A 271,015-nucleotide genomic window follows, 5' to 3' on the forward strand; every position below is an offset into this window, starting at 1 on the left:
AGCTTCTTGCACCAATAAATAAACACACATTTTTCCGTTTAATTCTTCCCTCAGGTCAGTTTGTCCTTGAACACCACACCCTGCCGGGCCACAAGTCCCACCTGATGGCCCCTGACCACCTGGGGGGCATCGAGTTTGACATCCAGCTGCTGTGGAGCGCTCAGACCTTCGACTCACCGTACCAGCTGTGGAGGGCCACCAGCTCCTACAGCAGGTCAGGACTGTTTCATTTTTCAGACTTTTACAAACCATCCAGAAAACTGATCCTAAAATGAATTTCCCTATTAAGGGAAAATTAAGAACTCTTCTGAAAGGTTCCTTGGTCAGATTCTTGGTCGAGTACCTTGATACCAGTCATTTTAATTCCTCAACAGGAAGGACTATTCTGGAGAGTACACTGTCTTCTTGATCCCGTGCACCGTTCAGCCCACTCAGCCGTGGATCGACCCCGGTGACAAACCTCTGTCCTGCACCGCTCACGCCCCAGAGAAGTATGTTCAAACACTCTTGATCTGATAATTGCATTAGAAGCTCAGTGCGTCGTGGGAACAGGTGGCTTGAACTCGAATTGTCGATCTCCAACAGGTTCCTGGTGCCGATCGCCTTCCAGCAGACCAACCGTCCCGTTCCCGTGGTTTACTCCCTCAACACGGAGTTCCAGCTGTGCAACAACGAGAAGGTGTTCATGATGGACCCGGCTGCTGCTGATGTCTCCATGGCTGAGATGGACTACAAGGGAGCCTTCTCCATGGGTATGCAGACAACAAATAGAGATGTCAAGATCAAGTTATTTTGCCCTCGATCCAATACAGAGTCCGGATCTGATGTTAAATGTCCTAGAGTTGGTCTCCTGTGTCTTCCTAAAGTCTGTCCTTGTCTTCCTTGTCTTCTCCTAGAGTTGGTCTCCTGTAGCTTCCTAAAGTCTGTCCTTGTCTTCCTTGTCTTCTCCTAGAGTTGGTCTCCTGTAGCTTCCTAAAGTCTGTCCTTGTCTTCCTTGTCTTCTCCTAGAGTTGGTCTCCTGTGTCTTCCTAAAGTCTGTCCTTGTCTTCCTCGTCTTCTCCTAGAGTGGACTGGATTCAGTCCAATAAATCTTTCAGTCAAAGTTAATGTAGTGTGGAGAGGGTAGCTGGTACCTTGTGTTCTCTACTCCAGAAATGTTCTGGTCATCCAACGCTGCCATAAACTCCCTAACCCTCTCTGGAAGATGTTTCTCCTTGACGCTGTCTCCAGGAAACTTTTCTCTTCTTTTAAACGTTCAGTGTTTGTTGTTGTTGTTTGGGTGCAGCCTTTGACTGAGTGGACTCCATGGATTCTGTTTAGATGATCAACTACTACCACCTCACCACACATCCACAGTACACTAGTTGGTGACTCACTTCAGTTTACGCAGCAGACATGGTTAAACACAGGAATCTAGTTCCACTTCTTCTTCTTCTTATAAATATATATATAAACATGGACATTGTGTCTCCACTTCCTTGCGTTGGCCAAACTGACGCTATGTTCCCAGGGATACAGGCGGTGCCATCTTGCAAGTTTGGAGCCAGGGTCTGATCAGTACTTCAGTGCATCACCAACAGTTTAATGAACACTCCTCTGCTGCCCCCTGCAGGTCAGACTCTGTACGGCAGAGTCTTGTGGAACCCGGACCAGAACCTGAACGCGGCCTACAAACTGCAGCTGGAGAAGGTCTACCTCTGCACGGGCAGGGACGGATACGTTCCCTTCTTCGACCCCACGGGGACGCTGTACAACGAGGGCCCGCAGTACGGCTGCATCCAACCCAACAAGCACCTCAAACATCGCTTCCTGCTGCTGGTACAGACAAATATGTGGTTTAAATCTACCAGCAGTGTATTTTCCCCCAAGTCCTTCAGTGACCTCCAGCCTCATTCATTCTCAGAGCCTGTCAAACAAGGGTAGCGCTCATAGTTGCTGACTCTACCGTAGGCCACAGAGAAGGACTAAGAACTTGAAATGTGATTGGTTAAAGGAACAGCGTCATTACAGTGTGTTTCAGTTTTAATTGTGAAGACCTAGGAAAATTTCTTTGAAATTAAATTGAAATGAAAAGAATAGGCTATTGGAAATTATTAATAAGATTAATGGGAAAATATTAAAATGTAAGTTTTGATAAGGTTTAGGCCAGGAGATACGGCAGACACACTCACATAGTACTGTATCGTCCATTTATACCCACATCACTTTTTTCTTAGTTATTTAAAAGCCACAAATTATCTCAACCACTCACACTCTTCACTGTGTGAATCCTGTTAACAAACCATCACACGTTTGGCCCAAACATACAGTTTTATGTAACAGAACCAATCATTTGTGCTGTATCTTCTCTCACCTGACCGTGTAGCTCCGTCTGATCGTCCTCTCTCTTCACGTTTCCTTCTACAGGATCGTAAACAGCCCGACGTCTGCGACAACTTTTTCCACGATGTTCCCTTCGAGGCTCATCTCGCCTCCGACATCCCGGAGCTGCAGGACATGACGGCCATGCCGGGTGTCGACGGCTTCACCATGAAGGTTGATGCTCTGTACAAGGTGAGTCTCTACTGCAGTCAGTCAAACTGCAACTAACAACATTCATTTTAGTTTGTTTCTTCTTTAGACTAAATAATAATCTATATAATATTTTCTCACTTTAGACCAATTTAACCAAACGTATATCTGTAGAAGATATTAAAATCCAGGTTCAATACAATACTAAACCCTTTCTTTGGCTGTTGTGTAAAAGCAGCATTTCTTTTCTGAATCTTCAAGTTAAAGCTCAGTAAACCCAGACGTTCAGAAGCAGTATGATCAGATAACTGGTCTGCCAGTACATTCTAGAGGACGGTGATTCAAGTACAAACATACTGAGGTGATTTCAAATCTTAAACAATAAATTTCAGTCTTGCAGCTTGAATTGTTTCCTGCAGCGGTGTCCAACTCATTCTAGTTCAGGGGCCAGACCAGTACTACAGAATAATAACCTTTAAAGTACAACAACTCCAAATGTTTCCCTTTGTTTTAGTGCAAAGACAAACAAGTACATCATGGAAGTGTTTACATTTAATGAACTAACCCGCAGAGCAGTTTCTGTACATTGTTGCCGTCTGATGTTTAGTTCTGGGTCTCAGTGTTGTTATATATTAGATTAGGTGGAAATCGTATTGAAAAGTTCTTCAGTGTCATTTTCACTCTTTCTTTTTCTTCCTCCTCTGTTCTCCCTATCTTCATCCTTGTCCTCTCTTTCCTTTTCCTGTCTTTTTTCTCCTTATTCTCATCTTCCTCCCTGCCCATCAATTTCTCCTTCTCTTCCTCTTCCTCTTCCTCTGCTACCTTCTTCTTCTTCTCCTCCTTCTCATCCTCTTTTCTCTCTTCCTTCTGTGCCATCTGATGTTCAGTTCTGGATCTTAGTGTTGTGTTACGTCTAAACGCTGACCCCTAGTGGACTAATTAGGAATAAGTGCCAATTTAATTGAAAATGTGCCTTTCTGTCATGTCTTTATTGGCCCTTCATCCTGCGACCCAGATGGGACCTTCTAACGGGCCGTATGCTTGACACCCCTGGTTTACTATTTTACTTTGGATTTGGACTTATACATGAGAAGGATTCACCCCAGGAACTACATTTATGGATCTTTTTAGTTAAATGCTGAATGCTAATCCATTAATCACTCTACTGTAGACTTTAAATATGTGTCAGTAAAAAGTCAGAAGGCAATGACTTCATGTAGAGCAAAACAGCAACTAGTAAAGTACTTAGATGAGACTTCTTTAACTTCATAGTTATCTTACTGATCGTGATGGAGGCTGCATAAATATCAGGGTGATGATTCTTCCATCTCATTCGTAGCCACAGGGCTTGTAGCAGCTAGCTAGTTTTGGTAGCTAATGCTAACTAAGCTCAGATATGCTAACAGCCCTTATCCAATCACATGACAGGGACGCACATTTTAAAAAAGATCACGACATTTGAATATTTAATATTCATCTTATCACATCAAACAACATTCTTGTCTCGTCTCATTAACATTTCCTCATAGTTTAAACTTTCTATCATCAATTGTTAGTTTTAGCTTGTTAACTTCTTGTCTCACAGACAAAAATGGTTGCCGACAAATATTTTTCATCTTCATTCTCAACGTTAACACTGATGTAGAACAGGTAAACGTTAGCCTGAACCTTTGCGCCTCACAATAATGGCCTCCTTCTCTCTGTCTGTGATTGACAGGTGGAGGCGGGGCACCAGTGGTACCTGCAGGTGATTTATGTGATCAGCCCGGAGTCGCGCTCCAGCCCCAGGATTCAGCGCTCGGTCACGTATGAGCTGAGCCGCTCTAAGCGCGACCTGGTGGACCGCAGCGGCCGGCTGACCCTCGACGAGTCGCTCATCTACGACAACGAGGGCGACCAGGTGAAGAACGGCACCAACATGAAGTCCCTCCGCCTGGAGGCCGGGCCGTCCGCCTCCTTCAACGCCCACGTGGGCAGCTCCGTGGGCGGGGGCGTGGCCGCCGTCACCCTGCTGGTCCTGGTCCTGCTGGCCTCCTGCTTCCTGTTCCGCCGCTGCCGCCGCTCGGCCGCGAAGAAGAAGAAGAGCCAGAAGGCTCCGAAAACCTACGAGGAGTATCCGCTCAACACCAAGGTGGAGGTGTGCATGGACAAGTGTGTGGAGAAGAACTTCAGCACCAAACACTGCACCGTGAGAAACATCAACGTCCTGAACCGCAACCAGGAGCCCAACGGCAAGGCCAAGGTCAAACAGGTCAACCTGGAGGTCAAGCTCCACAACAACCTCAACGACGGCACCGAGGTCTGAAACGCCGACGAGGAGAAGAAGAGGAGGAAGAAAAATAAATGAAAATTAAATAAATAGAAAGGTATTTTCTAAAAGAAAGTTTCTACTTAATGGAACGAGATGTTTGTTAATGTATTTTTATACCACTTTGAAAAAAGGGAAGAGTGTGACGTGCAGGCAACTGGGCTACCTCAGGAATCCAAAACAGCCAAAACATCCGCCATCCAATCTCCGCCTGCGTTCGTCTCGTTCCCGTTCTACTCGACGGTAGCTCACACACTGGTGAAACGCTGCTCTGCTGCTTCGACTCATTTCACGTCTACGTCAGCTGCTTCCGGCCGCTGTCCAAGGAAAGTGCGAGGTGTGCTGCTATCGGCCCAGACCCGACGAGTGCAGAGTGTAGACGATGAGAATGATGAGAAACAATGAATGATACCTTTTCAAGTGCAATTAATCTGTCTGTGTTAATCTCTCCCTTCGTGAGCAGGGACTTTGTTTGCATTTCCAACAAAAAAGATCAAAAATCAAGAGTATTTCAAGCCTTAGAGACGTTTGTATCTGTCACGTGGATCAAACACGAATCCTCATCGTTTCTGTTCGTACTGTACTCTGACAGCTGCCAATATTAAGTGCCATGCAGTATTTTTTCCCCACGAGCTCCAAAACAAATCATCCAAAGTGTTTTTGGTTTTTAATCCAAGAGGTTTTTGTTTTTCATGCAGCCGCCGCCCGGACAGCAAAGCTTTCAGTCGAGCCCGTCCACATGACTGACTGTGTTGTAGCCTTACTACTGCTCTAACGAGAAGAATCACTTTTTATCATGTTGTCTATCAGATGCAGTTTGTGTCTGTAGCTGCCTTTGTTCTGCCCAAAGACACTTAAATCCCTCACTGTTTATTTTTTATCCACTCACTCAAATATTTTTTTTATTTCTATTCATTTATGCATTATTATATTCTTACCATGTATTACGTTACGTTGACTCAGCTACTGATGTACCCGCGGTGTTACTGTAAGTTTATTTTTTTTTGTTTTTGTGTACGACACTGGTTTAGAGAGCACTGCAAATATAAACCGTGTGATTCTCATGTGTATCCGTCACCTCATCTTTCTACTGCGTGCCTATCAAACAAACGGGGGAATGTGGGAATTGTGGGAAATAACGATGTATTTTTGGTGCTATCATTTTGTGGAGAAAAAAGAAAAAAACAACAAAAACGCTATTAATTAATACGATGCCTGTATTTGGTGCCTTTTTTTTAGTAATAATAAAAAAATATGAAACTACATCTCCTGTTTTCTTCTTCTTATTATTATTATTATTATTATTACAGTTGAAAGTTTTAGTCAAGAAAAGAGAACGTGACATTTGGGTGCAGCTGCAGGTGAAATGAACACGAATGACAAATATTCTGAGGGTCTCCCAAGGCAGACTGGTCTTAGGCGAAGGGCCAGACAAAGAACGGTTCAGAAGACCCTTTATGAGAAAAAACAAGAAGAGACTGTGTACCCGGCCCGGAGGGTTACCGGGGCCCCACCCTGGAGCCAGGCCTGGGGCTGGGGCTCGTGGGCGAGCGCCTGGTGGCCGGGCCTTTGCCCATGGGGTCCGGCCGGGCCCAGCCCGAACGGGAGACATGGGCTCGCCTCCCTGTAGGCCCACCACCCACAGGAGAAGCATGAAGGGTCCGGTGCTTTGTGGATCGGACAGCAGACCAAAGTGGGGGCCTTGGCGGTCTGATCCTCGGTTATGGAAGCTGGCTTTTAGAACATGGAATGTCACCTCTCTGGCCCCGGACGTCTACCGGGAGAGGTGTTTCGGGCATGTCCCACCAGTAGGAGACCTGAGGGTTCCTCCAGAGGAGCTGGCTGAAGTGGCTGGGGAGAGGGCTGTCTGGGCTCCCCTGCTGAAGCTGCTGCCCCCGTGACCCGGACCCGGATAAGCAGAAGAAGACGAGACAAGACGTTTTAAAATCTGAATGTGGGTTTCACTTAATAAAATAGATTTTTAAACTTAAAGCCAATAGCTTTGACCACTTTATGACTTCAAAGGGTTAACAAAAACCTTTAATAGTTAAGAAGCAAATACTGAAGACAAGTCAGTCCATTTAAATATGATTTAATTTATTTAATGTTTCTTTGCAGATTAGCTTTTTCAGAACAGGTGAATTCAACTCCTAGAAAACTAAATTAAACAAGTTGTCCCTGAAAGCAACACCTGGTTTCATAAAGTGGGTGTGAAAGGTGATACTGTTGCGTAAGGCACTGTCCAAAAATTAAAAAACATTCATTCATTCATTCATCTTCTATACCCGTTTAGTCCTGTTAAGGGTCACAGGGGTCTGCTGGAGCCTATCCCAGCTGTCATCGGGCGAGAGGCGGGGGTACACCCTGGACAGGTCGCCAGTCCATCGCAGGGCCAACACAGAGAGACAGACAACCATTCACACTCACACGCACACCTATGGCCAATTTATAATCACCAATGAACCTAACCAGCATGTCTTTGGATGGTGGGAGGAAGCCGGAGTACCCGGAGGGAACCCACGCAGACACAGGGAGAACATGCAAACTAACCACCTCGCCACTGTGCCGCCCAATTAAAAAACATATATATATTTAATTGTTAAAAAGCAAAGGCAAATATCATTAAGTCAAATAAGTAAAACAAAAGTCGCATTTTGCAGATAAGCAGTGATTTATTTAATTTATTTAGACTTTATTCATCCACAAGGGACAATGGCTTGGTCACAGTAGCTCAGTTACACATAAACATAAAAAAATAAATACTTTTGAAAACCACAAGTAGAAAAAAAAATAGGTGAGGATAAAAAAATAAAGAAATAATAATAATAAAAATTTAACCTAAAAATAGAAATAAAATATAGTCAGTAAAAACAAATAAAATAGAATAAATTTTACGACATCTGCATATGAACAAATGTACAAGAAATAGAGCAAGAAGTAAATATATATTATAAACACAGGAAGGATTGCAGTTTGTTTTCAGAATGGTACCTTCAACTCATAGAAAACTAAATTAAACGAGTTGTCCCTGAAAGCAACACCTGCTGTTAAGGAGTGGGCGTGGCCAGCCAGCTGACAGTTCAGGTAGATTTCCTTCTCCAGAGACAATGAAGGTGAGGCGCAGCAGTTTCCGGTTCAGACTCAGATCCAGGTGAGCTTCTCTTTCATTCTCACTAAGTTCATTTAAATATTTATTCACAGCAGAGAGGTTGGTACAAATACTCACAACTTCTTATTAAAAGTGTTTCTATTGTTCTGCTTTTTAAACTGGAGAACATGAAGTAGTCCTGGAGGTTGCAGGAGTTCACTGTAAATCTGTGGTTTGGTGGATTCTCTTTAGTCTCCTGCTGAATGAACCGTATCTTATCGTCTAAATTAAATATCAAGTTCACAGTTTGTGGTCATATTCAGGTGAGTCACAGCATTTTGAAAACGTTGAGCAGCGATAGTGAGGCGTGTTTTGCTACTGAAACACTTTTATTTGCTTTAGATTCAGAGCAGAGCGGCTGAGTATAGAGACAAGCCCAGAGGTGTCAACAGGATGTTCAGTAAAACTCTGATCACATAGCACAAGCTTTATTTATAGTAAAGAGTTTAGTTTGGAGCTCAGGTACAAAGCTACATTCATTCATTAGTGTTCGTAGAAATCTTCATTTGTGATATAATTAATAAATAAAACCTACTAAAGTTTAAACATTAACGTCTGTGTGTTTTTCACATAGGAACATTTGCATAGTTTTCATCATGGCGTCTTTATGGGTAAGCGATGTCTCTCTTTGTTTTTATTGCTTTAATCATTTAATTTATTTTATTTTCTGACTGATCCCTTTTAAACCCAAACTGATTCTGCAGGATGACTTGGACAGTCTGGTGAATTCCCCCACGTCTTTCTCACCAACAGTAGGTTCAACCTCACGAGTCTTTACAGTTTAATTTATTGTTCCACTAAAAGAAACAGGACCGGTGACTGACAGGTGAATGTACCCTTGTTCTTCAGACTGGAGAGAGAGGAACCGTCAAACCCAAAGCCGACTTTGATGCAGGAGAAGATGCCGTGGCTCTGAGGAAGGCCATAGAAGGACTCGGTACTAAAACACAAATTAAATCTGAATTACATGAATGTCCTGGAGAATTACACCAAACATAAAAACTACTGGTCTATCTACTCAAACCTTAAACCTTGTCTTCAGCATTTAATTTAATGGTTTACTTTACAAGGACAAAACAAGTCCCCACTTTAAGGGAAGCTGAGATTAGCATACTGTGCTAACATGATACAGATACAGTGCTAAGATGCTAAATGTGATGATCATGTGGCACTTTTAGAGTTACACTTTTAAATGTTACACAGAAAGGTAAAAAACACTAACATTCAAAAAAATAAATCATAGAACTGTGTGCTAATGCTAAACACTGGAAATACTAAGAATAACAAGCTATTCTACGCTAGCACCCAGTAGTTGTTTGCTACTGTGCGGTGCTAACGTTAGCTTCTTAGCACTGCCTTAACATCGTAAAGTCATACAAATTAAGTCATACAGAAAACAACCTCAAATCTTGTTGCTAGCTTTTTAAGAACTGTCTAGCTAAACTCTTGCCAAAGGAAATTAGCCTAGCTTACCCTAGTTTAGCTGTTTTTGAGGTGTAAATTTGTGGGATTATGTGCGTGTGTTAAAATGTAAAGTTAATCATTGATTGATTGATGCTACCTGGAGGCTAATGATTGATGTTCTTTTTTTAATGTAAACATACAGCCAGTAGACAGTCACTTCCTCCATTTTCTCCTGTAAATGTTTCAGGCACCAACGAGAAGACGCTGATTGACATTTTGACGCACCGAAGCAGCGCTCAGAGGCAGCTCATCTGTGCGGCTTATCTGGAAGCCACCGGCAGAGTGAGAGACATCCCATTTGTCACATTTGTTCTCATTCACTGACTAAATGGTTGTGAGAACTTAAATCCTGTTTTAATTTTTTTTACTGCTTAACATGATCGGTAAAACACAGACTCTAGTTCTTCCTCTTTCATGGAAGCAGGTTCTTACTTTATACTTTAAGGTTTGAAGTAAAGGGGCGTCTTCTACCGCCTCTCGTGCTTTGCTGGATGAACAGGAGGAGGATGAAGGGATGAACTGAACCACATCGTTTGAAAATGCAAATAGAAGCTGGATTCAAGCTGACATTCAAACACAATCACACACTCCTGTTACTGCTGCTCTGAGAGCTACCTTGTAAAACTAATGATATCTTTTACACATGTTGGTGTATTTGTATTAAATTATAATCAATAGAATGATTATTTATGAAGCCAGCTTCAAGTTTTGGAATTTATCATCATCACAAGCATTATTATATACATGCAGTATTACTTGTGTAGCCGTGCACTACACAAAAATACAAACTATGCTCGGTCTGTTATCTGTTACAACAGTTTCAACTTTAAAGTCTCATCTTGTGCAGCTTTAATGTAACCTCATGATCACAGTGTGACAGTGTGTTTGCCGGACACCTGTGTGTATTTGCATGGGTGTGGCTGAGCAGGATTACATGAACGCTGACTGACTGTGTTGACATGGTAGACGCTGCTGGAGGACCTGAAGGGGGACACCCACGGAGACTTTGAGGACCTGCTGGAGGCGCTCATCACTCCTCCTGCGGTGTACGACTGCCACGAAGTGATGCGAGCCATGAAAGTCAGTTTTCTCTGGGATTTTATTGACGTTATACATGGTTGTTTTTCTAATGCTCTTCACTTTACCACAGTATATATTAAACACCAGCAGTGATATGTACCTGTAGTGACGCATGCACCAATCAGCCGTAACATTTTATTTCACATACGTGCAACTTCCTGGGAGAACTCATGCCGCCAGGATGCATTATGGGAAGAAGGCAAAGTGGTGAAGTAACACCGTGTTGTTGTATTTTTTGCAGGGAGCTGGGACCAAAGACAGCGTCTTGATTGAAATCTTTGCCTCCAGGTCCAACCAGCAAATCCAAGCTCTCCGTGACGTCTATCTGAAAGGTACAGAGCTATAAAACACAGCCTTAATCTGACTCCAATTCTTCCTTCAGAGAACGAGATACGACGTCATCATCTGTCGTATCCTGGTTACCTTCCTCCACAGAAACAGAGAAGCAGCTGACGTTGGACCTGAAGACGGAGGTTTCTGGAGACTTCTCCAAAGCGCTGCTGCTCCTGGCTGAGGTTTGTTGATGTGATGAGCGACTACAGCGCTTCCACATAACTAATTAACACATACACCAATCAGCCACAACATTATGACCACTGACAGGAGAAGTGAATAACATGGACCATCTTGTGACAGTTCAGTGTTCTGCTGGGAAACTTCTGGACCTGGCATTCATTGGTGTGGATGTTACTTAGACATGTAGCACCCACCTAGACCAGACCAGGCACCCCCACCCCATAGCAATGACACTCCTTGATGGCAGCAGCCATCCCCAGCAGGATGCAGCCTGACACAGACACACACACAAAAACACTTTAGGAACAACTAAAAAAAAAAACATGAAGAACAGCACAAGGTGTTGACCTGGCCTCCAGATTCACTAGATCCCAAACTGATCAAGTATCTGTGGGATGATCCACAGAGGCCCCTCCCTTCAAAGGACCCCCCACTAACAACATTCTGTTGATCAGACACCACAGGAGGACCATGTCCATTCTCTGATGAGTCACCACAAGGGAGACCTGTCATAATGTTATGGCTGATCGGTGTATAAGACCTGTGAAGTGTATTGGAGTGACGTTAAAGAAAACAGTCGCTTGCAAACTAAGTGATGCTTTGTGCTTATTTCCAGGGTAAGAGAGACGAGGACACCACAGTGGACACAGAAAAGGCCAAAGAAGACGCCAAGGTGAAGCACGACTGACGTATACACGCCATGATTGTCCATGTTCATAAAGTATATACTGTATATATATAGTAAAAACTTTCCATTTGTTTCTAATTAGACTCTTTATGACGCTGGAGAGAAGAAGTGGGGCACAGATGAAGATAAATTCATCGACATCCTCTGCCACAGAAGCATACATCAGCTGAGACAGAGTACGTTATTGGTTTGGGTTTAAACTAGAACGTGGTTTGTTTTTCTTCAACATTTGAAAGTATGAGGTGAGACTTTATTTTTGTGTGTGTGTGTAGCGCTTGTCGAATACAATAACATCAGTGGAAAGACGCTGCAGCAGAGCATCGAAGGAGAGATGTCCGGAGAGCTGGAGGAGCTGCTGGTGGCCATTGGTGAGACGCTCTGGTTGTTAACGTAAATGTCGTCACGGGACGTTAAAGCAGCAACGTGTGTTGAATGTGATCTAGAAACAAGACTGTAAAACGACTTGCTTCCTTCCTGCAGTGAAGTGTGTGAAGAATGTTCCGGCGTACTTTGCAGAACGCTTGCATAAGAGCATGAAGGTGAGCACGCTGCTTAATTCACATTCAGTTCATTCCTTAAATATTTGCCACCTGCAGACACAGATAAAGAGCATTCATTATGTGCTTCATAGAAACATAGCAACTGTGGAAATGTGTGCTTTAGTACATGCACTGTCTTTAAAATGAAGCTTTTATGCAAAGAAAAGTGTTTTAAGGAAATAGTTGGAGCTTCATGTGCAATTCCTGGTAATATCAAAAACATGAGACATCAGTTATGTCCTGAAACGGCAGTTTTGTAGAGTAATTCTGTATAATTTGTGTATTTAAAGATTATGTACTAACAGGAAAAGCTTGTTTTGTCCAGCTTTTCATTCTTGTTGTGCAACCTTAAAACCTGTCGTGGGTACACTTCATCATTCCCTAAAAAAAAAAAATAAACAAAATCAAACGAGGTGGTCATAATGTTATGGCTGATCAGTGCACATCACCAGAATGATTCCAAAGTCAGCTAATGTAAAATAAATGCTGTCAGGGCGGTGGCACCGACGAATCCACCCTGAACCGGATCATGGTGAGCCGGTCTGAGATCGACCTGCTGGACATCAGAGCCGAGTTCAAGAAGCTCTACAGCCACTCGCTGCACTCCGCCATCGAGGTGAGGAACCTATTCACACGAGGTCTTATTTTTGTTTTTGCTTCTAATGTAGACAATCAGATTATATTTGATATTTCATTCGTTAATTCTGGTGCTAAAATATTCAGACTTTGCATCAGCTTCATTTTCTGGAGTTCCTCTGAGACCCAATCATCCTAAACTAATCCACCACTAACATTAAATGTGATTTTATTAACGCTGTGCTTTTATGTGAGAATAATTATTCTGCGTCGAGTCTTTTATTTTGCATCTTGTGGTCGTTCAGGTCACTGGTCTTCCTCTAATTCATGAGTGACTTAAGAGAGAAACCACATACCTGTCACACCGTGAGAAGCAAAATGAAAACTCCTGTGTCCAGGCCGCCCTGACACCTGTCGTCACATCATTCATTCTGGAGGGTTATTGGAGTTTTAGTCCCACAGACATTCAGTATCTGAGAGTAGACACAGTGTGGGGTGTGCAGCTCAGTGTGGCTCTCAGGGCAGGGGGGATGTTCAGACCTTTGCATTTGAACGCGACCTGCGTGATCCGATCACAAGTGACCAGCTGAAAACATTCGGTTCTCGCGTGACCTTTTTAAACGCGCTTCTACCTACCACTGTATTAGAACCATAGACTGTATATAAATATGAACAACACATCTCCACTTCCTCTCATTGGCCAAAATGGCGCTATCTTCCCGGGGATATGGGCGGCGCCATCTTGATTTAATTAATACTACGCTCTGCTCTACCTCCACCAGTTACAAGGAAATGTTGGATTATACACTAGAGTTATTTTTAAAAAAACTCTCACAGTCCCATGGTACTGCTTTACGGCATGGTTGGCATGGCAACTGGTGGTTGCCATTATGTCACATCCTGCTTCTATAGCATCAAATAACGAACTAAAACAAAAAAACAACATTCATCAACATTATATTAACTACCTAAAATGACAGAAACCATCCTTGAAAAAATTATTTGACGTGTATTTTAGTGTTTTAGTTTGGCCCAAGTCCCGCCCACTAACATGGAGAGGGTGGAGCTTATGACCTATACTGCAGCCAGCCACCAGGGGGAGCTCTACTTGTTTTGGCTTCACTTTTGAGGAGAGGTCCACCATCCATCTTTAGATAGTCTATGATTAGAACCACAAACAGCTGTTTATTGTTTGTTTTCACTTCATTTTGGAACAAGCTACTGAGTCTTAGTCTGGAAGAAAGACCAACTCATCAAGCTTAAACGTCATCTGTGCACCAGGGAGTTGTATTAATTTCCAATTAAATGGCTCTGATTGGTTGGAGGATTATCCAGTTGATGCACAGACATTATTTTTTGCGTCTTAAAGACTGAATCACACAAAGTATACTCATTTTTTCTGAACAAACGAGTTAAACTCCTCTTCCTCAGATCAGCCCTGTTGAGTAGGTGGTCTTTAATGTGACCCAGGACTCATTGTGTGTTCACACTACCAATGGAAGGAGGTCACATGTGTCCCAGACCACCTCCACATGCGGACTGACACCAGATCAGTGTTCACACCTGTATTTAAAGTTGGCCACTTGTGATCGGATGTTAATGCGAGGTCTGAACGTGGGCCGTTAGACTCTTTACTCCTTGCTCTGTGCTCCTCTGTGTCCTCCAGTCGGATCTGTCGGGTAACCACGGTGAATGTGTGAAGTCCATCTGTGGAGGAGACGACTAAAAACAGACGAGGCCAGGAGGAAACCGGCCTCGTCTTTCTCTCTGTCGGCCTACTCGTCTGTCGCTTCTTCTTCTTCTACGGGGCTTCGTCTTCACTCCAGCTGTGAGCGGATGGTTTTAGGGGCTGATTGTAAAGGAAGCAGGAGACGTTTTCATGGAAGGTTCTGTTTTGTTTCAGTCTGATTGTCACGGGGATTATCGAAAGACTCTGCTGAAAATTTGTGGAGGAGATGATGATTGCTGACGTGTTTCTTCGTTCATGTGCAACGTTTACTTTTTCACGAGAACTTGGAAAATGTATCTTCTTAGCTTTATTTAGTGTCCTTATTGTAAAACATTTAATACATTAAACATCATTTAATTTGACCTGAAATTAAAAAATGCACCCTTTCTGATGCTTTCTGAAGTCTTCATACTTGCTGCAGTATAAATATGGTAAAGTAGTCCTGGCAGATAGTGGGCCAGACTGATGGTAGGTTGTGTTGTGTTGTTGTTGTGATGGACGTTTGATGCGTCACTAAATAAATTCAAACATTCATTTATTGCATCAAACCAGGATTAATGTGTGTCGTCTAATTTCTCTTCAGTTTCCTCATCACTCAACATCTGGTGTCACAAAAACAATAAATAAATAAAAATAGAAGCAACTCCAATAGAAACAAACTGAAATTATTTACAAAAAGTTATAATTAAGCAGGACCAGTGTGGAATTTAATAATTATATGGCATCAGAAATAATCATTTACCATTTCACAAAAATGTCATACACCCACCATGTCTCATCTTTTTGTTTTTAAATGAACTTTATTTTTGTCATTCTGATGTTGGGGCCCCCCCTTGAGCTGGGTCGTAACATAAATGGGGACCTAGACCAGAGCTTTCATTTTGGATTTACCTGGTTTAATTTACCACCAGCCACCCACCCAGCCTTAACGCTGTTTGGTTAGTTTTCATTTCTGTTCATCACTAAAAGAATTAAACCTTCACATAAACCAACACTATCTGATTTTATGTTGCCTCATTTTTACAGATGATAATAATAATAATAAGTAGGAGAAGCTTAAATTCAATTTGCAGAACAGGAACTGAAGTTTGTTACCAGCTGATAACTTATCTTAACAAGTCAGTCAAAATGAAAAATAGATCATTTCAACAGAAACAAGCTTTTTTTTTTTTTTTTCTTTTTTTTTTTATAAAGAAAACAGGTTCAACAGACACTTTTACTGGGACACAGTTTGACTTCTGTCCTGTAGTCATGATCACAGATCACCTTCTGATGCGTACCCCATTAAAAGCAATGGGACACCTCCAGGTATCTGGACCAGAGCTTGAGCAGCGGCTCATGACGTCCCACTAATACCCAGATTAATAAACTGAATTAAACCCGTTTACCTCTGAGGACGACTCCGTGCTGAAACACTTGATTTAGTGGAATGTGAATATTTTGTGTCGTTGATTTGGAAGTCTGAGATGTTTGATTTGTCTATAATATAATATACTGGAAAATATATATATATATGATGCATAAATATCATGTACAGTTTAAAGTGATAGAACAAACTTTCCATTTAAAACAAGAGAAATTACATTTTATTTATTTATTTATTTACCTTCAGTGGTAGATCGTGAACCCGTTTCACAGCTGAGGATTAACACTCACCGGAAATACACACCTGCCACAGGTGAGCGACCGGTGCCTTTAAGGACACGCCCCTTGACGTCACACGCGCACACACGCACACCTCTAATGGAGTCCGCGGGAGCCTCGCGTTATGCATCCATTCATCGGTTCATCCTGACTGGATCAATGGAGCATCGCTGGACTTTAAACCCGGAGTGGCCTGGACAGCTGGAGACAGGACCAGGAGACAGGACCGGGACACAGCTGGAGACAGGACCGGGAGACAGGACCGGGACACAGCTGGAGACAGGATCGGGACACAGGATCGGGACACAGCTGGAGACAGGACCGAGAGACGGCTGGAGGTAGGACTGGGAGACACTCATTACTCAGCCTCACACCTGTTGAGAAATTCTGAGGTTTTCGAGCTGCTCATGTGTTTGTGTAGTTGCCACTTTATTAGGTACACTAGTGAAATGTGTTCATGACCACTGTGTCTCTGTGTGTTCAGACATCTCTGTGTTCTCTGTCTATATCTCAAAAACCTGTAAAAAGGCCTCATTTCCAAAAAGTTGCACCTGAACACAGCACTAAGGCTACAGCCAAGAGCCACGTGCACTGACTCGACAAAACATTAGGTACACTAGTGAATGCATTCTAACAGTACACAGCTTCCCCTCCAAACATATTTTTAACAAAAATCGCAAAACGTCCTCAGTCCCACAAAGTTGCACAAAGACAACAGCCAACTTTCCAAAACATTAGGTACACTGGTGCATGCATTCTAATTTAACTGTCCTGCACTAAATTCCCTTCATGACCACTGAATCTAAGGATCAGTAAACCGTGTTATGTGTTGTGGCACTTTTATATTCTTAGTTTTTGTCATTCTGGAGGATGGGGTTTGTGGTGCTGACATAGGGTTGCCAAAATAATAGGAACACATGTCAGTACAACACCATACAAAGCAAACCACAGCCTCCACAAAATAAAACCCAGTTAAATCAACAGCTGTTGATTATTTAATTCTTTGCATATTTGTATTTTTCAGACCCTAGAAAACAGATATAAAGACCCTAAAGAAGAAAATAAATTTCCCCAAATTATACCACAATCACAGCTGTAACCCTTTTACACAATTCCATGGTCATTTGAAGGGAATGTAAAAAAAATCTGATGCTCGGTCCATAAATGGTGTAAAAATAGATAAATGTTTAATTTGTACATCATAATTTCCCTTTTCTCAGCTGAATCGGTTAAATGTACAGTTTATTGTAATATTTAATTTATGTGCAATTAAATGACTCACTGTAGATTTGATTACATTCAGAAAATTTGCTTTTTGGCTACAGTTTATGTTTATAGTTTCAAATCTCTGTTTGTAGCCTCGTCTCAAGTTTCATAGTCTGGTGACATGTCTGGATTTTATTACTAGACGTTTCAAACGGAAAAATAAATACCTCTGCATCAACTGGACAGTCTTCCAATCAGTCAGAGACATTTAGTATTAAACCAATTCAACTCCAAGGGTCTCAGATGCTATGTACAACTACTGCTACTGTTCTGTCCGTCACCACATTAAGCCCTGCCCCCAAACGATCTGATTCGCTGAGCAGATCTTTGCAGGAGCAGAATCAGTTCCAAACAGAGAGACTCTGGAACAACTTGTGTCATGTCCTCAACTCTTCATGATGACACTGTTCATAGTTAATTCGGAAATTCATTGGTGGAGAAGTTTCTTTGGCTTCAAGATGAGTTTTTATCTATTATAAGAAGAATCTGTAACACATTTTTACATATTTTACATAATCAGACGTTTATTAAAATATGTCAGTTCTTGATTTTTATTTGTTTTCAAATTATCCTTCAGCATGAAAGTATTGATTAGTCTTTTGAGTTGACATCCATGTTGGTCTCCCCTTCGCTCAGATGTTTCTGGAAGACATGAACTGCTGCTGACTGCAGATTGTATTTGTTCTGTATTTAACAACGATGTCAACATTTCCTCTTCTTCTTCCATCTGTCCATCACGATGTTTACGGCTTTATAAATTAGACCTATCCGGGCGTGACTGGGTCTGCCTCGTGTCCTGAAGGGTTTTATGTTAGAGGTTAGAGTTCATGCCTATCCAGTGTCTGATCAGCTGGTGGGCGATGGTCTGTCTGGGAGGGACAGTGAAGGCGGGACCAGCTCCTTTCAACAAAGAGTCGATAACCTGAACATAACAACAAAACAACAGTTAGATACCCAACATACACTGGGGGCAAAGCAACTTGTTCGGGACGTCCCTACTGTTCTGTACCTGTTGCCGTGAGAACCACCTAGCTTCTTCGATCTCGTTCTCATCCACTTTGATGTCGGTCGACATGGCGACAGCGAGGCAGCCAATCATGAGGTTGGAGGGCATTGGCCAGGGCTGGCAGGAGACGTACTGAACCGGTCCGACCGTGACGCCGCTCTCCTCCTCCACCTCCCTCCTCACTGCGTCCTCCAACGTCTCCCCTGCAGAGACATGAGCACTTTTAATGATTCAGTTTATAATTTGACTGTACATTGAGTCGCTGCAGTAATGTGTGTTTACCAGGCTCTACGAATCCAGCCAGACAGGAGAACATGCCAGCGGGGAAGATTTTCTTCCTTCCCAATAAGCACTGGTTTCCATCAGGGTGGATGACCAACATGATGACCACCGGGTCTGAAAATGCACATTTACACACAACATGTGTTATTCCATTCTACAACATAAAAATACACCAATCTGTGAGGACATTTTCATTCTTTCTTGAAGCTCGCCACAGAGATGGATGGAGATCCGTACCGACTCGTGGGTAGCACGTGTTGTGGACGCCCTGGAGGCTCCTGCATTGGGAGTTCAGGCAGCTCCTCTTGTATCCTCCCTCCTCCAGACTGGTGTTGCTGCCACATGTCGGGCAGAAGCTGTAGCGGCCGTGCCAGGCCAACACCGCTCGAGCCTGAGCCACGATTCCTGCAGGACAACGACGAGTTCAAATACAAGCAAGGCAGATGATAGAAGAAGAAGAAGAAAGAAAGTGTCCTCACCGGCCTCTTCCTCGCTGAGCTTCAGCAGGTCTCTGTTTGGTATCTTTGGGAAGGAGCAGCTCTTTTCTCTGCACCGCGTGAGAAGCTCAGCGGCGTCTTCGTCTGTGCCGATGGCAAACCAAGCAGGAGGCTCCCAGATCCCCCGCTCGGTCTTGGAGGACGAGGAGGGTTTTTTCCTCTTCTCCACTCCAAGGAAGATGAGCACAGTTGCAGGTTTCTGGAGGAGATCTTTAACCGCCTCGTATCTGAACCGACAGAGCTTGAGCTCATCCTGTTACAGTCAGAAACACAATACCATCCATTTAGTGTCTTTCTAACTGACTTTCCTTCAGTGTTCTGCTGATGATATCATACTTTTACTGTTTTGAACATTTCCATTGCTAACTCGTTGGTAAAAGTTGATTTAACCATCTACTGCTCTTCAACTTCATAATGCATCCAACTGAATCTCGTACAGTTTGTTCTATTTTGGAGAACTTTATTTGTTTGACATGTACTCTTATGTAAAATTGAATACATCAAATATCTTTAGACTTTTGTCTCTTAATGTTTTCAGCCTCTTTCAGTTCCTTTATTTGTTTCTGCCTGAGTTTCAGTCCGACGATTACATTGCATAGACTCTTTTCAATAATAATTACTTTTGACGACGTCTTTATGCAGATGATACGGTACTTTATTGTTCTAATCCCTTCATTCAGTCCCTTTGCTAAGCTTTTTAAGACCGGAATTTTAAATCCATCTTTTGTGCCGTGTTATACTCTGTGCAATTTTCCATTCATTTCGAGATATTTCAGTTTTGAAACAATTTTACATGGCTATGAAAGAGATTTTCATGAAACTACGTGTTGTCATTGGTTCCGGAGATTTGTGGTATCGGTATCACAGTATTTTTTTATACTTTTTAAATCTAATCAGCTTTCAGTCATGACAGAAGCTTCTGTCATGTTCTGGATCTCACTCACACAAGAACTAATTTCGTGTAAGGGAGATCCTACTTTGGATAAAATACATGGATGCTTCGCAAAAAAAAAAAACCTTTAACAAACGTCAAAAGTAAGAAATTGAATTTAACAGTTAATTCATTCATCCTGCAGAGGGCAGTGATGTGACCGGGAGCAAAAAAAATATCAAAACTCCAAAAGAAGACAACAAAGCAGTTGCTCACTTGCTAGAATTCAAACTACTCCCAACTGTAGCCGAGCCGCTCAATATTTACACTACTCCAGAGTGAGTTTAGCCTTATGACTGGTTGGTGCAGATGCTAATGGTGATGCTAACAGCTAGCATGTCAGCGCTGCCTTCCAGCCGTTTGTTTCTGCACATCCAGGACTATAAATCTAAACCAGGTAGATTTCCATTAATGTTCTAATGCTCTAAGTGCGTGTTAGCAACCTTTAGCAGTGATTAGCATCACAGCATGAAGGGTGTTGGTTCTAAGCCACTGGCTAGCTGGGGTCTATCTATCTATGTGGAGTCTCCATGTTCTCCCTGTGTCTGTTGTGTTTCCTCTCACATAGACGTGACTGTTGGGTTCATGATGGTATGAATGGTGACTCTCTACAAGATAATACACATGACTTTACTATTGCACTTAAATCGGACTCAGTGTATGCTAATTAATGACTGAATATAGTAAAAACATCTGTCCTAATTACACTCAATAATTCAGAAATTTTGTTTGAAATGTTGATGAATGATGAAATGATGAATCAACTATCCAGAAAATAGTCGACACGTTCATTTTAAAACATAATCAACAGATTATTTGACTGGAGATGTAATCGTTTTATGCAGTCCTAATTTTTAAAAATGATTCTGAGGATTTTATGAATTGATATCAGACTATAAGTATTGTGAAGTGCTCAGAGCACATCGCTGTGAAATCATCAGAAGTTTTTTAGACGAGTTGCAGCAGCTCCCCCGTACCCCTACCGTGCTGTCGTCCCTCTGGGAGGCGCTGACCATGGGGCTCAGGTTGGAGAACAGGAGGTAGACCGTCTCTGCGTTGCTCTGTTTGGCCTCCAACCAGACTTTGTCGGTCCTCTTCCCGCTCAGCCGGTCCAGGGTCTCTCTGCTGAAGTAGTTCTCCTGCGGGGTCGGGTCGGAGCCCGGCAGGACCCGCCGGCAGCCGTCGTCCGTTCGGCCCAACAGGTTGGAGATGTGTCTGTGGCCCCAGAACTTGGCGATGTCGAAGGCGGTCTGTGACGAACTGTTCACTGAGAACTTGTCACAGCTTAGAAGGAAAAAGATTTAAAGAGGTTAGAGAGGTCAGGATTCAAATTTTAAAAAGTGTTTACACTAGATGAAATGGCTCTATGGAATACTCTGCAGATTTACAGAGTATTTTTTACAGATTTTAAACTCTAAATTTATCCTTATTTTACAAATAAATCTAGTCTATTGCAGGTCCTAGTTTCTATGTTGCTTTCTTTAGCTTTAGTCTCTGTTGTCTTCCATGTCTGTCCTCCTTTCACTCCTTGTTTTAGCCTCATTTATCGTCTTTCATCTTCTAGTTTTAGGATTTCTCAGTTTCCAGGTTTAGCCTCCATTAGTTCATAGTTTTAACCTCTTTTCACATTTAAATTTAATTTCTTTTGGGTAGTTTTAGCCTCTCTTTTTAGTTTTTCCTTCCCAGTTTTAAGTCTTTTTCACAGCTACTTTGCTTTTCTCCTAGTTTTAGCCTCATCACACGTCTCGTTTTTATATTATACTCCTGTTTTTAAGCACATTTTAGCGATTAATATCTTCACTTAACTATAACCTTCACACTTAACTATCTTCAGTTTCTTTTAGCTCAGAGTTTCAGCTTTTTGGTTCTTAGTTTAGTCTCTAGTTTTGACCTTATTGATCACATAGTTTTAACCTCTTATAGTTTCCAGTTTTATTTATTTTTTAGTACTAAACTTCAGGTCTTTGTTTCTCGTTCATTCCTAAATGTTTCTTTCTTTAGCTCTAGCCTCCTTTATCATCTGTGTCTATCATCCTTTCGCTCCTCATTTTAACCAGTCACACAAAATGTCTCCAGGTTTAGACTCATTAGTTCATAGTTTTAGCCTCTTTTAGACTCTTATCTCATATTTTAACCAATTAAAGCTGCTATAATAACGAATTTAAGCCCTTTACCTCATAATTATTTGTTTTAGCTTTAGTTCTAGTATCTTTTAAATCTTTCTCTTTGTTTTAGTCTCATCACCCTTCTAGTTTTAGTCTTTTTGTTAATCAGGTTTGTGCCTCTGTTCCCACTTTCATTTAATTATACATATCTCTCTATTTTTACACTCAGAGTTTTAAGCCTCAGTTACATCCTGGTGTTTGCTTTTTTTTCTCCACAGTTAAATTTAGTTTTTGGTTCTTAGTTTTAGCTTCATCCGTCTCATCATTTTGAGCACATACATTTATTACAATTTTCCTTTTCATTCCTAGTTTTAGCCTCTTTTCAAAGCTTCTTTTAGCCTTTGTTTGTTCTTACTCTCTAGTCTTAGCCTTTTTTGACTTAACTTTATGTTTTAGGTGTTTTCTCTCCTCTTTGGCCTCGTATTTTAGTTTGTAGTTCTCAGTCTTTTTTTACTCCCAGTTTTATTCTCGGTTACATTTGTTGTAGTTTCCTAAGGTTTAATAAATCAGTTTGTAGTTCATCTGCCCATATTCTGCCTACAAATGTTCAAGACCAAAGTGTATTAAAGTATTAAATGAACTGCGTGCACCCGTGCGACAGCAGCTTCTCCACCACATGGTAGTGTCCGTTGCGAGCCGCGAGCATCAGCGCCGTCCAGCCGCTGTATCCCGTCTGGTTGATGACCGAGGGGACGTGGGACAGCAGCGTGGACACGTGGGTGAGGTCTCCTCTGGCCGCGGCGTCCAGAAACCTCTCCACCGTCTCCTCCTTCGCACTCAGCTGGAGGCTCGCCATCCTGGACGCATGGACAAGGACTTAATCAGCTGATCACAGCAATTAGAACTTTATCTCATTGCATCCCTGGTTTAATAAAATCTGAATTAGTGCCACCAGTAGTTTACATCAGAATATGGCATACAGCTGAAGAAATGCAGCCGTTCAATACGTTACAACTACTATAGACTACAAGTGTTGCTGGAGCCGAAATGAACTCATTGTCAACTAATATTTCATGTTTGTGACAGCCCTCTGCATCAAAGGGGATATACAAGTAATTTCTAAACATTTGAAAAGGAACTAAAACTAATTATAAATGTGTAAAATGGTTAGATTAATGTTTTAACTGCAGAAATAAAACAAATAAATGTTATAAAATCCTAACAAACATAGCAGATCATTGGTTGACACTGATAAAGAACATGGATTAAATAATTAAAGTATTTTAATTTTTGAAATGTGGTTGAATGTGTAGAATGAGTCACTGCAGCTCTGACCAAACAAACCGAAATATTAACAGCAGTTTAATAAAAAATAAATGGTCGTAGTCTTAAATAACAATCAGAGTTCATAAATAAAATATATTTAAAAAAAGAATGTAAGCAAACTAATATAGTCTAACCTAAACAAATATTAAGACAATGTTTCCTAATTAATAATTTAAAAATTAGGTGGACTCTGTCTTCTCGCTCGCTCATTGGTGCTGTGACTGTCAATCATCGTTTGGCCACGCCCATTAGATCCAGCACTCTTACAAAACCTGCAGGAACACCTTTAAAAACCAGGTGTGCTGCGGCACCAACAGCCTCTTAGTGACTCAGGTGACCTAATGTAATTTTAATAAAGTGAATAAACGTATTCAACATGTGTTTAATTTAAAAGTCCCGTAAAAGCAGCTTTCTGGTTTTCTTACAGCTCTGGAAATGACAACAGGAAGCGAAACAGCTGCGCCGTCCTTTGTTTTTGTGCCTTATACGCGACTGAATAAAAATATTTCACCCCAAACTGAAAGCGTAAATGTGTTCAAGTGTCACCTTGGTTCCCGTTCGCTGCCGCTTTCCTCCCGTCGCTCCTCCGCTGCTCGAGAAAAACGTGACGAGCTGCGTTCAAGAGCAGCAACGATTGACTCATAGGACTGCGCTGCCTTCACGTGCTCCTTACAGCGGTAGTATTTCCGAGCTTCGCAATGGCAATGTAAGAGATTTCAAACACAAAGACATAGTGTTGGCCTAATAATCGTTGAGTGGTTTTATTGTATTTGTCAAAATGTGAATTGTGTTAGAACACAATTAGCCTCAAGCAGTTAGCTGTAAAGAGCTAGATATTCAGGGTAGATTTCATTAAAGTTAGTCTTAAATGTCACTTTAATCAAGACTGAGAAAGATTCACATAATTAATTAAATAAAGCTGTCATAAATCTAGTTTTCTTCATTTCTGCTTTTTTTACGTTAAAAACAAAAGTTAACCAAGCTCCTGCACACGCTGAATGCTATGTCAGACACTATGAGTCATATGAACATTACTGTGTAGCCTATTGACGTCATCCATATTGCATGATAAGCTACGGTAATCATAAACAAAATAACATTAGCCACTGTGTTAGCCTACACAAGATACTGTTAGCTGCTACGTTAGCATAAACAATAAATGTTAGCCGATCTGTTTGCCTCAGCAAGATAATATTATCCACTACGATAGGACCAACAAGATCACATTAGCCACCGCTTTATCATAAACAATAAATTATAGACGCTGTGTTATCCTCTACTTTAGCCATAACAAGATAAATTTAGCTGTTGTTTGCCTGAACAAGAGGTTAGCCTACAAGACAACGTTAGCAGCCACCTTAGCCTAACCAATATGCTGTCATCCACTTTCTCAAGATAATTTTAGCCTTTATGTTAGTCTAAACAAGATGACCTTAGCCATTAAATTAAACAAATAATCTCAGTTGGTGCAAAAGATAATGGTTGCCTAAGCAAGACATTAGCATTTGCTAACCTAAATATACTGTTATCCACTGTTTTAACTGTAACAAGATGACTTTAGCCATTACATTTGCCTGAACAAGATGTTAGCCTAAATATGATAGCATTAGCAGTTGCCTTGGCGTAATCAATATACTCTCATCCATTATGTTAAAGTAAACAAGCTGGCTTTAGCCTTTTGTTTGCCTAAAACATAAAATTAGCAGTTAATTTGCTTCAAACAGCGTAGCTACTGTTATCTATGTTACAGTAGCCTTAACAGGGTAACTTTTGCAGCTACGTTAAATGTTAGCCTCTGTATTTGCCTTAATAAGATAACCCTTAGCAATTACCTTAGCCTATTCATTGTACTGTTATCCACTAAGCTAGCCAAAAAAAAGATAACGTTATTGCGTTTACTTAAGAAGTTAGCTATCACGTTAGCTGTTAATATACTCTCAAACACTATGTTAGCCTAAAGAAAATAATGCTAGCAGTTAGCTTAAACAAGCTAACATTAACAGAACTATCTGTTCTTGAGATTTCCCAAGTGGACATTTTTGGCAGAGGATGACTACTGTTTAATGTTTTCTGATTTTTCCTTATTTTTGTAACTGTACAAGAGTAAAAAAAAAGATCTTAAATCATTTTGTCATAAAGCATGAAACACATCTGTGGCTTCTGCCGTCCGCTAGCTGGCTAGCTTTCAAAAACGTCTTCTATTATTTCAGAGTCATAAGACACTGGCTGAAACAAATCAGGCACAAACACATGGTTCTGTTAATACTTTAATAAAATAGTGTACAAAATAAAGTTATACAGTCTTAATACTTTAAACCCAATGAAAAAAAAATACTTCAAAACACTTCATAACAATAACCGCACAACTGAATACGAGCGCACATTTGGACCTTTATCATTATAAATAAATATTTGCTGTGGTTACTCTCGTTCAAACACAAACACGTCTGTTACTATCGAAGGTAAACGAACTAGCCGTCATAATGTTGATTGTGTTGATTAATTTATTAATGGGCGGTTCTCAAATTAAGCTGAACACAAACTAAATTAGACTTTCTGTTTTTGCGGTGACGTAAAGCACGATAATGTTTCTGTTCTTGAGCAGATGTAGGCTGTGGAACGCTGCGTATGTTTGAGTGTTAGGAGTAGAAGGTGAGGACGCTCTGGTGGTTTCCTCGGACCAGCAGCAGCGGTGGCAGGTCTTTGGACAGAGTTTCCAACCAACACATGTAGAGAGCGCTGGACACTGTGCCCTTCCTGGCCAAAGGCATGCTCCTAAACACAGAAACAGAAATAACTACTCGGTTAATGTGTAATTATGGCATAAAATACTCAATTTCCAGACAAGGTATTCATTCAAAAACTGTACCATCTCGCTTCTTTTGACTTAAAAATGCTCTTTTATATCAGAAAATTCCAGATGTTCCAGATATCTCTTAGTAACTATGATACTAAGATAAAAATGACTAAAATGTGACTAAATCTAAAATGGCTGTCAACATTAACACTGGCTTACATGACGATGAGTTTGGCCGTGCTGGAGTGTTCCTTCAGCAGCTCGTTCAGTCTGATCTGCCGGTTGCTCTGAAAGTAAACGCAGACGTCACTTTATTTGAACAGAACGCTGTGATTGGTCAGAGTAGATGCCCGTGCATGGCGTGCCCCTGCAGACCTTGGCTTTGTAGAGCTCCAGTTCGTTGTCGGTGATCCTCCAGGGCTCCTGGGCCTTCAGCCTCTCTGCAGCCTCCTGCTCCATGTCGTCCTCCTTCAGCCTATACGGCTCGATCAGCTCTTTAAAACTCAGCTTGCTGTAAGACAGTAGTCACATTGATTTATCTGCTGCGGTGCGCTGTAAAACCAGACGTTCTTGTCAGTGAAGGAGTAATAGTTTCCATCAATCAGTGATTTCAAATCTTTTCTGTTGGAGCATGGACATGACTCTGGAACAATATTGAGATGTAATTTTAGACTTCTCTCTGAATCTTGAGAAGAACCAGGTTTATTTAGAGCTGAACACAATGATCCATGGACCAGAGAGACTTGGACCAGTGGTCACCATGGAGACTACTTCCTGGGCTGTGTTTTTGTTTGTTTTTTTTCCACTTGAAAAATTTGGAATTTAAGAATAAAACTCAACGCCATCAGAGGCCATACTTGTGTTTCTTGGGTTTGGTGTTGATGTCTCCGAGGACGTTGATGTCGGAGAAGTCGATTCTGAATCTGCTGAGCAACGTGGCCATCCTGACGGGACACGCAGACAAATTACAACCGGTTAAACACGTGCATGCTTTGTATTCTACACGCAGAGTTGGATCATAGCTTCTATGTTGTGGTTGAGCAGTAAGTGGACGGAATGGCAGGTGACTCACGCTCGGCGGTCGTGGTCGATACGGTTGATCTTTCCACCGATGAAGACTCGGATCCTGCAGTCACCCCACTTACTCCGGTTGGTCAGCAGGTATGGAATCAGAAGAGTCAGACCTGAAAGCAAACTCAAATTCTAATAGGGATGTACCGATGAAGAGTTTTTTGCCCCCGATCTGATACTGATCTTTTAATATTCAATATCAGCCGATCTGAGTCTTGATCTGATGTTAAATGTCCTGAGTTGGTCTCCTGTAGCTTCCTAAAGTCTGTCCTTGTCTTCTCCTAGAGTCGACTGGATTCAGTCCAATAAATCTTTCTGTCAAAGTTAATGTAGTGTGGAGAGGGTAGCTGGTACCTTGTGTTCTCTACTCCAGAAATGTTCTGGTCATCCAACGCTGCCATAAACTTTAGATTAATGAAATGCATCAATTTACAGTTTAATCCATTTCAGTGTGTGATTTAGAAGCGTACCCACCAAGAAGAAAGGGTCAAAAACATTTTAGATTCACTAAAAACTGGGTTAGCTGCTGCTGCTGCTCAATAATTCTGTGGGATAATAAAGTAAAAAAAACAGAATGTTATCAAGATGTATATTAGAAATGACAAGCAAAGCAAACCGACCTCCGTCATCAAACAGCCACCACACGTCAATGGTTCCTTTGCCTTGTTTCTTCTTAAACTGCTGGCTGCTCTCCAACAGACGCTGGTCAGTCAGACTTAGAGGAGACTTGGTTTCTGTAGCAGAAGCAAAAGGTCTCATTTTACTCTGTTAAGAAAGAGGCCAGCTTGAGTTTGGCGTCCTTCAACCGTTTACCTCTCATGATGAGCGGGCTGCTCTGGTTGCTGGTGGTCTTTGAGGGACAGGAGTCAGAGTCGGAGTCTTTTGTCAGATTGACAGAGATCAGAACGTCCTTACCGCTGACGGGCGGCTTCTCGTGGGACGACAGCAGCTCGTCTGCAGGGAGACGGACGCATGTAGAACAAGCAGACAAATCTCATGGTTACGTGGAGGAAGACGGACATACCTTGTCCCTGAATGTGAGAGATGTCCAGTCCTTCCTGCAGTCGGAGGATCACGACTCCGAACTGCAAGTCAAAGGCATCACTGGAATGGAAAAGACAACAATGAATGCGAAGCTTCACTGTGAAATGTGACAGTTATGTTCCAGTTTTATGTGTTTAGCTCTAAATTAAAAGACTTTCTGTTTTATTTATGTTTCATCTCCACTGAAAACTGACTGACTCCTAACTGGGATGCAGAGTTTCAGCTGCAAAGTTACATCCAAGGAAAGCATTTTGTTGATTTTTGGGACTTCTCTGAACTTTTTTCCATCCTTGACTCTGCAGAGATTTTGTAAAACGCAAAAAAAGGAAACCTCACAATGTACGGCTTGAGAGCATGTCAGTGTTTTCTACGATGGTCGAGAGAGCTCAACGCACTGCAGCTTGAGAAAACACTTGCAAATGGACAGAACACAAGCAGAAAATGTATGTTTCTGTGTTTTATGTTCATTTCCACTCGCTGGTAGCAAACGTCAACAACTCCAAAAGTCATAAAGCTTTGAACAACGAGTGCATTGAGTCCCAGGCAGGTCATCACTTCATATGGTCCAGGTTACAATTCCATTGTCATTTGTGCTTCTTGCTGCGCATTTCTGTGTTTGCAAGTGTTTGCAAATGTTTGCAGGTGATGTGCGAGTGTTTGCAGTGTGTTTCTGTCTTTGGTTGTGTTGTATTTGCATTGCATCTGTTATGTCAAATGTCAAATGAATGAAAGTTTTCTTAATTTGCTAGTATTTTGTCTATTTTCTACTAGCTTTCATTTAAAATGGGAATCGGAACATTTTAGAAACATTTTTAAAAACTAGAGGATAAGATTCTGCTCTTGGTCGTCACGCAAACTGATCAGACTAGTGTCAGTGTCCTTCCATTGAAGCAGCGTTTAGATGACGATCAGCTGTTAGGAACATGGCTGTGCCTCGAGTTTCCAGCAGAACTTTGGGGTTGGACCCAAAGCTCCATCAGAAGCCGGATCTGGTTTAGAGACTTGTCAGTTCTTACTGTATAGTGTTGACGTAAATCTCCACGTCTCTCATGGGTCCGTCGCTCCAGTTGTTCTTAAAACCCATGACCAGTGTGTTGGGCTTCAGACGACCCAAACCGACGGCCTGTAAGGAATCGTTTCATGAACTTGGTGTTGGATAAAATAATACAATGAATTATTGGGACTCCTGTATTACCTGCAGGAGCAGCTGTGCCCCGTACCGCAGGTTATCAGCGAAGACGGGAGCGTAAAAGGCCTTGATGCGTTTTTTATTGAGCCAGCGCCGGCAGCGGGCGTGATCCTGGGACAGCTCCTTAAAGTTCGGCCGACGGGAAACCTGCAAAAAAAGAGATGCAAATCAGAGGTGAAGCCGTTCAGTCGTCTAAAAGAAAACGCTGAATGACGAACAACGGCGGATTGTCTTTACTTACGGTTCTGACGTGACCGCAGACCATGAGGCTGACGTCCTTGGTGAAAGAATGAACCAGCTGCATCAGAGCAGGACGGGAGTTTGGATAACCGGCCAGCACCAAACACTGCGGCCTGCAGAGATTAGATTTACAAACTCAGAATATCTAAGTCAAACAGTTTTCAGGAGATTGAGGCAAAATTATGACAAGAATATGAACACCGTCCGTTTGCTTTTGATTTTCCAATGTTGTGTCCATCTTCTCTGTTGCAACGTGAAACGGTGGATTCAGGTTTAAAGAATAATTCTGGTTATCCAATAAAACGAGCTGATTTGAAGACATTTCAACTTAGTAGCTTCTTTAGTCCTAACAGACTGGTGGCAACATCCACACATGTCCCTGTTTAAAGCCTTTAGAACTGTAGACTTGTAGCCCCGCCCCCAAACGATCTGATTGGCCCGACAGATCTTAGCAGAATCAATTCCCAGCAGAGAGACTCCAGATCAGTTTTATCTGTGGGCGGGGGGAGGGTCGGTCTGACTTCCTGGTTTAATCTTTACATGAATTATTACAAAGGTTTTGTATCGAGCCTGACTGAAAGCAAACGTAGAAACTAGCCAGCGTTTAACTAGACAACGTCTGAGCGTTATAGATGTCTGAGTTGAATCGAAGCCCAAATCAAATGTTTCCACTAACCTGAAGTTTTTAATGTGGTCCTCGACTCCAGTGAGGTTCAGACAGTGAGTCAGAGCCTGGTTGTAGATCAGAGCCTGAGTGGACGAGCCCCAGTTCACATCTACAGGAAACAGAGGATCAGAGGGTAGGAGGGCTTTACACGTCTAGAAACTGAAGATCTATTAAACGGTTATGTTTTTATAATAAATAGATGATGCAACAAAGTAGAGAGGAGTAACAAGATAAACGAGTGACGATGTTAAGATCAGCAGCAACCTCCACCTCTTGAGCAATAATCGTCTCCTCCTCCTCCTCCCTATTCATCGTCCTCCCTATTCATTGTCCTCTTCCTCCTTCCTTCCTTTCTATACAGTACACATTTAAACTACATTTAAATACTCACACCGTTCCTAGTAGCTGGTGACCAATTCGCCTATAACGTCGCTTTTCCTGACACCTAGTGGCCACCGGAGGAACTACAGGTCATTACTCTTTATTACTCTCACCGGGTTTCTTGTAACCAACGTAGATGTAGAGTGCCAGGACGATGAGCAGGGTGACGAGGGCCGCCCACCAGTTGATGACGAACATGACCACGCAGCAGAGAATGGCCCCGCCCAGAGACACCCACATGTTGTAGTATTTGAAGCTGGGGCGCCACCCTGTGGTGAGAGAGCAGACTGCATGGTTGCTTCTGTACAGAGAAACGCTTCGGTTTTAATTAGACAACTACACGAAAAAGAAACTCCTCCTCCTCCTCAATCTATTACTCCTCCTCCATCTACTCCTCCTCCTCAATCTGTTACTCCTCCATCTACTCCTCAATCTACTCCTAATACATTTCCTCCTCCTCAATCCACTCCTCCTCAATCCACTCCTCCTCCTCAATATACTCCTACTCAATCTAAGAATACTAATCTACTAATCCTACTACAACTCCCCAATCTACTCCTTCTAATCCTCCTCCTCCTCCCAAATCTACTCCTCCTCCTCCTACTCTTCCTCTTCGATCTACTCCTTCTACTCCTCCTCAATTTACTCCTCCTCCTCAATTTACTCCTCTTCCTTCTCAATCTGCTCCTCCTCCTTCTTAATCTACTCCTTCTCCCCCTCAAGCTACTCCTTCTACTTCTCAATCTACTCCTTCTACTCCTACTCTATCTACTCCTTGTTATCGATTTACTCCTTCTCAATCTACTCATCCTCAATCTGCTCCCACTCCCTCTCAATCTACTCCTTCTCCCCCCTCAAGCTACTTCTTCTACTCCTTCTCCTCCTGCCCAGTCTCCTCCTCTTAAACATCATTGTTACTGGTTGTCACCACTCATCAGCTGATGCCTGTCCAGTACCTCATGAAATAAACTTAGACTGAATAGTTTTATTTTTAAATACTTTAAGCTGGAGATTAAGTTTTTAAAGGTCTGTTTGAGCTCCGTGTAAATCTGCTCATAGATCAGATCGGTCACAGAACCAGAGTTTACCTGGAGAGTTGGCGAGGGAGGCGTGGAAGACGGAAAAGTTGATGAGAGCGTACGAGGCCAGGAAGAAGTTGGAGATGATGGGAGCAATGATGTTCAACTCGGCTGAAGGTGAAGAACGGAGAGGTTGGATATTTAAGACCAAGTTACTGATTCTGCTTCTCACTGCGGAGTTTAAATCTGTGCAGCTCACCAATGAGGATGAAAGCAAGGCCGATGCAGAAGGTCAGGACGTAACCACGGAGAGGCTCGTTGTTCTTCCCATAACCCTTGGCAAACACTCCCAGCCCTGGGTAGATGTTGTCCTTACAGAGAGCCTGGAATCACAGCAGCCTTTTATTAATCTGGTGCTGGTCATTCTGGAGACATTTGATGTTAAAATCAACAAAGACACAAACAACAAGCTAAAACTAATAGCTGGTGAATAAAACTATGAGGACATGTTGCAGAGACAGGACTATAGTGTTATTTGATATAAGAAGATGTTATTTGAATATCGGACTTTCAAAATACACAATTTCTTTGTACGGGCTGTCATGTGATTGGATAATCTATCCATCTGACCTCAGTTAGCATTAGCCTACCAAAGCTAGCAAGCTCCTACAAACCCTGTGGCTACAAATGAGTTGAAAGAATAATCACCCTGATATTTATGCAGCCTCCATCACGATCAGTAAGATAACTATGAAGTTAAAGAAGTCTCATCTAAGTACTTTACTAGCTGATGTTTTCCACTTCATGAAGTTATTGACCTGACTTTTTACTGACACAAATTTAAACAGTGGACATTAGAGTGATTAATGGATTAGCATTTAGTAAACTAAAATTGTCCATAGATGTAGTTCCTGGAAGGAATTCTTCTTGTGTATAAGTCCAAATACAAAGTAATACTGAAAACCATTCAAGTAATGGTTTACCACATTATGTTATACTTGAAATACTACAATAACGGTTAAGAGCACTGTCCTCTTTCAAATGTACCAGCAGACAAGTTTTCTCAGAAGTGTGTTCCTCTGTATTTATGTATTTATTGCACTATAATCTGAAGTTACAGAAAATAAATCTTCAGTTTCGTCTAAAGACGATATATAACATAGCTGTCTGGGACACGTTTGACCTCATTCCTATGGTCGTGGACCACCTGCTCAACAGGGCTGATCTGTTAGGGTTACACACAACCATTATTATGAATGATCACCTGGATTAGTAATGAGATCCTTTAAAAATATTCTGTCCTTGAGGCTGTAAATGAATAAGAAATAAAACTAAACTAGAATTAACTCATGAAATAATTTAGTATGAGTACACTGTGTGTGATTCTGTCAATAAATAACGTGTCAGCATGTGGTTAATTATTGATCATGTTGTTGGATAAGGAGCCCTGTGGAGTAGAGTTACGCTTTTCCTCAATAATAATAAAAAAAGCAGCGTCTTTATTTGCATTTTATTTTATTACAGTAGGTTAAGGTGCATATAGTCTGACTAATGTCAGGGCAGATATCAATACATAAATAATAACTTAATGTGTGTGTCAAAGTCATGACGCACACACGAAACGGCACTGTTCTTGGTTCTGAAACAGCAGTAGGTAGAAATTATTTAGTGATAGCCGCTGCTAAAATATGCTGCTGCCCCACAAATTATGCCGGAGTTAATTTACATACATAGCTTTTGTCAAAGTGTGAACGCACCATGACTGTACTTGATATTTAATATAAAATAAAATGGAAAAAAAGGTCAAGGCATGGAGGAAAGAAAACAGAATATGGCTGAAATAAAACAGGAGGTTTCTGACCTGGAAGACTTTCGGTGCGCTGACCAGCGAAGCCAGAGCCGAGGAAAGAGTGGCTGAGAAAATCCCTGCGGTGATCAGAGGACCGAAGCCCGACACCAGACTCATCACCTGGATGACAAACAGACAGACACCAAGTCAGAAGACTCAAGCAGCTTCGTCACCGGTAGATGCGTAAAGATTATAGCCCATTCAGTGTTTTGACAGTCCTTATCTTCCTCCTGAGACGCCCTCATCTGCAGAGGACAGATGAGCAAATGAGCCACAGAAAACCACTCAAACATAAAACGGTTCATATGACGGTTTGGGCATCAAAAGCTGTTGTTTCTTTCTAGTTCAAGAAAATAATGACTAACGATGTTTCTGCAAAGCTCTGTTTTCTAGACACCAAGTTGTTTAGTGATCTGGTCGTTCAGACTGTAGTTATGTGAGTTTCAAGAGGAAACCGCTCACAGATGTTCCTGATAAACACCTAAACTCAAGGACTTAGGTGAAACGTCTTCAAGAAACCCAACAAGCCTAGTTGCCCTTGTCTCAGTTTGTATTTTATAGGTAGTAATTTATTGCTGTCAATCACAGATACCTACGAACATTATGTGACGTCTGTTGGCATGAAATCTTCATCTGCTTTTCCCTGAGCAGCACTTAAAACACACGAGCAACAGTTTTTGTCCGTAAAACTACACGAGACCGTGCAGCATGTTAGCGATATCAGTGTCAGCGAGCTGTGTGTGTATATGTGTGCGTAGGTGGACATTGTCAATGCTCCCATTCAGCTCTGACCAGCGAGAACCTTGTGACTCAAAACAACAGTCGCTATTATCTCTGCTGCACTTTGCACTTTGTTTGGGAACAGCTCCGTCACACAGTGCAGCCATCCACATGCAGACAAGCCGGATCAGAGCAGCAGTCTGACACAGTCGTGTTTCTTTGACATGCACGTGATTGGTGTCATTGCAGCAGAAAGTATGAACGCGATGCTGCAGCAAAACTAGAGTAAAAACCGGTGACGCATGACGCCAACGGTAGACCTTTTGCAGGTATCAACGTCACTGAACGTTGCCACCAGTCAGACTGCTGTCGGTCAATTCAGGAGGCTTCAGAAAGGAGCCGGAGCGATCACTCTGATTGGCTGATCAGCTCAGAGAACCGGTGCATGAGAAGGAAAACAAAAGTGACGCAAGTAAAGAAAACGACAAAGTTCAAAGGCCACACGGAAGACTGTTCTCATTTTCCATCTTCATCTCATCTGAACATTTAAATGTTTCCACAACAACGTGATGATCCAGAATGAATAAACTCGGCATACTCAATGAAATGCATTCTGGGATACCTGGATCTACCAAGTACACACAAGTTACCTCCAGATGCATCCTGGATAAAATGGGTGGGACAAGAATATAAACGCCCCAGCTCTGTATAACAGTCATTAGCTCTTCCTAACTTCCTATTCCTAGCCTCACAGCTTATAGTAGCTCCTCCAAACTGCCCAGCCTTCCAGCTCATAGAAGCTGTTTCTAGCTTGCTAGCCTAATAGAAGCTCTTCCTAGCATCGCAGGTAACAGTAGCCCCCCCCCCAGCTTCCTAGCCTCCCAGCTCATAGTAGCTCTTCCTAGCTTCCCAGCTAGCTGTAGCTCTTCCTGTTTCATCTTCTGAATGATGAATATGGTTTGAGGTCAAACATTATTCCTCCATGCATGCATTCAAAAGAAACTGAGTTTGTACAGAAGATGTAATGAAATGTTTCAAATTGGTAAATAGTGATGCAGCAGGTTTGATAAAGTTATTAGTCTTACTGTCTTTAAAAGACGCATTTAAAAACAGAACTCTTTGTCCATGTGGCATAGGCTTCATAACACAAACACAATGTACAGACATGTGACGACACTGTGAGAAAAAACTGACAGTTGTAAATCCCGTGAATGTGATCAAATGTGTGTGTGGACGATGGGAAATGGGACAATGTTGTATCCTGACACGGCATCGCCACCGACGTGTAGGCTGCATTAGAAACAATAGCTGTGGGTGTTTGGATTCACGTCACGCTCTGCCAGTGTGTGCTGGCCTTTATGTAATACGAATTCCTGAGCTTTTCTCAGAGAAATAAACCAGTGAAATTAACAATAGACGCCGCGACCTGATTGCTCATTATATACACCTTATAAATAATAATAATAATTTAACAAAACGTGGCTTTGTTTTAAAACCTGCTGGAAGCATCGTTTTCTGTATTGTCAGGGATCACCGTCACCTGGACAATAAGACCCCTATCTTACCATAACTGCAAGGAGTCCTTCTCCTGCTCTCTTGTCACATCTCATGACTTCCACCTTATCCACAGCAGTGCATGATATCTCTATCTAGTGCCGAAACATCCAGACACATTTTTAGAGAACAATCCTTATCCGCAAGAAGAACAAAGGGTCGTACATGAATCCTGATCTCAACATGGAGTTATCTTGTATTCCATGAAGAGACAGAAAAACTGTGACAAGTTTTCAAGCAGCTGGGCAACCAACCAGTCAAGTAACTTAAAACTGCAAAAACAAACTGAGGAATGGTTTGTTGATGAGTTTATGGACTTTTTTCTCGAGGATTTTACAAGAGCTCTGGATGCTGTTGGTGTTACCTGGAAGTCGTTCATCAGACCGTACTGACAGCCTCCCTCCTTGCAGATGGAGAAGTCGTAGCCCAGTGTGCAGGCAGCGTCGGTGCAGTTCACCGTGTCGCTCACTGTGTCGTTGTGGTCGCCAGTCGCATCTCTCACAATGCAGGAGCCTGCAGCAGGGAGTAACCAACATATGCAGCGTTATGTAACCGCAGGATAATTCTGTTTATTTGGCGTCAATAAAAATACAAATTGTTTCAAGATGCTTTACAGAACAAAATGATTTTTAATCCATTTTTATACCATAGTACTATTGATTTTGGACAAAACATAACAATTGAAACAATTAGACATATAAATATCTCAGATCTTTTGAGTAATTGAAAAAAATATAGGTTGCACTGAGTTTATAGATGCAAATATCACAAAATACCATAGAAATTACAAGTTGTGTGCAAGTGTTAAAGTTGTATGCTTAATATGAACCTGCAGAGATGGCGACACCCACGTAGGTGAGTCCTGTGATGAGGATGGCCAGCAGTGTGCCTTTAGGGATTGCTGACTGAGGGTCCTAAAGAGGGAGATATGATGATGGTTTACTTTTGTCTGCCCGCCGTAAAGTTGCATACAATTCACTGTGCTTTGTAAAAAGACATAAAAATAATATATAAAACAATACAAGAAATGAAAAAGATGGCAGTAAAACTAAACAGCCAATCCTCTGAGGTTAAAACCTAGTTATAATTTTCCTAGTTTTAAGTTTCTAGGTAAAGATGCTTTGGAAAAGAACTTAACAGGATTGAAGAGAGATATATTGGTGTGTCATCTGCATATTGGTGAAAATAGATGTTTTAATAATGGGAATGGCAGCATGTAAGCAAAGAAAAAAAAAAATAGGTCAGAGCAGGTGACTATTACTGAAACAAGGCGCCGGATGCAACCATCCAAGGTCTGCAAAAACAAGGTTTTAAGAGCGGGTTCAGCAGTGTTAAATCCAATGACGGCACCATGTAAAACCCACTCTGAGGTCTCCGGAGATGTTGGCTCCAGCCAGGATCCCAGTGGCTGCAGGGAAGAAGATGGCAAACACAGAGAAGAACGTCTCCTCTTCTCTAAAGTCTGGACCAAAGTTTTCTACAAGGATGGCGGCTGTAGGAGAAGGGCAACAACACAGAGGAATATTTATGTATCACTCCAAATGTTACAACAACCTTAGACCGGTAGAAACCAAGAGGATTATTGATGGGCAGAGATGATGAGAATGCAGACTGACTGTGGTAGCCGAAGAATCCCTTGGGCTCTTTGCTTTCAGTCGGCATGAAGGTTCCTATGAAGTAGTTAACGATGGCTGCTAGCAAGATCACAAGGAGGACAATCTGAGCCTGATGGGTGGAGAGATGGAAACAAAGGAAGAGATTGGCAGCAAGGTGTATGGATGGTGTTTGATGGTGCTATCTTACACCTTGAAAAGTCTGATTGCTCCAGGAATTTCCACATTTTGGTGATCTCAGTTAGCAACTCAAGAAGACTGGAGTTCATATATTTCAATCCTGGCAAATGTTTGATGACTTACACAACAATCTACAGCCAGACTAGATGTTCTGTGGTGTGAAGGTTTAGAGTTAGGGTTCAATGCAACAAAGCAAACATGCTCACACTTTTTTTTACGTTGGCATGCTAACACTTAATACTTAACACTAAATACAAAACTACATCTTGGACTCATTTATAAGTGGAGTAATTTAAAATTGGACCTGGTGATGATGCCACTTTTGCTTACAATCTTTAGGTTTCAGCTTCTGGAAACCATGAATGTCTGGACTCTTTATATTTCAAGTCATGCTGATTGTATTGCTAAGTACCCCACCTCTCAAATTCTAACCCTTGCAAAGGGCTCAAAAGCCTCATCAAAGGCTTCCGTCCACTTCCACAATTTTCTCTTCCACTTTTACTGAGATGTCAGCAGAGGACTTCGGAGCTCCACTGCTTTTCTGTGATAGCTTTGATCCACGGTCCTACCTTGGCTTCCCACTCCATTCCAGCTACAGAGATTCCCAACAGCAGGATGACGGTCAGAGTCCCGACAATACGAATGTCGTTTAGTTCGTCAGTCATCAGGGCATCAACGTCCTGCACCCAACAAAGATCAGATCAAAATCCATAATTCCATCAGACGGAGATGTTTGCGTTAATATACCAGAGGATTTCTTACGCTGAGCATCTCGACAACGGTCTCAGCAAATCCTACGACATACATCGCCACAGCCACAGCGTTGGCGAAGGCAAAGATGAGTCCGATGGAGCCTCCAAACTCAGGACCCAGACTCCTGGAGATCAGGTAGTACGCCCCTCCTGGTTGACAAGGTTTTCAGTTAATGGGAGAGGGAAGCCGCAAATGTTTTAGCTTCTTTACACTCTTTTCCTCACTATATTATTCCATATGTGTAAATTCACTGTTAATGATGCCTTCATTGTCTATTCTAAAAAGTGGAACATACCGGGGGGCATTTTCAAGATTTCTACTCACCTCCTCGTACAAAGCCGTTGGTTGCTATGGCAGAGGTAGACAGACCAGTGATGGTGGTGACCACAGTGGCCATCAAAATGACCGCAATCGTCAAACCTGTTTCACAAAAACAAGAAAAGTCTATAAATTTGCTCGGGTATCCCCAAAATCTAAACCTCTAAAAATCAGTCCCCACACCTGCCAAGTTTACACAATGGAATTTTTGAAGTCTGCTGAAACTTGCACAAATAAGTAAAGAACATTTGCTTTAGGACATATGTCAAACTCAGGCCCGCGGGCCAAATCTGGCCTGTGCTGTAATTATATTCGGCCCATGAGATAATTTCAAATGTCTATTAGAGCTGGCCCGCCAGTATATAATGCAGGTACCGCTAATACTGCAAATCCCAGAATGCTTTGCTAGTTTGTTGGTGCATCAATCAAGACCCGCAAGAGCCTTCTGTTGACATTCATTAGCAACATCATGCTACCAGTCACCTCGGGCAAATTGAATCCACACCTCCCCAAAAAATGGCCAAACGAAAGCTAGAAAACAGGAGCTTTCAGGTGGAGGCAGATCATCTGTTCATGAATGTAAAGGACTGTGCCGAGCCAACGTGGCTGTAACAAAACTTGCTGCTACTACAAGACAAGGACTGTTAATAGCTGAATTGCTGAATTGTTGTATTTCAGTAAATATCGAGTCTGGCCCGCGACTTTGTCCCAGTTTTTAAATTTGGCCCACTGTGTATTTGAGTTCGGCACCCCTGCTTTAGGACATCGCGATTGTGTCAAATTCATTCTGCCAGCTGATGATTCCAACTATTCTCGCCCACAAGCTTGGTCAAAATCGGTCATATGTTGATAACAGAATGCAGCTCAGAAGCCAGACAAACTCCCCTCCCCCCACCACAAAATTCTTTGTAGCAGAAAGTTTATCTGGACTCTCTCCGTTTGGGAACTGATTCTGCTCCTGCAAAGATCTGCTGTGCCAATCAGATCGTCATCTGAGCACCATGGAGTTTAATTTGTTTACCACAAAATGTTTCTGATTGTTTGGAGGACTATCCAGTTGATGTTGAGCTGTGTTTTTTGCTGTATTGGCTGAAACATGCCCCATCCTGAGTAGACAGAAGATGGACTGAATGCACAGAAGAACGTCATGTCTTCTCTCTCCAAATAAAGATTAATAATTTTAGAGGGACTATTTGCTTTTAGACCCTAAAATGTTCGGACAGTACTGTGTCTCTGCACCGCTTGGCTGGTCTGAGGGTGGGGACAGGTGAGGTGGCACACCTGGCAGGAGTTTTGATTGGTACCTACCAATTCCAGCCTGTCCAACAATCCAGGACATTCTGATGAAGAGCATCACACCCCAGATATTCAGCATGCAGCGCACCTACAAGACATTATTAACATTGATCTCCAACTTTAACACCAATCCATGGGGACAATAGTTTGTATGTAGTCGCCAGACCAGTAAATTCTGTAAAAGAAATCTCCCTGTACAGTTGAGATGGAGAAAGACATACAGAAAACTGCCACCTATTCCTAATTTATTCACTAAGAGTGGCAGACTTAACACTGAGACCCAGAACTAATCAGCAGATGGCAGCAATCGGCAGCAATTAAATTTATTAAAATTTTTTTGTTGAAGGATAGTTGATTTAATTTTCAACATTTTCATAATGCACTTGTTCTTCTTTGCAGTAAAACAAAGGGAAACGTTTGGAGTTGACTTTATAGCTATTATACTATTGTGTTGAGATCAAACTGGGCTATATGTGGCCTCCAAACTGCTCTAGAGACTAAAACTGTTTTATTACCAGACTGTAAACATATTTATTTCTGCTGTAAAGCTTAATTTTTCAGTCCTGCACGTTGCTGAATTTGATTCCTTCTCGTTTTCAAGAAAGCAAGATTAATTGTTTAACCACGTCAGCTGATGTTGTGGATGAGAAGTGTGATTGCACATTTCAGTACACCATTATATTCTCTCCGTGCAGGTGACACTAACCAGGACTCCTTTGACCCAACCAAACTTGACCATTCCTCCTTTCGCCTCCTTCGCTGCCAAGGCTGCTGCCTCCTCCGCTGCTGACGGCTCCTCTCCATTGGTCAGGCCGTCCTCAAAGGGCTCCTGGCAGCCAGGATGGAGAAGAACACAGAAGAGAAACCAGGTAACCAGAGCTGAAGTCGAGCAACTGACTGTAACTTTAGAAATTTCAGAGATATTACTTAAAGAGCTCCTCACGGTTTCACTTTTGGGACGGTGGCTTTTTTCTAAGTACACAAAACTATAACTAAAAATCTATCAAGACAGAAAGCTAGAAGTTTTTAAGAATTGGTTATTCACCATTTAAAGTGGAAATGAAACGATCGTGTCATAAGTTTGACCTTTTTCTGACTTTAATGTATATTTCATTCATCATTGGATATTTTCCTCAATCAAAGGCACGAGTTCGTTTATTGCCAGACTCTGTCCTAAACATGAAAACTGAACCCAGGTTAATGAATTAAGTCTTTCTTTGTGTGTGTTTGTGTGGATCTGCTGCCTGAGACTTTCTTAAAATATTATTTGGCACAAACTTGAAATTACTTATTTGGTCTATGTCTTATGTTTCCGTTTTAATTCTTAAACTCTCAAAATAAATGCTGGGGAGTCAACTAGTTTTATTTACTTAATACCCTGACTTAAAATATGCAGGAAGGATTGTTTGATCTGCTGTTTTTCCCATTAATGTTTCTCATTCATTAATGTTGAACAGATTCAAAGCAAAGCGACCTTCTTGGTAATAATCTAGCACCTGAGTCTCCAGAAAGCTGGAGCCACGCGTGTAGACAAACAGGTAAATGATGATCGATAAGATCCGCCGGTATGAATTTCTGGATGGAGATCTCTAATGTATTTCTCAAACTGTCAGTCCAAGTGGCTGATTTCTGTCTTGACTTTTAAATGGTTCATGGAAAGCTGCAGGGAGAATATCGTTTTAACTAAACTTTATATTTACATTTAACTTAAGTTAACAGGAAAAGTTTAGTGGATTGCACTTGCAAGTTTCTGAGCAAAGGTTTGGGACATAAACTGATTTAAGCTGCAGTCTCTGTAGTTTTGATGTGATGTTTTTGGGGACGAATTAAAAAAAAAATTTAAAATTTAAAATTTAAAAAAAAAAAGAAGGCATCCTGAACGGTTTGATGAAGATGATGTAGATCGTTCAGCTCAGTGATGATGACATCTTAATAAGATGTTGATCAGGCAAACCTGGACAAATCAAGGATCAAATCAAACCATATAAACTCAAAGATTTCAGCAGATTTTAAGCAGATCATACAGGGTGAACCTGTTGGAGCCCCTGTAGGTTCTACCCAGCTGGTATAGTCCTCCTGTTAATGTACAATGATGCCTGTGTTACCTTGTGTCTAAGGAGTGGGAGTGGGGGATGCCTGTGGAGTTATGAGTGGCAGCATTGTGTGGGGAATCTTTTCTGTTTACTCCTAAAAAATGAACTGATTTCTGTCGCTTGGACATGGAGGAAGTGATACCTGCTCATGAACCTCTGCACCTGTCTCAAAACTCGATCTTAGTTTTATAATCGCTTTAGAAGATTTAAATAAATGTTCTTATTAAAGTGATGATAAGGACATGAATCTGAACCTATCCCAATACTTAAGGGGATTTTTAAAATAAAGCTATTCGTAAAATGAGGTTTAAATATGTCATCATTGACACATGTTGCTCTGGCTGTGAAGTCTGAAGTTCTTCTAAGTGAAAAGGGTTGATTGTTACTTTATCCAGTTCATCATGCAGCTCCGACAGCGACGGTCTGGTCAGCTTCTCCCCAAAAGGCGCAGCAGTCTGCCGGTAGAAGTCGATGTTTGGCACGGCGTCTATGGTGTTGTGTCCGAAGGTCCTCATGTAGTAAGTGTTGGAGTGGGAGTCGGAGATGTGCGTCTGTCCCGTGCCAGTTGAGTGGAGGCTGACAGAGTCGCTCCTCGTAGTGTCCGGCTCGTGGGAGACATCAGGTGGGAGCCCGATGTCCATTGCGCTGCCCAGGGCTCCCGAATCCAGGAAGCCCACCACCCTGAATCGGCCTTTAGACTCCTCGGGGGGCCTGGATGCATCGGTGGAGCCCGTGGCAGGAACCTGGCCCGCCGCTGGCGCAGTGGACGATGCCTCCGTCACAACATCCACCTGGAAGCGGCTCTGAGGGGAGCCGGTGCTCTTTAAGGACGGTTTCTGTCCTGACATGTCCGCCCGGGTGAACGATAAAACTAAGTCAGAGGTTCGATGAGTGATGCACAGTTACTGTGAAATAAGCAGCAGGGCGCCGCAGCATTAAATGCCAAACAGACAACGAGAGACAGAAACGATCAGAGGTACAAGTTACAAACGGTCATTTTCCTTCTGCTGTCCTCTGGAAACTCTGAATGCGCCAGGACGCACGGCAAAGGTCTGTGCATGCTGTGCGTAAAGGACACTAAGCCTCGGCTCTACCACTCTGCTGCTCTCTACCGCTTTGTCCGTCCATCCACGAACTGGCGAGCCTGTCTCTCAGATGAGACTAAACCGCTCTATTGTCATCGTTCCTTCTCTTTGTCTCCTCCTCTCTCCGGGTTCTGGAGACAACCCAGCATGTAGGGAACACTGCACGGAGGAGGAGGAGGAGGAGGAGGAGGAGGAGGAGGAGGAAAGATGGATCCATGTCCATTACGCACCAAAGTCTGGCACGCGTTCTGGCGAGTCGAGAGGACGGAGAAAGAGAAGACACTCTCTGTCTCACAGGGGAGATTCACGTGACACTAGGGCATGGATATGTTCGTGATTTTATTAAGATGGGATGCAAAGAATCATAGCTTGCAGAAAACAGAATCTTCTAAACCACCAGCAATGCAAAATAAAAGTAATCGCTGCTGTCCATCCCAGAGTCACTGGATGGATGTGTGCGTAAAGGACAGGAGCCGTGTCTCTCTCCATCCATTCTACACTCGTTTGTGTGTGCGCGCCCGAGCACTGAACAAAGACATTTGTCATCGCTGCTGGTGACACACTGAGACATTCACACAGAGGTCAAGAGACGCACGAAGCGAGGCTGCAGCATTAGCATCGGGAACAACAGCTGCTTTCTTCGCCAGCGCTCTTGATGCCGACGCCAAACACTGAACAATAAATAAAAACCGAGTTAAACCAATTTAACCGCTTTTAATTTTACTCACATGAAAAGTTAGGATGAGGTTTTGTTCATTCGTTTTTATTGGTAAGTCACAAAGTTACAAACAGATGTCCACGGCGACAGATGTTAAACTGAACCTGGAGCGTCAAGCTGATGGGGTCCTGAAGAAGCACCTGTTCATAAACACTGACACTCTGTGGTGAAAATGTGAACTGCAAGTCAGGAAACAAATGGACTTGGAGAGGAACGTTATCGCCATGACAAACCAACAGATGCAGTTCCCTAGAAAGGGAACAAAAAAACTCACCTCTTTACCACATCAGGTTCAACTTTGTCCAGCTACCAATAGAAACGCTGTGCTTTTCAACCAGGACTGCTTAAGGTAGGACTGAAACTATGTGACAGGAAGAAGGCATGAAGCAAACACCTTCTCAAAACCACAACTACAGCGCTGCTTAAAAGTATTTTCACCCCTCAGAGTTTTCTGCATTTTTCTATAAAAATTACTCAAAACAACAAGTTGTGAACATAGACAAAGAAAACTAAATCAAAAAAATGAAAGTGAAATATTGTGCTTTTTAAATGTATCTATTCAAGAAAATTATTCCTTTATTCATATCCATGACTGAACCTTTGTTTCCAGTACGGTATAACGGGGTAAAGTGAGACATGTTTTACATTTGCTCCCCTCTAAGCGAGCTAAAATGATATATCAGTAAAATTTACACATTTTCCACTAATTCAGGATGTTTCCTATCAATGGAAATTATCAGAATGTATTCAGGATGAAGGGCAGTGAAAATATGTTTTTTTAAAAAGTGGTCTTGTGTCTCACTTTACCCCAGCTTCACTGAGACACACCAGAGAAATCAAGGGGGTAAAGTGAACCAGCTTGGGGTAAAGTGATTCACTTACTTTTTCCGCTCTGAAACTAGCATAACAACACATGTTGTAACATTTAGAAGTGGGGATTGGTCAATTAAGCACATTTTTTTCCCTAAACATTTGAAAGTAACTCTAAACAAAATCAAGTACAACATAATATAATTCAAAATGTTTTAATTAACATTCAAATGACAGATACAAGATTAGAACCAGTCAGAACACAGGACCATTAAAGCCAGATAGAAAAGCCTGGGACCCACAACACAGGAAGAACATCAGCTCTCATTCTCTACAACTAGGCCTACTCCACATTCCAGCCCTGAAGGTTACAGGGAAAGATGAAGAGTTGCTCTCTCCGTGTGGTTCTTCCAGGCCTTTTAGGTTGAGGCAGCTTCTTCACCACATCACCTATAGGAACATGTGCCACATCATTTTCCTTTACAGCAAACGTGGGTCTCTCCCACTCTTTCATGTTTCCCTGGATTCTTCTGAGAAATTGTACCAGTATTTTGTCATCCTCAACTTTCTCAGTCATGCCAATGTAACGGACGCTCCTGTGTTTGGTTGAAAAGTTAACTATGACAGAGTCACCCATGGACAGATCTGTGTTTACTGGATCACTTCTCTCATCCTCAGAGCACTCTATCTGCTGTGACCTCCTTGTAACTAAATGTTTCTGGTCAGTGGCGGTTCTACAGTGAATTGCGCCCCGGGCGAGACCACCTCCGAGCGCCCCCCCCCCCCCCCCCCCCGGCACGCGCGCGCTTAAAGAAAAGAGCATCCATGAATTGCAAATTTAAATAAATATGCCCTTAGACTCAAAGTGTCTGTCATTAGACGCTATATTAATCTATCTTTCAGGGAGGAACCATTAGCTCCTTGGTTACTGCCTCCAATTCTATGCTTGGCACACTTTTGGTTGGTTAAACTATGTTTTGACATGAAATAGAGTTGTAGCAAATGGCAAATGTTCATCTTTGAAACTACCTACAGATATAAAATTTCGTTGGCTAATTACAGGACCCAACGTGGTGGAAATAAATAATAACTGAACTTGTAACAGTTTTGTTGCAAAGCACAATCTTATGGTGAAATTACATCTGGTGTTTGTTAAGACGAATTACTGTTGTATAAGCAAGCATCATAGTAAAAAGGCTAACAAACGTATAGCACCAGTTAACATTAGCCCTTCATTCATGACATATGATACTGTAATCTTACAGAGAGAACATACCTTTTATCTTTCCTGTTTCTGTCCATCTCTGCGTTTATTTGACACTCGACAATCAACAGATTTCCATCCTCCAACGCTGTCACTCACGACCAGAAGTCAAGACTAAACCAATTCACCTTGGTGACCACATAATTACCTATTTTTATTTGGCCATTTCACACAATTCATAAAAACCAAACGTGCATGAATTATAGGCCTGTATTTATTATATTATGAATGAAATGTGCGTTACATGGAAGAAAGTGAAGGTGTTACTAACTTTTATTTTTATACAGTGGACCCCCCCGTCCGTTCAATTTGGGAGAGACCCAGAGGTGAACTGTCCCCCGCGCCCCCCTCCCCTTTTCCTTTCTCACGCACAGCTTCTGTGCATGGCACCTTCTCAGCAGTAGGGGCGACTGCAGCTGCAGGGGGCGACAATTTGCCAATTCCCTACACAGATATGACAGATAATAGAAAACCACGTAGCGGCGCAGATTTATTTGTTTATTTTTTTAATTTTTTTTCCAACTGCTCGTGCCGCCCCCCTTGTGTAACGAAAAAATGCCGCCCCGGGCGGCTGCCCGGTTCGCCCGTGCCTAAAACCGCTACTGTTTCTGGTAACTGCTGATCAGTGGTCTACAGCAGCTTGGAGGAATTTTAGCCCATTCCTCAGAACAGAACCACTTCAGTTCTGAGATGTTGGTGGGTTTCCTCACATCAACTGCTTGCTTCAGGTCCTTCCACAACATTTCTATTGGATTAAGGTCAGGACTTTGACTTGGCCGTTCCTAAACATTCATCTTGTTCTTCTTTAACCGTTCTTTTGTAGAACCACTTGTGTTCTTGGTTCTCGTTGTCTTGCTGCATGACCCAGTTTCTCTTCACATTCAGCTCATGGACAGATGTCCTGACATTTTCTTTTAGAGTTCACTGGTAGAATTCAGAATTCATTGGTCCATCAACGATGACAAGCCGTCCTGGTCCAGATGCAGCAGAACAGGCCCAAACCAGGACATTAGCACCCCCATGTTTGATGGAGGGATGAGGTTCTGATGCTGGAATGATGCAGTGTTGTTTCATCTCCAAACATGACGCCTCTCATTTAAACCAAAAAACAAAGCCAGGCTACCAGACAGCAGCCCTTCCTAAAGCAATTCATTTAATTTGATAATAAATAGATTCATAATTCATGGAAGTTCATTATGTACTGAAGAGTGTAAAAATTCATAAATATGGTTAAAATATAGAAAAAATTAAAAGTGTAAAAGAAGTGATGTTAAACTAAGTTATGTCATGTCATATAAAAACAAGAGTTAAATGTTGATTTAGGTAGTGTTTGTGAGATAGGAGTCATTGTATGTTATGTAGAATCACTGCTTTATCGTTCATCGGTGAGTTGTCTATCACTAACGTCTTTGATGTTATTGTGTAAAGCTCCGGTGACTCCGGCCAATCGCAGGGCAGCCTGAGGTGGAGAGAGGGCGGGAGATAGCGGGATGTTGTGGGTCCAGTGACCAGATCGAGAAGAAGAGAAACGCGAGTTACCTTGTCCAGTAAACGCTGGAGTGATTTGTTGGCCCAGAGTTTTTATTTTTATGGTGAACGGTCACTTACCTGCTGTGAAGAACGTTGTGACCAAGCGAGAGGTAATTACGAGCATGTGAATGTTTTGAAAACTGTAACAAAGCGGAACAGTGTAAAACCGAACTGGTACTCCAAACTGCCTAGCTTTGTATGTGATTAAGTTGCTCTTTGCTCTGTATAAATGTGTTCGGTTGATTCAAGCTAATGCTAAATTGACCTGAAACAACCAGTAGACTAGGAATTTAGCTTGTGTTTCTACTTCAGAAAATGAAGACGGACATTTTGATGGCCCTAAATGATTTAATTTTCTTTTATTCATTTTGAAATTAAAATTGACATATAACTGATGAGTTTCATTCAAATATTCATATTTTATTTAGAAGCATAAAAACGGGGAATACCGTAGTAACACAGGCCCCGCCCCATAGGTAAATGAGAGGGGTGTTACACTACTGATTCCCACTACAGGAGGTGCACACAATTCAACGTTTAGAAATTTTATTTAACCTGTACGTCATCAAATTCCATCATTGTGCACATTATAGAATGTATAAAAATAACAAAACTGGCGGTCGTGCATCCAACTCCAGTGACAAGAGTCAGCAAGGAGTGTGGCATATTGTTTGTTTTCTGTAGTACCGCCATATACCCACTAGATAGAAGCAAAGGACCATGTATGAAACTGAGGCTCAGGGACGTGAGAAAAAGGATTGTGTGAACTGTTATTTCAACTGTCCCTCATATTTACAATCCTCTTCTTTTTAACCAACATATGCAAATTAGTAACAAACAAATACAGTTTGAACAAAACACACTTGGACAGTTGTATTTATAGTTTTCAATCCAATCCAATCCACTTTATTTGTATAGCACATTTTTAAAACAACAAGGTTACCAAAGTGCTGCACAACAGATACACAACAGTAAAATAAAGAAAGTAAAAGTTAATACAATAAATTAAAAACATATGAAAGCAATAAGAAAAACCATAAGATCTGAATAAAACACTGAAAAACACAAAATTACAGTAAAAAGACAGACAGAGGCCACACAATTCTCATGCTGTATTAAAAGCCAAGGAGTAAAAATTAGCTTTTAGGTGAGATTTAAAAGTATCCAGGGTGGGGGCCATTTTAACATGGGTGGGTAGCTCATTCCATAACTTAGGAGCTACCACTAAAAAAGCACGGTCCCCCCTGGCCTTTTGCCTACTTTTTGGCACAACAAGACGCAGTTTATCAGCAGATCTCAATGCTCTTGGTGGGATATAGACATGTATAAGGTCGGCGATATACTGAGGTGCCAAACCATTTAGTGACTTAAAAACAAATAATAAAATTTTAAAATTTATTCTAAAATGGACAGGGAGCCAGTGGAGGGAGGCAAGAATGGGGGTAATGTGGTCATGCTTACGAGTTCCTGTTAAGAGACGAGCAGCCGCGTTTTGGACTAACTGCAGGCGAGCGAGAGAGGCCTGGTTAATGCCAGTGTAAAGTGCATTACAGTAGTCCAAATGGGTCGAGATAAAAGCATGAATCAAGCACTCAACTCAACTCAACTCAACTCAACTCAACTTTATTTATAAAGCCCTTTAAAACAGCTGTGGCTGACACAAAGTGCTATACATAAAATACAACATAAAATATAAGACATCAAACATAAGAGACAATATAAAAGCAATAAAAACAATATAAAAACAATAATAAATGATAAACAGTATTAAAATAATAATAAAACAGAACAGAAAACAGGGTCTCATGCTGTGTTAAAGGCCAAAGAATAAAAATGGGTCTTAAGATGTGTTTTAAAAATGGACAGCGAAGGGGCTTGTCTGATGTGTAGGGGGAGATCGTTCCATAATTTAGGACCGGCAACAGAAAAGGCTCTATCCCCTCTGAGCCTCCGTTTGGCCCTTGGTACCTCCAGGAGCAGCTGATCAGCTGACCTGAGGCACCGGGCAGGAGTGTAAGGATGGAGCAGCTCAGAGAGGTAAGGCGGGGCGAGACCATTTAAAGATTTAAAAACAAATAAAAGAATCTTAAAATGGACTCTAAAATGCACAGGCAGCCAATGGAGAGAGGCTAAAATGGGAGTAATGTGCTCCCTCTTACGTGCTCCAGTTAAAAGGCGAGCGGCAGCATTTTGAACCAACTGGAGACGTGCGAGGGAGGATTGGCTGACTCCAAGATAAAGTGCGTTACAGTAATCCAGCCGCGAAGTAATGAAGGCGTGGATTACTGTTTCAAAATGCTTACGTGCAAGGAAAGGCTTCACCTTTGCCAGCTGCCTAAGGTGAAAGAAGCTGGACTTTACTATTGCACCAATTTGCCGATCAAGTTTAAAATCACTATCCATCCTAAAACCCAAGTTTGTGACTATTTGCTTCCTGTAACCCACCAAGGGGCCCAAATCAACAGGAGGTGGTTTGCTGGGGCCACCGGGACTGAACACCATCACTTCAGTTTTATTTTATACTCAAAATCATTAAAAGATACAACAGATTTAATTTTAGATAAAAGCCTCAGATGATAGAAGCTAGTTTTAACTATTGAGTTTATCTGTTTATCAAGTTTAAAAACACTGTCCATTTTTACACCAAGGTTAGTGACTATTTGTTTTACATATGGCTGCAGGGAGCCCAGGTCTATATAAGAGACACCACAGGTGCGACTGGGACCAAACACCATAACCTCAGTTTTTTCTTCATTTAAAGTTACAAGCCATCCATGCCTTAAAGTCTTTAAGGCATTCAAGTAAGGGTCATACCTGTCAAGTATCCCGTTTTGGCCGGGAAAGTCCCGTATTTTACCCTTCTTTCCCGCCGTCCTCCCGTATTAGTATTTTCCCGTAAATCTCCCGTATTTTAACCTGCGTTATTAAAAAATAATAATACCCCAGGCCGGGCCGAGTAAAAAAAAAAAAAAAAAAAACCATCCCCAGTCTGAGCTATGTCACTAGCCTCGCGATAACTGCCACCTGCAGTAGCCGACTACAGGTACTGTGGGTGGCGGTCGTCGCGAGGTTAGTGTGTGACGATAGATGACTGACAGCGCGAGAAAAAAAAAAAGAAAAAAACAGAGATGGATGATGGACGCCACGACAGAGAAGGCACTCCTCCTGCCAAAAAACCAAAACCCTCATGTAAATCTGATTAATCCTGTGTGTCTGATTATTGTTGTCGTGACTACTGAGGTCAGGCACACCTGGATTAATCAATTTGTCCAATAATAGCAGACAGGACAACAAAGGAGCAGGCTGAAGTTCAGGAAGTAGTGCAGCTGTGCATAAAGCCAATTGTAGTTTATAAGTAGTTGACAAGTGGTGATTTTAGCTTTCTTGTAGCCTACACTTGTCTTAAAATGTAAGGGATACTGGAGCTTGGTTGGGGTGGTGGGACTGCTCGCGGCGGGCGCCGGAAAATTTCCCTTATTTTCAAATCCAAAACTTGACAGGTATGGTAAGGGTATCAGAGAGCTCTTATCATTTCTCTTAAGCGGCAGGTAGATTTGGGAGTCGTCCGCATAAAAATGGTAGGAGATGCCATGTTTTTTAAAAATTAAACCAAGGGGGAGCATGTATAAGGAGAAGAGGATGGGCCCAAGAATAGAACCTTGGGGGACTCCGCAAGACAAGGGGGCAGACGACGATGCAGAGTCACCAAGCCTTACTGAAAAGCATCTCTCAGACAGATATAACCGGAACCATTCCAAGGCAGCATCCCTGATACCCACACAGTGCTCAAGATGGGAAATGAGAATAGTGTGGTCAACTGTGTCAAAAGCCGCAGTAAGGTCTAAAAGCATAAGAATGGCAGAGTCACCGGAGTCAGTAATTAATAAAAGATCATTAAAAACCTTTAAAAGTGCAGACTCAGTGCTGTGTATAGCTTTAAAACCAGACTGAAAGATGTCAAGAATGCCATGTACTTCCAGAAAGGACTGCAGCTGTACAAGTACCGTTTTCTCTAAGATTTTAGATATGAATGGAAGCTTTGAGATGGGTCTATAATTAGAGAGAACTGAAGTGTCTAGATTTGGTTTCTTTAGCAGGGGTTCCACAGCTGCTTCTTTTAAAGCCTAGTCTTTTAGAGACATTAGCACAAAAACACCACACACTCTGTTTTCTGACCTAATTACAGGAAGTTAATTACATGAGAAGAACTGACTGGACACACTGACCATGTTTGTTAGAAGCCAAGAGAGCATCATTCAGATTACAGTATTCTGTTAGAATCCATTAAACATGAGCAGAATATCAAAAACATCAAGTTACATCCTACACAAACTAAAAACAACTAAATCATTGATGGCAACCACACCACATAATTCATTTCAGACAGTTGGATTAACAGTTTCTGTGAGCCAAGAAAAGAAATCAGTTCTGCTGTAGAATAAAATAAGAACAATCAATCAGACACAATGATTTTAGATTCACTGAACCACTGAAAATCTCATTAGAACATGTTAAAGAATAAAATAACTCATCAGGAGAGGAACCAAATCTTTCAGACAAAAGTCATGTACTTGTTCTAATCAAATCTGAACAGACTCTGAATTCAAAAGTGACTGTTAATGTTTTAAATGAGAACAAATGTTGAGGTCTACATTTTTAATTTTCTACATTTGAAATAATTCATTTAAAATTACAACCTACCTTCAAGCAGAATGAAAAAGTCTTTCAGTGGAAACTATCACTGTTGTGTGATGATGACTTCACAGAGAAATGAACCTGGAATGATTGTCACAGAAAAACAAACATCTCTGAACATCACAGAGAAATCTCACTTTCTGATTTTGATATCAGAGGTTTTGGCCGAACCAGCTTCACCAATATTAAAATATGGGAAGAGTTTCTCAGTGAAAGTGTCTCTGTGAGTGTAGATGAGAGTCAAGTCTTCAGAGTTGTAGAAGGACACCTCCCCCCCGTCATAGTCCAGCTGGATTCTGATCCTCTGGAGAGGATTCTTCACTATCACAGTCTGACTAACACCATTCGTGTATTCTCCATCACCATGCCATAAACACCAGATTCCATGTTTTGGTGAAGCAAGACACTTTTCCTTCCTGTCAACTGACTCTTTAGCTAAACCAACATTCCAGACAGGATGATCTCCCACCTCCACCTCCCAGCTGTGTTTCCCTGAGCTGAAGCCCTCAGAGCCCAGAACACTGGTATACTTAGAGAATCTCTCTGGATTGTCAGGAAGCTGCTGCTCTGTGTCTCCACATCTCACACTGGTCAGATCATCAGACAGATAGTGCCAGGGGTGTGCACTGTTTGGGTCCAGAATGACAGGACTGAAGTGGACCTTCTCCTCCATCTTCTCCCAGACTCTGAAGGACAGGTTGCCCAGGTGTTTGGCCACATCTATCAGTGCTCCTGAGACCAGCTGTGGATCTGACAGTGAGCACTGGGCTCTGGCTCTGGTCTGAGTGTCTTTATAACTGCTGAGGAATGGCACCTGGTGTTTCTGCAGCTCTTCTTCAACAGCAGAGATACTGTCTGACAGAGAGGAGATCTGCTCCTGAATCCTCTTCATCTCTCTGCTGACAGTCTTCTCCTTCTGCTCCTCTTCCTCCCTCAGAGCTGCCAGTCTGGACTCCTCTTCCTCTCTCAGGAACTGGTGGAGCTTGTTGAACTCTGCTCTGATCTGCCTCTCTGTGGACAGCAGCTGCTTCTTGGAGTGTTGAATCACCTCATTGTATGTTTCCTCCACTTGTTTGTATTTCTTCCTCTTGTCCTGCAGAGACTTTAAGTCAGATTTCAGCTGCTCCTTCAGGTCACTGACTGCTTGTTCTATAGAAACCACTTTGTGATTGTGGTGGAGAGAAAACTCACAGACAGGACACACAGCTCTCTGCTCATCCTCACAGAACAATTTAGGTTCTTCTTCGTGTTCACTACAAACCACCATTAATGACTTCTCTTTGCCCTTTTCTGTCTCAGATGATCCAGATTTCTGTCTTCCAGCAAAGGAGTCAGCCAGTTCCTTCAGTCCAAAGTTCACCCCAAGATGATCTTTTGAGGATCTTCTTTTACAAATAGGACAGTTTTTGTTTTTAGCTTGTTCCCAGAATTTCTGCAGGCAGCTTGAACAGAAGTTGTGGTTGCAGCTCAGAGACACAGGATCTCTGAAAGTCTCTGAACACACATGGCAGCTCAGAAAGCTTTCAAGAAGAGCAACTTTCTCAGCCATTTGTGACTGAAGTAGTTTCAATAGCAGGACTCACCAATATACAGTCTCTTCATTTTTCTTCTTAAAATTGTTCAAGTACGTTTTTTTCCAGCAGAGATCGTACACCCTGTAATGGCGTCTGAGCTCGGTCTCAATCTGCTTTCAGTTTCCTTTACCTCAGTCTTGAGAATTACTTCCTGTCACTAAAGCTGCAGTGTAAAAGCGTCTGCAACAGATGGTGCCATCATGTTTTACTCAGGTCAATATTCTCATTTCCTGTTTCCTTGTTTAGTTGTGTGTCGCTCACATTTTAACATTTTAATCTCTTTTGATTCTCTTTTACAAAGTATTCAGGTCCTGCAGTTTATAAAACTAAAAATAAACATTAAAAATGAGGTTTGTGCTTTAGTCACATTAAGAAATGTCTTTAATATCACATGTTATGATTTAATATCAAATTCTTTGAAGCCGGGGTCTTCAAGCTGATACAGAGATGGATCAGGGACCTCCTATTACTGATTAAAATATTGTTTTATATTAAACTGGGCCTAGTGCCATGTATAAATGTGCATTCAATACTAAGCTATTCAAACAACACACAGGTTCATATATTCATGTTTTTATTTTAAACATGTTCCAGTTACAGTGAGTAGGGAGGCCGTGCCACTGCCATTTATAAACCTACCTTATCATCTGATACCAATATCAATGCCAACATCAACATTACATTACATGACAATCATGCATACAAGCTATTCAGATTGATGTTTATTTTAAATGTAAATGTAGAAACTAAAATGACTGAAGGCCTATTAGTGCCACTGTCATCCATAAACATACCTATTATTTTGCATGTCTTGTGTTTTAGGTGGAGTTTTGTTGTCGAGTTACAAAACGATCCATTTTGGCTCATAACAATGTCCATACAGTTGGTATAATAATATACTGGCCTCAGTAGTTGGCTATTGTGAATAGGAACTGCAGTGTTTTAGCCAGAATTATCTGGAAAGATACAACTGTACAAGGATTCATGGGTGAAGTAAATGACATTGTTTTTTGATTTATTTGTTTCATTTCTTTTTGTTTTACTTTAAAAATGTTTGCAAGTATATGTTCGCTTGAAATAATAATGCAGCATGCATCCTTGTATCTGGGATCTTAGTCAGTTCAATCATGGGGAACCTGACAGAGCCAGCATTTAACATGTGGCACTGTGATTAGCACAGCAGCGATAAGGGCGGGTACTAGGAGTTGGAACAACTTCCAATTTTTTTTTTTAAAGTCGACTAATATGTGGTAAAAGTGGAGTCAACGACGACATGTTGATGATGTCACACATAAAAACACAGTAGGAAGTAATGCTTTGCAACAATTAAATCTGTGTTCTTAACCTGAATACATATTGTAGCGTCTCACATAATAGAAGCTATGGAGGCTTTTCTGTAAAGTAACTGAGACTTGAATAGAAACTACTGTTGGCCGTAGCCCACACCAACACCATAAACACTGTCAGTCTAAAACTTCTAATATGGGGCTTATAGAACACAACAGAACTGAACATAAGCACATAAGCTAATCAGGCTGGAGGTAGCATGATAGGAGGGTGTACAATCTCTCCACTAGCTTTTACAACGGCAATGGAGGTCATTATTAGGGCTTCAAAATGGGTGGTAGGTGGAGGAAAGCTGCAGGAAGGGCTTAGGAGTGCAGCACCCATGGTTAAAACAGGAAGGAAGTTGAACCCAAAAGAGGCAGTCCATCAAGCACAGGCAGCCCTTAGGCATAGGGATATCACAGGCCACGTACAGAAAGGATGTGGAGGCCTAAGGCTGTGTGCAGGGAAACCTCTGTGGAGCAAGGCATCAGTAGTAGAAAAGAGAAAGATGGTAGTGGAAGAGATACATAATCAAGAGGAAGCAGTAAGATGCACTAAGGCAGTGTCGCAGGCTAAGCAGGGTCAATGGGTGAACTGGGAGAGTGTGGAGAAAAGGAAGTTGAAGTGGAGAGAGGTGTGGAGCATGGAGGCCAGCAGGATTAGATTCATGATAGGGGCTACTTATGATGTGCTGCCAACTCCCCAGAACCTAAACCAGTGGGTAGGTGAGGATGGTGCCTGTCCACTGTGTGTATGTACACTTAGTCATGTTCTGACAGGTTGTAGGGTTAGTCTTTCCTAAGGACGATACACCTGGCGTCACAACCAGGTACTGAAATGTTTAGCAGCTGCAAGTGAGGAAAAGCGGTTTAAAGTAAAGTCCATGGCTGCTAACAAAGAGAATAGACACATCAAGTTTGTACGGGAGGGTGAAAAGGCTAGACTAGTGAGCATCAGGCATAACACAGGGCAGCCAAGAGTAGGAGGAGCCTGGGAGGTAAGGGTGGACTTAAATGAGCAGCCAGTTACTCCAACCGAGATAGCACCTGGCTATGGTCAGATCTGCTGTTGTGGCCTGAGCCAGAGAAGGTAGTCTATTTCATTGAACTTATTGTCCGGTGGGAAAATAGAGTTGAGGAGGCTAATGAGCGTAAGAGAGCTAAATATGCAGAGTTGGCAGCAGATGCAGAGCAGAATGGATGGAGGTTCTGTGTGCGGCTGGTGGAGGTGGGCAGATCTGGTTGTAGCCGGGTGCTAACTACACTATATTACCAAAAGTATTCGCTCACCTGCCTTTACTCATTCTATGAACTGAAGTGCCGTCCCATTCCTAACTCATAGAATTCAATATGATGTCGGTCCACCTTTTGCAGCTATTACAGCTTCAACTCTTCTGGGAAGACTGTCCACAAGGTTGAGGAGAGTGTTTATAGGAATTTTTGACCATTCTTCCAAAAGCGCATTGGTGAGGTCACACACTGATGTTGGTCGAGAAGGCCTGGCTCTCAGTCTCCGCTCTAATTCATCCCAAAGGTGTTCTATCGGGTTCAGGTCAGGACTCTGTGCAGGCCAGTCAAGTTCATCCACACCAGACTCTGTCATCCACGTCTTTATGGACCTTGCTTTGTGCACTGGTGCACAGTCATGTTGGAAGAGGAAGGGGCCCGCTCCAAACTGTTCCCACAAGGTTGGGAGCATGGAATTGTCCAAAATGTTTTGGTATCCTGAAGCATTCAATGTTCCTTTCACTGGAACTAAGGGGCCAAGCCCAGCTCCTGAAAAACAACCCCATACCATAATTCCTCCTCCACCAAATTTCACAGTTGGCACAATGCAATCTGAAATGTACCGTTCTCCTGGCAACCTCCAAACCCAGACTCGTCCATCAGATTGCCAGATGGAAAAGCGTGATTCATCACTCCAGAGAACGCGTCTCCACTGCTCTAGAGGCCAGTGGCGGCGTGCTTTACACCATTGCATCCGACGCCTTGCATTGCACTTGGTGATGTGTGGCTTGGCTGCAGCTGCTCGGCCATGGAAACCCATTCCATGAAGCTCTCTGCGTACTGTACTTGGGCTAATCTGAAGGTCACATGAAGTTTGTAGCTCTGTAGCAATTGACTGTGCAGAAAGTCGGCGACCTCTTTGCACTATGCGCTTCAGCATCTGCTGACCCCTCTCCGTCACTTTACGTGGCCTACCACTTCGTGGCTGAGTTGCTGTTTTTCCCAAACGCTTCCATTTTGTTATAATAGAGCTGACAGTTGACTGTGGAATATTTAGGAGCGAGGAAATTTCACGACTGGATTTGTTGCACAAGTGGCATCCTATGACAGTTCCACGCTGGAATTCACTGAGCTCCTGAGAGCGGCCCATTCTTTCACAAATGTCTTGTTTCACAGTCTGCATGCCTGAGTGCTTGAATTTATACACCTGGGGCCAGGCCAAGTGATTAGAACACCTGATTCTGATCATTTGAATGGGTGAGCGAATACTTTTGGTAATATAGTGTATCTCAGTTGGAATAAATAGCTGCTCGTTTAAGTCAGCCCTCATCTCCCAGGCTCCTCCTACCCTTAGCGGTGCTGCATTATGCCTGATCCTCAATAGGCTAATCCCAGGCTGGTCCGGCCCCAGAGGAATTTTGTACCGGCCCTTACAGTGTTGTGTAGTAATTACATATGGATAGTCTAATACAGCCCATGACTATGGCTAGGGTTGCAAAATTCCGGGAATTTTCAAAGTTGGAAATTTTCCATGGGAATTAACGGGAATATATGGGAATTAACGGGAATATATGGGAATAAACAGGAATAAATAAAAAATTTACAAAATTGAAGGTTGGCCCTTAACAGGGAACTTAAATATAGTTGGGGGGAATATATTGTAGCATAGTCTTGGCTAAAACAACCAGATTTAATGCAAGTACACTCCTCAATCACATGCACACAGCACACTGCTTACTGCAGGGCTATTGAGGCCACGCCCCCTACATGCACTGTGCATTCCTCCATCACATGCACAGGTGATTTCTTGAAGCCTGGAGGCCACACTTTTGAGCTCAAAGCACAAGACTATTGAAGCCACACATTTGAGCCCGCGGACTATATAAAGTCAAGTAAGTTTTGATAATATCATGGGGTAAATATATTTGATCTATAACGTTATTAATGTTTAACTTGCAAATATTAAATAAAAATGTATTAATACAGTAGCTAACTATCTGGTGAGTTAGGTGCTAAATGAAAGCTATTTTTCATTTCATTGACCATTTAAGAGGCTAGCTAATTATGGTGGTAGCTACCTCAAATTTGATGCTGTTTCTTCTGACTCCTGCAAGACGGTTTTCTGTAACCATACAAGAATTTATACATCAATTGTCATCCCATAATTCCCATAAATTCCCATAAATTCCCATAATTCCCATAATTCCCATGGAAAGTTTCTAATTTGGAATATTTCCAAAATTCCCCAGTTTAACTTCCCATGGAAAGTTTCTGGAAATTTACCGGAAATTTTCCACCCCTTTGCAACCCTAACTATGGCTAATTGTACATTCTCTCGTGTAGTAGGAGGTGGTATGCACACGTTTAAGTCTGACCTATATTTTGAGGGGCCGCACATGACCAATCAAAGTCGCCGTTCGCGTTCGAGTGCAACGCTCTCCGAGTGCTGACTCTATATACGCCTGGCTCTGACCGCTCTGACTTCTTTCAAGCACGAAGGTTGGCTAACAAGACAAAATATCTCGCTCTACTTTAAAAAAAAATTTGTTCAGTAGCTGTCCATATGAAGAGGGTTGCCAACCGTCCCTTGAAAAACAGAATTGTTCCTTATTTAGAAACAAAAGTATGCATCCCGTATTGAGCTGAAACAGGACGCACTTTGTCCCGTATTACCGTGAGAATCAAAAATAGTGTGTAACATGTCAATGGAATGAATGAACAACAGGGCGCTTTATGTGAAAATTTACGTTAAACTTATTCCCAGGCCGTCTCCTGCTCTGTGACCAATGAGCTGACAATGGGAATCCCGCTCATCTCATTGGTCGAGGTACTGTTGTTTGCGAAGATGATACCAGAAGACAACAAAGCAAACAACTTTTACTCACACTTTATGTTTGAACTTTTTTTATTGCACTTTTACAAGAGGAATGTTCTGCTTTCTATTGTTTTATATTAATTTATATAGTTTTAAGTTAAGCAGGACAAGTTTCTGTTAATTTTGTTATTTTGTATTAAAAATAAATTGTTCAATAGTAATTTGTTTTGCACGTGTTCATATCACTCAAAAATATGCATCTAATTAAATAATTCAGGTTTGAGTCAAATAGTTCAGAAATCGCTTCACACACAAAAAAAAGCTAAAACTTCACCACGCAGGGAAGGGTGAAGGCAGTCGGGTCGGCTGGCCTTGCCAATGAGGTGTCCCTTATTTATTTTTCAGGGAGGTGGTAACCATTTGTGCATATGTTGTTCTGCATTTACAAAATAGAATACATTGACTCCTTCAGTATGTTGTTGTAATTTCTTTATTTGTTACCATGATTACTTTTATTCTCTGGCCCCTTAGTTTGCCTCAGTTTCATGAGCTGGCCCCAGTTCCCAATTAATTGAATAGCCCTGGTCTAACCTTTTGTCCCTCCCGTACAATCATGATCTGTCTATTCTCTTTGTTAGCAGCCATTGAATTTACTTTTAATCATTTTTCCTCAGTTGCAGCTGCTAAACATTTCAGAACCTGGTTGTGACACCAGGTGTATCGTGCCTGGGAAAAACTAACCCTACGACCTGTCAGAATATGACTAAGTGTACATACACACAGTAGGAAGGCAGCATCCTCACCTACCCACTGGTTTATGCACACAAAATAAACCAGTTATTGTTTTTTTTTAAGATTTAGATTTTTATTAACAAATTATTGCAACAACAAAACAAATACAAACAAACTAAACAGAAGCTGCCTGGGGAGTACATAATATTTTAAAGTCTTGCAGATTATTATATCCATCCGTTATTATTCCAGTCCAGTATCATGGTTTTGAGTCTTGCATAGGGTCCATTTTTCCCATTTTCTGTCCAGTTGTGCTTGCTGAAGCCCTAGTATGTGTGTCAATTTTTCCATTAAGAAAATTTCATCCACAATTGTTATCCATTGATCTTTCGTCTGTGGTGTTTCCCCAGTTCCTCGCGATGGCTTTCTTGCCTGCCAGCAGCAGTATGTTGATCAAGTAACCATCACGAGTGAAAACCAGTTATTGTTTTATTTAGCTTGTATGTCATCATATTCTATCATTGTGCACATGATAGAATCTATAAAAATATAGTTATTTCCTCCATATGGCTGCCGTGCATCTAATTCCACAATGAAATGAGTCAACAAAGAGTGTGGTACATTGTTGTAAAGCTCTCTGTTAGTGGAAAACAACGGTACTGTTTGTTTTCTGTAGTACCACCATATACCCACTAGATGAACCAATGAACCATGTATGAAATGGAGGGACGTGAGAAAAAGGATTGTGTGAACTATTATTTCATAACTCGTCAGAAGAGGAAGAAAATCTTACAGACAAAAGAGATGTACTTGTTCTAATTAAATCTAAACACACTGAATTCAGAAGTGACTGTTAATGTTTTGATTGAGAACAAATGTTGAGGTCTACATTTTCAAATTTATACATTTGAAATAGTTCATTTAAAATTACAACCTACCTTCAAGCAGAATGAAAAAGTCTTTCAGTGGAAACTATCACTGTTGTGTGATGATGACTTTACAGACAAATGAACCTGGAATGATTGTCACAGAAAAACAAACATCTCTGAACATCACAGAGAAATCTCACTTTCTGATTTTGATATCAGACGTTTTGGCAGAACCAGCTTCACCAATATAAAAATATGGGAAGAGTTTCTGAGTGAAAGTGTCTCTGTGAGTGTAGATGAGAGGCTTGTCTTCAGAGTTGTAGAAGGACACCTTCCCCCTGTTATAGTCCAGCTTGACTCTGATCCTCTGGAGACTCTTCTTCACTCTCACAGTTCTACCAGCACCATTAGTGTATTTTCCACTGCAATGCGATAAACACCAGATTCCATATTTTGGTGAAGCAGATCTCTCTCCCTTCCTGTCAACTGACTCTGTAGCTAAACCAATATTCCACTCAGGATGATCTCCCACCTCCACCTCCCAGCTGTGTTTCCCTGAGCTGAAGCCCTCAGAGCCCAGAACACTGATATACTTAGTGAATCTCTCTGGATTGTCAGGAAGCTGCTGCTTTGTGTCTCCACGTCTCACCCTGTTCAGATCATCAGACAGATAGAGCCAGCGGTTTGCAGTGTTTGGGTCCAGAATGACAGGACTGAAGTGGACATTCTCCTTCATCTTCTCCTCCATCTTCTCCCAGACTCTGAAGGACAGGTTGCCCAGGTGTTTGGCCACATCTATCAGTGCTCCTGAGACCAGCTGTGGATCTGACAGTGAGCACTGGGCTCTGGCTCTGGTCTGAGTGTCTTTATAACTGCTGAGGAATGGCACCTGGTGTTTCTGCAGCTCTTCTTCAACAGCAGAGATACTGTCTGACAGAGAGGAGATCTGTTCCTGAATCCTCTTCATCTCTCTGCTGACAGTCTTCTCCTTCTGCTCCTCTTCCTCCCTCAGAGCTGCCAGTCTGGACTCCTCTTCCTCTTTCAGGAACTGGTGGAGCTTGTTGAACTCTGCTCTGATCTGCCTCTCTGTGGACAGCAGCTGCTTCTTGGAGTGTTGAATCACATCATTGTATGTTTCCTCCACTTGTTTGTATTTGTTCCTCTTGTCCTGCAGAGACTTTAAGTCAGAATTCAGCTGCTCCTTCAGGTCACTGACTGCTTGTTCTATAGGAACCACTTTGTGATTGTGGTGGAGAGAAAACTCACAGACAGGACACACAGCTCTCTGCTCATCCTCACAGAACAATTTAGGTTCTTCTTTGTGTTCACTGCAAACCACCATTAATGACTTCTCTTTGCCCTTTTCTGTCTCAGATGATCCAGATTTCTGTCTTCCAGCAAAGGAGTCAGCCAGTTCCTTCAGTCTGAAGTTCACCTCAAGATAATTTTTTGAGGACTTTCTTTTACAAATAGGACAGTTTTTGTTTTTAGCTTGTTCCCAGAATTTCTGCAGGCAGCTTGAACAGAAGTTGTGGTTGCAGCTCAGAGACACAGGATCTCTGAAAGTCTCTGAACACACATGGCAGCTCAGAAAACTTTCAAAAAGAGCAACTTTCTCAGCCATTTGTGACTGAAGTAGTTTCAATAGCAGGACTCACCAATATACAGTCTCTTCACTTTTCCTCTTAAAATCCTCCAAATACGTTTTATCCAGCAGAGATCGTACACCCTGTAATGGCATCTGAGCTCGGTCTCAATCTACTTTCAGTTTCCTTTACCTCAGTCTTGAGAATTATTTCCTGTCAGTAAAGCTGCAGTGTAAAAGCGTCTTCAACAGATGGTGCCATGATGTTTTACTCAGGTCAATATTCTCATTTCCTGTTTCCTTGTTCAGTCATGTGTCGCTCATATTTTAACATTTGAATCTCTTTTGATTCTCTTCTACTAAGCATTTAGGTCCTTCAGTTTGTAAAAATACTGAACATCAAAAATAGGGCTGAAGAAACGAATCGATAAAATCGATAAAATTCGATTATTAAGAGTTGGCAGCGAATTTCATTATCGATTCATTGTGTCGTACGATTATTATGCCACGGAGATGTTTGTTGTATAAAAAAAAGTTGAGTTGAGCGCGAAGCGGACGTAGAGGAAAGACCATCTGAGAGACCGTTGTTTTGAAACATGGCGGAGAAATCAGTACAACCTAAGTCATCCAAGGTGCAGTACGCCGAAATTAAACGACAAATGAGACCTGGTAGTGGAATCCAGTGTTCAGCCTGGTTTGTAAGTTGTTGCTGCACCAGGTATGGCACGGTCGTACGGCGCAGGCGAAGCGGGGAGATTTTTTTTGTCACGTAGCGTTTGTTAGCAATATGTATTTATGCCTTTTGGATTCGAGACTTCTCCTGTCACATGAACCTCATTGTCAACTTGGGAAATGGGCAAGATGTAAGTTTAATGATTGCTGGCTTTGTAACGTGAAGTTGGAGAGAAGCTTAGCCACGTTTGCTAGTAGTATGCTTCAACATGAAGTAGCAAGGCGTCTCACGGCATATTACAAAATATAATAACAGATAATAAAACGTTCGTGGCTTGTATCCTTCACCAGCGTCCACATTACGGAGATGGAGGAAGTCAAAAAAAAAAAAGAGACGGATGTAAGAAGAGTGACACCTGCTGAACTAAGCGATGAAAACAAAGGAGGCGCCGCCGTGTGGCGTAAACTGGTGATGCCCCATGTAAAACACTGGCTGTTACAGCTTGAATTAAGTGATTTCGTTGATTAGCTGAAACATGCTGAACTATCCTTATGAGGCAAACTCCAGACTGTACAGATTTTTTTTTAAAATGATTGAATTAATCATTTTTTAAATGATTATTTTAACAGCTCAGAGATGTTCAAGGAGCAACCTGTTTATGCACTTTCTGCTCTGTGAGCTCTGTTTTTGAATAAGGGGTTGGAAATTAATGCTTTTTTTTTTTTTTGTCCGATTACTTACTTTACCAATACTAAGCTATTCAAACAACACACAGTTTCATATATTTATGTTTTTATTTTAAACGTGTGCCAGTTACAGTGAGTAGGGAGGCCGTGCCACTGCCATTTATAAACCTACCTTATCATCTGATACCAATATCAATGCCAATGTCAACATTACATTACATGACAATCATGCATACAAGCTATTCAAATTGATGATGTTGTTTTAAATGTAAATATCAGAATCAGAATCAGCTTTATTGGCCAAGCACATACAGGGAATTGACTCGGGTAACTTTGCTCTCTTGTACAGAAAGACACGGAATTTAAATAAGTGAAGAAAAAATTAAATAAAATAAAATAAAATAAATCTCAATCTGTACACAAAAAATATAGAATGAGAGCAGATATATACACCAAACCAGGGTTTTGTTCAGTATATATACAGTAGTGCAGAGTTATAGTTTATTGTTCATGTGAATGGTCTCACACTCTGTGTCTGCTCAGAGTTCATCAGAGCAATGGGGGAAGAAACTGTCCTTGTGGTGGGTGGTTTTGCCGTACAGTGCTCTGTAACGCCGGCCTGAGGGGAGGAGTCTAAACAGACTGTGACCAGTGTGTGAGGGGTCTGTGGAGATTTTACTGGCCCGCTTCCTGACCCTGGACCGGCAAAGGTCCTGGATGGAGGGAAGGTCAGTACCAATGAACCAGACCGTGATGGACGTGATCAGGGCAGACTGGATTATTGCAGTGTAGAAGATGATCAGCAGCTCCTGAGGCAGGTTGAACTTCCTGAGCTGATGCAGAAAGTACAGCCTCTGCTGGGCCTTCTTCCTTACAGAGTCTATGTGGGAGGTCCACTTCAGGCCCCGTGAAATTGTGGACCCTAGGAACCTGAATGAGTCTACTGTAGGGACTGTCCTATTGAGGATTATGAGAGGAGGGGTTGATGGGGGTCTCTTCCTGAAGTCCACTGTCATCTCCACAGTTTTGAGCGGGTTTAGCTCCAGGTGGTTCTGACTGCACCGGAGGACCAGCTGTTCCACTTCCCTTCCGTCCCGGATGAGTCCAATGACGGTGGTGTCGTCTGCAAACTTCAGGAGTTTCACAGAAGGGTCCCTTGAGGTGCAGTCAGTAGTGTAAAGAGAGAAGAGCAGTGGGGAGAGAACACATCCCTGGGGGGCGCCAGTGCTGAGGGACCGGGAGCTGGATGTGAAGTTACCCAGTTTCACCTGCTGCCTCCTGACAGTCAGGAAACTGGTAATCCACTGACAGATGGAGGGGGGCACGGTGAGCTGGGACAGTTTGTGGTGGAGGAGCTCTGAGACAATGGTGTTGAACACAGAGCTGAAGTCCACAAATAGGACCCGTGCGTAGATCCCTGCAGAGTCTAGGTGGTGCAGGATGTAGTGAAGAGCCATGTAGACTGCATCATCTACTGAGCTGTTTGCTCTATAGGAAAACTGCAGGGGGTCTAGCAGTGGATTCCTGATGTCCTTCAGATGGGACAGCACCAGTCGTTCAAAGGATTTCATGACCACAGACGTCGGGGCAATTGGTCTGTAGTCGTTTAATCCTGTGACAGGGGACTTCTTGGGAACCGGGATGATAGTGGAGCATTTGAGGCGGGAGGGGACCTCACACAGCTCCAGGGAGTTGTTGAAGATCTGGGTGAAGATGGGAGCCAGCTGGTCAACACAGACTTTCAGGCAGGACGGAGACACTCCATCGGGTCCTGGAGCCTTCCTAATCCTCCGTCTCTGAAAGAGTTGACGCACATCCTGTTTGCAGATCCTCTGCGCAGGCAGGGGGTTGGGTACGGGGGTGGTTTGGGGTGGAAAAAACTATGGAAACTAAAATGACTGATGGCCTATTAGTGCCACTGCCATCCATAAACACACCTGTTATCTTGCATGTCTTTTTGGTGGAGTTTTTTTTGTTTGAGTTACAAAACCATCTATTTTGGTTCATAACAATGTCCATACACTTGGTATAATAATAAACTGGCCTTAATAATTGGCTGTTGTGAATAGGAGCTGCAGTGTTTTAGCCAGGAATATCTGGAAAGAAACGATTGCACAAGGATTCATGGGTGAAGTAAAAGACGTTGTTTTTTTCTTTTGTTTCATTTTAGGGCGGCAAAGTGGCGAGGTGGTTAGCACTGATGCCTCACATCGAGAAGGTCCAGGAGTCGAATCCATGGGCTGACTGGGCCTTTCTGTGTGTAGTTTGCATGTTCTCGCTGTGTCTGCGTGGTTAGCTGACATGCTGGTTATGTTCATTGGTGATTCTAAATTGGCCGTAGGTGTGAGTGTGAATGGTTGTCTGTCTCTCCCTGCAATAGACTGGCGACCTCTCCAGGGTGTACCCCTGCCTCTCGCCCAATGACAACTGGGATAGGCTCCAGCAGACCATGCGACCCTTAACAGGAATAAGCAGTTAGAGAAGAAGCGGTTACAGCGGTTACATTTTATTTGTTTTATTTTAAAAATATTTGCAAAGGTATGTTCTCTTCAAATAATGCAGCATGCATCCTTGTATCTGGGATCTGAGTCAGCTCAATCACGGGGAACCTGAAAGAGCCAACATTTAACATGTTGCATTGTGATTAGTACAACAGCGATAAGGGCGGGTACAAGGTGTTGAACAACTTCAACTTTTTTAAAGTCAACTACGATATGGTAAAATTCGAGTTAACGACGACCAGTAGATGATATCACACATAAAAACACAGTAGGAAGTAATGCTTTGCCACAATTAAATCTGTGTTCTTAACCTGAATACATATTGTAACGTGTCGCACAAAAAAAAGCTACGGAGGCTTTTCTGTAAAGTAACTGAGGCTTGAACACAAACTACTGTTGGCCGTAGCCAACTTTACACCAACACCATAAACACTGTCAGTCTGACACTTCTAATATGGGGCTAATAGAAAGCTGCAGGGAGGGCTTTGGGGTGCAGCACCCATGGTTAAAACAGGAAGGAAGTGGAACCCAAAAGAGGCAGTCCATCAAGCACAGGCAGCCTTTAGGCATAGGGATATCACAGCCCACGTACAGCAAGGGCGTGGAGGCCTAGGGCTGTGCGCAGGGAATCCTCTGTGGAGCAAGGCATCAGTAGTAGAAAAGAGAAAGATGGTAGTGGAAGAGGTACAGAAACAAGAGGAAGCAGTAAGATGCTCTAAGGCAGTGTCGCAGGCTAAGCAGGGTCAATGGGTGAACTGAGAGAGTGTAGAGAAAAGGAAGGTGAAGTGGAGAGAGTTGTGGAGCATGGAGGCCAGAAGGATTAGATTTATGATAGGGGCTACTTATGATGTGCTGCCAACTCCCCAGAACCTAAACCAGTGGTTAGGTGAGGATGCTGTCTGTCCACTGTGCACTTGTGTATGTACGCTTATCCATATTCCGACAGCTTATAGGGCTAGTCTTTCCCAAGGACGATACACCTGGCGTCAAAACCAGGTTCTGAAATGTTTAGCAGCTGCAAGTGAGTGAATGTGAATTCCATGGCCGTTAACAGATAGCCGAGATACCGAGATAGCTAGCACCTGGCTACAACCAGATTTGCTGTTGTGGTCTGAGCCAGAGAAGGTAGTCCATTTCATTGAACTTGCTGTCCCGTGGGAAGATAGAGTTGAGGAGGCTAATGAACGCAAGAGAGTTAAATATGCAGAGTTGGCAGCAGATGCAGAGCAGAATGGTTGGAGGGCCTGTGTACGGCCGGTGGAGGTGGGTTGCCGTGGCAAAATCCACCATTGCTCTCCTAAACAAATTGGGCATATGTGGCAAAAGCCAGAGTATGGCGGTAAGCAACATGTCCCTGGCAGCAGAGAGAGCAAGCGAATGGCTGTGGGTAAGGAGGAAACATGCTAGCTGGGGAGCTTGCTAAAGGTAAGGCTGGCTGCGTAACTTTAGTATTTGCGAATCATGATATATTTGGTCGGTTGGGTTCAGTCCGCATCAATGGGGCGAACCCGTTTCTACCGTTTCTGTTGTACATACCGTTTCTGCTAAATATCCCTGCTGTACCATGAGCCATTGTACCAAAATTTCTTATTGATGAAAATCTAAATAACAAATAAAGTCTGTCTAACCCCCTACTAAAATTCCTCGAACCTGCGGTACTGGGAGTTGAGGCTCATGTGAAAATTAAAACTCTAAGTAAAACAGCAGTAACAGGTCCATATGCATAACCCTGGTCTCTGTGGATAGGTAAGACGTAGTTACTATCTGTGTTGCTGTTACTATGTCTGATTAATTTTTGATGAACTAAAGGAGAAATTTAAAATGTCTTCTAGATTAGATACCCTGATAGCAATTTTACCAAGCACAGAGATGCCTCTGTGCTTATTCAGCAACCCCTTGACTAGAACTGGACCAAGAGTTTATAGAAATACCACAAAGCACACATGTTCTACCAAGTGTGCCATGTTGGATATTAACCTCTGTAAAGGGACTCTGGTTACAAGATACTACTGACTACACTACAGGAGGCAATGCACACAAAATAAACCATTGATTGTTTTATTTAACATTTACATCATCAAATTATATCGTTGTGCACATTATAGAATACATAGAAATAACAAAACTGGCTGTCGTGCATGTAACTCAACAGTGAAACATGTCAACAAAGAGTGTGTCATATGGTTGTGAAGCTGACAGTGGAAAACAACGTCACTGTTTGTTTCCTGTAGTACCAGCATATACCCACTAGATGGAAGCAAAGGACCATGTATGAAACTGAGGCTCAGGGACGTGAGAAAAAGGATTGTATGAACTGTTATTTCTACTGTCCCTCATATTTACAATCCTCTTTATTTTAACCAACATATGCAAATTAGTAACAAACAAATACAGTTTGAACAAAACACATTTGGACAGTTGTATTTGTAGTTTTAAAGCCTAGTCTTTTAGAGACATTAGCACAAAAACACCACACACTCTGTTTTCTGACCTAATTACAGGAAGTTAATGACATGAGAAGAACTGACTGGACACACTGAGCATGTTTGTTAGAAGCCAAGAGAGCATCATTCAGATTACAGTATGATCAGAGGATTTACTGAACAACATGAGACTATATTCTGTTAGAATCCATTAAACATGAGCAGAATATCAAAAACATCAAGTTACATCCTACACAAACTAAAAACAACTAAATCATTGATGGCAACCACACCACGTCATTCATTTCAGACAGTTGGATTAACAGTTTCTGTGAGCCAAGAAAATAAATCAGTTCTGCTGTAGAATAAAATAAGAACAATCAATCAGACACAATGATTTTAGATTCACTGAACCACTGAAAATCTCATTAGAACATGTTAAAGGATAAAATAACTCATCAGGAGAGGAAAAAAATTTTCAGACAAAAGTCATGTACTTGTTCTAATCAAATCTGAACAGACTCTGAATTCAAAAGTGACTGTTGATGTTTTAATTGAGAACAAATGTTGAGGTCTACATTTTTAATTTTCTACATTTGAAATAATTCATTTAAAATTACAACCTACCTTCAAGCAGAATGAAAAACTCGTTCAGTGGAAACTATCACTGTTGTGTGATGATGACTTTACAGAGAAATGAACCTGGAATGATTGTCACAGAAAAACAAACATCTCTGAACATCACAGAGAAATCTCACTTTCTGATTTTGATATCAGAGGTTTTGGCAGAACCAGCTTCACCAATATAAAAATATGGGAAGAGTTTCTCAGTGAAAGTGTCTCTGTGAGTGTAGATGTGAGTCATGTCTTCAGAGTTGTAGAAGGACACCTCCCCCCTGTCATAGTCCAGCTGGACTCTGATCCTCTGCAGACTCTCCTTCACTGTCATAGTTTTACCATCAACATTAGCGTATTTTCCACTACGATGTGATAAACACCAGACTCCATATTTTGGTGAAGCATATCTCTCTCCTTTCCTGTCAACTGACTCTTTCGCTAAACCAACATTCCAGCTAGGATGATCTCCCACCTCCACCTCCCAGCTGTGTTTCCCTGAGCTGAAGCCCTCAGAGCCCAGAACATTGGTGTATTGAGTCAATCTCTCTGGATTGTCAGGAAGCTGCTGCTCTGTGTCTCCATTCCTCACACTGGTCAGATCATCTGACAGATGGAGTCGGGGGTTTGCAGTGTTTGGGTCCAGAATGACAGGACTGAAGTGGACCTTCTCCATCTTCTCCCAGACTCTGAAGGACAGGTTGCCCAGGTGTTTGGCCACATCTATCAGTGCTCCTGAGACCAGCTGTGGATCTGACAGTGAGCACTGGGCTCTGGCTCTGGTCTGAGTGTCCTTATAACTGCTGAGGAATGGCACCTGGTGTTTCTGCAGCTCTTCTTCAACAGCAGAGATACTGTCTGACAGAGAGGAGATCTGCTCCTGAATCCTCTTCATCTCTCTGCTGACAGTCTTCTCCTTCTGCTCCTCTTCCTCCCTCAGAGCTGCCAGTCTGGACTCCTCTTCCTCTCTCAGGAACTGGTGGAGCTTGTTGAACTCTGCTCTGATCTGCCTCTCTGTGGACAGCAGCTGCTTCTTGGAGTGTTGAATCACCTCATTGTATGTTTCCTCCACTTGTTTGTATTTCTTCCTCTTGTCCTGCAGAGACTTTAAGTCAGATTTCAGCTGCTCCTTCAGGTCACTGACTGCTTGTTCTATAGGAACCACTTTGTGATTGTGGTGGAGAGAAGAGTCACAGACAGGACACACAGCTCTCTGCTCATCCTCACAGAACAATTTAGGTTCTTCTTCGTGTTTACTACAAACCACCATTAATGACTTCTCTTTGCCCTTTTCTGTCTCAGATGATCCAGATTTCTGTCTTCCAGCAAAGGAGTCAGCCAGTTCCTTCAGTCCATAGTTCACCCCAAGATGATCTTTTGAGGATTTTCTTTTACAAATAGGACAGTTTTTGTTTTCAGCTTGTTCCCAGAATTTCTGCAGGCAGCTTGAACAGAAGTTGTGGTTGCAGCTCAGAGACACAGGATCTCTGAAAGTCTCTGAACACACATGGCAGCTCAGAAAACTTTCAAGAAGAGCAACTTTCTCAGCCATTTGTGACTGAAGTAGTTTCAATAGCAGGACTCACCAATATACAGTCTCTTCACTTTTCCTCTTACAATCCTCCAAATAAATGTTTTCCAGCAGAGATCGTACACCCTGTAATGGCGTCTGAGCTCTGTCTCAATCTGCTTTCAGTTTCCTTTACCTCAGTCTTGAGAATTATTTCCTGTCACTAAAGCTGCAGTGTAAAAGCGTCTGCAACAGATGGTGCCATCATGTTTTACTCAGGTCAATATTCTCATTTCCTGTTTCCTTGTTCAGTTGTGTGTCGCTCACATTTCAACATTTGAATCTCTTTTGATTCTCTTCTACAAAGTATTCAGGTCCTTCAGTTTGTAAAAAACAAAAAAAACATTAAAAATATGAGGTTTGTGCTTTAGTCACATTAAGAAATGTCTTTAACATAACATGTTATGATTTAATATCAAATTCTTCGAAGCCGGGGTCTTCAAGCTGATACAGAGATGGATCAGGGACCTCCTACTATTGTTTAAAATATTGTTTTATATTAAACTGGGCCTAGTGCCATGTATAAATGTGCATTCAATACTAAGCTATTCAAACAACACACAGTTTCATATATTCATGTTTTTATTTTAAAAATGTTCCAGTTACACCGTGCCACTGCCATTTATAAACCTACCTTATCATCTGTTACCAATATCAATGCCAACATCAACATTACATTACATGACAATCATGCATACAAGCTATTCAGATTGATGTCTTTATTTTAAATGTAAATGTGGAAACTAAAATGACGGAAGGCCTATTAGTGCCACTGTCATCCATAAACATATTATTTTGCATGTCTTGTCTTTTGGACGAGTTTCGTGGTTGAGTTACAAAACGATCCATTTTGGCTCATAACAATGTCCATACACTTGGTATAATAATATACTGGCCTCAGTAGTTGGCTGTTGTGAGGAGCTCCAGTGTTTAAGCCAAAAATATCTGGAAAGAAACAACTGCACAAGGATTCATGGGTGAAGTAAATGACATTGTTTTTTGATTTATTTGTTTCATTTCTTTTTGTTTTATTTTAAAAATGTTTGCAAATGTATGTCCTCTTCAAATAATAATGCAGCATGCATGCTTGTATCTGTCAGCTCAATCGTGGGGAACCTGACAGAGCCAGCATTTAACATGTGACATTGTGATTAGCACAGCAGCGATAAGAGCGAGTACTAGGAGTTGAACAACGTCCGATTTTTTAAAGTCGACTAATATGTGGTGAAGGTCGAGTCAACAACGACCAGTCGATGATGTCACACATAAAAACACAGTAGAAAGTAATGCTTTGCAACAACTAAATATGTGTTCTTAACCTGAATACATATTGTAGTGTCTCGCACAAACGAAGCTACGGAGGCTTTTCTGTGAAGTAACTGAGGCTTGAACACAGACTACTGTTGGCCTTAGCCCACACCAACACCAGAAACACTGTCAGTCTAAAACTTCTAATATGGGGTTAATAGAACACAACAGAACTGAACATAGTCACATGACCTAATCAATGAGCTGGAGGTAGCATCACGGCAGGGTGTGCAATTTACTAGCTTTTACAACGGCAATGGAGGTCATTATTAGAGCTTTAAAATGGGTGGTAGGTGGAGGAAAGCTGCAGGGAGGGCTTAGGAGTGCAGCACCCACAGTTAAAACAGGAAGGAAATGAAACCCAAAAGAGGCAGTACATCAAGCACAGGCAGCCTTTAGGCATAGGGATATCACAGGCCACGTACAGCAAGGATGTGTAGGCCTAGGGCTGTGTGCAGGGAAACCTCTGTGGAGCAAGGCATCAGTAGTAGAAAACAGAAAGATGGTAGTGGAAGAGGTACATAATCAAAAGTAAGCAGAAAGATGCTCTAAGGCAGTGTTGCAGGCTTAGCAGGGTCAATGGGTGAACTGGGAGAGTGTGGAGAAAAGGAAGTTGAAGTGGAGAGAGCTGTGGAGCATGGAGGCCAGCAGGATTAGATTCATGATAGGGGCTACTTATGATGTGCTGCCAACTCCCCAGAACCTAAACCAGTGGGTAGGTGAGGATGGTGCCTGTCCACTGTGTGTATGTACACTTAGTCATATTCTGACAGGTTGTAAGGTTAGTCTTTCCCAAGGACGTTATACCTGGCGTCACAACCAGGTACTAAAATGTTTGGCAGCTGCAAGTGAGGAAAAGCGGTTTAAAGTAAAGTCCATGGCTGCTAACAAAGAGAATAGACACATCAAGTTTGTACGGGAGGGAGAAAAGACTAGACTAGTGAGTATCAGGCATAACACAGGGCAGCCAAGAGTAGGAGGAGCCTGGGAGGTAAGGGTGGACTTAAATGAGCAGCTAGTTATTCCAACCGAGATAGCACCTGGCTATGGCCAGAGAAGGTAGTCTATTTCATCGAACTTATTGTCCCGTGGGAAAATAGAGTTGAGGAGGCTAACGAGCCAGTGTTGTTTTTGGCAGCCATTTTAGATTTAGTCTTAGTCTTTTGGATGAAAATGCTTATTAGTTTTAGTCACATTTTCGTCATTTCTATATGTGATGGTTTTAGTCTAGTTTTAGTCGACGAAAACTCAAAAAGGTTTTAGTCTAGTTTTAGTCAATTTTAGTTAAAAGGAAAAAAAAGTATTTTCACCAATAATTACAATAACAAAGGAATGGTTTTAGACCTAGGATTATGCATTACACAGATAAAATGATAAGTGTATATATAGTCATATTAATTGGTGGTACAGTGTTAAAAGCTCTATCCATCTTATATTCTTTTATCAAGAAAAACTGGTGCTGTGTGTTAGCATGTATGTTAACTGACTGGTGTTTAGCTGCAGTGATGTTGTCATTTATAGTAGTTTTCTGTTAGCCGTGTGTGCTACCGTGGAACAGCAGGCTAACAGATTTAGCTCGTTGTCTGCTAACTGGTCTGGTACCTGGTTACAAAGACGTAGTAACGCTGCTAACTGGTACATAGTTACTACGTCTTTGTGTCATAATCTCCGTTAACATATTTTAGTATTATTGGTCAACCGTATGAACTTCAGAGCGCCGCGCTGCCGTATCGAGACGCTGAGCGGTTGCCAAGGCAATAAAGTTGGGAGGAGGAGCTGATTGACGTTCCTGCTTGACTCACGCAAAATATCTGCGGGTCAGTTCTCATACATAGAAAATATTATCTTATGGTTTATGATGTTGAGTCGAATGAATGATCATTTATTTAATATACAGTAGTATTAGCCAAAATAAATATTATGGTCATTTAAAAAAACAAATCATACTAATAGATTAACAGTTAATAAATACATTTTGTTTATATTTTAAAAGTTCATTGGTACAGATTTAAGATTTAATTAACTGCACTTAAGAGAATAAGAGAATGTGTTCATTGTTAATGAAGCTTTTCAAGCTTTAGGTATGACTAATTGATTTCTTGATCATCTCTTTACTAAAAACACCAGCACAAAATAAAACATACCAACGCTGCGGGCACAGAATTGAGTTCAGCCTATTGGCACGGCCCTCCAAGATATTTACGGTTTCTCATGTGGCCCCTTGGGAAAAATAATTGCCCACCCCTGTTTTAGACTAACATCTAAAAAAAGTTTTCAGTAGCACACGATCTACCCGTACTACCTTCGCGATCTACCGGTCGATCGCGATCGATGTAATGAGCACCCCTGCCATAGATCATCTCGTCGTTTCTGACCACCAAGGCCCTTGCTGGCACTAAGGTCCATCATTTAGTGTGACTGTGACGGCAGGCGTGTTGTGCAGAATGTGCACAGATGCTGGCGTGATGCCATGTGGTGGGCGTGACCAAACAAGGATACGATGCAGCACCATTGCTGATACTGTTTAGCTTTTGACAGACAATAGGCAGAACTGTCATGCATTTTGAATGTCTGACAGACCACCCACAACATAGTTGGTGTTTTCGTCAACGATGACGATGACGAAATTATTTCGTTGACGCCCCTTTTTTTCATGACAATAACATTTTCATCCAGTCTCGTCTCATCAACGAAAGCTTACAACGTCTCATGTTTTCGTCATGAAAGTGCCATGTTTAGCTCGTCACCGTCTTGTTATCGTCATGAAAAAAAGGTTCGTCAACGAAATAATTTCATCATCGTCACCGTTGACGAAAACAACACTGTAACGAGCATAAGAGAGCTAAATATGCAGAGTTGGCAGCAGATGCAGAGCAGAATGGTTGGAGGGTCTGTGTGCGGCTGGTGGAGGTGGGCTAAAAACTACAGTTCCTCTAATGTCCACTAGAGGCTGACTCCAGCAGTGAGTCAATCCCCACAGACCTCCATGTTAAAAACAACAGAAATAAACATGTTTACAGTTTGGTATTAAAACAGTTTTGGTCTCTACAGCTAATTTATCTTTGACCATGTTTGAATCAGCTGGGAGTTAGGTGGAGTCAGACAAGATGGAGAAGACCAGAGACGCCACACTGAGCTTCAGAACATCAGGAAATATATGTATCTCCCTCTGGTGGCTGGTTGCAGTACAGGACAGTTTCTCTAACGTTAACCAGAAGCTGGGAGTACATGAACATTAACTTTAAAAAGTCAAATAATGCAAGTTGTGTTCTGCAAGATATTTACTGATATGTTCAGTAGCAACATATTTACAAGTTGCCAAAAATGACAATGTTCAACATTTCCTCCTCGTGTTAAGAGAAAAAAATAATCACGTTGACTGTTAAACATTAATATTTTCAGAGAAATTAAATTTGTAGGAGTCAGTGTTGTTGGTAGAAACTGACAGTGGAATAAACTGACACTGAATAACTCCCATGTGACCTGAATACATAAACAACAAGTGAATTTAACCAAATCTGACCAGTGACAGCTCTTTAACACAGAATGCATCTACAATAGAACAGGAAAGAGGAATGAAAACAAATATTACAGCAAAAGTGAAAAGTTTATTTCAAAATAGAACTTTATTGTCCAAAATCAAATCAGATCAGTGAATCTATTTCTATATGTTTCATATTTACAGAATCACAGTGATTCTCGTCTCTGTAACAGTCTATGAACTAGAAAGTAAATGAACCACAATTATCACCTTGATGTTTTCACACACAGTTACATTAACACACATAGAATTAAATTAAATTAAACAGTGGAAATGTTTTGCATGTGAAAATTAACAGAGGGAATTTTCAAATGAATTCCATTTGTCGCCCTCTTGTCATCAAATTTGGCTATTTTTAATGTGGATGAAAACATAAAATTTAATTTTACTTGAAACATGATGCTGACATCACTTTTTCAAAAGGCCGTTTTGGTCCCCTGCACTTTCTACCGTCCTAAAACAATGTTACTATAGTAACCAGAGACCCATCAAGCACTCGGACCAAGCGGAAAACGGCATATAATGATGTGAATATTCTTAAAAAGGTTTCATATGCACTATCAACATCACTTTCGTTATATACCTTTTCCCAGTTTTGTGCCAGTAAATCATTCTTAAACATACTCATAGTTTCCTCTGTCCTCACTCGTCTGTATTTTAGTTTGTCCTCTGGCTGATTCCTCTGGCAGTTGCTGTTATAAACTGTAAACACTGGTAGGTGGTCGCTGATGTCATTAATTAATAGTCCGCTCATTGTATTATTTTCAATATCATTGGTAAATATGTGGCACAATGGGATGTGATTCTACTAGGTCTGGTGATGTTTGGATGTAAACTCATGCTGTACATTGTATTGATGAATTCGTCGGTCATTTTGTGCTTATTATAAATTGAGCAAATCAATATCGAAGTCACCACAAATGAAAACAACTTTTTGATTAGTTTTTGAAAACATTTCCCCTATCCAGTCCTTGAATGCTTCAATACTGGAGCCCGGTGCTCTGTATATACAGCTCATTATTATATTTTTATTTTTTTCTTCACATATTTCAGTTGTTATACATTCTAATAAGTTATCAATGACAGTTGTCATATTTTCTACTACTGTATAATTCAAGTTATTATCCACATACACAGCCAGGTCCAGGATGGATTTCTGCTGCAGTTTCACAACTGAAATCTCTTCAGACAAGAAGTCCAGAGACTTCTTCATGTCATCACCCTCCTCGGCTGTCATAGACTTCTTCGGACCCATGTTGCTAGGTAACGCGAGGTAGCGTCTGCTGTTACCCTAGCCGCCCGCTAGCTAGTTTGTCAACTAGCCGCCTAGCTCAGTTCTTTTCCGTCCGTGTTCCGAAAATCAGCGTCGTTAAAACAGACAGTATTCAAACCAAGGGTGTCCGCAGATAGTCCGATGTCCGTGATCCAAAATCAGTAGACAAAAAACACAGAATAGTCCAAAACCAAGCACCAAAACACAACCAAACTTTTCTCCAACACCGGAACCGGAAGTGATGTTTTCTTCAGAGTCCAGGCTCACAAGGACTGTTTGCGACTCTCTTTATTGAGTATGTAAAGAAGTTAAATCTCTAATTAATCATGTCAATTAAGCACTTTTCAAGTCATCTCGTCCAACCAGCCCATTGATGTTTCATTTATGCAGCAATAAAGCTGTTAAAAATATATAAATATAATGTTGGTTAGTTTTCTGTAGTACCACCATATACCCACTAGATGGAAGCAAAGGACCATGTATGAAACTGAGGCTCAGGGACGTGAGAAAAAGGATTGTGTGAACTGTTATTTCAACTGTCCCTCATATTTACAATCCTCTTCTTTTTAACCAACATATGCAAATTAGTAACAAACAAATACAGTTTGAACAAAACACACTTGGACAGTTGTATTTGTAGTTTTAAAGCCTAGTCTTTTAGAGACATCAGCACAAAAACACCACACACTCTGTTTTCTGACCTAATTACAGGAAGTTAATGACATGAGAAGAACTGACTGGACACACTGAGCATGTTTGTTAGAAGCCAAGAGAGCATCATTCAGATTACAGTATGATCAGAGGATTTACTGAACAACATGAGACTATATTCTGTTAGAATCCATTAAACATGAGCAGAATATCAAAAACATCAAGTTACATCCTACACAAACTAAAAACAACTAAATCATTGATGGCAACCACACCACATCATTCATTTCAGACAGTTGGATTAACAGTTTCTGTGAGCCAAGAAAATAAATCAGTTCTGCTGTAGAATAAAATAAGAACAATCAATCAGACACAATGATTTTAGATTCACTGAACCACTGAAAATCTCATTAGAACATGTTAAAGGATAAAATAACTCATCAGGAGAGGAAAAAAATCTTTCAGACAAAAGTCATGTACTTGTTCTAATCAAATCTGAACAGACTCTGAATTCAAAAGTGACTGTTAATGTTTTAATTGAGAACAAATGTTGAGGTCTACATTTTTAATTTTCTACATTTGAAATAATTCATTTAAAATTACAACCTACCTTCAAGCAGAATGAAAAAGTCTTTCAGTGGAAACTATCACTGTTGTGTGATGATGACTTTACAGAGAAATGAACCTGGAATGATTGTCACAGAAAAACAAACATCTCTGAACATCACATAGAAATCTCACTTTCTGATTTTGATATCAGAGGTTTTGGCAGAACCAGCTTTACCAATACTGAAATATGGGAAGAGTTTCTCAGTGAAAGTGTCTCTGTAAGTGTAGATGAGAGTCATGTCTTCAGAGTTGTAGAAGGACACCTCCCCACTGTCATAGTCCAGCTGGACTCTGATCCTCTGGAGACTCTTCTTCACTGTCACAGTCTGACCAGCACCATTAGTGTATTTTCCACTGCGATGCAACAAACACCAGATTCCATATTTTGGTGAAGCTAATAACTCTCCCTTCCTGTCAACTGACTCTTTAGCTAAACCAACATTCCAGTCAGGATGATCTCCCACCTCCACCTCCCAGCTGTGTTTCCCTGAGCTGAAGCCCTCAGAGCCCAGAACAATGGTATACTTAGTGAATCTCTCTGGATTGTCAGGAAGCTGCTGCTTTGTGTCTCCATATCTCACACTGGTCAGATCATCAGACAGATAGAGTCGGGGGCTTGCAGTGTTTGGGTCCAGAATGACAGGACTGAAGTGGACCTTCTCCTCCATCTTCTCCCAGACTCTGAAGGACAGGTTGCCCAGGTGTTTGGCCACACCTATCAGTGCTCCTGAGACCAGCTGTGGATCTGACAGTGAGCACTGGGCTCTGGCTCTGGTCTGAGTGTCTTTATAACTGCTGAGGAATGGCACCTGGTGTTTCTGCAGCTCTTCTTCAACAGCAGAGATACTGTCTGACAGAGAGGAGATCTGCTCCTGAATCCTCTTCATCTCTCTGCTGACAGTCTTCCCCTTCTGCTCCTCTTCCTCCCTCAGAGCTGCCAGTCTGGACTCCTCTTCCTCTTTCAGGAACTGGTGGAGCTTGTTGAACTCTGCTCTGATCTGCCTCTCTGTGGACAGCAGCTGCTTCTTGGAGTGTTGAATCACCTCATTGTATGTTTCCTCCACTTGTTTGTATTTCTTCCTCTTGTCCTGCAGAGACTTTAAGTCAGATTTCAGCTCCACCTTCAGGTCACTGACTGCTTGTTCTATAGGAACCACTTTGTGATTGTGGTGGAGAGAAAACTCACAGACAGGACACACAGCTCTCTGCTCATCCTCACAGAACAATCTAGGGTCTTCTTTGTGTTTACTACAAACCACCATTAATGACTTCTCTTTGCCCTTTTCTGTCTCAGATGATCCAGATTTCTGTCTTCCAGCAAAGGAGTCAGCCAGTTCCTTCAGTCCAAAGTTCACCACAGGATCATCTTTTGAGGATCTTCTTTTACAAATAGGACAGTTTTTGTTTTTAGCTTGTTCCCAGAATTTCTGCAGGCAGCTTGAACAGAAGTTGTGGTTGCAGCTCAGAGACACAGGATCTCTGAAAGTCTCTGAACACACATGGCAGCTCAGAAAACTTTCAAAAGCAGCTCTCTCAGCCATTTGTGACTGAAGTAGTTTCAATAGCAGGACTCACCAATATACAGTCTCTACACTTTTCCTCTTAAAATCCTCCAAATACGTTTTTTCCAGCAGAGATCGTACACCCTGTAATGGCGTCTGAACTCGGTCTCAGTCTACTTTCAGTTTCTTTAACCTCATTCATGAGAATTATTTCCTGTCAGTAGAGCTGAAGGGTGATTTTATCTCCAGCAGATGGTGCCATGACGTCTTCCACAGGTGAATATTCTACTTTTCTTTTAGTGTAAATCAGTTTCCTTGTTCCTCACGTGTTGCTCATTTCTTAATATTTAATCTCTTTTTGATTTTCAATCTACTTAACAAAAGATTCAGGTCCTTCAGCTCATAAAAATACTAAACATTAAAAAGCGAGGTTTGTTCTTTAGTCCTCCAGGGAGGAGTTCATATTTCCAGTTGTCTCAAAGCTCACAGTAAACCACTCTGACTACATTTGTTCTTCATGAGCTGTAACAGGAAACATCTTCTACGTCTATGTCAGAATGAATTAAAGCAACAATACGTTCTCTCCAGAAAATGGACCAAGCAGACTTTTTATCAGAGGATAAACTTTTAGTTCTCTTGTAGCCTATATGTCAACTCCTGAAGTTCATCTTTAAATAAGGGGTCTGCTTGGTTCCTTCACAGTGAGAGGATAAAGGCCTGAGCAGGGAAAGAGTCTGCTCATATTATGGCCCACAGGGAAGTGTCCTTTAAACCTTTTCTAAAGAATCTTCTCAGTGGATAAAGGATTTCCTAAACCCCTCTGCTTCCCCGTCTTTATCTCTGTTTGCTTGATATAAGCCCCCACCACATTCTCTAAACCCCATCAGTCAACCAGATGACCTCCAACCTGCTGGTTCCCAGCCTCTTAGTCTCTTTCCATCTCCAGTCCTTGTGTCAGTTAGCTCCCTGCCTTTCCTAGTGTCAGATAATGCTATAGCTATCAACTCTATCAACCAGTTGCACGTCCCAGTTCCTGAGTTGCCCAACCACCTGACTACTAGCTCCATGTCTACTCCAGCCTATGAGGCAGCCACCCTCTCACCTGCACCACAGGTGGTTTGAATGGGCCTGCTTGGTGTCCAGCCTGCTAGCTATGAGCCTCCCCACCATCCTGCTCCAGTTCCTGAGTCAGATAGCAATCATCCTGATAGCCCTCAACCTGACTTATTTAACTCTCTGCATGATTCCACCTTGTCCAAATCCCAGGAGTCACCTTTCAGGTGAGGTAGACCTTCAGGACATCTCCCTCTAGGAAGCCAGGCTACCGACTTCCTCTGGGCTCCACATCTACCAGTGTCCTGGTGTTAGCCTTACAGCCAGCTAGCTTCCAGACTGCTAGCCTCCAGCCTCTCTTCAGTCAGCTAGCTCAGTATCGTTGAGGAAGTTTCTTTCTTAGAGTGAACTCACAACATCAAGTGTCTTTCAGAGATGTTTATTGCAATAATCCTCACATATGCATGAAGGTGTCAAGCCTCCCAGAGATAGAAAGAACCTGAAAAAGAGTTGCATTCATCACACAGTCAAGAGGACTGATGGAAACTGGTTCTCTGATTCTTCTTGGTTCCACATTTACAGAACAGAACCAGAACTTTTCTTTGTCTTTAAATTGGTGGAAAATTCACATAAAAACTATTATTGATGAGATTTGTCTTGCAGCTGAAACAACGTTAAACACGTGTTTACTGATCTGTCCTCAGGTTTGGTAAAGCCGTCTGGTCGTCACCACAGAGCTGTTGTACCTGCAAGAAAACAGCAGCAAATGTTTGACTTGATTTTCATCAAATCATCAGAAATACCTTCATTTAGGTTTCTGAACGCAGCATCTGAGCTGAATGAGCTTCTTCACCTGGAGAAGTGGGAGGAGCGATGAGCTGTCAGTCCTGTCTGGCTGAGAGGAGCCGAGGAGGAGGAGGACGAGGAGGAGGAGGAGCTCTGGGTGGAGCGCTGGCTGTGGCAGAGACGCTCCCGACCACAAAAACACAAAGACTCCTCCAGAGGAACCACAGGGATCCCCGCCAGAGCTGCGTTCTGAACCACACATTCACACACAGTCAGTCTGACTGCACAGTCTGCAGGGAGGTGCGTTTGTTTCCTCCACTGGCGCCTACCTTCATCAGCAGCCTCTGATTCTTCATGTCCTGTTTTCATGGCATCACGTACAGTTTGGGGATCATGGAATGTCGCCCTGAGAACGTTGGGATGTGGGAGCGGGAACGTCTGGGAGGGAACATGACCATGTTAGTGTGGATTTCAGATTTCAGATATTATCAAGTAGTCCAACAACAGTCTGATTATTTTCACCTCATCAGCATTTGTTTTTTTCTTTATTATTTGGAATAAAACTAAATTATTTTCCATCACATCATGATTTATTCCCCAATTCTTTATTCCTATTTTATGGTTTTCGTCTCTTTTTGAGGATTTTAATTCCTCTTTATCCATCCGTGAGTCCAGAGGAATGTTGTGTTTAATTAAATAATAGTTTTTATTTCATCTGCTCTGACTAAACTTAGCATTTTATAAAAACTCAGCAGTAATTAATCAGTTAATAATGTGTGGTTCACCTTGTACTGATGCAGATTTATTTGGCTTCTGTGGTCACGTGACGACCTGACCATTCTGCTGCAGCCATCATTTATGTTTCTGTTGCCCAGTAGAGAAAGAAGTCCTGTAAACTTCTTTTAGTTCCAGGATTATTTGCAGTTCCACTAAACAAAGTGTGGTTAAATCAGAGGCTGCAGAATTCCAGCTGGAGAAGGAAACTTGATTTCTTCTCCAGACTGCTGCTGTTTGTGTTACGCTTTGCACGTTTGCTCTTATTATCTGCCAGTGTTAATGACAGCATGTTTAAAAAGACTTTGAGATCTACTCTTAAAGCAGAACCTCAGTCGTAGGAACGTGTCAAATGTTTCTGCTTTCATTAAGTCCTGGATTCAAAAGAGAAACACATCAATGTGAGAGTTTAAAGGTTTAATGAGGAGAATTCATGGTTGAAATGATCAAACACTCCTGCAGTGAAGTGCTCTACAGTTAACATGAATTCATGGGTTTAACTGCTCCTGTGTTGCAGCAGGATTTAGAGGATTGTGATGTGACGTTCACTGTGGCTCTATATCCTAATAATCTGGTTTCTCCACAGGCTGGGATCACCTGGAATCAAATGAGAGTTTGGATTCTCCTTGACAGAGAAGATGGCGGGCCAGCATCCATCAGACGCCACTGGACCAGATGGTCCCGTCCTTAACTCTCCATGGGTCCACTTCTCCAGTGTGGTAGGACTGCTAAAGCCTCACTTCCTCCTCCTTGACTTTTTGTCAGACCTAAAAGCAGACTGAACTAAAAGTGACTGAATTTAGCTGAAGCAAAAAACGTTGAAGGGAAACTTGAGCGTTGTCACATTTTCCAGACATTTGGTCCCAACACACAAACTAAACTGGAATCATCTCTGAGCTTCATGTTTGACATGTGAAGCTCAGCTGAAACGTCTTTATTGCTGCACTGAAGACTAATCCGTCCACTGACGTCAAGTCATTGGAAGTAGAAAGGAGCCTGTGTCTCCAGCTGCTCACTGTGTCTCTTCAAACACCTCCCACTCACTTAGATACTGGTTCAATACACTGAAGTCCTCTGAAGGAATCTGTAATGTGTCAGCTGTTTCCAGTGGAATAATCAGTAACTCTACTCACTCATGTCGCTCAGAGCTCCCTGCAGCGTCGGCCATGTTTGTTGACTGGTAGAGTCGCCGTAGAAACCCCCCCAGTGCATCATGGGGCTTGGGTAGGATTACAAGGACAGACCCTGGGAGTGAAGCTCTCAGCTGCTGGTCACAACTGGAGTCTCAGTTAGATTCTACGAGACACGACTGAAGATTTACAATAAATGCTCAGGTAGCAGCAGGCCAGTGACTTTCTCAGCGTGTTACTGCATCTTATGATACGAAATGAACTCTTGGCTTGAAAAATATGTGGAATTGACAAAGTACGGAGGCAGCTTTTAGCAAAGAAAACAGGTGAGGTGTCAAAAACTGCAGTTCCTCTAATGTCCACTAGAGGCTGACTCCAGCAGTGAGTCAATCCCCATAGACCTTCATGTTAAAAACAGCAGAAATAAACATGTTTACAGCCTGGTACTAAAACAGTTTTGGTCTCTACAGCTAATTTATCTTTGACCATGTTTGAATCAGCTGGGAGTTAGGTGGAGTCAGACAAGATGGAGACGACCAGAGACGCCACACTGAGCTTCAAAACATCAGGAACTATATGTATCGCCCTCTGGTGGCTGGTTGCAGTACAGGACAGTTTCTGTAACGTTAACCAGAAGATGTGAGTGCATGAACATTAACTTTAAAAAGTCAAATAATGCAAGTTGTGATTGTTCTGCAAGATATTTACTGATATGTTCAGTAGCAACATATTTACAAGTTGCCAAAAATGACAATGTTCAACATTTCCTCCTCGTGTTAAGAGAAAAAAATAATCACATTGACTGTTAAACATTCATAGTTTCAGAGAAATTAAATTTCTAGGAGTCAGTGTTGTTGGTAGAAACTGACAGTGGAATAAACTGACACTAAATAACTCCCATGTGACCTGAATACATAAACAACAAGTGAACTGAACCAAATGTGACCAGTGACAGCTCTTTAACACAGAATGCATCTACAATAGAACAGGAAAGAGGAATGAAAACAAACATTACAGGAAAAGTGAAAAGTTTATTTCAAAATAGAACTTTATTGTTCAAAATCAAATCAGATGAGTGAATCTATTTCTATATGTTTCATATTTACAGAATCACAGTGATTCTCGTCTCTGTAACAGTCTATGAACTAGAAAGTAAATGAACCACAATTATCACCATGATGTTTTCACACACAGTTACATTAACGCACATATAATTAAATTAAATTAAACAGTGGAAATGTTTTGCATGTGAAAATTAACAGAGTGAATTTTCAAATGAATTCCATTTGTCGCCCTCTTGTCATCAAATTTGGCTATTTTTAATGTGGATGAAAACATAAAATTTAATTTTACTTGAAACATGATGCTCACATCACTTTTTCAAAAGGCCGTTTTGGTCCCCTGCACTTTTTACCGTCCTAAAACAATGTTACTATAGTAACCAGAGACTCGTCAAGCACTAGGACCAAGCGGAAAACGGCATATAATGATGTGAATATTCTTAAAAAGGTTTCATATGCACCATCAACATCACTTTCATTATATACCTTTTCCCAGTTTTGTGCCAGTAAATCATTCTTAAACATACTCATAGTTTCCTCTGTCCTCACTCGTCTGTATTTTAGTTTTTCCTCTGGCTGATTTCTCTGGCAGTTGCTGTTATAAACTGTAAACACTGGTAGGTGGTCGCTGATGTCATTAATTAATAGTCCGCTCATTGTATTATTTTCAATATCATTGGTAAATATGTGGCACAATGGGATGTGATTCTACTAGGTCTGGTGATGTTTGGATGTAAACTCATGCTGTACATTGTATTGATGAATTCGTCGGTCATTTTGTGCTTATTATAAATTGAGCAAATCAATATCGAAGTCACCACAAATGAAAACAACTTTTTGATTAGTTTTTGAAAACATTTTCCCCTATCCAGTCCTTGAATGCTTCAATACTGGAGCCTGGTGCTCTGTATATACAGCTCATTATTATATTTTTCTTTTTTTCTTCACATATTTCAATTGTTATACATTCTAATAAGTTATCAATGACAGTTGTCATATTTTCTACTACTGTATAATTCAAGTTATTATCCACATACACAGCCACTCCTCCTCCACTCTTGTTCTTTCTGTTTACACAGTTAAATTCATATCCCTCCAGTTCTAAATCCATTCCTTTATCTGCATTGATCCACGTTTCTGATATTGCAATTATTTTAAATGTTTTTTTTTAACTTGACCAAGATATTCCTTGATGTTATTGAAGTTTGCATACAGACTTCTGCTACTGAGATGGATTATAGACAGTTTGCTGTCGGTTTTAATGGTCTGATTGTTCTGTTCATCTGTGTAATAGCAGCAGTTGTCGTTGATGTTTGAGAAGAAGTTATTGTCCGGGTCTATATCGTGCTCCAAGTCCAGTAAATGATGGTCAGTGTATTGAAATGTTCTCAGTTCCAGCTTTTCATGATCAGCAATCCTTTGAATTATATCCCCGTTGTCTCCAGTTGTAGATGAATGAGTTCTTTCAGACTGAGTCATGGTGATGTGTTGTATGAGTCATCACACCTTAGTCCAGATTGTGATAATCATTCGTGTTTGTCCATTTCCTCGATGTTCCTGATGACCAGTACTTTGTCTTGCTCTGGTGTCCCGTTTAGTTTAATGAATACTTTACAGTTTGATGTCCATGTGTGTTGAATTTCTCCCTGTTTTTTCATGAAGCGATGCTTTTCTGGCGATATCTGCGTTTCGTTTGGTCAGATGCTCGTTGATGAATACGTTTGATCCTTTCAGTTTCCTTCCTTTAACAGTGTGGTTTTGTGTTTTCTGTTGACAGATCTCATGATCACGGCTCGTTGGTCGCTGTCATCTCTCCGGGGCAGAGGGTGGCATGCCTCGACGTTGCTCCGGTCCATTTCAGTCCCTTTGGATTGTAGGAAGGCAGCCACCTGTTGCTCTACGGAGCTGACATCCTGCTCACCGGCCCCTTCGGACCCATGTTGCTAGGTAACGCGAGGTAGCGTCTGCTGTTACCCTAGCCGCCCGCTAGCTAGTTTGTCAACTAGCCGCCTAGCTCAGTTCTTTTCCGTCCGTGTTCCGAAAATCAGCGTCGTTAAAACAGGCAATATTCAAACCAAGGGTGTCCGCAGATAGTCCGATGTCCGTGATCCAAAATCAGTAGCCAAAAAACACAGAAATAGTCCAAAACCAAGCATCAAAACACAACCAAACTTTTCTCCAACACCGGAACCGGAAGTGATGTTAATGTTTTCTTCAGAGTCCAGACTCACAAGGACTGTTTGCGACTCTCTTTATTGAGGATGTAAAGAAGTTAAATCTCTAATTAATCATGTCAATTAAGCACTTTTCAAGTCAACTCGTCCAACCAGCCCATTGATGTTTCATTTATGCAGCAATAAAGCTGTTAAATATATATATATAATGTTGGTTAGTTTTCTGTAGTACCACCATATACCCACTAGATGGAAGCAAAGGACCATGTATGAAACTGAGGCTCAGGGACGTGAGAAAAAGGATTGTGTGAACTGTTATTTCAACTGTCCCTCATATTTACAATCCTCTTCTTTTTAACCAACATATGCAAATTAGTAACAAACAAATACAGTTTGAACAAAACACACTTGGACAGTTGTATTTGTAGTTTTAAAGCCTAGTCTTTTAGAGACATTAGCACAAAAACACCACACACTCTGTTTTCTGACCAATTACAGGAAGTTAATGACATGAGAAGAACTGACTGGACACACTGAGCATGTTTGTTAGAAGCCAAGAGAGCATCATTCAGATTACAGCATGATCAGAGGATTTACTGAACAACATGAGACTATATTCTGTTAGAATCCATTAAACATGAGCAGAATATCAAAAACATCAAGTTACATCCTACACAAACTAAAAACAACTAAATCATTGATGGCAACCACACCACATCATTCATTTCAGACAGTTGGATTAACAGATTCTGTGAGCCAAGAAAATAAATCAGTTCTGCTGTAGAATAAAATAAGAACAATCAATCAGACACAATGATTTTAGATTCACTGAACCACTGAAAATCTCATTAGAACATGTTAAAGGATAAAATAACTCATCAGGAGAGGAAAAAAATCTTTCAGACAAAAGTCATGTACTTGTTCTAATCAAATCTGAACAGACTCTGAATTCAAAAGTGACTGTTAATGTTTTAATTGAGAACAAATGTTGAGGTCTACATTTTTAATTTTCTACATTTGAAATAATTCATTTAAAATTACAACCTACCTTCAAGCAGAATGAAAAAGTCTTTCAGTGGAAACTATCACTGTTGTGTGATGATGACTTTACAGAGAAATGAACCTGGAATGATTGTCACAGAAAAACAAACATCTCTGAACATCACAGAGAAATCTCACTTTCTGATTTTGATATCAGAGGTTTTGGCAGAACCAGCTTCACCAATACAGAAATATGGGAAGAGTTTCTCAGTGAAAGTGTCTCTGTGAGTGTAGATGAGAGTCATGTCTTCAGAGTTGTAGAAGGACACCTCCCCCCTGTCATAGTCCAGCTGGACTCTGATCCTCTGGAGACTCTTCTCCACTGTCACAGTCTGATCAAAACCATTAAAGTATTTTCCATCATCATGCGATAAACCCCACATTCCATATTCTGGCAAATCTTCTAATTCTCCTTTCCTGTCAACTGACTCTTTAGCTAAACCAACAATCCAGCCAGGATGATCTCCCACCTCCACCTCCCAGCTGTGTTTCCCTGAGCTGAAGCCCTCAGAGCCCAGAACATTTTGATACTCAGTGAATCTCTCTGGATTGTCAGGAAGCTGCTGCTCTGTGTCTCCATTCCTCACACTGGTCAGATCATCAGATAGATAGAGCCAGAGGTTTGCACTGTTTGGGTCCAGAATGACAGGACTGAAGTGGACCTTCTCCTCCATCTTCTCCCAGACTCTGAAGGACAGGTTGCCCAGGTGTTTGGCCACATCTATCAGTGCTCCTGAGACCAGCTGTGGATCTGACAGTGAGCACTGGGCTCTGGCTCTGGTCTGAGTGTCTTTATAACTGCTGAGGAATGGCACCTGGTGTTTCTGCAGCTCTTCTTCAACAGCAGAGATACTGTCTGACAGAGAGGAGATCTGCTCCTGAATCCTCTTCATCTCTCTGCTGACAGTCTTCCCCTTCTGCTCCTCTTCCTCCCTCAGAGCTGCCAGTCTGGACTCCTCTTCCTCTCTCAGGAACTGGTGGAGCTTGTTGAACTCTGCTCTGATCTGCCTCTCTGTGGACAGCAGCTGCTTCTTGGAGTGTTGAATCACCTCATTGTATGTTTCCTCCACTTGTTTGTATTTGTTCCTCTTGTCCTGCAGAGACTTTAAGTCAGATTTCAGCTGCTCCTTCAGGTCACTGACTGCTTGTTCTATAGGAACCACTTTGTGATTGTGGTGGAGAGAAAACTCACAGACAGGACACACAGCTCTCTGCTCATCCTCACAGAACAATTTGGGTTCTTCTTTGTGTTTACTACAAACCACCATTAATGACTTCTCTTTGCCCTTTTCATTCTCAGATGATCCAGATTTCTGTCTTCCAGCAAAGGAGTCAGCCAGTTCCTTCAGTCCAAAGTTCACCCCAAGAAAATCTTTTGAGGATTTTCTTTTACAAATAGGACAGTTTTTGTTTTTAGCTTGTTCCCAGAATTTCTGCAGGCAGCTTGAACAGAAGTTGTGGTTGCAGCTCAGAGACACAGGATCTCTGAAAGTCTCTGAACACACATGGCAGTTCAGAAAACTTTTAAGAGGAGCAGCTCTCTCAGCCATTTTCTTCGATTTCAAATAGTTCTTAAAGAAGACACTCACCAATGTTAATTATCTTCAGCATGTCTCTGAGTTTCTTTCAGTCCTCCAAGTAAGTGTTGTTCAGTTCTAGATCTCACATCTTTTAACTGTGTCCTGGCTTCAGCGATGTCAGGATTGTCAATGATTTTCTAAGTGTGGTCTAATTGGTTAATTATTAACGTCTATATAATTCTACTTTTATCACTTTCAGATACAACACGTTGTGACCTGAATCCTTTGTAACCTGACTGAATGTCTCACTGGTTGGTGTCTGATTATGGCTCATCCACATCGATATATACACACATCTCTATTTCGTCCTTTTTGTTATTTTTACTTTATTTTACTTTGTACAACAGTTTGGATGTGTAGATATTTAAAGGTTATTCTTTCATGTTTTATTACTTTATATTACTTCTTAGCAGGATCAATAAAATATAATCTTTGGACTTTGCATGACAGCTTTTATTAGTCTGCACCTCCCCTTTAGTTTTTATGTACTTCCCAGGGGTGGAAGTAACGAATTACAAATACTCACGTTACTGTAATTAAGTAGATTTTTTGGGTACTTATACTTTTCTGAGTATTTTTTTAAAGTGTGTAATTTTACTCATACTTGAGTACAATTTGCAGCATGTAATCTACTCCGCTACTTTTAGAATTAAAAGTCGCTACTGAGTACGCCCCCAATCCGCGACCGCGCCAATTGATTAACGTGATGACGTAAGGAAAGGACAACTCCGCAGCTGCGGCAGTACACAGCCAGAGAGCGCTTAATTGAATGAAGATTTGGAGGGGAAAAAGCCAAAATGGAGACAGAAGTTCAAGTGAACAGTGAAAATGATGAAGAAAAGACGGAGGACGAGTGATTTTGTTTTATCTATCTTTTAACAAAAGAAAATTTTGATTTTGTTTACAAAAAAATGTTCTGCCTGCTATCGATGTAATAAAACATCTGGTTGAAAAGTAATTAATACTCTGAGTAGTTTTTGAGAAGAGTACTTTTTACTTTTACTTAAGTATTTTTTTAAGACCAGTACTTTTACTTGGAATTGAGTATAATTTAAGCAATGTAATGGTACTTGTACTTGAGTACAAATTTTTAGTACTCTTTCCACCTCTGGTACTGTTTGTGATACGTGCGTGTAGTAGTAAGACAGGAGACAGTAGCATACATTCAAGTGCCTGTATTATTTCAACAACATACACACTTTTCCGGCCGCGCTTGCGCCGGCGCTGGGGCATACCATTTTGCAAGAACCCGCGGGGGTGGGTGGTACCACTACTCCTATAACATCTCCCCCTTTATAGATGACATTTCAATAATCCTAAATGCTGAACGCAAACATCATAACCTTGGTGCAATCAGGAAAAGTATTCAAGTATTCGAACAACATTGGTGCAAATTAACCAAAATAAAAGCTTTCGAACATGTCCCTTCCATCCCCCTGACCCCCCGTTTTTTTTTTTTTTTTTTTTTTTTTTTAAATGTGTGTGACCACAAGAAGAACACATTGTGACATCCCAGTCCGAGGTGATCAACCCGCCAGTTGTAAGGCAATTAACGATTCAGTCCCCCTTAAAGGTCCAGTCTAATGGGAACTCTGACCAGCCTGCCGCTGGCCGTCCTGTGTCCCGCCGCTGGTAATGATGGTGACGATGGAGATATGCCAGCCCTGGGCTGGTGCAGGATGCTGCGCCTGTGAGGGCCAGCTTGAGGCCCGACCTCTCGGACCCCGGTGCCTGCATCGTTGATGATGTCCATCCCATTGTCAGGTGGATCGCCGGGTCGCCCCTCAGGTGGGCCGCTGCTCTCCTGTGGGTTGCTGTGCTGCGTGTTGTGTCGGTCAGAGGGGCGATCGGCACTGTCCCTCTCTGCTGGGCGCAGGTCCACGCGGTTGCGGCGGTAGAATGTCCCCTCAACATCCACTAGGTAAGATCTGGGGCCCACCCGCTGCAAGCAGACTCCTCTTCGCCACCTGCCTGTCCTGTCCCCAGGCAGGGGCTTCATCCTGATGTCCTGTCCGATACACAGCTCAGGCAGGTCCCTGGCTGATTTATCATACCAGAGTTTGGCTGTCTGGTGTTTTGCACGCAGTTTTTCTGGGACCCCTGTGACCACACTTGGCTCCAAGAGTGTATCCGCGACTGGTAGTGGGGTTCTCAGCCTGCGAGACATTAATCTCTGCGCAGGGCTGCTTAGCATTCCCTCTGTGGGTGTGTTCCTCCACTGTAAGATGGCCAGCCATGGGTCACCACCCGCACTGGCTGCCTTTTTGCAGATGTTCTTGACTATTTTCACGGCTGACTCCGCCTTTCCATTTGATTTTGGGTGTCGGGGGGAGGACTTGACGTGATCAAAGTTCCACTCCCTTGCAAATCGTCTAAATGCCTCGCAGTCAAATTGACTGCCACAGTCTGTTATGACCCGGTCTGGCTGTCCGTGCCGTGCAAACTGGGCCTTGCACCTCAGCACTGTGGTCTCCGCTGACAGGTCTGTGAGGAGCTCTATTTCCCAGAAGTCCGAATAATGGTCAACGATGATCAGAAAGTCTTTGCCTGCTTGTGTGAACAGATCCATGCTGAGAATCTGCCATGGTCGTGTGGGGAGTGTATGAGACATCATCGTCTCCCGCTGCTGCTCATGTGAGTATTCGTTGCACGCTGAGCACTGGCCCACGTAGTCTTTGATCTCACCGCGCATGTTGGGCCAGTAAAGTGTATCCCTGGCCTGCCTGTAGCAGGCATCACTGCCAACATGGCTGGCATGGATGCGCTTCAACATTTCCGCACGCAGTGACTTCGGCACTATGACTCTCAGACTTCTGAATAGCACTCCATCCTGTGCGCTGATCTCGTCCCTGATTGACCAGTACTCTCTGATTGCCTGCGGGACGTCCTCCCGGCAATCTGGCCATCCCCGGAGAACCGCCTCTTTCAACAACTGAAGGCTGCCATCGCCCTCGGTGTGCGCTCTTATCTGCGTAAGTCGCTGGCTGGTGACGTTGAGGTAGTCAGCTTGGCGTATCAGCTCGGTTTCCTCTTGTGCTCTCTGTAGGCTGCAGATGGTATGTTTTGTGTACTTCATGTCGGGCCCCTGTGGTGGGGCTGTGGCCCTGCTCAGTGTGTCGCTAATGTACATCTCGGGGCCCGGCTTGTACACCACCTTGAGATTGTACGCCTGCAGGGTGAGCAGCATGCTCTGGAGTCGCTTGGGGGCTGTGAGAAGGGGCTTTGTGAAGATTGTGATGAGCGGCTTGTGGTCGGTCTCTGCGGTTATCTCTGCGCGCCCATACAAGTAATAATGGAACCGCTGACATGAGAACACGATGCTCAGGCATTCCTTTTCGATTTGTGCATAATTCTGCTCGGTCGGGGTCAGTGCTCGCGATGCGTAACACACGGGTTGACCCTCTTGCATCAGGCAGCAGCCGAGTCCTTTCTGGCTTGCGTCACTCTGTATGACAACTGGCTTGGTCACGTCGTAGTACCTCAGAATCGGAGCATCTGTGACAAGCCGCTTAACCTCCTCCACTGCGGCGTCGTGCTTGGGTAGCCAGTGCCACGGAACATCTTTGTCCAACAGCCGCCGTAGTGGCTCGCATATCTCGGAGAGGTGTGGCATGAACCTTGCCAGGTAGGTCACGAACCCGACAAATCGCTGCACGGCTTTGGCGTCTTCGGGGCGTGGCATGTCCCGAACCGCCCTTATCTTCTCAGGGTCTGCTCTGAGCCCTTCTGCTGAGAGAATGTGCCCGTGAAACTTGACCTCTCTGAGCCTGAATTGCAGTTTCTTTAGGCTCAGTCTCAGTTTGACCTCCCTGCACCTCTGCATGAGTGCTAGCAGTTTGGTGTCGTGGTCCTGTGTGGCCTGCTCATCAGTCTCTCCACACCCCACAATGAGTATGTCATCAGCTATCGGTTCTACCCCACTCAGGCCTGCCAATAGCTCGTGCTGCTTCCTTTGGTATATTTCTGGGGCCACGGACACCCCAAACGGCAGCTTCACCCAGCGCTTCCTGCCCCACGGTGTCCAGAAGGTGGTAGTGTAGCTGCTCTCCTCGTCCAGCTTGCACTGTAGGAAAGCGTCTCGTGCATCCACAAGCGTGAACAAGCGGGCCCCGGGCAGCGTGTGCAGCACGTCTTCGAGTGTTGGCATGATGTAGTGAGACCTCTTTAAGGCCTGGTTGAGTGACTTGGGGTCTATGCAGATCCTCAGTTTCTCCGACTGGCGGACAATTACCATGTTGCTAATCCACTCAGTAGGCTCTGACACTGAAGTTAAGTGGCCGTCTTTCTCATATTTATCTAACTGGGCCTTGACTGCGTCTCTGAGAGCTACTGGGACGTTGCGTGGAGAAGCCTGCACTGGGGCAACGTCTGTGTTTAACTCGAAATGGACCTCCCCTGGGAGTGACTCGATAGGGTCATTGAAAACGTCATGGTATGTCTGTAAAAGGTGCTGTCTGGTTAGTGGCTCTGTGCTGCCATGTCCTAGCGCCATCAGCTCTTCTGGGATGGTGAAGCGCATTAAACCTAGGCGCTCACTAGTTTCCCCAGATAGCAGTGGTCTCTGGCCGCCCCTTACTATCTCAAATCGCAACTTGTGTGTCTTTCCTCTCACCACGCACTCTGTTTGGAATATGCCTATTGAATACATTGATTGGCCTGAATACAGCACCAGTCTGGTCTGGCTTGGCAATAGCTTAGCCCCAGGAGCGAGTCTCCTCATATCTTTTATGCTCATGACGTCGCATGTTGCCCCTGAATCTAGCTGGCACCTCTGAGATCCTCCATTCATTTTAATGTTGGCGAACCACTTTTTCCCCCGTCCCTGAACAGCCCCTATGGTCTCTGCTGTGTATATGTGTGCCTCAGTGTCAGACCTGCTCATGTCCTCAGGCGCCTCGCCGTCTGCTGCGTTGAGTTGTCGTGCGTCCTGGCCCCTCTTCATACACACCTTGGCGAAATGATTTGCCGTTCCGCAGTGGCGACAGTTTTTTCCAAATGCTGGGCAAAGATCACGCCCCCGCCTGTGTGCGTTGCCACAGAATTTGCATGTGGTGTTCTCACTTGTGCTTGGGGTCTGAAGCTTGTTCTTATCAGAGCGTTCCTGTCTGGGTGGAGGTCGGGGACGACGTCCATCCGTTGCATGCACTGTCTCTGGTGACCTGTCCTTTGTGATTGCTTTTATCCTCATGTCCGTCATCTCTGCGGCCCGACAAATGTCTATAGCTGATGCCAGCGTGAGATCTTTCTCTCTGAGCAAACGACGGCGGACGCTCTCATCGTTCACACCTAGCACCAGTCTGTCTCTTATCAGTTCCTCCCTGAGCTGTCCATACTCACAGGATGCGGACTTCTCCCTTAGTTTTGTTACAAATGCGTCAACTGGCTCCCCTTCATCTTGCTTGCTGATGCCGAATACATATCTCTCAAATATGACGTTCCTCGCTGGTTTGAAATACTCCTCAAGTTTATCAAGGATAGCTTTGGGGTCCTTCCCCTGTTCGTCTGTGAGTCCCAGATTGTGTTTATATATGTGTCGACATCCACTGCCCATTACTCTTCGCAAGGTTGCCGCCTGTACCTCTTTTGATTTTTCTTTCAGTCCAGTTGCCAGTAAATAATCCTCGAATTCTGCTCGGAAGGTGTCCCAGTTGTTGGCAAGGTCGCCGCCCATCCTCATTTCCTCCGGCGGTGGAATGTTCGCTGCCATGGTGTTTATTTAGCTCGTTGCTAACTTCTGCTGTCGCTCCGCTCGTCTGTTTTCTTTCTTTCTTTTTTTTTTTTTTTTTTTTTTTTCTCGCGAGTCTTCGCTCGTCACGGTGAAGCGAGGTGCTTAACCATTCTCCTGTGTTGGATTCTAGCGACTTCTGACACCATGTTTGTGATACGTGCGTGTAGTAGTAAGACAGGAGACAGTAAGTGCCTGTATTATTTCAACAACATACACACTTTTCCGGCCGCGCTTGCGCCGGCGCTGGGGCATACCATTTTGCAAGAACCCGCGGGGGTGGGTGGTACCACTACTCCTATAACAGGTACTTCCTGACTGAGTGTTTTTTTCAACAACTCTCAGACATGAACTGTGCTTGAAGACGCAACCAATAGAATTAGTTTTTACTCAGTACTCCCTAGAACCTCATATTCAGTAAATGTGTATATAGGAGCCTAAATGCTATTGTTGTTTATTAGTGTTTGAATAATAATTTAAGTTGATATGTGGAAAAAGGTTGTGATAAAAATTATGATAAAAAAGAGGTTTTTACATTATTTACAAGTGAAAGGTTCATATTAATAAGTTAATATTTCACTTAAAAATGTGTGGATGTTCTTAGGTTTAAAAATCGTGCATGTAAGCTTTAATGGGGAGTATACGTGTGTGCGTGGTTGACGTAAAGCAGTTGACGTAAAGCAGTTTGTCAGGTGCAGTCATCATGGAGTGGAGCCACACAGTTTTTTGACCTCTTCTCTTCTTTTTGCTCTTTACTTTACCGTTAGACTCCGCATTCTCGCTATATTTAGCTCTTGCCTTTTTTATTTTTCATAATGCTGGATTATTGTATTTTGCACAATTTTCGGAGTAAACAATGAAAAGAAACGAAGGAATCTGTGGAGTTTTTTTTGTCGCACAAGTGGATAACGAGGGAGGAGAGCGTCAAGCTCATGGCTTCGGTGTTTAGGAATTTACATTAGTCAAAAAACTCGCTCTTCGTGGGTTAATGAAGCGTGGAACTACCTGACAAACACGACGGAGATTTTTGGAAAAGAAAAAGCTTAAGCTGCAAGAGGGAGCTCGCCTGACTGGCGTCGGATCGTTAATTGATGTGAGTCTACTCGCGGACGCATGTGAGTAAAAAAAAATAAAAAATAGGATCGTTGTTCGGCTGAATAGCGAAGTGAGACTCTGTGGTGCTTCGGCTTCTTTACTGATTAAAAGTGGAAACAATAGCTTGTTATGGATGAACCAGAGAGTGGAAAACGGACGGTAAAGATGACTGAGAAGGCCATAGAAGAACACACATCCAGACAGATCCAGGCACGCAGGTCAAAGCTCTCCCAGATTACTAGCTTGAAAAATCACATCGAACAATTAATGGAAGATGATGCAAATGTTGACACTGTAAAAAATAAGCTCCGTGTTGACTTCAGTGGCCTGCATCAGGAATTTTTGGAGCTTAATTCTGGCCTTCGCACAAGTGGATAACGAGGGAGGAGAGCGTCAAGCTCATGGCTTCGGTGTTTAGGAATTTACAGTGTATAAAAGGAAAACTTTAAGAAGAATTGAAACAATACTTTTCACAATAAAATAATAATACTTAATTTTAAGGTCTTGTCTGATGGTAGATCATTCCACAATTTAGGAGCAGCAACAGAGAAAGCTCTGTCCCCTCTGAGCTTCCGTTTAGACCTCGGTACCTCTCGGAGCAGCTGATTAGCTGACCTGAGACACTGAGCAGAAGTGAAAGGATGGAGAAGCTCAGAGAGGTCAGGAACGAGACCATTTAAAGTTTTGAGGCAAATAAAAGAATCTTAAAATGAACTCTAAAATGCACCAGCAGCCAGTGGAGGGAGGCCAGAATGGGAGTTATGTTCTCCCTCTTACGTCCTCCAGTTAAGAGACGAGCAGCCACATTATGGACCAGCTAGAGACGTGCAAGGGACGACTGGCTGACCCTAAAATAAAGTGCGCTACAGTAATCCGGACGAGATGTGATGAAGGCATGGATTACTGTCTCAAAGTGCTAATGTGTAAGGATGTGCTTAACCTCTGCCAACCGCCTAAGGTGAAAAAAAAGCTGGACTTAACCACTGCACCAATTTGTTGATCCAACAAATGTTGGTTTTTTGATTCAATTTAAAATCACTGTCCATCTTGAAGCCCAAATTTGAGACTACTGGCTTTACATAAGATGACAAGGAGCCCAAATCAACTGGTAGGGTTGATAGGGTTGAAAGTAATCCACTCTGACTACATTTGTTCTTCATGAGCTATAACATATAATATTATATGTTATATGTTATATGTGATGTGTGATTTTTTGTATGAGACTGTGATGTTAACATCAAATGCTGCTGTCTTTCTTTTATGGAATGAATTGATGTGTGAAGAAGAATATCCTTTATAGGACAATAAAGACTCTATCTATCTATCTATCTAACAGGAAACATTTTCTACCAACATGTCAGAATGAATTAAAGCAACAATACGTTCTCTCCAGAAAATGGACCAAGCAGACTTTTTATCTGAGGATAAACTTTTAGTTCTCTTGTAGCCTATATGTCAACTCCTGAAGTTCAACTTTAAATAAGGGGTCTGCTTGGTTCCTTCACAGTGAGAGGATAAAGGCCTGAGCAGGGAAAGAGTCTGCTCATATTATGGCCCACAGGGAAGTGTCCTTTAAACCTTTTCTAAAGAATCTTTTCAGTGGATAAAGGATTTCCTAAACCCCTCTGCTTCCCCGTCTTTATCCCTGTTTGCTAATTATAAGCCCCCACCACATTCTCTAAACCCCATCAGTCAACCAGATAGCCTCCAACCTGCTGGTTCCCAGCCTCTTAGTCTCTTTCCATCTCCAGTCCTTGTGTCAGTTAGCTTCCTGCCTTTCCTAGTGTCAGATAATGCTATAGCTATCAACTCTATGAACCAGTTGCACGTCCCACTTCCTGAGTTGTCCAACCGCCTGACTACTAGCTCCATGTCTACTCCAGCCTATGAGGCAGCCACCCTCTCACCTGCACCACAGGGGGTTTGAATGGGCCTGCTTGGTGTCCAGCCTGCTAGCTATGAGCCTCCCCACCATCCTGTTCCAGTTCCTGAGTCAGATAGCAATCATCCTGATAGCCCTCAGCCTGACTTATTTAACTCTCTGCATGATTCCACCTCGTCCAAATCCCAGGAGTCACCTTTCAGGTGAGCTAGACCTTCAGGATGTCTCCCTCTAGGAAGCCAGGCTACCGACTTCCTCTGGGCTCCACATCTACCAGTGTCCTGGTGTTAGCCTTAGAGCCAGCTAGCTTCCAGACTGCTAGCTTCCAGCCTCTCTTCAGTCAGCTAGCTCAGTATCGTTGAGGAAGTTTCTTTCTTAGAGTGAACTCACAACATCAAGTGTCTTTCAGAGATGTTTATTGCAATAATCCTCACATATGCATGAAGGTGTCAAGCCTCCCAGAGATAGAAAGAACCTGAAAAAGAGTTGCATTCATCATTCAGTCAAGAGGACTGATGGAAACTGGTTTTCTGATTCTTCCTGGTTCCACATTTACAAAACAGAACCAGAACTTTTCTTTGTCTTTAAATTGTTGGAAAATTCACATAAAAACTATTATTGATGAGATTTGTCTTGCAGCTGAAACAACTGAATTTAGCTGAAGCAAAAAATGTTGAAGGGAAACTTGAGCGTTGTCACATTTTCAAGACATTTGGTCCCAACACACAAACTAAACTGGAATCATCTCTGAGCTTCATGTTTGACGTGTGAAGCTCAGCTGAAACGTCTTTATTGCTGCACTGAAGACTAATCCGTCCACTGACGTCAATTCAGTGGAAGTAGAAAGGACCCTGTGTCTCCAGCTGCTCACTGTGTCTCTTCAAACACCTCCCACTCACTTAGATACTGCTTCAATACACTCAAGTCCTCTGAAGGAATCTGTAATGTGTCAGCTGTTTCCAGTGGAATAATCAGTAACTCTACTCACTCATGTCGCTCAGAGCTCCCTGCAGCGTCGGCCATGTTTATTGACTCTCAGAGTCACCGTAGAAACCCCCCCAGTGCATCATGGGGCTTGGGTAAGATTACAAGGACAGACCCTGGGAGTGAAGCGCTCAGCTGTTGGTCACAACTGGAGTCTCAGTTAGATTCTACGAGACACGACTGAAGATTTACAATAAATGCTCAGGTAGCAGCAGGCCAGTGACTTTCTCAGCATGTTACTGCATCTTATGACACAAAATGAACTCTTAGCTTGAAGAATATGTGGAATTGACAAAGTATGGAGGCAGCTTTTAGTAAAGAAAACAGGTGAGGTGTCAACAACTACAGTTCCTATAATGTCCACTAGAGGCTGACTCCAGCAGTGAGTCAATCCCCATAGACCTTCACGTTAAAAACAGCAGAAATAAACATGTTTACAGTTTGGTACTAAAACAGTTTTGGTCTCTACAGCTAATTTATCTTTGACCATGTTTGAATCAGCTGGGAGTTAGGTGGAGTCGGACAAGATGGAGACGACCAGAGACGCCACACTGAGCTTCAAAACTTCAGGAAATATATGTATTGCCCTCTGGTGGCTGGTGGCAGTACAGGACAGTTTCTCTAACGTTAACCAGAAGATGGGAGTACATGAACGTTAACTTTATAGTCAAATAAAGTCAAATAATGCAAGTTGTGATTGTACTGCAAGATATTTACTGATATGTTCAGTAGCAACATGTTTACAGTTGCCAAAAAAAACAATTTTCAACATTTCCTCCTTGTGTTAAGAGAAAAAAATAATCACATTGACTGTTAAACAGTAATAGTTTCAGATAAATTAAATTTCTAGGAGTCAGTGTTGTTGGTAGAAACTGACAGTGGAATAAACTGACACTAAATAACTCCCATGTGACCTGAACACATAAACAACAAGTGAATTGAACCAAATGTGACCAGTGACAGCTCTTTAACACAGAATGCATCTACAATAGAACAGGAAAGAGGAATGAAAACAAACATTACAGCAAAAGTGAAAAGTTTATTTGAAAATAGAACTTTATTGTCCAAAATCAAATCAGATCAGTGAATCTATTTCTATATATTTCATATTTACAGAATCACAGTGATTCTCGTCTCTGTAACAGTCTATGAACTAGAAAGTAAATGAACCACAATTATCACCATGATGTTTTCACACACAGTTATATTAACACACATATAATTAAATTAAATTAAATTAAACAGTGGAAATGTTTTGTATGTGAAAATTAACAAAATTAAATTTGGAATGTATTTCATTTGTCGCTCTCTTGAGGTCACATTATTTACATTTATTCACCGTATCTATTATTTCTTTTTCTTCCACTGCTGTAAGGAACATTGAACTGGGATTTCTCACTATAAGGTTATCATTCCAATCCTCAGATAACAATGACTCTGGAATTTTTGTTGCCAGGTTTGGTCCAACATTTACAAAAAAAAAAAAAAAATTATTAAAGCTGTTGACCACATCATATTGTCCTTTTTAATATTATTATCAATAAAATATTGAGGGTAGCTCTGTTGTTTAGCACTAGTTTTAATAATACTATTTAATATATCCCATATTCCTTTAATATTGCTTTTGTTATAATATAATATTTTACTATAGTATTCTTTCCTACATACCCTTATAATATTGGTTAACTTGTTTTTATATGTTTTATATTTCTCTTCTGCCTCTTTAGTTCTTTGTTTTATGAATTCTCTATATAGTGTGTTTTTCTTTTTACAGGCATTTTGTAATCCCTTCGTGAACCATGGTCGATCATTGTATTTTTGTTTTCTGTAGTAACGTTTTATTGGACAATTTTTATCATATAATGATGTGAATATTCTTAAAAAGGTTTCATATGCACCATCAACATCACTTTCATTATATACCTTTTCCCAGTTTTGTGCCAGTAAATCATTCTTAAACATACTCATAGTTTCCTCTGTCCTCACTCGTCTGTATTTTAGTTTTTCCTCTGGCTGATTTCTCTGGCAGTTGCTGTTATAAACTGTAAACACTGGTAGGTGGTCGCTGATGTCATTAATTAATAGTCCGCTCATTGTATTATTTTCAATATCATTGGTAAATATGTGGCACAATGGGATGTGATTCTACTAGGTCTGGTGATTTTTGGATGTAAACTCATGCTGTACATTGTATTGATAAATTCGTCGGTCATTTTGTGCTTATTATAAATTGAGCAAATCAATATTGAAGTCACCACAAATGAAAACAACTTTTTGATTAGTTTTTGAAAACATTTCCCCTATCCAGTCCTTGAATGCTTCAATACTGGAGCCTGGTGCTCTGTATATACAGCTGATTATTATATTTTTCTTTTTTTCTTCACATATTTCAATTGTTATACATTCTAATAAGTTATCAATGACAGTTGTCATATTTTCTACTACTGTATAATTCAAGTTATTATCCACATACACAGCCACTCCTCCTCCACTCTTGTTCTTTCTGTTTACACAGTTAAATTCATATCCCTCCAGTTCTAAATCCATTCCTTTATCTGCATTGATCCACGTTTCTGATATTGTAATTATTTGAAATGTTTTTTTAACTTGACCTAGATATTCCTTGATGTTATTGAAGTTTGCTGTGTAAATTATTCCCAAAGAATAATGGACAATGTAGCTCCTTGTTGACGCTCTTTATTTCTCGCCCCGTGTCACACACCAGCGGTAACGTACAACTCTTTTCCGGAACTACTTTCGCTACCGTTATCAGTACACATGAATTCAGATCAGTGCGCGCATACACAAAACAGTCCCCTGGATATCGCACTCATATGACATCTCCCCTCTTTTGAGTCATAGACATAAATGTATGCAAACAATAACCAAGAAAACCTGCAGTGTCTCTTCTCCAAAGAATTATACAACGTAATGATAAGAGAGAATAACAATTAACCTAAGTATGACAAACCTACAGTGTAGGTTCGTGGAACACTCTGCTCTGTAACTTATAAGCCACTTCTAAACAAGGCAAGAAAGTGCTGTAACACAACAGGAAGAATAACATTAACAGTGCACATCTGCATTCAGTCCCTTCTTTCATTCTTTCTCTATTATTTCCCTGAGGTCATGGGGTAGACTGCCCATTCACCTCCATAGCTGCCGGAGATTATTCTGCTCCGTTGTTGGCAAGCTATGTGTTAAGTACATACAAAGTCTTTAAATCTGTCAGGTAGACGGATGACTCTTCCTCTGGAAGTCACCCGAGCCTGATCACATCCCCCAGGCTCCGCTGGAATAGTCTCTCTGACAGGTGAATCTGGATATGAGCACAGGGGTGATGATGGTTGTTCACTTGCCTGCGTGCTCTCCGTCTCGTCCGGCTGTTGAACAGGAAGGAAGGTTGGGCGCAGGTGGCGCCTGTTTCTCCTCAGTGTTCCACGGTCCGTCTGGATCAGGTAGGACCTTGGTGTTGTGTGTGGTTGTTGGACTGTCCCTGCTGTCCCCCATTTGGACTCTCCGTCGAGTTTCACTACTACTCTCTCCCCTCTTCTGAGAGGTGGGAGTGCTCTGACACCGTGGCGCCTGTTGTAAGTGCGTCTGTAGTTCTCCTTCGCCTTGGCGTCAGCTTTACGCACCTTTGTGAAGTCGGGCCACTTTGGGGCGAGGACTTTGTCAACTGTGGGCACAGTTGTCTTAATCTGACGGCCCAACATGAGCTGTGCAGGGCTGGCACCCGTGGCTTGCAGCGGTGTGGCTCTGTAGCTCATAAGAGCCAGGAACGGGTCGGCCTGTCGAAGAATCTTTTTCGCCGTCTGAACTGCCCTCTCAGCCTCACCGTTGGACTGAGGGTAGTAAGGGCTGGAGGTGATGTGTTTAAAGTCGTAAGCCACAGAAAAGCTTTGAAACTCCTTACTAGAAAACTGTCGTCCGTTGTCTGTGTGTAGCTCATCTGGACACCCCCACCTGGCGAAGATGTTCTTCAATCGCGCACAGGTGGTCCCACTGGTCATGTCGGGTAAGTGTGCTATTTCCAAATAGCGAGAGAAATAGTCAATGACAATCAGGTAGTTTCTCTTTTCATACTCACAGATGTCGGCTCCGACCTTCTGCCATGGCCTTTGAGGTAGCAGTGTTGTCATCAGAGGCTCCTTCCTCTGTGTCGGTCTGGTTTGCATGCATTTAGGGCACTTTGTCACCAGTTCTTGGATTTCCTTCTCTAGTCCTGGCCACCACACACTCATTCGTGCCCTCTCACGACACTTAGTGATGCCCTGGTGCCCATCATGTAAACGGTGGAGTATGTCACCTCTCATACTGTGTGGGATAACAATTCGATCTCCATACAACAGAAGTCCTTTTGAGGTTGACAGGCTGTTACCCCATTGGTGGTATGCTTTGGCCTGTACTGGGACGCTGCCCACATGCTTTGGCCACCCATGTGTCACCAGTTTACTCAGCACCTGCAGGTCATGGTCAGTGCTCGTCTCTTGCTTGATCCGCTCCAGCTTGGAGGGCGACACTGGCCATGCTGCGTGAGCTGCATCCTCGAACACTGAAACATCACAGGTCAGTTCTGATATTTCACTCTGTTTTACAGATAGTGGCTGTCTGGACAGTGTGTCAGCTACAGTCAGTGTTTTCCCCGGCACATACTCTGCAGTGGGATTGTATCTCATCAGACGCATGAGCAGCCGTTGGCACCTCAGGGGAACCACGTCGAGGTCTTTGTTGTTGATCAGTGGGGCTAGTGGTTTGTGGTCTGTGTGCACTGTGAAGCTGTCTAATCCGTACAGGTAGGTGGAGAATCTCTCACAGGCCCAAACGACCGCCAAACACTCTTTCTCTATCTGCGCGTAGCGCCGTTCTGCATCGGTCAATGTTCTGGAGCAAAAAGCTACTGGTTTCAGCCCCTCGACGTGGCGTTGTAGCAGCACGCCACCCAGCCCGAAGCTACTTGCATCTGCGCTCACTATTGTGGGTTTGTTTACATCATAGAATGCAAGTGTGGGTGCTGTGGAGATGAGTTGTTTCACCTTGTTGAAAGCGTCGACTTGTGCTGCGTCCCAGGTCCATACCGCGTCAGTTTTCAGCAGGTCGTTGAGGGGTTTTATCACTTCTGACAGGTTGGGCAGGTATCTACCCAAATAATGAACCATGCCCAGGAACCTCCGGAGGCCTGGCATGTCATCTGGTGGCTGTAGCTCTGTGATGGCACTTACTTTTGAGGGATCAGGGCGGATGCCCTCTTCATCGATGAGGTGCCCCAGGTAGTTCAGCTGCTTTTGGCGCAGGTGGCACTTTCTGTCATTGAGCTTCAAGCCTGCACTCTCCAGGATCTGCAGGACATTCTGGAGTCTCTCTTCGTGCTCTTTCTCATCCCTGCCGTGGACGAGAATATCATCCATGTACACCTCAACCCCTTCCTGGCCTCTGAACAGCACTGACATCTCCCTCTGAAAAATCTCCGGTGCACTGGAGATCCCAAACGGGAGCCGCTTGAAGAAGTACCTCCCCATGGGAGTGATAAATGTGGTCAGCTTGGCTGTTTCCTTCTCCAGCGGGATTTGCCAGAAGCCACTAGCCGCATCAAGCAGGGAGAACACTCGGGACTCTGCCAGCCGTGGTAGTATGTCATCTATAGTAGGTAGGACGTACCTCTCCCTTTTAACTGCCATGTTCAGTTTCTTTAAGTCCACACAGATTCTCACATCCGCTGTTCGTTTGGGGACTGGGACCATCGGGGCACACCACTCCGTTGGTTCTGTTACTTCCTCAATGACACCACACTTCACCATTCTCTCCAGTTCAGCTTTAACTTTGGGGAGCATGGGTGCGGATATTCTCCTTGCAGTGTTCACGCTGTACGGTACAGCATCATCTCGCAGACATATTTTAACAGGCTTTATCTTCAAGAGGCCCACATCTGTATCAAACGTGCTTTGGACTTCGTCCACTCTTTTCACCAGTCCCATGGCCACTGCGACAGCTCGGCCTAAGAGGTTGCTGCAGCTGTTTGTTTTGACCACATGTATGATGAACTTGTATTGCCGGCCTTTGTACCTTGTTAAAGCTGTGAACTGTCCTAGACCATCAAGTTTTCCCCCCTGGGCTGTCAAAGTCCATGTCATCGCTTGCTAACTGGGGCAGGTGTTTCAGCTTGTGGTAAGTTTCATCTGATATCACACTGGTATCAGCACCCGTATCAATCTTGAAGGTCACAGGAGTGTCTCTGATGACTAGTTTAACAGTCCATGGTGTATTAGTGTCTGCAATGTAGGTGTACTTTGTTTTGATCTCACCTAGAAAATGTCTGCCACTGTGGTCAGCCTCCTGCTCCACTGTGGTTACCTCGTTCACTCTGGCGGAGCGACACACAACAGCGAAGTGTCCAGTCTTATGGCAGTTTCTGCATTGAGCATTTCTGGCTGCACAGGCTGCATGTTTGGGGTGATCCTTGCCGCACCTGAAGCACTTGCCCCTGTTGCTGCGGTGTCCTGGGCTGGCGGTGTGGAAACTGCCGTGCTTTTTCCCCCTTCCTCTGTGCTGTGGGGTAGGAGCTGCGCGTGCCTGTGTTCGCGCCACTTCACTGAGGTAGCTAGCGTCGGTCGAGCTAGCTCTAGCCTGCTGGCTTATTTGCCCTTTTACCTGCTCCGACTGTCTCACAATCTCCACTGCTCTTTCCAGTGTTAGGTCCGCTGTCAGCTGTAGTTTTTCCGATAACTCCTTGTCCACAATCCCGATGACCAGCCTATCCCGAATATTCTCTATTTTCGCCGGACCGAACTGACAGGTCTCTGCTAGCTCGTAGAGGGTGCGGATATATTCCTCCGCCGATTCACCGTGCTTTTGCGCTCTGAGATAAAAACGAGCCCTTTCATGGATAACGTTCACTGTAGGTATGAAGTAGGTGTTTAATTTTCCCAACACAGTCTCATAGTCGTCAGCATCTTCATCCTCCGCGAATACAAAAGTGTTGAACACTTGCTCAGCCTCTTTGCCAAGTGCATAGAGCAGCGTGCTAACCTGCACATCCCCATCTTCCAGGTTTAGCTTTGTAGCCATACGGTACCTTTGAAACCGCTGCCGCCACTCCGGCCACTGCTCCGGTCGAGTAAAGTCCAGTTTCTCGGGAGGATTAAACTTTGCCATGATCCACGTCCGAGTCGCTTTACTTCTGACACCATGTGTAAATTATTCCCAAAGAATAATGGACAATGTAGCTCCTTGTTGACGCTCTTTATTTCTCGCCCCGTGTCACACACCAGCGGTAACGTACAACTCTTTTCCGGAACTACTTTCGCTACCGTTATCAGTACACATGAATTCAGATCAGTGCGCGCATACACAAAACAGTCCCCTGGATATCGCACTCATATGACATTTGCATACAGACTTCTGCTACTGAGATGGATTATAGACAGTTTGCTGTCGGTTTTAATGGTCTGATTGTACTGTTCATCTGTGTAATAGCAGCAGTTGTCGTTGATGTTTGAGAAGAAGTTATTGTCCGGGTCTATATCGTGCTCCAAGTCCAGTAAATGATGGTCAGTGTATTGAAATGTTCTCAGTTCCAGCTTTTCATGATCAGCAATCCTTTGAATTATATCCCCGTTGTCTCCAGTTGTAGATGAATGAGTTCTTTCAGACTGAGTCATGGTGATGTGTTGTATGAGTCATCACACCTTAGTCCAGATTGTGATAATCATTCGTGTTTGTCCATTTCCTCGATGTTCCTGATGACCAGCACTTTGTCTTGCTCTGGTGTCCCGTTTAGTTTAATGAATACTTTACAGTTTGATGTCCATGTGTGTTGAATTTCTCCCTGTTTTTTCATGAAGCGATGCTTTTCTGGCAATATCTGCGTTTCGTTTGGTCAGATGCTCGTTGATGAATACGTTTGATCCTTTCAGTTTCCTTCCTTGTTTTAACAGTGTGGTTTTGTGTTTTCTGTTGACAGATCTCATGATCACGGCTCGTTTGTCGCTGTCATCTCTCCGGGGCAGAGGGTGGCATGCCTCCACGTTGCTCCGGTCCATTTCAGTCCCTTTGGATTGTAGGAAGGCAGCCACCTGTTGCTCTACGGAGCTGACATCCTGCTCACCGGCCCCTTCGGACCCATGTTGCTAGGTAACGCGAGGTAGCGTCTGCTGTTACCCTAGCCGCCCGCTAGCTAGTTTGTCAACTAGCCGCCTAGCTCAGTTCTTATCCGTCCGTGTTCCGAAAATCAGCGTCGTTAAAACAGGCAGTATTCAAACCAAGGGTGTCCGCAGATAGTCCGATGTCCGTGATCCAAAATCAGTAGCCAAAAAACACAGAAATAGTCCAAAACCAAGCATCAAACTTTTCTCCAACACCGGAACCGGAAGTGATGTTAATGTTTTCTTCAGAGTCCAGACTCACAAGGACTGTTTGCGACTCTCTTTATTGAGTATGTAAAGAAGTTAAATCTCTAATTAATCATGTCAGTTAAGCACTTTTCAAGTCAACTCGTCCAACCAGCCCATTGATGTTTCATTTATGCAGCAATAAAGCTGTTAAATAAAATATATAATGTTGGTTAGTTTTCTGTAGTACCACCATATACCTACTAGATAGAAGCAAAGGACCATGTATGAAACTGAGGCTCAGGGACGTGAGAAAAAGGATTGTGTGAACTGTTATTTCAACTGTCCCTCATATTTACAATCCTCTTCTTTTTAACCAACATATGCAAATTAGTAACAAACAAATACAGTTGGAACAAAACACACTTGGACAGTTGTATTTGTAGTTTTAAAGCCTAGTCTTTTAGAGACATTAGCACAAAAACACCACACACTCTGTTTTCTGACCTAATTACAGGAAGTTAATGACATGAGAAGAACTGACTGGACACACTGAGCATGTTTGTTAGAAGCCAAGAGAGCATCATTCAGATTACAGTATGATCAGAGGATTTACTGAACAACATGAGACTATATTCTGTTAGAATCCATTAAACATGAGCAGAATATCAAAAACATCAAGTTACATCCTACACAAACTAAAAACAACTAAATCATTGATGGCAACCACACCACATCATTCATTTCAGACAGTTGGATTAACAGTTTCTGTGAGCCAAGAAAATAAATCACTTCTGCTGTAGAATAAAATAAGAACAATCAATCAGACACAATGATTTTAGATTCACTGAACCACTGAAAATCTCATTAGAACATGTTAAAGGATAAAATAACTCATCAGGAGAGGAAACAAATCTTTCAGACAAAAGTCATGTACTTGTTCTAATCAAATCTGAACAGACTCTGAATTCAAAAGTGACTGTTGATGTTTTAATTGAGAACAAATGTTGAGGTCTACATTTTTAATTTTCTACATTTGAAATAATTCATTTAAAATTACAACCTACCTTCAAGCAGAATGAAAAAGTATTTCAGTGGAAACTATCACTGTTGTGTGATGATGACTTTACAGAGAAATGAACCTGGAATGATTGTCACAGAAAAACAAACATCTCTGAACATCACAGAGAAATCTCACTTTCTGATTTTGATATCAGAGGTTTTGGCAGAACCAGCTTCATAGATATAAAAATATGGGAAGAGTTTCTCAGTGAAAGTGTCTCTGTGAGTGTAGATGTGAGACATGTCTTCAGAGTTGTAGAAGGACACCTCCCCCCTGTCATAGTCCAGCTGGACTCTGATCCTCTGGAGACTCTTCTTCACTGTCACAGTCTTGTTATCACCATTAGTGTATTTTCCACTGTGATGCCATAAACACCAGATTCCATGTTTTGGTGAAGCAGGACACTCTTCCTTCCTGTCAACTGACTCGTTAACTAAACCAACATTCCACTCAGGATGATCTCCCACCTCCACCTCCCAGCTGTGTTTCCCTGAGCCGAAGCCCTCAGAGCCCAGAACAGTGGTATAGTTAGTCAATCTCTCTGGATTGTCAGGAAGCTGCTGCTCTGTGTCTCCATTCCTCACACTTGTCAGATCATCAGACAGATAGAGCCAGGGGTTTGCAGTGTTTGGGTCCAGAATGACAGGACTGAAGTGGACCTTCTCCTCCATCTTCTCCCAGACTCTGAAGGACAGGTTGCCCAGGTGTTTGGCCACATCTATCAGTGCTCCTGAGACCAGCTGTGGATCTGACAGTGAGCACTGGGCTCTGGCTCTGGTCTGAGTGTCTTTATAACTGCTGAGGAATGGCACCTGGTGTTTCTGCAGCTCTTCTTCAACAGCAGAGATACTGTCTGACAGAGAGGAGATCTGCTCCTGAATCCTCTTCATCTCTCTGCTGACAGTCCTCCCCTTCTGCTCCTCTTCCTCCCTCAGAGCTGCCAGTCTGGACTCCTCTTCCTCTCTCAGGAACTGGTGGAGCTTGTTGAACTCTGCTCTGATCTGCCTCTCTGTGGACAGCAGCTGCTTCTTGGAGTGTTGAATCACCTCATTGTATGTTTCCTCCACTTGTTCGTATTTGTTCCTCTTGTCCTGCAGAGACTTTAAGTCAGATTTCAGCTGCTCCTTCAGGTCACTGACTGCTTGTTCTATAGGAACCACTTTGTGATTGTGGTGGAGAGAAGAGTCACAGACAGGACACACAGCTCTCTGCTCATCCTCACAGAACAATTTAGGTTCTTCTTTGTGTTTACTACAAACCACCATTAATGACTTCTCTTTGCCCTTTTCTGTCTCAGATGATCTAGATTTCTGTCTTCCAGCAAAGGAGTCAGCCAGTTCCTTCAGTCCAAAGTTCACCCCAGGAAGATCTTTTGAGGATTTTCTTTTACAAATAGGACAGTTTTTGTTTTGAGCTTGTTCCCAGAATTTCTGCAGGCAGCTTGAACAGAAGTTGTGGTTGCAGCTCAGAGACACAGGATCTCTGAAAGTCTCTGAACACACATGGCAGCTCAGAAAACTTTCAAGAGCAGCTCTCTCAGCCATTTGTGACTGAAGTAATTTCAATAGCAGGACTCACCAATATACAGTCTCTTCACTTTTCCTCTTAAAATCGTTCAAGTACGTGTTTTTCCAGCAGAGATCGTTACACCCTGTAATGGCGTCTGAGCTCGGTCTGACTCTACTTTCAGTTTCTTTTACTGCAGTTATGAGAATTATTTCCTGTCTGTAAAGCTGCAGTGTAATATTGTCTCCAGCAGATGGTGCCATTGTGTCTTCCACAGGTGAATGATCTCATTTCCGGTTTCCTTGTTCAGTCGTGTGTCCCTCAAAATTTTAATCTTTTCTGATTCTCTTCTACAAAACATTCAGGTCCTTCAGGTCATAAAAATACTAAACATTATCAAGGTGAGGTTTGTGCTTTAGTCCTCCAGGGAGGAGTTCATATTTCCTGTTGTCTCAGAGCTCACAGTAAACCACTTTGACCAGTGGTGGCTCATTAATAAGAGGTGCTCGGGTGCTGCCTCCATCAAACTTAGAGGAAAAAAGTATAGACACATTCATTCATTCATTCATTCATCTTCTTTAACTGCTTATTCCTGTTACATATATTATTCCTGCACATATATTACTATTGCTCGCGTTTAATATTCTTATAGCTTCTTCCGTAGTTTTTACGGTTCGCTATACTCCTCCCAGAGTTTTGGAGAAAAATAGACAAATTGTATATCCAGACGTGCGCCTTAATCGGGACAAGTGTGCTATGACTTTTCTAAGCTATTCGTGGAAAGCAACTGCAAGATCTGTCTGCAGGCGAAGACTCCCGCGATATTTTAAGATCATGTGACATGGTGACGTGGTGGTAAGTCCCTCCCCGGCTGACTCAAGTCGGACAGGATTTCTAACCAGTATGCATTCCGTCCTTCCCGGTATGCATTGTGTCAAGTCAGATCTGCACAGATCTGCATGAAGTCGAACACGCTTAATGACAACTTGTCAGCCATTTTTCAGATTTTCCTCCATTTTAAATACAAATTATATCTGGCTGCGTTGCTGTAACTCCTGACAGAACATCCCTGACATGTTTCCTTCACTTTATTAGGTAAGTGAATTTCTAGAATTATTTATATGTTAAGTGTTTGTGCCCAACATAGCTGAACTGTTAATTGAGAGTGAGGAGTCACGTGTCGATTTGGGTTGATCTGGGCAGGGTCTGAGCCGGTCGGCCATGATGGTAGGAGACTCTATCGGTTGCCAGGGGCAACGCCTTCAGAACTTAACGGAGGCGCTACTAAACATTCCAGAGCTCTTTAATTTTTGCGCGTTTATTATTTCGGCGGGACAGAGTAAGAAAGTAAAGCAATGGAGAAAGATAAGGCGAAAGAAAATGGATCTTACAGGGACAAGCTTACACCTACCGCAAAACAGCGGAGACAAAGGCACTAGAGCGACCATATCCCACCAACAATATTCCACCAACAAGGTAGCATAATGTCATGAGCAGAATCTCAACTATTTTTTAGTTAACATTAATGGTTGGCCATTGAGCATTTTCGAAGAGGCAACAGTTTGTTAGATAGCTAGCTAGGCAGCAAACTTCAGATGCACTTCAGGGTTTGCAACAACATTAACAGCTAGGTAACCTACACTTCGTAGCTTTAACAAACAACATAAAGACATTTTTTAGAGAACGTACCCGAGTGAAAATGCAGAGAACACACTCTCATCGACTGGGGGGTGAGATCGAAAGTAAGGTCCTTTCTTCTTATTGCAGCCAACCAAGCAATCCGGCGTCTCCTCGTCAGGTCAGAGACTCTCCCTGATGCTGTGTCCATTTCGGTAACCTAAAAAACTGTATTCCATTGTTCCTATGTTTTCCATATGTATCGTGTGAGGTACTGGAGCAGTTTTTAACGCAGCAGTGAGTTCCAAGCATGGTAAAACAGTGCGGAATTGCGAGAACCTCCTCTACTACCGAGTTAACAACACACGTAAACGATCATGTTTTGCCGCTGGAATCCTGCCAACATGGCGGAGAGGGTGAGGATCCCGCGATATCGAGGGGAGGGGCTCTGTACCATGACAACAACTCCTCACTCTCAATAGAAGTCGGCTAATTGTAACACTACCTACAGATTACAGTGTGAGTGTGGCTGCTTCTATATCGGTAGAACAAAAAGAAGGCTAAAGGACAGAGTGGCTGAACACAGGAACGCCATAAGGACAAAAAAATCCTGATTATCCCATGGCGGTCCATTACCAGCAGCCTGGTCATCCCTTGTCTTCCTCCCTCAAAGTGATGGTGATAGAGGTTGTCCCCAAACCCCTGAGGGGGGTAGACCATCTAAGGACCCTTCTCCAAAGGGAAACCTTTTGGATTAGAAAACTCAAGGCAACCTCTTTCCCAGGCCTTAATGAGGAATGGGACTTTTCCCCCTTTCTATGAAGGTTGGACATTTTTGTGTGCTTTTATTGAAATCTATTTCTCTCTCTCCCTCTCTCTCTAGTGATATCTCTTTGTCAATGTTTTGTCTATTAATTGTGTTTTGGTAACCTACTAGTTGGTCACATGGTGTGTGACATAATGGGTAGGCTCCACCCACTAAACACCCAAGGGTGTCCATTTTAAGCTTTGGTTTACTTCCTGCTTCTATGCCCTGATGAAGGCCAACATGGCCGCAACGCGTAGGCTCATGTGCTTTTAATCAGTCCTTGCCATGTTAAATTAAAGGCTTTTTTAATACTTTTTCAACTTCAGAGTGCCTCTGTAATTTCTTTTTTTCCACTCACTGCTATATTTGGAGTCACACCCTCAGAAATATGTACCACTAATGCACAAATGAGAGCAATAGCATTCTGCAGTCTGATAGCGTGCAGGGTGATTTTAATGAATTGGAAATCTAACAAATGCTGCCCTTTAGGAGATGGATTCAGGAGGTTCTATCTCTACTTCAGCTAGAAAAAATAAGACATACTCCGAAGGACTCTTGTGATACATACATTAGAGTGTGGTCTCCCTTTATTGAGTATGTAAAGAAGTTAAATCTCTAATTAATCATGTCAGTTAAGCACTTTTCTTGTCAACTCGTCCGACCAGACCATTGATGTTTCATTTATGCAGCATTGGATCTTTTTTTTTTTCTTTTTTGTACTCTTGGTCCAAAGGGAGAGAAAATGACTGAAATGAAGTTGTTAAAAAATAATAAAAAAAAAGGAAAAAAAACAATGGTGGTTAGTTTTCTGTAGTACCACCATATACCCACTAGATGGAAGCAAAGGACCATGTATGAAACTGAGGCTCAGGGACGTGAGAAAAAGGATTGTGTGAACTGTTATTTCAGCTGTCCCTCATATTTACAATCCTCTTCTTTTTAACCAACATATGCAAATTAATAACAAACAAATACAGTTTGATCAAAACACACTTGGACAGTTGTATTTGTAGTTTTAAAGCCTAGTCTTTGAGAGACATCAGCACAAAAACACCACACACTCTGTTTTCTGACCTAATTACAGGAAGTTAATGACATGAGAAGAACTGACTGGACACACTGAGCATGTTTGTTAGAAGCCAAGAGAGCATCATTCAGATTACAGCATGATCAGAGGATTTACTGAACAACATGAGACTATATTCTGTTAGAATCCATTAAACATGAGCAGAATATCAAAAACATCAAGTTACATCCTACACAAACTAATGTTGAGGTCTACATTTTTAATTTTCTACATTTGAAATAATTCATTTAAAATTACAACCTACCTTCAAGCAGAATGAAAAAGTCTTTCAGTGGAAACTATCACTGTTGTGTGATGATGACTTTACAGAGAAATGAACCTGGAATGATTGTCACAGAAAAACAAACATCTCTGAACATCACAGAGGAATCTCACTTTCTGATTTTGATATCAGAAGTTTTGGCAGAACCAGCTTTACCAATATAAAAATATGGGAAGAGTTTCTCAGTGAAAGTGTCTCTGTGAGTGTAGATGTGAGTCATGTCTTCAGAGTTGTAGAAGGACACCTCCCCCCTGTCATAGTCCAGCTGGACTCTGATCCTCTGGAGACTCTTCTCCACTGTCACAGTCTGACCAACAACATCAATGTATTTTCCATCACCATGCCATAAAGACCAGATTCCATATTTTGGTAAAGCAGATCTCTCTCCCTTCCTGTCAACTGACTCTTTAGCTAAACCAACAATCCAGTGAGGATGATCTCCCACCTCCACCTCCCAGCTGTGTTTCCCTGAGCTGAAGCCCTCAGAGCCCAGAACAATGGTAAAGTTAGTGTTTCTCTCTGGATTGTCAGGAAGCTGCTGCTTTGTGTCTCCACGTCTCACACTGGTCAGATCATCAGACAGATAGAGCCAGGGGTACGCAGTGTTTGGGTCCAGAATGACAGGACTGAAGTGGACCTTCTCCTCCATCTTCTCCCAGACTCTGAAGGACAGGTTGCCCAGGTGTTTGGCCACATCTATCAGTGCTCCTGAGACCAGCTGTGGATCTGACAGTGAGCACTGGGCTCTGGCTCTGGTCTGAGTGTCTTTATAACTGCTGAGGAATGGCACCTGGTGTTTCTGCAGCTCTTCTTCAACAGCAGAGATACTGTCTGACAGAGAGGAGATCTGCTCCTGAATCCTCTTCATCTCTCTGCTGACAGTCTTCCCCTTCTGCTCCTCTTCCTCCCTCAGAGCTGCCAGTCTGGACTCCTCTTCCTCTTTCAGGAACTGGTGGAGCTTGTTGAACTCTGCTCTGATCTGCCTCTCTGTGGACAGCAGCTGCTTCTTGGAGTGTTGAATCACCTCATTGTAAGTTTCCTCTACTTGTTTGTATTTGTTCCTCTTGTCCTGCAGAGACTTTAAGTCAGATTTCAGCTGCTCCTTCAGGTCACTGACTGCTTGTTCTATAGGAACCACTTTGTGATTGTGGTGGAGAGAAAACTCACAGACAGGACACACAGCTCTCTGCTCATCCTCACAGAACAATTTAGGGTCTTCTTTGTGTTTACTACAAACCACCATTAATGACTTCTCTTTGCCCTTTTCTGTCTCAGATGATCCAGATTTTTGTCTTCCAGCAAAGGAGTCAGCCAGTTCCTTCAGTCCAAAGTTCAACGGAGGAAACACTTTTGAGGATTTTCTTTTACAAATAGGACAGTTTTTGTTTTCTGCTTGTTCCCAGAATTTCTGCAGGCAGCTTGAACAGAAGTTGTGGTTGCAGCTCAGAGACACAGGATCTCTGAAAGTCTCTGAACACACATGGCAGCTCAGAAAACTTTCAAGAGCAGCTCTCTCAGCCATTTGTGACTGAAGTAGTTTCAATAGCAGGACTCACCAATATACAGTCTCTTCACTTTTCCTCTTAAAATCCTCCAAATACGTGTTTTCCAGCAGAGATCGTACACCCTGTAATGGCACCTGAGCTCAGTCTCAATCCACTTTCACTTTCTTTTACGTCACTCAGGTGAATTTATTACCTGTCATTAAAGCTGCAGTGTAATATTGTCTCCAGCAGATGGTGCCATGTTGTCTTCCACAGATGAATATTCTGCTTTTCTTTTAGTGTAAATCAATTTCCTTGTTCCTCACGTGTTGCTCATTTCTTAATATTTAATCTATTTTTGATTTTCTTCTAACAAAATATTCAGGTCCTTCAGCTCATAAAAATACTAAACATTAAAAAAGTGAGGTTTGTGCTTCCAGGGAGGAGTTCATATTTCCAGTTGTCTCAAAGCTCACAGTAAACCACTCTGACTGCATTTGTTCTTCATGAGCTGTAACAGGAAACATTTTCTACCAACACGTCAGAATGAATTAAAGCAACAATACGTTCTCTCCAGAAAATGGACCAAGCAGACTTTTTATCTGAGGATAAACTTTTAGTTCTCTTGTAACCTATATGTCAACTCCTGAAGTTCATCTTTAAATAAGGGGTCTGCTTGGTTCCTTCACAGTGAGAGGATAAAGGCCTGAGCAGGGAAAGAGTCTGCTCATATTATGGCCCACAGGGAAGTGTCCTTTAAACCTTTTCTAAAGAATCTTCTCAGTGGATAAAGGATTTCCTGAACCCCTCTGCTTCCCTGTCTTTATCTCTGTTTGCTAGTTATAAGCCCCCACCACATTCTCTAAACCCCATCAGTCAACCAGATAGCCTCCAACCTGCTGGTTCCCAGCCTCTTAGTCTCTTTCCATCTCCAGTCCTTGTGTCAGTTAGCTCCCTGCCTTTCCTAGTGTCAGATAATGCTATAGCTATCAACTCTATGAACCAGTTGCACGTCCCACTTCCTGAGTTGTCCAACCACCTGACTACTAGCTCCATGTCTACTCCAGCCCCCTATGAGGCAGCCACCCTCTCACCTGCACCACAGGTGGTTTGAATGGGCCTGCTTGGTGTCCAGCCTGCTAGCTATGAGCCTCCCCACCATCCTGCTCCAGTTCCTGAGTCAGATAGCAATCATCCTGATAGCCCTCAACCTGACTTATTTAACTCTCTGCATGATTCCACCTTGTCCAAATCCCAGGAGTCACCTTTCAGGTGAGCTAGACCTTCAGGACATCTCCCTCTAGGAAGCCAGGCTACCGACTTCCTCTGGGCTCCACCAGTGTCCTGGTGTTAGCCTTACAGCCAGCTAGCTTCCAGACTGCTAGCCTCCAGCCTCTCTTCAGTCAGCTAACTCAGTATCGTTGAGGAAGTTTCTTTCTTAGAGTGAACTCACAACATCAAGTGTCTTTCAGAGATGTTTATTGCAATAATCCTCACATATGCATGAAGGTGTCAAGCCTCCCAGAGATAGAAAGAACCTGAAAAAGAGTTGCATTCATCACTCAGTCAAGAGGACTGATGGAAACTGGTTCTCTGATTCTTCTTGGTTCCACATTTACAGAACAGAACCAGAACTTTTCTTTGTCTTTAAATTGGTGGAAAATTCACATAAAAACTATTATTGATGAGATTTGTCTTGCAGCTGAAACAACGTTAAACACGTGTTTGTGAAGTGTTTGTGGTGAAGGACTGATCTGTCCTCAGGTTTAGTAAAGCCGTCTGGTCGTCACCACAGAGCTGTTGTACCTGCAAGAAAACAGCAGCAAATGTTTGACTTGATTTTCATCAAATCATCAGAAATACCTTCATTTAGGTTTCTGAACGCAGCATCTGAGCTGAATGAGCTTCTTCACCTGGAGAAGTGGGAGGAGCGATGAGCTGTCAGTCCTGTCTGGCTGAGAGGAGCCGAGGAGGAGGAGGACGAGGAGGAGGAGGAGCTCTGGGTGGAGCGCTGGCTGTGGCAGAGACGCTCCCGACCACAAAAACACAAAGACTCCTCCAGAGGAACCACAGGGATCCCCGCCAGAGCTGCGTTCTGAACCACACATTCACACACAGTCAGTCTGACTGCACAGTCTGCAGGGAGGTGCGTTTGTTTCCTCCACTGGCGCCTACCTTCATCAGCAGCCTCTGGTTCTTCATGTCCTGTTTCCATGGCATCACGTACAGTTTGGGGATCATGGAATGTCGCCCTGAGAACGTTGGGATGTGGGAGCGGGAACGTCTGGGAGGGAACATGACCATGTTAGTGTGGATTTCAGATTTCAGATATTATCAAGTAGTCCAACAACAGTCTGATTATTTTCACCTCATCAGCATTTGTTTTTTTCTTTATTATTTGGAATAAAACTAAATTATTTTCCATCACATCATGATTTATTCCCCAATTCTTTATTCCTATTTTATGGTTTTCGTCTCTTTTTGAGGATTTTAATTCCTCTTTATCCATCCGTGAGTCCAGAGGAATGTTGTGTTTAATTAAATAATAGTTTTTATTTCATCTGCTCTGACTAAACTTAGCATTTTATAAAAACTCAGCAGTAATTAATCAGTTAATAATGTGTGGTTCACCTTGTACTGATGCAGATTTATTTGGCTTCTGTGGTCACATGACGACCTGACCATTCTGCTGCAGCCATCATTTATGTTTCTGTTGCCCAGTAGAGAAAGAAGTCCTGTAAACTTCTTTTAGTTCCAGGATTATTTGCAGTTCCACTAAACAAAGTGTGGTTAAATCAGAGGCTGCAGAATTCCAGCTGGAGAAGGAAACTTGATTTCTTCTCCAGACTGCTGCTGTTTGTGTTACGCTTTGCACGTTTGCTCTTATTATCTGCCAGTGTTAATGACAGCATGTTTAAAAAGACTTTGAGATCTACTCTTAAAGCAGAACCTCAGTCGTAGGAACGTGTCAAATGTTTGTGCTTTCATTAAGTCCTGGATTCAAAAGAGAAACACATCAATGTGAGAGTTTAAAGGTTTAATGAGGAGAATTCATGGTTGAAATGATCAAACACTCCTGCAGTGAAGTGCTCTACAGTTAACATGAATTCATGGGTTTAACTGCTCCTGTGTTGCAGCAGGATTTAGAGGCTTGTGAGGTGACGTTCACTGTGGCTCTATATCCTAATAATCTGGTTTCTCCACAGGCTGGGATCACCTGGAATCAAATGAGAGTTTGGATTCTCCTTGACAGAGAAGATGGCGAGCCAGCATCCATCAGACGCCACTGGACCAGATGGTCCCGTCCTTAACTCTCCATGGGTCCAGTTCTCCAGTGTGGTAGGACTGCTAAAGCCTCACTTCCTCCTCCTTGACTTTTTGTCAGACCTAAAAGCAGACTGAACTAAAAGTGACTGAATTTAGCTGAAGCTAAAAACGTTGAAGGGAAACTTGAGCGTTGTCACATTTTCAAGACATTTGGTCCCAACACACAAACTAAACTGGAATCATCTCTGAGCTTCATGTTTGACGTGTGACGCTCAGCTGAAACGTCTTTATTGCTGCACTGAAGACTAATCCGTCCACTGACATCAATTCATTGGAAGTAGAAAGGACCCTGTGTCTCCAGCTGCTCACTGTGTCTCTTCAAACACCTCCCACTCACTTAGATACTGGTTCAATACACTGAAGTCCTCTGAAGGAATCTGTAATGTGTCAGCTGTTTCCAGTGGAATAATCAGTAACTCTACTCACTCATGTCGCTCAGAGCTCCCTGCAGCGTCGGCCATGTTTGTTGACTGTCAGAGTTGCCGTAGAAACCTCCCCAGTGCATCATGGGGCTTGGGTAGGATTACAAGGACAGACCCTGGGAGTGAAGCTCTCAGCTGTTGGTCACAACTGGAGTCTCAGTTAGATTCTACGAGACACGACTGAAGATTTACAATAAATGCTCAGGTAGCAGCAGGCCAGTGACTTTCTCAGCATGTTACTGCATCTTATGACACAAAATGAACTCTTAGCTTGAAGAATATGTGGAATTGGCAAAGTACGGAGGCAGCTTTTAGCAAATGACGCAACTCGGGCTGTCAGACGTGAGTGTCGCAGAGCTGAGCGCAGGTGGAAGAGGGACAAACTGCAGGTGTCTTTTGAAATGCTTAGGGACTGTTGGCGATGCTATCAAACAACTGTGAAAGCTGCTAAACGAAAACATTTGTCAGAAATCATCTTGTCAAACTGCCACAAGCCTCGCATCCTGTTTAATACTATTGACTCTGTCCTGAATGCCCCACAGTCTGTCAGTATGGAGACCTCCCCTGCTGTTTGTGAAAATTTTCTACACTTTTTTATCAACAAGGTTTCTTCCACTAGGGCTCTAATTTCCCCCTCTGCGTATGACCCCTCAAGCTCTGTCACCTGCTCTGCTGTTTTTAACCAGTTTGGGCCTGTGACGCTGTCGTCCTTACAGGAGATTGTTGGTCATATGAAGCCCTCAGGTTCTCCAAATGATGCTGTCCCTGCTCGATTTTTTAAGGAGTTCTTCCCTACTGTAGGTCCATATGTTGCTTCAGTCATTAACAGCAGTCTGTCCTCAGGTATGGTCTCTATGAGTTTTAAACATGCAGTGGTGCAGCCACTGATTAAAAAACCAGGGCTAGATCCTGCTGTTCTTGCCAATTACAGGCCCATCTCTAAACTCCCTTTTCTCTCAAAAATCATTGAGAAAGTAGTTTACGGTCAATTAATGGCCTTTCTGGAACACCAAAATATTCTTGAGACTTTCCAATCCGGTTTTAAATCCCTGCACAGCACTGAATCAGCACTTTTAAGAGTTTTTAATGATATCTTTTTAGCTACAGACTCTGGTGATTCTGTGATTCTCGTGCTTTTAGATTTAACTGCTGCCTTCGACACAGTGGACCACAAGATCCTAATTTCTCGCCTGGACCAGTGGGTGGGCATTCGAGGCGTGGCATTGGAGTGGTTCAGGTCGTACTTGGCTGATAGAACGTTTTGTGTTAGCCTCGGCAACTCTGTGTCCTCCTCTGCTCCCCTCTCATGTGGGGTCCCACAGGGCTCAGTACTTGGCCCTCTCCTCTTCTCTCTCTACTTGCTCCCGCTTGGTTCCATAATTAGGAAGCATGGTATTTTATTCCACTGTTATGCAGATGACAGCCAAATTTATATACCCCTTAAGAGAAATGACACCAGCTCCGTCACTGCACTGCTGAAATGTCTTGATGACATCAAGGCCTGGATGTCTTTTAACTTTTTAAATTTTAATCATGACAAAACAGAGGTGATGGTTTTTAGTGGAACCACTGGAACCCCCCTGCCAGATCTTGGTCCCCTAACCCAGTACATGAAACCCACCGTTACAAACCTGGGGGTGAAGATGGACCCTGATTTTAAACTTGAGAGCCAGATCAGGTCGGTCGTTAAATCAAGTTTCTTTCACCTCAGGCAGCTGGCCAAAATAAAACCTATTCTTTCCAGGCAGCACTTCGAGACAGTAGTCCACGCTTTCGTAACCACTCGGCTGGATTACTGCAACGCACTATATGTGGGGGTCAGTATGTCGGCCATCTCTCGGCTCCAGATGGTACAGAACGCTGCAGCTCGGCTTTTAACTGGCACAAGAAAACATGAGCACATTACCCCCATTTTAGCCTCACTCCACTGGCTGCCCATACATTTTAGGGTTCACTTTAAAATTCTTTTATTTGCTTTTAAATCCCTCAATGGTCTTGCCCCGCCGTACCTCTCTGAGCTTCTACACTTTTACACTCCTTCCCGCTCTCTCAGGTCAGCTGATCAGCTGCTCCTGAGAGAGCCTAAAACAAAGCGGAAGCTCAGAGGGGATCGTGCCTTCGCTGTGGCAGCTCCAAAACTCTGGAACAATCTGCCTCAGCACATCAGACAGGCCTCCTCTCTGTCTGTTTTTAAATCCCACCTAAAGACCCACCTCTTCTCCTTGGCTTTTAACACCTAGTAGGAAGTTGACCTCATTTATTTTATTTTAAGGATTTTTACTGTGTTTTATCTGTTATCTCTTTTATCTCATTGGCTTTATTTTTGTTTTACCGTACTTTTACCTCATTGTGTTCGTTGTTCTATTGTACTTCTGTTGTGTTATTTATTGTATTTTATTGTGAAGCACTTTGGAAACCTTGTGTTTATTTAAATTGTGCTATATAAATAAAATTGGATTGGATTGGATTGGAAATAAAACAGGTGAGGTGTTGAAAACTGCAGTTCCTATAATGTCCACTAGAGGCTGACTCCAGCAGTGAGTCAATCCCCATAGACCTCCATGTTAAAAACAGCAGAAATAAACATGTTTACAGCCTGGTACTAAAACAGTTTTGGTCTCTACAGCTAATTTATCTTTGACCATGTTTGGATCAGCTGGGAGTTAGGTGAAGTCAGACAAGATGGAGACGACCAGAGACGCCACACTGAGCTTCAAAACATCAGAAAATATATATGTCGCCCCCTGGTGGCTGGTTGCAGTACAGGACAATTTTCAACATTTCCTCCTTGTGTTAAGAGAGAAAAAATAATCACATTGACTGTTAAACAGAAATAGTTTTAGAGAAATTAAATTTCTAGGAGTCAGTGTTGTTGGTAGAAACTGACAGTGGAATAAACTGACACTAAATAACTCCCATGTGACCTGAATACATAAACAAGTGAATTGAACCAAATGTGACCAGTGACAGCTCTTTAACACAGAATGCATCTACAATAGAACAGGAAAGAGGAATGAAAACAAACATTACAGCAAAAGTGAAAAGTTTATTTCAAAATAGAACTTTATTGTCCAAAATCAAATCAGATCAGTGAATCTATTTCTATATATTTCATATTTACAGAATCACAGTGATTCTCGTCTCTGTAACAGTCTATGAACTAGAAAGTAAATGAACCACAATTATCACCATGATGTTTTCACACACAGTTACATTAACACACATAGAATTAAATTAAATTAAACTGTGGAAATGTTTTGCATGTGAAAATTAACAGAGTGAATTTTAGAATGTATTTCATTTCTCGTCCTCTTGTCATCAAACTGGGAACAACGCTTCTATTTTAAAGTGGATGAAAACATAAAATTTAAATTTGCTAGAATCAGAAAAGATCTTCTTTACTTTAAGTCATGAACATTAACTAGATGCATTTGTTTATTTAAACCACTTTCAGTTTTTTCTGAATGTGACAATAAATAAGACTCAAGTGCTGAAAATCTTTTAACATCGTCTTATTCCAGGTTTGCAGGTAGATTTTAATATTTTTCACTGCTCTCTCTGAGATGAGCTCAAAGATGTGGGCTCTACAGAATCTTGCAGGAACTCACAACCAAACAGTGCAGGGAACAATTAAATAAACCAAGATAACAGAACAAAAACATGATGCTCACATTGATCATGGACTTTCTCACGTTCACGTAAAGGTAAAAATGAAATGAGTAAAGTCCAGGTTATGAGATGCTTCAGGTTACCAGCTGTTAGAGATATCAGCTTACTACCAAGTACATATGTTCTGTAGTCACTGCATTTTCTGATGAGACAAAGGTGATATCTGAAATATTTCTTCTAGATTAGATAGTAGAAAACACCCTGATAGCAATGATACACTATATTACCAAAAGTATTCGCTCACCCATTCAAATGATCAGAATCAGGTGTTCTAATCACTTGGCCTGGCCCCAGGTGTATAAATTCAAGCACTCAGGCATGCAGACTGTGAAACAAGACATTTGTGAAAGAATGGGCCGCTCTCAGGAGCTCAGTGAATTCCAGCGTGGAACTGTCATAGGATGCCACTTGTGCAACAAATCCAGTCGTGAAATTTCCTCGCTCCTAAATATTCCACAGTCAACTGTCAGCTCTATTATAACAAAATGGAAGCGTTTGGGAAAAACAGCAACTCAGCCACGAAGTGGTAGGCCACGTAAAGTGACGGAGAGGGGTCAGCGGATGCTGAAGCGCATAGTGCAAAGAGGTCGCCGACTTTCTGCACAGTCAATTGCTACAGAGCTACAAACTTCATGTGACCTTCAGATTAGCCCAAGTACAGTACGCAGAGAGCTTCATGGAATGGGTTTCCATGGCCGAGCAGCTGCAGCCAAGCCACACATCACCAAGTGCAATGCAAGGCGTCGGATGCAATGGTGTAAAGCACGCCGCCACTGGCCTCTAGAGCAGTGGAGACGCGTTCTCTGGAGTGATGAATCACGCTTTACCATCTGGCAATCTGATGGACGAGTCTGGGTTTGGAGGTTGCCAGGAGAACGGTACATTTCAGATTGCATTGTGCCAACTGTGAAATTTGGTGGAGGAGGAATTATGGTATGGGGTTGTTTTTCAGGAGCTGGGCTTGGCCCCTTAGTTCCAGTGAAAGGAACATTGAATGCTTCAGGATACCAAAACATTTTGGACAATTCCATGCTCCCAACCTTGTGGGAACAGTTTGGAGCGGGCCCCTTCCTCTTCCAACATGACTGTGCACCAGTGCACAAAGCAAGGTCCATAAAGACGTGGATGACAGAGTCTGGTGTGGATGAACTTGACTGGCCTGCACAGAGTCCTGACCTGAACCCGATAGAACACCTTTGGGATGAATTAGAGCGGAGACTGAGAGCCAGGCCTTCTCGACCAACATCAGTGTGTGACCTCACCAATGCGCTTTTGGAAGAATGGTCAAAAATTCCTATAAACACTCTCCTCAACCTTGTGGACAGTCTTCCCAGAAGAGTTGAAGCTGTAATAGCTGCAAAAGGTGGACCGACATCATATTGAATTCTATGAGTTAGGAATGGGATGGCACTTCAGTTCATAGAATGAGTAAAGGCAGGTGAGCGAATACTTTTGGTAATATAGTGTATCATGTACAGAGATGACACTGAACTCATTCAGCAACCCCTTGACTAGAACTGGACCAAGAGTTGATTGAAATACCACAAGTGTCACAAGGGGGTAGCGGGGGTTTGGATTTAGGACCCAGATGCAGGACTTCGAAGGAGGCAGGAGCAGGCAAAAGGGAATTTAATACAAAAAAAAAAACAACTTACAAAACCAAAAAGAGCTGCTCAGGTTGCAGGAAATCCAAGAATCAAAAACACTCTTAAAACTATGACGTGGCATCAAATCTATGACATGAACTTGGCATGAAACACTTAACAAGAAACACATGGCATGGCAAACAGTACGACAAGCAGTAACAAGCAGTATGACGTGACAGAGACAAAGAGGAAGGCAGGGCTATATATACACATGAGGAACCGGGGTGACGAGACACAGGTGAAGCAAATCAAGAGACAAGACAAGGTGAATTCAATGATCTAATCAAAGGAAAACATGGAGTAAGAAAACAGGAAATTCAAAACTTAACAAAATAAAACAGGAAACAGAAAACCTAAACACTAAACCATGACTATGAAAAACCAAGACTTACAATAAACAGAAAATCCAAGAAACTAAACCCGTGACTGTGAAAAGACATGACGGAAAGACATGACGGGACTAAACAGAAACCATGACAGAAACGAAAGACATGACGAAAGACATGACAGAAAACGTGACAAAACATGACAGAAAACATGACAGAACCCCCTCCTTAAGGGACGGATCCCAGACGTCCCTACAATACAAAACTATCAAACAAAAATCTGAACTCGACTGGGTGGGTGGAGGGGGCACGGCAGGAGGGATCCTGGGCCAGACGAAAGTTCTGGGGGTCGGCCGGGAGGCCGGGCAGACGTGGCAGAGAGTTCAGGGGGCCGACCGGGAGGCCGGGCAGACGTGGCAGAGAGTTCAGGTGGGCAGCCGGGTGGCCTGTCAGACTGGACAAACCACTCAGGAGCAGAAGCGGGGACAGGAGCAGAGGCCAGACCCACCTCGAGGACAGGGGCAGAAGCAGAAGCCGGGGTCCGAGCCACCTCGGGAACGGGAGCAGAAGCCGGGGTCCGAGCCACCTCGGGAACCAGAGAAGAGGCGAACCTCGGGGCCGGTACTGGAACAGGAGCAAGGCTTGGGCCGACCCCTGGGGCCGGTACAGGAGCAGGAGCAAGGCTTGGGCCGACCCCTGGGGCCGGTACAGGAGCAGGAGCAAGGCTTGGGCCGACCCTCGAGGCCGGTACAGGAGCAGGAACGGGGCATGGGCCGACCCTCGAGGCCGGTACAGGAGCAGGAGCGGGGCATGGGCCGACCCTCGAGGCCGGTACAGGAGCAGGAGCGGGGCATGGGCCGACCCTCGAGGCCGGTACGGGAGCTGGAGCAGGAATGGAGGCATGAGCGGCTCGCTGGAAGCTAGCTGGCCGGTGGCCAGCAGGCCGGGGAGACGCTACCATGTGGCCGGCAGTGCAAGACTCCAGAGGCTGCCGGCCAGCAGACCTCCCTCCATGGCGTCCTCGTGGACCCATCCTGACTGTCGGGGCCTCCATGGCCAAACGTGTGCCCAAGAAAAAAGGCAACAACTCAGGTGTGAGCCATGGTCCGTATCCCAGTCTTCGCTCCAGATAATTTTTAACTTGCCTTTTGTCCTCCTCGTCAAAAACAAAGTCTGCTGGGTCCTTACGTGGTCGTGTCATTCTGTCACAAGGGGGTAGCGGGGTTTGGGATTTAGGACCCAGATGCAGGACTTCGAAGGAGGCAGGAGCAGGCAAAAGGGAATTTAATACAAAAAAAAAAACAACTTACAAAACCAAAAAGAGCTGCTCAGGTTGCAGGAAATCCAAGAATCAAAAACACTCTTAAAACTATGACGTGGCATCAAATCTATGACATGAACTTGGCATGAAACACTTAACAAGAAACACATGGCATGGCAAACAGTACGACAAGCAGTAACAAGCAGTATGACGCGACAGAGACAAAGAGGAAGGCAGGGCTATATATACACATGAGGAACCGGGGTGACGAGACACAGGTGAAGGCTTCGGACAAAGGCTACGTTTGTGTGGGACAATGTGGGACAATGTGAGATACCAGTGCATCAAGGTAGTCTAAAAGAACTAACAGAAAAAATAAACATTTCTATTCTGCCCCTTTGCTACATTACTATGCTTTGCCATCTGATTAATTAAGTAGCACATAACAGCCTGCAAATAAAAACTTAAATATTTTATAATATAGGCTATATATATATATATATATCAGTGGGGAACCTTCAGGGCCTTCTATGCCTTCAGAGAAGGCCTAAAAACATTTTGGACCAAAAAATAGAAGTATTAAATAAAAAATAATATATATTTTTTAAATTTCTGTCTCATTTAATTTAATACAATACATTTAATACATTTTCTCTCATCTATGTTTTAAACTTTACTGTCAAGTTCACATCAGCAATGAAAGGGTTACTGTCCTGAAAACATGTTATCCAATCAGAATCGTCCGTCTCTATCAAGGCCGGTTAGCTGGCTCATTAGTTGGTTAGGACTTCACGAATCCCGGGGAAGGCCGAGCTATGTGTTTTGGTTTGGAGAGTGACGGGCAAATTGACCAATCACGGTTTGATTTCAAGTGGGCGGGACTAAAACAAAAGATTGTAGGCCTTCCTGAAGTCCGAACATCGGAATCTCGGCAGAGTGATGAGAGCGGATGAGACTCAACCGCTCAGATTTTTTTTTACATTTAATGCAAACCTTTATTGAAAATTTGAAAAGTACAGACAATCAGATCATACCAGAGCCCGTCTACGGAGAGCCGTGCCACTCTCTATTAAGTCCCATTGTAACTAATTTTGGTTGCAGTTCCACCAGATTTCCACTGGGGGCGATCGCCATGAGTGCAACATGAATGGGACTCTATGGAGCTAAACGGCTAAATGTGTCTCTTTCACCCGATTGTCGTTGAGAAATCTCAGATTTGATTGTAGGTTTTGCAAGTTCAACATGGGTTATAGGTCAAAAGTTGAATGAACGAGAACTTATGTCCTTTCGTTTTCTTACAGGTTGAGTTGTTGTTGCCCATAACACGCTAGCATTGTGCTAATGAACGCTGATTGGTCAGTGAAGGACTGATTACGACCAGATCCCGCTTGACGGCATCGTGGCATCTGAAGCGGGACCAGAATGTTAAGACGGACTTTTTCGCCCAAGTTTTTTTTTTTTTCGGCCCGGTCTTTTAAAATAACAAAACAGAAACTCTTCTAGCACGATTATTTACCCGTGTCAGCTGTGTTGTCCATGCCTCGAGAGAAAAGAAAGTGCAGAGCGCGAAAGCACCAAAGCAGTGACTGAAGGATTGCCGTAAAGCAGTATCTGGTCGTACGATGTGTATGACGTCATTGACATTTTAAAATACTTTTTAAAGCAAAATAAGTGACTCTAAAAAATCTAACACCCAGCAGTGTGTAATTTCTTTGCATCTCCTTTCAAATTCAATATTCAAATTACTGCACAAAAAATTATATCCTGAGAAAAGTGGATTTTGAGGGGTATCGCTCCGTAGACTGCCATTCATTCTGCACTCGTCCTGAGAGCGCACTCATATGGAATCAGAGTGGAACTGCAACAGTTCAGAACCCGGAAGTTCAGTGAGAGTGGAACTTCTCCCCATATTAGACGTTCTCTGATCATACATAGAAACAGATAAGTGGACTCAACTGCTCAGAGTTAAATGGCGGCAGACGAGAGTGACGTTGTGGCTAGCTTGATAGCATCGCCTTTTTCAAGGCGGCCTTTCACAGAAAAACTTCAAATAATAAAAAACGGAAGACCAACTCCAGAACTGGAATTAAAAGAAAAGTTTAAGAAAGTGGAAAGGCATTTCAAGACCAAAAATTATCAGCGATATCCATGGATGACGGGCTGTAATAAAACAAACAGGCTGGACTGCTGGAGTTGTTTACTTTTTACAACTGACAGGTCATCCACCTGGGTCAGCGGCGGATTTGTCAGCCTTACAAACCTGACAAAGTCAGCCCACCTGCAAGCGACGGTCAGTTTGAAAACTTTTGGGGACACAAGAGTTGATCTTCAGCTAGATGAGCAGCGCCGTAATCACACTACGGCCCATATTTTCAGATTTTGTCTTTAGAGTAGGCTATGTTTATTTAATTTCAACTATGTAGCCTAAATGGTCTCCAGTTTTCTAAAGTTAATGTGGATAATGTTTCTTGTTCCGGAGAATGTTATTGATGTTATGGTCTATTTGGTTACATCCTTGTCATCGTTAATTAAAGGATTGCAACCCTTTCAATTCATCGTACTGTTGCTTTTTTCCGTGATGATTTCTTTTCTTGGCGGTGAAGGCCAAGCTGTAGTACTCACGGTTCGCCATTTAACTGCAACTTTCCCAAGTTCACAAGTTGAGCAACACGTTTTGTCTCGCATCGTCTGTGTCGTTTCACGTCGTATTCACCTCCGTGTGAAACGGAAAAATGACTCAAGCAAACTTCAGAGCAAACTTTACCAGACTCGCCTTGCACTGGTTTCACCCAGGGATAGATAGTTCCCAGTCTTTATTATAGCTGCATTTCCTCTTCTCAGTCGTACGGGTTATGCTTCCCTCCATGTCTCGTGCTGCATGCCGTTCTGATCTAATTTGCATTGTTTATTGTTGGTGAGCGCGCCCTTAACCTGCGTCCGCGTCCCAGTTTGATTGACATGATCAAACAGCCCGCCCCGCCCCCTGATGACAGAAAGCTCACTGCTTTCTCCAAACAGCTATTTGATAAATGCCAGATTATAAAACATGCATTTCAAAACTGGAGTCTGACTGTCAATAACAATGCGGGACAACGTCTCAATTTGCGGGACGTGTGAAAAGTAATGAAAATGCGGGACTGTCCCGGACAAAGCGGGACATCTGGTCACCCGAGGTGAAGCAAATCAAGAGACAAGACAAGGTGCATTCAGTGATCTAATCAAAGGAAAACATGGCGTAAGAAAACAGGAAATTCAAAACTTAACAAAATAAAACAGGAAACAAAAAACCTAAACACTAAACCATGACTATGAAAAACCAAGACTTAACAACAATAAACAGAAAATCCAAGAAACTAAACCCGTAACTGTGAAAAGACATGACGGAAAGACATGACAAGAAACCAAGAACGAAGGACATGACAGAAAACGTGACAAAACATGACAGAAAACATGACAACAAGGCAACAGAATACTACTGATTCCCACTACAGGAGTCAATGTACACAAAGTAAACAATTCACTGTTTTATTTAATCTGTTGGTCATCAAATTCTATCATTGTGCACATTATAGAATCCATAAAATATCTTTATTGTATTGAGTGTTGTAAAGCTCTCTGTTAGTGGAAAACAATGTCAGTTTGTTTCCTGTAGTACCAGCATATACCCACTAGATGGAAGCAAAGGACCATGTATGAAACTGAGGCTCAGGGACGTGAGAAAAAGGATTGTGTGAACTGTTATTTCAACTGTCCCTCATATTTACAATCCTCTTCTTTTTAACCAACATATGCAAATTAGTAACAGACAAATACAGTTTGAACAAAACACACTTGGACAGTTGTATTTGTAGTTTTAAAGCCTAGTCTTTTAGAGACATTAGCACAAAAACACCACACACTCTTTTTTCTGAGCTAATTACAGGAAGTTAATGACATGAGAAGAACTGACTGGACACACTGAGCATGTTTGTTAGAAGCCAAGAGAGCATCATTCAGATTACAGTATGATCAGAGGATTTACTGAACAACATGAGACTATATTCTGTTAGAATCCATTAAACATGAGCAGAATATCAAAAACATCAAGTTACATCCTACACAAACTAAAAACAACTAAATCATTGATGGCAACCACACCACATCATTCATTTCAGACAGTTGGATTAACAGTTTCTGTGAGCCAAGAAAATAAATCAGTTCTGCTGTAGAATAAAATAAGAACAATCAATCAGACACAATGATTTTAGATTCACTGAACCACTGAAAATCTCATTAGAACATGTTAAAGGATAAAATAACTCATCAGGAGAGGAAAAAAATCTTTCAGACAAAAGTCATGTACTTGTTCTAATCAAATCTGAACAGACTCTGAATTCAAAAGTGACTGTTAATGTTTTAATTGAGAACAAATGTTGAGGTCTACATTTTTAATTTTCTACATTTGAAATAATTCATTTAAAATTACAACCTACCTTCAAGCAGAATGAAAAAGTCTTTCAGTGGAAACTATCACTGTTGTGTGGTGATGACTTTACAGAGAAATGAACCTGGAATGATTGTCACAGAAAAACAAACATCTCTGAACATCACAGAGAAATCTCACTTTCTGATTTTGATATCAGAGGTTTTGGCAGAACCAGCTCCACCAGTACAGAAATATGGGAAGAGTTTCTCAGGGAAAGTGTCTCTGTAAGTGTAGATGTGAGTCATGTCTTCAGAGTTGTAGAAGGACACCTCCCCCCTGTCATAGTCCAGCTGGACTCTGATCCTCTGGAGACTCTTCTCCACTGTCACAGTCTGACCATCACCATTAGTGTATTTTCCACTGCGATGCAGGAAACACCAGATTCCATATTCTGGTGAAGGAAATCTCTTTCCCTTCCTGTCAACTGACTCTTTAGCTAAACCAACATTCCAGACAGGATGATCTCCCACCTCCACCTCCCAGCTGTGTTTCCCTGAGCTGAAGCCCTCAGAGCCCAGAACAAAGGCATACTCAGTGTGTCTCTCTGGATTGTCAGGAAGCTGCTGCTTTGTGTCTCCATTCCTCACACTGGTCAGATCATCAGACAGATGGAGTCGGGGGTGTGCAGTGTTTGGGTCCAGAATGACAGGACTGAAGTGGACCTTCTCCTCCATCTTCTCCCAGACTCTGAAGGACAGGTTGCCCAGGTGTTTGGCCACATCTATCAGTGCTCCTGAGACCAGCTGTGGATCTGACAGTGAGCACTGGGCTCTGGCTCTGGTCTGAGTGTCTTTATAACTGCTGAGGAATGGCACCTGGTGTTTCTGCAGCTCTTCTTCAACAGCAGAGATACTGACTGACAGAGAGGAGATTTGCTCCTGAATCCTCTTCATCTCTCTGCTGACAGTCTTCCCCTTCTGCTCCTCTTCCTCCCTCAGAGCTGCCAGTCTGGACTCCTCTTCCTCTTTCAGGAACTGGTGGAGCTTGTTGAACTCTGCTCTGATCTGCCTCTCTGTGGACAGCAGCTGCTTCTTGGAGTGTTGAATCACCTCATTGTATGTTTCCTCCACTTGTTTGTACTTGTTCCTCTTGTCCTGCAGAGACTTTAAGTCAGATTTCAGCTGCTCCTTCAGGTCACTGACTGCTTGTTCTACAGGAACCACTTTGTGATTGTGGTGGAGAGAAGAGTCACAGACAGGACACACAGCTCTCTGCTCATCCTCACAGAACAATTTAGGTTCTTCTTTGTGTTTACTACAAACCACCATTAATGACTTCTCTTTGCCCTTTTCTGTCTCAGATGATCCAGATTTCTGTCTTCCAGCAAAGGAGTCAGCCAGTTCCTTCAGTCCATAGTTCACCCCAAGATGATCTTTTGAGGATCTTCTTTTACAAATAGGACAGTTTTTGTTTTTAGCTTGTTCCCAGAATTTCTGCAGGCAGCTTGAACAGAAGTTGTGGTTGCAGCTCAGAGACACAGGATCTCTGAAAGTCTCTGAACACACATGGCAGCTCAGAAAACTTTCAAAAAGAGCTCTCTCAGCCATTTGTGACTGAAGTAGTTTCAATAGCAGGACTCACCAATATACAGTCTCTTCACTTTTCCTTTTAAAATCGTTCAAGTACGTTTTTTTCCAGCGGAGATCATACACCCTGTAATGGCGTCTGAGCTCTGACTCAATCTGCTTTCAGTTTCCTTTACCTCAGTCTTGAGAATTATTTCCTGTCACTAAAGCTGCAGTGTAAAAGCGTCTGCAACAGATGGTGCCATCATGTTTTACTCAGGTCAATATTCTCATTTCCTGTTTCCTTGTTCAGTTGTGTGTCGCTCACATTTCAACATTTGAATCTCTTTTGATTCTCTTCTACAAAGTATTCAGGTCCTTCAGTTTGTAAAAAAAAAAAAACATTAAAAATATGAGGTTTGTGCTTTAGTCACATTAAGAAATGTCTTTAATATAACATGTTATGATTTAATATCAAATTCTTTGAAGCTGGGGTCTTCAAGCTGATACAGAGATGGATCAGGAACCTCCTACTATTGTTTAAAATATTGTTTTATATTAAACTGGGCCTAGTGCCATGTATAAATGTGCATTCAATACTAAGCTATTCAAACAACACACAGTTTCATATATTCATGTTTTTATTTAAAAAATGTTCCAGTTACACTGTGCCACTGCCATTTATAAACCTACCTTATCATCTGTTACCAATATCAATGCCAATAACAACATTACATTACATGACAATCATGCATACAAGCTATTCAGATTGATGTCTTTATTTTAAAAGTAAATGTGGAAACTAAAATGACTGAAGGCCTATTAGTGCCACTGTCATCCATAAACATACCTGTTATCTTGCATGTCTTGTGTTTTGGTCGAGTTTCGTGGTTGAGTTACAAAACGATCCATTTTGGCTCATAACAATGTCCATACACTTGGTATAATAATATACTGGCCTCAGTAGTTTGCTGTTGTGAGGAGCTCCAGTGTTTAAGCCAGAAATATCTGGAAAGAAACAACTGCACAAGGATTCATGGGTGAAGTAAATGACGTTGTTTTTTGATTTATTTGTTTCATTTCTTTTTGTTTAATTTTAAAAATGTTTGCAAAGGTATGTTCTCTTCAAATAATAATGCAGCATGCATCCTTGTATCTGGGATCTTAGTCAGCTCAATCACAGGGAACCTGACAGAGCCAGCATTTAACATGTGACATTGTGATTAGCACAGCAGCGATAAGAGCGGGTACTAGGAGTTGAACAACTTCCGATTTTTTAAAGTCGACTAATATGTGGTGAAGGTCGAGTCGACAATGACCAGTCGATGATGTCACACATAAAAACACAGTAGGAAGTAATGCTTTGCAACAATTAAATCTGTGTTCTAAACCTGAATACATATTGTAACGTCTTGCACAAACGAAGCTACAGAGGCTTTTCTGTAAAGTAACTGAGGCTTGAACACGAACTACTGGTGGCCGTAGCCCATACCAACACCAGAAACGCTGTCAGTCTAAAACTTCTAATATGGGGTTAATAGAACACAACAGAACTGAACATAGTCACATGAGCTAATCAATGAGCTGGAGGTAGCATCACGGCAGGGTGTGCAATTTACTAGCTTTTACAATGGCAATGGAGGTCATTATTAGAGCTTTAAAATGGGTGGTAGGTGGAGGAAAGCTGCAGGGAGGGCTTAGGAGTGCAGCACCCACAGTTAAAACAGGAAGGAAATGTTAATGTTTTGATTGAGAACAAATGTTGAGGTCTACATTTTCAAATTTATACATTTGAAATAGTTCATTTAAAATTACAACCTACCTTCAAACAGAATGAAAAAGTCTTTCAGTGGAAACTATCACTGATATCAATGATGACTTTACAGACAAATGAACCTGGAATGATTGTCACAGAAAAACAAACATCTCTGAACATCACAGAGAAATCTCACTTTCTGATTTTGATATCAGACGTTTTGGCAGAACCAGCTTCACCAATATAAAAATATGGGAAGAGTTTCTGAGTGAAAGTGTCTCTGAGTGTAGATGTGAGACATGTCTTCAGAGTTGTAGAAGGACACCTTCCCCCTGTCATAGTCCAGCTGGACTCTGATCCTCTGGAGACTCTTCTTCACTCTCACAGTTTTACCAGCACCATTAGTGTATTTTCCACTGCAATGCGATAAACACCAGATTCCATATTTTGGTGAAGCAGATCTCTCCCTCTTCCTGTCAACTGACTCTGTAGCTAAACCAATATTCCACTCAGGATGATCTCCCACCTCCACCTCCCAGCTGTGTTTCCCTGAGCTGAAGCCCTCAGAGCCCAGAACACTGATATACTTAGTGAATCTCTCTGGATTGTCAGGAAGCTGCTGCTTTGTGTCACCACGTCTCACCCTGTTCAGATCATCAGACAGATAGAGCCAGCGGCTTGCAGTGTTTGGGTCCAGAATGACAGGACCGAAGTGGACCTTCTCCTCCATCTTCTCCCAGACTCTGAAGGACAGGTTGCCCAGGTGTTTGGCCACATCTATCAGTGCTCCTGAGACCAGCTGTGGATCTGACAGTGAGCACTGGGCTCTGGCTCTGGTCTGAGTGTCTTTATAACTGCTGAGGAATGGCACCTGGTGTTTCTGCAGCTCTTCTTCAACAGCAGAGATACTGTCTGACAGAGAGGAGATCTGCTCCTGAATCCTCTTCATCACTCTGCTGACAGTCTTCTCCTTCTGCTCCTCTTCCTCCCTCAGAGCTGCCAGTCTGGACTCCTCTTCCTCTCTCAGGAACTGGTGGAGCTTGTTGAACTCTGCTCTGATCTGCCTCTCTGTGGACAGCAGCTGCTTCTTGGAGTGTTGAATCACCTCATTGTATGTTTCCTCCACTTGTTTGTATTTGTTCCTCTTGTCCTGCAGAGACTTTAAGTCAGATTTCGGCTGCTCCTTCAGGTCACTGACTGCTTGTTCTATAGGAACCACTTTGTGATTGTGGTGGAGAGAAAACTCACAGACAGGACACACAGCTCTCTGCTCATCCTCACAGAACAATTTAGGTTCTTCTTTGTGTTTACTACAAACCACCATTAATGACTTCTCTTTGCCCTTTTCTGTCTCAGATGATCCAGATTTCTGTCTTCCAGCAAAGGAGTCAGCCAGTTCCTTCAGTCCGAAGTTCACCTCAAGATAATTTTTTGAGGACTTTCTTTTACAAATAGGACAGTTTTTGTTTTTAGCTTGTTTCCAGAATTTCTGCAGGCAGCTTGAACAGAAGTTGTGGTTGCAGCTCAGAGACACAGGATCTCTGAAAGTCTCTGAACACACCGTCCCGGATGAGTCCAATGACGTTGGTGTCGTCTGCAAACTTCAGGAGTTTCACAGAAGGGTCCCTTGAGGTGCAGTCAGTGGTGTAAAGGGAGAAGAGCAGTGGGGAGAGAACACATCCCTGGGGGGTGCCAGTGCTGAGGGACCAGGTGCTGGATGTGAAGTTACCCAGTTTCACCTGCTGCCTCCTGACAGTCAGGAAACTGGTAATCCACTGACAGATGGAGGGGGGCACAGTGAGCTGGGACAGTTTGTGGTGGAGGAGCTCCGAGACAACGGTGTCGAACACAGAGCTGAAGTCCACAAATAGGACCCGTGCGTAGATCCCTGCAGAGTCTAGGTGGTGCAGGATGTAGTGAAGAGGCATGTTGACTGCATCATCCACTGAGCTGTTTGCTCTATAGGCAAACTGCAAGGGGTCTAGCAGTAAAAAACTATGGAAACTAAAATGACTGATGGCCTATTAGTGACACTGCCATCCATAAACACACCCGTTATCTTGCATGTCTTTTTGGTGGAGTTTTTTTTGTTTGAGTTACAAAACTATCTATTTTGGCTCATAACAACGTCCATACACTTGGTATAATAATGAACTGGCCTTAATAATTGGCTGTTGTGAATAGGAGCTGCAGTGTTTTAGCCAGGAATATCTGGAAAGAAACGATTGCACAAGGATTCGTGGGTGAAGTAAATGACGTTGTTTTTTTCTTTTGTTTCATTTTAGGGCGGCAAAGTGGCGAGGTGGTTAGCACTGATGCCTCACATCGAGAAGGTTCAGGAGTCGAATCCATGGGCCGACTGGGCCTTTCTGTGTGGAGTTTGCATGTTCTCGCTGTGTCTGCGTGGTTAGCTGATATGCTGGTTATGTTCATTGGTGATTCTAAATTGGCCGTAGGTGTGAGTGTGAATGGTTGTCTGTCTCTCCCTGAGATAGACTGGCGACCTGTCCAGGGTGTACCCCTGCCTCTCGCCCAATGACAGCTGACATAGGCTCCAGCAGACCATGCGACCCTTAACAGGAATAAGCGGTTAGAGAAGAAGCGGTTACAGCGGTTACATTTTATTTGTTTTATTTTAAAAATGTTTGCAAAGGTATGTTCTCTTCAAATAATAATGCAGCATGCATCCTTGTATCTGGGATCTGAGTCAGCTCAATCACGGGGAACCTGACAGAGCCAACATTTAACATGTTGCATTGTGATTAGTACAACAGCGATAAGGGCGGGTACTAGGAGTTGAACAACTTCAACTTTTTTAAAGTCAACTACTATGTGGTAAAATTTGAGTCAACAACGACATGTTGATGATGTCAGACATAAAAACACAGCAGGAAGTAATGCTTTGCAACAATTAAATCTGTGTTCTTAACCTATTGTAACGTGTCGCACAAAAAAAGCAACGGAGGCTTTTCTGTAAAGTAACTGAGGCTGGAACACAAACTACTGTTGGCCTTAGCCAACTTTACACCAACACCATAAACACTGTCAGTCTGACACTTCTAATATGGGGCTAATAGAAAGCTGAAGGGAGGGCTTTGGGGTGCAGCACCCATGGTTAAAACAGGAAGGAAGTGGAACCCAAAAGAGGCAGTCCATCAAGCACAGGCAGCCCTTAGGCATAGGGATATCACGGGCCACGTACAGCAAGGGCGTGGAGGCCTAGGGCTGTGCGCAGGGAAACCTCTGTGGAGCAAGGCATCAGTAGTAGAAATGAGAAAGATGGTAGTGGAAGAGGTACAGAAACAAGAGAAAGCAGTAAGATGCTCTAAGGCAGTGTCGCAGGCTAAGCAGGGTCAATGGGTGAACTGGGAGAGTGTGGAGAAAAGAAAGTTGAAGTGGAGAGAGCTTTGGAGCATGGAGGCCAGCAGGATTAGATTCATGATAGGGGCTACTTATAATGTGCTGCCAACTCCCCAGAACCTAAACCAGTGTGTAGGTGAGGATGCTGCCTGTCCTCTGTGCACTTGTGTATGTACGCTTATCCATATTCCGACAGGTTGTAGGGTTAGTCTTTCCCAAGGACGATACACCTGGCGTCAAAACCAGGTTCTGAAACATTTAGCAGCTGCAAGTGAGAACAACGGGTGAATGTGAATTCCATGGACGTTAACAGAGAGAATAGACACATCTCTCATTAGAAAATCTCATTAGAACACAGAGAGAGAATAAGCTAGACTAGCAGGCATCAGGCATAACACAGGGCAGCTAAGAGTAGGAGGAGCCTGGGAGATGTGGACTGACTTGAGCAGCTAGTTATCCCAACCGAGATAGCTAGCATCTGGTTACAACCAGATTTGCTGTTGTGGTCTGAGCCAGAGAAAGTAGTCTATTTCATTGAACTTGCTGTCCCGTGGGAAGATAGAGTTGAGGAGGCTAATGAACGCAAGAGAGTTAAATATGCAGAGTTGGCAGCAGATGCAGAGCAGAATGGTTGGAGGGCCTGTGTACGGCCGGTGGAGGTGGGCTGCCGTGGCAAAATCCACCATTGCTCTCCTAAACAAATTGGGCATACGCAGCAAAAGCCAGAGTATGGCGGTAAGCAACATGTCCCTGGCAGCAGAGAGCAAGCGAATGGCTGTGGGTAAGGAGGAAACATGCTAGCTGGGGAGCTTGCTAAAGGTAAGGCTGGCTGCGTAACTTTAGTATTTGCGAATCATGATATATTTGGTCGGTTGGGTTCAGTCCGCATCAATGGGGCGAACCCGTTTCTACCGTTTCTGTTGTACATACCGTTTCTGCTAAATATCCCTGCTGTACCATGAGCCATTGTACCAAAATTTCTTATTGATGAAAATCTAAATAACAAATAAAGTCTGTCTAACCCCCTACTAAAATTCCTCGAACCTGCGGTACTGGGAGTTGAGGCTCATGTGAAAATTAAAACTCTAAGTAAAACAGCAGTAACAGGTCCAAATGCATAACCCTGGTCTCTGTGGATAGGTAAGACGTAGTTACTATCTGTGTTGCTGTTACTATGTCTGATTAATTTTTGATGAACTAAAGGAGAAATTTAAAATGTCTTCTAGATTAGATACCCTGATAGCAATTTTACCAAGCACAGAGATGCCTCTGTGCTTATTCAGCAACCCCTTGACTAGAACTGGACCAAGAGTTTATAGAAATACCACAAAGCACACATGTTCTACCAAGTGTGCCATGTTGGATATTAACCTCTGTAAAGGGACTCTGGTTACAAGATACTACTGACTACACTACAGGAGGCAATGCACACAAAATAAACCATTGATTGTTTTATTTAACATTTACATCATCAAATTATATCGTTGTGCACATTATAGAATACATAGAAATGACAAAACTGGCTGTCGTGCATGTAACTCAACAGTGAAACATGTCAACAAAGAGTGTGTCATATTGTGAAGCTGACAGTGGAAAACAAGGTCACTGTTTGTTTCCTGTAGTACCAGCATATACCCACTAGATGGAAGCAAAGGACCATGTATGAAACTGAGGCTCAGGGACGTGAGAAAAAGGATTGTATGAACTGTTAAGCCGAATTTATGCTTCCGCGTTGACACAGCGCGTCCGTGCGTACGGACCTATTGCAGACCTATTGCGTCCTTGCGGACCCCCGTGCGTCCTACGCAAGGGCCAGACGCGCACCTCCCAAAAATCCTCGACGCGCGTCGAGGCGACGCAACAGTAACGCAGCAGCAACGCAGCGGCATTGGCTGTGATTGGTCCGCTAACTACATCCGCTGGAGACCGCTTTTCCGGTTTCCACTCATAAACATCATTGTCTCCTTTGACGTGCCCTAATTTGCAATAGAAGTATTTCTTCCTCTGCTTGAATAATTTGGAGCTCCAACGCCAGTCTCTCTGTCTCGGTGTCCATCGTTCACTGTGACTACGGCAAAAGCCGGAAGGTAAATAACGAGGCGAGATAGTCACAAGAGTGTCGGTCGGTCGGTCACAAAAAACCATAGCGCCCTCTACCGGTGTGGCATGCATTTCGACACATAAACCCCACGCAGAACCATCACGGTCTCACACTGCGTCCAAGCAACTGCGTGGCCATTGCGTGACCATTGCGTGACCATTGCGTGATCACTACGCGGAAGCATAATTCAACCTTTATTTCAACTGTCCCTCATATTTACAATCCTCTTTTTTTTAACCAACATATGCAAATTAGTAACAAACAAATACAGTTTGAACAAAACACATTTGGACAGTTGTATTTGTAGTTTTAAAGCCTTGTCTTTTAGAGACATTAGCACAAAAACACCACACACTCTGTTTTCTGACCTAATTACAGGAAGTTAATGACATGAGAAGAACTGACTGGACACACTGAGCATGTTTGTTAGAAGCCAAGAGAGCATCATTCAGATTACAGTATGATCAGAGGATTTAATGAACAACATGAGACTATATTCTGTTAGAATCCATTAAACATGAGCAGAATAACAAAAACATCAAGTTACATCCTACACCAACTAAAAACAACTAAATCATTGATGGCAACCACACCACATCATTCATTTCAGACAGTTGGATTAACAGTTTCTGTGAGCCAAGAAAATAAATCACTTCTGCTGTAGAATAAAATAAGAACAATCAATCAGACACAATGATTTTAGATTCACTGAACCACTGAAAATCTCATTAGAACATGTTAAAGGATCAAATAACTCATCAGGAGAGGAAAAAAAATCTTTCAGACAAAAGTCATGTACTTGTGCTAATCAAATCTGAACAGACTCTGAATTCAAAAGTGACTGTTAATGTTTTAATTGAGAACAAATGTTAAGGTCTACATTTTTAATTTTCTACATTTGAAATAATTTAAAATTACAACCTACCTTCAAGCAGAATGACAAAGTCTTTCGGTTTGTTGTGTGATGATGACTTTACAGAGAAATGAACCTGGAGTGATTGTCACAGAAAAACAAACATCTCTGAACATCACAAAGAAATCTCACTTTCTGATTTTGAAACCAGAGATTTTGGCAGCACCGGCTTCACCAATACTGAGATATGGGAAGAGTTTCTCAGTGAAAGTGTCTCTGTGAGTGTAGATGTGAGTCATGTCTTCAGAGTTGTAGAAGGACACCTCCCCATTATCATAGTCCAGCTGGACTCTGATCCTCTGGAGAGGATTCTTCACTATCACAGTCTTATTACCATTAGTGTATTTTCCATCACCATGCCATAAACACCAGTTTCCACTTTTTGGTAAAGCCAGTAACTCTCCCTTCCTGTCAACTGACTCTTTAACTAAACCAATAATCCAGTGAAGATGATCTCCCACCCCTACATCCACCTCCACCTCCCAGCTGTGTTTCCCTGAGCTGAAGCCCTCAGAGCCCAGAACAATGGGATACTTAGTGAATCTCTCTGGATTTTCAGGAAGCTGCTGCTTTATGTCTCCATATCTCACCCTGGTCAGATCATCAGACAGATAGAGCCAGCGGCTTGTAGTGTTTGGGTCCAGAATGACGGGACTGAAGTGGACCTTCTCCTCCATCTTCTCCCAGACTCTGAAGGACAGGTTGCCCAGGTGTTTGGCCACATCTATCAGTGCTCCTGAGACCAGCTGTGGATCTGACAGTGAGCACTGGGATCTGGCTCTGGTCTGAGTGTCTTTATAACTGCTGAGGAATGGCACCTGGTGTTTCTGCAGCTCTTCTTCAACAGCAGAGATACTGTCTGACAGAGAGGAGATCTGCTCCTGAATCCTCTTCATCTCTCTGCTGACAGTCTTCCCCTTCTGCTCCTCTTCCTCCCTCAGAGCTGCCAGTCTGGACTCCTCTTCCTCTTTCAGGAACTGGTGGAGCTTGTTGAACTCTGCTCTGATCTGCCTCTCTGTGGACAGCAGCTGCTTCTTGGAGTGTTGAATCACCTCATTGTATGTTTCCTCCACTTTTTTATATTTGTACCTCTTTTCCTGCAGAGACTTTAAGTCAGATTTCAGCTGCTTCTTCAGGTCACTGACTGCTTGTTCTATAGGAACCACTTTGTGATTGTGGTGGAGAGAAGAGTCACAGACAGGACACACAGCTCTCTGCTCATCCTCACAGAACGATTTAGGTTCTTCTTTGTGTTTACTACAAACCACCATTAATGACTTCTCTTTGCCCTTTTCTGTCTCAGATGATCCAGATTTCTGTCTTCCAGCAAAGGAGTCAGCCAGTTCCTTCAGTGTAAAGTTCACCAAAGGAAACTCTTTTGAGGATTTTCTTTTACAAATAGGACAATTTTTGTTTTCATCTTTTTCCCAGAATTTCTGCAGGCAGCTTGAACAGAAGTTGTGGTTGCAGCTCAGAGACACAGGATCTCTGAAAGTCTCTGAACACACATGGCAGCTCAGAAAACTTTCAAGAAGAGCAACTTTCTCAGCCATTTCTGACTGAAGTAGTTTCAATAGCAGGACTCACCAATATACAGTCTCTTCACTTTTCCTCTTAAAATCCTCCAAATATGTGTTTTCCAGCAGAGATCGTACACCCTGTAATGGCGTCTGTGCTCTGTCTCAGTCTGATTTCATTTCCTTTTAAGTCGCAGGTTTATGTTTCCAACTGTCTCTAAGTTCGCAGTAAACCAGTTTGACTACATTTGTTCTTCATGAGTTAAAACAGGAAACATTTGATTGACACTGATTACTGTTAGGATGCCTTTTTCCAACCTCTTTGCCTCCTGCAGCCTGAAACAATAGAACCCAGTGGCAGCACAAAGAAGCCTAGAATCGGTGTGGAGTTCATAAATTTAATCGGTCAGCCACAGGCAGGCAAACAGGAACCAGGAGGGCAAAAGCAGAACTCTTCATCGGGAACAATTCGCTTCAATTCAATTTTATTTATATATCGTCAATAACGATACAAATCACCTCAAGACGCTTTACAAAACCCGGCCTGAACAGAAGGAAATGATTTGGTTTGCTTGGAGGGAGAAGGAGCAGGTGAGTCGGAGACAGACAGGATCGGTACTAGCAAGTCAGACAGAAGAATGCTGGAAAGTCTCACATGGCAAAGAACAATCTAGTAAAGGATTAAGTGTGGAACTGGTGAATACACTCTTGATCAAAATTTTAAGACCAGTTGAAAAATTGCAAGAATTTACATTTTGCACTGTTGGATCTTAAGAAGGTTCTAAGTAGTGCTTCAAAATGCAAAAAGAGACTTCCGGTTTGCTGAGCATGGAGTAGGCGCGCAGCTCTCTAGCTCCTGCTACTAACTTTTTCAATTACCATTTTGAACCCTACTTTTTTGTCAGAACGTTGAGCGACTAAGCCCAATCGCGAATTACATTGATACAACGGCAGTAAATATGTCAAGATCTGGGAAACAAACAAGAAAAGACACAGTAGCTGAAGACTCCGCAGTTTTCGCTATCAATGCAGCTAGCGTATCAGCGGAAGACATCTCGGTCTTACTCGAGGGACACAGGGCGTCATTAGCCGCTGACTTCAGTTCATCGTTTTGGGAGTCTGGAAGCTAAGCTAGACAAGGTTCAGGTTGCGGTCGCGGGACAAGGACAGCGTATAACTGATCTCGAGGTCAATGCGGAGGAGGTTAGCCAACAGTTGCAGCAACTTGAAGCTACATGCTCCGCGTTACAAGATGACAACAAGTGGCTGAAATCGAAACTCTCTGATTTAGAGGGGCGCAGCAGAAGACAGAATATTCGCATCGTGGGGTTGCCTGAGTCCGTTGAAGGCGCACGCCCGACCGCCTTTTTTTCTCAGCTCCTCGTGGATGTCTTGGGGGTGCAAACACTCTCTTCTCCCCCGGAGCTGGACAGAGCCCACCGCAGTCTTGCGGCCAAACCTGGGCCACGGGACCGACCACGTCCCGTCATTATCCGCTTCCACCGTTTCCAGACCAAGGAATTGGTGATGCGAGAGGCACGGAAACGAGGTGAGCTGGAGTACCGCGGCCATAAAATCCGATTCTACGAGGACTACAGTGCAGACGTCCTAAAGCAGCGAGCTGAATACAGAGACGTCATGGCTGAACTTTATAAAAGAGGACTCCGACCCTCTCTACTTTTCCCGGTGAGGCTGCGCATCACTCTCCAGAGCGGCGAGAAGAAGCGTGCGGGGGGGAAATGCATGGTAACGTGCGATTCTATGTTATGGTTCATAGTTGCCTAAGACAAATGATATATTCAGAGCTTGTCATTCAGTTTTGTTAGCTCTAGGTTATAGGGTTAACTGTTAGAAATGTATTTTGGAGCTAGTAGAATAGGAAGTATATTCTGGGTATGTACAGAATGAGACCTGAGGAGGTCATTTTGAGGTTGCTCGAGCATGGGGCTCAGAGAGTGTTTGGGTTGTTGTTGATGGGTTGTGTTCTTTCCTTTCTTTTTTTTTTTTTCTTCCTATGGAGCTACTCACCCTATTCCCTGTGCGAATGTTATAGATGAAGGGGAATCTTAACTTAATTAGCTGGAACGTTAAAGGGTTAAACCACCCAGTGAAAAGAAACAAAGTTTTTTCACACCTAAAGAAGCTCAGGGCGGGCGTTGCCTTTCTCCAGGAAACCCATTTGCATGATTCTGATCGTTGGCGTTTAGGTAAATGCTGGGCAGGACAGTTTTTTCATTCTAACTTTAAAGGGAAAGCCAGGGGTACAGCTATCCTTATTGACAGAAATATTCCTTTTGAGCCCTCCAACATTACAGCAGACAAATTTGGACGTTTCATCATTGTCTCTGGCAAACTCTACAATAAGTCAGTGGTCTTGGCTAATGTGTATGCGCCTAATGTTGATGACATACAGTTTTTCAATAGATTTTTCTCTGAACTCCCTGACCTAAACTCTCACTCTTTGATTCTTGGGGGAGATTTCAACTGTTATTTGGATGCAGTATTAGACCGCTCCTCCCCTAAACCTGCTACTCTTAGCAAGTCCGCCAGTTACATTAAAGCATTTCTCGATGATTTTAGCCTATCTGATCCATGGCGGTTCTTGTATCCTACAGGAAGAGAATATTCCTTCTTCTCCCATGTCCACCACACTTACACTCGAATTGACTATTTCTTTCTAGACAATAACTTAATCTCTGACCTTAAGTCGTGTAATTATGAAGGTATTATTATTTCTGATCACGCTCCCCTGGTTCTGGTACTAGCTTTTTCGGATGCTGACTTTACGAGGAGACATTGGAGACTAGACCCGTTGTTACTTTCCGATGTGAGCTTTCTCTCACACATCTCTACACACATTAAAACATTCTTAAGCATCAACAGAACACCTGATGTGTCTATTAAAACAATTTGGGAAGCGATGAAAGCGTACTTAAGAGGAGAAATTATATCATTCTCAGCATATAAAAATAAATGCTCCAAGCAGAAACAGACTGATATTGCAAATCAGATTTTAAACATAGATAAGCAATATGCAAATTCACCTTCACCCGAACTGTACAAGGAGCGCTTGAAACTTCAAGCTGAATTTAACCTTCTTTCCTCTCGTGAAGTTGAAAGTCACTTACTCAGGAGTAAGAGTAACTATTATGAGCACGGTGGAAAAACTGGCAAGCTCCTTGCTACTCAGCTGCGTGGGTTGAGAGCGAAACAACTCATTGCCGGAGTACGGTCGGATAACGGATGTATAACATCTCACCAGAAAGAGATTAATGACAAGTTTAGAATCTTCTACTCAAATTTATACTCCTCAGATTGCACAGCTGACTGTAATATTATGGAAAACTTCTTTAATAACCTCGATTTACCGTCCCTCTCTCAAGACCTTAGAAATAATCTTGATGCGCCCATCACTCAGGAGGAAATTTCAGCAGCTATATTGTCCATGCAATCAGGTAAATCCCCTGGCCCAGATGGGCTTCCCTCAGAATTTTTTTAAAAAATTCACTGCTGATCTAACCCCCGTTCTGTGCTCAGTGTTCTTTGATTCCTTAAACTCAGGTGCGCTCCCCCCCTCGTTCAATCAGGCCTGTATTTCCCTGTTGTTGAAGAAAGACAAAGACCCACTAGACTGTGCTTCATATAGACCTATTTCACTACTAAACACAGATGTAAAGATCCTTGCTAAAGTTCTGGCCCGCAGACTGGAGGATATCCTTCCTTCTGTAATATCGCCAGATCAAACTGGATTTATTAAAAGACGTCATTCGTTTTACAATATTCGTCGACTTCTTAACATTCTGTACTCCCCCAAGCTTGTGGATTCAGAGTGCCTTGTCTCTATGGATGCCGAGAAGGCATTTGATAGAGTAGAATGGAACTATCTTTTTTTTACCCTAGAAAAGTTTGGTTTTGGTTCTGTCTTTCTATCCTGGATCAAAACACTGTATAATTGTCCTTCAGCCTCTGTCCTGACCAATAGGTATTACTCAGATTACTTTGATTTACATCGTGGGACCCGGCAGGGTTGCCCACTGAGCCCACTTCTTTTCGCAATTGCCATAGAGCCTCTTGCAATCGCCTTGCGTAGCAATGGGCAGGTACAGGGAATATGGAGGGGAGGGGTCGAACATAAAGTCTCATTGTATGCAGATGACCTACTTCTGTTTGTTTCAAAACCAACCGCTTCTCTACCAGAGGCCCTCATTATCTTAGACAATTTCAGTCAGTTCTCAGGCTATAAACTCAACTTAAACAAAAGCAAATTATTCCCAATAAATAAAGAAGCTCTTAAACTTAATTACACTGATTACCCATTTAAGGTGGTGAAAGATCACTTTAACTACCTCGGAGTTTGTATCACTAGAGAATTTAAAAACCTATTTAAATCAAACTTCCTCACTTTATTTGACCAAACAAAACAGGTTCTATCAAAATGGTCTCCTTTGTCTCTGTCCCTCATTGGAAGAATAAACTCGATTAAAATTACATTGCTTCCAAAGTTCCTCTATTTATTTCAATGTCTTCCCATTCTCATCCCCAAATCTTTTTTTAGAGCTCTCGACTCATTAATTACCTCTTATATTTGGAATGGTAAACACCCTCGGCTGCGGAAAGCATTCCTTCAAAGACCCAAGCAGGCTCTCCCTAATTTCCAGTACTACTTACTGGGCAGCAAATATTAGGTGTTTGTTATTCTGGAGGCATTTTCATCTTGAACCCTCCTCCCCAGTTTGGGTGACAATGGAGGTCTGTGATAGTAACCCTGTTTCCTTACCTGCCCTCTTAGGCGCTGCACTTCCACTTATTTCGGGCATTCCCAAGAACAACTTAGTAGTTAAACATTCCTTGCAAATCTGGGGCCAATTTAGGAAAAGCTTTGGACTACAGCTTTTCTCACTTAAAAGCCCGATTGCTGCTAACCATTTATTTACTCCTTCAATGGCTGACGGCGCATTTAAGAATTGGCACAGAAAAGGGTTGAAATACCTTGAAGATCTATACATTGACAATTGTTTTGCCAGCTTTTCCCAGTTAACAGAAACTTTCGGCATTGCCAAGTCTCACTTTTTTTAGATTTTTACAAATTAGGCATTATTTACAACGTTTAACAACCCAATTTCCGCATAAACCCCCAGCCAACCCTGTTGATATGTTTCTCTCTGCTAACCCCACTTCCAAAGGTATCTTGTCTAATCTATACTGCATTATTACCAAACTACAATGTTCTTCAATGGCAGCTATAAAAACTGCTTGGGAACAAGACCTAAATTATACCTTCACAGAGAACACATGGGACTCGGTGCTTGATCAGATACACTCCTCTTCTATGTGTTCTCGGCATGCACTTTTGCAATTTAAAGTAGTACATCCTACCCATATATCAAAAACCAAATTAGCCCGAATGTACCCTGGGGTCGATCCTGTATGTGATAAATGTAAAACCGCACCCGCCTCACTTTACCACATGTATTGGACATGTCCCTCTTTAGATAACTTTTGGAAATCAGTTTTTCATGCACTATCAGGAATACTCTGTCATCAGATTGAGCCCAACCCCTTGTCTGGTATTGTTGGCATAGCTCCAGATTTGAAACTACCCAAAACTACGCTTAACTCTCTGGCCTTTGCCACTTTACTTGCCCGACGAGCTATTTCATGTAAGTGGAAGGACCCAAATCCTCCTCCTTATTCACACTGGCTCAGAGACATGATATCCTGCATGAATCTAGAGAAGATTAAATACACTATTCAGGGTTCGGAGAGCAAATTCTACAAAATATTCCACCCCTTCTTGGTTTTTTATGAGAAACCCTCAACGACAATTTCTGAGTAGCCCCCCCCCCCCCATTTTATTTTTTATTTATTCTTATTGTTATTTTTTTATTATTTTTTAACTTATCTTTTAATTTTTAATTTTATTTTTTTTTTTTAGTTTAAACTTTAGGTATTTTTTATTTATTCACTTATGTATCTATTTATTTATTTTATTTTATTTTATTTTATTTTTTTTGTGCCTTATGTATTTCACCCTTTCAGGTGTTGTTTGTGTCCTCTGCCTTTGCTCAGTGTTTATGTTTGCTCATGTTTCAATGTTTGGACAGGGGGTTGTGTTATGCCTGGGGTGGTTGTTGTATAAAAAAGTGAAAATTTTCTTTCCTGTACAGTGATTGTTTTATGTACACTTTGAGATCAATAAAAAGACCATTGAGAAAAAAAAAATGCAAAAAGAAGAAATGGGAGTGAGACAAGGAAAAAAAATTGTTTAAGCAATTTATTGCAAACAACCATTAACTGAAATAGGCTGTTCATCAGCTGATCAAAAGTTTAAGACCACATCTCAAAAAAAACCCAAAACCCCCTAAAACAGAAATAAATTTTTCAAAAAAGGACTCAGTAATGAGTAGCTGCGCCATTCGTGTTAATCCCCCTTTAAAAAATCGTTTCGGCATGCTTGATGCTAGTGTTTCCAGGAGGCTAGTGGGAATGTTGCTCCAAGTGGTGAAGATGGCTTCACGGAGGGCATCCACTGTCTGGAACTGGTGTCCATTTTTGTAAACTTCCCTTGCCATCCAACCCCAAATGTTCTCAAATGGATTTAGACCAGGGGAACACGCAGGATGGTTCAAAGAGTGATGTTATTTCTCTGGAAGAAGTCCTTTGTCAGGTGGGCATTGTGAACTGCAGCGTTGTCCTGTTGAAAAACCCAGTCATTACCACACAGACGATGGCCTTCAGTCATGAGGGATGCCCCCTGCAACATCTCCACATAGCCAGCTGCCGTTTGACACCTCTGCACAACCTGAAGCTCCATTGTTCCATTGAAGGAAAAAGACCCCAGATCATGATGGCGCCCCCTCCACTGTGCCGTGTAGAAAACATCTCAGGTGGGATCTCCTTGTCATGCCAGTAACGTTGGAAGCCATCAGGACCGTCAAGGTTAAATTTTTTCTCATCAGAGTATAAAACTTTCTTCCACCTTTCAATGTCCCATGTTTGGTGCTCTCGTGCAAACTCCAAACGGGCAATTTTGTGCCATTGAAGGAGACGAGGTCTTTGAAGATGTTTTTTGTTCTTAAAACCCTTCTCTCGCAGATGCCATCTAATGGTTATGGGACTGCAGTTGGCACCAGTGACAAGCTTAATTTGTCTTGACGGACAGCCACTTGGATCCTCCGGCTCAGGAGGATCCAATTGGCTGAAATTGGCTCAGTGAAATTTTTTTGGGTCTACCACTTGACTTTTTTCCCATAACCCTCAGGATCTTTTAAGAAGTTTAAAATGACTGTGTTACTGCGTCCAACGACAGCAGCAATGGCACGCTGCGAGAGGCCTTGCTGATGCAGCGCAACAATCCGACCGCGTTCAAAGAGAGAAAGCTTTTTTGCCTTTGCCATCAGGAGGTCATGACAGTGTGGGTACCTGACAGAAAATGACACTGAATCCACATTTTTGCAAAGATTTGGGCTTTTAAAGGCTGGTGTCTTAAACGTTTGATCAGCTGATGAACAGCCTATTTCAGTTTAATGGTTGTTTGCAATAAATTGCTTACTCAAATTTTTTTTCTTGTCTCACTCCCATTTCTTCTTTTTGCATTTTGAAGCACTACTTAGAACCTTCTTAAGATCCAACAGTGCAAAATGTAAATTCTTGCAATTTTTCAACTGGTCTTAAAATTTTGATCAGGAGTGTTTAAATGCTGGCCTGATTGCAGAAGATGAGGTGCAGCTCTATGCACATGTGCTGTGACAGAACCCCCTGAGGTCCCAAAAATGTCAACAGAGTCCCAAGAAACAAAAGTCCAAACCGAAATGGGTGGCCGGAGGGGTCTAGAGTTACAGATGAAACGGAAAACAAACAAGGAGCAGAAAAGTCAGTGGCCAAGTTCAGGTGGCCAGACCAGAAAAACTGATCTGGAAGGCAGCGTGAAGACAGTGCAGGCCAGAGAGGTCGCTCAGGAGGGCGACCAGGATGTCCAGGGGCTGTCTCTAGTACTGGGAGGGTCTCTGACACTGGAACAGAGTGGATGTCACCAGACCGGGATGCTGAGAGGTCAGGAAATTAAGGAACAAAGACAGCTCACTCGGGACTGGGGTCAGACGAACAGTGGCATGTGGTAGAAAGACCGGGTTGAATCAGGCTGGCAGCTAGTAGGCCAGCAGTAATGCTGTGCATGAGGCCCATGCACAGTCTGTTGGGGCCCTCACTGCAAGCTGCATTCCTCCAAAGAGTGCCTGAGCCATGGACTGTAGTCACCTATTATGTCCAAATAGAACAGAAAAACTGATCTGGAGGGCACCACAAAAACAGTGCAGGCTGGAGAGGGCGACCAGTAGACCGAGTAGATAGGAGTGGTTGCTCAGCAGGGCTATCAGAAGGACAGGCAGACAGCAGAGGTTGCCCGGGAGGTCAGCCAGAATAACCAGGAAGAGAGGGTGCCCAGGAGGCTGGGCAGAATGGAGAAATTGCCCGGGAGGGCGACCAGGAGGTGAAGGAGGGAAAGAGGTGTCAAACAACCTCGGAGCCCAATCCGGTGGCTAAGAGGCATCTGACAAACCTGGAGCTGAAGAGGCGTCTTGAACAGGGTCAGAGTCATCCTTAGGATCTGGGACAAAGGCTGAAACTATGATGGCTGGCGCAGTCTCTGACACAGGGGGGGGGGAGTCCCTGACACCAGAGCCTGGTAAGCGTAAGCAGACCTGAACCTTGGTGCTAGCATCGACCAGGAGGCAAACATCCATGAGGCTTGCCTGGAGTCAATGCTGACACACATGGGAGGTCACCAGACTGGGGCACTGGGAGGGTCTCTGACGCCGGAACAATGGGAACATCGGCAGATAGGACACTGAGAGTTCAAGAGATTAAGGAACAGAGACAGATCACTGGGGACTGGGGTCGGGCAAGTGGTGGTATGTGGTAGAAAGACCGGTTATACTGTCCATGAGGGTCATGCCTTCTTGTTGGGCCCTCAAGGTTAACCTTGTTCCTCCGAAGAGGGCCTGAGCCACTGTTTGTAGTTGGACATTATGTCCAAATAGGTCAACAACACTTGCCTTCTGTGTTGTGCCTCACAATTTTTTTTTCATTTTTATTTTTTTTAAATAGTCGGATGGTATATATTGACACAATTGCAGCACAAAAAAAGCACAACATAGGTAGGGAAACAACAGGCAAACAGGAACCAGGAGGACAAAGGCAGAATTTTTGGTCTAAGTCTCAAATGTTTTACCAGGAGGGAGACGGAGCAGGTGAGGGGAGACGGGCAGAGTCGGTACCGGAAGTCAGGTAGAAGAATGTTGGTAGAAGTTGGCAAATAACAAGCTGGCAAAGGACTGAGTGTGAAACTGGTGAAGATATGCTGACTTGACTGCAGAAGATGAGGTGTATAAAAGTAGGAGTGGCTGGCAGGTTGAGTGAATCAGAAGTCTGTGGAGCGAGATATGTCTCAATATTATTCGTAGAAGCAAACACTGCAATCCACGCGTATGATAGAATTTGCAAGTGCAAAGTCCAGATTTGTGACTTGTAAATTGGTAGTTGCACAAAGGTGTAGTGATGTATTCAAATGTTTGGAAACTTGCAAATTAAATCATACCAATTTGTACAAATATATCACTTCTCGCATTTGCGGGACACAGGGGGCGCTACTCTGTGTGAGCGACTCCTGACATCGCTCAGCGTTTGCGTGTTTTTACCGTGAAGTTTTTACCGTTCTACTGCATGTCATCTTTTCACGTCTCTGTCGGGATGTTGAGTGAAACAGCTCTTTATTTGGCATATCTTTGCCTAATGATCGCCAATCTAAAGCATGTAAATGGACTTTGCTTACAACCGGTGCAGCCTCTCACCGCAGCCCTAGGTAGGCGCACCTACTCCAGCGGCTACCTAATGGAGCTGAGACACCAGCCGGGGATTGACGGATCCCTCCACACAAACAGCATACCGCTGGAAATACTTCGGGGGCTCGAGAGGAGGGATACGGAACAGATTACGGAGGAGAGGCAGCCGGCTACCCTTACCCGCCAAAACCCTATCGAACGTCAGATCACTACGGAACAAGACCAAGGAACTTTCCACACTTATCAGACACGATCTGGATTATCGACAAACCAGTCTCTTTTGCTTCACCGAGACATGGCTCACTGAGGACACAAACTTTCACCTGGATGGTTTTAATATCATTCGCTTTGACAGAGATACAACAAGAACACAGAAGTCAATTGGGGGCGGGCTCTGCATGGCTGTCAACAACAAGTGGGCAACAAACACTACAGTGAGGGAGATTGCGTGCTGTAAACACTACGAACTAATGACTGTGTCCTTTAGACCACATTATCTTCCCCGGGAATTCTCCCAGATCACTGTCATCTTAGTATATGTTCCAGGACCCGACTTTAACCTAGCTGCCGAACACATAGCTGAGAGCTATAACAGAGCTGTCAATCGGGCTGGAGACCAACCAGTGTTTATTCTGGGCGACTTCAATATGTGCGATATCACCACCTATCTGCCAAATTTAGAGCAACATGTCACAACCCCCACCAGAATGCAGAATATACTCGATTTATGCTACAGTAACATCCCAGACGCATATATTTCAAAATCACGCCCTCCCCTTGGCCGCTCTGACCACAATGTAATTTTGTTACTGCCAAGATACAAGTCACAACTGAAAACGGGGGAACCCATAACACAATGCATTAGAGTATGGAATAAGGAGGCAGCTGAATCTTTAAGGGGCTGTTTTGAATTAACAGACTGCGACTTGTTTTTTAACGATAATGACAATGATTTTAACTTTATAACAGACCTACTTACCTCCTATATTTTATTCTGTGAGGACACTGTAACACCCATAAAACAAATAAGCATCTTCCCCAACAACAAAAAATGGGTTAACAAGGACATGAAAATCTGCCTGGTCCAGAAGAAGAAGGCTTTTCTGGAAGGAGATAAGCTCAGGGTGAGGGAACTGGAGAAGGAGTTTAGGAGGAAGGCCAAGCTGGCTAAGATTGACTACAAGAACAAGGTGGAGCAGATTTCTGGGAATGCGAGGGAAGCATGGCAAGGCTTGAACATCATGATGGGCAGAACACCCAAGCCTGCAGGGGTTGCCTGCCCAGACCCAACTCTTGCAGAGAAATTGAACATCATCTTCACCCGTTTCAATGGGGGCAGCACAACACCCACCTGCCCCCCCCCCCCAACTCCCAGCTCCCACCTCCAACCCCTCCTTATCGATGAGCAGCTGGTGACCTCCACACTGCGCAGAGTCAACCCACACAAGGCCTCTGGCCCTGACAGGCTTAGAGACAGGGTGCTGAAGGAATGCTCCACTCAGCTAAGTGGCGTTCTCACCAGGCTGTTCTAACACCTCCTGGACTCTGGCTGTGTACCTGACCAGTGGAGGGAATCGACCATCATTCCAATCCCTAAAAAGGCACCTGCTAAGGACCTAAAGGACTACAGACCAGTGGCACTGACATCTGTGCTGTGTAAATGCATGGAGAGGGTGGTCTGCAACCTCCTATCAGGCATGGTGTCAGACAAGCTGGACCCATTCCAGTTTGCTTACAGAGCAAGACGTGGTGTGGAGGATGCAAGCCTCACACTTTTAGACACTGTCACCAAGAACTTGGACTCGGCACATCCACACACCAGGATTTTATTCATGGACTTTTCCTCAGCTTTTAATACTGTGAGCATTGACAAACTTTTACATCACCTCTCTGATCTTCAGGTTCACCCAACACTGACCCTGTGGACTAAAAGTTTTCTGCTGGACAGACCACAACAGGTGTCTTTTAATGGGGTTAAATCTACAAAGCTTATTTTAAATACTGGACTCCCCCAAGGTTGTGTTTTATCCCCAATCCTCTTCTCTGTGTACACCAACAACATCACATGTAACAGTGAAGGTATGGCACTTTTTAAATATGCAGATGACATTGCTCTAGTTGCACACGTGCCCAATATTGATGCCCTAACTTGCTACCAGCAGGTAGTAAATAACCTATCCCAAACTTTTGTTGAGCTCTCCTTGGAGCTCAACATCGCAAAAACAAAAGAACTATGCTGTGGAGGCAGAGACAAGGCATCACCTCTGTTTCAGCCAATTCGCATCCAGGGTCAGCCAGTGGAACAAGTGGAAGTATTCAGGTACCTGGGCACAGAAATAGACACTTCCCTGTCCTTTTCACAACACACAGACACAACATACAAAAAAGCACAACAAGGTCTCCACCTGCTCAGGAAACTCAGAACTTTTCAGGTCAGCAAGGAGGTGTTAAACTTGGTTTACCGCTCCCTCATCGAATCAGTTCTCACTTTCAATATCTCTTCCTGGTACAACCAACTCACCATCAAACACAAAACAAGACTGTCACACATAGTGAATCATGCTGCCAAAATAACTGGCTCCCCCCATCTGCCCCTATCTGAGCTGTAAAGCCGCTCTGTGATCAGGAAAGCCAACCTGATCACAGAGGATCCCTCCCACCCCCTCCATCACTCCTTCCAGCTACTACCATCAGGCAGGCGTTTTATTGTACCACTGGCCTGTAAAAACATCTACAAGAAATCCTTCATCCCCTCTGCCATGGGCGTGGTAGTGGGGGGAAAAGGGGACCTGACTACCCAGGGCCCGAGTAGGGAGAGGGCCCATGAAAATCCAGATTTTTATTATTTATTTATTTTTTGAATGAATGAACTGGGCTCGCCAATTAATTGGTGTCATAATGTATTTCAAATATATTGATAACAGCAACTGAGAGAATGAACTTTGTGTCACAGCCCTCCCAACATATTATTCTGGGGGCCCCCTCTTGGAGATGCAAAATGGTTTAGTCCGCCTATAGACAGCGGCCGGCAACAAGTACGTCAGTGAGCGCAGATTGAATGACCTGGAGGCTAGCTGTCATCGTGCCTCCCAAAAAACACAAATCGGGGTACCAGAAAAAGAAAGAGCGGAAAGAAAAAGAAATAAGGTAGAATGAGGGGAAACAACTGTTAACTGCTTTCTTTCCAAAAGGTGAACCGAGTTTACTTGTTGTGTAACTGCATCCAATTAACGTTAACGTTGTCGTAGTCCGGAGTCAGTGGGCATTTACTGGGATGTAAATTACATTTTTACAACTCGTGTAAGGCTTTAGCAAGGCTTTATTTCTTTTTCTGCAAGCTGAAGAATAATTTTATTGAAAGATGAGATAGTTTGATTCTCTGTGTTGGCTCCTGTTCAAGAATAAATGTTTTAAAATCAAAATGTGTCATGGATCAAAACGTTAGTACACAAACCAGATGTAGCCTAATAGGTGTTTGAGCACAAGTAGGCCAAATGCATCAATTCAGGTGGTGAATGAAAGAACTAGTTATCAATATAATCTGATCTGATTTTAGCTTAAAACCCAATTTATGCTTGTTTATTTATAAATAAATGCCCCCATTTTTATTTATTTTTTTGCTCGCACACTGCAATGGATAGGGGCCCACTGACATTAAGAGAATACAGGGCCCAGAATTTGGTGCTACGCCCCTGCCCTCTGCAATAGCCATACTGAACAGCACAAAATGAACACCACAGTCAGCTGATACCTCAACACCCCATGTCCTGTTTGTATATGTCTGTGTGAATGTTTTTCTTGTGACTGGAGCCTTATCAAAGACAATTTTCTGTAACCTTGTGTAACAGACAATAAAGTATTATCTTATCTTATCTTATCTTATCTTATCTTATCTTGGATCTGTCTTGAAATTTCATTTGCGACTCTTACTTTCCGTGTGTGAAGTGTTGAATCTGCGTTTGCGGATCATCCAACGCGCTCATTCATCCCTGCTTCTGCTTACGTCATTTTGAGACATTCCTTTCTTTTTTTTTTTTTTCGCATTTTTCCAATCCGATCCGTACGAGAAGGTCTCAACCCATGCGAGATTCGACCCCCCCCCCCCCCCCCCAAAAAAAAAACAATAAATAAATATTCCAGTAGGTGGTGGTGTTGATCCTGCTTTACCGATGTATATTCGTTCCCCACTCTATGAAGTGCTGATGGCTGCTCGTGCACTCCGGTGAGACAGACAACAAAGACGTGGTGAGTGAAATGCATCAGTTTTATGTTTACGATAACGTTTGTTTTTGAGACAATGCGCTAGCAGTTGGTATACAAAGACAATTTCTGTTTAGAGAGTCTAGCCTGAATGTTAACAAGGGTGCTAACGTTTAGTTATGTGGCTAACGGTTAGCCTTAGCTAACGATTAGCGTTAGCCTAAAATGCGGCTCAGGAAAGGATGGACTGCACTGTTTTACTGTTAAACTTCCTTATTCATTTTGACTAAATGATATAGACGAACCTATGAAGTAGATACAGGGGAAACACTTGAGGTCTGACACCAGATTATTGTCATCAGGATCAGTTTTAATAGAATTACAGTAGCCATATTACCTAATCACACAAAAATGTTAATTTCCAATCATTTGTGCTTTGTGTGGGGGTTAATATTTTAATATTTTTCACTGCTGAGCTCAAAGATGTGGGCTCTACAGAATCTTGCAGGAACTCACAACCAAACAGTGCAGGGAATAATGAAATAAACCAAGATAACAGAACAAAAACATGATGCTCACATTGATCATGGACTTTCTCACGTTCACGTAAAGGTAAAAATGAAATGAGTAAAGTCCAGGTTATGAGATGCTTCAGGTTACCAGCTGTTAGAGATATAAGCTTACTACCAAGTACATATGTACTGTCGTCACTGCATTTTCTGATGAGACAAAGGTGATATTTAAATCATTTCTTCTAGATTAGATAGTAGAAAACACCCTGATAGCAATGATATCATGTACAGAGATGACACTGAACTCATTCAGCAACCCCTTGACTAGAACTGGACCAAGAGTTGATAGAAATACCACAAATCAACAGAATACTACTGATTCCCACTACATGAGTCAATGTACACAAAATGAACCATTTATTGTTTTATTTAATCTGTACATCATCAAATCTATCATTGTGCACATTATAGAATCCATAAAAATGTAGTTATTGTATTGAGTGTTGTAAAGCTCTCTGTTAATGGAAAACAATGTCACAGTTAGTTTTATGTACTACCACCATATACCCACTAGATGAAAGCAAAGGACCATGTATGAAACTGAGGCTCAGGGACGTGAGAAAAAGGATTGTGTGAACTGTTATTTCAACTGTCCCTCATATTTACAATCCTCTTCTTTTTAACCAACATATGCAACTTAGTAACAAACAAATACAGTTTGAATAAAACACACTTGGACAGTTGTATTTGTAGTTTTAAAGCCTAGTCTTTTAGAGACGTTAGCACAAAAACACCACACACTCTGTTTTCTGACCTAATTACAGGAAGTTAATTACGTGAGAAGAACTGACTGGACACACTGAGCATGTTTGTTAGAAGCCAAGAGAGCATCATTCAGATTACAGTATGATCAGAGGATTTACTGAACAACATGAGACTATATTCTGTTAGAATCCATTAAACATGAGCAGAATATCAAAAACATCAAGTTACATCCTACACAAACTAAAAACAACTAAATCATTGATGGCAACCACACCACATCATTCATTTCAGACAGTTGGATTAACAGTTTCTGTGAGCCAAGAAAATAAATCAGTTCTGCTGTAGAATAAAAATAATTCATTTAAAATTACAACCTACCTTCAAGCAGAATGAAAAAGTCTTTCAGTGGAAACTATCACTGTTGTGTGATGATGACTTTACAGAGAAATGAACCTGGAATGATTGTCACAGAAAAACAAACATCTCTGAACATCACAGAGAAATCTCACTTTCTGATTTTGATATCAGAGGTTTTGGCAGAACCAGCTTCACCAATATAAAAATATGGGAAGAGTTTCTCAGTGAAAGTGTCTCTGTAAGTGTAGATGTGAGACATGTCTTCAGAGTTGTAGAAGGACACCTCCCCCCTGTCATAGTCCAGCTGGACTCTGATCCTCTGGAGACTCTTCTTCACTGTCACAGTCTGACCATCACCTTTAATGTATTTTCCACTGCGATGCAACAAACACCAGATTCCATATTCTGGTGATGCGAATCTTCGTCCCTTCCTGTCAACTGACTCTTTAACTAAACCAACAATCCAGTCAGGATGATCTCCCACCTCCACCTCCCAGCTGTGTTTCCCTGAGCTGAAGCCCTCAGAGCCAAATACATGCGTGTGGTATGTGTTTCTCTCTGGATTGTCAGGAAGCTGCTGCTTTGTGTCTCCATATCTCACACTGGTCAGATCATCAGACAGATAGAGCCAGGGGTTTGCAGTGTTTGGGTCCAGAATGACAGGACTGAAGTGGACCTTCTCCTCCATCTTCTCCCAGACTCTGAAGGACAGGTTGCCCAGGTGTTTGGCCACATCTATCAGTGCTCCTGAGACCAGCTGTGGATCTGACAGTGAGCACTGGGCTCTGGCTCTGGTCTGAGTGTCTTTATAACTGCTGAGGAATGGCACCTGGTGTTTCTGCAGCTCTTCTTCAACAGCAGAGATACTGTCTGACAGAGAGGAGATCTGCTCCTGAATCCTCTTCATCTCTCTGCTGACAGTCTTCTCCTTCTGCTCCTCTTCCTCCCTCAGAGCTGCCAGTCTGGACTCCTCTTCCTCTCTCAGGAACTGGTGGAGCTTGTTGAACTCTGCTCTGATCTGCCTCTCTGTGGACAGCAGCTGCTTCTTGGAGTGTTGAATCACCTCATTGTATGTTTTCTCCACTTGTTTGTATTTGTTCCTCTTGTCCTGCAGAGACTTTAAGTCAGATTTCAGCTGCTCCTTCAGGTCACTGACTGCTTGTTCTATAGGAACCACTTTGTGATTGTGGTGGAGAGAAAACTCACAGACAGGACACACAGCTCTCTGCTCATCCTCACAGAACAATTTAGGATCTTCTTTGTGTTTACTACAAACCACCATTAATGACTTCTCTTTGCCCTTTTCTGTCTCAGATGATCCAGATTTCTGTCTTCCAGCAAAGGAGTCAGCCAGTTCCTTCAGTGTAAAGTTCACCCAAGGATAATCTTTTGAGGATTTTCTTTTACAAATAGGACAGTTTTTGTTTTGAGCTTGTTCCCAGAATTTCTGCAGGCAGCTTGAACAGAAGTTGTGGTTGCAGCTCAGAGACACAGGATCTCTGAAAGTCTCTGAACACACATGGCAGCTCAGAAAACTTTCAAGAAGAGCAACTTTCTCAGCCATTTTCAAGTAGTTCTTAAAGAAGACACTCACCAAAGTTAATTGTCTTCAGCATGTCTCTGAGTTTCTTTCAGTCCTCCAAGTAAGTGTTGTTCAGTTCTAGATCTCACATCCTGTAACTGTGTCCTGGCTTCAGCGATGTCAGGATTGTCAATGATCTTCAAACTGTGCTCTCAAGTTCATCCCCAGCGTTAATTGGTTAATTATTAACGTCTATATAATTCTGCTTTTATTACTTTCAGATACAACATGTTGTGACTTGAAACCTTTGTAACCTGACTGAATGTCTCACTGGTTGGTGTCTGATTATGTCTCATCCACATCAATATATATACACATCTCTGTTTCATCCTTTTGGTTATTTCTACTTTATTTTATTCTTGTACAACAGTTTTAATGTGTAGATATTTAAAAAATATTATTTCATGTTTTATTACTTTATATTACTTCTTAGCAGGATCAATAAAATCTAATCTTTGGACTTGGAATGACAGCTTTTATTAGTCTGCACCTCCTCTTTAGTTTTTATGTACTTCCTGTGAGTGTTTTTTTTTCAACAACTCTCAGACATGAACTGTGCTTGAAGATACAACGAATAGAATTAGTTTTTACTCACTACTCCCTACAACCTCATACAGTAAATGTGTATAAAAGGAAAACTTTAAGAAGAATTGAAACAATACTTTTCACAATAAAATAATATTTAATTTTAAGGTCTTGTCTGATGTGCAGTGGTACGTTCCACAGTTTGGGAGCAGCAACAGAGAAAGCTCTGTCCCCTATGAGCTTCCGTTTAGACCTCGGTACTTCTAGGAGCAGCTGATCAGCTGACCTGAGACACCGAGCAGAAGTGAAAGGATGGAGAAGCTCAGAGATGTGAGGCGGGACGAGACCATTTAAAGATTTCAAGGCAAATAAAAGAATCTTAACCCATTCAGACCGGATCACGCATCTGTGCGTAGTTACCATTAAGACCGGCAAACGCGTCTGTGTCATTTTGAGCGTTGTCGTCTTTTTCGAGGCACATGGCCAATTATATGCACTGTGATTGGCTGAAATATTCTTGGGTGAGTGACAGAGATGCTTAGGGATTTTTTTTAAACTCATGTGACTAATAAAACGCTTTGTGATTGGTCGAAATAAGCCTAGTATGTTTTGGTCGAAATTTTTAAACACCGTGCTAGCGATCGGTCATGGCTGACTCAAGTGAAGGAAGTGATATTGACGAAGTAATTGAAAAAATAGATCTTTACTGATTTTCAAAATTTTCTAAATGTTTGGTGTTTATTGATTTTTAAAAAAAAATGCATTTGAAGATTATGCCCTAGCAAGTCAGTCAAGTTGAAAGCCAAAGAAGTAAGCTGTCAAATGCTTTTTATCTCATGTTTTTATCTGCTACAGAGCCTGAGAAATTAAGGTTTAAGTGTTGACATATTCTGAAAAACCTCAGGTTTTGAGAGGGGGTTTACAGAAGAGTGTTTAGGCCTAAATGGGTTAAAATGAACTCTAAAATCCACCGGCAGCCAGTGAAGGGAGGCCAGAATGGGAGTTATGTGCTCCCTCTTATGTCATCCAGTTAAGAGACGAGCAGCCGCATTCTGGACCAACTAGAGACATGTGAGGGACAACTGGCTGACCCCAAAATATAGTATGCTACAGTAATCCAGCCGAGATGTGATGAAGGCATGGACTACTGTCTGAAAGTGCTGATGTGTAAGGATGGGCTTAACCTTTGCCAATCGCCTAAGGTGAAAGAAGCTGGACTTAACCACTGCACCAATTTGTTGATCCAATTTAAAATCACTGTCCATCTTGAAGACCAGATTTGAGACGACTGGCTTTATATACAATGACAAGGGGCCCAAATCAACTGGTAGGGTTGGTAGGGTTGAAAATCAACCGCTTTGACTGCATTTGTTCTTCATGAGCTGTAACAGGAAACATCTTCTGCCAACATGTCAGAATGAATTAAAGCCACAATATGTTCTCTCCAGAAAATGGACCAAGCAGACTTTTTATCTGAGGATAAACTTTTAGTTCTCTTGTAGCCTATATGTCAACTCCTGAAGTTCATCTTTAAATAAGGGGTCTGCTTGGTTCCTTCACAGTGAGAGGATAAAGGCCTGAGCAGGGAAAGAGTCTGCTCATATTATGGCCCACAGGGAAGTGTCCTTTAAACCTTTTCTAAAGAATCTTCTCAGTAGATAAAGGATTTCCTAAACCCCTCTGCTTCCCCGGCTTTATCCCTGTTTGCTAGTTATAAGCCCCCACCACATTCTCTAAACCCCATCAGTCAACCAGATGACCTCCAACCTGCTGGTTCCCAGCCTCTTACTCTCTTTCCATCTCCAGTCCTTGTGTCAGTTAGCTCCCTGCCTTTCCTAGTGTCAGATAATGCTATAGCTATCAACTCTATCAACCAGTTGCACGTCCCAGTTCCTGAGTTGTCCAACCACCTGACTACTAGCTCCATGTCTACTCCAGCCTATGAGGCAGCCACCCTCTCACCTGCACCACAGGTGGTTTGAATGGGTCTGCTTGGTGTCCAGCCTGCTAGCTATGAGCCTCCCCACCATCCTGTTCCAGTTCCTGAGTCATATAGCAATCATCCTGATAGCCCTCAACCTGACTTATTTAACTCTCTGCATGATTCCACCTCGTCCAAATCCCAGGAGTCACCTTTCAGGTGAGCTAGACCTTCAGGACATCTCCCTCTAGGAAGCCAGGCTACCGACTTCCTCTGGGCTCCACATCTACCAGTGTCCTGGTGTTAGCCTCAGAGCCAGCTAGCTTCCAGACTGCTAGCCTCCAGCCTCTCTTCAGTCAGCTAGCTCAGTATCGTTGAGGAAGTTTCTTTCTTAGAGTGAACTCACAACATCAAGTGTCGTTCAGAGATGTTTATTGCAATAATCCTCACATATGCATGAAGGTGTCAAGCCTCCCAGAGATAGAAAGAACCTGAAAAAGAGTTGCATTCATCACTCAGTCAAGAGGACTGATGGAAACTGGTTCTCTGATTCTTCCTGGTTCCACATTTACAGAACAGAACCAGAACTTTTCTTTGTCTTTAAATTGTTGGAAACTTCACATAAAAACTATTATTGATGAGATTTGTCTTGAAGCTGAAACAACGTTAAACACGTGTTTGTGAAGTGTTTGTGGTGAAGGACTGATGTGTTCTCAGGTTTGGTAAAGCCGTCTGGTCGTCACCACAGAGCTGTTGTACCTGCAAGAAAACAGCAGCAAATGTTTGACTTGATTTTCATCAAATCATCAGAAATACCTTCATTTAGGTTTCTGAACGCAGCATCTGAGCTGAATGAGCTGCTTCACCTGGAGAAGTGGGAGGAGCGATGAGCTGTCAGTCCTGTCTGGCTGAGAGGAGCCGAGGAGGAGGAGGAGGAGCTCTGGGTGGAGCGCTGGCTGTGGCAGAGACGCTCCCGACCACAAAAACACAAAGACTCCTCCAGAGGAACCACAGGGATCCCCGCCAGAGCTGCGTTCTGAACCACACATTCACACACAGTCAGTCTGACTGCACAGTCTGCAGGGAGGTGCGTTTGTTTCCTCCACTGGCGCCTACCTTCATCAGCAGCCTCTGGTTCTTCATGTCCTGTTTCCATGGCATCACGTACAGTTTGGGGATCATGGGATGTCGGCCTGAGAACGTTGGGATGTGGGAGCAGGAACGTCTGGGAGAGAACGTGACAGTTAGTGTAGATTTCAGATTTCAAATATTATCAAGTAGTCCAACAACACTCTGATTATTTTCACCTCATCAACATTTTTTTCTTTATTATTTGGAATAAAACTAAATTATTTTCCATCACATCATGATTTATTCCCCAATTCTTTATTCTTATTTTATGGTTTTCGTCTCTTTTTGAGGATTTTAATTCCTCTTTATCCATCCGTGAGTCCAGAGGAATGTTGTGTTTAATAAAATAATAGTTTTTATTTCATCTGCTCTGACTAAACTTAGCATTTTATAAAAACTCAGCAGTAATTAATCAGTTAATAATGTGTGGTTCACCTTGTACTGATGCAGATTTATTTGGCTTCTGTGGTCACGTGACGACCTGACCATTCTGCTGCAGCCATCATTTATGTTTCTGTTGCCTAGCAGAGAAAGAAGTCCTGTGAACTTCTTTTAGTTCCAGGATTATTTGCAGTTCCACTAAACAAAGTGTGGTTAAATCAGAGGCTGCAGAATTCCAGCTGGAGAAAGAAACTTGATTTCTTCTCCAGACTGCTGCTGTTTGTGTTACGCTTTGCACGTTTGCTCTTATTATCTGCCAGTGTTAATGACAGCATGTTTAAAAAGACTTTGAGATCTACTCTTAAAGCAGAACCTCAGTCGTAGGAACGTGTCAAATGTTTGTGCTTTCATTAAGTCCTGGATTCAAAAGAGAAACACATCAATGTGAGAGTTTAAAGGTTTAATGAGGAGAATTCATGGTTGAAATGATCAAACACTCCTGCAGTGAAGTGCTCTACAGTTAACATGAATTCATGGGTTTAACTGCTCCTGTGTTGCAGCAGGATTTAGAGGCTTGTGAGGTGACGTTCACTGTGGCTCTATATCCTAATAATCTGGTTTCTCCACAGGCTGGGATCACCTGGAATCAAATGAGAGTTTGGATTCTCCTTGACAGAGAAGATGGCGAGCCAGCATCCATCAGACGCCACTGGACCAGATGGTCCCGTCCTTAACTCTCCATGGGTCCAGTTCTCCAGTGTGGTAGGACTGCTAAAGCCTCACTTCCTCCTCCTTGACTTTTTGTCAGACCTAAAAGCAGACTGAACTAAAAGTGACTGAATTTAGCTGAAGCTAAAAACGTTGAAGGGAAACTTGAGCGTTGTCACATTTTCAAGACATTTGGTCCCAACACACAAACTAAACTGGAATCATCTCTGAGCTTCATGTTTGACGTGTGAAGCTCAGCTGAAACGTCTTTATTGCTGCACTGAAGACTAATCCGTCCACTGACGTCAATTCATTGGAAGTAGAAAGGACCCTGTGTCTTCAGCTGCTCACTGTGTCTCTTCAAACACCTCCCACTCACTTAGATACTGGTTCAATACACTGAAGTCCTCTGAAGGAATCTGTAATGTGTCAGCTGTTTCCAGTGGAATAATCAGTAACTCTACTCACTCATGTCGCTCAGAGCTCCCTGCAGCGTCGGCCATGTTTGTTGACTGTCAGAGTTGCCGTAGAAACCTCCCCAGTGCATCATGGGGCTTGGGTAGGATTACAAGGACAGACCCTGGGAGTGAAGCTCTCAGCTGTTGGTCACAACTGGAGTCTCAGTTAGATTCTACGAGACACGACTGAAGATTTACAATAAATGCTCAGGTAGCAGCAGGCCAGTGACTTTCTCAGCATGTTACTGCATCTTATGACACAAAATGAACTCTTAGCTTGAAGAATATGTGGAATTGGCAAAGTACGGAGGCAGCTTTTAGCAAAGAAAACAGGTGAGGTGTGAAAAAACTACAGTTCCTCTAATGTCCACTAGAGGCTGGCTCCAGCAGTGAGTCAATCCCCATAGACCTCCATGTTAAAAACAGCAGAAATAAACATGTTTAGAGCCTGGTACTAAAACAGTTTTGGTCTCTACAGTTAATTTATCTTTGACCATGTTTGAATCAGCTGGGAGTTAGGTGGAGTCAGACAAGATGGAGACGACCAGAGACGCCACACTGAGCTTCAGAACATCAGGAAATATATATATCGCCCCCTGGTGGCTGGTTGCAGTACAGGACAGTTTCTGTAACATTAACCAGAAGCTGTGAGTGCATGAACGTTAAAAAGTCAAATAATGCAAGTTGAGATTCTACTTCAAGATATTTACTGATATGTTCTGTAGCAACATATTTACAAGTAGCCAAAAATGTAAATTTTCAACATTTCCTCCTTGTGTTAAGAGAAAAAAAAATAATATTGACAGTAAAACATTAATAGTTTCAGAGAAATTAAATGTCTAGGAGTCAGTGTTGTTGGTAGAAACTGACTGTTCTGTTACCATAGTTTTGTTTTATATAGTTTAGCAGGTTCATAATACCACCACTAGTGGGCGATGGTGTCTTAGTGAGACGCAGCAGGTGGAGAGAAGAAGTCACGTTCGATATCTGTTAGAAGTACGTTACCTAGGAAACAGTGAAGCTGTCTGTTTACATGAGCGAATAACCGTTTACATCTTATGCTATACGAAGCATCGTCGGTATTGTAATATTCCATGATGTTCCATGCTATGCTTTTATTCTGAAACTCCAGTACCGGAGTAGAATGTTACAAATGTATGTCCATGGTTACGGTTGCCGGAGTGATAAAAGAAATAAAGAGTAGCGGAGCTACAGACAGCTACAAAGTTACGGTGCTGGTATCCGGTTTGTCGTACAGGATAGATTATTAACAGTGTGAGTAGTCTATCGCAACATGGTGTCAGAGACTAGTCGCTAGACTACGGACCCGCCGCGTAAAAAAAAAAAAAAAAAAAAAAAAAAAGGAAGACGTGAAAAAGTGTCGGTGAAAGTGTGTCGCTGAAAAGAAAAAAACAACGGTAAGAAGAAATGGAAGCCTTCGGTGTTCCTACCCCCAAAATGGATTGGGACTCGACCAATTTACCGGATGGATGGCGGAGATTTCGACAACACGTCGAGCTCATGTTTACCGGACCACTTAAGGCAAAGTCAGAAGAGGAGAAATGCAGCTTTCTTCTGCTGTGGATCGGTGATAAAGGACGCGACATCAGCAACACTTGGACACTAACGGCTGACGAGGCGAAGACGTTAAAGACGTACTACGACAGATTCACGGAGTACCTCACCCCTAAAGCAAACCCCATCTTTGCCAGGTACAAGTTCCATGAGAAGACACAAGGAAGCAGTGAGTCTTTTGAACATTTTGTGACTGAACTGAAGTTGCTTGTGAAGGACTGTGGCTACGCAAACAGTGATGAAATGGTCAGGGACCGTATAGTGTTCGCCACCAACTCACCTAGAGTGCGAGAGAAGTTGCTTAGCAACGGACCGGAGCTGACGCTGGAGAAAGCAATAGACATAGCGCGCTCCCATGAACTATCACAAGCACAGTTAAAGGCTATGGCAAATGAATGTCAAGTGCATGCAGTCCACCACAAGATGGTAAAGCCAGGGGCCAGGAGAGGTGCTAGTAACAAGGCAAATGACTACCAGAAAACTCAGGAGAAAGCCTGTAGTATGTGCGGAGGAAACCACAACTACACAGCAGAGTGCCCTGCAAAAGGCAAGCAGTGTATGAAGTGCAAGAAGTTCAACCACTATGCAAGAGTGTGTAAAACAAAGCCTCAGACTCAGAATAGAGGAAGATACAAGAACGTTCACACTGTTGAAGAGGTCGATGAGGACTACGATTCTGAGCTGTATGTGGACACTGTTACTGCAGAGGAAGAGGATGAGGAAAGTGCATATACAGACATCGGACTGGGACCACAGAACCGACAGCTGAAGTTCAAGCTGGACACTGGAGCTCAAGCCAGCATAATCCCAGCCGCTGTCTTTGCCACGCTCATGCCCAAAACACAGTTAAAAGCCCCAGATCATAGGTTAACAGGCTATGGGGGACACTCACTTGAAGTGAAAGGCTACTGCAACATAGAAGGGAGGTATAAAGAGAGGTCAACCATCCAGAAGTTCTATGTAGTGAACTGTAATGGCCCCCCTATCCTAGGCTTCAGAGCATGTAAAGCGCTAGGGCTAATTAAAGTAATATATGCAGTGAGCAGTGACAAAGAGAGAACCACTCAGTCAGACAACATTTTTAGTGAGTATGCAGATGTTTTTAAAGGCATCGGCACATTCCCAGGTGAATGTAGTTTCACTATTGACCCAGAGGTAGCACCAGTGGTTTGTCCACCACGCAGAGTACCATTTGCACTAAAAGATCGTCTAAAAACAGAGTTAGACAACATGGAGAGAGAAGGCATAATCTGTAAAGTAACTGAGCCTACACAGTGGGTTAATGCCTTAGTAGTGTGTGAGAAACCAAAGACAGGCAAGCTTAGAATATGCCTGGACCCAAGACCCTTAAATAAGGCAATAATGAGGCCACACTACCCCCTACCCACACTTGAGGATGTAACATCCAAGTTAGCAGGGGCAAAGTTTTTCAGCATCTTAGATGCGAGATCAGGCTATTGGGCTATTAAGTTAAGCGAGGAGTCATCGCTACTCACCACATTTAACACTACATGCGGTAGATATCGCTTTCTCAGGCTACCCTTTGGCATTGTATCAGCCCAAGATGAGTTTCAGAGGCGAGTAGATGAGACATATGAAGGCCTTAGGGGCGTGGCTGGGATAGTTGATGACATCGTTGTTTTTGGAAAAACAAAGGAGGAACACGACCGCAACCTCAGAGCAATGCTCAGCAGGACCAGAGAGCGAGGAATGAGACTGAATCCCGAGAAGTGTCGCATCTGCGTTCCTGAAGTGAGCTACTTTGGACATAGGCTGACAGCAGACGGCCTAAGACCAGACCCACTTAAAGTGAAAGCAATCAGAGAGATGTCACCGCCCAAAAGTGAGGCAGAGTTGGACACTGTTCTTGGTATGGTGACTTACTTAGCTAGGTTTGCTCCCAATCTATCTGAGGTAACAGCACCACTAAGACAGCTACTGAAGGAGGACACAGAGTTCAAGTGGAACAATACACACGAGAGTGCATTCCAGCGGATGAAGGAGATCATCACAGCGGAGCCAGGGCCGGTGTTGGCCTACTTCGATCCTGAAAAAAAAGTGACACTGCAAGTAGATGCATCAAAAAATGGCCTGGGTGCAACCATCATGCAGGAAGGCAGGCCAGTTACATATGCATCAAAGCTGCTTAATAAGACAGAGCAGAATTACGCCCAAATAGAGAAGGAACTGTATGCAGTTTTATTTGGGTGTAGGAGGTTTCACGAGTACCTCTATGGGCGAAATGTAACTGTGGAGTCAGACCACAAACCACTGGAGTCCATACTCCGAAAACCACTAGCCCTTGCACCACCACGTTTACAGCGCATGATGCTGGCACTGCAGAAATACAGCATCACTCTCATCCACAAGCCGGGCAAGGAAATCCCGGTGGCCGACACATTGTCCAGGAAGTCCATGGATGATGAGGACAGCTCACTATCTGAAGCTATGGAGACTCAGATACACACAGTCATCAGTGCAGCACCTGTAAGCGCAGACAGGATGAACGACATCAGAACAGCAACTGCTCAAGACGAGCAACTGTCCACTCTCAAGCAGGTCATCTGGTCAGGCTGGCCGGAGACAAGAAAAAAGTGCCACCCACATGTCAGTGAGTATTGGAACCACCGTGATGAAATCACTGAGGCTGAGGGCATCCTTCTAAAAGGTGAGAAGATCATCATTCCACACAGCCTCAGACCTCACATGTTACGCTGCATACACACTGGACACTTTGGAGTGGAGAAAAGCAAGCACAGAGCACGGGACGTTATGTTTTGGCCAGGCATGAGTCAGCAGATAGAAGAAATGGTTAAACAATGTGACATCTGCCAAACACACCGCAGCGCCAACACAAAGGAGCCCATGCTCTCACATGAGATTCCAGAGAACCCGTGGGAGACTGTAGGAACAGACCTATTCTCATGGAACTCAGAGAACTATATAGTGATCTGTGACTACCTCAGCAGGTACTTTGAGGTAGAACGCCTAACACACATCACCACCAATGCTGTCATTCACAGAATGAAAGCAGTATTTGCAAGGCATGGCATCCCAAAAAAAGTGATTAGTGACAACGGGCCATGCTACCGCTCACATGAGTTTAAACAATTTGCAGACTCATGGGGATTCCAGCATGTCACCTCAAGCCCACATCATCCGCAGAGCAACGGCCTTGCAGAAAAGACTGTTCAGACTGCAAAGCGGATCTTCACCAAGGCCAAGGAGGACAAGAGAGACCCGTACCTCAGCCTGCTGGAGTATAGAAACACTCCAGTTGATGGACTCAAATCACCAGCTCAAATCCTGATGAGTCGCAGGCTACGCTCCATCCTGCCCAACACAACTCAACAACTACGACCTCAGGTAACCCCCCAGGACACTGTACGAGCAAGGAGAGAGAGCTGCCAACAGCGCCAAAAAGAGCACTACAGCAGATCTACAAAACCCTTATCACCACTACATGCCGGGGCACCCATCCGTTTCCAGCAAGGAGATGGCACATGGAAACCAGCAACAGTCATCCAACCAGCTGAAACACCACGTAGCTACCACATCAGAACTGGCGATGGACAGACTTTCAGGCGCAACCGACGTCATCTGATCAACAACAACACACCTGTCATACAGCAGCCAGAGATCAGTGAGGACGACGCTGGACGAGACACGGAAAATGAACAGCAACAACCTGTGTCTGTGAGTGAGCCAGATCACTCGGGGCCTTATCGTACCAGATACGGCCGTGTGATTAAGCCAAGGAAAGCCTTTGACTTATAAACTAACTTATTTGAAAAAAAAAAAAAAAATGTATGTCATGTTGCTGTGAAATTGAATATTGCATTTTGAATGAAAATTGAATTTGAATATGCATTTAAACGAAAATGAATGAATTTTTAACTTGTGTTTTGAAAAAAAAAATAAAAAATGTCCTTGAAAGAATAAGACACATTTATTTACAAATGTTCTATTGTGATGTTTAGGAACATTTACGTACTAAATAAACAGGAGAGTTTTAATCATTTTAAACTTAACTTATTAAACTTAAAAAAAAAAAAAAAAAAAAAATGTTTGCACTATGGAACACTTGAGATAGCAGCATAGGCTACTGTGTTATTTGATGTAGTCAAAGTATTTATTATATTTGTTATTTGTGACTTGCATATGCACAGCTTATTTTTTTTGTTGAAGGGAGATGTAATATTCCATGATGTTCCATGCTATGCTTTTATTCTGAAACTCCAGTACCGGAGTAGAATGTTACAAATGTATGTCCATGGTTACGGTTGCCGGAGTGATAAAAGAAATAAAGAGTAGCGGAGCTACAGACAGCTACAAAGTTACGGTGCTGGTATCCGGTTTGTCGTACAGGATAGATTATTAACAGTGTGAGTAGTCTATCGCAACAGGTATGTATTATTGTTGTATATTCTTATGTTTAATTACAGTTCTTTATTTGTCATTACAAAGGTTTTGTGAAGTTTTAAGAAAAAATGCTGATAACAATTTGATTTCAAGCGAGTCTCTCTTGATTTAATTTAACATACGCTACAGCGGGAGTTTACAGTAGCCTACAGTAAAAGATCGATAACATGTTGAGAATAAGAAAGTTATGGCTAACTAAAGTGATAGTTTAAAAACGATATATACACAATACAGATGTAAACATGAGTGAGTTAAAAAGTTTCAGTGATTTAATTAATGATAAAAACATGTTTATGGCGTATGTACAAGAGATTTACAGTAACCAATTTGTCTGTCTGTCTGTGCGTTCTCAGTTTCACCCTTTTTCAAGTCAATAAACCTGTGGATAAACGGATGACTGTCTCCAGAGTTTTGATGAGAAGAAGGCGTTTAACTTAATGCCAAGATATATTCAGTACATATATTGAGGGCGGCACACTGACAGTGGAATAAACTGACACATGTGACCTGAATACATAAACAACAAGTGAATTGAACCAAATGTGACCAGTGACAGCTCTTTAACACAGAATGCATCTACAATAGAACAGGAAAGAGGAATGAAAAGAAATATTAGAGCAAAAGTGAAAAGTTTATTTCAAAATCGTTATTTCCTCCATATGACTGTTGTTTATCTAACTTGACAATGAAACGAGTCAACAAAGAGTGTGGCACATTGTTGTAAAGCTCTCTGTTAGTGGAAAACAACGTCACTGTTTGTTTTCTGTAGTACCACCATATACCCACTAGATGGAAGCAAAGGACCATGTATGAAACTGAGGCTCAGGGACGTGAGAAAAAGGATTGTGTGAACTGTTATTTCAACTGTCCCTCATATTTACAATCCTCTTCTTTTTAACCAACATATGCAAATTAGTAACAAACAAATACAGTTTGAACAAAACACACTTGGACAGTTGTATTTGTAGTTTTAAAGCCTAGTCTTTTAGAGACATTAGCACAAAAACACCACACACTCTGTTTTCTGACCTAATTACAGGAAGTTAATGACATGAGAAGAACTGACTGGACACACTGAGCATGTTTGTTAGAAGCCAAGAGAGCATCATTCAGATTACAGTATGATCAGAGGATTTACTGAACAACATGAGACTATATTCTGTTAGAATCCATTAAACATGAGCAGAATATCAAAAACATCAAGATACATCCTACACAAACTAAAAACAACTAAATCATTGATGGCAACCACACCACATCATTCATTTCAGACAGTTGGATTAACAGTTTCTGTGAGCCAAGAAAATAAATCAGTTCTGCTGTAGAATAAAATAAGAACAATCAATCAGACACAATGATTTTAGATTCACTGAACCACTGAAAATCTCATTAGAACATGTTAAAGGATAAAATAACTCATCAGGAGAGGAAAAAAATCTTTCAGACAAAAGTCATGTACTTGTTCTAATCAAATCTGAACAGACTCTGAATTCAAAAGTGACTGTTAATGTTTTAATTGAGAACAAATGTTGAGGTCTACATTTTTAATTTTCTACATTTGAAATAATTCATTTAAAATTACAACCTACCTTCAAGCAGAATGAAAAAGTCTTTCAGTGGAAACTATCACTGTTGTGTGATGATGACTTTACAGAGAAATGAACCTGGAATGATTGTCACAGAAAAACAAACATCTCTGAACATCACAGAGAAATCTCACTTTCTGATTTTGATATCAGAGGTTTTGGCAGCACCAGCTTTACCAATACTGAAATATGGGAAGAGTTTCTCAGTGAAAGTGTCTCTGTGAGTGTAGATGAGAGTCATGTCTTCAGAGTTGTAGAAGGACACCTCCCCCCTGTTATAGTCCAGCTGGACTCTGATCCTCTGGAGACTCTTCTCCACTGACACAGTTTTACCATTACAATTAGTGTATTTTCCACTGCGATGCGTTAAACACCAGAGTCCATGTTTTGGTGAAGCTAATAACTCTCCTTTCCTTTCGACTGACTCTTTAGCTAAACCAACATTCCAGTCAGGATGATCTCCCACCTCCACCTCCCAGCTGTGTTTCCCTGAGGTGAAGCCCTCAGAGCCCAGAACACTGGTATACTTAGAGAATCTCTCTGGATTGTCAGGAAGCTGCTGCTTTGTGTCTCCACGTCTCACACTGGTCAGATCATCAGACAGATAGAGCCAGGGGTTTGCAGTGTTTGGGTCCAGAATGACAGGACTGAAGTGGACCTTCTCCTCCATCTTCTCCCAGACTCTGAAGGACAGGTTGCCCAGGTGTTTGGCCACATCTATCGGTGCTCCTGAGACCAGCTGTGGATCTGACAGTGAGCACTGGGCTCTGGCTCTGGTCTGAGTGTCTTTATAACTGCTGAGGAATGGCACCTGGTGTTTCTGCAGCTCTTCTTCAACAGCAGAGATACTGTCTGACAGAGAGGAGATCTGCTCCTGAATCCTCTTCATCTCTCTGCTGACAGTCTTCTCCTTCTGCTCCTCTTCCTCCCTCAGAGCTGCCAGTCTGGACTCCTCTTCCTCTTTCAGGAACTGGTGGAGCTTGTTGAACTCTGCTCTGATCTGCCTCTCTGTGGACAGCAGCTGCTTCTTGGAGTGTTGAATCACCTCATTGTATGTTTCCTCCACTTGTTTGTATTTGTTCCTCTTGTCCTGCAGAGACTTTAAGTCAGATTTCAGCTGCTCCTTCAGGTCACTGACTGCTTGTTCTATAGGAACCACTTTGTGATTGTGGTGGAGAGAAAACTCACAGACAGGACACACAGCTCTCTGCTCATCCTCACAGAACAATTTAGGTTCTTCTTTGTGTTTACTACAAACCACCATTAATGACTTCTCTTTGCCCTTTTCTGTCTCAGATGATCCAGATTTCTGTCTTCCAGCAAAGGAGTCAGCCAGTTCCTTCAGTGTAAAGTTCACCTCAGGAAAATCTTTTGAGGATTTTCTTTTACAAATAGGACAGTTTTTGTCTTCAGCTTGTTCCCAGAATTTCTGCAGGCAGCTTGAACAGAAGTTGTGGTTGCAGCTCAGAGACACAGGATCTCTGAAAGTCTCTGAACACACATGGCAGCTCAGAAAACTTTCAAGAAGAGCAACTTTCTCAGCCATTTGTGACTGAAGTAGTTTCAATAACAGGACTCACCAATATACAGTCTCTTTACTTTTCCTCTAAAAATCCTCCAAATACATGTTTTCCAGCAGAGATCGTACACCCTGTAATGGCGTCTGAGCTCTGTCTCAATCTACTTTCAGTTTCTTTTACGTCACTCAGGTGAATTTATTACCTGTCAGTAAAGCTACAGTGTAATATTGTCTCCAGCAGATGGTGCTATGACGTCTTCCACAGGTGAATGATCTCATTTCCTGTTTCCTTGTTCAGTTGTGTGTCATTCACATCATCTGAATCTTTTTTTGATTCTCTTCTACAAAACATTCAGTTCCTTCAGTTCATAAAAATATTAAACATTATCAAGGTGAGGTTTGTGCTTTAGTCCTCCAGGGAGGAGTTCATACTTCCTGTTGTCTCAAAGCTCAAAGTAAACCACTTTGACCAGTGGTGGCTCATTAATAAGGGGTGCTAGGGTGCTGCCCTCATCAAACTTACAGGAAACAAGTATAGACACATTCATTCATTCATTCATTCATCTTCTGTAACTGCTTATTCCTGTTAAGGGTCTCGGGGTCTGCTGGAGCCTATCCCAGCTGAGTATAGACACAATAAACATAAATTACCTAATTAAAAATAATGTTGACATCTGTCCACTCAGACACTGAGTCTGGCTAATGGTTTTTCAGCATCTCCATTTGGTTTTATTTGTTTGTTTTATGTGTAAAAGTTTCAGGGGCGAGGGACGCTGGCCAAATGAGTGTGTATGTATGTTCTTCAGCTTTTGGCTTGCTTGTGTTTTTTATAACCTGGACCTTGAATTCAGCTGCACGAGTGCTGACGAGAACCAGAGGGCAGGAGCACATTACACCCGTTTTAAAATCGCTGCATTGGTTTCCTGTGTCTTTCAGGATTGATTTCAAGGGTCTTCCAGCACTGGCCTTTTAACCAAAAGTTAGATTGAAAACACACAGGGAGGCGGCTTTTACTTATTGTGGCCCCCGATTGTGGAACAGCCTGCCGGAGAACCTCAGGGCTGCAGAGACTGTTGACGTTTTCAAAAAGAGGCTCAAGACCCACCTTTTCAATCAGGCTTTTAACTGATTTCCTTTGTTCCTTTTGATTCAATTCAATTCAATTCAATTTTATTTATATAGCGTCAATAACAATACAAATCGTCTCAAGACGCTTTACAAAAACCCGGCCTGAAACCCCCAGAGCAAGCCTGAAGGCAACGGTGGCAGGAAAAACTCCCTTTTAACAGGAAGAAACCTCGAGCAGAACCCAGCTCATATGGAGGGACCCATCTGCCTAAGGCCAGCCGGGTACAGACAGAAGAAAGAGAGAAGAGAACAGCAAAGAGAGAGGAGAAGAGAACAGCAAGATAAACATACATCTGTCATAGATACACATATCTGACTAAAGTGTACATGTGGAATCTTATGATACAAACTGATGATGTTACATGACAGTTTGAAAATGTAAGAGGAATCATAGGCAGGTTGGAGAATTGTTCATTCAGGTAGGAGTGGAGAACTGCAGGATTCCATGAAGACTAGGCAGGCTGATGAGACCACGACAACAGATGTAGTATAGAGCTCCACAGGAAACGCACCACTCCAGGCCAGAGATACTCACAAGAAGAGGGGGGAAGGGGGGGGGGGGAAGGGGGGTGGGACACACACAGCAGTAAACATTCTACATAGTAATAGCACAGAATTGTATGACTAGGAGTATATAGGAAATTAGAGGGCAAGAGCTCTGTGCCAGAGAAAAGAAAGTGGAGGATGCGAGAGAGGAGAGAGAAGAAAGAAGGAGGACATGTGTTTGGTGCATGGTCCCCCAGCAGCCTAGGCCTATAGCAGCATAACTAAGGGATGGTTTAGTCCAGCCCTAACTATAAGCCTGATCAAAAAGGAAAGTCTTAAGCCTGACCTTAAAAATAGAGAGAGTGTCTGCCTCCCGAACCCAAACTGGGAGCTGGTTCCACAGGAGAGGAGCCTGATAGCTGAAAGCTCTACCTCCCATTCTACTTTTTGAAATTCTAGGAACCACAAGTAGGCCTGCACTTTCAGACCGAAGTGATCTGTTGGGATGATATGGTACAATGAGGTCTTTAAGATAGGATGGAGCTAGGCCTTTAAGGGCCTTGTATGTAAGGAGGAGGATTTTAAATTCTATTCTAGACTTTAAAGGGAGCCAGTGAAGAGAAGCTAAAACTGGAGTAATATGATCTCTCTTGCTAATTCCTGTCAATGCTCTTGCTGCAGCATTTTGAATCAACTGGAGGCTTTTTAAAGAGCTATTTGGAGCCAGACAGTAATGAATGACAGTAATCCAGTCTGGACGACACAAATGCATGAACTAGTTTTTCAGCATCACTCTGAGACAGGATGTTCCTAATTTTGACGATATTACGCAGGTGAAAGAAGGCAGTCCTGGTCACTTGCTTTATGTGACATTTAAAGGACATATCCTCATCAAATATAACCCCAAGGTTTTTTACAGTAGTACTGGAGGCCAAGGTAATGCCATCCAAAGACACCATGTGATTAGATAATGAATCTCTGAGATGCTTAGGACCGAATACAATAACTTCTGTTTTGTCTGAGTTTAAGAGTAGGAAATTACAGGTCATCCAAGCCTTTATGTCTTTAAGGCATGCTTGGAGTTTAACCAACTGATTAGTTTCATCTGGTTTCATAGATAAATATAGCTGGGTGTCGTCTGCATAGCAATGAAAGTTTATGCCATGTTTTCTAATAATCTTGCCTAATGGCAACATGTATAACGTGAAAAGTATTGGTCCTAGCACAGAACCCTGAGGAACTCCATAACTTACTTTTGTATAAGTAGAGGAATCATTATTGACATGAACAAACTGGAATCTGTCAGATAGATAGGATTCAAACCAGTCTAATGCAGTTCCTTTAATCTTGACCTCACTTTCAAGTCTCTGTAACAAAATATTATGATCAATAGTGTCAAATGCAGCACTAAGATCTAGCAGAACGAGTATAGAGACAAGTCCACTGTCTGAAGCCATGAGGAGATCATTGGTAACTGTAACCACAGCTGTTTCTGTACTATGATGAACTCTAAAACCTGACTGAAACTCTTCAAACAGACCATTCCTGTTTAAATGGTCACACAACTGATTAGCAACAACTTTTTCTAGAATTTTGGAAATAAAAGGAAGGTTGGAGATTGGTCTATAGTTGGCTAAAACATCTGGATCTAGAGTGGCTTTCTTGAGTAAGGGCTTAATTACAGCAATCTTAAAAGACTGAGGCACATATCCTGTTAATAAAGATAAATTTATCTGGTTCAATATGGAGATGTTAATTAATGGAAAAACTTCTTTGAGCAATTTAGTTGGGATTGGATCTAGAAGACAGGTTGATGGTTTAGATGCTGTAATTGTTGAAGAGAGCTCAAGAAGATCTACTGGGGAGAAGGATTCCAGATATTGATAAGGTCGTACAGAAGTTTCTAATGTCGCTGTACTTGCATCTTTAACAGCTGTTGGAAGGATGCCTTGAATGTTTTCTCTAATGCCAACAATTTTATTAGTAAAGAAGCTGATGAAGTCATTACTACTGAGGGCTAAAGGAATAGATGGCTCAACAGAGCTGTGGCTCTTTGTCAGCCTGGCTACAGTGCTGAAAAGAAATCTGGGGTTGTTCTTGTTTTCTTCTATTAATGATGAATAATATGCTGTTCTAATACTACTGAGAGCTTTTTTATAAGTTGTTAAACTATCTTTCCAGGCTATGCGAGCTTCTTCAGAATTAGTGGAATGCCAAATTCTTTCTAGCTTTCAGACTGCCTGTTTTAAACAGCGCAACTGTGAATTATACCATGGAGCTAGCCTCCTCCTATTTATGACCTTCTTTTTCAGAGGAGCAACTAAGTTTAAAGTTGAACTAAGCGATGCTGCAGTGCCATCGACAAAATAATCTATTAGTGCAGGGGTTAAATTGTGGTTGCTGTCGTCCACAACATTGGTACATGACACTGAGGTAAATAAAGAAGGAATTAATTCTTTATATCTAGTTACAGCATTGTCAGATAAACATCTACTGTAATGAAATGTCTTTTCAGTTCCTGTGTAATCCATTATTGCAAATTCAAAGGTTATGAGGAAATGATCAGACAAAAGAGGGTTATGAGTAAATACTGTTAAACCTTCAGTTTCTATGCCATATGTTAGGACAAGATCTAAGGTGTGATTAAAACTGTGAGTTGATCCGTTTACGTTCTGAGAAAAGCCAATTGAATCTAATAACGATGTAAATGAGGAGCTAAGGCTGTCACTGACAACATCAACATGGATGTTAAAGTCACCTACTATAATGACTTGATCTGTTCTAAGAACTAAATCACATAAAAACTCAGAGAATTCAGCTAAAAACTCAGAGTAAGGAGCAGGTGGGCGATACACCACAACAAAAAGAATTGTTTTTTGTATTTTCTGGTCTGGATGGGGAAGACTAAGAGTAAGACTTTCAAATGAATTAAAGCTCTCCTTAGGTCTAGGATTAATAGATAAATCAGAGTGGAAGATTGCTGCCACTCCTCCTCCTCTACCTGTGCTTCTAGGAATATGATAATTACTATGACTGGGTGGAGTAGACTCATTTAAACTAACATATTCATCATCCTGTAGCCATGTTTCAGTCAAACTAAATAGATCAATCTGATGATCAGTTAAACTAAAAGAGATTTAGATGAAAGAGATCTGACATTTAAAAGACCACATTTAATTTTCCTATTCTTCTGTTCTACCAATGAACTTGTACTGATTTGTATCAGGTTCCTATGAGAAACTCCTCTGTTGTTATTTTTTGGTTTAAATAATCTGGGAGCAGACAGAACATCTATAGAGTTGATAGAGTTTTGGATGTGAGACAGTCCTAGAGAAACGGCAGAGAAGTGTGTAAGACTACAACTCCGCCTCCTGGTCTGAACTCTGGGTTGTCATGGTTTCGGGGGGTTAATAAAATCGGCCATATTCCTAGAGATGAGAGCAGCACCCGCTAAAGTTGGGTGGATGCCATCTCGCCTAATCAGACCAGGCTTTCCCCAGAAAGTGTGCCAATTGTCAATGAAGGCCACGTTGTTTTCTGGACACCACCTAGATAACCAGCGATGGAATGACGACGTGCGACTAAACATGTCATCATTGGTCAGGTTGGGCAGAGGACCAGAGAAAACTACGGAGTCCGACATAGTTAGATCAGACTTTTAATCATATTTAATCTCTATTCTATACTATTTTAATTATATGTTTTAACTACATGTTTTAATTCTATGAGCTGAAAAGCATTTTATCTATATTGGTAATTTTTATCCTATTTTACAGTTTTAGTCCCTCAGTTTTTAGCTCCAGTGTCTCCTCATGGGGGTCTACCACACTGGGAGCTGCTGCTGGTCTACTGACGGGGGTGCTGTCCTGTGGGCGGCTCTGACCCTGGTGTGGGGCCTCCTGTCTGCCCGGGTCGGGGCTGTCTCTATGGCGGCGCTCCCTGTAGGTGTGCCTGGAGGCCCTCTCAGTGTGGTGGGCCCCCAAAGGTGGCTTTCTCCTTGCTCCAGGTCTCGGTGCCCGGACATGTCTCTCTCTAGTGTGTACTGTGTGTGTGTGTCTGTATGTCTCTGTGTCTCTCTGTCTTTTTATGGGGGTGGGAGGGTTGGCTTTTTGTCCTTGTAGTTTTTAGCCTCTGTGAAGCACTTTGTATTGCTTCTAAGTATGAAAAGTGCCATATAAATAAGATTTGATTTGATTTGATTTGGAGTCATTAGGACGATAATTAGATCAGCGTATATCCATACAGTCGGAGTGATCGGGGAACAAAACGCAGTCTCTAAATAACATTATCTGCTGCAAAACTCGTTCATTTCACCAATATTTTGTTATCGTACGCTAGTGCTATTCCCTGTTGAGTCAGGAGTTACCTATTATCATCATCCAGGGTCTGTAGATTGACCTACTAACCACTGACCTATATAATCATCTCTGAGCGCCGCACACGTCTGTGGCGGTCGGTTTGTTTACCTGTAATTTATATGAATAGTAATTAATCTACAGACCCTGGATGATGATGATAACAGGTAACTCTGTTAACCACAAGCTGTGAGTGCATGAACGTTAACTTTAAAAAGTCAAATAATGCAAGTTGAGATTGTACTGCAAGATATTTACTGATATGTTCAGTAGCAACATGTTTACAAGTTGCCAAAAACGACAATTTTCAACATTTCCTCCTCATTTTAAGAGAAAAAAAATAATCACATTGACTGTTAAACATTAATAGTTTCAGAGAAATTAAATTTCTAGGAGTCAGTGTTGTTGGTAGAAACTGACAGTGGAATAAACTGACACTAAATAACTCCCATGTGACCTGAATACATAAACAACAAGTGAATTGAACCAAATGTGACCAGTGACAGCTCTTTAACACAGAATGCATCTACAATAGAACAGGAAAGAGGAATGAAAACGAATATTACAGCAAAAGTGAAAAGTTTATTTCAAAATAGAACTTTATTGTCCAAAATCAAATCAGATCAGTGAATCTATTTCTATATATTTCATATTTACAGAATCACAGTGATTCTCGTCTCTGTAACAGTCTATGAACTAGAAAGAAAATGAACCACAATTATCACCTTGATGTTTTCACACACAGTTACATTAACACACATAGAATTAAATTGAATCTTTTTCATTTCTCGCCCTCTTGTGGTCAAATTGGGAACAACATTTCTATTTTTAAATTGGATGAAAACGTAAAAGATCTTATTTACTCTAAGTCATGAACATTAACGAGATGCATTTGTTTATTTAAACCACTTTCATTTTTATCTGAACGTGACAATAAATAAGACTCAAGTGCTGAGAATCTTTTAACATGGTCTTATTCCAGGTTTGCAGGTAGATTTTAATATTTTTCACTGCTCTCTCTGAGATGAGCTCAAAGATGTGGGCTCTACAGAATCTTGCAGGAACTCACAACCAAACAGTGCAGGGAACAATTAAATAAACCAAGATAACAGAACAAAAACATGATGCTCACATTGATCATGGACTTTCTCACGTTCACGTAAAGGTAGAAATGAAATGAGTAAAGTCCAGGTTATGAGATGCTTCAGGTTACCAGCTGTTAGAGATATCAGCTTACTACCAAGTACATATGTACTGTAGTCACTGCATTTTCTGAGACAAAGGTGATAATTAAAATATTTCTTCTCGATTAGATAGTAGAAAACACCCTGATAGCAATGATATCATGTACAGAGATGACACTGAACTCATTCAGCAACCCCTTGACTGGAACTGGACCAAGAGTTGATAGAAATACCACAAAGCAACAGAATACTACATGGCATCTCGACCCCTCTCTGTTGTTATGTACCGAATTAAAAAAAAAAAAATGTTGCTGGGCAAATAGACCTTTTTTTCGATATTAATGACTGCCCAGACATATCTGGTCACACCTTGTTGGAATCACATAAAGCCTACATTAGAGGTCAGATAATTTCATACACGGCACATCCCACATCAGAACTACACAAAGAGCGCACCTTATTACAAATTAAATTTAATAATCTTTCTACTTACTTACACTCAATGCTGAAAAGGCTTTCGATAGGGCAGAGTGGGAGTATTTACATGAGGTCATGAAGTAGTTCAGATTTGGGGAAACATTCAGAAACTGGATCAGAATATTATATAGTAGGCCTATGTCGGCTGTAAAAACATCAGGCTCAACATCAGCATATTTCCCACCATATAAAGGCTCGTGTCAGGGCTGCTGTTTGTCTCCATTTCTGTTTGACTTAGCCACAGAGCCTCTTGCCATTGCAATCAGGGATGATGGGAGGATCAAGGCCATCACTAGAGGAAACACAATTCATAAGACGGTTCTGTACGCAGATGACTTGCTCCTCTTTGTCGCCGACCCAAGCCAATCTATACCTCACCTCCTGCAGTTACTACAGGAATCTGGGAGTTTCTCTGGCTATAAATTAAACTTATCAAAAAGTTTACTTTTCCCCATAAATGACATAAGCAAATCACTAGACTATGACGTGTTTCCCTTCAAAATTGAACATCAGTCCTTTAAGTGCCTAGGTGTACATGTAACCAGTTCATCTAAGTCACTTAAAAAGACCAACTTTGATCATTTACTAGAACAAACTAAAAAAAGATTTAGAGAGGTGGTCGTGCCTCCCCGTCTTGCTGGCGGGCCACATTAACGCCCTCAAGATGTCAGTATTGCCTAGATTCCTGTATATGTTAGTAACAATCCCTATCTGGCTCCCAAAACATTTCTTTATTAAACTGGATAAATTTATCTCATCATTTATATGGAGCCATGCTACGCCTCGTATAAAGAAGATTTATCTGGAAAGATCTAAGTCTGAAGGAGGATTGGGTCTCCCAAACTTCCTCCATTGTTATTGGCCATCAAATATTTCCAGATTGGCACATTGGGTGACGTCGTTTTCTGACAAAAACGGGCCTACCTGGGTGATGATGGAGCTCTCATCACATCCATCGATATCCCCTATCTCTCTGCTAACAGCTCCATTGGCAGCCCAGACAAATAGTGAGACTTTTTCTAATCCCGTTGTGTCCAGTTCCGTTAGAATCTGGTTACAATCTCACAAACATTTTAACCTTGATCAGATGAACAGCCTTTCTCCTCTTTCATTCAACCATCTCTTCACACCCTCACAGACGGATCAGAATTTCACTGGTTGGCATCGGCACAGGCTGATTTTCTTTGATGATTTGTTTGATGAGAGCTCTTTCCTGTCCTTTGAAGCCCTAAAAGACCATAATATCCCAAGATCTCATTTCTTCAGACATCTCCATGCACACAGTTTCACCTCCAAACATTTCCCTACTTACCCCAAGCCGCCAAACAAAGATTCTGTGTATGATTTGTTCAATCTGAATCCATGGAACGAGGGTCTGATCTCCAAGGCATATAACATAATACATAATATGGACTCTCCATCACACACTAAAACGTGAAGCTTGGGAACGGGATCTGTAAATGGTGATACTGGAGGATGTCTGGGCTGAATGTATTTCCAACATTCACACTTCCTCTATATGTATAAGACACAGACTGAGACAATTCAAAGTATTCCATAGGTTACATTACTCCAATGATAGGCTAGCTAAAATATACTCATCCGTTCTCCCTACTTGTCCTAGGTGTGGCAACCAAGTATCACTGGGCCACATGTTCTGGTCTTGTCCCTCCCTAGTTGATTTCTGGTCCTCTGTTTTTGACTGTCTATCAGTTCAATGCAACACATCCCTCAAACCCAAACCACTCACTGCTATATTTGGAGTCACACCCTCAGAAATATGTACCACTAATGCACAAAAGAGAGCAATAGCATTCTGCAGTCTGATAGGGTGCAGGGTGATTTTAATGAACTGGAAATCTAACAAATGCCGCCCTTTAGGAGATGGATTCAGGAGGTTCTATCTCTACTTCAGCTAGAAAAAATAAGACATACTCTGAAGGACTCTTGTGATACATACGTACATTACAGTGTGGTCTCCCTTTATTGAGTATGTAAAGAAGTTCAATCTCTAATTAATCATGTCAATTAAGCACTTTTCTGTTGTTTCATTTATGCATTTTGTTTTTTTTTCGTTTTTGTACTCTTGGTCCAAAGGGAGGGATAATGACTTAAGTAAAGTTGTTAACAAAACAAAACAAAACAATGTTGGATAGTTTTCTGTAGTACCAGCATATACCCACTAGATGGAAGCAAAGGACCATGTATGAAACTGAGGCTCAGGGACGTGAGAAAAAGGATTGTGTGAACTGTTATTTCAACTGTCCCTCATATTTACAATCCTCTTCTTTTTAACCAACATATGCAAATTAGTAACAAACAAATACAGTTTGAACAAAACACACTTGGACAGTTGTATTTGTAGTTTTAAAGCCTAGTCTTTTAGAGACATTAGCACAAAAACACCACACACTCTGTTTTATGACCTAATTACAGGAAGTTAATGACATGAGAAGAACTGACTGGACACACTGAGCATGTTTGTTAGAAGCCAAGAGAGCATCATTCAGATTACAGTATGATCAGAGGATTTACTGAACAACATGAGACTATATTCTGTTAGAATCCATTAAACATGAGCAGAATATCAAAAACATCAAGTTACATCCTACACAAACTAAAAACAACTAAATCATTGATGGCAACCACACCACATCATTCATTTCAGACAGTTGGATTAACAGTTTCTGTGAGCCAAGAAAATAAATCAGTTCTGCTGTAGAATAAAATAAGAACAATCAATCAGACACAATGATTTTAGATTCACTGAACCACTGAAAATCTCATTAGAACATGTTAAAGGATAAAATAACTCATCAGGAGAGGAAACAAATCTTTCAGACAAAAGTCATGTACTTGTTCTAATCAAATCTGAACAGACTCTGAATTCAAAAGTGACTGTTAATGTTTTAATTGAGAACAAATGTTGAGGTCTACATTTTTAATTTTCTACATTTGAAATAATTCATTTAAAATTACAACCTACTTTCAAGCAGAATGAAAAAGTCTTTCAGTGGAAACTATCACTGTTGTGTGATGATGACTTTACAGAGAAATGAACCTGGAATGATTGTCACAGAAAAACAAACATCTCTGAACATCACGGAGAAATCTCACTTTCTGATTTTGATATCAGAGGTTTTGGCAGAACCAGCTAAACCAATACTGAAATATGGGAAGAGTTTCTCAGTGAAAGTGTCTCTGTAAGTGTAGATGTGAGACATGTCTTCAGAGTTGTAGAAGGACACCTCCCCCCTGTCATAGTCCAGCTGGACTCTGATCCTCTGGAGACTCTTCTCCACTGTCACAGTCTGACTAACACCATTAGTGTATTTACCATCACCATGCCATAAACACCAGATTCCATATTCTGGTGAAGCTAATAATTCTCCCTTCCTGTCAACTGACTCTTTCGCTAAACCAAGATTCCAGAGATTATGATCTCCCACCTCCACCTCCCAGCTGTGTTTCCCTGAGCTCAAGCCCTCAGAGCCCAGAACAAAGGCATACTTAGTGTTTCTCTCTGGATTGTCAGGAAGCTGCTGCTTTGTGTCTCCATTCTTCACACTGGTCAGATCATCAGACAGATAGAGTCGGGGGCTTGCAGTGTTTGGGTCCAGAATGACAGGACTGAAGTGGACCTTCTCCTCCATCTTCTCCCAGACTCTGAAGGACAGGTTGCCCAGGTGTTTGGCCACATCTATCAGTGCTCCTGAGACCAGCTGTGGATCTGACAGTGAGCACTGGGCTCTGGCTCTGGTCTGAGTGTCTTTATAACTGCTGAGGAATGGCACCTGGTGTTTCTGCAGCTCTTCTTCAACAGCAGAGATACTGTCTGACAGAGAGGAGATCTGCTCCTGAATCCTCTTCATCTCTCTGCTGACAGTCTTCCCCTTCTGCTCCTCTTCCTCCCTCAGAGCTGCCAGTCTGGACTCCTCTTCCTCTTTCAGGAACTGGTGGAGCTTGTTGAACTCTGCTCTGATCTGCCTCTCTGTGGACAGCAGCTGCTTCTTGGAGTGTTGAATCACCTCATTGTATGTTTCCTCCACTTGTTTGTATTTGTTCCTCTTGTCCTGCAGAGACTTTAAGTCAGATTTCAGCTGCTCCTTCAGGTCACTGACTGCTTGTTCTATAGGAACCACTTTGTGATTGTGGTGGAGAGAAAACTCACAGACAGGACACACAGCTCTCTGCTCATCCTCACAGAACAATTTAGGTTCTTCTTTGTGTTTACTACAAACCACCATTAATGACTTCTCTTTGCCCTTTTCTGTCTCAGATGATCCAGATTTCTGTCTTCCAGCAAAGGAGTCAGCCAGTTCCTTCAGTGTAAAGTTCACAATCAAATGATCTTTTGAGGATTTTCTTTTACAAATAGGACAGTTTTTGTTTTTAGCTTGTTCCCAGAATTTCTTCAGGCAGCTTGAACAGAAGTTGTGGTTGCAGCTCAGAGACACAGGATCTCTGAAAGTCTCTGAACACACATGGCAGCTCAGAAAACTTTCAAGATCAGCTCTCTCAGCCATTTGTGACTGAAGTAGTTTCAATAGCAGGACTCACCAATATACAGTCTCTTCACTTTTCCTCTTAAAATCCTCCAAATACGTGTTTTCCAGCAGAGATCGTACACCCTGTAATGGCGTCTGAGCTCGGTCTCAGTCTACTTTCACTTTCTTTTACGTCACTCGAATTTATTACCTGTCAGGAAAGGTGAAGGGTGAATTTATCTCCATCAGGTGAACATTCTACTTTTCTTTTAGTGTAAATCAATTTCCTTGTTCCTCACGTGTTGCTCATTTCTTAATATTTAATCTCTTTTTGATTTTCTTCTATGTAACAAAACATTCAGGTCCTTCAGCTCATAAAAATACTAAACATCATAAAGGTGAGGTTTGTGCTTTAGTCCTCCAGGGAGGAGTTCATATTTCCAGTTGTCTCAAAGCTCACAGTAAACCAGTTTGACTACATTTGTTCTTCATGAGCTGTTACAGGAAACATTTTCTGCCAACACGTCAGAATGAATTAAAGCAACAATACGTTCTCTCCAGAAAATGGACCAAGCAGACTTTTTATCTGAGGATAAACTTTTAGTTCTCTTGTAGCCTATATGTCAACTCCTGAAGTTCAACTTTAAATAAGGGGTCTGCTTGGTTCCTTCACAGTGAGAGGATAAAGGCCTGAGTAGGGAAAGAGTCTGCTCATATTATGGCCCACAGGGAAGTGTCCTTTAAACCTTTTCTAAAGAATCTTCTCAGTGGATAAAGGATTTCCTAAACCCCTCTGCTTCCCCGTCTTTATCCCTGTTTGCTAGTTATAAGCCCCCACCACATTCTCTAAACCCCATCAGTCAACCAGATGACCTCCAACCTGCTGGTTCCCAGCCTCTTAGTCTCTTTCCATCTCCAGTCCTTGTGTCAGTTAGCTCCCAGCCTTTCCTAGTGTCAGATAATGCTATAGCTATCAACTCTATGAACCAGTTGCACGTCCCAGTTCCTGAGTTGTCCAACCACCTGACTACTAGCTCCATGTCTACTCCAGCCCCCTATGAGGCAGCCACCCTCTCACCTGCACCACAGGTGGTTTGAATGGGCCTGCTTGGTGTCCAGCCTGCTAGCTATGAGCCTCCTCACCATCCTGTTCCAGTTCCTGAGTCAGATAGCAATCATCCTGATAGCCCTCAACCTGACTTATTTAACTCTCTGCATGATTCCACCTCATCCAAATCCCAGGAGTCACCTTTCAGGTGAGCTAGACCTTCAGGATGTCTCCCTCTAGGAAGCCAGGATACCGACTTCCTCTGGGCTCCACATCTACCGGTGTCCTGGTGTTAGCCTTAGAGCCAGCTAGCTTCCAGACTGCTAGCCTCCAGCCTCTCTTCAGTCAGCTAGCTCAGTATCGTTGAGGAAGTTTCTTTCTTAGAGTGAACTCACAACATCAAGTGTCTTTCAGAGATGTTTATTGCAATAATCCTCACATGTGCATGAAGGTGTCAAGCCTCCCAGAGATAGAAAGAACCTGAAAAAGAGTTGCATTCATCACTCAGTCAAGAGGACTGATGGAAACTGGTTCTCTGATTCTTCCTGGTTCCACATTTACAGAACAGAACCAGAACATTTCTTTGTCTTTAAATTGATGGAAAATTCACATAAAAACTATTATTGATGAGATTTGTCTTGCAGCTGAAACAACGTTAAACACGTGTTTGTGAAGTGTTTGTGGTGAAGGACTGATCTGTCCTCAGGTTTGGTAAAGCCGTCTGGTCGTCACCACAGAGCTGTTGTACCTGCAAGAAAACAGCAGCAAATGTTTCACTGGATTTTCAGAAAATCATCGGAAATACCTTCATTTAGGTTTCTGAACGCAGCATCTGAGCTGAATGAGCTGCTTCACCTGGAGAAGTGGGAGGAGCGATGAGCTGTCAGTCCTGTCTGGCTGAGAGGAGCCGAGGAGGAGGAGGAGGAGGAGGAGGAGGAGGAGCTCTGGGTGGAGCGCTGGCTGTGGCAGAGACGCTCCCGACCACAAAAAGACAAAGACTCCTCCAGAGGAACCACAGGGATCCCCGCCAGAGCTGCGTTCTGAACCACACATTCACACACAGTCAGTCTGACTGCACAGTCTGCAGGGAGGTGCGTTTGTTTCCTCCACTGGCGCCTACCTTTATCAGCAGCCTCTGGTTCTTCATGTCCTGTTTCCATGGCATCACGTACAGTTTGGGGATCATGGGATGTCGGCCTGAGAACGTTGGGATGTGGAAGCGGGAACGTCTGGGAGGGAACATGACAGTTAGTGTGGATTTCAGATATTATGAAGTAGTCCAACAACAGTCTGATTATTCTTATTTCATGGCGGGTTTTGTCTCTTTTTGAGGATTTTAATTCCTCTTTATCCATCCGTGAGTCCAGAGGAATGTTGTGTTTAATAAAACAATAGTTTTTATTTCATCTGCTCTGACTAAACTTAACATTTTATAAAAACTCAGCAGTAATTCATCAGTTAATAATGTGTGGTTCACCTTGTACTGATGCAGATTTATTTGGCTTCTGTGGTCACGTGACGACCTGACCATTCTGCTGCAGCCATCATTTATGTTTCTGTTGCCCAGTAGAGAAAGAAGTCCTGTAAACTTCTTTTAGTTCCAGGATTATTTGCAGTTCCACTAAACAAAGTGTGGTTAAATCAGAGGCTGCAGAATTCCAGCTGGAGAGGAACCTTGATTTCTTCTCCAGACTGCTGCTGTTTGTGTTACGCTTTGCACGTTTGCTCTTATTATCTGCCACTGTTAATGACAGCATGTTTAAAAAGACTTTGAGATCTACTCTTAAAGCAGAACCTCAGTCGTAGGAACGTGTCAAATGTTTGTGCTTTAATTAAGTCCTGGATTCAAAAGAGAAACACATCAATGTGAGAGTTTAAAGGTTTAATGAGGAGAATTCATGGTTGAAATGATCAAACACTCCTGCAGTGAAGTGCTCTACAGTTAACATGAATTCATGGGTTTAACTGCTCCTGTGTTGCAGCAGGATTTAGAGGATTGTGATGTGACGTTCACTGTGGCTCTATATCCTAATAATCTGGTTTCTCCACAGGCTGGGATCACCTGGAATCAAATGAGAGTTTGGATTCTCCTTGACAGAGAAGATGGCGAGCCAGCATCCATCAGACGCCACTGGACCAGATGGTCCCGCCCTTAACTCTCCATGGGTCCAGTTCTCCAGTGTGGTAGGACTGCTAAAGCCTCACTTCCTCCTCCTTGACTTTTTGTCAGACCTAAAAGCAGACTGAACTAAAAGTGACTGAATTTAGCTGAAGCAAAAAACCTTGAAGGGAAACTTGAGCGTTGTCACATTTTCTAGACATTTGGTCCCAACACACAAACTAAACTGGAATCATCTCTGAGCTTCATGTTTGACGTGTGAAGCTCAGCTGAAACGTCTTTATTGCTGCACTGAAGACTAATCCGTCCACTGACGTCAATTCATTGGAAGTAGAAAGGACCCTGTGTCTCCAGCTGCTCACTGTGTCTCTTCAAACACCTCCCACTCACTTAGATACTGGTTCAATACACTGAAGTCCTCTGAAGGAATCTGTAATGTGTCAGCTGTTTCCAGTGGAATAATCAGTAACTCTACTCACTCATGTCGCTCAGAGCTCCCTGCAGCGTCGGCCATGTTTGTTGACTGTCAGAGTCGCCGTAGAAACCCCCCCAGTGCATCATGGGGCTTGGGTAGGATTACAAGGACAGACCCTGGGAGTGAAGCTCTCAGCTGTTGGTCACAACTGGAGTCTCAGTTAGATTCTACGAGACACAACTGAAGATTTACAATAAATGCTCAGGTAGCAGCAGGCCAGTGACTTTCTCAGCATGTTACTGCATCTTATGACACAAAATGAACTCTTAGCTTGAGGAATATGTGGAATTGACAAAGTACGGAGGCAGCTTTTAGCAAAGAAAACAGGTGAGGTGTCAAAAACTACAGTTCCTCTAATGTCCACCAGAGGCTGACTCCAGCAGTGAGTCAATCCCCATAGACCTCCATGTTAAAAACAGCAGAAATAAACACGTTTACAGCCTGGTACTAAAACAGTTTTGGTCTCTACAGCTAATTTATCTTTGACCATATTTGAATCAGCTGGGAGTTAGGTGGAGTCAGACAAGATGGAGACGACCAGAGACGCCACACTGAGCCTCAAAACTTCAGGAAACTTATATTTCGCCCCCTGGCGGCTGGTTGCAGTACAGGACAGTTTCTGTAACATTAACCTGAAGCTGTGAGTGCATAAACGTTAACTTTAAAGAGTCAATTAATTCAAGTTAAGATTGTTCTGCAAGATATTTACTGATATGTTCAGTAGCAACATATTTACAAGTTGCCAAAAACGTCAATTTTCAACATTTCCTCCTCGTGTTAAGAGAGAAAAATAATCATATTGACTGTTAAACATTAATAGTTTCATAGAAATTAAATTTCTAGGAGTCAGTGTTGTTGGTAGAAACTGGCAGTGGAATAAACTGACACTAAATAACTCCCATGTGACCTGAATACATAACCAACAAGTGAATTGAACCAAATCTGATCAGTGACAGCTCTTTAACACAGAATGCATCTACAATAGAACAGGAAAGAGGAATGAAAACAAAGATTACGGCAAAAGTGAAAAGTTTATTTCAAAATAGAACTTTATTGTCCAAAATCAAATCAGATCAGTGAATCTATTTCTATATATTTCATATTCACACACAGTTACATTAACACACATATAATTAAATTAAATTAAACAATGGAAATGTTTGGCATGTGAAAATTAACAGAGTGAATTTCAAAATCTTTTTCATTTGTCGCCCTCTTGTGGTCAAATAGTGAACGACAGAGTCACAGACAGGACACACAGCTCTCTGCTCATCCTCACAGAACCAATTAGGTTCTTCTTTGTGTTTACTACAAACCACCATTAATGACTTCTCTTTGCCCTTTTCTGTCTCAGATGATCCGGATTTCTGTCTTCCAGCAAAGGAGTCAGCCAGTTCCTTCAGTCCATAGTTCACAAAAGGATAATCTTTTGAGGATCTTCTTTTACAAGTAGGACAGTTTTTGTTTTTAGCTTGTTCCCAGAATTTCTGCAGGCAGCTTGAACAGAAGTTGTGGTTGCAGCTCAGAGACACAGGATCTCTGAAAGTCTCTGAACACGCATGGCAACTCAGAAAACTTTCAAGAAGAGCAACTTTCTCAGCCATTTTCAAATAGTTCTTAAAGAAGACACTGACCAAAGTTAATTATCTTCAGCGTGTCTCTGATTTTCTCTCAGCCCTCCAAGTAAGTGTTGTTCAGTTCTAGATCTCACATCCTGTAACTCGTCCTGGCTTCAGCGATGTCAGGATTGTGAATGGTCTTCAAAGTGTGCTCTCAATTTTGTCTGCGTCGTTTATCGGTGTTGGGCCTGGTACTAAGGCACTCAGTATTGGGGTTTGGCTATCATGAATAATTAATAATTATCAAAAATAATTATTTATTATTTAATAATTGGATCTGAATTACTAGATCACCTCGGGGCACCACCCTTCTAGGAAGGGAAAAGATAGCCAATTAATCAAAACAGTCTCATAAATTATACTAAATTGTCAATTTGGAGTTCGGATTAATAATTAACTTAATAACTATAACCAAAATTACCATGTTAACAACTAGTTACAGTTGAAGGAATTTGGAGTTCTTGACAGTGTAGAGGTTGGCAACATTCACTCTTGTGCAATATTAAACAGACAGGTATGTTTAAAAGACATTTATTAACAACAATAAAATTAAACATACAAGCTAACTACAGTGTACTCAATACAGGTGTGTGTGTGTGTGTGTGTGTGTGTGTGTGTGTGTGAGCCAAAATGGCCGCTGGTTGTGGGTGTGCCAAGATGGCCGCCGGTTGTGGGCGTGTCAAGATGGCCGCCGGTTGTGGGCGTGTCAAGATGGCCGCTGGGCCTTGAGGTCTTGAACACAAAGGAAACAATGGCTGCTGAGTGGGGGCACTCAGACCATGTGCTGGCCAGTAGATATGTGGAATGTGATAAGGGTTTTATGAGGTGCCAGGTTAGAGGAAGAGTGGTTAGTTAAGCATGCAAGACCCTGAGTCTATGTGTTGCATAATCTAAACTAACATCAAACCACTATACTATAAACAACTCAATAAACACAAATATCACATTCAATCAAAGTTTAAGTTCTATGCTTTGCTTAGCTTAACTAGGCCCAGGTCATACTACCAGTTGGTGGAAAGTCAATTTCTGGTGTGTTGCTCCTGTGGCTGGCGGTTCCTGATGGAAAGCCAAACCGGGAAAAGTTGAAGTCCTTGCTGTGTTTTCCTGATGGCAAACGTTGGAGGGAAACTGGCCGCTCCTTGAAGTCCTTTGAAGTGGCTTGTTAGCAGCTTGGTGCTAACTAGCCGTGTGGCTCCTGTTGTTTGGGAGTTTAGCCTGCAAACCTTCTGTTTGTTGGCTAAAAGACCTGGTGTAGATTCCTCAGCAGGATCTCGCTTCGCTGCTGTAAGGAGAACAGGCCTGGCACCCAGCTGCAGCCGGGCAGCTCGGGGTCTCCACGTGGAGGTGTGGAGTTGAAGAGGTGGAAGAGTAGAGAATAAGAGAGAGAACACTGGCAAAACAGCGCATTTTATATGACCTGATGACCTCAGAGGTCACATGCCACTGTCAGCCAGTGAACTGCTTGGTCAGTTTCACACCTGGAGGATTGTGGGAGTTCTGGTGCTTCCCTTTGTTTCCAAGACATGTGGTTAACTTGGTTATGCATGGTGAGCTTCCATAGCTCACCCCCAGGTTCAGATCCCAACATTCCCCCCTTTGGTCTCACGACCTCACTCGATGTGTGGTCATGAGAGCACAAGTGTCCGTGTATAATCCAAGTTGGAAAAGTTCATTCATGGTAGTGACATCTGGGCAGTCTGTTAACCAACTGGGCTGTGGTAAACGCTAACTATCTTAGCTAAGCAAAACAAAATCATCAGGTGAAAAACTGAAATACACATAAGCACATTGACATTTACTAACCGTGTTAGTGAGAAAGAGAAGAATGTCAGTGATGTAAATTGTTAGGGTAAGATGCAGAAAGAGAGTGGCACCTACAATGATAAAACCACTTCCAAACGTCCAAGAGTTTTGTGGTTCACTCATTGGATCCTATTAGAATAATTATTATTCAATGCAGTACTCGGTCTGATCTTAACAGAAATAACAAATTTGTCCTTCATGCAGATGTTGCTGCGGAAGGATGTCATCACATTTAAAAATCTTGGTTGTCAATGGCTGTATCATTGTTCGAATGTGTCCTAAAATTTGTGTTGAATAAGGACATGTATAAATTGCAAAATACTACTGAGGAGTTGGTACAGGTGTATTTGCAAAGTTAGACAGTGGGTCCAATCAGAATTTAGGCTTTTCTCAACTAATAGTGGCAGGTGTGACTATTAGTGAGTTGAAAACTATGGAGTTTGCTGCTGTTGCTAACAAATCACAAGTTTGCCTACTTAACTGCAAAGAAAGTAAAGTACTTCCTACATACTGGCAGTACAGGGATGGACTGTGTTATTATTTCCTTGAGGAAGGAACTCTGAATTTGTGTTGCCTTAAGTTTTTATGAACTAGTGGCTCAGGGCTGTAACGCTCCGTGTAACCAGAGGCAAAGAGGTATTCAGAGGTGTTGTCACTGTCTGCTGAATTATGATCATCTAAACTGCACTCAGAGATGCTGCGATCATCATCTGAGCAGTCTATTGGTTGATCATACTGCTGGGCCGTAATTTCAGAATAAGGCTTTCTACAGCTTCGACTGTGTGAATGCCTATCTCGGGGAAGCTGGCGGACATGGCGGCTACGCTCAGTGTCCCTGTGTGGCCCTTTATCACCCCCCTTTGTTCTGTTGTGAGGGTGATGTTTAAAGGTGGTAGACCGGGATGATGCCTTGGTGTTTGAGCTAGAGGGCTCAACAGTCTTCCCTCTTGCTTTGGAAGTGACAACAGTTTCCCAAGCCACCTGTGTCATCTTCCTGATGTCCTGCATCGAGGGGTCACCTTGGCGTGTCATGAGTACAACGTGAGTGCGTACACATGGGTGCAGGTTCTGCAAGAATAAAGACTTGAAGGTGGCGTTCTCTTCTAAGCCTGGTGCATTCTTGCCCTGAAAGTACACATGTCTCAAACGTTTGTAATAATCTCTAGGATGCTCATGACGGGTATGTTTAATTTGGAGGGCTGCAACCATTGAGTCAATCTCATCAGCAGTAGAAGAGAATTCTTCTAGTAGTGCTTGACGGAGCTCTGTGTAGTCATCTCCGACTGAGGGAGGTAGTGACTGGATAAACTTATGGACAGCTTTAGAGCTCGTTTTCCATATAAGTTTAACTTTCTCCCTTTGGGTTGCATGGGGCAAATCAATTAGGGCGTGGTCTAAATCCCTAACGTAATTGTCAACGTTATGATCACAGCTGTCTGGATCAAAATGTTCAATGTCCTGAGCAAGGAACTCAAGCACTTCAAAGCGGGGACACTGTGGTGTCCGGGCAGGTGCATCACGTGCAACAGTTATCTCTGGTGGAAAGGCGGGGGCTGGGCAAACCTGTGGTGTTGTACTCCCCCCTTCGGAGAGATGGGCACGGATGGAAGTGTCATACATCATAGACTGAAAAGAAGATTGGGCAGAATATCTTCTGGAGGATAAACTACATATCTCTTCATGGTCTATATCAGAGAGATGGGACGTCAGGTAATTGTTACCTCGGTCTCTCAGGGGAGGTTGAGGACCTGACTCCATTCCCAGGAACTTAGGGTCAGCTGGGAATTGTTCCCATTTTCTAACTGTAGGGGAAGTTAACCTTTCACTAGGCTCTGTGCAAGGGAGGAAATGAATTGCTCTACACAGGGGTTCTCCATTGTTATGTGGGATGGAGGTGTCAAAAACAACAACAACAAAGCAATGGGGTTAGCAATGCTATGCTAAGTAGCTATGTAGCTTCTAAGGCTAGAAAGGTAGCTATGGCACCATCTAGTGGTTCTAGTGGGCACAACAAATTTGGTAACACAGTAAATGCAAATTTATTCACCAAAACTCAAAATGCAGTAACTGAAATGCAGGGCAGTAACAGTTAGAGACGTGATTCTTAAAGTTAACTTAGGCTGGAATGCATGGCAGTAACAGCTAAATATATAACTTTATGTTTCACAGGGCTGGTAGCACACTGTGGCTCTATCTCAGACTCCTTATCTTACTTAGGCTGAAATGCATGGCAGTAATAGCCGGCACAAGTTCTTTCACACAGGGCCGGTGGCACGCTGTGGTTTAATTCAACAGGGGAGCACTTAAATTACCAGGAAACAGCTTGACTGGATTGCATGAATACGTGGTATTCGAATGCAGAAATTCTTACTACGAAAAGTAGGTTCAACTTGAATTGGCTAGCAACAAAAGCAACTCTTAATGTAGTACAATGGGACTTAAAACGGTAGTTATTAATAACGAATTATTAATAATTTATCAATTTATGAATTTCATGAATTTCATAAATTTCACCACACTGCACCTGTTTGTAAGTACAACTGGACATCTACTCCTGTGGTAGACTAGTGGGATTGAACGTTAAGACTTCTGGCAAGTCTAAAAGTTGTTCAAAAATATTTTTGCTTTGGCCAAAATTATGCTGAAATTAATATTGCACAATTATGAATAATTGCCAACAGTACTCTGCCTCACACGGGGCACCATTTGTTGGGCCTGGTACTAAGGCACTCAGTATTGGGGTTTGGCTATCATGAATAATTAATAATTATCAAAAATAATTATTTATTATTTAATAATTGGATCTGAATTACTAGATCACCTCGGGGCACCACCCTTCTAGGAAGGGAAAAGATAGCCAATTAATCAAAACAGTCTCATAAATTATACTAAATTGTCAATTTGGAGTTCGGATTAATAATTAACTTAATAACTATAACCAAAATTACCATGTTAACAACTAGTTACAGTTGAAGGAATTTGGAGTTCTTGACATTGTAGAGGTTGGCAACATTCACTCTTGTGCAATATTAAACAGACAGGTATGTTTAAAAGACATTTATTAACAAGAATAAAATTAAACATACAAGCTAACTACAGTGTACTCAATACAGGTGTGTGTGTGTGTGTGTGTGTGTGTGTGTGTGTGTGTGTGTGTGTGTGTGTGTGTGTGTGTGTGAGCCAAAATGGCCGCTGGTTGTGGGTGTGCCAAGATGGCCGCCGGTTGTGGGCGTGTCAAGATGGCCGCCGGTTGTGGGCGTGTCAAGATGGCCGCTGGGCCTTGAGGTCTTGAACACAAAGGAAACAATGGCTGCTGAGTGGGGGCACTCAGACCATGTGCTGGCCAGTAGATATGTGGAATGTGATAAGGGTTTTATGAGGTGCCAGGTTAGAGGAAGAGTGGTTAGTTAAGCATGCAAGACCCTGAGTCTATGTGTTGCATAATCTAAACTAACATCAAACCACTATACTATAAACAACTCAATAAACACAAATATCACATTCAATCAAAGTTTAAGTTCTATGCTTTGCTTAGCTTAACTAGGCCCAGGTCATACTACCAGTTGGTGGAAAGTCAATTTCTGGTGTGTTGCTCCTGTGGCTGGCGGTTCCTGATGGAAAGCCAAACCGGGAAAAGTTGAAGTCCTTGCTGTGTTTTCCTGATGGCAAACGTTGGAGGGAAACTGGCCGCTCCTTGAAGTCCTTTGAAGTGGCTTGTTAGCAGCTCGGTGCTAACTAGCCGTGTGGCTCCTGTTGTTTGGGAGTTTAGCCTGCAAACCTTCTGTTTGTTGGCTAAAAGACCTGGTGTAGATTCCTCAGCAGGATCTCGCTTCGCTGCTGTAAGGAGAACAGGCCTGGCACCCAGCTGCAGCCGGGCAGCTCGGGGTCTCCACGTGGAGGTGTGGAGTTGAAGAGGTGGAAGAGTAGAGAATAAGAGAGAGAACACTGGCAAAACAGCGCATTTTATATGACCTGATGACCTCAGAGGTCACATGCCACTGTCAGCCAGTGAACTGCTTGGTCAGTTTCACACCTGGAGGATTGTGGGAGTTCTGGTGCTTCCCTTTGTTTCCAAGACATGTGGTTAACTTGGTTATGCATGGTGATCCCCTTAGGAAAAAGTAGTATACTTGAATTTTATTTTATTAAGTATACTTGAGTATAAGTATAAGTATAGTAAGTATACTACAGACCATGTACTTGTAGTGTACTAGAAAGTATACTAATTTAATACTTCTTCCGGCTAAATTGGAACGTTTTAAGTATATAAAAGTATACTTTAAGTTTACTTATAAACGTATACTTTAAGTATACTTTTATAAACTAAAATGTAGACTAGAAGTATACTACCAGTACACTAGCAGTATATAGATGAGTGTACTTGTGGTATACTAGAAAGTATACTAATTTAATACTAATTCTGGCTAAATTGGAACGTTTAAAGTATACTTGAAGTATACTTTTATAAACTAAAATGTAGACTAGAAGTATATACCTAGTACACTAGCAGTATATAGATGAGTGTACTTGTGGTATACTTAGAGTATACTTTTATAAACTAAAACATGGACTAGAAGTATATAACTAGTACACTAGTAGTATATTGAAGAGTGTACTTGTGGTATACTTAAAGTATACTTTTATAAACTAAAATGTGGATTAGAAGTATATACCTAGTACACTAGTAGTATATAGATGAGTGTACTTGTTGTATACTTGAAAGTGTACTTTTGTAAACTTAAAATGACCTTAAAAAGTATAAAGTATACTTTTATAAACTTAAAAATGTTCCAATTTAGTCCGAAGAAGTATTAAATTAGTTTACTTTCTAGTACACTACAAGTACATGGTCTGTAGTATACTTTCTATACGTATACTTATACTCAAGCATACTTAATAAAATGAACTTCAAGTATACTAGTTTTTGCTAAGGGTAAGTATGAACTTAGAATTACTGAAACTGAAAAACACAATTTTTTGGTATTTTACTTGTCATTATACTACAAGTATACTTGTAAGTTTGCTTAGCATATCACTTGTAGCATACTATTTATATACTTGAAATATACTTCTTCTAGTATTCTCTAAGTATTCTTAAAGTTAACCCATACTGTGTGTACACTAGACTGCAATGTATTTACAAAATCACAAGACAGAATGTTGAGAACAAGTTTGATATATTTATAGAACATTTCATAACATACCATACAGTGTATTTAGAAATACCTGCTTAAAGATGTGCATCTCAAAAACAAAGAGCTTCTATAAAATCAAGTCCTTCTTTGCTGAAAAATTAAAAAGTTCACATTTACATGTAAAAATGTAAACAAAACAGTGTCTCCAACTGAGAACCAAAGTCCTTCCTTGTCAAAAGACAAAGGTAAAAGAAAAGTGTACATCTTTGGAACCAAAAATAATAAATACCTTGACAGAAACAAAAACGTTACTTTTATAACTTCTGTTCAGCTACTTGCTTGGCATAGCTTATACTGTTGCATTTCTATCTTCTGATTGGTCTCACATCTTGCATGGTGATGTCAGGGAACTTGGCCTGGACATGGACTGTGAGGGAAAAAACACAAAACATTACTTCAGTGTTGTTTCTATTCACCATCCACAATTAACACAATTGTTAAAGAGGCATGAAGGATGGTTTATCAGGTGCATGTCTGAACTTAAATGCAATCAGGAAAAAAAACTCTATAGAGAGAATGCACATACATCACACCCCAATCAGCTAGACCAGGGATGGGCAACTTAAATGATGGAGGGGGCCCCAATTTTTCATCGACACTACCAGAGGGCCACATAGGGCCGCACACTTAACCATATATGATAAAACTGCCATTTTAAATATGTTTTTGTGTGTGTGTGTGTATACATACATACATACATACATATATGTATATATACATATATGTATATATACATGTGTATATATGTATGTGTGTGTGTGTGTTTATTGAAGCAAACAAAAATAACCACTTAGTTATGTTTTTTTAGTGCAAAAGGCTCATGAGAATAAAACATAAAAATCACCATCCTCTTCAAGGATGTCAGAAACCTGCAGAACATTAGACAAACTTGCAAGGACTAATTTGTGATTTTTTTACACTAAGAAAGAGTTTAACATTTTCCCTGTATACCCACTCTACCTCACCACTACCAGCAGTGGACACTGGTAAAAGTCGCTGTTGTTTGTGTACTTTTGATTTGAGGTCCGCTATGATAGCAGCCCTTGCAGCTTCAGTATACTTCTGGTATTTATCTTTGTGCAACGTGTTGTAGTGGCAACTTAAACTGAAATCTTTCATGGCAGATAACGTCTCTAAGCAGACTACGCACATAGGTTTGCTTTTAAATTCCTCTCTCCTCCGCTCTTAGCCATGGCTCAGTGTCTCTTCTTCACTGGTGGAGAAGACCCAGTCGAAGTGTGTACGAGGCGGCGTCTGCATTAGAGGCCATCTATAGTGGCCAACTGTGTCGTTACAAATGATTCAGTGCCACAGAGGACACATTTTTATAATTATCAAAAATTAATCTAAAGGCCACTTTGTGTGAGGTCGCGGGCCGTGTGCGGCCCCCGGGCCACCAGTTGCCCGGCCATCCCTGATCTAGACTGAATATGACAGAGTGGTAACTGATGGAAAACAATGGGCAGCATGCCGGCGGTGACGTCACGTGCAAACAACTGGGCTATGACAAAGTGACAGATTAAATCAATGCTATCAAGGTAACTGGGAAGAAATAAAATGCAACAACTTACCACCAAACATTAAAACCTTTGCTGGGAAAAAGGCTGGACCGTCTGACTTTTCTCTGCCTTTAATATTCCACTTCACCTCCATGTCGTTTTCTCCTTCTTTCCTTGTTGAGAACGGGACCGTTGGTTTTTCTTTGGAGAACAAGATCGTTACCTGCAGCGGTGGACGCCAGTTTGAAATTAGGCTCCGATTGGCTGCCAGGTAGGGAGGCGGGAACATGGACCGGAAGTGCAAGGCGCGACCAATGGCGCGACCGTACAGTTTATGTGCGCGACACTGTGACAGCGAGAGCTGGAGAAGCTTCTGAATTAGCTCATTAGAGCTAACATGGAGAAACGTCGTAGACCTTATAAAAGACATTTGGAGGATTACACAGCAGAGATTTCAAGGACTACCAAGTACAGATGGAAAGTAAAAGTAAGTAACAGATAATGATCATGATGTCTAAGATCAGAACACAGCAGCTAGCTTGCTGCTTACAGTGCAGCAGAGCTTTATGTTCAACACAGTTGGTAGTGGTTCCATTCCATTACTTTCCACAGGCTGCTGGTGATGTGAGGTTAGCTCCAAGATTATCATGTGTCTAGCTTTACATTAAATGACCGTTTCCAGTTGCATATTTATGTTGAACTGGTTTGATATGTAAGAAAAATCATCATCAGTTGAAAATGTCAGACTAAAATATGTGTAAAGGCAATCGAACCTCCAAAAAACTTGCCAGTGAAGGATGTGGCAGTGAAGCTCTTTCCATACGCGTGGTGTAGTAGAGTTGAAAGCAAACAGGTCCTTGAGTACGTTTTAAAATGTTTATTTTACTTTGCAGGGTGCCTAACAAAGGCCAGGTAATTAGCTGTTACTCAAAATACTAAAGTGGCTGAAAATAAACAATAAATAACGCAAATGACTGTGCTCAAACAAAAACCACCTCACGGTTGAAAAACTGTGTGGCTTCCCTGGTGATTGCCAACACTCGACACCTGTGCCCCCAGTCACCCTGAAGTAACCTGTGATTTCCTGACTGAACCCCGCCTACACCTTGGTAGTCATAGCAACCTCACAAATTACAGTACTTAATACATTTCAATAAAAAAAAAAAAAAAAAAAAAAACATTCAAATTGGCTACAACACTCCGGCCCCTAATTGTTACTGTATAAAAACATAACAATTCAAACAACATTCAATACTGTAGCCAAATAAGTGCATTGTCCATAGCAGTTTCTCATACCGCAATGTTCATAGGTCATGTAGGTATCCAATAGGGTTGGGTAACCCCAATAATAGAAGTTGGGTTCAGTCTTTAGTCAGCTTCCAATAGAAGACAAATCTTGGTGATCGGTCGCTCCAGGACGTTGTACTTGGTCCGGACTTTAACAGAGCGCACAAGGCCCTGCCTGTCAGGAAAGGTCTGCAGTACCCTGCCCAACAGCCACGATCCTCGAGGGGCATTAAAGTCCGCTACAATGACGACGTCTCCTGCGACAAAGTTCCTCTTGTCCTGTGGCCACCGCTGTCTTTCCTGCAGCAGTGGTACGTACTCCCTCAGCCATCTATGCCAGAAGAGATTGGCGAGGAATTGAACTTGTTTCCATCGTCGTTTGGAATAAGAGTCAGTTTTGTTGAAAAGGCCAGGTGGTAGTGAAGGTTTGCTTTTCAACAGGAGAATGTGATTTGGAGTCAGTGGTTCGAGATCATTTGGATCCTCTGAAGCTTTTGTAATGGGTCGGTCATTCAATATGGCCTCCACTTCGCACAGGAGTGTTTGTAACCCTTCATCATCCAGATGTTGCTGATGAAGAACAGAAGTCAATACTTTCCTGATCATGCGAATGACTCTCTCCCATACTCCTCCGTGATGTGATGCGGCTGGAGTGTTAAAGGTCCATGTCACTCCAGAATGAAGTAGAGCATTTTGGATTTTCTCATGGTTCAGTTCAGAGAGAGCTTCTCTTAGCTCACGTTCTGCTCCAATAAAGTTCGTTCCATTGTCAGATTTGATGTGGGATACTTGGCCTCGTCTTGAAATAAACCTCCGTATTGCATTTATGCATGAACTGGTGTCCAATGAATAGGCCATTTCCAGGTGAACTGCTCGACTGGCCATGCAGGTGAAAATAACTCCATAGCGTTTAATGAGGCTGCGGCCTCTTTTCACCTCGAATGGTCCAAAATAGTCAATGCCCACATTTGTGAATGGTGGGAGATCTGCTTGCAGTCTTTCTTTAGGCAAATCTGCCATTTTTTGTTCACCCAGCTTTCCTCTGTATCGTCGGCAGGCAACACAGGATGACAGGATGTTTCTGGCAGCAGCATTTGCTTTGGTGATCCAATATTGTCGACGAAGTATGGAAAGTAGGTGATTTCTTCCACAGTGTCCGTTCTGTTCGTGTATGTGGCGTAAGATGAGAGTGGAGATATGTTGGTCCTTTGCAAGAATGACAGGGTGTTTTGTGTCATCAGGCATCGCTCCTTTGCTGAGCCTACCACCCACTCTCAAGAGTCCTTCCTTCAGCACTGGATCAAGCTTGTAAATGTGACTGCTTTTCGTCACTCCAGCTGTTCCTTTTTTCAAAGCAGCAATTTCATCACTGAACTTGTCCATTTGACTGTACTGAATGATGACTCTTTCAGCCATGTTGAGATCTTCAGGACATAGTATGTGACCACTCAACGTGGCTCTGAATCTATTCATGTCCTCTTCCACCTTTTTCTTTTGTTGAGTTGGGTCTAGGCCGCTGCTGGGCAGAGAAGCTTGAATTTCTTTTCTCTTTAGACTCAGCAACTTCAACATCTTTCTTAGCTGAAGAAACCATGCCACAGAGGTCTTCAGCCTTTTCCAGGAGGAGAAGTAGGTTATCAGTTTGTTTACTGCATTTGGTTGGTCTGTGATGATGACAGCATTCACTGACACCTCTCCTTTGACCTCTGGGTCATCACTGCTGATGGAGGTTGAATCCAGCATATTAGGAGGCCACTCCTCTTCACTCTTGGACAGAAAGTCTGGGCCATGGATCCATCTGCTGCTAGTGAGAAGGTAGTCAACTTTCACCCCACGAGAGGCCTCGTCAGCTGGGTTCCGTTTTGTGTCAACATACCTCCACTGTGAGACACTTGTGGCTTCTCTTATAGCAGAGACCCTGTTGGCAACAAAGGTGTGGAAACGCTTTGTTTCGTTCTTGATGTACCTTAACACTGTTGTGCTGTCTGTCCAGAAGAGTGAGTTTTCCAGCTCTAGTTTTAACTCTGCTTTCAGGAGTCTGTCAACTCTCACCGCCAGCACAGCAGCTGTTAGTTCCATTCTTGGGATTGTGACATTCTTTAAAGGAGCAACTCGTGCTTTTCCTAGCACAAAAGCTAGATGGATTTTCTCATCCTCACTCTGCAGCCTCAAATAAGAAACTGTGCCATAGCCGTTCTCGCTGGCATCAGAGAAGTGGTGGAGTTGTGCACTTACGAGCTGTCCAAAGCCTTTGGGTTTAAAGCATCTTGGCACACTGAAAGTGCAGAGTCTTTTTAAGTCTTCTAGCCACCCCACCCACTGCAGCTGGTAGTTTGGGGGAATGTCCTCATCCCAACTGTAGCTCATCTTGCAAAGGTTTTGCAGCAGTGTTTTAACAGGTAAGGTAAAGGGTGCTAAAAATCCAATCGGGTCATAGACCGAGCTCACTACAGACAAAATGCCTCGTCTTGTGAATGGTCTTTCTTGGACTGACATCCTGAACCTGAAAGTGTCAGTTTCTGCACACCACTGCAGGCCCAGGGTTCTTTCGACAGGAAGGCTGTCTCTTTCGAAGTCCAGCTCTTTCACTTCTTTGGCTCTTTTCTCCACATCAATGGCTTCCAACACCGACCTGCTGTTGCTCATCCATTTAAGCAACTGGAATCCTCCTAATTGACACAGAGCAGTCAGGTCTGTTACCAAAGACATGGCTTCCTCCTCTGAAGACACAGACTTCAAGCAGTCATCCACATAAAAGTTGTGCATGATGGTATCAGTGACATGGACTGGGAAGTCTGCTCTGTGGTCTTCAGCTGTCTTCCTAAGGGCAAAACTGGCACAGCTGGGCGATGATATTGCACCAAACAGATGAACAGTCATCCTGTACTCAGTGAGTGGCTGTGTCAGGTCTCCTCCTGGCCACCATAAGAAGCGCAGAAAGTCCACATCCTGCTTTGCCACTCTGACCTGATGGTACATAGCTTTTATGTCAGCCATAACTGCAACAGAATTCATACGAAACCTTATGAGAACTCCGAGCAAGGAATTTGTCAAGTCAGGTCCCTGGAGTAACTTGGTGTTGAGTGACACGCCTTTGTAGCTTGCTGCACAGTCAAAAACGACTCTCAGGGTTCTCCTTTTAGGATGGTGCACCCCATGATGTGGGATGTACCACTTTTTTCCTTCTTTTCCTTCCAATTGATGCTTTGGCACACACTCTGCATAGCCATTGTTTATGACATCACTGAGGAAGTTTGAATATTCCTCCTTGAACGTAGGATTTCTCTCCAATTTCCTTTTCAGGCAGAGGACCCTTTGCTCAGCAAGATGTCGGTTATTGGGCATGACAACATTGTCCTCTCTGAAAGGTAACTTCAAGCAGTAGTGTCCATCTTGTATTTCAGCTGATGTGTTGACAATGTTCATGAATTTCAGATCCTCTATAGACATCTCTGGCTTGTCCTCTGTTGATTTCTCAGTGAAGTCATGGTTATACTGCTTCACCAGCAGTTCCTCTATGTGAGCAATGGAGATGCGGTTGGCTGTCATTGTGGGGCAGCTGCCCCCACTGTCATTGCCTCCTCTCAATGGTCCATTGACAACCCAGCCCAATAGTGTTTTAACAGCATAAGGTCCTTTTCCTCTGCTGTGTATCACTTCCCATGGCTCCATTACTTCTGGGGCGTTAGTTCCTATTAACAGCTCCACGTCTGCATCAATAACAGGGATTTCAACAGAGTTTAAGTATGGCCAAGCATGCAGGTCTTCCTGTCGTGGGATGTTATCACGTGTCACAGGCATCTTGAATTGGGTGTACACATCAGGCAGCTCAACATAGTTGTTGTCATTGAATGCGGCTACCTCAAGTCCTGAGATGACGTGACTGTTTACAAAGCTTTCTTTATTCATTGTTTTCATTAGGAATTTAGTGTTCCTTCCTGTCACTTTCAGCTTCCTCATTAGTTGCTCAGAGCAGAAAGTGGATGAGCTGCCGGGGTCTAGAAAAGCATAGGTTGTCAGAATAGTGCTGCCTTTCTTTGCTTTGACCTTTACAGGCACAATTGACAAAACGCAGTCCTGCGCTCCGGCCCCTATATGGCCACAAGTCTTGGAAGTGGTGGCTTCACTCACCCCTGTTGTTTCTTGCTGTGAGCCTTTTGATTTAATTTCTTTCCATTCTTTGTCATTAATGTGGAGGATACTAGGATGTTTCAGGTTACACACCTTGCAGGACAGCCGACTGTGACACTCTTTACTCATATGTCCTACAGATAAACATCCAAAACAAGCACCTTTCTTTTTTAGAAAGTCAATTTTGTCTCTGTGGTGCTTCTTCTCCATCTTAGGGCACACTTCCAGTTTGTGGCCCTCTTCACACAGCAGACAAGATGCCCTGGTAAGTTTGCCAGGTGAGTATTTATCTTTTTCATTTTCAGAATTAACAGGTGCAACAGATGTAGCGAAGCTGCTTCCCTTTTCCTTTGTGCGTCCCTGTGACAGTTTATTTCCAACCTTTAACTTGGAAAATGAGACAGCTGTATCTTGAATGTCTCCATACAGTGGATCAGAGGCAATAGACACTTGTCTCTCAATGAAATTGACCACATCACCGAAAACTGGTTGATGATGACGTCTCTCCTGATGCTCAAAAGCAACATTTCTCCATTTCTCCCTCAGTTTGTATGGCAACTTCATGATTAGTGCACGGATATTTGAGGGCATATTCATCTCTGACATGTAACTTATATTCTCCATAGCATTACAGCATATGCGCAGGAATAATGAGAATGCTTGTAAAGCTTTGATATCCTCAGATTTCAGTGTTGCCCATCCAAGGGCTTTCTCCATGTACGCAGTGGCCATTTTTTGCTCATTGCCAAAGCGTTCCTGCAAAAGCATCCTTGCTCTTTGGTACCCCCTGTCAGGTGGCATGTGTTGACAGCTCTTGACCAGTTCTTGAGGTTGCCCTTTGGTGTACTGCTCCAGGTAGTATAAGCAATCAACAGCACTGTCAGCCTTAGCTTCAACTCCGTGTTCAAAAGCTCTGATAAAGGTGACATATTCGAGAGGGTTTCCATCAAAAGTTGGTATGTTTCTTGGGGGTAGTGAAAGTGACGACTGCTGTTGCACCAATAATGCTGTGATGTCGTTTTGCTTTTGCATGATGGTGAAAATATTACCTGGGCCATATTGATTGGATTGTTGTGCTGGTTGTGCAGTGGGGTATGAGTGATGAGACTGTTGTGACATGCTGCCTTGGCCCTCCTCATTCACTTGCTGCCATTGCTGTGGCCTATATGCAATGGGATATGACTGCACAGTTCTTTGGGGCATGCTTGGGTTAGGATTTGAAGCACAAAGTTTTGGTCTGGTTCCTTGTGAATTGATTTCCTTAGCCCTTGTTCCTGTTCTGTCCGACATAGTTGCTGTAGGTCTGAATTGGTTGTCTTGTTCCTTTAACTGCTGAGGCTGTGATGGCATTGCAAATCTGACAGGTCCTGTTGGTGGGTTGATGCCTCCTGCTGGTGGATGAGTGACATGACAACTTGATGTTTGTGGAACAAATGGCACAGCAGAGGGTTTGAGAGCAGACCTTTGTCTTGACACATATGAGTTCATTGCATTTGAGACTGTGCTTCCTATGTCAGACCCTCTGTTTCTGAGCACTGAAACCTTAGCTGTCTGAGCAGCAATCCGACTCTGTAGTTCAAGCAGTTCCTTTCTTTTCCTTATTCGTTCTTGTTGAGCCTTTGCTTGTTCCTCTTCAGCCTCTAGCTCATGTTTTTCCTTGAGAGCAGCCTCCATGGCTAGAAGTGCAGCTCTTTCGGCCTCAGCCTGAATCCGGGCAGAAGCTGTAGTGGACCTTGAAGCCCTTGAGCTCCCACGTGACACATTTGTTCTGCCACCAGTATTAGAAACACTGTCATTTGGGCCAATGTTATCCACATCCTCATTTCCATTTGTCATGTCATTTGAACCATTATTTTTCAGAACCTCATTTGCATCATTTGAAACATCAACACCGGTTTCATCATCATGCTCCTTTGTTTTGTCTTGCTCCTTGCTTGCAAGCATCCATTTTTCCATTTTGCTTATCACTCCATTCACTTTGTACATTTGATTTTTAAACCATTCATTTTGATTTAACATTTCATCCTCAGGCACCAATAATTTTATTGACTCTTGCAACTTTACAGTTTCCCCATACATTTTCCACATCACTTCATGTTTGATTTGCACATCAGAAACACTTTCATTTGAAATCATCATTTGTTCAATTTCCTTTGCCATTTTCAGTAGTTGCCTTACTCCAGAATTCCTCTCCTTTTGCATTAACAGTATTTTGGCTTCCATTGCTTTAAACGTGAGTTTAGACGGCCGTTTACCAGGCTCATTGTCCATTTCATTGTCCGTGACAGCATCATTCATTTTTTCATCCATTTCCTAATTTTCCTCTTCACTCATGTCCATTCATTTAGCGTTTCAAGGAGGCTATATTGATGTGTGGGATTTCCCTGTACCCCGTTGCGTGAAGGCTACTCTCTTCTGCAACTTTCATTCGTTCACAATATAGTCCTACCGTGACCGTGACTTTGATGTTGCTTGGTCTGCGTCCCACTGCGGGCTGGGCCGTGACGTGACGAGGCAGTCAGGAGTCCAGGACCAGGTCTTGAACGATGCGTTGTCCTGTGTCCACATCGATCCTTGGAAGCGTAGTTTTTCAACTTGATGTAAAGGCAATCGAACCTCCAAAAAACTTGCCAGTGAAGGATGTGGCAGTGAAGCTCTTTCCATACGCGTGGTGTAGTAGAGTTGAAAGCAAACAGGTCCTTGAGTACGTTTTAAAATGTTTATTTTACTTTGCAGGGTGCCTAACAAAGGCCAGGTAATTAGCTGTTACTCAAAATACTAAAGTGGCTGAAAATAAACAATAAATAACGCAAATGACTGTGCTCAAACAAAAACCACCTCACGGTTGAAAAACTGTGTGGCTTCCCTGGTGATTGCCAACACTCGACACCTGTGCCCCCAGTCACCCTGAAGTAACCTGTGATTTCCTGACTGAACCCCGCCTACACCTTGGTAGTCATAGCAACCTCACAAATTACAGTACTTAATACATTTCAATAAAAAAAAACAAAAAAAAAAACATTCAAATTGGCTACAACAATATGTTTTATTTTAGTTTATTTGGGGACTATATAAATTACTAGTTGCATTAATTTATAATACGTTTAGTTGAGCAACTTTGATTGAATTCATCAATTTATAGCCTAGTTTTATATATATTTATATATATATATATATATATATATAGTACAAATATTTATAGTAATTTAAGGCGAAATGTTGAATCTGGTTTTATTTTCAAAGGTAATTGCTACCCATGCACTATGTACAGTCTCATTTGGAGGCATCTTCCCAAAACATGTTGGGATGATTTTATGTTAAAAATGCACTCAGTATACCCATGGGGAATGAAATGACTTGAGTAATAATTGACATTCATATTTGAACACCCCACCTTTCCAGGACAGGACAGAACTACAGGACAACACACAAGATGACATGAGTCGACCTATTGTTTCCCACAGAGAAGTTAGAGATGATTCAACAGTAGGAGCTCCTCCACACCTAGGCTTTTGGATGCTGCCTTTCAACAGGTAAATACGCAATGACAGTTTGTCCATGTTATTACAGACATCCAATCTTGAAATATGTCAGGACATTTTCTGTTGCCACGATACATTCCCCCATGTATCTGGGTAACTTTCTTATCCTGCTTGATTGAATTTTAAGAATCTTCCCTAAACTGTGCTGTCAGCTCCTCTGGTAGGTATAATCATTACCACATGTCATATGCCACGTCACTGATTTATATAATATTCATCAGAGGGCTTCCAGTGACACCCTCAAAAAGTGTCAACAGTGCACACATGTAGTTTACTGTACATGTAGTTAGAGGTTTGCTGTAATAGTTGAGTGCATTCATACCATCTAACAGACAGTTTATCTTAATTGTGGTACATTTTGACCTATCCTCTAGTCTAACCCAGGTGTAGACGAATGACAACATTGTCAGCACAAAGCAAAAGCTACAGTAAATCACCTGCACAATTTCAGTCATCGTTTTATTAACTACATTTTTCATTCTCTTTCCTTGGTTCACATGTAGAATGATAACCAAATCAACACAGAAGAACACTGGAGTAACGATTCCAACAGTGAAGAAGATGATGATGAAGTCAACACTGAGAACCCTACCACAAGCAAACTGGATGTGGACATTTCAGACTAAAGAAGAGATACAACAGTGCAGTATGCTTCAAAGATGATATGTTTAGTTTAATTAATGACTTGGTTATTTTTAAACAAATGTCTTGACATCAAATTTCTGCTTTTTGTTCATGTGCCAAACTATGTTGTGTTTTAGTTGAGGTTCTTACTGAATCAGACAGGCCTGTATGTAAAGATTCACAGTACAAAGTACTTTATATATGAGAATAAAACAAAACAAAACTGTTAATGCTGTGTGGCCTGACATGATTAAAACTAAATGTGTTCTTGTTGAAACAGATGATGATGTGTACTTAACACCGTTGCCAAACTCTTATGAAAGGGACTAGAACTTGATCAATAAAGTCAAGTCAATGTTTCTGTTGTTGTGTATGTTTTTAAGGTACATAAAGATAATGCTAGTGAACACACATACTATTTACTGTAAACTTTTAAAGTCCAGCACTATATGATCTTGAACATGTAAGTTTCTAACAGGGGTAATACCTCAAATTGTGTAGTGGAAAAAAATGTTATTCTGCTAAATTAAATATATGATCAAGTCAATGACTTGATCTTATTCTGTACTTGGACTAAGATATACTAAGTATTAGTACTTTGCGGCAGAAAGTAGTAAAAAGTATACCAAAGTACAAGTATAAGCTTTAGTCTTAAAGTATAAGTGTAAGTCTTAGTATATATATACTTAGACTTAGACTTTTCTTTATACTTTTCAGTATAAGCCAAGTATACTTCACTATACTATTCTTAAGTATATGAAATATAGTATATAAAAAGTAAACTTCAAGTATACTACCTCAATTTTAGTATAAAATAAGTATACTTGTAGTACACTTGAATAAACTTCATTTTGCTAAGGGGAGCTTCCATAGCTCACCCCCAGGTTCAGATCCCAACATCGGTTAATTATTAACGTCTGTATAATTTTTGCTTTTATTACTTTCAGATAGAACATGTTGTGACTTGAAACCTTTGTAACCTGACTGAATGTCTCACTGGTTGGTGTCTGATTATGGCTCATCCACATCGATATATATACACACATCTCTATTTATCCATTTTGTTATTTATACTTTATTTTATTCTTGTACAATAGTTTTAATGTGTAGATATTTAAAGATTATTCTTTCATGTTTTATTACTTTATATTCTTAGCAGGATCAGTAAAATCTAATCTTTGGACTTTGCATGACAGCTTTTATTAGTCTGCACCTGCCCTTTAGTCGTTATGTACTTCCTGACTGTGAGTGTTTTTTTCAACAACTCTCAGACATGAACTGTGCTTAAAGATACAACCAATAGAAATAGTTTTTACTCAGGCAGTACTCCCTAGAACCTCATATTCAGTAAATGTGTATAAAAGGACAACTTTAAGAAGAACTGAAACAATACTTTTCACAATAAAATAATAATATTTCATTTTAAGGTCTTGTCTGATGTGCAGTGGTAGATCGTTCCACAATTTGGGAGCAGCAACAGAGAAAGCTCTGTCCCCTCTGAGCTTCCGTTTAGGCCTCAGTTCCTCTGGGAGCAGCTGATCAGCTGACCTGAGACACCGAGCAGAAGTGTAAGGATGGAGAAGCTCAGAGATGTGAGGTATGGCAAGACCATTTAAAGATTTAAAGGCAAATAAAAAGAATCTTAAAATGAACTCTAAAATGCACCGGCAGCCAGTGGAGGGAGGCCAGAATGGGAGTTATGTGCTCTCTCTTACGTTCTCCAGTTAAGAGACGAGCAGCAGCATTCTGGACCAACTAGAGACGTACGAGGAACGACTGGCTGACCGCTAAATAAAGTGCGTTACAGTAATCCAGCTGAGATGTGATGAAGGCATGGATTACTGTCTCAACGTGCTGATGTGTAAGGATGGGCTTAACTTTTGCCACCCGCCTAAGGTGAGAAAAGCTGGACTTAACCACTGCACCAATTTGTTGATCCAATTTAAAATCACTGTCCATCTTGAAGCCCAAATTTGAGACTACTGGCTTTACATAAGATGACAAGGGGCCCGAATCAACTGGTAGGGGTTGATAGGGTTGAAAGTAATCCACTCTGACTACACTTGTTCTTCATGAGCTGTAACAGGAAACATCTTCTACCAACATATCAGAATGAATTAAAGCAACAATACGTTCTCTCCAGAAAATGGACCAAGCAGACTTTTTATCTGAGGATAAACTTTTAGTTCTCTTGTAGCCTATATGTCAACTCCTGAAGTTCATCTTTAAATAAGGGGTCTGCTTGGTTCCTTCACAGTGAGAGGATAAAGGCCTGAGCAGGGAAAGAGTCTGCTCATATTTTGGTCCACAGGGAAGTGTCCTTTAAACCTTTTCTAAAGAATCTTCTCAGTGGATAAAGGATTTCCTAAACCCCTCTGCTTCCCCGTTTTCATCCCTGTTTGCTAGTTATAAGCCCCCACCACATTCTCTAAACCCCATCAGTCAACCAGATGACCTCCAACCTGCTGGTTCCCAGCCTCTTAGTCTCTTTCCATCTCCAGTCCTTGTGTCAGTTAGGTCCCTGCCTTTCCTAGTGTCAGATAATGCTATAGCTATCAACTCTATGAACCAGTTGCACGTCCCAGTTCCTGAGTTGTCCAACCACCTGACTACTAGCTCCATGTCTACTCCAGCCTATGAGGCAGCCACCCTCTCACCTGCACCACAGGTGGTTTGAATGGGCCTGCTTGGTGTCCAGCCTGCTAGCTATGAGCCTCCCCACCATCCTGTTCCAGTTCCTGAGTCAGATAGCAATCATCCTGATAGCCCTCAACCTGACTTATTTAACTCTCTGCATGATTCCACCTCGTCCAAATCCCAGGAGTCACCTTTCAGGTGAACTAGACCTTCAGGACGTCTCCCTCTAGGAAGCCAGGCTACCGACTTCCTCTGGGCTCCACATCTACCAGTGTCCTGGTGTTAGCCTTAGAGCCAGCTAGCTTCCAGACTGCTAGCCTCCAGCCTCTCTTCAGTCAGCTAGCTCAGTATCGTTGAGGAAGTTTCTTTCTTAGAGTGAACTCACAACATCAAGTGTCTTTCAGAGATGTTTATTGCAATAATCCTCACATATGCATGAAGGTGTCAAGCCTCCCAGAGATAGAAAGAACCTGAAAAAGAGTTGCATTCATCACTCAGTCAAGAGGACTGATGGAAACTGGTTCTCTGATTCTTCCTGGTTCCACATTTACAGAACAGAACCAGAACTTTTCTCTGTCTTTAAACTGGTGGAAAATTCACGTAAAAACTATTATTGATGAGATTTGTCTTGCAGCTGAAACAACGTTAAACACGTGTTTGTGAAGTGTTTGTGGTGAAGGACTGATCTGTCCTCAGGTTTGGTAAAGCCGTCTGGTCGTCACCACAGAGCTGTTGTACCTGCAAGAAAATGGCAGCAAATGTTTGACTTGATTTTCATCAAATCATCGGAAATACCTTCATTTAGGTTTCTGAACGCAGCATCTGAGCTGAATGAGCTGCTTCACCTGGAGAAGTGGGAGGAGCAATGAGCTGTCAGTCCTGTCTGGCTGAGAGGAGCCGAGGAGGAGGAGGAGGAGGAGGAGCTCTGGGTGGAGCGCTGGCTGTGGCAGAGACGCTCCCGACCACAAAAACACAAAGACTCCTCCAGAGGAGCCACAGGGATCCCCGCCAGAGCTGCGTTCTGAACCACACATTCACACACAGTCAGTCTGACGGCACAGTCTGCAGGGAGGTGCGTTTGTTTCCTCCACTGGCGCCTACCTTCATCAGCAGCCTCTGGTTCTTCATGTCCTGTTTCCATGGCATCACGTACAGTTTGGGGATCATGGGATGTCGGCCTGAGAACGTTGGGATGTGGGAGCGGGAACGTCTGGGAGGGAACGTGACAGTTGGTGTGGATTTCAGATTTCAGATATTATGAAGTAGTCCAACAACAGTCTGATTATTCTTATTTCATGGGTTTAGTCTCTTTTTGAGGATTTTAATTCCTCTTTATCCATCTGTGAGTCCAGAGGAATGTTGTGTTTAATAAAATAATAGTTTTTATTTCATCTGCTCTGACTAAACTTAACATTTTATAAAAACTCAGCAGTAATTAATCAGTTAATAATGTGTGGTTCACCTTGTACTGATGCAGATTTATTTGGCTTCTGTGGTCACGTGACGACCTGACCATTCTGCTGCAGCCATCATTTATGTTTCTGTTGCCCAGTAGTGAAAGAAGTCCTGTAAACTTCTTTTAGTTCCAGGATTATTTGCAATTCCACTCAACAAAGTGTGGTTAAATCAGAGGCTGCAGAATTCCAGCTGGAGAAGGAAACTTGATTTCTTCTCCAGACTGCTGCTGTTTGTGTTACGCTTTGCACGTTTGCTCTTATTATCTGCCAGTGATAATGACAGCATGTTTAAAAAGACTTTGAGATCTACTCTTAAAGCAGAACCTCAGTCGTAGGAACGTGTCAAATGTTTGTGCTTTAATTACGTCCTGGATTCAAAAGAGAAACACATCAATGTGAGAGTTTAAAGGTTTAATGAGGAGAATTCATGGTTGAAATGATCAAACACTCCTGCAGTGAAGTGCTCTACAGTTAACATGAATTCATGGGTTTAACTGCTCCTGTGTTGCAGCAGGATTTAGAGGATTGTGATGTGACGTTCACTGTGGCTCTATATCCTAATAATCTGGTTTCTCCACAGGCTGGGATCACCTGGAATCAAATGAGAGTTTGGATTCTCCTTGACAGAGAAGATGGCGAGCCAGCATCCATCAGACGCCACTGGACCAGATGGTCCCGTCCTTAACTCTCCATGGGTCCAGTTCTCCAGTGTGGTAGGACTGCTAAAGCCTCACTTCCTACTCCTTGACTTTTTGTCAGACCTAAAAGCAGACTGAACTAAAAGTGACTGAATTTAGCTGAAGCAAAAAACGTTGAAGGGAAACGTGAGCGTTGTCACATTTTCCAGACATTTGGTCCCAACACACAAACTAAACTGGAATCATCTCTGAGCTTCATGTTTGACGTGTGAAGCTCAGCTGAAACGTCTTTATCGCTGCACTGAAGACTAATCCGTCCACTGACGTCAATTCACTGGAAGTAGAAAGGACCCTGTGTCTCCAGCTGCTCACTGTGTCTCTTCAAACACCTCCCACTCACTTAGATACTGGTTCAATACACTGAAGTCCTCTGAAGGAATCTGTAATGTGTCAGCTGTTTCCAGTGGAATAATCAGTAACTCTACTCACTCATGTCGCTCAGAGCTCCCTGCAGCGTCGGCCATGTTTGTTGACTGTCAGAGTCGCCGTAGAAACCCCCCCAGTGCATCATGGGGCTTGGGTCGGATTACAAGGACAGACCCTGGGAGTGAAGCTCTCAGCTATTGGTCACAACTGGAGTCTCAGTTAGATTCTACCAGACACAACTGAAGATTTATTATAAATAAATAAATAAATAACAGAGTGAATTTTAGAATGAATTTCATTTGTGGCTCTTGTGGTCAAATTGGGAACAACACTTTTATTTTAAAGTGGATGAAAATATAAAATTTAAATTTGCTAGAATCAGAAAAGATCTTATTTACATTAAGTCATGAACATTAACTAGATGCATTTTTTTATTTAAACCACTTCATTTTTTTCTGAATGTGACAAAAAACAAGACTCAAGTGCTGAGAATCTTTTAACATGGTCTTATTCCAGGTTTGCAGGTAGATTTTAATATTTTTCACTGCTCTCTCTGAGATGAGCTCAAAGATGTGGGCTTTGCAGAATCTTGCACGAACTCACAACCAAACAGTGCAGGGAACAATTAAATAAACCAAGATAACAGAACAAAAACATGATGCTCACATTGATCATGGACTTTCTCACGTTCACGTAAAGGTAAAAATGAAATGAGTAAAGTCCAGGTTATGAGATGCTTCAGGTTACCAGCTGTTAGAGATATCAGCTTACTACCAAGTACATATGTACTGTAGTCACTGCATTTTCTGATGAGACAAAGGTGATATTTGAAATATTTCTTCTAGATTAGATAGTAGAAAACACCCTGATAGCAATGATATCATGTACAGAGATGACACTGAACTCATTCAGAAACCCCTTGACTAGAACTGGACAAAGAGTTGTTAGAAATACCACAAAGCAACAGAATACTACTGATTCCCACTACAGGAGTCAATGTACACAAAATAAACCATTTATTGTTTTATTTAATCTGTACGTCATCAAATTCTATCATTGTGCACATTATAGAGTCCATAAAAATATAATTATTTCCTCCATATGACTGTCGTGCATCTAACTCAACAATGAAACGAGTCATCAAAGAATGTGGCATATTGTTGTAAAGCTCTCTGTTAGTGGAAAACAATGTCACTGTTTGTTTTCTTTAGTACCACCATATACCCACTAGACGGAAGCAAAGGACCATGTATGAAACTGAGGCTCAGGGACGTGAGAAAAAGGATTGTGTGAACTGTTATTTCAACTGTCCCTCATATTTACAATCCTCTTCTTTTTAACCAACATATGCAAATTAGTAACAAACAAATACTGTTTGAACAAAACACACTTGGACAGTTGTATTTGTAGTTTTAAAGCCTAGTCTTTTAGAGACATTAGCACAAAAACACCACACACTCTGTTTTCTGACCTAATTACAGGAAGTTAATTACATGAGAAGAACTGACTGGACACACTGAGCATGTTTGTTAGAAGCCAAGAGAGCATCATTCAGATTACAGTATGATCAGAGGATTTACTGAACAACATGAGACTATATTCTGTTAGAATCCATTAAACATGAGCAGAATATCAAAAACATCAAGTTACATCCTACACAAACTAAAAACAACTAAATCATTGATGGCAACCACACCACATCATTCATTTCAGACAGTTGGATTAACAGTTTCTGTGAGCCAAGAAAATAAATCAGTTCTGCTGTAGAATAAAATAAGAACAATCAATCAGACACAATGATTTTAGATTCACTGAACCACTGAAAATCTCAGTAGAACATGTTAAAGGATAAAATAACTCATCAGGAGAGGAAAAAAATCTTTCAGACAAAAGTCATGTACTTGTTCTAATCAAATCTGAACAGACTCTGAATTCAAAAGTGACTGTTAATGTTTTAATTGAGAACAAATGTTGCGGTCTACATTTTTAATTTTCTACATTTGAAATAATTCATTTAAAATTACAACCTACCTTCAAGCAGAATGAAAAAGTCTTTCAGTGGAAACTATCACTGTTGTGTGATGATGACTTTACAGAGAAATGAACCTGGAATGATTGTCACAGAAAAACAAACATCTCTGAACATCACAGAGAAATCTCACTTTCTGATTTTGATATCAGAGGTTTTGGCAGCACCAGCTTCACCAATACTGAAATATGGGAAGAGTTTCTCAGTGAAAGTGTCTCTGTGAGTGTAGATGAGAGTCATGTCTTCAGAGTTGTAGAAGGACACCTCCCCCCTGTCAAAGTCCAGCTGGACTCTGATCCTCTGGAGACTCTTCTTCACTGTCACAGTCTGACCAAGAACATTATTGTATTTTTCATCCCTACATTTAAAGCGCCATACTCCATGTTTTGGTGAAGCAGGACATTTGCCCTTCCTGTCAACTGACTCTTTAGCTAAACCAACACTCCAGCCAGGATGATCTCCCACCTCCACCTCCCAGCTGTGTTTCCCTGAGCTGAAGCCCTCAGAGCCCAGAACAGTGGCATACTCAGTGTTTCTCTCTGGATTGTCAGGAAGCTGCTGCTTTGTGTCTCCATTCGTCACACTGGTCAGATCATCAGACAGATGGAGCCAGCGGCTTGCAGTGTTTGGGTCCAGAATGACAGGACTGAAGTGGACCTTCTCCTCCATCTTCTCCCAGACTCTGAAGGACAGGTTGCCCAGGTGTTTGGCAACATCTATCAGTGCTCCTGAGACCAGCTGTGGATCTGACAGTGAGCACTGGGCTCTGGCTCTGGTCTGAGTGTCTTTATAACTGCTGAGGAATGGCACCTGGTGTTTCTGCAGCTCTTCTTCAACAGCAGAGATACTGTCTGACAGAGAGGAGATCTGCTCCTGAATCCTCTTCATCTCTCTGCTGACAGTCTTCTCCTTCTGCTCCTCTTCCTCCCTCAGAGCTGCCAGTCTGGACTCCTCTTCCTCTTTCAGGAACTGGTGGAGCTTGTTGAACTCTGCTCTGATCTGCCTCTCTGTGGACAGCAGCTGCTTCTTGGAGTGTTGAATCACCTCATTGTATGTTTTCTCCACTTGTTTGTATTTGTTCCTCTTGTCCTGCAGAGACTTTAAGTCAGATTTCAGCTGCTCCTTCAGGTCACTGACTGCTTGTTCTATAGGAACCGCTTTGTGATTGTGGTGGAGAGAAAACTCACAGACAGGACACACAGCTCTCTGCTCATCCTCACAGAACAATTGAGGCACCTCTTTGTGTTTACTACAAACCACCACTAATGACTTCTCTTTGCCCTTTTCTGTCTCAGATGATCCAGATTTCTGTCTTCCAGCAAAGGAGTCAGCCAGTTCCTTCAGTCCAAAGTTCACCAAAGGATCTTCTTTTGAGGATTTTCTTTTACAAATAGGACAGTTTTTGTTTTGAGCTTGTTCCCAGAATTTCTGCAGGCAGCTTGAACAGAAGTTGTGGTTGCAGCTCAGAGACACAGGATCTCTGAAAGTCTCTGAACACACATGGCAGCTCAGAAAACTTTCAAAAAGATCAGCTCTCTCAGCCATTTGTGACTGAAGTAGTTTCAATAGCAGGACTCACCAATATACGGTCTCTTCACTTTTCCTCTTAAAATCCTCCAAATACGTGTTTTCCAGCAGAGTTCGTTCCCCCTGTAATGGCGTCTGAGCTCGGGTCTCAATCTACTTTCACTTTCTTTTACGTCACTCAGGTGAATTTATTACCTGTCATTAAAGCTGCAGTGTAATATTGTCTCCAGCAGATGGTGCCATGACGTCTTCCACAGGTGAATGATCTAATTTCCTTGTTCAGTCGTGTGTCGCTCACATCTTAACATTTGAATCTTTTCTGATTCTCTTCTACAAAACATTCAGGTCCTTCATGTCATAAAAATACTAAACATTATAAATGTGAGGTTTGTGCTTTACTCCTCCAGGGAGGAGTTCATATTTCCAGTTGTCTCAGAGCTCACAGTAAACCACTTTGACCAGTGGTGGCTCATTAATAGGGGGTGCTAGGGTGCCGCCCCCATGAAACTTGCAGGAATGAAGTACTGACACAATCAACATAAATTACCTAATTAAAATTTATTTTGACATCTGTTCACTCATACAGTGAGTCTGGTTAATGGTTTTTCAGCATTCCCATTCCACATTGGTTTTATTTGTTTGTTTTTTGTGTAAAAGTTTCAGGGGCGAGGGACGCTGGCCAAATGAGTGTGTATGAATGTTCTTCAACCTTTGGCTTGCATGTGACTTCATACTGGCCTCTAACTGGTCACTTAAAGATTCTCCTCAGGGAGCAGCTCTCTGCATGTTTTTAAAGGGGAACTACCGTTTTTTTTTGTTTTTTTTTTACAACCTGGACCTTGTTTCTGGCATAAAATACGATCGTTTACTCACCCATACAACTTTGGTGTCATTTTGAGTTGTTAAGACGATATTTAGATCAGTGTATATCCACATAGGTGGAGTGTTTGGGCCATGAAACAGCCTTTAAATAACGCATTATCTGCCGTGAAACTCATTTCACCAATATTTTGTTATGATACACTAGTGCTATTCCTTGTTGAGTCCAGAGTTACCCGTTATCATCATCTGGGGTCTGTAGCTTGACCTACTAACCTCTGACCTGGATGATGTCATCTCTGAGCGCCACACGCACCCGCGATGTTCGACTTGTTTACCTGTAATTTATATCAATAGTAATTAATCTACAGACCCCGGATGATGATAACAGGTAACTCTGTTAACAAGAAGCTTTAAGTGCATAAACGTTAACTTTAAAAAGTGAAATAATCTAAGTTGAGGTTGTACTGCAAGATATTTACTGATATGTTCAGTAGCAACATATTTACAAGTTGCTAAAAATGACAATTTTCAACATTTCCTCCTCGTGTTAAGAGAAAAAAAATAATCATATTGACTGTTAAACATTAATAGTTTCAGAGAAATTAAATTTCTAGGAGTCAGTGTTGTTGGTTGAAACTGACAGTGGAATAAACTGACACTAAATAACTCCCATGTGACCTCAATACAATTGTGAAAAAAGTGAATTTAACCAAATGTGACCAGTGACAGCTCTTTAACACAGAATGCATCTACAATAGAACAGGAAAGAGGAATGAAAACAAATATTACAGCAAAAGTGAAAAGTTTATTTCAAAATAGAACTTTATTGTCCAAAATCAGATCAGTGAATCTATTTCTATATATTTCATATTTACAGAATCACAGTGATTCTCGTCTCTGTAACAGTCTATGAACTAGAAAGTAAATGAACCACAATTATCACCATGATGTTTTCACACACAGTTACATTAACACACATAGAATTAAATTAAATTAAATAGTGGAAATGTTTTGCATGTGATAATTAACAGACTGAATTTTAGAATGTATTTCATTTGTCGCCCTCTTGTGGTCACATTGGGAACAACACTTCTATTTTTAAAGTGGATGAACATTTTAATTTGCTAAAATTAGAAAAGATCTTACTTTTTACTTTAAGTCATGAACATTAACTAGATGCATTTGTTTATTTAAACCACTTTCATTTTGTTCTGAATGTGACAATAAATAAGACTCAAGTGCTGAGAATCTTTTAACATCGTCTTATTCCAGGTTTGCAGGTAGATTGTAATATTTTTCACTGCTCTCTCTGAGATGAGCTCAAAGATGTGGGCTCTACAGAATCTTGCAGGAACTCACAACCAAACAGTGCAGGGAACAATTAAATAAACCAAGATAACAGAACAAAAACATGATGCTCACATTGATCATGGACTTTCTCACGTTCACGTAAAGGTAAAAATTAAATGAGTAAAGTCCAGGTTATGAGATGCTTCAGGTTACCGGCTGTTAGAGATATCAGCTTACTACCAAGTACACATGTACTGTAGTCACTGCATTTTCTGATGAGACAAAGGTGATATTTAAAATATTTCTTCTAGATTAGATAGTAGAAAACACCCTGATAGTAATGATATCATGTACAGAGATGACACTGAACTCGTTCGGCAACCCCTTGACTGGAACTGGACCAAGACTTGATAGAAATACCACAACGCAACAGAATACTACATGGCATCTTGACCCCTCTCTGTTGTTATGTACCGAATTCAAAATATTTGTTGCTGGCCAAATAGACCTTTTGTTCGACATTAATGACTGCCCAGACATATCTGGTTGCACCTTGTGGGAATCACATTAAGCCTACATTAGAGATCAGATAATTTCATACACGGCACATCCCACATCAGAACTACACAAAGAGCGCATCTTATTACAAATGGAATTTAATAATCTTTCTACCCATAAAGTAGTAAGCAATCTGCTGAAAACCAAACAAATTCTACAAGCATGGTGAGAAAGCAGGACGAATGCTGGAACATCAACTCCAACAGACAACTAGCAATTCCCAAACACTTATTCATCAGGATCAGACCGGCTTTATTCCAGGTCCACAGCCCTTTTTCAAACTGAGGCGGCTCTTTAATGTAATGTATTCCACCCATTCCACACAACAGCCTGAGGTAATGCTGTCACTCAATGCTGAAAAGGCTTTCGATAGGATAGAGTGGGAGTATTTACATGAGGTCATGAAGAAGTTCAGATTTGGGGAAACATTCAGAAACTGGATCAAAATATTATATAGTAGGCCTATGTCGGCTGTAAAAACATCAGGCTCAACATCAGCACACTTCCCACCATATAAAGGCTCGTGTCAGGGCTGCTGTTTGTCTCCATTTCTGTTTGACTTAGCCACAGAGCCTCTTGCCATTGCAATCAGGGATGATGGGAGGATCAAGGGCATCACTAGAGGAAACACAATTCATAATTTGCCGACCCAAGCCAATCTATACCTCACCTCCTGCAGTTACTACAGGAATTTGGGAGTTTGTCTGGCTATAAATTAAACTTATCAAAAACTCTACTTTTTTTAAATGATATAAGCAAATCACTAGACTATGACATGTTTCCCTTCAAAATTGAACATCAGTCCTTTAAGTGCCTAGGTGTACATGTAACCAGTTCATTTAAGTCACTCAAAAAGACCAACTTTGATAATTTACTAGAACAAACTAAAAAAGATTCAGAGAGGTGGTCGTGCCTCCCCGTCTCGCTGGCGGGCCACATTAACGCCCTCAAGATGTCAGTATTGCCTAGATTCCTGTATATGTTAGTAACAATCCCTATCTGGCTCCCAAAACATTTCTTTATTAAACTGGATAAATTTATCTCATCATTTACATATGGAGCCATGCTACGCCTCATATAAAGAAGATTTATCTGGAAAGATCTAAGTCTGAAGGAGGATTGGGTCTCCCAAACTTCCTCCATTATTATTGGCCATCAAATATTTCCAGATTGCCATATTGGGTGACGTCGTTCTCTGACAAAAATGGGCCTACCTGGGTGATGATGGAGCTCTCATCACATCCATCGATATCCCCTATCTCTCTGCTAGCAGCTCCATTGGCAGCCCAGACAAATAGTGAGACTTTTTCTAATCCCGTTGTGTCCAGTTCCGTTAGAATCTGGGTACAATCTCACAAACATTTTAACCTTGATCAGATGAACAGCCTTTCTCCTCTTTCATTCAACCATCTCTTCACACCCTCACAGACGGATCAGAATTTCGCTGGTTGGCATCGGCACAGGCTGATTTTCTTTGATGATTTGTTTGACGAGAGCTCTTCTCTGTCCTTTAAAGCCCTAAAAGACCATAATATCCCAAGATCTCATTTCTTCAGACATCTCCAAGCACACAGTTTCACCTCCAAACATTTCCCTACTTACCCCAAGCCGCCAAACAAAGATTCTGTGTATGATTTGTTTAATATGAATCTATGGAACAAGGGTGTGCTCTCCAAGGCATATAACATAATACATAATATGGACTCTCCATCACACACTAAAACGCGTGAAGCTTGGGAACGGGATCTGGAAATGGTGATACTGGAGGATGTCTGGGCTGAATGTATTTCCAACATTCACACTTCCTCTATATGTATAAGACACGGACTGAGACAATTCAAAGTATTCCATAGGTTACATTACTCCAATGATAGGCTAGCTAAAATATACTCATCCGTTCTCCCTACTTGTCCTAGGTGTGGCAACCAAGCATCACTGGGCCACATGTTCTGGTCTTGTCCCTCCCTAGTTGATTTCTGGTCCTCTGTTTTTGGCTGTCTATCAGTTCAATGCAACACATCCCTCAAACCCAATCCACTCACTGCTATATTTGGAGTCACACCCTCAGAAATATGTACCACTAATGCACAAAAGAGACCAACAGCATTCTGCAGTCTGATAGCGTGCAGGGTGATTTTAATGAACTGGAAATCTAACGAATGCTGCCCTTTAGGAGATGGATTCAGGAGGTTCTATCTCTACTTCAGCTAGAAAAAATAAGACATACTCTGAAGGACTTGTGATACATACATTAGAGTGTGGTCTCCCTTTACTGAGTATGTAAAGAAGTTAAATCTCTAACTAATCATGTCAGTTAAGCACTTTTCTTGTCAACTCGTCCGACCAGCCCATTGATGTGTCATTTATGCATTTTTTTCTTTTTTTTGTACGCTTGGTCCAAAAGGAGGGAAAATGATTTAAATAAAGAAAAAACAATGTCAATGTTTGTTTTCTGTAGTACCACCATATTCCCACTAGATGGAAGCAAAGGACCATGTATGAAACTGAGGCTCAGGGACGTGAGAAAAAGGATTGTGTGAACTGTTATTTCAACTGTCCCTCATATTTACAATCCTCTTCTTTTTAACCAACATATGCAAATTAGTAACAAACAAATACTGTTTGAACAAAACACACTTGGACAGTTGTATTTGTAGTTTTAAAGCCTAGTCTTTTAGAGACATTAGCACAAAAACACCACATACTCTGTTTTCTGACCTAATTACAGGAAGTTAATTACATGAGAAGAACTGACTGGACACACTGAGCATGTTTGTTAGAAGCCAAGAGAGCATCATTCAGATTACAGTATGATCAGAGGATTTACTGAACAACATGAGACTATATTCTGTTAGAATCCATTAAACATGAGCAGAATATCAAAAACATCAAGTTACATCCTACACAAACTAAAAACAACTAAATCATTGATGGCAACCACACCACATCATTCATTTCAGACAGTTGGATTAACAGTTTCTGTGAGCCAAGAAAATAAATCAGTTCTGCTGTAGAATAAAATAAGAACAATCAATCAGACACAATGATTTTAGATTCACTGAGCCACTGAAAATCTCATTAGAACATGTTAAAGGATAAAATAACTCATCAGGAGAGGAAACAAATCTTTCAGACAAAAGTCATGTACTTGTTCTAATCAAATCTGAACAGACTCTGAATTCAAAACTGACAAAGGTGACAACAAATGTTGAGATCTACATTTTTAAATTTTCTACATTTGAAATAATTCATTTAAAATTACAACCAACCTTCAAGGAGAATGAAAAAGTCTTTCAGTGGAAACTATCACTGTTGTGTGATGATGACTTCACAGAGAAATGAACCTCAAACGATTGTCACTGAAAAACAAACATCTCTGAACATCACAGAGAAATCTCACTTTCTGATTTTGAAACCACAGATTTTGGCAGAACCACCTTTTGAAACTTGACAATATGGGAAGAGTTTCTCAGTGAAAGTGGCCCAGAGAGTGCAGATGTGAGTCATGTCTTCAGAGTTGTAGAAGGACACCTCCCCCCTGTCATAGTCCAGCTGGACTCTGATCCTCTGGAGACTCTTCTTCACTGTCACAGTCTGACCATCACCTTTAATGTATTGTCCACTGCGATGCATCAAACACCAGATTCCATAGTCTGGTGAAGCTAATATCTTTCCCTTCCTTTCAACTGACTCTTTAACTAAACCAACATTCCAGTCAGGATGATCTCCCACCTCCACCTCCCAGCTGTGTTTCCCTGAGCTGAAGCCCTCAGAGCCAAATACATGCGTGTGGCATGTGTTTCTCTCTGGATTGTCAGGAAGCTGCTGCTCTGTGTCTCCACATCTCACACTGGTCAGATCATCAGACAGATAGTGCCAGGGGTGTGCAGTGTTTGGGTCCAGAATGACAGGACTGAAGTGGACCTTCTCCTCCATCTTCTCCCAGACTCTGAAGGACAGGTTGCCCAGGTGTTTGGCCACATCTATCAGTGCTCCTGAGACCAGCTGTGGATCTGACAGTGAGCACTGGGCTCTGGCTCTGGTCTGAGTGTCTTTATAACTGCTGAGGAATGGCACCTGGTGTTTCTGCAGCTCTTCTTCAACAGCAGAGATACTGTCTGACAGAGAGGAGATCTGCTCCTGAATCCTCTTCATCTCTCTGCTGACAGTCTTCCCCTTCTGCTCCTCTTCCTCCCTCAGAGCTGCCAGTCTGGACTCCTCTTCCTCTCTCAGGAACTGGTGGAGCTTGTTGAACTCTGCTCTGATCTGCCTCTCTGTGGACAGCAGCTGCTTCTTGGAGTGTTCAATCACCTCATTGTATGTTTCCTCCACTTGTTTGTATTTGTTCCTCTTGTCCTGCAGAGACTTTAAGTCAGATTTCAGCTGCTCCTTCAGGTCACTGACTGCTTGTTCTATAGGAACCACTTTGTGATTCAGTGTAAAGTTCACCGGAGGATCTTCTTTTGAGGATTTTCTTTTACAAGTAGGACAGTTTTTGTTTTTAGCTTGTTCCCAGAATTTCTGCAGGCAGCTTGAACAGAAGTTGTGGTTGCAGCTCAGAGACACAGGATCTCTGAAAGTCTCTGAACACAGGGGGCATCTCAGATAACTTTCAGCAGCTCCCATTTGTGACTGAAGTAGTTTCAGTAGCAGGACTCACCAATATACAGTCTCTTTACTTTTCCTCTTAAAATCCTCCAAATACGTGTTTTCCAGCAGAGATCGTACACCCTGTAATGGCGTCTGAGCTCGGTCTCAGTCTATTTTTAGTCAGTCGGGTGAATTTATTACATGACAGTAAAGGTGCAGTGTCATTTTATTTCCAGCAGATGGTGCCATGACGTCTTCCACAGGTGAATATTCTGCTTTTATTTAAGTGTAAATCAATTTCCTTGTTCCTCACGTGTTGCTCATTTCTTAATATTTAATCTTCAGCTCATAAAAACACTAAACATTAAAAAAGTGAGGTTTGTGCTTTAGTCCTCTAGGGAGGAGTTCATATATCCTGTTGTCTCAAAGCTCACAGTAAACCACTCTGACTACATTTGTTCTTCATGAGCTGTAACAGGAAACATCTTCTGCCAACATGTCAGAATGAATTAAAGCAACAATACGTTCTCTCCAGAAAATGGACCAAGCAGACATTTTATCTGAGGATAAACTTTTAGTTCTCTTGTAGCCTATATGTCAACTCCTGAAGTTCATCTTTAAATAAGGGGTCTGCTTGGTTCCTTCACAGTGAGAGGATAAAGGCCTGAGCAGGGAAAGAGTCTGCTCATTTTATGGCCCACAGGGAAGTGTCCTTTAAACCTTTTCTAAAGAATCTTCTCAGTGGATAAAGGATTTCCTATACCCCTCTACTTCCTCGTCTTTATCTCTGTTTGCTAGTTATAAGCCCCCACCACATTCTCTAAACCCCATCAGTCAACCAGATGACCTCCAACCTGCTGGTTCCCAGCCTCTTAGTCTCTTTCCATCTCCAGTCCTTGTGTCAGTTAGCTCCCTGCCTTTCCTAGTGTCAGATAATGCTATAGCTATCAACTCTATGAACCAGTTGCACGTCCCACTTCCTGAGTTGTCCAACCACCTGACTACTAGCTCCATGTCTACTCCAGCCTATGAGGCAGCCACCCTCTCACCTGCACCACAGGTGGTTTGAATGGGTCTGCTTGGTGTTCAGCCTGCTAGCTATGAGGCTCCCCACCATCCTGTTCCAGTTCCTGAGTCAGATAGCAATCATCCTGATAGCCCTCAACCTGACTTTTTTAACTCTCTGCATGATTCCACCTCGTCCAAATCCCAGGAGTCACCTTTCAGGTGAGCTAGACCTTCAGGACGTCTCCCTCTCGGAAGCCAGGCTAACGACTTCCTCTGGGCTCCACATCTACCAGTGTCCTGGTGTTAGCCTTAGAGCCAGCTAGCTTCCAGACTGCTAGCCTCCAGCCTCTCTTCAGTCAGCCAGCTCAGTATCGTTGAGGAAGTTTCTTTCTTAGAGTGAACTCACAACATCAATGTCTTTCAGAGATGTTTATTGCAATAATCCTCACATATGCATGAAGGTGTCAAGCCTCCCAGAGATAGAAAGAACCTGAAAAAGAGTTGCATTCATCACTCAGTCAAGAGGACTGATGGAAACTGGTTCTCTGATTCTTCCTGGTTCCACATTTACAGAACAGAACCAGAACTTTTCTTTGTCTTTAAATTGGTGGAAAATTCACATAAAAACTATTATTGATGAGATTTGTCTTGCAGCTGAAACAACGTTAAACACGTGTTTGTGAAGTGTTTGTGGTGAAGGACTGATCTGTCCTCAGGTTTGGTAAAGCCGTCTGGTCGTCACCACAGAGCTGTTGTACCTGCAAGAAAACAGCAGCAAATGTTTCACTTGATTTTCAGCAAATCATCGGAAATACCTTCATTTAGGTTTCTGAACGCAGCATCTGAGCTGAATGAGCTGCTTCACCTGGAGAAGTGGGAGGAGCGATGAGCTGTCAGTCCTGTCTGGCTGAGAGGAGCCGAGGAGGAGGATGAGGAGGAGGAGGAGGAGCTCTGGGTGGAGCGCTGGCTGTGGCAGAGACGCTCCTGACCACAAAAACACAAAGACTCCTCCAGAGGAACCACAGGGATCCCTGCCAGAGCTGCGTTCTGAACCACACATTCACACACAGTCAGTCTGACTGCACAGTCTGCAGGGAGGTGCGTTTGTTTCCTCCACTGGCGCCTACCTTCATCAGCAGCCTCTGGTTCTTCATGTCCTGTTTCCATGGCATCACGTACAGTTTGAGGATCATGGGATGTCGGCCTGAGAACGTTGGGATGTGGGAGCGGGAACGTCTGGGAGGGAACGTGACAGTTAGTGTGGATTTCAGATTTCAAATATTATCAAGTAGTCCAACAACAGTCTGATTATTTTCACCTCATCAACATTTGTTTTTTTCTTTATTATTTGGAATAAAACTAAATTATTTTCCATCACATCATGATTTATTCCCCAGTTCTTTATTCTTATTTCATGGTTTTCGTGTCTTTTTGAGAATTTTAATTCCTCTTTATCCATCCGTGAGTCCAGAGGAATGTTGTGTTTAATTAAATAATAGTTTTTATTTCATCTGCTCTGACTAAACTTAACATTTTATAAAAACTCAGCAGTAATTAATCAGTTAATAATGTGTGGTTCACCTTGTACTGATGCAGATTTATTTATCTTCTGTGGTCACGTGACGACCTGACCATTCTGCTGCAGCCATCATTTATGTTTGTTGCCCTGTAGAGAAAGAAGTCCTGTAAACTTCTTTTAGTTCCAGGATTATGTGCAGTTCCACTAAACAAAGTGTGGTTAAATCAGAGGCTGCAGAATTCCAGCTGGAGAAGGAAACTTGATCTCTTCTCCAGACTGCTGCTGTTTGTGCTACGCTTTGCACATTTGCTCTTATTATCTGCCAGTGTTAATGACAGCATGTTTAAAAAGACTTTGAGATCTGCTCTTAAAGCAGAACCTCAGTCGTAGGAACGTGTCAAATGTTTGTGCTTTAATTAAGTCCTGGATTCAAAAGAGAAACACATCAATGTGAGAGTTTAAAGGTTTAATGAGGAGAATTCATGGTTGAAATGATCAAACACTCCTGCAGTGAAGTGCTCTACAGTTAACATGAATTCATGGGTTTAACTGCTCCTGTGTTGCAGCAGGATTTAGAGGATTGTGATGTGACGTTCACTGTGGCTCTATATCCTAATAATCTGGTTTCTCCACAGGCTGGGATCACCTGGAATCAAATGAGAGTTTGGATTCTCCTTGACAGAGAAGATGGCGAGCCAGCATCCATCAGACGCCACTGGACCAGATGGTCCCGTCCTTAACTCTCCATGGGTCCAGTTCTCCAGTGTGGTAGGACTGCTAAAGCCTCACTTCCTCCTCATTGACTTTTTGTCAGACCTAAAAGCAAACTGAACTAAAAGTGACTGAATTTAGCTGAAGCAAAAAACGTTGAAGGGAAACTTGAGCGTTGTCACATTTTCCAGACATTTGGTCCCAACACACAAACTAAACTGGAATCATCTCTGAGCTTCATGTTTGACGTGTGAAGCTCAGCTGAAACGTCTTTATTGCTGCACTGAAGACTAATCCGTCCACTGATGTCAATTCATTGGAAGTAGAAAGGAGCCTGTGTCTCCAGCTGCTCACTGTGTCTTCAATACACTGAAGTCCTCTGAAGGAATCTGTAATGTGTCAGCTGTTTCCAGTGGAATAATCAGTAACTCTACTCACTCATGTCGCTCAGAGCTCCCTGCAGCGTCGGCCATGTTTGTTGAATGTCAGAGTCGCCGTAGAAACCCCCCCATTGCATCATGGGTCTTGGGTAGGATTATAAGGACAGACCCTGGGAGTGAAGCTCTCAGCTGTTGGTCACAACTGGAGTCTCAGTTAGATTCTACGAGACACGACTGAAGATTTACAATAAATGCTCAGGTAGCAGCAGGCCAGTGACTTTCTCAGCATGTTACTGCATCTTATGACACAAAATGAACTCTTAGCTTGAAGAATATGTGGAATTGGCAAAGTACAGAGGCAGCTTTTAGCAAATAAAACAGGTGAGGTGTCAACAACTACAGTTCCTATAATGTCCACTAGAGGCTGACTCCAGCAGTGAGTCAATCCCCATAGACCTCCATGTTAAAAACAGCAGAAATAAACATGTTTACGGCCTGGTACTAAAACAGTTTTGGTCTCTACAGCTAATTTATCTTTGACCATGTTTGAATCAGCTGGGAGTTAGGTGGAGTCGGACAAGATGGAGACGACCAGAGACGCCACACTGAGCTTCAAAACTTCAGGAAATATATGTATTACCCTCTGGTGGCTGGTTGCAGTACAGGACAGTTTCTCTAACGTTAACCAGAAGCTGGGAGTACATGAACATTAACTTTATAGTCAAATAAAGTCAAATAATACAAGTTGTGATTGTACTGCAAGATATTTACTGATATGTTCAGTAGCAACATATTTACAAGTTGCCAAAAACGACAATTTTCAACATTTCCTCCTTGTGTTAAGAGAAAAAAGAACAATCATGTTGACTGTTAAACAGTAATAGTTTCAGATAAATCAAATTTCTAGGAGTCAGTGTTGTTGGTAGAAACTGACAGTGGAATAAACTGACACTAAATAACTCCCATGTGACCTGAATACATAAATGAATTTAACCAATTGTGACCAGTGACAGCTCTTTAACACAGAATGCATCTACAATAGAACAGGAAAGAGGAATGAAAACAAATATTACAGCAAAAGTGAAAAGTTTATTTCAAAATAGAACTTTATTGTCCAAAATCAAATCAGATCAGTGAATCTATTTCTATATATTTCATATTTACAGAATCACAGTGATTCTCGTCTCTGTAACAGTCTATGAACTAAAAGTAAATGAACCACAATTATCACCATGATGTTTTCACACACAGTTACATTAACACACATAGAATTAAATTACATTAAACAGTGGAAATGTTTTGCATGTGAAGATTAACATTGAATTTAAGAATCTATTTTATTTATCGCCCTCTTGTGATCACACTAGGAACAACACTTCTATTTTAAAGTGGATGAAAACAAATTTTAAATTTGCTAGAATCAGAAACGATCTTTTTTACTCTAAGTCATGAACATTAACTAGATGCATTTGTTTATTTAAACCACTTTCATTCTTTTCTGAATGTGACAATAAATAAGACTCAAGTGCTGAGAATCTTTTAACATGGTCTTATTCCAGGTTTGCAGGTGGATTTTAATATTTTTCACTGCTCTCTCTGAGATGAGCTCAAAGATGTGGGCTCTACAGAATCTTGCAGGAACTCACAACCAAACAGTGCAGGGAACAATTAAATAAACCAAGATAACAGAACAAAAACATGATGCTCACATTGATCATGGACTTTCTCACGTTCACGTAAAGGTAAAAATGAAATGAGTAAAGTCCAGGTTATGAGATGCTTCAGGTTACCAGCTGTTAGAGATATCAGCTTACTACCAAGTACATATGTTCTGTAGTCACTGTATTTTCTGATGAGACAAAGGTGATATTTGAAATATATCTTCTAGATTAGATAGTAGAAAACACCATGATAGCAATGATATCATGTACAGAGATGACACTGAACTCATTCATCAACCCCTTGACTAGAACTGGACCAAGAGTTGATAGAAATACCACAAAGCAACAGAATACTACATGGCACTCAATGTACACAAAATAAACCATTGACTGTTTTATTTAACCTGAACATCATCAAATTCTATCATTGTGCACATTATAGAATCCATAAAAATATTGATATTTCCTCCATATGGCTGTTGTGCAACTAACTCCATAATGAAAAGAGTCAACAAAGAGTGTGGCACATTGTTGCAAAGCTCTCAGTTGGTTGAAAACAATGTCACTGTTTGTTTTCTGTAGTACCACCATATACCCACTAGATGTAAGCAAAGGACCATGTATGAAACTGAGGCTCAGGATACATCCTACACAAACTAAAAACAACTAAATCATTGATGGCAACCACACCACATCATTCATTTCAGACAGTTGGATTAACAGTTTCTGTGAGCCAAGAAAATAAATCAGTTCTGCTGTAGAATAAAATAAGAACAATCAATCAGACACAATGATTTTAGATTCACTGAACCACTGAAAATCTCATTAGAACATGTTAAAGGATCAAATAACTCATCAGGACAGGAAAAAAATCTTTCAGACAAAAGTCATGTACTTGTTCTAATCAAATCTGAACAGACTCTGAATTCAAAAGTGACTGTTAATGTTTTAATTGAGAACAAATGTTGAGGTCTACATTTTTAATTTTCTACATTTGAAATAATTCATTTAAAATTACAACCTACCTTCAAGCAGAATGAAAAAGTCTTTCAGTGGAAACTATCACTGTTGTGTGATGATGACTTTACAGAGAAATGAACCTGGAATGATTGTCACAGAAAAACAAACATCTCTGAACATCACAGAGAAATCTCACTTTCTCATTTTGATATCAGAGGTTTTGGCAGAACCAGTTTTACCAATACTGAAATATGGGAAGAGTTTCTCAGTGAAAGTGTCTCTGTGAGTGTAGATGAGGGACATGTCTTCAGAGTTGTAGAAGGACACCTTCCCCCTGTCATAGTCCAGCTGGACTCTGATCCTCTGGAGACTATTCTTCACTGTCACAGTTTTACCATCACCTTTCATGTATTTTCCGCTGTGATGCAACAAACACCAGATTCCTTGTTTTGGTGAAGCTAATATCTTTCCCTTCCTTTCAACTGACTCTTTAGCTAAACCAACATTCCAGACAGGATGATCTCCCACCTCCACCTCCCAGCTGTGTTTCCCTGAGCTGAAGCCCTCAGAGCCCAGAACAGTGGCAAACTTAGTGAATCTCTCTGGATTGTCAGGAAGCTGCTGCTTTGTGTCTCCATATCTCACACTGGTCAGATCATCAGACAGATAGTGCCGGGGGTTTGCAGTGTTTGGGTCCAGAATGACAGGACTGAAGTGGACCTTCTCCTCCATCTTCTCCCAGACTCTGAAGGACAGGTTGCCCAGGTGTTTGGCCACATCTATCAGTGCTCCTGAGACCAGCTGTGGATCTGACAGTGAGCACTGGGCTCTGGCTCTGGTCTGAGTGTCTTTATAACTGCTGAGGAATGGCACCTGGTGTTTCTGCAGCTCTTCTTCAACAGCAGAGATACTGTCTGACAGAGAGGAGATCTGCTCCTGAATCCTCTTCATCTCTCTGCTGACAGTCTTCCCCTTCTGCTCCTCTTCCTCCCTCAGAGCTGCCAGTCTGGACTCCTCTTCCTCTCTCAGGAACTGGTGGAGCTTGTTGAACTCTGCTCTGATCTGCCTCTCTGTGGACAGCAGCTGCTTCTTGGAGTGTTGAATCACCTCATTGTAAGTTTTCTCCACTTGTTTGTATTTGTTCCTCTTGTCCTCCAGAGACTTTAAGTCAGATTTCAGCTGCTCCTTCAGGTCACTGACTGCTTGTTCTATAGGAACCACTTTGTGATTGTGGTGGAGAGAAAACTCACAGACAGGACACACAGCTCTCTGCTCATCCTCACAGAACAATTTAGGTTCTTCTTTGTGTTTACTACAAACCACCATTAATGACTTCTCTTTGCCCTTTTCTGTCTCAGATGATCCAGATTTCTGTCTTCCAGCAAAGGAGTCAGCCAGTTCCTTCAGTGTAAAGTTCACCACAGGATGTTCTTTTGAGGATTTTCTTTTACAAATAGGACAGTTTTTGTTTTTAGCTTGTTCCCAGAATTTCTGCAGGCAGCTTGAACAGAAGTTGTGGTTGCAGCTCAGAGACACAGGATCTCTGAAAGTCTCTGAACACACATGGCAGCTCAGAAAACTTTCAAGAGCAGCTCTCTCAGCCATTTGTGACTGAAGTAGTTTCAATAGCAGGACTCACCAATATACAGTCTCTTCACTTTTCCTCTTAAACTCCTCCAAATACATGTTTTCCAGCAGAGATCGTACACCCTGTAATGGCGTCTGAGCTCTGTCTCAATCTACTTTCAGTTTCTTTTACGTCACTCAGGTGAATTTATTACCTGTCAGTAAAGCTACAGTGTAATATTGTCTCCAGCAGATGGTGCTATGACGTCTTCCACAGGTGAATGATCTCTTTTCCTGTTTCCTTGTTCAGTTGTGTGTCGTTCACATCATCTGAATCTTTTTTTGATTCTCTTCTACAAAACATTCAGGTCCTTCAGTTCATAAAAATATTAAACATTATCAAGGTGAGGTTTGTGCTTTAGTCCTCCAGGGAGGAGTTCATACTTCCTGTTGTCTCAAAGCTCAAAGTAAACCACTTTGACCAGTGGTGGCTCATTAATAAGGGGTGCTAGGGTGCTGCCCCCATCAAACTTACAGGAAAAAAAGTATAGACACATTCATTCATTCATTCATTCATTTATCTTCTGTAACTGCTTATTCCTGTTAAGGGTCTCGGGGTCTGCTGGAGCCTATCCCAGCTGAGTATAGACACAATAAACATAAATTACCTAATTAAAAATAATGTTGACATCTGTTCACTCATACAGTGAGCCTGGCTAATGTTTTTTCAGCATCTCCATTCCACATTGGTTTTATTTGTTTGTTTTTTGTGTAAAAGTTTCAGGGGCGAGGGACGCTGGCCAAATGAGTGTGTATGAATGTTCTTCAACCTTTGGCTTGCTTGTGTTTTTACAACCTGGACCTTATTTCTAGCATAAAATACAATCATTTACTCACCAATATAACTTTGGTGTCTTCTACAGAATTCACCCTCACCATTTTAAAATCGCTGCATTGGCTTCCTGTGTGCTTCAGGATTGATTTCAAGGGTCTTCCACCGCAGAGACTGTTCATGTTTTTAAAAAGAGGCTCCAGACCCACCTTTTCAATCAGGCTTTTAATTGATTTCATTTATTCCTTTTAATCAGACTTTATATCATATTAAATCTTTATTCTATACTATTTTAATTATATGCTTTAACTACATGTTTTAATTCTATGAGCTGAAATGCATTTTATCTATATTGTTAATTTTTATCCTATTTTACAGTTTCAGTCCCTCAGTTTTTAGTTCCAGTGTCTCCTCATGGGGGCCTACCACACTGGGAGCTGCTGCTGGTCTACTGACGGATGTGCTGTCCTGTGGGCAGCTCTGACCCGGGTGTCTGGAGGGCTCTGCACCTTGGTGTATGGCCTCCTGTCTGCCCGGGTCGGGGATGTCTCTATGGCGGTGCTCCCTGTAGTCGTGGGCTGGAGGCCCTCTCAGTGTGGTCAGCCCCCAAAGGTGGCTTTCTCCTTCCTCCAGGTCTCGGTGCCCGGCCATGTCTCTTTCTAGTGTGTACAGTGTGTGTCTGTATGTCTCTGTGTTTTTACGAGGGTGGGAGAGTTGGCTTTTTGTCCTTGCTGTTTTTAGCCTCTGTGAAGCACTTTGTATTGCTTCTAAGTATGAAAAGTGCCATGTAAATAAGATTTGATTTGATTTGGAGTCGTTAGGACGATATTTAGATCAGTGTATATCCATACAGTGGGAGTGAACGGGGCACGAAACGCAGCCTCTAAATAACATTATCTGCCGTTAAACTTGTTCATTTCACCAATATTTTGTTATCGTACGCTAGTGCTATTCCCTGTTGAGTCAGGAGTTACCTGTTATCATCATCCAGGGTCTGTAGATTGACCTACTAACCTCTGACCCATATAATCATCTCTGAGCGCCGCGCGCATCTGTGACAGTCGGTTTGTTTACCTGTAATTTATATGAATAGTAATTAATCTACAGACCCTGGATGATGATAACAGGTAACTCTGTTAACCAGAAGCTGTGAGTGCATGAACGTTAACTTTAAAAAGTCAAATAATCCAACCTGAGATTGTACTGCAAGATATTTACTGATATGTTCAGTAGCAACATGTTTGCAAGTTGCCAAACATGTCAATTTTCAACATTTCCTCCTTGTGAAAAAAAAATAATCATATTGACTGTTAAACAGTAATAGTTTCAGATAAATTAAATTTCTAGGAGTCAGTGTTGTTGGTAGAAACTGACAGTGGAATAAACTGACACTAAATAACTCCCATGTGACCTGAATACATAAACAACAAGTGAATTGAACCAAATGTGACCAGTGACAGCTCTTTAACACAGAATGCATCTACAATAGAACAGGAAAGAGGAATGAAAACAAATATTACAGCAAAAGTGAAAAGTTTATTTCAAAATAGAACTTTATTGTCCAAAATCAAATCAGATCAGTGAATCTATTTCTATATATTTCATATTTACAGAATCACAGTGATTCTCGTCTCTGTAACAGTCTATGAACTAGAAAGTAAATGAACCACAATTATCACCATGATGTTTTCACACACAGTTACATTAACACACATATAATTAAATTAAATTAAACAGTGGAAATGTTTTGCATGTGAAAATTAACTGAGTGAATTTTCACATGAATTCCATTTGTCGCCATCTTGTCATCAAATTTGGCTATTTTTAATGTGGATGAAAACATAAAATTTAATTTTACTTGAAACATGATGCTGACATCACTTTTTCAAAAGGCCGTTTTGGTCCCCTGCACTTTCTACCGTCCTAAAACAGTGTTACTATAGTAACCAGAGACCCGTCAAGCACTCGGACCAAGCGGAAAACGGCATATAATGATGTGAATATTCTTAAAAAGGTTTCATATGCACTATCAACATCACTTTCATTATATACCTTTTCCCAGTTTTGTGCCAGTAAATCATTCTTAAACATACTCATAGTTTCCTCTGTCCTCACTCGTCTGTATTTTAGTTTGTCCTCTGGCTGATTTCTCTGGCAGTTGCTGTTATAAACTGTAAACACTGGTAGGTGGTCGCTGATGTCATTAATTAATAGTCCGCTCATTGTATTATTTTCAGTATCATTGGTAAATATGTGGCACAATGGGATGTGATTCTACTAGGTCTGGTGATGTTTGGATGTAAACTCATGCTGTACATTGTATTGATGAATTTGTCAGTCATTTTGTGCTTATTATAAATTGAGTAAATCAATATTGAAGTCACCACAAATGAAAACAACTTTTTGTTTAGTTTTTGAAAACATTTCCCCTATCCAGTCCTTGAATGCTTCAATACTGGAGCCTGGTGCTCTGTATATACAGCTGATTATTATATTTTTCTTTTTTTCTTCACATATTTCAATTGTTATACATTCTAATAAGTTATCAATGACAGTTGTCATATTTTCTACTACTGTATAATTCAAGTTATTATCCACATACACAGCCACTCCTCCTCCACTCTTGTTCTTTCTGTTTACACAGTTAAATTCATATCCCTCCAGTTATAAATCCATTCCTTTATCTGCATTGATCCACGTTTCTGATATTGCAATTATTTTAAATGTTTTTTTAACTTGACCTAGATATTCCTTGATGTTATTGAAGTTTGCATACAGACTTCTGCTACTGAGATGGATTATAGACAGTTTGCTGTCGGTTTTAATGGTCTGATTGTACTGTTCATCTGTGTAATAGCAGCAGTTGTCGTTGATGTTTGAGAAGAAGTTATTGTCCGGGTCTATATCGTGCTCCAAGTCCAGTAAATGATGGTCAGTGTATTGAAATGTTCTCAGTTCCAGCTTTTCATGATCAGCAATCCTTTGAATTATATCCCCGTTGTCTCCAGTTGTAGATGAATGAGTTCTTTCAGACTGAGTCATGGTGATGTGTTGTATGAGTCATCACACCTTAGTCCAGATTGTGATAATCATTCGTGTTTGTCCATTTCCTCGATGTTCCTGATGACCAGTACTTTGTCTTGCTCTGGTGTCCCGTTTAGTTTAATGAATACTTTACAGTTTGATGTCCATGTGTGTTGAATTTCTCCCTGTTTTTTCATGAAGCGATGCTTTTCTGGCGATATCGGCGTTTCGTTTGGTCAGATGCTCGTTGATGAATACGTTTGATCCTTTCAGTTTCCTTCCTTGTTTTAACAGTGTGGTTTTGTGTTTTCTGTTGACAGATCTCATGATCACGGCTCGTTTGTCGCTGTCATCTCTCCGGGGCAGAGGGTGTCATGCCTCGACGTTGCTCCGGTCCATTTCAGTCCCTTTGGATTGTAGGAAGGCAGCCACCTGTTGCTCTACGGAGCTGACATCCTGCTCACCGGGCTCCGGGCTCCCCCCCCCCCCCCGTTGTCAACGGTCACCGTCCGGGCGTATGACCAGGGTTTGATACGGAGCCCGGTCACGATCACATCATTGACCCTGGTGTACTGCTCCAGCTCCGCCACTCGACTCTCCAGGTGCACCAGACCAGGCCGGTCCTTCTCGGCGTTCTGGATCCGGAGAGCCTTCACTTCCTCCACCAGGTCCAGGATGGATTTCTGCTGCAGTTTCACAACTGAAATCTCTTCAGACAAGAAGTCCAGAGACTTCTTCATGTCATCGCCCTCCTCGGCTGTCATAGCCTTCTTCGGACCCATGTTGCTAGGTAACGCGAGGTAGCGTCTGCTGTTACCCTAGCCGCCCGCTAGCTAGTTTGTCAACTAGCCGCCTGGCTCAGTTCTTTTCCGTCCGTGTTCCGAAAATCAGCGTCGTTAAAACAGACAGTATTCAAACCAAGGGTGTCCGCAGATAGTCCGATGTCCGTGATCCAAAATCAGTAGCCAAAAAACACAGAAATAGTCCAAAACCAAGCATCAAAACACAACCAAACTTTTCTCCAACACCGGAACCGGAAGTGATGTTAATGTTTTCTTCAGAGTCTAGACAAAGAGCTTAGAATACCAAGAGGCGAAACTCAATAGAACGCTCCAATGCAACACTTGCCCCCATGACGTGACAGCGCGGCCGCCATTATGGACTGAAAACTAAAGGAAACCCCCGAAAAACAATGGGAGTCAACGGCACTTAACCAACTTAACGTAACAAATGTAAAGTAATATTAAATTTTTCTGGCCGTCATATCTAAATATGAAAACAATTTAAAATACATTAATGAGGATGACCGACGTTAAATGACAGAAAATGTTACGTTTCGGCACCGACGTTACAGTACATGTCAGTTTAACATTAGCCTATATGCCTGGCTAATGATATGACAGAAAAGATGCGTTTAGCCATGCAACTTCCACAAGCCTTGCGATAGCTTTCCGTCATATTTAGCCTAGGTGAACTTGTTGTGCAAAGTTAACACAGATATAATACAGTGGATAACGTAGTGGCGATACCTATTTAAAAGTACAACGTCGATCATCTGACATTCCACTAGCATAAATGCTAACGTTGTCAGACGAAAAGTTAATCTAACTTGACAATGACGGCAAACAGCGTAAGGTTTATATACAGCGTATAAACTACGTTACTTTTAAATGTTAATGCCTCCGATCCTAGTTTCCCGTTATCTAGTGATATTACTATAGGAATGTTATAGTATTTTGGGACAAAATATTATAGTTAAATTAATTAAATAAATTACTATAGTGTTCCTATAAGATTACGATAATATTTTGTCCCAAAATGCTATAAGATTCCTATAGTACTTTTTCGTCCCCCACCGAATCTGCTTCATTAGCCTACCACTTACGGTTTGCAAGGATACAATTATAAAATTACTGCAGACCTTTAGTCTATCAATATTTATGTTCTATTATGCATTTTCTTTGTTATATGAATAACAGAAATTCATGAAATATAGGCAGACACACAGTAATGAGATATTTATTAAATGTTTATTTTGAAATTGGTGAACATCAGCATATATTAGGCAGGCGCAGTCATTTATTATTATTATTTATTTAAGTTTATTCTAAAAAAGCGTGTCTATGCTATGGAATGTGATCTAATAATATGTTAATCATTAGTTTATACAGCAAACTTGACAGAAATGCACTAGCCTAACATTAATGCAGCTTTGCAAACGCTAACAATGCTGTCATTCACGTTCAACATTCAAGTTAAATCAGGACATCATTAAAATATTTCCACTTAAATGAGTTATTACCTTTGTGCATCCTTTGGAAATCGATGGAATGCCAAATCACTTCTGGTGGACTGATAATTCTTGCAATTTATTGCAGAACACTGCTTGCGTTTTGACCACTTGCGTGCAAACTGGTGCTAGATTTTAGCAGCTTTCAGTCCATAATGGCGGACGCGCCTCCGCAGCGCCCTCTACAGGCTGTTACCCATAACACAACAGAGTTTCGCCTCTTGGTATTCTAAGCTCTTTGGTCTAGACTCACAAGGACTGTTTGCGACTCTCTTTATTGAGTATGTAAAGAAGTTAAATCTCTAATTAATCATGTCAATTAAGCACTTTTCAAGTCATCTCGTCCAACCAGCCCATTGATGTTTCATTTATGCAGCAATAAAGCTGTTAAATATATATATAATGGTGGTTAGTTTTCTGTAGTACCACCATATACCCACTAGATGGAAGCAAAGGACCATGTATGAAACTGAGGCTCAGGGACGTGAGATAAAGGATTGTGTGAACTGTTATTTCAACTGTCCCTCATATTTACAATCCTCTTCTTTTTAACCAACATATGCAAATTAGTAACAAACAAGTACAGTTTGAACAAAACACACTTGGACAGTTGTATTTGTAGTTTTAAAGCCTAGTGTTTTAGAGACATCAGCACAAAAACACCACACACTCTGTTTTCTGACCTAATTACAGGAAGTTAATGACATGAGAAGAACTGACTGGACACACTGAGCATGTTTGTTAGGAGCCAAGAGAGCATCATTCAGATTACAGTATGATCAGAGGATTTACTGAACAACATGAGACTATATTCTGTTAGAATCCATTAAACATGAGCAGAATATCAAAAACATCAAGTTACATCCTACACAAACTAAAAACAACTAAATCATTGATGGCAACCACACCACATCATTCATTTCAGACAGTTGGATTAACAGTTTCTGTGAGCCAAGAAAATAAATCAGTTCTGCTGTAGAATAAAATAAGAACAATCAATCAGACACAATGATTTTAGATTCACTGAACCACTGAAAATCTCATTAGAACATGTTAAAGGATCAAATAACTCATCAGGAGAGGAAACAAATCTTTCAGACAAAAGTCATGTACTTGTTCTAATCAAATCTGAACAGACTCTGAATTCAAAAGTGACTGTTAATGTTTTAATTGAGAACAAATGTTGAGGTCTACATTTTTCATTTTCTACATTTGAAATAATTCATTTAAAATTACGACCTACCTTCAAGCAGAATGAAAAAGTCTTTCAGTGGAAACTATCACTGTTGTGGGATGATGACTTTGCAGAGAAATGAACCTGGAATGATTGTCACAGAAAAACAAACATCTCTGAACATCACAGAGAAATCTCACTTTCTGATTTTGATATCAGAGGTTTTGGAAGCACCAGCTCCACCAATATAAACATATGGGAAGAGTTTTTCAGTGAAAGTGTCTCTGTGAGTGTAGATGAGAGTCATGTCTTCAGAGTTGTAGAAGGACACCTCCCCCCTGTCATAGTCCAGCTGGACTCTGATCCTCTGGAGACTCTTCTCCACTGTCACAACCTGACCAGCACCATTAGTGTATTTTCCACTGCGATGCAATAAAGTCCAGATTCCACATTGTGGTGAATTAGGGGGCACTCCCTTTCTGTCAACTGACTCTTTAACTAAACCAATGATCCAGTGAAGATGATCTCCCACCCCCACTTCCATCTCCCAGCTGTGTTTCCCTGAGCTGAAGCCCTCAGAGCCCAGAATAATGGGATACTTAGTGAATCTCTCTGGATTGTCAGGAAGCTGCTGCTCTATGTCTCCAAGTCTCACACTGGTCAGATCATCAGACAGATAGAGCCAGGGGTATGTAGTGTTTGGGTCCAGAATGACAGGACTGAAGTGGACCTTCTCCTCCATCTTCTCCCAGACTCTGAAGGACAGGTTGCCCAGGTGTTTGGCCACATCTATCAGTGCTCCTGAGACCAGCTGTGGATCTGACAGTGAGCACTGGGCTCTGGCTCTGGTCTGAGTGTCTTTATAACTGCTGAGGAATGGCACCTGGTGTTTCTGCAGCTCTTCTTCAACAGCAGAGATACTGACTGACAGAGAGGAGATTTGCTCCTGAATCCTCTTCATCTCTCTGCTGACAGTCTCCCCCTTCTGCTCCTCATCCTCCCTCAGAGCTGCCAGTCTGGACTCCTCTTCCTCTTTCAGGAACTGGTGGAGCTTGTTGAACTCTGCTCTGATCTGCCTCTCTGTGGACAGCAGCTGCTTCTTGGAGTGTTGAATCACCTCATTGTATGTTTCCTCCACTTGTTTGTACTTGTTCCTCTTGTCCTGCAGAGACTTTAAGTCAGATTTCAGCTGCTCCTTCAGGTCACTGACTGCTTGTTCTACAGGAACCACTTTGTGATTGTGGTGGAGAGAAGAGTCACAGACAGGACACACAGCTCTCTGCTCATCCTCACAGAACAATTTAGGTTCTTCTTTGTGTTTACTACAAACCACCATTAATGACTTCTCTTTGCCCTTTTCTGTCTCAGATGATCCAGATTTCTGTCTTCCAGCAAAGGAGTCAGCCAGTTCCTTCAGTGTAAAGTTCACCCAAGGAAAATCTTTTGAGGATTTTCTTTTACAAATAGGACAGTTTTTGTTTTGAGCCTGTTCCCAGAATTTCTGCAGGCAGCTTGAACAGAAGTTGTGGTTGCAGCTCAGAGACACAGGATCTCTGAAAGTATCTGAACACACATGGCAGCTCAGAAAACTTTCAAGAAGAGCAACTTTCTCAGCCATTTGTGACTGAAGTAGTTTCAATAGCAGGACTCACCAATATACAGTCTCTTCACTTTTCCTCTTAAAATCCTCCAAATACGTGTTTTCCAGCAGAGATCGTACACCCTGTAATGGCGTCTCAGCTCTTTTCTCAATCTACTTTCACTTTCTTTTACATCACTCAAGTGAATTTTTTACCTCTCAGTAAAGCTGAAGGGTAAATTTATCTCCAGCAGATGGTGCCATGACGTCTTCCACAGGTGAATATTCTACTTTTCTTTTGCTGTAAATCAGTTTCCTTGTTCGGTCACGTGTTGCTCATTTCTTAATATTTAATCTCTTTTTGATTTTCTTCTGCTTAACAAAACATTCAGGTCCTTCAGCTCATAAAAATACTGAACATTAAAAAGGTGAGGTTTGTGCTTTAGTCCTCGAGGGAGGAGTTCATATTTCCAGTTGCCTCAAAGCTCACAGTAAACCACTCTGTCTACATTTGTTCTTCATGAGCTGTAACAGGAAGCATCTTCTGTCAACATGTCAGAATCAGCTTTATTCAGCCAGGCATGGACACACACAACTAGTCAGTGGTGATTCATAATCATCAAGATCATGGTATATCCAAGTAACAAAGCAAAAACAGTCTGTCAGGATTCAGCTGTCCATCTGCACCTGAAGGACAAAGGACACTTCTTTGAAGACACCAGGATCCACATTTTAGCCAAAATTGTTTGAAAAAGCAGTAAAGGAAGATGTCTGTGGACTCCACAGGTGGGAGGTGGACTGAGACACCACTCATCAGCCACTTACAACAGTGTTCACATTTGTCCACAAAAAGTTTCACCCCCATTCAAAACTTGAATCTTTCTGGTCTTAGCATAGACCATATAGGTGCAACCGGGATATAACCTGGAGAGGAAGCTGCTGCAAGCCCTTAAATTATAATAATAGTAATAATAATAATTCAAACAATAAATAAAATCAATAATAGTAATTATTTTCAGACTTGACTGGTTCACATTCGTCGTGATCTGTCTGGAAAAAATCTAATCAATACAAATAAAACAAAATAATACAAATCAAATAAAAGTTCCGCCATTGTGGAGGTGGCTGCAAGGTCACTGGTGCTGGTCGTGACGGTAACCCCCGAACCCGCTGGTGGACACTGGAGGTGAGAGGGCCCGTCAGGCTGAAGAAGGAGGCCTACAGGGCATGGCTGGTCTGTGGGTCTCCTGAAGCAGCTGACTGGTACCCAGTGTTGCCACAGTTACTTTGAAAAAGTAATCTGATTACTGATTACTGCTTTAAAAAGTAACTTAGTTACTTTACAGATTACTTGATTTTAAAAGTAACTAAGTTAGATTACAAGTTACTTTATGAGTTACATAGAGCATCACAGTCCCGCCCACAGTCGATGCCGGAAGTAAGAATCCAATGCAATTTCTCCATTGACAGTTCGGATATAAGCCTTAAAAACTTAACTGCATATGGTTGACTTAAAACTAGCTACGACTGTACTAAGCGATTGTATATGCTCATGTAGACACCAAAAGTTCATGGGGCACTAACCTTGTTTTGCGATAAATGCCTTTTATTCGCGATGTCTTGGATAAGTACTTCATTACCCACAATCCTGAACAATCCCACAATCCCACAGTGATGCATCTGATTGGTGGAACTCGTGGAACGTCTGGTTAAACCCCGCAAAGGTCCGTAAGACTGAAGAGTCTGTGCTGCTGTGTGGGCTACTGTAACGATTTTTCCAAAACGTCAATGGGAGAAATGAATGGGAACCGTACTTCCGGCACCTCCGCTCTCTTTGGCTGTGGGCGGGACTGTGGCGGCTACGTGACTTCACTCCCAGAAACGCAAGAAGAAAGCAAATATATTTTTATTAAGGAAAATGACAAAAATAGTAACGCACAGTGACTTGGATAAGTAACTTTAATCTGATTACCGGTTTGAAAATAGTAACGCGTTAGATTACTCGTTACTGAAAAAAGTGTTCAGATTGGAGTAACGCGTTACTAAGTAACGAGTTACTGGCATCACTGCCGGTACCGCATGGCCAGGTGGTCCACGGCAAGTGCAGTCGCTGAGGCAAAAACTCGGATGTGGGAGGAGTTCAGTGAGGCTATGGAAGAAGACTATCAATCGGCTCCGAAGAGGTTCTGGCAAACCGTCCAGCGCTTTGGGGGGTAGGCGGCAACTTGCTCACACTGTTTTAAGTGGGGGCGGGGAGCTGGTGACCTCAACTGGGGATATCATTGGGCGGTGGAAGGAATACTTTGAGGATACTCCTCAGCCTCCCTGGCAAAGTCTAGTCCCAGACGTGGAACCATGGACCAGCTCATTACCCTCACTAGTGTGTTAAAGGGGAAATGGGAATTTGCCCAACCAGTCCACATGTGTTTTGTGGATTTGGAGAAGGCTTACGACCGTGTCCCCAGAGGCATCCTGTGGGGGGGTGCTCCAGGAGTATGGCACTTGCTAAGGGCCATTCAGTCCCTGAGAGGTCCATGTAGCCAGTAGTAAGTCGGACCTGTTCTCAGTGAGGCTTGGGCTCCACCAGGGCTGCCCATTGTTACCGGTTCTGTTCATAGCTTTTATGGACAGAATTTCTAGGTGCAGCCAGGTGGGGGAGGGTGTCGAGTTCGGTGATAGAGAGAGCTAAGCCGAAAGGCGAAGCTCTCAATTTACCGATCGATCTACGTTCCAGCCCTCAGCTGGACGCTGTTTCGGGCATGTCCCACTCAGAAGGAGACCTCGAGTCCGACCCAGGAAACGATGGAGGGATTATATCTCTCGTCAGGCCTGGCAACGCCTGGGGATTCCTCCGGAGTGGCTGGGGAGAGGGCTGTCTGGACATCCCTGCTGAAGCTGCTGCCCACGCAACCCGGACCCGGATACGCGGGAGAAGACAAAGACATCTAAATGTTAGATACTTACTGATATGTTTAGTAGCAACATATTTGATTCCAAAAACGTCAATTTTCAACATTTCCTCCTTGTTTCAAGAGAAAAAAATAAACATGTTCACTTATAACATTAATAGTTTCAGAGAAATTAAATTTCTAGGAGTCAGTGTTGTTGGTAGAAACTGACAATAAATAACTCAATAAACTCAAATAAATCAAATCAGATCAGTGAATCTATTTATATATATTTCATATTTACAGAATCACAGTGACACGTACACGTACACCATGGTTAGATCAAGAAACCAGAGAGCACATGAAACACAGAGATCAAGCAAAGAAAACTGCAACACTAACAGGATATGAGTCAGACTGGATAATATATCGTAAGTTAAGAAATTGTGTTACAAAGTTAAATAGAATAAAAAAGAAATTGTACTATGAAAATAGGATTGTTGATATAAAAAATGATAACAAAAAAGTATGAAAAACACTGAATGAATTAATGGGGAAAAACCCTCAAACACCATCATTCTTAGAGGTGGACGGCAACTTCCTCACTAGACCATCTGACATTGCTAACTATCTTAATAAATATTTCATAAATAAAATTGATCAATTAAATAATAATATGCCGCCTATTGATATAAATAACATATCTAATCTATTAATAAAAGATAACATTATGAAGGATAAACAATGTTCATTTAAGTTTGATAAAGTAGGTATTAAGACAGTAGAAGATATGTTACAAACTTGTAAGAATAAACCACCAGGCATTGATTATCTTGATAGTAAGCTACTAAAGCTGGTCGCAGAGGAAATTGCACCTCCTATCTGTCACATTATAAATATGAGTTTTGCCAACTGTCAGTGTCCACTACAATGGAAGTGTGCCAAGATAATTCCATTACCAAAAAATAAGAAACTGCAATTTTCAGGAGCCAACAGTCGTCCAATTAGCCTTTTACCTGTATTAAGTAAAATTATGGAAAGTGTAATGTGTGAACAAATGACGAACTACTTATCTTTGAATAATTTACTTACAGATTTTCAACACGCATATCGTAAGGGTCACTCCACAACATCAGCTCTAACTCAAATGACAGATGACTGGCTTAGGGAAATAGATAAAAAGAAACTAGTTGGTGTAGTTATGCTTGATTTCTCGGCTGCATTCGACCTAATTGACCACAATTTACTGTTGGAAAAACTTGAATGTTATGGGTTTGAGGTGTCCTCTTTGTCCTTCCTAAGGAGTTATCTAACTGACAGAACACAGACAGTTTTCTTTAATGGGTGTTTTTCTGAAGAGAATGTTGTGTCATGTGGAGTACCACAGGGGAGTTGTTTGGGACCGTTATTGTACATTATTTACACCAATGACCTACCGCTTGTTCTGAGAAATGCAAACATAGGAATGTACGCTGATGACTCAACCATATATGTCTCTGCACTATCCAACGGGGAACTAAATATAGTTTTGAAAGAAGAGTTAAAAGCAGTTGTGGAGTGGGTTAACTGCAACAAACTTGCTTTGAATATATCCAAAACTAACTGTATGATAATGGGCTCGCACCACAACATTAGTAAAAATCCTCAGTTAGATCTGAAAATCAAAGAAGTACGTATCAATCAGGTTCAGGAGACCAAGCTGCTGGGAGTGGTCATTGATGACAAACTTACATGGAAAACACATATAAACAAGGTTGTTAATAAAATGGGAAGCAACATCTCTGTTATAAGAAGATGCAAAGCATATTTATCACCAAAATCAACTAAACTAATAATACAAGCTCTAATTCTGTCAAATCTTGACTACTGCTCAGTGGTCTGGTCAAACGTCACAGCAGACACAATTAATAAACTTCAAAAAGTGCAAAACAGAGCAATTCGCATTGTCCTGGCTTGTGATCTTAGAACTAATGTATTTAAAATGCATAGAAATCTTGGTTGGTTGATGGTTGGTGATAGACTGTTTTATTCATTACTGATATTTGTAAGAAATGTACTTATAACAAAAACCCCACAAGTTCTACACAACAAACTACAGCATAGTTCAATCATAGTTATACAACAAGACATGCAGCCAGTGGAAAGTTTTCACTCCGAAAAATAAAGACGAACTACAGTAAAAGAACAGTAATATACAGAGCTATGTATGCTTGGAACCTACTCCCCAAACAATTTGGACAAACCACTAGCACAAGAGAATTTAAATTGTTAGTGAAAAAACATCTTTTAAATGGATACACACAGAATCCTAACCATGAAGTAAGATGGTTAACATTTATAAAATATCTGAAAATAAATGGATGTTAGATATATATGATATTGAGTGAAATCATAATGGAATGATGTGGAATGCATGAATTGCTTAAGAGTTTGAAGGATTGTTGTAAATAAGTGTCACCTCTTTTATTTTTCTGTAATAATAATATATATATATATATATATATATTCAGTAATACACAGGATAAAATGTTATAATCCCTTGTGCCAAGATCCCAGGCAAAACACATTTAGAGGCCCTGTTCAACTAAGAGACCCTACCAAACCTGTGGTCATGTGATATGACAATTAACCTATAATCAACCCTAGACAACGCCAACAACCAACCACAATGGATGAACAGGAAAAAGAAATGAGAGGTGCCAATACACCATCAATCAAATCCCGCCGGGATAGGCGCATCCTGTCTCTCCCCCTCCCACCAACACCGAAGGAAGGCGGGGCAGACATCCATCAAGAAAACAATAAAATAAATAAATATATAATAAAAGCTGGAGAATACTGTTAATAGCACAAAGTCCCGGTTGTCCGAAGGCACTGGCAAGCAACAGCAGTATGCAGCATATCATTGGGGTTTTCAAGTGGGCACCTCCTTTCACCGATGTTTCGTTAAGTTAGGCCCACGACACCTCGAGAAGGCTTAACAGTGACTTCCAGCGTCCTGGAGTCGCCCCCCTCCACACCGCCACTGCACAACCCTGTCTTCCTCACCATTCGATGTCTATCAACAACTAATATAGCAACTAATAACCACGAGCCAAACAAACAAATCTACCATGATTCGCTCCGTTGATACGGGCCGAAACAACGTAACAAACAAACAAATTGCGTAACAAACAAATCGACCGTGGCCTACATGCGGCCATCCTTACCTCAGGTAGTTCCCCAGCTAGCACGCTTCCTGCGCACCCATAACCAGTCGCTGGCTCTCTCTGCTGCCCGGGACATGTTGCTAACCGCAGTCCTCTGGCTTCTTCCTCATATGCCCAGCTCACTCAGCAGAGCAATCACCGACTTTGCCACAAATCCACGGCAGAGTCGTCTTCCCCTCAACATTAAGTAGACTAATTGGTCTAAACTGGCTTATTTCCAACGAGTCTGTCTCTTTGGGAATAAAAATCCCCCCTGCCCTGCGCCATGCCTTGGGAATAACCTGTTTCTTCCATACTACCTTCATCAATTTCCACAGGAACCTCAGCACATCTGGTGCACTCTTATACAGCCGGTAGGGGACCCCATTAGATCCCGGGGCTGAAGAGGCTCTTGCACGTCTTACCACTTCTTGAACCTCTTTCCACCTTGGTGGGCTGTCATCACACTGGCTAACTATTTCACCAATAGGTGGAATATCAGAGGGTAGTGCCAACTTTCTAAACCTATCCGTATCTTTGTGCACCTCCTCCAAGTACTCCTCAAGCTTCTCTTTTGGTACTGTAAGGCTACCATTCTTTTCCTTACTAAATAGTGACTTCACAAACCTAAATGGGTCCTTATAAAATGCTAATCTAGCCTGCTCTTTCCTTTTCCTATTTTTCCTAATGTTCTCCGCCCTTCTTAACGCTGCCAACTGCTTCCTAACATCTGCCTGTAAACAATCAATACCTTCCTTCTCTTCAACTGTAGCTTTCCTCCACTGCCTCTTAAGGAGTCTCCTCTCCTGTACGAGCCTATCGATATCTTGCTGACGCCTCGATCTAACCACCTGTCCCTCTTGCTTCTTCTGTTTCTCAGCCACACCAAATCTTTCCTTACCATAACCATAAGATCTCCCATATATATATATGTATATGTATATGTATATGTATATATATATATATATATATATATATATATAGTATTTGTTTGTCTGTCTGTTTTTTTTTTGTTTTAAATTTTTGTCTTGTATTATATGTCGGACCCCAGGAAGAATAGCTGCAGTTCTGCTGCAGCTAATGGGGATCCAAATAAACAATAAACAATAAACAATAAACAATTCTCATCTCTGAAAAGAATAATACCATGATGTTTTTAAACACAGTTACATTCATTTATTCATTCATCTTCTGTAACCGCTTGTTCCTGTGAAGGGTCGCAGGGGGGCTGGAGCCTATCCCAGCTGTCATTGGGCGAGAGGTGGGGTCCCTGGACAGGTCTCCAGTCTATCTCAGGGCTAACACACAGAGAGACACTCACACCTACGGCCAATTTAGAATCACCAATGAACCTAACCAGCATGTCTTTGGACGGTGGGAGGAAGCTGGAGAACCTGGAGAGAACCCACGCAGACACAGGGAGAACATGCAGACTACACACAGAAACACACATAATTAAATTAAACAACAGAAATGTTTCGTCCGTGGAAATTAAAAGCGTATTTAGAAATTGATTTGATTTGTGGTCAAATTGGAAACAACACTTTTATTTTTAAAGTGAATTAAATTAAATCTAATTGTCAAGTTGTCATCTAACTTGACAATGAAATGAGTCAGCAAAGAGTGTGGCATATTGTTGTAAAGCTCTCTGTTAGTGGAAAACAATGGTGCTATTTGATTCCTGAAGTGCCAATATATACCCACTAGATAGAAGTAAAGGACCACATGTGAAATTGAGGCTCAGGGATGCTGTTATTTCAACAGTCCCCGATGTTTACAATCCTCCCGTTCTTTATAACATATGCAAATTAGTAACAAACAAATACAGTTTGAACAAAACACACTTGGACAGTTGTATTTGTAGTTTTAAAGCCTAGTCTTTTAGAGACATTAGCACAAAAACACCACACACTCTGTTTTATGACCTAATTACAGGAAGTTAATTACATGAGAAGAACTGACTGGACACACTGAGCATGTTTGTTAGAAGCCAAGAGAGCATCATTCAGATTACAGTATGATCAGAGGATTTACTGAACAACATGCGACTATATTCTGTTAGAATCCATTAAACATGAGCAGAATATCAAAAACATCAAGTTACATCCTACACAAACTAAAAACAACTAAATCATTGATGGCAACCACACCACATCATTCATTTCAGACAGTTGGATTAACAGTTTCTGTGAGCCAAGAAAATAAATCAGTTCTGCTGTAGAATAAAATAAGAACAATCAATCAGACACAATGATTTTAGATTCACTGAACCACTGAAAATCTCATTAGAACATGTTAAAGGATAAAATAACTCATCAGGAGAGGGAACAAATCTTTCAGACAAAAGTCATGTACTTGTTCTAATCAAATCTGAACAGACTCTGAATTCAAAAGTGACTGTTGATGTTTTAATTGAGAACAAATGTTGAGGTCTACATTTTTAATTTTCTACATTTGAAATAATTCATTTAAAATTACAACCTACTTTCAAGCAGAATGAAAAAGTCTTTCAGTGGAAACTATCACTGTTGTGTGATGATGACTTTACAGAGAAATGAACCTGGAATGATTGTCACAGAAAAACAAACATCTCTGAACATCACAGAGAAATCTCACTTTCTGATTTTGATATCAGAGGTTTTGGCAGAACTAGCTTCACCAATATTAAAAAATGGGAAGAGTTTCTCAGTGAAAGTGTCTCTGTGAGTGTAGATGTGAGACATGTCTTCAGAGTTGTAGAAGGACACCTCCCCCCTGTCATAGTCCAGCTGGACTCTGATCCTCTGGAGACTCGTCTTCACTATCGTATTTTTAAAGCCATTAGTGTATTTTCCACAGCGATGCAACAAACACCAGATTCCATGTTTTGGTGAAGCCAATCTCTTTCCCTTCCTGTCAACTGACTCTTTAGCTAAACCAACAATCCAGTCAGGATGATCTCCCACCTCCATCTCCCAGCTGTGTTTCCCTGAGCTGAAGCCCTCAGAGCCCAGAACAGTGGGATACTTAGTGTTTCTCTCTGGATTGTCAGGAAGCTGCTGCTCTGTGTCTCCAAGTCTCACACTGGTCAAATCATCAGACAGATAGAGCCAGGGGCTTGAAGTGTTTGGGTCCAGAATGACAGGACTGAAGTGAACCTTCTCCTCCATCTTCTCCCAGACTCTGAAGGACAGGTTGCCCAGGTGTTTGGCCACATCTATCAGTGCTCCTGAGACCAGCTGTGGATCTGACAGTGAGCACTGGGCTCTGGCTCTGGTCTGAGTGTCTTTATAACTGCTGAGGAATGGCACCTGGTGTTTCTGCAGCTCTTCTTCAACAGCAGAGATACTGTCTGACAGAGAGGAGATCTGCTCCTGAATCCTCTTCATCTCTCTGCTGACAGTCTTCTCCTTCTGCTCCCCTTCCTCCCTCAGAGTTGCCAGTCTGGACTCCTCTTCCTCTTTCAGGAACTGGTGGAGCTTGTTGAATTCATCTCTGATCTGCCACTCTGTGGACAGCAGCTGCTTCTTGGAGTGTTGAATCACCTCATTGTATGTTTCCTCCACTTGTTTGTATTTGTTCCTCTTGTCCTGCAGAGACTTTAAGTCAGATTTCAGCTGCTCCTTCAGGTCACTGACTGCTTGTTCTATAGGAACCACTTTGTGATTGTGGTGGAGAGAAGAGTCACAGACAGGACACACAGCTCTCTGCTCATCCTCACAGAACAATTTAGGTTCTTCTTTGTGTTTACTACAAACCACCATTAATGACTTCTCTTTGCCCTTTTCTGTCTCAGATGATCCAGATTTCTGTCTTCCAGCAAAGGAGTCAGCCAGTTCCTTCAGTGGAAAGTTCACCCAAGGAAACTCTTTTGAGGATTTTCTTTTACAAATAGGACAGCTTTTGTTTTGAGCTTGTTCCCAGAATTTCTGCAGGCAGCTTGAACAGAAGTTGTGGTTGCAGCTCAGAGACACAGGATCTCTGAAAGTCTCTGAACACACATGGCAGCTCAGAAAACTTTCAAGAAGAGCAACTTTCTCAGCCATTTGTGACTGAAGTAGTTTCAATAGCAGGACTCACCAATATACAGTCCCTTTAGTTTTCCTCTTAAAATCCTCCAAATACGTGTTTTCCAGCAGAGATCGTACACCCTGTAATGGCGTCTGAGCTCGGTCTCAATCTACTTTCAGTTTCTTTAACCTCATTCATGAGAATTATTTCCTGTCAGTAAAGCTGAAGGGTGAATTTATCTCCAGCAGATGGTGCCATGACGTCTTCCACAGGTGAATATTCTGCTTTTCTTTTAGTGTAAATCAATTTCCTTGTTCCTCACGTGTTGCTCATTTCTTAATATTTAATCTCTTTTTGATTTTCTTCTACTTAAAAAAAACATCAAGGTCCTTCAGCTCATAAAAATACTAAATATTAAAAAAAAAGTTTGTGCTTTAGTCCTCCAGGGAGGAGTTCATATTTTCAGTTCAGCTCACAGTAAACCAGTTTGACTACATTTGTTCTTCATGAGCTGTAACAGGAAATATTTTCTGCCAACATGTCAGAAAGTATGTGATTATTGACACTTTAATTAATCAGAAGAAGAACCAAAGCTAAAACAGTCGGTCAGGTTTCAGCTGTCCACCAGCACCTGAAGGACAAAGGACACTTCTTTGAAGACACCAGCGTCCACATTTTAGCCAAGATAGTTTGAAAAAGGAGTAAAGGAAGATGTCTGTGGACTCCACAGGTGGAAGGTGGACTGCGACACCACTCATCAGCCACTTACAACAGTGTTCACAAAAAGTTTCACCCCCATTCACAACTTGAATGGGGGTGAAACTGAGAGCAGAGCCGGCTCTTGGCATAGACGATATAGGCGCAAACTGGACGCAACCTACTGGAGAGGAAGGTGCTGCAAGCCCTCAGTTAATAATAATAGTAATAATAATAATTTAAACTATAAATAAAATGAAATAATAGTAATTATTTTCAGACCTGACTGGTGCACTGTCCCCACGTCGTGTCTAGAATAATAATAATAATAGTAATAATAATAATAAACTTAACCACAGGAAACAGATCAAATAAATACAGGCCAAAAGTCTTAACAATATGACACTTTGGATGAAACTGTTTAGTACAGATGCATAAGCTTGGATGTCCAGTTTTGGTCCATTTCTTCACTTTTCCCCGACACCTTGCATTTAAATCCGGCTCCCCTCATCCCCCTTTTTTCACTCAGTGGTATAGTCTGTCCTGCATATGATTGGCCACACAGGGTGTCCATCATAATAATTTCCCGCCCCTGTTTGCATGTATTCGCAGGAGCAGCTGAAGTTCCCGCTCTCTTGGACCGAATCGGCTCTTCGGCTCTTAGAGTCGCCTCGTTCGCGAACGACACATCAATAGCACTGTGGAAGAGGAGATTGGGGCTGCGGGGCAAACTACCGGTGCTCATCTCGGGTACTGTTGCGGTTCATATTGACCGACGTCAACAAGAAAAAGAAGAAGATTGTGTCGTCATGAAAATGCGTCCAAGCCCTCAGGTGAGGCTTTCAGAAAGCAGAGGAAAGAGGAGGTGGAAAAGAGTTCCCAGTGTAGAGGTACGTCATATTTTCTAACATTAAAAAATTATGTTTGACTTTTTATTGGTACTAGTTAGAGGCTAGCTAAGTTGAAATAAAGCAAAGTTGCCTAATAATGCTACTGTAGATACTGTAGCTACTGTAGTGCAGCCTCTTATTTTAATAATGCATAATCACAATTAGATAATAACTGATGTTGTGCTGAACATATCAAGTAGTCTGTCTGCTGCAGCTCTGTGTTTCACTTGTACTATCCAGTAATAGGTACATCTACTCTACATCTGTCCAGATACACTGAGGCCTCTAGAAGCTGCTGCAGAGAAAAGCTTCTCTCACATCTTCACCACTCGCTGGAGAATGCAGGTTTAGACAATTATTGTGGTCTCTGATATCACTGCTGTGTATGTTGTCATAATTATTATTGTTGTTGTTAATATTGTTTTTATATTGTTCTTAATACTGAAAGTTAAATTATATGAAGTTTATTTGTACAACTTTATATGAAACCATAAGCCAAACCATAATTTTGCCTATGGGGCACCAAAATGGCTACAACCAGCTATGAGTTAGATTCTACGAGACACGACTGAAGATTTAGATTAAATGCTCAGGTAGCAGCAGGCCAGTGACTTACTCAGCATCTTAAGACACAAAATTAACACACTGAGCATGTTTGTTAGAAGCCAAGAGAGCATCATTCAGATTACAGTATGATCAGAGGATTTACTGAACAACATGAGACTATATTCTGTTAGAATCCATTAAACATGAGCAGAATATCAAAAACATCAAGTTACATCCTACACAAACTAAAAACAACTAAATCATTGATGGCAACCACACCACATCATTCATTTCAGACAGTTGGATTAACAGTTTCTGTGAGCCAAGAAAATAAATCAGTTCTGCTGTAGAATAAAATAAGAACAATCAATCAGACACAATGATTTTAGATTCACTGAACCACTGAAAATCTCATTAGAACATGTTAAAGGATAAAATAACTCATCAGGAGAGGAAAAAAATCTTTCAGACAAAAGTCATGTACTTGTTCTAATCAAATCTGAACAGACTCTGAATTCAGAAGTGACTGTTAATGTTTTAATTGAGAACAAATGTTGAGGTCTACATTTTTCATTTTCTACATTTGAAATAATTCATTTAAAATTACAACCTACCTTCAAGCAGAATGAAAAAGTCTTTCAGTGGAAACTATCACTGTTGTGTGATGATGACTTTACAGAGAAATGAACCTGGAATGATTGTCACAGAAAAACAAACATCTCTGAACATCACAGAGAAATCTCACTTTCTGATTTTGATATCAGAGGTTTTGGCAGAACCAGCTCCACCAACATCGAAATATGGGAAGAGTTTCTCAGTGAAAGTGTCTCTGTGAGTGCAGATGAGAGTCATGTCTTCAGAGTTGTAGAAGGACACCTCCCCCCTGTCATAGTCCAGCTGGACTCTGATCCTCTGGAGACTCTTCTCCACTGTCACAGTTTTACCAGCACCATTAGTGTATTTTCCACTGCGATGTGTTAAACACCAGATTCCATATTTTGGTGAAGCAGGACTTTCTCCCTTCCTGTCAACTGACTCTTTAGCTAAACCAATATTCCAGTTAGGATGATCTCCCACCTCCACCTCCCAGCTGTGTTTCCCTGAGCTGAAGCCCTCAGAGCCCAGAACAATGGGATACTTAGGGATTCTCTCTGGATTGTCAGGAAGCTGCTGCTCTGTGTCTCCATATCTCACACTGGTCAGATCATCAGACAGATAGAGACAGGGGTTTGCAGTGTTTGGGTCCAGAATGACAGGACTGAAGTGGACCTTCTCCTCCATCTTCTTCCAGACTCTGAAGGACAGGTTGCCCAGGTGTTTGGTCTGCTCCTGAATCCTCTTCATCTCTCTGCTGACAGTCTTCTCCTTCTGCTCTTCTTCCTCCCTCAGAGCTGCCAGTCTGGACTCCTCTTCCTCTTTCAGGAACTGGTGGAGCTTGTTGAACTCTGCTCTGATCTGCCTCTCTGTGGACAGCAGCTGCTTCTTGGAGTGTTGAATCACCTCATTGTATGTTTCCTCCACTTGTTTGTATTTGTTCCTCTTGTCCTCCAGAGACTTTAAGTCAGATTTCAGCTGCTCCTTCAGGTCACTGACTGCTTGTTCTATAGGAACCACTTTGTGATTGTGGTGGAGAGAAAACTCACAGACAGGACACACAGCTCTCTGCTCATCCTCACAGAACAATTTAGGTTCTTCTTTGTGTTTACTACAAACCACCATTAATGACTTCTCTTTGCCCTTTTCTGTCTCAGATGATCCAGATTTCTGTCTTCCAGCAAAGGAGTCAGCCAGTTCCTTCAGTGTAAAGTTCACCCAAGGATTCTCTTTTGAGGATTTTCTTTTACAAATAGGACAGTTTTTGTTTTTAGCTTGTTCCCAGAATTTCTGCAGGCAGCTTGAACAGAAGTTGTGGTTGCAGCTCAGAGACACAGGATCTCTGAAAGTCTCTGAACACACATGGCAGCTCAGAAAACTTTCAAGAAGATCAGCTCTCTCAGCCATTTGTGACTGAATTAGTTTCAATAGCAGGACTCACCAATATACAGTCTCTTCACTTTTCCTCTTAAAATCCTCCAAATACATGTTTTTCCCAGCAGAGATCGTACACCCTGTAATGGCGTCTGAGCTCGGTCTCAGTCTATTTTAGTCACTCGGGTGAATTTATTACATACCAGTAAAGGTGCAGTGTCAGTTTATTTGCAGCAGATGGTGCCTTGACGTCTTCCACAGGTGAATATTCTGCTTTTCTTTTAGTGTAAATCAATTTCCTTGTTCCTCACGTGTTGCTCATTTCTTAATATTTAATCTCTTTTGATTTTCTTCTACTTAACAAAACATTCAGGTCCTTCAGCTCATAAAAATACTAAACATTAAAAGGGTGAGGTTTGTGCTTTAGTTCTCCAGGGAGGAGTTCATATTTCCAGTCGCCTCAAAGTTCACAGTAAACCACTCTGACTACATTTGTTCTTCATGAGCTGTAACAGGAAACATTTTCTGCCAACATGTCAGAATGAATTAAAGCAACAATGGACCAAGCAGACTTTTTATCTGAGGATAAACTTTTAGTTCTCTTGTAACCTATATGTCAACTCCTGAAGTTCATCTTTCAATAAGGGGTCTGCTTGGTTCCTTCACAGTGAGAGGATAAAGGCCTGAGCAGGGAAAGAGTCTGCTCATATTATGGCCCACAGGGAAGTGTCCTTTAAACCTTTTCTAAAGAATCTTCTCAGTGGATAAAGGATTTCCTAAACCCCTCTGCTTCCCCGTCTTTGTCCCTGTTTGCTAGTTATAAGCCTCCACCACATTCTCTAAACCCCATCAGTCAACCAGATGACCTCCAACCTGCTGGTTCCCAGCCTCTTAGTCTCTTTCCATCTCCAGTCCTTGTGTCAGTTAGCTCCCTGCCTTTCCTAGTGTCAGATAATGCTATAGCTATCAACTCTATGAACCAGTTGCACGTCCCACTTCCTGAGTTGTCCAACCACCTGACTACTAGCTCCATGTCTACTCCAGCCTATGAGGCAGCCACCCTCTCACCTGCACCACAGGTGGTTTGAATGGGCCTGCTTGGTGTCCAGCCTGCTAGCTATGAGCCTCCCTACCATCCTGTTCCAGTTCCTGAGTCAGATAGCAATCATCCTGATAGCCCTCAACCTGACTTATTTAACTCTCTGCATGATTCCATCTCGTCCAAATCCCAGGAGTCACCTTTCAGGTGAGCTAGACCTTCAGGACATCTCCCTCTAGGAAGCCAGGCTACCGACTTCCTCTGGGCTCCACATCTACCAGTGTCCTGGTGTTAGCCTTAGAGCCAGCTAGCTTCCAGACTGCTAGCCTCCAACCTTCATTTGGGTTTCTGAACACAGCATCTGAGCTGAATGAGCTGCTTCACCTGGAGAAGTGGGAGGAGCGATGAGCTGTCAGTCCTGTCTGGCTGAGAGGAGCCGAGGAGGAGGAAGAGGAGGAGGAGGAGGAGCTCTGGGTGGAGCGCTGGCTGTGGCAGAGACGCTCCCGACCACAAAACACAAAGACTCCTCCAGAGGAACCACAGGGATCCCCGCCAGAGCTGTGTTCTGAACCACACATTCACACACAGTCAGTCTGACTGTGCAGTCAGACTGACTGCAGGGAGGTGCGTTTGTTTCCTCCACTGGCGCCTACCTTCATCAGCAGCCTCTGGTTCTTCATGTCCTGTTTCCATAGCATCACGTACAGTTTGGGGCCTGAGAACGTTGGTATGTGGGAGCGGGAACGCCTGGGAGGGAACGTGACAGTTAGTGTGGATTTCAGATTTCAAATATTATCAAGTAGTCCAACAACAGTCTGATTATTTTCACCTCATCAACATTTGTTTTTTTCTTTATTATTTGGAATAAACTAAATTATTTTCCATTACATCATGATTTATTCCCCAGTTCTTTATTCTGATTTTATGGTTTTCGTCTCTTTTTGAGGATTTGAATTCCTCTTTATCCATCCGTGAGTCCAGAGGAATGTTGTGTTTAATAAAATAATAGTTTTTATTTCATCTGCTCTGACTAAACTTAACATTTTATAAAAACTCACCAGTAATTAATCAGTTAATAATGTGTTGTTCACCTTGTACTGATGCAGATTTATTTGGCTTCTGTGGTCACGTGATGACCTGACCATTCTGCTGCAGCCATCATTTATGTTTCTGTTGCCCAGTAGAGAAAGAAGTCCTGTAAACTTCTTTTAGTTCCAGGATTATTTGCAGTTCCACTAAACAAGTGTGGTTTAATCAGAGTCTGCAGAATTCCAGCTGGAGAAGGAAACTTGATTTCTTCTCCAGACTGCTGCTGTTTGTGTTACGCTTTGCACGTTTGCTCTTATTATCTGCCAGTGTTAATGACAGCATGTTTAAAAAGACTTTGAGATCTACTCTTAAAGCAGAACCTCAGTCGTAGGAACGTGTCAAATGTTTGTGCTTTAATTAAGTCCTGGATTCAAAAGAGAAACACATCAATGTGAGAGTTTAAAGGTTTAATGAGGAGAATTCATGGTTGAAATGATCAAACACTCCTGCAGTGAAGTGCTCTACAGTTAACATGAATTCATGGGTTTAACTGCTCCTGTGTTGCAGCAGGATTTAGAGGATTGTGATGTGACGTTCACTGTGGCTCTATATCCAAATAATCTGGTTTCTCCACAGGCTGGGATCACCTGGAATCAAATGAGAGTTTGGATTCTCCTTGACAGAGAAGATGGCGAGCCAGCATCCATCAGACGCCACTGGACCAGATGGTCCCGTCCTTAACTCTCCATGGGTCCAGTTCTCCAGTGTGGTAGGACTGCTAAAGCCTCACTTCCTCCTCATTGACTTTTTGTCAGACTGAACTAAAAGTGACTGAATTTAGCTGAAGCAAATAACGTTGAAGGGAAACTTGAGTGTTGTCACATTTTCCAGACATTTGGTCCCAACACACAAACTAAACTGGAATCATCTCTGAGCTTCATGTTTGACGTGTGAAGCTCAGCTGAAACATCTTTATTGCTGCACTGAAGACTAATCCGTCCACTGACGTCAATTCATTGGAAGCAGAAAGGACCCTGTGTCTCCAGCTGCTCACTGTGTCTCTTCAAACACCTCCCACTCACTTAGATACTGGTTCAATACACTGAAGTCCTCTGAAGGAATCTGTAATGTGTCAGCTGTTTCCAGTGGAATAATCAGTAACTCTACTCACTCATGTCGCTCAGAGCTCCCTGCAGCGTCGGCCATGTTTGTTGACTGTCAGAGTTGCCGTAGAACCCCCCCCCCCAGTGCATCATGGGGCTTGGGTAGGATTACAAGGACAGACCCTGGGAGTGAAGCTCTCAGCTGTTGGTCACAACTGGAGTCTCAGTTAGATTCTACGAGACACGACTGAAGATTTACAATAAATGCTCAGGTAGCAGCAGGCCAGTGACTTTCTCAGCATGTTACTGCATCTTATGACACAAAATGAACTCTTGGCTTGAAGAATATGTGGAATTGACAAAGTACGGAGGCAGCTTTTAGCAAATAAAACAGGTGAGGTGTGAAAAAACTGCAGTTCCTCTAATGTCCACTAGAGGCTGACTCCAGCAGTGAGTCAATCCCCATAGACCTCCATGTTAAAAACAGCAGAAATAAACATGTTTACAGCCTGGTACTAAAACAGTTTTGGTCTCTACAGCTAATTTATCTTTGACCATGTTTGAATCAGCTGGGAGTTAGGTGGAGTCAGAAAAGATGGAGACGACCAGAGACGCCACACTGAGCTTCAAAACATCAGGAAATATATGTATCGCCCTCTGGTGGCTGGTTGCAGTACGGGACAGTTTCTGTAACGTTAACCAGAAGCTGTGAGTGCATAAACAGTAATGTTAAAAAGTCAAATAATTCAAGTTGAGATTGTACTGCAAGATATTTACTGATATGTTCAGTAGCAACATATTTACAAGTTGCCAAAAACAACAATTTTCAACATTTCCTCTTTGTGTTAAGAGAAAAAAAAATGACATTGACTGTTAAACAGAAATAGTTTCAGAGAAATTAAATTTCTAGGAGTCAGTGTTGTTGGTAGAAACTGACAGTGGAATAAACTGACACTAAATAACTCCCATGTGACCTGAATACATAAACAACAAGTGAATTTAACCAAATCTGACCAGTGACAGTTCTTTAACACAGAATGCATCTACAATAGAACAGGAAAGAGGAATGAAAACAAATATTACAGCAAAAGTGAAAAGTTTATTTCAAAATAGAACTTTATTGTCCAAAATCAAATCAGATCAGTGAATCTACTTCTATATATTTCATATTTACAGAATCACAGTGATTCTCATCTCTGTAACAGTCTATGAACTAGAAAGTAAATGAACCACAATTATCACCATGATGTTTTCACACACAGTTACATTAACACACAGAATTAAATTAAACAGTGGAAATGTTTTGCATTTGAAAATTAACAGAGTGAATTTTAGAATGTATTTCATTTGTCGCCCTCTTGAGGTCACACTGGGAACAACATGTCTATTTTAAAGTGGATGAAAACATAAAATTTATCTTTGCGAGAATCAGAAACGATCTTTTTTACTCTAAGTCATGAACATTAACTAGATGCATTTGTTTATTTAAACCACTTTCATTTTTTCTGAATGTGACAATAAATAAGACTCAAGGGCTGAGAATCTTTTAACATGGTCTTATTCCAGGTTTGCAGGTAGATTTTAATATTTTTCACTGCTCTCTCTGAGATGAGCTCAAAGATGTGGGCTCTACAGAATCTTGCAGGAACTCACAACCAAACAGTGCAGGGAACAATTAAATAAACCAAGATAACAGAACAAAAACATGATGCTCACATTGATCATGGACTTTCTCACGTTCACGTAAAGGTAGAAATGAAATGAGTAAAGTCCAGGTTATGAGATGCTTCAGGTTACCAGCTGTTAGAGATATCAGCTTACTACCAAGTACATACGGTATGTACACGGACGGGGGGGGGGGACTTTTTCAAAAGGCCGTTTTGGTCCCCTGCACTTTCTACCATCCTAAAACAATGTTACTATAGTAACCAGAGACCCGTCAAGCACTAGGACCAAGCGGAAAACGGCCGCTCAAGCTGAAGCCTGTTTCCCTTAGTTTAGCCCCGCCCACAAGCTCCTCCATTGGCTCTGCCGTCTCTTGTGTGATTGGCCGTCCCCGCTGTCACTCCACCTTGCTGTCACACCGGTCTGCTAGTCTTTGGTCAGGAGTCCTTCTTAATCTGCTGCTGTAAATTGTTCCTTTGTTCTGCCTGGGTCACGTCAGCTAGAAGGATTGTAACATCAGAGCTTTCATTTACATTAACCTTTGAATCGGTGTCCATGTGTGTTTGGTAATTAGGCGCAGCCAGGATGTCTAAAAAAAGAAAAGTGGACATAAGAGACTTCTTTACAAGTCAAAGTGTAAATGGTTCCACCCATCCTGCTACACCTTCACTGGCTCCAATAAAGACTCTGTATCCACTTCAAAATCCTCCTCATCATTTACACAGCTCTCAATAATCTTATAAAGTGTATTAGTTTGATTGAAAGTGCTGATAAATAAAATGTATTATTATTATTGTTATTATTAACTGATTTCTTTTATTACCCTACCTTTTAATCATATTCTTGATATGCTTTAACTACATGTCTTCATGTACAAGTTGAAAGCATTTTATCTATACTTTTCATTTTTACCCCATTTTAAAGTTTTAGTTTTCGGCCCTCAGATTTTAGCAGTTTTAGTTCTTAGCAGTTCTTCTCAGACTTTTTATCATTTCTTATTTTTTTTTATTTTTTTTACTTTAATTATATGTTATATATATCTTATCTATATTGGTCATTTTTATTCTGTCTTACAGTTTTAGTCCCTCAGTTTTTAGCTCCAGTGTCTCCTCATGGGGGCCTACCGCACTGGGAGCTGCTCTGGTCTACTGACGGGGGTGCTGTCCTGTGGGTGGCTCTGGCCCTGGTGGCTGGGGGGCTCTGCACCTTGGTGTAGGGCCCCCTGTCTACCCGGGTCGGGGCTGTCTCTCTACGGCGGCACTGCCTATAGTCGTGGCTGGAGGCCCTCTCGATGCGGTCGGCCCCCAAAGGTGTCTTTTTCCTTGCTCCAGGTCTCAGTGCCAGCCATGTCTCTCTCTAACGTGTACAGTGAGTGTGAGCCTTTGTGTGTGTGTGTGTGTGTGTGTGTATGTGTTTCTACGTGTGGGGGGGATGGGGGGTGTGTGTATGTGTGTGTGGGTGGGTGTGTGTCTCTGTGTATCTCTGTGTTTTTAAGGGGGTGGGAGGGTTGGGTTTTGTCCTTAGTGTTTTTAGCCTGCTTTGTCTTTGCTGATTTTAGCCTCTGTGAGGCACTTTGTATTGCTTTTAGTATGGAAAGTGCCATACAAATAAAATTTGATTTGATTTGATTTGATATTAAAAAAGGGAAAAATACAATATATACAAATATGATTTTATGCATCCAAACTCATGATAATTGCGAAACTACATGTTTTCCTCTATAACTGCATAATCAGAATTGATGATTGTTGCACCCTAAATTAACCCACTGTTCATGTCCTGAGTTGGAGTGAAGCTGACTAACAAGGTGAAACACAGAATTGGGTGATAATGTTTTGCTACATGCTTTACAACCAGTCAAACCAAAAAAGGAAAATTAAATTTAAAAGTACCCGAAAACTAGAAGAACTACTAGAAAACACAGAGAACTGAAAGATTAGAGTTTATTAAAAATACTTGTGTCCCCCCACCTCTGAAATCAAAATTTCGTCCTTGCACATGTACTGTAGTCACTGCATTCTCTGATGAGACAAAGGTGATATTTAAACTATTTCTTCTAGATTAGATAGTAGAAAACACCCTGATAGCAATGATATCATGTACAGAGATGACACTGAACTCATTCATCAACCCCTTGACTGGAACTGGAACAAGAGTTAATAGAAATACCACAAAGCAACAGAATACTACTGATTCCCACTACAGGAGTCATTGTACACAAAAATAAACCATTTATTGTTTTATTTAATCTGTACATCATCAAATTCTATCATTGTGCACATTATAGAATCCATAAAATATCGTTATTGTGTTGAGTGTTGTAAAGCTCTCTGTTAGTGGAAAACAATGTCACGTTAGTTTTCTGTAGTACCACCATGTACCCACTAGATGGAAGCAAAGGACCATGTATGAAACTGAGGCTCAGGGACGTGAGAAAAAGGATTGTGTCAACTGTTATTTCAACTGTCCCTCATATTTACAATCCTCTTCTTTTTAACCAACATATGCAAATTAGTAACAAACAAATACAGTTTGAACAAAACACACTTGGACAGTGGTATTTGTAGTTTTAAAGCCTAGTCTTTTAGAGACATCAGCACAAAAACACCACACACTCTGTTTTCTGACCTAATTACAGGAAGTTAATGACATGAGAAGAACTGACTGGACACACTGAGCATGTTTGTTAGAAGCCAAGAGAGCATCATTCAGATTACAGTATGATCAGAGGATTTACTGAACAACATGAGACTATATTCTGTTAGAATCCATTAAACATGAGCAGAATATCAAAAACATCAAGTTACATCCTACACAAACTAAAAACAATTAAATCATTGATGGCAACCACACCACATCATTCATTTCAGACAGTTGGATTAACAGTTTCTGTGAGCCAAGAAAATAAATCAGTTCTGCTGTAGAATAAAATAAGAACAATCAATCAGACACAATGATTTTAGATTCACTGAACCACTGAAAATCTCGTTAGAACATGTTAAAGGATAAAATAACTCATCAGGAGAGGAAAAAAATCTTTCAGACAAAAGTCATGTACTTGTTCTAATCAAATCTGAACAGACTCTGAATTCAAAAGTGACTGTTAATGTTTTAATTGAGAACAAATGTTGAGGTCTACATTTTTAATTTTCTACATTTGAAATAATTCATTTAAAATTACAACCTACCTTCAAGCAGAATGAAAAAGTCTTTCAGTGGAAACTATCACTGTTGTGTGACGATGACTTTACAGAGAAATGAACCTGGAATGATTGTCACAGAAAAACAAACATCTCTGAACATCACAGAGAAATCTCACTTTCTGATTTTGATATCAGAGGTTTTGGCAAAACCAGCTAAACCAATACTGAAAAATGGGAAGAGTTTCTCAGTGAAAGTGTCTCTGTGAGTGTAGATGTGAGTCATGTCTTCAGAGTTGTAGAAGGACACCTCCCCTCTGTCATAGTCCAGCTGGACTCTGATCCTCTGGAGACTCTTCTTCACTGTCACAGTTTTACCAACAACATTAGTGTATTTTCCACTGCGATGTGTTAAACACCAGATTCCATATTTTGGTGAAGCAGGACTTTCTCCCTTCCTGTCAACTGACTCTTTAGCTAAACCAACATTCCAGATAGGATGATCTCCCACCTCCACCTCCCAGCTGTGTTTCCCTGAGCTGAAGCCCTCAGAGCCCAGAACATTGGTATAGTTAGTGTTTCTCTCTGGATTGTCAGGAAGCTGCTGCTTTGTGTCTCCACGTCTCACACTGGTCAGATCATCAGACAGATAGAGCCAGGGGTATGCAGTGTTTGGGTCCAGAATGACAGGACTGAAGTGGACCTTCTCCTCCATCTTCTGCCAGACTCTGAAGGACAGGTTGCCCAGGTGTTTGGCCACATCTATCAGTGCTCCTGAGACCAGCTGTGGATCTGACAGTGAGCACTGGGCTCTGGCTCTGGTCTGAGTGTCTTTATAACTGCTGAGGAATGGCACCTGGTGTTTCTGCAGCTCTTCTTCAACAGCAGAGATACTGTCTGACAGAGAGGAGATCTGCTCCTGAATCCTCTTCATCTCTCTGCTGACAGTCTTCCCCTTCTGCTCCTCTTCCTCCCTCAGAGCTGCCAGTCTGGACTCCTCTTCCTCTTTCAGGAACTGGTGGAGCTTGTTGAACTCTGCTCTGATCTGCCTCTCTGTGGACAGCAGCTGCTTCTTGGAGTGTTGAATCACCTCATTGTATGTTTCCTCCACTTGTTTGTATTTGTTCCTCTTGTCCTGCAGAGACTTTAAGTCAGATTTCAGCTGCTCCTTCAGGTCACTGACTGCTTGTTCTATAGGAACCACTTTGTGATTCTGGTGGAGAGAAAACTCACAGACAGGACACACAGCTCTCTGCTCGTCCTCACAGAACAATTTAGGTTCTTCTTTGTGTTTCCTACAAACCACCATTAATGACTTCTCTTTGCCCTTTTCTGTCTCAGATGATCCAGATTTCTGTCTTCCAGCAAAGGAGTCAGCCAGTTCCTTCAGTGTAAAGTTCACCCCAAGATTTTCTTTTGAGGATTTTCTTTTACAAATAGGACAGTTTTTGTTTTTAGCTTGTTCCCAGAATCTCTGCAGGCAGCTTGAACAGAAGTTGTGGTTGCAGCTCAGAGACACAGGATCTCTGAAAGTCTCTGAACACACATGGCAGCTCAGAAAACTTTCAAGAGCAGCTCTCTCAGCCATTTGTGACTGAAGTAGTTTCAATAGCAGGACTCACCAATATACAGTCTCTTCACTTTTCCTCTTAAAATCCTCCAAATACATGTTTTCCAGCAGAGATCGTACACCCTGTAATGGCGTCTGAGTTCTTTTCATCTGTATTAGAATCTCCATTCATTTCCTTTTACATCACTCACAGAGGAATGTTTTCAGTCATCTCAAAGCTGACAGTAAACCTGTTTCACCACATTTTTTCTTTAACTGCTGATACACTCCAACGTACAACACGTTTATCACCTTTATCTACTCCTCTCCTTTTGTAAATAAGATATAAAAGTAGTCGTTTTTGTGTTTAAAATTTTAGTAATTATTCTGTTGTTTGCTCTTACTATTTGTGCTACTTACACCTGAGCTGACCAGTTCTCTTGTCCACGACATTTCATTGCATTGTTGACCCTGTGTTAATCCTGAACATGACAAATGAACCTGAATCTGATTCAGTCATTCCTATTCTTTATTGCTGCTGTTCTCCTGTGTCTCTACTTTCCTTGAATTCTTCGTTTCCACTCTCATCCTCACCTCATCCCCTCATCAGCTCAGCTACCAGTTCTATGGATCCCTCTCTGCCTGACTCCTTCTGTATTTCCCCTTTTCAGCTTTAAATGCAGGTCAGAAAGGGGTTTCATCTTTGTAATGTCCCTGTACATCGTTTCATCGTATAGTTTAGTGGCAGAGAAACGAGAGGTGTCAACATTACACTCTATCCATTTAGATAAAGAAGAGGAGGTTATTAAATGCACCCTGATCACAGTCTAATCACAAGTCGGTGTTCAACCAGGAAGAGAATCTTAGAGGAACATTTGAACAGATTCACTGAAACCAAACCAGCTATTCAGCATTTTTATTTTCCAGTCACTGTAGCAGGAAAGACTTTCTGTCAACATGTCAACATGACTGTGTTTATTTCATCCACTTGGACTGAACAAGAGGATTCAGTTAAATGTGCATGAACAGAAAAACTTTTAGTGTGAATTTAACTCTGTATCTTTTATTCTTTTGTTCATGTCAAGTCCAACGTCATCACTTCATTGATACATTCATTGATCTATTGTATTATAAAGTCAGTAAAAGTCATGTGGTTTGTGATTAAAAAAAACAGTTCAATCCATGAATGTAGATCAAATCATTAGTGGCTAAAGAACAGATGCTGAGTTTTATAAAATTGTTTTATAAAAACACAATCATCAGAGAAGCTTCAATGTCAGATGGTGCCATGACGTCTTCCATAGGTGAATATTCTGCTTTTCTTTTGGTGCAAATCAATTTCTTTGTTCCTCAGGTGTTGCTCAAATGAAAGATACATCTTCGGATGCTCTTGGACACATCCTCCGTGATGTGCCTGAGATCATCAAACGTTTCAGGTCTTTCAACAGCAGACGTCCTTCCTCAGGTGACCCAGTCAGCTCTGATCAGACCCTGACTTGTGTCCCAGCAGCACTGGCCCACTGATCGCTCCTCCTGATCCAAAGTCATCTGGAGGCTCTCTCTGCAGCATCCATGGTGTTCTTGATGGCTTTCCTGTTTGCAGTCCCCGTGATGCCAAGCAGTAAATAAACTCTGCACAGTGAGCGGCCAGCAAAGCCTCTGCACCCCACTTCAATGGGCTCACAGCGTGCCCTCCAGCCTCTTCCTTGGCACTGCTCCACGAGCTCCTGGTACTTAGACTGCTTCCGCTCCTTTGCCTCTTCAATGTGGTCCTCCCATGGAACTGTCAGTTCTATCAGTAGAACTTGCCTTGAAGAGACCGAGGAGAGCACGATGTCTGGCCTCAGGGATGTTGTTATGACGTGATCTGGGAACTTGAGTTGCTTGTCGAAGTCTACTCTCAGATCCCAGTCTGATGCTGAAGTGAGAAGGCCAGCTGCAGTCTTTGGCTGTGGCTGATTTTCCTTTTCCTTGATGTTGCTTGGTGTTGTTGTGGTTGGCTACACTGTAAAATCCAATTAGTTATCATTACTTAAAGAAATCATGCAAACCGATTGCACTTAAAAATAAAAGTAAAGTGAACTAGGCATTTTAAGTTGTACTAACTAGCATTTCCTTCGTACAGTACACTTATAAATGAGTTTAACCAGCTAAAACAATCAAGCAGAGTATACTTGATAACTTACTTTAGATGTGCTCTTGACTTAGTAAAAACTACTCAGAATTACTAGTTTAATCTACTCAGTCAATGCATGTGAAATATACTGTGGTTATTCATTATAACACACCTATGTAAGTTGGACTAACTTAGCATTTTAAGTTATATATTTACTTGAACAGCAGTCTGACTTACTTGCTAAAACCACGCAAACCGATTGCCTTGAAAAAGGAATTAAGTTTTACTTCAATCTTAATGGCTCAAATATGAAAAACAGGTCCCAGTCTCCTAAAATAATCTGAATTACAATTAAACATAATAAATCAAGGTAATAACACAGTTGAAAGTTCAATTTTATCAATTGTTTTTTATTTTTCTTCCATTTCTATCAACTTTTTTTTTTAAAGATTGTCTTTAATGACATCCACAAAGCTTTAATACTGTAATATTAATAATACAGTAAACACGGCTTGAGAGGGTAATGGATCGCACACATGAACAGTAATACGTACATCTACAGCCTCTAACTTGCTGATGAACCCATGAAATGACAGTTTGAGTGGAGCGTCTTAACACAGTGAACAATAAAAAAAAAAAACTGAATCCACTCATACATTTGCAGTCTAACTCAACAAGAGATTTTTAAGACTTTGTAATTTTGGCGGAAGTTTGTTCTCTTCCAGGCCAAGCATTACTCTTTGAATGAAGCCGAAAGTGTTTTTCATGGCTTTAGGGTAGTCTAAATGTAAAGCGTATGAAAGTCCAAACAACAGGCAAAGTGCCTCAGGTAGGTTCTGGAGATCATCCATTACAATACCTCCCTCAACAATGATGGCAGTAGATATTGGGTGTAGGTGGAGCTGATTTGGAATGAGTTGCACATCCTCACGGACAACAGTCAGCACCCCGACAGATACCTGAGCCCAGGTTTCATCAGTGTCACAATCCTGTAATGAAACCAAACAAAAACATTACATTACAACAGGTAAATGTTGTAAATTGTCAATTCAAAATTGTCACCATTTCATCTCCTCTCCTCTCCCCCTCTCCTTCTCCTCGTCTCTTCTGCCCCTCTCCTTCTCTTCTCCTCTCCCCCTCTCCTCCTCTCCCCCTCTCCTCTCCCCATCTCCTACTCTTTCTTCTCTCCTTTTTAATCTCACTCTCATGAGACACTGGTAAATACTCATACTAATCAAATTTCCCCATAACTGTGTGTGCTCCTTTGAGATGCTCCTATTAGAACTTACGAAGCAGGTGTTGTAGAAGTCACTGGGATCATCACCAAGGAGAACAGGGAGGCCTCGGAGTACAAAGGTACGCATTGCCGTCACATCTGGTTTCTAGAAGTGGATGATGAACAAATTAAGCTCTAGATAATGAAGCATTCAAAGGTTACAGTACAAAACAATAGTTGCAAAAAAAAGAAGCAGCAAAACAGCAACCCCTCTCCTTCTCCAAAATAGCAATCACTATTTGAAGTCAACTTACCAAGAAAAATAAAGTCTTTAATACACTTACCCCTGCATCAATTTGTTGCACCAACTCTTTCAGGGTCTGTCCCACACTTCCTTTCTTTGCCTTGAAGATCTCGACAAAGCGTGGTGTGTGGCGGTCGAGGGCCTCAAAGAAGTCCACCTGCAAGTTCTTGGTGACAACCCTATTGAACTCTGCATACACCTGCAACACACAGCAAAAAGCACACAGCAAATTGGGCTGGGCCAATGTGGAAAAATACATTCACTACTGTTAATAGTTTAATTTTATTAAAACAGTAATAGGCAGACTGCCCTTTAGTATTTAGTGACGAGGCAGAATGACAGAACTACGGAAGATAGGAAGAGTATTAGGGCCCCTGTAGAAAATAACAATAATACAGGGGTAAAGCCAAAAAAAGGCTCACAAAAGAAAAACTATATTATAATTTCAGTACTTACTTGTCTCTCCGTAAAAAGAGCTGGCCACCGCTCCTTCAGAGTTTTCACTGGAGGTCTGGCCTCTACAATCTCTCTTCTCCGCAATGGGAAGGTCTGGTCCATCTTTGAGGCGATGACAGCTCCACTGGGGTTCCGTTTTTTCATTTCTTCAACCAGGAGTTTTCTCTCAGCCTCTAGGCTATCCTCATTCTGCCCCTCAGGAATGTCCGGTAGGTAATTAACCTCATACCTTTTGGCTCTTTTGAGGCCTTACGCAGCCATCTGTGGTCTACCTCCTTTCCCAGCATTTATCGCAACCTCCATACATCCTGCTCTTTTCAGTTTACCGCGATAGTTCCCCATTTTGAATTTCAAGCTATGCTTCCAGCCAGAACATCCATCTGGTGAACCTGGTTCCCTCAAACAGGGATGTTTACTGATGAGTGCAAGTGCCACAGACTGGAGCCGCTCAACACTTGGGTAGGTATCAAATTTGTAAATTGTTTGAGCAAGCTTTTCCAGAATACTATGCTTCACGTCTTTTGGCGGATTCCAGTGTGTTTTGTCTCGTAGATATGCAAGATTAGCCTGTCTCAGTCTAAATTCCACCTCAACTGAGAAATTTGGAATGTCAAAAAACTCTGGCCATGGCTCTTGTCTCACTGATGAAGTTGAGCTTTGTGGGAACAGAATCTCTGTATCATCAGAGGCACATGAGACATCAGATGTGCTGGTGGTGGCGGCAGTCACTATCAGTGGAATCACCTTCACAGTAGCTCTTGTAGCTGGCAAATCCTTTATGTCATCGAGGTTGCATAGGGCATTATCAAAGTCAGGATCTTCATACATAACACTGAGGTCATACTGCAGCTTGCATTTTTCCTTGATTTTGGTCTTGAGTTCTTCAACCGTTTCTGGTTTTCCATCTAGTGATACTTTCTGTATGTCCTGTTCCGTTATGATGACTCTCAGTTTGTAGGGTTCCATGGTCCTAGAAAAAGTAAATATAAATGTAGTGCATAGTCCACATACTGTCATTTAGCATGATATGTAACGCTTACAGCCAAGGTATGTGCCACATTCTTGAAATTGCGAGTGTCATGCACCACATTTTTGAAAAATTTATGCTTCCCTTCAAAACGCATCGTCCACACATCTACTAACGGGCCGAAGATTTTGATCATTTGAGGGTAGTGTTCAATGAAATGATGTTTTGGACGAAGTTTGTAGTTTGGAAAGGTTTCCTGCAGCAACCCTCTATGTTCTGAGATTTTGCAATCCGGGACGTGGATTAACTCATCTGTAAAGTGTGATGACATAACCAACTCCAGGATATCTTTAAGAAGCATCAGAATCTCCCCTGCTTGGTCCCCCTCAGGGATTTCGTGGCCTATCATCAATGGAAGCAGCCTCAGGAGGGACCAATTTTCATGGCCATTACCCCCAGTAGTTCCCCTGGAGATGAAGGTCTTTGGAATGATCTGTGGTTGGTCAACTTTGTCAGTAAATGTATAAGGAAACTGCCTAATAGCCTTATTCAAAGAGTCCAAAGAAACATACTTCTTGGTAATCAAATCCTTCAGACATAGTGACAGTTCTGCTGGTATTATACCCTCCAAAAAGTCGTGAAGAATGTCAGGTGGGAAACCATCCACCACATGGAAGTGTGTCAGGTTTTCATTTAATGGACACACTCTTTTAACACCATGATGTCTGGCCGTAGTAGGGTCACATATAACCTCTTGCACGTGTGAATCATGGTTCTCTCTTGTCCTTAGCTGCTGTAGACCTGATCGAACCTCCTTATCCTGTGTGTCATCTCGCTTACACAGACAAAACCGACAAAACCGATCTGCTGCAAAACTCTCCTGGAATCCTGCCAGAGAGTGAGCCCCCAAGTTGTCTGCTGCTACATACAATACAGTGCCTCTGACACTTTCGGCT

At 42.0% G+C, this 271,015-nt stretch overlaps 24 protein-coding genes, 1 long non-coding RNA gene and 3 pseudogenes across 29 annotated transcripts in view; 3 read left to right on the forward strand and 25 right to left on the reverse strand.

Annotated features, from left to right (window-relative positions):
- fras1 (Fraser extracellular matrix complex subunit 1) overlaps positions 1 to 6,082 on the forward strand; it is a gene marked incomplete at its 5' end in the record, with an annotated part of 98,747 nt that extends 92,665 nt beyond the window's left edge. Inside the window, 6 exons of the mRNA XM_084552345.1 lie at positions 55 to 214; positions 375 to 491; positions 586 to 752; positions 1,613 to 1,818; positions 2,407 to 2,553; positions 4,229 to 6,082. Of these exons, the coding sequence (XP_084408471.1) occupies positions 55 to 214; positions 375 to 491; positions 586 to 752; positions 1,613 to 1,818; positions 2,407 to 2,553; positions 4,229 to 4,816 (1,385 nt within the window). The 3' untranslated portion in view covers positions 4,817 to 6,082. The remainder of the gene's footprint in view (positions 1 to 54; positions 215 to 374; positions 492 to 585; positions 753 to 1,612; positions 1,819 to 2,406; positions 2,554 to 4,228) is intronic.
- A 1,821-nt stretch (positions 6,083 to 7,903) lies between these two features.
- Positions 7,904 to 15,113, forward strand: anxa3a (annexin A3a). 2 transcript variants are annotated; one of them, XM_084550798.1, is made up of 14 exons: positions 7,904 to 7,970; positions 8,542 to 8,578; positions 8,672 to 8,719; positions 8,817 to 8,904; positions 9,619 to 9,713; positions 10,398 to 10,511; positions 10,753 to 10,843; positions 10,947 to 11,026; positions 11,644 to 11,700; positions 11,798 to 11,891; positions 11,988 to 12,083; positions 12,196 to 12,254; positions 12,748 to 12,870; positions 14,497 to 15,113. In XM_084550798.1, the coding sequence occupies exons 1-14, from the start codon at positions 7,927 to 7,929 to the stop codon at positions 14,554 to 14,556; spliced, it is 1,086 nt and encodes a 361-aa protein (XP_084406924.1). In that variant the 5' UTR covers positions 7,904 to 7,926; the 3' UTR covers positions 14,557 to 15,113. The 2 variants fall into 2 exon arrangements, with proteins under 2 accessions (XP_084406924.1, XP_084406923.1); XM_084550797.1 differs by having other exon boundaries at positions 14,734 to 15,113.
- A 1,260-nt stretch (positions 15,114 to 16,373) lies between these two features.
- Positions 16,374 to 41,985, forward strand: LOC311493375. The gene is made up of 3 exons (XR_014699237.1): positions 16,374 to 16,541; positions 41,003 to 41,176; positions 41,765 to 41,985. It is a non-coding gene; the product is annotated as an uncharacterized lncRNA (long non-coding RNA).
- Positions 17,445 to 25,607, reverse strand: nudt12 (nudix (nucleoside diphosphate linked moiety X)-type motif 12). The gene is made up of 8 exons (XM_084551994.1): positions 24,163 to 25,607; positions 22,941 to 23,147; positions 21,169 to 21,469; positions 19,237 to 19,507; positions 18,995 to 19,162; positions 18,758 to 18,871; positions 18,479 to 18,678; positions 17,445 to 18,391 (listed from the first exon to the last, which is right to left on the reverse strand). Exons 2-8 carry the CDS (start codon positions 23,144 to 23,146, stop codon positions 18,281 to 18,283), a joined length of 1,371 nt encoding a protein of 456 aa, XP_084408120.1. The 5' UTR covers position 23,147; positions 24,163 to 25,607; the 3' UTR covers positions 17,445 to 18,280.
- Positions 25,749 to 43,458, reverse strand: LOC311493367 (solute carrier family 12 member 2). Its single transcript, XM_084551988.1, has 26 exons — positions 42,787 to 43,458; positions 41,014 to 41,136; positions 40,320 to 40,395; positions 39,018 to 39,113; positions 38,703 to 38,842; positions 38,510 to 38,620; positions 37,764 to 37,872; positions 37,512 to 37,639; positions 36,977 to 37,061; positions 36,512 to 36,660; positions 33,886 to 33,993; positions 32,284 to 32,407; positions 32,094 to 32,195; positions 31,119 to 31,274; positions 30,634 to 30,733; positions 29,959 to 30,070; positions 29,724 to 29,864; positions 29,545 to 29,651; positions 28,509 to 28,588; positions 28,298 to 28,438; positions 28,105 to 28,218; positions 27,486 to 27,597; positions 27,271 to 27,357; positions 26,789 to 26,924; positions 26,633 to 26,700; positions 25,749 to 26,391 (listed from the first exon to the last, which is right to left on the reverse strand). Exons 1-26 carry the CDS (start codon positions 43,246 to 43,248, stop codon positions 26,256 to 26,258), a joined length of 3,303 nt encoding a protein of 1,100 aa, XP_084408114.1. The 5' UTR covers positions 43,249 to 43,458; the 3' UTR covers positions 25,749 to 26,255.
- Positions 43,459 to 52,635: 9,177 nt separating this feature from the next.
- Positions 52,636 to 62,671, reverse strand: LOC311493612 (uncharacterized protein; the record flags this gene model as incomplete). The annotated part of the gene is made up of 2 exons (XM_084552346.1): positions 52,636 to 54,057; positions 61,247 to 62,671. 2 exons carry the CDS (start codon positions 62,669 to 62,671, stop codon positions 52,636 to 52,638), a joined length of 2,847 nt encoding a protein of 948 aa, XP_084408472.1.
- Positions 62,672 to 69,669: 6,998 nt separating this feature from the next.
- Positions 69,670 to 71,082, reverse strand: LOC311493370 (nuclear factor 7, brain-like; the record flags this gene model as incomplete). The annotated part of the gene is made up of 1 exon (XM_084551991.1): positions 69,670 to 71,082. The coding sequence occupies one exon, from the start codon at positions 71,080 to 71,082 to the stop codon at positions 69,670 to 69,672; it is 1,413 nt and encodes a 470-aa protein (XP_084408117.1).
- Positions 71,083 to 78,610: 7,528 nt separating this feature from the next.
- LOC311493369 (nuclear factor 7, brain-like) lies at positions 78,611 to 80,023 on the reverse strand (the record flags this gene model as incomplete). The annotated part of the gene is made up of 1 exon (XM_084551990.1): positions 78,611 to 80,023. One exon carries the CDS (start codon positions 80,021 to 80,023, stop codon positions 78,611 to 78,613), a length of 1,413 nt encoding a protein of 470 aa, XP_084408116.1.
- A 1,714-nt stretch (positions 80,024 to 81,737) lies between these two features.
- On the reverse strand, positions 81,738 to 83,765 carry LOC311493374 (annotated as a pseudogene). Its single transcript has 4 exons — positions 83,731 to 83,765; positions 82,153 to 82,261; positions 81,891 to 82,072; positions 81,738 to 81,783 (listed from the first exon to the last, which is right to left on the reverse strand). The product of its transcript is annotated as an uncharacterized misc_RNA (transcript).
- A 4,372-nt stretch (positions 83,766 to 88,137) lies between these two features.
- Positions 88,138 to 89,553, reverse strand: LOC311493368 (nuclear factor 7, brain-like; the record flags this gene model as incomplete). The annotated part of the gene is made up of 1 exon (XM_084551989.1): positions 88,138 to 89,553. The coding sequence occupies one exon, from the start codon at positions 89,551 to 89,553 to the stop codon at positions 88,138 to 88,140; it is 1,416 nt and encodes a 471-aa protein (XP_084408115.1).
- A 19,152-nt stretch (positions 89,554 to 108,705) lies between these two features.
- LOC311493372 (zinc-binding protein A33-like) lies at positions 108,706 to 110,203 on the reverse strand (the record flags this gene model as incomplete). Its single annotated transcript, XM_084551993.1, has 1 exon — positions 108,706 to 110,203. The coding sequence occupies one exon, from the start codon at positions 110,201 to 110,203 to the stop codon at positions 108,791 to 108,793; it is 1,413 nt and encodes a 470-aa protein (XP_084408119.1). The 3' UTR covers positions 108,706 to 108,790.
- Positions 110,204 to 114,048: 3,845 nt separating this feature from the next.
- On the reverse strand, positions 114,049 to 115,461 carry LOC311493716 (nuclear factor 7, brain-like; the record flags this gene model as incomplete). Its single annotated transcript, XM_084552483.1, has 1 exon — positions 114,049 to 115,461. One exon carries the CDS (start codon positions 115,459 to 115,461, stop codon positions 114,049 to 114,051), a length of 1,413 nt encoding a protein of 470 aa, XP_084408609.1.
- A 1,422-nt stretch (positions 115,462 to 116,883) lies between these two features.
- On the reverse strand, positions 116,884 to 119,241 carry LOC311493717 (uncharacterized protein). The gene is made up of 4 exons (XM_084552484.1): positions 119,177 to 119,241; positions 117,599 to 117,707; positions 117,337 to 117,518; positions 116,884 to 117,229 (listed from the first exon to the last, which is right to left on the reverse strand). The coding sequence occupies exons 1-4, from the start codon at positions 119,209 to 119,211 to the stop codon at positions 117,190 to 117,192; spliced, it is 366 nt and encodes a 121-aa protein (XP_084408610.1). The 5' UTR covers positions 119,212 to 119,241; the 3' UTR covers positions 116,884 to 117,189.
- Positions 119,242 to 130,673: 11,432 nt separating this feature from the next.
- On the reverse strand, positions 130,674 to 132,603 carry LOC311493715 (nuclear factor 7, brain-like; the record flags this gene model as incomplete). The annotated part of the gene is made up of 1 exon (XM_084552482.1): positions 130,674 to 132,603. Exon 1 carries the CDS (start codon positions 132,084 to 132,086, stop codon positions 130,674 to 130,676), a length of 1,413 nt encoding a protein of 470 aa, XP_084408608.1. The 5' UTR covers positions 132,087 to 132,603.
- A 1,389-nt stretch (positions 132,604 to 133,992) lies between these two features.
- LOC311493614 lies at positions 133,993 to 141,780 on the reverse strand (annotated as a pseudogene). Its single transcript has 3 exons — positions 140,307 to 141,780; positions 135,597 to 135,654; positions 133,993 to 135,355 (listed from the first exon to the last, which is right to left on the reverse strand). The product of its transcript is annotated as an uncharacterized misc_RNA (transcript).
- A 15,732-nt stretch (positions 141,781 to 157,512) lies between these two features.
- On the reverse strand, positions 157,513 to 158,928 carry LOC311493608 (zinc-binding protein A33-like; the record flags this gene model as incomplete). The annotated part of the gene is made up of 1 exon (XM_084552342.1): positions 157,513 to 158,928. The coding sequence occupies one exon, from the start codon at positions 158,926 to 158,928 to the stop codon at positions 157,513 to 157,515; it is 1,416 nt and encodes a 471-aa protein (XP_084408468.1).
- A 3,177-nt stretch (positions 158,929 to 162,105) lies between these two features.
- On the reverse strand, positions 162,106 to 164,380 carry LOC311492659 (sperm-associated microtubule inner protein 10-like; the record flags this gene model as incomplete). Its single annotated transcript, XM_084550992.1, has 4 exons — positions 164,081 to 164,380; positions 162,509 to 162,617; positions 162,259 to 162,428; positions 162,106 to 162,151 (listed from the first exon to the last, which is right to left on the reverse strand). The coding sequence occupies exons 1-4, from the start codon at positions 164,113 to 164,115 to the stop codon at positions 162,106 to 162,108; spliced, it is 360 nt and encodes a 119-aa protein (XP_084407118.1). The 5' UTR covers positions 164,116 to 164,380.
- A 7,403-nt stretch (positions 164,381 to 171,783) lies between these two features.
- Positions 171,784 to 173,199, reverse strand: LOC311492441 (nuclear factor 7, ovary-like; the record flags this gene model as incomplete). The annotated part of the gene is made up of 1 exon (XM_084550723.1): positions 171,784 to 173,199. One exon carries the CDS (start codon positions 173,197 to 173,199, stop codon positions 171,784 to 171,786), a length of 1,416 nt encoding a protein of 471 aa, XP_084406849.1.
- A 10,716-nt stretch (positions 173,200 to 183,915) lies between these two features.
- Positions 183,916 to 190,535, reverse strand: LOC311492440 (zinc-binding protein A33-like; the record flags this gene model as incomplete). The annotated part of the gene is made up of 2 exons (XM_084550722.1): positions 183,916 to 184,986; positions 190,191 to 190,535. The coding sequence occupies 2 exons, from the start codon at positions 190,533 to 190,535 to the stop codon at positions 183,916 to 183,918; spliced, it is 1,416 nt and encodes a 471-aa protein (XP_084406848.1).
- LOC311492442 (sperm-associated microtubule inner protein 10-like) lies at positions 187,189 to 189,032 on the reverse strand (the record flags this gene model as incomplete). The annotated part of the gene is made up of 3 exons (XM_084550724.1): positions 188,936 to 189,032; positions 187,458 to 187,566; positions 187,189 to 187,377 (listed from the first exon to the last, which is right to left on the reverse strand). The coding sequence occupies exons 1-3, from the start codon at positions 188,968 to 188,970 to the stop codon at positions 187,189 to 187,191; spliced, it is 333 nt and encodes a 110-aa protein (XP_084406850.1). The 5' UTR covers positions 188,971 to 189,032.
- A 21,307-nt stretch (positions 190,536 to 211,842) lies between the features above and the next one.
- LOC311492473 (uncharacterized protein) lies at positions 211,843 to 213,917 on the reverse strand. The gene is made up of 4 exons (XM_084550765.1): positions 213,853 to 213,917; positions 212,370 to 212,478; positions 212,114 to 212,289; positions 211,843 to 212,006 (listed from the first exon to the last, which is right to left on the reverse strand). The coding sequence occupies exons 1-4, from the start codon at positions 213,885 to 213,887 to the stop codon at positions 211,961 to 211,963; spliced, it is 366 nt and encodes a 121-aa protein (XP_084406891.1). The 5' UTR covers positions 213,888 to 213,917; the 3' UTR covers positions 211,843 to 211,960.
- A 2,030-nt stretch (positions 213,918 to 215,947) lies between these two features.
- On the reverse strand, positions 215,948 to 232,449 carry LOC311493615 (uncharacterized protein; the record flags this gene model as incomplete). Its single annotated transcript, XM_084552348.1, has 3 exons — positions 215,948 to 217,369; positions 223,463 to 224,418; positions 232,041 to 232,449. The coding sequence occupies 3 exons, from the start codon at positions 232,447 to 232,449 to the stop codon at positions 215,948 to 215,950; spliced, it is 2,787 nt and encodes a 928-aa protein (XP_084408474.1).
- Positions 225,992 to 228,316, reverse strand: LOC311493376 (uncharacterized protein; the record flags this gene model as incomplete). Its single annotated transcript, XM_084551995.1, has 4 exons — positions 225,992 to 226,371; positions 226,479 to 226,660; positions 226,741 to 226,849; positions 228,282 to 228,316. The coding sequence occupies 4 exons, from the start codon at positions 228,314 to 228,316 to the stop codon at positions 226,326 to 226,328; spliced, it is 372 nt and encodes a 123-aa protein (XP_084408121.1). The 3' UTR covers positions 225,992 to 226,325.
- A 7,477-nt stretch (positions 232,450 to 239,926) lies between the features above and the next one.
- On the reverse strand, positions 239,927 to 241,348 carry LOC311492389 (nuclear factor 7, ovary-like; the record flags this gene model as incomplete). The annotated part of the gene is made up of 1 exon (XM_084550653.1): positions 239,927 to 241,348. One exon carries the CDS (start codon positions 241,346 to 241,348, stop codon positions 239,927 to 239,929), a length of 1,422 nt encoding a protein of 473 aa, XP_084406779.1.
- An 8,649-nt stretch (positions 241,349 to 249,997) lies between these two features.
- LOC311492390 (nuclear factor 7, brain-like) lies at positions 249,998 to 251,410 on the reverse strand (the record flags this gene model as incomplete). The annotated part of the gene is made up of 1 exon (XM_084550654.1): positions 249,998 to 251,410. One exon carries the CDS (start codon positions 251,408 to 251,410, stop codon positions 249,998 to 250,000), a length of 1,413 nt encoding a protein of 470 aa, XP_084406780.1.
- Positions 251,411 to 254,248: 2,838 nt separating this feature from the next.
- On the reverse strand, positions 254,249 to 255,508 carry LOC311492391 (zinc-binding protein A33-like; the record flags this gene model as incomplete). Its single annotated transcript, XM_084550655.1, has 1 exon — positions 254,249 to 255,508. The coding sequence occupies one exon, from the start codon at positions 255,506 to 255,508 to the stop codon at positions 254,249 to 254,251; it is 1,260 nt and encodes a 419-aa protein (XP_084406781.1).
- A 1,386-nt stretch (positions 255,509 to 256,894) lies between these two features.
- On the reverse strand, positions 256,895 to 259,003 carry LOC311492642 (sperm-associated microtubule inner protein 10-like; annotated as a pseudogene). Its single transcript has 3 exons — positions 258,715 to 259,003; positions 257,168 to 257,261; positions 256,895 to 257,079 (listed from the first exon to the last, which is right to left on the reverse strand). The product of its transcript is annotated as a sperm-associated microtubule inner protein 10-like (transcript).
- A 4,623-nt stretch (positions 259,004 to 263,626) lies between these two features.
- On the reverse strand, positions 263,627 to 265,039 carry LOC311492368 (nuclear factor 7, brain-like; the record flags this gene model as incomplete). The annotated part of the gene is made up of 1 exon (XM_084550631.1): positions 263,627 to 265,039. One exon carries the CDS (start codon positions 265,037 to 265,039, stop codon positions 263,627 to 263,629), a length of 1,413 nt encoding a protein of 470 aa, XP_084406757.1.
- Positions 265,040 to 271,015: the final 5,976 nt, after the last annotated feature.

Source organism: Chelon labrosus, assembly GCF_963514085.1.
Source record: "Chelon labrosus genome assembly, chromosome: 9".
In the NCBI taxonomy this organism is placed as follows: Eukaryota; Metazoa; Chordata; class Actinopteri; order Mugiliformes; family Mugilidae; genus Chelon; species Chelon labrosus.

What these genes read in the sequence shown, in the direction of transcription:
- anxa3a (XM_084550797.1), top strand. Translation starts at nt 7,927, where the DNA reads ATGAAGGTGAGGCGCAGCAGTTTCCGGTTCAGACTCAGATCCAG. An exon ending in GAAGGCCATAGAAGGACTCG is followed by an intron (nt 8,905 to 9,618) that starts GTACTAAAACAC and finishes TAAATGTTTCAG; the next exon opens with GCACCAACGAGAAGACGCTG. An exon ending in ATCTGGAAGCCACCGGCAGA is followed by an intron (nt 9,714 to 10,397) that starts GTGAGAGACATC and finishes TTGACATGGTAG; the next exon opens with ACGCTGCTGGAGGACCTGAA.
- LOC311492473 (XM_084550765.1), bottom strand. Translation starts at nt 213,887, where the DNA reads ATGGCCGACGCTGCAGGGAGCTCTGAGCGACATGA. An exon ending in ACCAGAGGCTGCTGATGAAG is followed by an intron (nt 212,290 to 212,369) that starts GTAGGCGCCAGT and finishes TGTGTGGTTCAG; the next exon opens with AACGCAGCTCTGGCGGGGAT. An exon ending in TGCTCCTCCCACTTCTCCAG is followed by an intron (nt 212,007 to 212,113) that starts GTGAAGCAGCTC and finishes ATTTTCTTGCAG; the next exon opens with GTACAACAGCTCTGTGGTGA.
- LOC311493717 (XM_084552484.1), bottom strand. Translation starts at nt 119,211, where the DNA reads ATGGCCGACGCTGCAGGGAGCTCTGAGCGACATGA. An exon ending in GGGAGCTCTGAGCGACATGA is followed by an intron (nt 117,708 to 119,176) that starts GTGAGTAGAGTT and finishes GTTCCCTCCCAG; the next exon opens with ACGTTCCCGCTCCCACATCC. An exon ending in CGCTCCTCCCACTTCTCCAG is followed by an intron (nt 117,230 to 117,336) that starts GTGAAGAAGCTC and finishes GTTTTCTTGCAG; the next exon opens with GTACAACAGCTCTGTGGTGA.
- nudt12 (XM_084551994.1), bottom strand. Translation starts at nt 23,146, where the DNA reads ATGGCGAGCCTCCAGCTGAGTGCGAAGGAGGAGACGGTGGAGAGGTTT. An exon ending in CACGTGCTACCCACGAGTCG is followed by an intron (nt 18,872 to 18,994) that starts GTACGGATCTCC and finishes GTGCATTTTCAG; the next exon opens with ACCCGGTGGTCATCATGTTG. An exon ending in GGTGGTTCTCACGGCAACAG is followed by an intron (nt 18,392 to 18,478) that starts GTACAGAACAGT and finishes TGTTATGTTCAG; the next exon opens with GTTATCGACTCTTTGTTGAA.
- LOC311493367 (XM_084551988.1), bottom strand. Translation starts at nt 43,248, where the DNA reads ATGTCAGGACAGAAACCGTCCTTAAAGAGCACCGGCTCCCCTCAGAGC. An exon ending in GACCACATTAAAAACTTCAG is followed by an intron (nt 30,071 to 30,633) that starts GTTAGTGGAAAC and finishes TAATCTCTGCAG; the next exon opens with GCCGCAGTGTTTGGTGCTGG. An exon ending in TGGAGCTCTACAAAGCCAAG is followed by an intron (nt 26,701 to 26,788) that starts GTCTGCAGGGGC and finishes GTTTACTTTCAG; the next exon opens with AGCAACCGGCAGATCAGACT.